The 266,712-nt window shown below is 58.0% G+C and overlaps 27 protein-coding genes, 3 long non-coding RNA genes and 1 other non-coding gene across 48 annotated transcripts in view; 17 read left to right on the top strand and 14 right to left on the bottom strand.

Moving 5' to 3' along the window:
* Positions 1–19,789: 19,789 nt before the first annotated feature.
* On the bottom strand, positions 19,790–24,744 carry CTSS (cathepsin S). Of its 2 annotated transcripts, XR_011676927.1 has the most exons (9): positions 24,574–24,744; positions 24,029–24,219; positions 23,684–23,803; positions 23,073–23,228; positions 22,772–22,996; positions 21,728–21,893; positions 21,379–21,481; positions 20,346–21,018; positions 19,790–20,252 (listed from the first exon to the last, which is right to left on the bottom strand). XR_011676927.1 is itself a non-coding variant. In XM_071417528.1 (8 exons), exons 2-8 carry the CDS (start codon positions 24,152–24,154, stop codon positions 20,919–20,921), a joined length of 996 nt encoding a protein of 331 aa, XP_071273629.1. In that variant the 5' UTR covers positions 24,155–24,219; positions 24,574–24,744; the 3' UTR covers positions 19,790–20,918. The 2 variants fall into 2 exon arrangements, 1 of the variants encoding a protein (XP_071273629.1); XM_071417528.1 differs by having other exon boundaries at positions 19,790–21,018.
* Positions 24,745–25,319: 575 nt separating this feature from the next.
* RPS27 (ribosomal protein S27) lies at positions 25,320–26,774 on the bottom strand. The gene is made up of 4 exons (XM_071417559.1): positions 26,628–26,774; positions 26,255–26,363; positions 25,869–25,979; positions 25,320–25,444 (listed from the first exon to the last, which is right to left on the bottom strand). The coding sequence occupies exons 1-4, from the start codon at positions 26,631–26,633 to the stop codon at positions 25,416–25,418; spliced, it is 255 nt and encodes an 84-aa protein (XP_071273660.1). The 5' UTR covers positions 26,634–26,774; the 3' UTR covers positions 25,320–25,415.
* Positions 26,775–26,983: 209 nt separating this feature from the next.
* RAB13 (RAB13, member RAS oncogene family) lies at positions 26,984–29,676 on the top strand. 2 transcript variants are annotated; one of them, XM_071417534.1, is made up of 8 exons: positions 26,984–27,309; positions 28,084–28,144; positions 28,241–28,301; positions 28,414–28,491; positions 28,569–28,658; positions 28,967–28,994; positions 29,114–29,164; positions 29,246–29,676. In XM_071417534.1, the coding sequence occupies exons 1-8, from the start codon at positions 27,186–27,188 to the stop codon at positions 29,521–29,523; spliced, it is 771 nt and encodes a 256-aa protein (XP_071273635.1). In that variant the 5' UTR covers positions 26,984–27,185; the 3' UTR covers positions 29,524–29,676. The 2 variants fall into 2 exon arrangements, with proteins under 2 accessions (XP_071273635.1, XP_071273636.1); XM_071417535.1 differs by having other exon boundaries at positions 27,011–27,309; positions 28,929–28,994; positions 29,246–29,451.
* Positions 29,677–30,051: 375 nt separating this feature from the next.
* JTB (jumping translocation breakpoint) lies at positions 30,052–31,880 on the top strand. Its single transcript, XM_071417545.1, has 5 exons — positions 30,052–30,244; positions 30,328–30,377; positions 30,666–30,751; positions 30,837–30,916; positions 31,451–31,880. Exons 1-5 carry the CDS (start codon positions 30,195–30,197, stop codon positions 31,605–31,607), a joined length of 423 nt encoding a protein of 140 aa, XP_071273646.1. The 5' UTR covers positions 30,052–30,194; the 3' UTR covers positions 31,608–31,880.
* A 203-nt stretch (positions 31,881–32,083) lies between these two features.
* Positions 32,084–34,015, bottom strand: CREB3L4 (cAMP responsive element binding protein 3 like 4). 2 transcript variants are annotated; one of them, XM_071417530.1, is made up of 8 exons: positions 33,882–34,015; positions 33,584–33,781; positions 33,129–33,206; positions 32,942–33,048; positions 32,786–32,854; positions 32,564–32,639; positions 32,409–32,499; positions 32,084–32,301 (listed from the first exon to the last, which is right to left on the bottom strand). In XM_071417530.1, the coding sequence occupies exons 1-8, from the start codon at positions 33,984–33,986 to the stop codon at positions 32,084–32,086; spliced, it is 942 nt and encodes a 313-aa protein (XP_071273631.1). In that variant the 5' UTR covers positions 33,987–34,015. The 2 variants fall into 2 exon arrangements, with proteins under 2 accessions (XP_071273631.1, XP_071273630.1); XM_071417529.1 differs by having other exon boundaries at positions 32,089–32,301; positions 32,409–32,639.
* On the top strand, positions 32,526–37,224 carry SLC39A1 (solute carrier family 39 member 1). Of its 4 annotated transcripts, XM_071417525.1 has the most exons (6): positions 32,526–32,653; positions 32,824–32,961; positions 34,584–34,665; positions 35,113–35,358; positions 35,599–35,729; positions 36,176–37,224. In XM_071417525.1, exons 4-6 carry the CDS (start codon positions 35,187–35,189, stop codon positions 36,833–36,835), a joined length of 963 nt encoding a protein of 320 aa, XP_071273626.1. In that variant the 5' UTR covers positions 32,526–32,653; positions 32,824–32,961; positions 34,584–34,665; positions 35,113–35,186; the 3' UTR covers positions 36,836–37,224. The 4 variants fall into 4 exon arrangements, with proteins under 4 accessions (XP_071273626.1, XP_071273627.1, XP_071273624.1 ...); XM_071417526.1 differs by lacking the exon at positions 32,526–32,653 and having other exon boundaries at positions 32,785–32,961; XM_071417523.1 differs by lacking the exons at positions 32,526–32,653; positions 32,824–32,961 and having other exon boundaries at positions 34,526–34,665.
* A 446-nt stretch (positions 37,225–37,670) lies between these two features.
* Positions 37,671–47,861, top strand: CRTC2 (CREB regulated transcription coactivator 2). Its single transcript, XM_071417353.1, has 14 exons — positions 37,671–37,878; positions 40,214–40,315; positions 40,438–40,548; positions 40,653–40,714; positions 41,514–41,582; positions 42,061–42,125; positions 42,209–42,289; positions 42,435–42,499; positions 42,577–42,626; positions 42,757–43,001; positions 43,699–44,123; positions 45,203–45,420; positions 45,932–46,110; positions 46,644–47,861. Exons 1-14 carry the CDS (start codon positions 37,708–37,710, stop codon positions 46,862–46,864), a joined length of 2,064 nt encoding a protein of 687 aa, XP_071273454.1. The 5' UTR covers positions 37,671–37,707; the 3' UTR covers positions 46,865–47,861.
* Positions 47,862–48,356: 495 nt separating this feature from the next.
* On the top strand, positions 48,357–63,048 carry DENND4B (DENN domain containing 4B). Its single transcript, XM_071417475.1, is given in 28 exon segments — positions 48,357–48,448; positions 49,427–49,736; positions 50,546–50,798; positions 50,874–50,943; positions 51,528–51,697; positions 52,262–52,503; positions 52,585–52,651; positions 52,945–53,003; positions 53,084–53,228; positions 53,639–53,814; positions 53,899–53,999; positions 54,598–54,813; positions 55,597–55,742; positions 56,247–56,386; positions 56,463–56,586; positions 56,850–57,056; positions 57,866–57,994; positions 58,074–58,109; positions 58,111–58,219; positions 58,509–59,053; positions 59,151–59,276; positions 59,537–59,712; positions 60,458–60,593; positions 60,757–60,990; positions 61,228–61,327; positions 61,664–61,829; positions 61,927–61,991; positions 62,283–63,048. Coding segments are annotated over 27 exon segments (4,380 nt in total). The 5' UTR covers positions 48,357–48,448; positions 49,427–49,440; the 3' UTR covers positions 62,429–63,048.
* A 605-nt stretch (positions 63,049–63,653) lies between these two features.
* GATAD2B (GATA zinc finger domain containing 2B) lies at positions 63,654–88,202 on the top strand. Of its 2 annotated transcripts, none has more exons than XM_071417504.1 (11): positions 63,654–63,842; positions 78,653–78,982; positions 80,641–80,770; positions 81,472–81,603; positions 81,723–81,854; positions 82,517–82,687; positions 83,556–83,871; positions 84,742–84,944; positions 85,857–85,967; positions 86,671–86,788; positions 87,710–88,202. In XM_071417504.1, exons 2-11 carry the CDS (start codon positions 78,654–78,656, stop codon positions 87,841–87,843), a joined length of 1,776 nt encoding a protein of 591 aa, XP_071273605.1. In that variant the 5' UTR covers positions 63,654–63,842; position 78,653; the 3' UTR covers positions 87,844–88,202. The 2 variants fall into 2 exon arrangements, with proteins under 2 accessions (XP_071273605.1, XP_071273604.1); XM_071417503.1 differs by lacking the exon at positions 63,654–63,842 and adding an exon at positions 72,386–72,597.
* A 3,961-nt stretch (positions 88,203–92,163) lies between these two features.
* Positions 92,164–93,383, top strand: LOC139585112 (uncharacterized). 2 transcript variants are annotated; one of them, XR_011676929.1, is made up of 2 exons: positions 92,164–92,283; positions 92,350–93,383. It is a non-coding gene; the product is annotated as an uncharacterized lncRNA (long non-coding RNA). The 2 variants fall into 2 exon arrangements; XR_011676930.1 differs by having other exon boundaries at positions 92,165–92,283; positions 92,477–93,383.
* Positions 93,384–93,386: 3 nt separating this feature from the next.
* Positions 93,387–101,126, bottom strand: SLC27A3 (solute carrier family 27 member 3). Of its 4 annotated transcripts, none has more exons than XR_011676924.1 (11): positions 100,547–101,126; positions 99,656–99,865; positions 99,410–99,568; positions 99,202–99,326; positions 98,462–98,656; positions 97,377–97,467; positions 96,475–96,673; positions 95,378–95,475; positions 94,960–95,090; positions 94,239–94,469; positions 93,387–94,197 (listed from the first exon to the last, which is right to left on the bottom strand). XR_011676924.1 is itself a non-coding variant. In XM_071417508.1 (10 exons), exons 1-10 carry the CDS (start codon positions 101,109–101,111, stop codon positions 94,293–94,295), a joined length of 1,950 nt encoding a protein of 649 aa, XP_071273609.1. In that variant the 5' UTR covers positions 101,112–101,126; the 3' UTR covers positions 93,387–94,292. The 4 variants fall into 4 exon arrangements, 1 of the variants encoding a protein (XP_071273609.1); XR_011676925.1 differs by having other exon boundaries at positions 93,387–93,927; positions 93,989–94,469; XR_011676926.1 differs by having other exon boundaries at positions 93,387–93,738; positions 93,781–94,469.
* A 10,871-nt stretch (positions 101,127–111,997) lies between these two features.
* On the bottom strand, positions 111,998–149,544 carry INTS3 (integrator complex subunit 3). 2 transcript variants are annotated; one of them, XM_071417486.1, is made up of 30 exons: positions 149,198–149,539; positions 148,431–148,514; positions 145,547–145,630; positions 144,588–144,701; positions 142,066–142,150; positions 139,949–140,015; positions 137,883–138,027; positions 135,667–135,796; positions 134,158–134,255; positions 132,660–132,851; positions 130,953–131,040; positions 128,594–128,673; positions 127,081–127,172; positions 125,860–125,966; positions 124,762–124,881; positions 122,350–122,479; positions 121,849–121,903; positions 121,210–121,313; positions 120,414–120,458; positions 120,130–120,249; positions 119,001–119,154; positions 117,757–117,825; positions 117,243–117,318; positions 115,728–115,841; positions 115,233–115,281; positions 113,886–114,053; positions 112,862–112,962; positions 112,706–112,778; positions 112,468–112,627; positions 111,998–112,392 (listed from the first exon to the last, which is right to left on the bottom strand). In XM_071417486.1, exons 1-30 carry the CDS (start codon positions 149,285–149,287, stop codon positions 112,315–112,317), a joined length of 3,072 nt encoding a protein of 1,023 aa, XP_071273587.1. In that variant the 5' UTR covers positions 149,288–149,539; the 3' UTR covers positions 111,998–112,314. The 2 variants fall into 2 exon arrangements, with proteins under 2 accessions (XP_071273587.1, XP_071273588.1); XM_071417487.1 differs by lacking the exons at positions 111,998–112,392; positions 112,468–112,627; positions 112,706–112,778; positions 112,862–112,962 and adding an exon at positions 113,483–113,727 and having other exon boundaries at positions 113,809–114,053; positions 149,198–149,544.
* Positions 144,087–144,680, top strand: LOC139585113 (uncharacterized). The gene is made up of 3 exons (XR_011676931.1): positions 144,087–144,176; positions 144,215–144,373; positions 144,554–144,680. It is a non-coding gene; the product is annotated as an uncharacterized lncRNA (long non-coding RNA).
* A 711-nt stretch (positions 149,545–150,255) lies between the features above and the next one.
* Positions 150,256–166,136, bottom strand: NPR1 (natriuretic peptide receptor 1). Its single transcript, XM_071417485.1, has 21 exons — positions 165,417–166,136; positions 162,002–162,201; positions 161,282–161,395; positions 160,733–160,868; positions 159,933–160,024; positions 159,702–159,837; positions 159,539–159,623; positions 159,341–159,461; positions 158,825–158,899; positions 158,656–158,733; positions 158,465–158,569; positions 158,016–158,087; positions 157,328–157,490; positions 157,088–157,243; positions 155,906–156,074; positions 155,150–155,296; positions 154,876–155,068; positions 153,401–153,575; positions 151,189–151,287; positions 150,994–151,085; positions 150,256–150,452 (listed from the first exon to the last, which is right to left on the bottom strand). The coding sequence occupies exons 1-21, from the start codon at positions 166,114–166,116 to the stop codon at positions 150,387–150,389; spliced, it is 3,174 nt and encodes a 1,057-aa protein (XP_071273586.1). The 5' UTR covers positions 166,117–166,136; the 3' UTR covers positions 150,256–150,386.
* Positions 166,137–166,885: 749 nt separating this feature from the next.
* Positions 166,886–166,957, bottom strand: TRNAM-CAU (transfer RNA methionine (anticodon CAU)). Its single transcript has one exon. It is a non-coding gene; the product is annotated as a tRNA-Met (tRNA).
* A 167-nt stretch (positions 166,958–167,124) lies between these two features.
* Positions 167,125–176,060, top strand: ILF2 (interleukin enhancer binding factor 2). Its single transcript, XM_071417520.1, has 14 exons — positions 167,125–167,225; positions 167,810–167,851; positions 167,964–168,006; positions 169,144–169,248; positions 169,436–169,513; positions 171,479–171,581; positions 171,673–171,738; positions 172,806–172,922; positions 173,009–173,087; positions 174,295–174,382; positions 174,491–174,552; positions 175,435–175,549; positions 175,629–175,719; positions 175,802–176,060. Exons 1-14 carry the CDS (start codon positions 167,221–167,223, stop codon positions 175,960–175,962), a joined length of 1,155 nt encoding a protein of 384 aa, XP_071273621.1. The 5' UTR covers positions 167,125–167,220; the 3' UTR covers positions 175,963–176,060.
* A 555-nt stretch (positions 176,061–176,615) lies between these two features.
* SNAPIN (SNAP associated protein) lies at positions 176,616–177,946 on the bottom strand. Its single transcript, XM_071417550.1, has 4 exons — positions 177,789–177,946; positions 177,190–177,236; positions 176,988–177,106; positions 176,616–176,893 (listed from the first exon to the last, which is right to left on the bottom strand). Exons 1-4 carry the CDS (start codon positions 177,893–177,895, stop codon positions 176,804–176,806), a joined length of 363 nt encoding a protein of 120 aa, XP_071273651.1. The 5' UTR covers positions 177,896–177,946; the 3' UTR covers positions 176,616–176,803.
* A 259-nt stretch (positions 177,947–178,205) lies between these two features.
* LOC139585109 (mothers against decapentaplegic homolog 4-like) lies at positions 178,206–185,594 on the bottom strand. The gene is given in 12 exon segments (XM_071417565.1): positions 178,206–178,642; positions 179,529–179,667; positions 180,571–180,739; positions 181,635–181,818; positions 181,902–181,940; positions 182,015–182,134; positions 182,212–182,286; positions 182,652–182,791; positions 182,793–182,952; positions 183,038–183,212; positions 184,076–184,324; positions 185,461–185,594. Coding segments are annotated over 11 exon segments (1,626 nt in total). The 5' UTR covers positions 184,301–184,324; positions 185,461–185,594; the 3' UTR covers positions 178,206–178,442.
* A 2,563-nt stretch (positions 185,595–188,157) lies between these two features.
* CHTOP (chromatin target of PRMT1) lies at positions 188,158–195,983 on the bottom strand. 4 transcript variants are annotated; one of them, XM_071417537.1, is made up of 6 exons: positions 195,789–195,975; positions 194,393–194,468; positions 192,380–192,530; positions 190,830–191,010; positions 189,586–189,723; positions 188,158–188,468 (listed from the first exon to the last, which is right to left on the bottom strand). In XM_071417537.1, the coding sequence occupies exons 2-6, from the start codon at positions 194,455–194,457 to the stop codon at positions 188,266–188,268; spliced, it is 738 nt and encodes a 245-aa protein (XP_071273638.1). In that variant the 5' UTR covers positions 194,458–194,468; positions 195,789–195,975; the 3' UTR covers positions 188,158–188,265. The 4 variants fall into 4 exon arrangements, with proteins under 4 accessions (XP_071273638.1, XP_071273637.1, XP_071273639.1 ...); XM_071417536.1 differs by having other exon boundaries at positions 190,830–191,013; positions 195,789–195,972; XM_071417538.1 differs by lacking the exons at positions 189,586–189,723; positions 190,830–191,010 and having other exon boundaries at positions 195,789–195,980.
* LOC139585115 (uncharacterized) lies at positions 190,260–190,533 on the top strand. The gene is made up of 2 exons (XR_011676933.1): positions 190,260–190,348; positions 190,461–190,533. It is a non-coding gene; the product is annotated as an uncharacterized lncRNA (long non-coding RNA).
* Positions 195,984–197,715: 1,732 nt separating the features above from the next.
* On the bottom strand, positions 197,716–202,237 carry S100A1 (S100 calcium binding protein A1). 2 transcript variants are annotated; one of them, XM_071417557.1, is made up of 3 exons: positions 202,160–202,237; positions 198,102–198,250; positions 197,716–198,000 (listed from the first exon to the last, which is right to left on the bottom strand). In XM_071417557.1, exons 2-3 carry the CDS (start codon positions 198,240–198,242, stop codon positions 197,857–197,859), a joined length of 285 nt encoding a protein of 94 aa, XP_071273658.1. In that variant the 5' UTR covers positions 198,243–198,250; positions 202,160–202,237; the 3' UTR covers positions 197,716–197,856. The 2 variants fall into 2 exon arrangements, with proteins under 2 accessions (XP_071273658.1, XP_071273659.1); XM_071417558.1 differs by lacking the exon at positions 202,160–202,237 and adding an exon at positions 199,308–199,836.
* A 2,638-nt stretch (positions 202,238–204,875) lies between these two features.
* On the top strand, positions 204,876–206,433 carry S100A13 (S100 calcium binding protein A13). Of its 2 annotated transcripts, none has more exons than XM_071417542.1 (3): positions 204,876–205,360; positions 205,598–205,805; positions 206,265–206,433. In XM_071417542.1, exons 1-3 carry the CDS (start codon positions 205,107–205,109, stop codon positions 206,397–206,399), a joined length of 597 nt encoding a protein of 198 aa, XP_071273643.1. In that variant the 5' UTR covers positions 204,876–205,106; the 3' UTR covers positions 206,400–206,433. The 2 variants fall into 2 exon arrangements, with proteins under 2 accessions (XP_071273643.1, XP_071273642.1); XM_071417541.1 differs by having other exon boundaries at positions 205,092–205,429.
* Positions 206,434–218,419: 11,986 nt separating this feature from the next.
* S100A16 (S100 calcium binding protein A16) lies at positions 218,420–221,767 on the top strand. The gene is made up of 3 exons (XM_071417553.1): positions 218,420–218,471; positions 219,253–219,414; positions 220,660–221,767. The coding sequence occupies exons 2-3, from the start codon at positions 219,259–219,261 to the stop codon at positions 220,822–220,824; spliced, it is 321 nt and encodes a 106-aa protein (XP_071273654.1). The 5' UTR covers positions 218,420–218,471; positions 219,253–219,258; the 3' UTR covers positions 220,825–221,767.
* Positions 221,768–225,060: 3,293 nt separating this feature from the next.
* On the top strand, positions 225,061–227,265 carry LOC139585110 (protein S100-A4-like). The gene is made up of 2 exons (XM_071417566.1): positions 225,061–225,202; positions 227,099–227,265. Exons 1-2 carry the CDS (start codon positions 225,062–225,064, stop codon positions 227,258–227,260), a joined length of 303 nt encoding a protein of 100 aa, XP_071273667.1. The 5' UTR covers position 225,061; the 3' UTR covers positions 227,261–227,265.
* A 2,341-nt stretch (positions 227,266–229,606) lies between these two features.
* Positions 229,607–231,154, top strand: LOC139585096 (protein S100-A4-like). Its single transcript, XM_071417549.1, has 3 exons — positions 229,607–229,915; positions 230,417–230,562; positions 230,914–231,154. Exons 1-3 carry the CDS (start codon positions 229,849–229,851, stop codon positions 231,076–231,078), a joined length of 378 nt encoding a protein of 125 aa, XP_071273650.1. The 5' UTR covers positions 229,607–229,848; the 3' UTR covers positions 231,079–231,154.
* A 3,184-nt stretch (positions 231,155–234,338) lies between these two features.
* Positions 234,339–235,455, top strand: LOC139585095 (protein S100-A9-like). The gene is made up of 2 exons (XM_071417547.1): positions 234,339–234,491; positions 235,093–235,455. Exons 1-2 carry the CDS (start codon positions 234,339–234,341, stop codon positions 235,327–235,329), a joined length of 390 nt encoding a protein of 129 aa, XP_071273648.1. The 3' UTR covers positions 235,330–235,455.
* Positions 235,456–237,848: 2,393 nt separating this feature from the next.
* LOC139585098 (protein S100-A7-like) lies at positions 237,849–240,018 on the top strand. The gene is made up of 3 exons (XM_071417551.1): positions 237,849–238,087; positions 238,495–238,705; positions 239,766–240,018. Exons 2-3 carry the CDS (start codon positions 238,514–238,516, stop codon positions 239,928–239,930), a joined length of 357 nt encoding a protein of 118 aa, XP_071273652.1. The 5' UTR covers positions 237,849–238,087; positions 238,495–238,513; the 3' UTR covers positions 239,931–240,018.
* Positions 240,019–242,514: 2,496 nt separating this feature from the next.
* LOC139585099 (protein MRP-126-like) lies at positions 242,515–244,443 on the top strand. Its single transcript, XM_071417552.1, has 3 exons — positions 242,515–242,602; positions 243,477–243,635; positions 244,130–244,443. The coding sequence occupies exons 1-3, from the start codon at positions 242,594–242,596 to the stop codon at positions 244,307–244,309; spliced, it is 348 nt and encodes a 115-aa protein (XP_071273653.1). The 5' UTR covers positions 242,515–242,593; the 3' UTR covers positions 244,310–244,443.
* Positions 244,444–251,191: 6,748 nt separating this feature from the next.
* On the bottom strand, positions 251,192–259,279 carry LOC139584970 (uncharacterized). The gene is made up of 3 exons (XM_071417354.1): positions 258,819–259,279; positions 255,225–255,564; positions 251,192–251,524 (listed from the first exon to the last, which is right to left on the bottom strand). The coding sequence occupies exons 1-3, from the start codon at positions 259,277–259,279 to the stop codon at positions 251,192–251,194; spliced, it is 1,134 nt and encodes a 377-aa protein (XP_071273455.1).
* A 2,789-nt stretch (positions 259,280–262,068) lies between these two features.
* Positions 262,069–263,881, bottom strand: LOC139585092 (myb-related transcription factor, partner of profilin-like). The gene is made up of 2 exons (XM_071417544.1): positions 263,500–263,881; positions 262,069–262,991 (listed from the first exon to the last, which is right to left on the bottom strand). The coding sequence occupies exon 2, from the start codon at positions 262,988–262,990 to the stop codon at positions 262,409–262,411; it is 582 nt and encodes a 193-aa protein (XP_071273645.1). The 5' UTR covers position 262,991; positions 263,500–263,881; the 3' UTR covers positions 262,069–262,408.
* A 1,418-nt stretch (positions 263,882–265,299) lies between these two features.
* Positions 265,300–266,712, bottom strand: part of LOC139585094 (keratin-associated protein 10-3-like) — a 1,421-nt gene continuing 8 nt past the window's right edge. The window contains exons 1-2 of the mRNA XM_071417546.1: positions 266,249–266,712; positions 265,300–265,806 (exon numbers count right to left, since the gene is read on the bottom strand). The exon at positions 266,249–266,712 is cut by the window's right edge and continues 8 nt beyond it. Coding sequence (XP_071273647.1) covers positions 265,569–265,806; positions 266,249–266,415 — 405 coding nt within the window. The 5' untranslated portion in view covers positions 266,416–266,712 and the 3' untranslated portion in view covers positions 265,300–265,568. The remainder of the gene's footprint in view (positions 265,807–266,248) is intronic.

Raw genomic sequence — 266,712 nt, forward strand, 5'->3', positions numbered from 1 at the left:
AGGTGAGCGCAGGGTGCCACCTGAGGGGTGCACGGCAGGGGCAGGGCGAGCGGTGTGGAGGGGGACTGTGGCAGCTGGGGGACACGCGAGGACAGTGACGAAAGGACGGTGACGGGGACCAGCCTGCCACCGCCTCCTCCCCCCTCCTGCAAGCGCAGCAGATGTGGTGGGAATGAGGGTGGGTGAGGAGCTCCCGGAGCTGCAGCTGCCACGGAGCAGCTGCCCCGAGCCTGAGGGCACCGCGCCAGAGCGGGGCCACCAGCGCCAGGGAGCTGGGACGTGCCAGGCTGGAGAAATGGAGAAACCATCTCCTGCTCCAGGCAGAAAACCCGGCAGGAACTGGGCTCTGGGAACGGGCACCGCGGTGCCCGTGCGGCAAAGCTGCCCCAAAAAAGTCATCTTGGAAAAGCCAGCATGGCACAGCCATCACGGTGAGGCCACCCCAAAAATGCCATCCCAAAAAAGCCACCATGGCACAGCCATCCTGGTGAGGCCACCCCAAAAATGCCATCCCAAAAAAAGCCACCATGGCACAGCCATCCTGGTGAGGCCATCCCAAAAAAGCCACCATGGCAGAGCCATCCTGGTGAGGCCACCCCAAAAATGCCTTCCCAAAAAAAGCCACCATGGCAGAGCCATCCTGGCAAGGCCACCCCAAAAAAGCCACCATGGCACAGTCACCCTGGTGAGGCCACCCCAAAAAAAGCCGTCCCAAAAAAGCCGCCCTGGCCAAGGCACTGCGGCAAATCCAATCTGGCAAAGCCACCCCAGCAATTCCGCCCCAGCAAAGCCACCCCAAAAAAAGTCATCCCAAAAAAAGCCTCCTCGGGGAAAAAAAAAACCAACAAACCCACTGCGGCAAAGCCACCCCAGAAAAAGCCACCCTGGCAACTCCACTCTGCGAAAGTCACTGCGGCAATGCCAGCCTGGCCAAGCCACCACAGAAATGTCATCCTGGCAAAGGCACCGTGAGAAAGCCACCCCAGCAAATCCATCCTGGCAATTCCACCCAGCAAATCCATCCTGGCAAAGCCACTGCAGCAAAGCCACCCTGGCAATTCCACTCTGGAAAAGCCACCCTGGCAAAGCCACTGCAGCAATGCCACCCCATAATGTCACCCTGGCAAAGCCACCCTGGCAATTCTGCCCTCGAAAAGCCACCCTGGCAAAGCCACCCCATCAAATCAACCCTGGCAAAGCCACTGCAGTGATGCCACCCTGGCAATTCTGCCCTGGCAAAGCCACCCCGCCAAATCCACCCTGGCAAAGCCACCCTGGCAATGCCACCCTGGCAAAGCCACTGCAGCAATGCCACCCTGGCAATTCTGCCCTCGAAAAGCCACCCCTGGCAAAGCCACCCCATCAAATCAACCCTGGCAAAGCCACTGCAGCAATGCCACCCCAGAAATGCCACCCCACCAAATCCACCCTGCCAAAGCCACCCCAGCAATGCCACCCTGGCAAAGCCACTGCAGCCATGGTCATTTAGCAAAGCCACCCCACCAAATCCACCCTGGCAAAGCCACCCTGCCAATTCTGCCCTCGAAAAAGCCACCCCAGCAATGCCACCCCACCAAATCCACCCTGGCAATGCCACCCTGGCAAAGCCACTGCAGCAAAGCCACCCCAGCAATGCCACCCCACAAAATCCACCCCGGCAATGCCACCCCACCAAATCCACCTCACCAAATCCACCCCACCAAATCCACCCTGGCAAATCCACCCTGGCAAAGCCACCCTGCCAATTCTGCCCTCGAAAAGCCACCCCAGCAATGCCACCCGGGCAAAGCCTCCCCACCAAATCCACCCCGCTAAAGCCACCCCGGCCATGCCACCGTGCCAACCCTCCCCTGCCACATCCCCTTGGCAAACCCCCCCTGGCCAGCCCCGCCGGGCACCCGCAGCCGGCATTTCCCTCCCTGTGCCCTGCAATGCCCCCGGGCACTCACTGGGGCACACCAGCGCTTCCTTGGCCGTGATGCTCTTGTTGCAGGCGAAGCACATGGTCATGCCCGACACGGAGATGGTGGTGAACAGGTGCCCGTTGGTGTAACGCGCGTCCTTCTCCTTGCCCTCCTTCATCCTCTCCTTGTCCTTGCCCTGCCCGGACAGCGGCACCGGACGCCTGACGGGGCTGCGGCACCGGGGCCTCCCCCGCCGCTCCTCCCCGCCGCCCTCGGGACGCGGCTCATGGCCGCGGGCAGCCGCCGGTCCCCCGTGGTTCCCGGGCTTTCGCCGGGGAGCCCGGAGGATGGGGAGAGCCCGGCGCGCTCCCTGCGCTCGCCGCCGCTCCCCTGCATCCCTGCCGTTCCCACGGTAACCGGAGGCTCTGCCGGTGAGATCCCCCCCGCCCCGGCACGGCCCCCCCCGGTGCCAGCCCCAATGGGGACGGGCTGGGCGGGGGCGCCGCCGGGGGTGACGCTGCCCCCCCCCCCCTTTTGCGCCCCCCCACCATCTATTTTTAGCCCATCACCCCCTTTTTTTCCATCCCCCCCCACCCCTAAAAAAAAAAAACCGTGGGGGTGGGGGGGTGCGGCTGAGCCCCCCCCTCCATGGGGATGGTTTTGGGGGGTCGCTTTTGGGGGTTTTTTCCCATATGGAAAAGGGGAGCGAGTCGGTGTCACCCCCCCAGTGTCGCCGGGGCTGGCCTCGGACCCCCCCGTGCCCCCCCCCCATGGGCACAGAGAGGCCTTTGTGCCCCCCCCGCCCCCCCCCTTGGCACCCCCGCCGTGCCTGGGCACCGGCGGGTGCCAACCAACAGCCCCCAAAACCCCCCTCGGGACCCCCCCAGTTCTGCTCCCCAGTCCCGAGGGGGGGTCCCGGGGTCCGTCCCTACTCCCCAACCCCCCCCCGAGGGTGGGGAAGGGGCTGGGGGACCCCCGGGGGGGCCTGGAGGGGGGGGGGAGGGAGGGAGAACGGGGGGACCCCACGGGCACCTTTGGGACCCCTCGGATTGGGACTGGGACCCCATGGGCACCTTTGGGACCACTTGGGCACCTCTGGGACCCCATGGGCACCTTGGGACCCCCATGGGCACCTTGGGACCCCTTGGGCACCTTTGGGGACCCCTCGGATTGGGACCAGGACCCCATGGGCACCTTTGGGACCCCTCGGATTGGGACCGGGACCCCTCGGGCACCTTAGGGACCCCTCGGAATGGGACAGGGGACCCCTCGGGCACCTTTGGGACCTCATGGGCACCTTTGGGACCCCTCGGATTGGGACAAGGACCCTATGGGCACCTTGGGACCCCCATGGGCACCTTTGGGACCCCTTGGATTGGGAGAGGGACCCCACGGGCATCTTTGAGACCCTATGGGCACCTTTGGGACCCCTCGGATTGGGACAGGGACCCCTCGGGCACCTTTGGGACCCTTTGGGCACCTTTGGGACCCCTCGGGCACCTTTGGGACCCCTTGGGCACCTCTGGGACCCCTCGGGCACCTTTGGGACCCCTCGGATTGGGACAAGGGACCCTATGGGCACCTTGGGACCCCATGGGCACCTTTGGGACCCCCAGTGAGACCCCGGTGCTGGGGGCGCCAGTGTCGCCCCGTGTCCCCAAGCCCGGGCGGGGGTCGCGGGGGGGGCCTCACCCGCTGTGGCCTCAGGGGTCCCTCCGGCTCCCGCTCCGCCGGGAACGGGGCGCAGGAGCAGCAGCACATCCCGGCCCCCCCTCCCCGAGCCCGGCGGCGCCTCCGGCCGCGACATCGGCCGCGACATCGGCCCCGCGCGCGATTGTTCCCGCCCGCTTGTTTGTTTTCCTTTGATTTTTTCCCTTTGCTCCGCCGGTTTTGTTTGCTTTGCTTCGCTTTTCCTCCGTTTTTTGTTCATTTCTTTTCTTTTCTTTTTTTTTTTCCCCCCTCTTCCCTTTATTTGCTTGCCTTTCTTTTTCTTTCTTTTTCTTTTTTTTTTTGCTTTCCCTTTATTCTTTTCGCCCTTTTCCCCCTATTTTTTTCCCCCCTTTCCTTCCCTTCACTTTCTTTCCTTTATCTTTCTGCTTTTCTTTCCTTTTCCGTCCCGATTTTCTTTCCTTTTATTTTATCATTCCTTTTTCCCACCTTCCCCCTTTTTTACCATTTTTCCTTTTCTATCTCTATATCCCCCTTTTTACAGCATTTTTCTTTTTAACTGATTTTCCCATCTTCACCGCTTTCCCCCCCCCGCTGTTAATTCCCCTTTTTTAAATCTTATTTTCCCTTTTTCCTCCCCTATTCCCCCCGTTTTTTTTTTTACCTCTATTATTATTATTATTTTTTTACCATTTCTCTTCTTTTTCCCCCTGACTTTTCTCCCCTCTTTCCCCGCTTTTCTCCGCGCCCATTTCCGTGTTTTCCTCCCCATTTTGGGCCCCCCCCCCGCCTGGAGAAGGAAACCGAACCTCGCCAGACAAAGGCGGGAGCCGCCGCCGCCGCCGCCGCCGCTTCCTGCCCGCCCCGGGACCCCCCCGAACCTCCCGAACCAGAACCCCCCGAACAAAACCCTCAGCAGAAAGGGGGGGTCCCACCCGCACGACCAAAACCACCCCAAAACCACCCCGGGAGGATTTAGGGGCGTCCCGCATCCCCCCTGCTGCAAATTTGGGGAGGGTCCGGGACCACCCCGAGAAGCCCTAAAAACCCCGGGGATGTGGGGGGGAAGAGACCGCGCCCCCCCAAAAAACCCCAAAAAAGCCCCCCCGAACCCCAAAACCTGCACGAACCGGGCTGTGGGGACACGCGGCTGCTCCGCGCGGGGAATTTCGGGGTCCCCGCGCTTCCGAACCCCCCCCGGCCACCCCCACGCCCCCGAGCTGGGGGCGGAGGAAGTTTCAGGGCTTTAAATAGAGCCGGGGCTTTTCGGGTTCCTGTTCCGGCCCCAAAACTCCGCGCGGAGCTCGGGGGGAGCTTTTGGGGTGCTCTCAGATCCCACCCTAAAACCGGCCCTGGGGAAGGGGGGGGGGGTGAAGGGGGGAGCCCCCACCCCAAAAACCCAACCGAGATTTAACAGAGATGAACCCCAAAACGGCGTCACGGAGCTGCTGGGGGCGGCCCTCGCCTTTTTGGGGGGAATTTCCCCATTTTTGGGGACAGCGCCCCCCCCGTTTTGGGGACATTTCCCCCCCTCTTTGGGGACAGCCCCGGCGGTGAACAAAGCCCCGGCCGAGGCAACAAAGACCCCGCCGGGCCGGGCCGGGAAACACGGGGGGAACTCCCAGCAAATCCCCCCTGAACCCCCAAAAAAATCCACCGGGTCACCCCCCCCCCCACAGACCCCCTGAACCCCCAAATTTTCCCTCTCGGAGATTGGAACCCCCCGGATTTGGGGGGGATCTGGGGTAGCGGGACCCCCTTGAGGGGGGGCTGCGGGGAGGGCGGGGGGGTCGCTGACAGGAGCCCCCCAACACCCCCAAAATGCACGTGGGGATCCCCAAAAAAGGCGCGGGGAGGAGCGAGGGGGGGTCCCCAAATTTCCCCTCGCAGTCGGGACCGGGGGGGGGGGCCGCTGTTTTTTGGGGTCGTTCCGTCCGCGGGGGGGGCAGCCCCGACGCCCCCCTGGCTCTGGGTGGGGCCGAAACGCCTCGGACGAAACTTTTTTAAAACAAAACAAAAAAAGAAAAACAACCAAAAAAAAAACAAAAAAAAAAAAACCAAAAAAACGCCATTCCCCCCCCCGAGGCGGCGCAGGGAGCAGCAACCACTTCCCCCTTCCACAAAACCACCCCCGACCCCCCCAAAAACCGCCCCAAACCCCCCCCAAACCCTTTCCGGGGTGGCGGGGGGCACCCCCAAACCTCCCCCCCCGCTGCCCGAACAACTCAGAGCATCCAAGAGCGCTCAGGGCTGGGGGGGGTCCTCAAAAAATCTCAGTTTTGGGGTAAACTGAGGCGCCGGGGGGGGGCACAGAGCATCTCCCCCCCCCAAAAAAAGGCCTGGCCCGAGCACGGGGCGCACACAAAGCCCCGTGGGGCCCCCCCGGGCCCCCCCGTCCGTTCCTGGTTTCGCCACGCCGGCATTGCCACATGCCCGGTGCCCCCCCCCCCGGTCACGGGGGTCGGAGCCGCGGCCACGCTCCCGTGCCTCAGTTTCCCCATCCCCGAACCAACCCCGCCGCCCCGTGCGAGGCTTTGTCTTTGATTTATCTCAAAATTGGGGTGCGGGGTGTGGTGGGGAGGGGGTCCTTAAAATTTCCTCCCCCCCCCGCCCCGCCCGGCAGGAGGGGAAGGCGACTTCCTCATCCTCATCCTCGCGTCACCCGCAGCTTGGGCGGAAAGGAGGATGAGGAAGAGCCGGGGCCAAGTTTGGGGCGGCGGGGAATTTGGGGAGGGGGGCGGGGGGGGGACACACGGGGGTCCCCAGAGCTGCGGGGAGGGAGGGGAGGGGGGTCCCTGTTGCAGGCAGCGCCCCCCGATGCACAATGGGGAGCAGCTGGGGGGGCCCTCGCCCCCTCCCCACCCTCCATCCCCCTTCCATCGGGACCCCCGAGGTGCGGAACCCCCCCACACACCCCGAGCATCACCCAGTGCTCCCCCAAAAACCCCAAAATCCTCCCCAAAAAAAAACCCAAAAAATCCCCGCGGCCGCCTGGGACAAGGCAGAGCCCCCCAAGTTGGGGTGAAGGATGGGGCGACCCCTCCCAAACAGGAGCAGGGAGGGGAGAGCCCCCCGCACCCCAAGATGGGCTGGAAAACGGGGGGACCCCGCTCGGGACCCACCTTGGCGCGATCGCTCCTGACTCGCGACAGCGACTCGATACGGGACATAATCCAGGGAGCGCTCCCGGCTCCCTCCCGGTGCTCCCCGGTGCTCTCCCGGTGTCTCCCGGCTCTTTCCCGGCTCCTTCCCGGTCCCCTCCCGGTGCTCCCGGTCCCTGCCCGGTCCCTGTCGGTCCCGCCCTCCCGGGGGCGGGTGGCGCCGCCCCCCGGCCTCGTGCTGCCCGCGGGGCCTTTGTTCGCGCGGGGTCCCCGGGATCCGGCCCCGATCCCGCCGGGATTCCCGGGATCCGGCCGGGATCGGCGCCCCGGAGCCTCTGCCCGGCATCCGCATCCTCCGGGACCGGCACCGCGCCCTCCTCCGGGAGCGGCTCCCGAGGGAGCGGAGCCGGGACTGAGCCCAGCTCTGGGCACGGAACTGCAGCGTCCCGGGGGTCGCAATTGAGCATCCCGAGGGATCTGGAATCCAACACCCTGAGGGATCTGAGTGCCAGCATCCCGAGGGATTTGAATCCCAATGTCCTGAGGGATCTGAGACCCTGAATCCCGAAGGATCTGAATTCCTGCATCCCAAGGGATCTGAATTCCTGCATCCCGAGGGATCTCTAATCCAGCACCCTGAGGGATCTGTGCTCCAGCATCCCAAGAGATTCAAATTCAACATCCTGAGGGATCTGAATCCCAACATCCCGAGGGATCTGTGCTCCAGCATCCCAAGGGATTTGTAATCCAACATCCCCAGGGATCTCTAGTCCAACATCCTGAGGGATCTGTGCTCCAGCACCCTGAGGGATCTGAATCCCAACATCCCAAGGGATCTGTGCTCCAGCATCCCAAGGGATCAGTCCCTGAGGCCACCCCAGATCACACCCGGCATCCCTCAGGATTGGTCCCCAGGCTAATCATGAATCTTGACCCCCAGCATCCCTGGGAATCAATCCCTGAAATCCCCTCAGGATCAATTCCCAGAGTCCCCTTGTACCATCCCCAGCATCCCTCGGGATCAAGCCCCAGATCCATCCCAGACCATCCCCAGCATCCCTGGGGATCAATCCCTGGAATCCCCCGTACCATCCCCAGCATCCCTCGGGATCAAGCCCCAGATTCATCCCAGACCATCCCCAGCATCCCCCGGGGTCGCCCCTCGGAGCCCCCCCTGCTCCAGCCCCAGCAGCCCGGATGTGGCCCCAGGTCCAGCCCTTCCTCTCCGTGCCTCAGTTTCCCCCCTCGCGCACTCCCTGGAAAGCCCCGGCCTTTGGGAACACCCCCTTCCCATCCCAGCGGGGCTCCAGGACAGGAATCCCGGGAGGAAGCAGCGAACCCCATGGAATTCCACCCATCCCGAAGCCCCTGCACGGCCCAAAGCTCCGGTTTTGGGGTGACACAAATCCCAGCCCTGCTCTCCTCCATTTTGGGGGCTCTTGTCTCCCAACTGCAGCAAATCCAGGCTGGGCCCTTCCCGGGAGAGCCCCTCCACGGGTGCTGCCGCTTCCCTGGGGACGGAAAGTTGGGATAAAAGTGCTGTTTTGGGGAAAATGTCACTTTTTCCCCATAAAACAGCGGCTTGGGAGAGGCCCTGGCAGCGGGAGCCGGGCCGGCGTCACCCGGTTGAACATTAACTCCACCAAGATAAGCCAGGATTTATGGGATCAATCTGAGATAACGCTCCTGATCCCAGCTGTGGCTTTTTGGGGATCCCAAAGTCCCCAAGTGTCACTCGGGGAGCGCCAGGACAAAGCCAGCCCCGCAGTTCTGGGGTGCAGAGGAGTTAAATGTGATTTTATCCCTCATTTCCCAGCCTGGTGGCACCGAGGGGACACCAAGGGGACGGGGACGGGAGCGAGAGCGGCAGGGCTGGGATTAATGAATAACCAGGAAAATCCAGCGGTGCCACCGAGAGGTGTCACCGCTCCCGGCTGCCTCAGTTTCCCTGGGGAAAAACAGCGGCTGTGGAAAGGGAATGGCGCCAAAAAATTCCCGGGGAGAGGTGGGGATGCACCACTGGGAGGGTGGGATGGGCATTCCTGGGGAAAAATCCCTGGGATCCAGGAAAACATCCAGGAAAACATCCCTGAGATAAAGGGAAATGTCCCTGGGATCCAGGAAAACATCCCTGAGATAGAGGAAAATATCCCTGGGATCCGGAAAAACATCCCTGAGATAGAGGAAAATATCCCTGGGATCCGGAAAAACATCTCTGGGATTCAGGAAAATAACTCTGAGAGCCAGGAGAATATTCCTGGGATTCATGAAAACATCCCTGAGATTCAGGAAAATATTCCTGGGATTCAGGAAAATAACTCTGAGAGCCAGGAAAACAACTCTGGGATTCAGGAAAATATTCCTGGGATTCAGGGAAAGCATCCCTGATATCCAGGAAAATATCCCAGGGGTTCAAAACATCCCTGGGATTCAGGAAAATATTCTTTGGATCTGGTAAAATATCCCTGGGATCCAGGAAAACATCTCTGGGATCCAGGAAAATATCCCTGGGATCCAGAGAAACATTCCTGGGATTCAGGAAAATATTCTTTGGATCCAGGAAAACATCCCACGTGCCAAGGCCAGGATGGGGGCAGATCCCTGGAAGTTCCTGGGCCTCATTCCTGACTCATTCCCGCCCCATTCCCGGCTCCTTCCCGGGCCTGCCAAGGCTGGATTTTAATTAAACTGCGGATTTTAATTAACTCCCGGTCACCAAAGCGGAATCAAAGCCTCGGGGGGGGCCCCCGGAGCCGGGGGAGGGGGGGGGACGCGCTCAGAGTCCCCTCTCACCCACATTCCCCATCCTCGTTTCCTCCCGGATACACCGGGACCGACCGGGAATTCTCCTCCCCAAACACCCAAAAAGCACCGCAGGAATCCCCGGAGACGCCCCCGGGTGCTCCGGGAGGACCGAGGGGGGGCCTGGCGTGGAAAATCCCCCCGAGGCCGAGGGGAAATGGGGGGGGTCCGGTCACAGGAGACCCCCGGAATCACCCCCAGCACCGACCCCTCACCAGAACCTCCCTTGGGAACCCCCGGGACCGGATCTGGGGGCTGAAACCCCCCAAAGGAGACCCCCACGGGATTATTATTATTATTATTATTATTATTATTATTATTATTATTATTATTATTATTATTATTATTATTATTTTCCCAAAACAGCCGTTTTGGGAAGAATATTCCCTCCATGTCCCGCTTTTCCAGCCGGGACCGACCCCGTCCCCACCCCGAAACGGAGCCGGAACCCCCCCCACAAGCTCACCCCGACTTCCAGGCGCCTTTCCCCTACAGAATCCCAACCAAACAATCAAATAATCCCAACAAACATCCCAGGCAAGGCCGGATTTCGGCCCGTCCCGGCCCTGCTGCGATGCCGGGATGAGGCCGGAGCCGCTGCCCCGGGCGGTTCCGGATCCCGCGGCTGCTCCAGGCGGGATTTGGGGCCGGGGGGGTGGGGAGGGGACGCGGGGCCCCCCCCAGATGGGAACAGCTGGCGGCTGATCCGGCGGGAAGAGCGGGAGGAGGAGGAGGAGGAGGAGGAGGTCAGGGATTAACGGCTCCGCATGGCGGCAAATCGGGGCCGCCCGGGGGGGGCCGAGCGGGGTTTGGCCCCCCCAAAACCGGGGACAAAGCCACGGCCCGGCTGCGGGGTCCCCCCGTGCCTCAGTTTCCCCCCCTGAGGAGGGAATTGAGGGGGGATCCCCCTCCCCCGAGTCGCCAAAGCGCTTCAGGAACGGGCGGGAGATGGGAAACTGAGGCACGGGAGGGGGGAAGGAGCAGGAGGAAAACATTCCCGAGGAAGGGATGGCGGCAGGAACGGGCGCTCGGGATCCCTTCCCACCTTTTCCTTTCTTTTAGATCCCAAAATCTGGCAAACGGCGAGCGGCGGAGCCGGGCGGGAGAGGGGAAACTGAGGCACGGCAGAGCATCCGTGAATCCATCCCGTTATCCCGTTTTCCCCGTATCCCGTTCTCCCGTTTTCCTGGTATCCTGGTATCCCGTTATCCCAGTATCATGTTCTCCCGTTCTTCCCTTTTCCCGTTGTTCCGTTCTCCCGGTATCCCCTTTTCCCGGTATCCCGTTCTCCCGTTGTTCCGTTCTCTCGTTTTCCTGGTATCCCGTTATCCCAGTATCCTGTTCTCCCGTTATTCCCTTTTCCCGTTCTCCCGTTCTCCCCTTCTCCCGTTGTTCCGTTCTCCCCTTTTCCCGTTGTTCCGTTGTCCCGCCGCGCCCGCGGAGCCGATCCCGCCCCGTTCCCCGCTTTTCCCGTTACCTTTGTCTTCCCGGTCATCCTGCGGATGAAGCTGAGGGTCCTGTCCAGGGGGGTCCCTTCCCGGCCCGGGGGGGTCCCCGCCGCCTCCCCCGCCAGCCGCTCGCGGCTCCCGGTGCTGCGGGAGGAGGATCCCGCCGCTCGATCCCGCCGCTCGATCCCGCCGCTCGATCCCGCCGCTCGATCCCGCCGGACGATCCCGCTCTGGCCCCGCCGGCCGCGGGGAGGAGCGAGCGCGTCCCCTCCCCGCCGCCACCACAGAGCCCCCTCTGTCCCCTCCCAGCCCCCTCCGTGCCCCCTCCGTGCCCTCCCGGGGGTCCCCCCGTGTCTCTGCCCCCCGATCTGGGCAGCGGGGAGGGGGCCCTGGTTCCCTGGGGACATCCTGGGAGGGGACAAAGAGCTCTCGGAGGGGACAAATCCCCTTTGATGGGGGGGACAAAAGCGACGCTTGGAAGGGGAGAAATCCCCCCTGGAGGGGACAAATCCCCATTTTGGGGGGACAAATCTCCATTGGAGGGGACAAATCTCCATTTTGGGGGGACAAATCCCCATTGGAGGGGACAAATCCCCATTGGAGAGGACAAATTCCCCTTGAGGGGGACAAATCCCAATTAGGGGAGACAAATCCCCATTTTGGGGGGGGGACAAGCCATCCTCAGAGATAAATCACCCTCGGGGGGGGGGGGGGGACAAGATGCCCTCGGGCGGGGACAAATCACCCTCAGAGCCACTTTTGAAGGGGGGAAAAGCCCCATTTCTGGCAGGGCAGCGTGTCCCCATCCCTGTCCCCATCCCTGTCCCCATCCCTGTCCCCATCCCTGTCCCTGTCCCCATCCCCGTCCCTGTCCCTGTCCCCGCGGGGCTCCGGGCCAGCCCCGGGTGTGACGATTGCCGGGCACAGCCGCCCTAATGAGGACGGGAATGGGCTGTGACAGGCGCGGGGAGGGGACAGGGGACACGCAGGGGACACCGGGGGGGACTCACCCGCCGAGCAGGCTCTGCTGGGAGGCGAACGGGGGAATTTCGGCGGCTGGAAAAAAAGGAAAAAGGAATTTAAAAAGGGTGGTGAGGAGCTGGGAATGGGGAGGGGGGGGATAATTAATTAATTAACTAATTAACTGCGGTGGCAGCACCATCGATTTTGGGTCGTTACCGGAGAGGTCAGAGCAGGGACAGAGCCCGGGGGGACACGGGGGTCCCTCCTGGGGAGGGGACAGACTGACAGACTCACCCTCCTCACTGGGGACACTGGTGATGACACCGAGGGACGCGGATTTGAAACGGGACCAGCCCCGGGAGCGCGGCCCGGCCCGCGGCGCCGGGAGCCTCCTCGCGTCCTCCTGCGGGCAGGGACAGGGACAGTGGTGGCACTGCCACCCTCCCGCCCCACCACCGGTGCCCAAAAGGAACCGGCTGCCAGCGGGCAGGGGGCAAGGAGCGTCCTGTGCGCTCCGGGCGGTGGCAAAGCCACTCAAGGTGGTGACAAAGCCACCCGGGATGATGGCAAAGGCACAAGGACAGTGACAAAGCCACCGGGATTGTGGCAGAGCCACTCAAGATAGAGGCAAAGTGTCTCAGGACAATGGCAAAGGTGCAAGGACAGTGATAAAGCCACCAGAGCTGTGGCAGAGCCACTCAAGGTGGTGACAAAGTCCCCCAGGACAATGGCAAAGTCACTCTGGACAATGGCAAAGGCCCAAGGACAGTGACAAAGCCACCAGGGCTGTGGCAAAGCCACTCAAGATGGTGACAAAGTGTCTCGGGACAATGGCAAAGTCACTCTGGGCAATGGCAAACCTGCAGGACAATGGCAAAGCCACCTGGGATGATGGCAAAGCCACTCAAGATGGTGACAAAGTCGCCCAGGACAATGGCAAAGTCACTCTGGGCAATGGCAAAGGCACCAGGATTGTGGCAGAGCCACTCAAGATGGTGACAAAGTGTCTCAGGATGATGGCAAAGCCACCCAAAGTGACAACAGGCTCACCCCAAATGTTGCCAAAGCCACCCGGGACGATGACAAAACCACTTGGGGCGATGCCAAAGCCACCAGGACGATGCCAAAGCCACTCAAGGTGGTCACAAAGTGTCTCAGGACAATGGCAAAGTCACTCTGGGCAATGGCAAAGGCACAAGGACAGTGACAAAGCCACCAGGACTGTGGCAAAGCTACTCAAGGTGGTGACAAAGTCTTGCAGGATGATGGCAAAGCCACCCAAAGTGACAACAGGCTCACCCCAAATGATGACAAAGCCACCAGGACGATGACAAAACCACTTGGGGTGACAACAAAGCCACCAGGACGATGACAAAACCACTTGGGGTGACAACAAAGCCACCAGGACAATGACAAAGCCACTCAAGATGGCGACAAAGTCACTCTGGGCAATGGCAAACCTGCAGGACAATGGCAAAGCCACCTGGGATGATGGCAAAGCCACCCAAAGTGATGACAGGCTCACCCCAAGCCACTCGGGACGATGACAAAACCACTTGGGGCGACGCCAAAGCCACCAGGACGATGCCAAAGCCCCCCAGGATGGGCAGCAAAGCCCCCCAGGACGTGACCTTCTCTCAGTGCTCCCCTCCCCAGCGTCCCCTGTCCCCTCCCCTGGCTCAGGCGGGCTCTGGGTGACCCCGGGGGGACAGGAGGGACCCACCTGCGCCCGCCTCACGTCGGCCTCGTCCTCCTCGTCCTGCGAGAGCAGCGAGTCCAGCTCGTCACTGCTGTGCACCAGGGGGGCTCGCCGGGGGTCCCGGGGGCGCCGGCAGAGCCCCCCCAGCTGCTCCGTGCTGGAGCCGAGCTCGGGGCTCCTGCTGGGGGGGGGGACATGGGGAAAGTCACCCCCAAAGCGGGGGGGACATCCCCAAAGCGGGTGCCCGAGGGTGAGCAGGGAATGTGGGGTGTCCCCATGCAGGCCGGGATGTGCGGAGGGTCCCAATGCCCAGATTTGGGGGGCTCAGGGATGCAGGAAGATCCCTGACCCCACTGGATTTGGGGGGCTCAGGGATGCAGGAACACCCCTGACCCCGCTGGATTTGGGGGGCTCAGGGATGCAGGAACACCCCTGACCCCGCTGGATTTGGGGGGCTCAGGGTTGGGGGTGTCCTCACCCAGGCATGGATAGATCCCAATCCCCAGATTTTGGGGGTTTGGGGATGCAGGAACACCCCTGACCCCGCTGGATTTGGGGGGTTTGGGGATGCAGGAAGATCCCTGACCCCGCTGGATTTGGGGGGTTTGGGGATGCAGGAAGATCCCTGACCCCGCTGGATTTGGGGGGTTTGGGGATGCAGGAAGATCCCTGACCCCGCTGGATTTGGGGTTTTGGGGATGCAGGAACATCCCTGACCCCGCTGGATTTGGGGGGCTCAGGGATGCAGGAACACCCCTGACCCCGCTGGATTTGGGGGGTTTGGGGATGCAGGAACATCCCTGACCCCGCTGGATTTGGGGGATCAGGGATGCAGGAACACCCCTGACCCCGCTGGATTTGGGGGGTTTGGGGATGCAGGAAGACCCCTGACCCCGCTGGATTTGGGGGGCTCAGGGATGCAGGAACACCCCTGACCCCGCTGGATTTGGGGGTGTCCCCACCCAGGCAGGGATGGATCCCAATCCCCAGGTTTGGGGGGCTCGGAGGACCCCCCCGACTCCTCTGGATTTGGGGGGGACGCTGGCCCGGGGGTCCCCCCTACCTGAGCTGCCCGTAGCCCGGGATGCCCCGCGGCTCCTTGCCCGGTTCCCAGCTGTGCCTCCGGAAAGGGTCCAGGGAGCTCCGCAGCGCCCCGGATCTCCGCAGGGACACGCCGGGGACTCGCCCTTCCTCCTCCTCCTCCTCCTCCTCCTCCTCATCCCAGGCCGTGCCGGGCTCCAGGACGGACACGCAGCGGCGCCTCGGGGGCGGGAGCCCCGCAGGGACCCCCCCGCAGGGCTCTGGGGCGACCTGGGGGGGCTCCAGGATTTTGGGAGGTTCCAGGATTTTTGGGGGCTCCCGGTGCCGCTCAGGGCCGGAAGGCGTGCAGGGGTCGGGGGGGGTCCAGCCCAGCCCTGAGGAGATTTTGGGGGGATCTCAGCCGGAGCAGGGGGGGCGGGAAAGTCAAAATCCACCCCCCCTGCCCAAGCTTGGGCTCTGGTGGTTATTCATTAAACCGGGAGGAATTCGGCCGGGAGGAGCGGGCAGGGAAGGGGAACGGGAATGGGAGAGGAACTGGGAAAATGGGAAATAATGGGAATGGGAATGGGAGAGGAACTGGGAAAATGGGAAACAATGGGAATGGGAGAGGAAATGGGGAAATGGGAAATTATGGGAATGGGAATGGGAGAGGAAACGGGAAAATGGGAAATGATGGGAATGGGAGAGGAAATGGGGAAATGGGAAACAATGGGAATGGGAGAGGAAATGGGAAAATGGGAAATGATGGGAATGGGAATGGGAGAGGAACTGGGAAAATGGGAAATAATGGGAATGGGAATGGGAGAGGAAATGGGAAAATGGGAAACAATGGGAATGGGAGAGGAACTGGGGAAATGGGAAATAATGGGAATGGGAGAGGAAATGGGAAAATGGGAAACAATGGGAATGGGAGAGGAACTGGGGAAATGGGAAATAATAGGAATGGGAATGGGAGAGGAACTGGGAAAATGGGATTGGGAATGGGAAATGGGAATGGGAACAGGAATGGGAAAATGGGAAAAAATGGGAAAATGGGATTGGGAATGGGAGCAACAGGGAATGGAAATGAAATGGGACTGGGATTGGGAAAATGGGAAATGGGAATGGGAACTGGAATGGGATTGGGAATGGGAGTGGGATTGGGAATGGAATGGGAAAGGGAGTGGGAATGGGAATGAATGGGAAGATGGGAATGGGAGAGGAAATGGGGAAATGGGAATGGGAATTATGGGAGTGGGAATGGGAAATGGGAAAGGGAATGGGTTTGGGAATGGGAGTGGGATTGGGAGGGGAAGGAATTCCCTTTCCAGGGGGAAAGGGATTGGGAATGGGAATGGGAAATGGGATTGGGACCCCCCTGCCCAGGGGGACCCTGCGAGGATGCAGCTCATCCGAGCCCCCAAATTCCAGCCCCTGAGGGGAGGGATAAACCCCCCCAGAGTGGGGAGAGGGACCTGGGGGCTTTAGAGGGACTGGGGGATGTGGGGTGGAATCTTGGATGGGACCTGGGGTGGATTTGGGATGGGGCTGGGAGAGGTTGTGGGATGGGAACACGGCGAGGTTTGGGATTGGGTCTGGGGTGGGATCTGAGCGGGTTTTGGGGTGGGATCTGAGCAGGTTTTGGGATGGGATCTAAGATGGGATCTGAGCAGGTTTTGGGATGGGATCTAAGATGGGATCTGAGCAGGTTTTGGGGTGGGATCTGAGCAGGTTTTGGGATGGGATCTAAGATGGGATCTGGGGCATTTCAGCCTGGCCATGGCCCCCTAAAAGGCCCCATGAGACCGGGAAACCCCTGGGAATCCCGACCCCCCTCCCAAAACCCCGACATCCTCCCAGAACCCCGACACCCCCTGAGCATCCCGAGCCAGCTGCTCCTGCTGGGATCCCCTCCTGGATCCCGGGCTGCTCCTGCTGGGATCCCCTCCTGGATCCCGGGCTGCTCCTGCTGGGATCCCCTCGATCCCTGTGCCCCAGCCCAATCCCACAATCCCCAAATCCCAACACCATTCCCGACATCCTGCCCTGGCCAGACTCACCCCACTGGGGACAGGGAGAGGACTGGGATGAGCTGGGATGAGCTGGGATGAGCTCAGCCGTTTTTCCTGTTTTTACATTCCCAGCCCGGTCAGCTGATTTAAAAAAGAAAAAAAACAACAACAAAAAAAACCCCGTTTTCCTTTGTGGATCTGCCCTTGGATCTGCCGGGGAGCGGCCACAAACGTGGGATAATAAATACGGAATAATAAAAAAATGAGGAGAGGAGCGTGGCCATCGGGGGAAAACCACAGGCACGGCTCTTCCCAAGAACCCACGAGGCTCCCCCCACGCAGATTTTGGGGTTCCCGGGCTCATCCAGGTGCAGAAAAGCAACCGGGATGAGCGGGAGCTTCCCAGAGCCTGGTGGGAACGTCAGGATGCAAATCCAAACTTCGGAGCAGGGAAAGGGAAATCCTGCAGCAGCTCCCCCCAAATCCCAATTCTGGGGCCAGTCCTGCCCCCCAAAATCCCGATCCTGGGGACAGCCCCTTCCCCAAATCCTGATCCTGCAGCAGCTCCCCCCAAATCCCGATCCTGGGGGAAGCTCCAGCCCCAAATCCGGATCCTGGGGACATTTCCCCCCCAAATCCTGATCCTGCAGCAGCTCCCCCCAAATCCCGATCCTGGGGCCAGTCCTGCCCCCAAAATCCCGATCTTGGGGACATCTTCACCCCTAAATCCCAATCCTGGGGAGATCCGTCCCCAAATCCTGGTCCTGGGGACATCTCCCCCTCCAAAATCCCGATCCTGGGGACAGCTTTGCCCCCAAATCCCAATCTGCAGCAGCTCCCCCCAAATCCCAATCCTGGGGGCAGCTCCAGCCCCAAATCCGGATCCTGGGGACATTTTCCCCCCCAAATCCCGGTCCTGGGGGCAGCCCCGAAATGTTGGTGGTGGAGCGGCGGGTTTGGATCCCGAACGGGACGCGGGAACAGCGGGATAACGGCGGACCGGGAATTTCGGGAGCTGCTCCGAGCTGGGAACGGCCAAACTCCTGCCCGGGATGGGGCGGGGTGGGCCGGGATTCCCGCTGGGAATTCCGGGGTTCCCGGAGGGCTTTGGAGCCGGGGGTGACAGAGTCGGGGGGGGGCTCCGGTGTTTTCCCGGGATCCCCGGTACCGGCGGGGAACGATCGGCGGGGGATCCCCATCCCGGGGGTGTCGGAGGGAGCCGGGACCACCTTGGGGGGACCACGGGGGTGTCCCGGGTGGGGGCCCTGGGGTGGGGTCAGGGGGGACTTTGGGGGTGTCCGGGTGTCCCCAGGTCACCCCGGCTCACCCCGGCTCACCCCGGACGCACCTGCGGGTGACGGGAGCGGGGGTTGAGCTCCGTGCGAGGCGGAAATTCCCAATTCCCGAGGGGTCCCGGCCCCGCGCCCCCTCCCCCTCGTCTCCCGCACTCCAAACCAACCAGGAACCATTGGCCGAGCGGATCCTTTTCCCTGTTAACCCTTTTCCCGCAGATCCGGGGCTGCCGCTCCCGTTCCCCAAATCCGCGACCGCTCCCCGTTCCCCCCTCGGCACCCCCCGATTCCCTTTCCCAGCGATTTCCAGGGATCGGGAACGGCCCCCGCGTCCCCCTCGGGGTGAAACTCTCCCTTCCCCACTCCCCGAGATCCCTCCCATGGGATTTACGCGTAATTCAGCTGGGAACCCCCAAAGCACCGCAGGGCAGGGCGGGGCTGACTCCGTGCCTCAGTTTCCCTGCCCCAAAGGCAGGAATTCCTTCTCTCCCGCACGGAATATTCCCTTTTTTTTTTTTTTCCCGCAGCCGGCAGAACCCCACATCCCACGGGGCTGGACCCCGACTCCACGGGGCTGCCCCCACATCCCCACCTTGTCCCGGTTCCGGACGGGTCACACACCTTGGACAGTCCCAGCACAGCCGGATCCAGGCGGGATTTCATCTCCTGGGAAAAACCAGCACGGAACGGCTCAATCCCGGCTCCATCCCGCTCCGGAGGCACCTGCGGTCCCCCAGCACCTCCGGGCTGGGGTGGGGGGGAAGCGATTCCCACCTCCCGGGAATATCTGGGAGCGTGGACAAAGCTCCGGGAGCGCCCGAAGCCCCCGCAGAGCCTCGGCCGGGGTGTCCCGCCGGCAGAAATCCCAGGAAAATCCCGAATTCCGCCCCCTCCGGAGCCAAACGGCCTCGGGTTCCGTCTCCCTCCGGGTATTCCCGGGGATTTGTCCCGCCGGGAACGTGTTTGTTTAAACAAACGGGTGGAACGGGGACCTTTGTGCGGGATTCGGGAGGTGCCAGGAGGTGACAACTCCCGGGACCCGAGCCCTGCCCGCTCCCGAAGCTTTTCCAGGGGATTTCGTCGGGAATTCTCTTTTCCAGGGCAGGGAATGAGCCTGGTTTCCCCCAGGTTTTTTTGGGGTTAAATTTTGGCCTCGCGGTTTCCTGGTTCTGCGGGTCCGCCCCGCGGTGCTTGTGTGCATAAACCTTTGGAATTAGGGTGGAATTTGGGAAGTTGGGGCTTAAATTCCTGGATGGAGGAGGAAATGGGGTCTTTGGGTCCTTGCTAAGCCAAGCTGTGATTCCGTAGAGGGACAAAAACCCCAGAGATATTCCAGGTGGAATCTTTCCCTGAAGTATTTCCAACCTGAACAATTCCATGATTTCCAAGGGGATTCTGGAATTGGCTCCTCCTCACCAGGGTCCCCTCGGGGCAGGGGGGGGGTCTCATCCTGCCCCGATGCCGCAGCTCCACCTCCCGAAATCCAGGGAGGTGCCAGGATTTGGGATCCAACAGGGACAATTCCTTTTCCCAACCAAAACCTTGCCCTAAAGCCCAATCCAGCTGCCGGGAATGAGCCACCCTCGCCCTTTTTCCAGCGGGAAATCCCGTGGGAGTGGCAGCAGATCCCGCTGGGATCATCCTTACCCCTCATCCCGCTGAGATTCCCGGCGCTCCAATCCTCCCGGCAGCTCGGATCCCACCGGCAAGGGAGGGGTGGGATCCGGGGGTGAGGAATTCCAGCCCCGGGACATTTTTTAGGGACAAAAGGGACACTGTTCCCTCGGGATCTCCGTCCACCAACACGGGAATTCTTGGCTGTGGGGTGATGGGAGCCACCAAATATTGGAATTTTTGGGGGTCATCTCCAAATATCGGGATTTTGAGGCAGCAAAATGCAAATCTTTTATTTTCCATGGAATTTCTGCAATTCCAGCAGCGGCACATGGAGGGAAATTGATGTCCGGCATCGCAGCAGCTCCAGAGGGAGGAACCCAAGGTCCCTGTGATCCTGATACTGGATCCCAGTGACCCCAGTGATCCTGGTGCCCAATCCCAATGATCCCATTACCTGATCCAAATGATCCAAGTGATCCCAGTGATCCCAGTGATCCTGGTACCCAATCCCAATGATCCAAGTGATCCCAGTGATCCCAGTGATCCTGGTACCCAATCCCAATGATCCCAATGATCCCTGTGATCCCATTACCTGATCCCAGTGATCCTTGTACCTGATCCAAATGATCCCTGTGATCCCAAGGATCCCAGTACTCAATCCCAGTGATCCCTGTGATCCCAATGATCTCTATGATCTCAGTACCCAAACCCAATGATCCCAATGATCTCTGAGATCCGTGTGCCCAATCCCAATGATCCCTGTGATCCCTGTGCCCGATCCCAATGATCCTTGTACCAAACCCCTGTGATCCCAGTGACCCCTGTGATCCCAGTACCCAATCCCAGTGACCCCTGTGATCCCAGTACCCGCTCCCTGTTACCCCTGTGACCAATCCCTGCAGGAATCACCATTTTACTCCCAAACCCCCAAAAAAGAACTCCCTGCATGCCTATCAACAACATTCCCCCTTCCCACGGCCCGGATCCCCTCCCAGCCCACGGATCCAACCATCGGATGACGCCCAGCGCTGGAAAGCGACCCTGGGAGTGGAGGAATCCCTGCTGGGATGGAATCCATGGAAAACCGGAGGTTTGGGGAGGTGCCTGGAGTGCAGGTCCGGAGCAGGTCCAGAGCAGGCCCGGAGCAGGCCCGGAGCAGGCCCGGAGCAGGTTCAGAGCAGGTCCGGAGCAGGCCCAGAGCAGGCCCGGAGCAGGCCCGGAGCAGGTCTGGAGCAGGCCCGGAGCAGGCCCGGAGCAGGCCCGGAGCAGGCCCGGAGCAGGTCTAGAGCAGGCCCGGAGCAGGTTCAGAGCAGGCCCGGAGCAGGTCCGGAGCAGGTTCAGAGCAGGCCCGGAGCAGGTCCGGAGCAGGCCCGGAGCAGGCCCGGAGCAGGCCTAGATGAGCGGGTAGGAGGCGTAGCTGGCGATGCCGCAGAGGTTGGAGGCGTTGCGGGCCATGCGGATGTACCCCGCGTCCCCGAAATGGACGCCCCAGCTTTGGGAACAGGGAGAAGAAAAAAGGGAAAAATCCTCGTTTTTTACAAGGAGAAGGTGCCAGGATCCTGGGAATCACTGAGCCATTCCCAGGGCGGCGGGAATGTTTATTTTTCTGTCTGCTCTGGGGTGTCCAGACTTAGAGGACACAGTCTCAAGCTACATCAGGGAAGGGATAGGTTGGATATTAGGAATAAATTTTTTACCAAAAGAATAATAAAGCACTGGAATGCTCTTCCCAGGGAGGTGTAGAATCACCATCTCTGGATGTATTTAAATAAACACTGGACATGGCACTGGGTGCTATAGTTGAGGTTTTAGGGCATAGGCTGGACTCAGTGATCTCACCTCAGGGTCTTACCTGTTCTTCACCAGCCAATATTCCTTGTTTTCCAGGGAGCCGTATCCCACCACCAGCACCCCGTGGTTCACCTCCTGCGAGCACTGGGGGTCATCAAACACCCCTGGGGAGGGAGAAAACACGGAATTCCAACGGGTCCCAGCCTCCCTCCAGGAATTCACCGCCAGCCTCCCAAATCCCACTTGAATTCCCAATGATCCCTCTCAGCAGGGGAAGGACTCTGGGGTGAAAGAAAGGAAGAAGGTGGATTTGGAAGGTTGGAAGAGCACTAAAGGCCTCAAGACCACCCCACTCCAGCCTCCCTCCAGGAATTAACCCCCGAAATTCCCGAATTCCGCCCAATTCTCACCGGAGCGGTAGAGGAAGAAGCTGGGCCGGGTGGCGTCGATGGCCACGGCCACGGGGCCCACGGTGGCCACGGCGTCCCTGAGCGCAGCCTCGTCACCCTCGGGCAGCTCCACGAACCGGGAGCAGGAGGCGGCGCGGGCGGAGGCGTTGTAGTGGCACGTCCCGTTCTGATGGGAAACGGGAAAGAAATGGGAAATGGGAATGAGCTGGGAAACAGGGACCAGGCAGGAAACGGGAATGAGCCAAGGAATGGGAATGAGCTGGGAAACGGGAATGAGCCAAGGAATGGGAATGAGAGGGGAAATGGGAATGAGCTGGGAAATGGGAACCAGGTGGGAAATGGGAACAAGCCAAGAATGGGAATGTGCCAAGGAATGGGAACCAGCTGGGAAATGGGAATGAGCTGGGAAACGGGAACGAGCCAAGGAAATGGGAACAAGCCAAGAAATGGGAATGAGCCAATGGGATCCAGGAGCGTTCCCAGACCCCCGTCTGACCCCATCCAGTCCCACCATCCCCATCCTTGGTTTGTTTCCCAGAGCATTCTCCGTCCTTTTTCCTCAAAAGCATCCAAAATTCCAACACCATCCTGAGGTTGGTTCCCCTTCCCAATCCCAAATCCAGCACAAGCTTTCATCCTCATCCTCCCTATCCACAGATGCTTCTCATTCCCTCCAGATCCCAGGAACAGCAGCTTTTCCCTCTGTAGATCCACATTGGAGAGTAAATTCCTGCTTTTTCTCCGATTGAGCTGTTGTTGCTCTGACCCATTTCCCAGGATTGTGTTTTCAGGAGGCTCCTGACCCATTTTTCCCTCCCCTCCAGCTCGTTGCTTAAGAAATGGTGAAATAACCAGGTAGGAATTCCAGCTCCTGGTCCAGTCACTCCCCTCCAAATAACTTCAAGGTTCCTGGGATGGCTTTGGACACTGAGGTGCCACCAGGAAACTGGGGCAGGGGGAATTGGATGGGAGAGGAGGGAGGAAAAAAAGGAACAGGGTGAGGTTTCCACGGATTTTCCTGGAAAAGAGGTTTTCGAGGCCCACCTGAGCCGTGTAGGGATAGGACTCCTCGGACTCGATGCCGCCATTGTCGATGATGTACTGGAACGCCTCTGTCATGAACCCCCCAGCACAGCCCTTGTTCCCGTACATCCTGGAGCAATCCACCAGGTTCTGGACGCTCAGGGACACCAAATTCCCGGTTTTCAGCTTCACCTGCGCTTCCAGCGCTCCCACGGCACTGAAGGCCCAGCAGGATCCGCAGGCGCCCTGGGAAGGAGGCGGGAGAGGCTCAGGAGCTGCCCCGGCGAGGCTCACCTGGTTCTTCACCTGGGGCGAGGCTCACCTGGTTCTTCACCTCGGTCACACAGCCCTTGTCCCGCCAGTCCAGGGCCTCGGGGACGTCACCGAGCGGCCGGGATTGGGCTGGGAATGCGGAATTCCGACGGGGACGAGGACGGAGCTGGAGCCCTGTCAGTGAAGCCGCCACCTCCTCGCTGGTCTGGTGGGAAGGAGAATGCCAGAGGGTGATTCCTGCTCTCTTGTCAGCCCCACATGAGGGTGTTGGGGGTGCAGTGGGAGTTCGGAGGTGGAATTGGCTGTGGGGGATCCTCAACTTCTTGTTTTTCCATTTAATTTCAAGGGTTTCGTCAGAAAAGGAGAAGCTCAGCTCCAGCTCCCCAAATCCCTGGAAACTGGGTCATAAATCCCCCCTCTCAAATTTGGGATGATCCATAAATATCCCAAACAACCATGACAGCTCCTGTGCGCCCCAAATTCCACCCCAGGGAGTTCTTTCCTCACAGAATTCCAGAGCAGCCCGTCCCCGGCTGCTGGATCCCACCAGGATGGGCTGAGGGGGATGTCAGGAGTTTTCCCACCTCCAACCCACCAAAATCCAGGTTGAGTCACCCTCCAGGGCAATTCCAGAGGGTTGGAACTGCTCCCAGCACCCACCATGTCCCCCAGGTGGTTCATCCCCAGCGTGTAGGAGCGGAGGCCCAGGGAGTGCTCCAGGTTGTGGAGGGTCACCAGCCACAGGTTCTTCTCCCACGTCAGGCGACGGAGCAAATCCTCCTGGAATTCCAGCAGGGCCCTGTCGGAGCTGGGACAGCCCCTCCAGAGCCACCCCACCCCAGTTCATCCCAGTAAAGGCTGTTGGGAGCCCCAGCTGGGTCATCCCTGGGGAGCAGCCGCGCTTGGAAGCGCCATCGGATCTTCTCCAGCTGGTGGTCACCCCCCAGGAGAGCCCCCCAGGATATTCCCAGGACATCCCCAGCTCCCCCTCTGTCACATTCCCACCTGGGGATGATATTCCTTGCCGTAGGATTTTTTCCAGAGCTCCCAGTGCCGGTCCAGCGCGGGGTCGGGGTGTCCCAGTGCCAGCACCAGCAGGGCCAGGAGGGCGGCGGGAGCCAGAGGCTCCATCCCGGGATTCGGAGCAGGAGCCGAGGGCTCGGAGCCGGGATTGACCCCTCGGTGACAAATCCGGTCTGGGCAGGGAGGTGACAACACCCCGGTGACCTGGTGGTGCCACCAGCCCGCCCGGACACGCAGCCCGAAATTCCCTGCAGGGGAGAATCCGGCAGCCAGCCCCGTGTCCGTGAGGGCAGGCCAGGACACATCCGAGCTGCTGGGACAAATCCATGCCCAAAAATCCCCAAATTCCCTGGGTTTACCCAACCTGTGCCCCCCAGGATGGGACACACCGACAATCCCACAATCCAGGTGGAGCTCCGGGGTGAGACGGACCCCAATAAATCCCCATAAATCCACTTGTACCAGAGTTTTGCTTCCTCAAAGTGCTCCTGGGGCGGGGATTAAAACATCAAAGCCGCCCGAATTACCTCCAGAAGCTGCTCCGGGGCGGCTCCGACCTCCAGCGCCAGGAGGGGGGGCCGGGGAGGGGACTTGGGGTCGGATCCGGAGCGTTCCCGGGGCCGGCACGCCGGGATTTGGGGCGCGGGGCAGCGGCGCCGTGGGGAGAAATCACGAGCCAGGAAATGAGGGAATGAGGAACCGAAAGTCCCAATTTCGATTTCAGTTCGGAGCTGAGGGGCCAGCAGGGCCAGAGCTTCTAGAAAACACCCAGGAACTGAGAGGGTTTGTCCTTCCAGCACCCCAAAAATGCGGGGTGAGAGTGGGGTCACAGCTCAGGGTGGGTTTTGGGAGCTCCAGGTGGGAATGGGGAGAACTGAGCCCCCAGCTCCCCCCTGATCCCTCCAAAGCCAGATCTGGGGAAAACATCCTGGTTATTCCCCTCCAGATGGGAAAAAAGGGATGGGATCAGGATCCATATGAGGATCAGAGCACTAATCCATGTAAAGATATTCCCAGTTCCTCCAGTTAATCCACAGACAGAAAAGTTTTATCCACATGGAATTCCCAATCAAGTCCAGCTGGAGCATCCCCACAAGGACAGCAAGGAGATTTGTCCCACCCCAGGCTGGTGGTGGCACCACCTGCACCTGGACTCTTTGGGAATCATGGAATGGTTTGGGAAGGGATGGCAGGGACACCTCCCGGGAAGGAATTCCCTCCCCACATCCCCAAACCCCGCTGTCCCTGCAAGCCAAGAACCAGAAGTGACCCATTTTGGGTATTTTATCCAAAATTTATTAGCGGGAAGCGGAGGGGGCGACAGGGACCGGGCGGAATTCCCGTGTGTCTCCGTGGCATCCCGGCTGGCTCAGTGCTGCTTCCGCCGGAACGAGCAGCCTGGGGGAGCAAACACAAACCTGCCAACGCTGCATCTCTCTGGCAATGGCAATTCCACCTCTCCCAACCCAAATTTTGGGGGATTCCACAGGTGAAGGCTCCCAAGAACAGCCAGAATTCCAAACCTCTCCTTGGAATTCCAACCCTCCACCAGAATTCCAAAACTACTCAGGGGGGGAATCAGTCCCCCTGAGGTCCCAAATCCCCCCTGGGATCCCAAATCCCCCCACCCCAAGCAGGAACCAGCCCCTCCCAGGGTCCCATCACCCTCCAGTGGGATCCACACCCAAAAATTCCCATCCCAAAAATTCCCAGATCCTCCCAAGCCCTCCTTGGATGGCACCTCCCCATGGCGCAGCCCCAGATTCCTCCATCCCTCTCCTCGGGATTCCCGGGATTCCCAAAGCCCCACCGGGATACCCACCCTCGGTGAGCCGAGCCTTGCCCCCCGTGGGCTGGCACAGCACCGTGGAGCAGCCCACGCAGAGCACCACGGTCTGGGCATGGCTAAACACGGTCGTGATCTTGTAACAGCCTGCGGGGACAACGTGGGGACAGCGGAGTCACCGGGGGGCACACGGGCAAGGGGACCGGGACACGTGGAGGGACAACGGGACAAGGCAGGAAACGCGTGGAGGGACACGAAAAGGGGACCCCGAGAGGGACACAGAGGGAGAGCCCGGTGGGAAACGGGGAAGGACACGAAGAGATGGCGGGAGATGGTGAAAGAAACACGTGGAAAGGAACGGAGGGTAGGGCAACGAGAGAGCGGGGACAACAGCGGGACACGGGGAGACCCTCGGTGCCCACCGGGGCACTTGACGTCCATGAAATACGAGTTGGGGCTCTGCACCAGCCGCTTCTTCTTGTGCTTGCGCTTCTCCTCCTCGGGAGACGGGTGCAACAGGTCCTTGGCGAGCTGCGGGGACACCGGGATCGGTCAGTCCTGGGGGCACCGCGATCGCGATCGCTCCCGCTCCCCCCCTCCGTCCCCTCACGCCGCTGCCGCCATCTTGGAGCTCCCCCCTTAGCGCTCCTCGCCCTCAGCGCCCCGCGCGCCCCCGGCCCCGCCGCCCTCCCCGCGCCTTCCCCGCGTCCTCCCGCCCCTCGCTGGCCCCGCCGGGCGCGGTCCCGGGGCGGCCGCGGGGGCGGCGGAGCCCGGGCAGGGTCGGGCCGCACTCACGGGCATGGCGGCGGCGGCGTGAGAGGCCGGAAAGGGACGGGCTCAGCTCCGCACCGCCATTTCCGCTGTGGGGCGGCCCCAGGGGCGGAAGTGGGGCGGTGCCATCGTTGGGCTGTGGACGTGGTGTTGACGCCATTTTGGGAAGGTCGCTCACTTAGCCGCCTTTTGGGACGGTCGTTAAAGTTTTGTCACTTTGAGGAAGGCCCCTCTCATTGCTGCCATTTGGGGTGGTCCTTTAAACTGTCGGAATTTAGGAAGGTGCCTCATTGTCAGTAGGGTCGTTCGTGTTTCCGCCATTCTGAGACGGTCCCTATGTTGCCGCCCTTTTGGGGAGGCCGTCATGGCCGTCCGCCATTTTGGGAAGGTCACTGAACGGCTGCCATCTTGGGATGGTGGCACTTGCGCCATTTTGGGAGTGGCATATCGGACTCGTGACGTAAGGGTATCGATTTGGTGACATCATCAGGGCGTGGTGTCACGGCGGGAGGCGGGGCCGCAGCCAGGCCCCGCCCGGGGGGGCCGGCCCGGTCCCGGTGGCGGCGGGCGGTGGCGGGGGCCATGGCCAAGGCCTACGACCACCTCTTCAAACTGCTGCTGATCGGGGACAGCGGCGTGGGCAAGACCTGCCTCGTCATCCGCTTCGCCGAGGACAACTTCAGCAGCACCTACATCTCCACCATCGGTGAGTGGGACCCCCCCCAGGACCCCTCCGGGACCCCCTCCGGGACCCCCCCAACGGGGACCCACCGGGATTCACCGGCACTTCCCAAACCGGGACCCCCCCCAACCTGAGACCCCCCCCCCCAGTGCGACCCTCCCCAACTGGGAACCTCCGGGATTCACCGGGACCTCCCAACGGGACCCATCGGGATTGTTTGGGACTCCAATCCTGGGAGCCCTCCGGGATCCCCCAACCGAGATTCACCGGGATCCCCCCTCTCCGAAATCCTCCCGGGACCCCTCCCAGATCTCTCTGCCTCGGGACCCCCATCCCGGGATTCACCGCGACCTCCCCTCTCTGAAATTCCCCCGGGACCCCTCCCAGATCCTTCCGCCCCGGGACCCCACCGGGACCCCCATCCCGGGATTCACCGGGATCCCTCCTCTCCGAAATCCTCCCGGGACTCCTCCCTGATCCCTCCTCCCCGGAACCCACCGGGACCCCCATCCCGGGATTCACTGGGACCCTGGCACTCAGCAAGAACCCCCATCCCAAAATCGCCGGGACCCCCACGCTGGAATTCACCAGAACCCCCCACCGGGAACCTACCGGGTTCTTCCCGGGAACCTCCACCCCGGAATGCCCCGGGATTCCCTTCCCGGATTTTGCCCCCGCCTCTCCCGGAGATCCAGATGGTTGCTGGGCGCCGGAATGGCGGCACTGGGAGCACTGGGAGCACTGGGAGGGGACCGGTTCTGCTCCCCAGCTCCCAGTGCCCCCCTCACTTTCCCCCAGGGATCGACTTCAAGATCCGCACTGTGGATATCGATGGGAAAAAGATCAAGCTGCAGGTCTGGTGAGTCGGGGATGGGGGGTGCTTAGGGAGGGTAGGAGACCCCCAAATCCCCCCAAAAATTCCCCCAAAATCCCCAAAACCGCCCCGTTTCCACAGGGACACGGCGGGACAGGAGCGCTTCAAAACCATCACCACGGCCTATTACCGCGGAGCCGTGGTACGGGGAGGGGGCTACACCCCGGGGGGGGGGACCCTGGGGGTGAGGACCCCACCCCAAAACCGCGGGCAGGGGGTCCCGACCCCCCCCATGACCCCCGATCCCCCCCCAGGGCATCGTCCTGGTGTACGACATCACGGACGAGAAATCCTTTGAGAACATCCAGAACTGGATGAAAAGCATCAAGGAGGTGGGTGGGGGATTCCGGTGGGGGTTTCGGGCGGGGGTCGCGGGGGTCCTGCCCGTGTTTCCCTCCCCTCTCCCCAGAACGCCTCGGCCGGGGTGGAGCGGCTCCTCCTGGGCAACAAGTGCGACATGGAGGGGAGGAGGAAAGTGCAGCGGGACGCGGCCGAGAAGGTGGGAGGGGGCTCTGGGAGGGAAGTGGGGTGCTGGGGGGGTGCCTGGGGGTGGGACTGGGGGGTCTGGAGGCTGCTTTGGGGCTGGGGGGCTCTGGGGACACGCTGGAGGAGTCTGTGGGGCTGGGACTGTGGGGGCTCCATGGGAATTGGGGGGTCACAGGAGGTTTAGGGGGGTTCGTGGGATTGTGGGGATCACAGGGGGTTTGGGGAGGGTCCCAGGGGGCTGGAGGGGCTGCGTGGGGATCACAGGGGGGTCGTGGTGCCTCAGCTGGCCAAGGAACACGGGATTCGCTTCTTCGAGACCAGCGCCAAGTCCAGCGAGAACGTGGAGGAGGTGAGGGGGGGGTCCCTGCGACTGCACCCCCAGGTTTGCCGGGACGGGGGATCCCTCCCTCCTCCTGGAGGGGGTCCCCAAGCACTGCCCCCCTCTCTGAGCAGCCCCTGTCCCCCCAGGCCTTCTGCACGCTGGCACGGGACATCCTGCACAAATCCTTCTGCAAAGCCGTGAGTGGGGCCGGGATTTGAGGGGTGGGGGGCAGGCCAGGGACCCCCCTGCGCCCCCCTGACCCCCTGCTCTCTCCACAGCCCCCCGGCAGCAGCAGCAGGGCCCTGCTGGAGCCCGGCCCCCCCCGGAAGGCCGGAGGGAGATGCTCCCTGGGGTAGGGGCTCGGGAGCTCCCCGAGACCCCCGGGGCAGCGCGGGCGCCTCTCCGGAGGGATCTGGGGGGGAATCTGGGGGGATTTGGGGCTGCCCCCCTCTCTCCTTGTGCCATAAAGCCCCGCTGTGCCTTGTCCCGGCTCCGGAGTCTCTTTGATGGGGGTTTGGAGGGGGTAGAACGGGGTCGGGACCGGGATTGGCGCTGAGACGGGGATCGGGATCGGGATCAGGATTGGAGATGGGATCGAGATCAGGACCGGGACCGGGATTGCGACTGGGACCGGGATCGGAGACGGGATCGGGACCGGGACCGGAGACAGGATCGCGGTCGGGACCGGGATCGGCATCGCGACCGGGACCGGGATCGGGATTAGAGACGGGATCGAGATCGAAATTGCGATCGAGACCAGGACCGGGACCGGGATCGGGATCGGGATCGGAAACGGGGTTGAGATAGGGACCGGGACCGGGATCGGGGCCAGGATTGTGATCGGGACCGGCACCGGGACCGGGACGAACGGCAGCGAAGCCGCGCCCAAGCCACGCCTACAACACCAAACTTGGAATTTTACCACGCCCACTCCCCGACCGCGCCCCACGCCCGCCGCATATCCACGCCCCTAATTAAGCTTAAACCGCGCCCCTAATTAAAAATTTAATGCCCGTTATGGTCAAGCCACGCCCCTTTGTGTCCTTCGGACCACGCCCCTCTCTCCCATTGGCTGAGACCGGCGCCGCCGCCAGGCCCCGCCCTTCCGCTCCCGGCACCCCCGGCAGTTCCAACATGGCGGTGCCGCCGTCCCGGCGGGGCCGTGCCCGGTAGTTCCCGGCGGATCGCGGGGGTTCCTGGGGCTTTCCCGCCGATCCCGCCGCCCCGATGGGGCCCGGCGGCCTCACGGTGCTGCTGGCGGTGCTGAACGGGCTGCGGTGAGCGGGGACCGGGGGAAACCGGGGGGTGGAAGGTACGGGCCCGGTGCGGGGCCCTCACGGCAGTTCCTCTGTGCCCACAGCCCGGCGGCGGCGGCGGCGGCGGCGGCGGCGGCGAGCGAGGAGCGGCCCGGTGAGCAGGGCCAGGCCGGCGTTTGGGACGATCCCGGGGGCTCGGAGCTGTCCCAGGGGGCTCGGTCTGGTCCCGGGAGTTTGGACCGGGATGTGGGGGACTCGGACCGGGGGGCTCGGCCCGGTCCCGGGGGGCTCGGACCGGGGTCCTGGGGACTCGGACCGGTATAGATCCGGGGCTGGGATGCTGGAGACGGAGGGGTCTGTCTGGTAGTGGGGTCTGGGGCTCTGTCCGGTCCCGGGGCGCTCCCCGCCGGTTCCCCCGTAACGCGATCCCCCCGCACCGCAGCGAGCCCCGCGGTGGCCACGCCGTGCTGGCGAGTGGAGCAGTTCGTGGTTGCCCAGGAGTGTACGCGGTGCTCCGGCTTCGAGATGGTGAGTGCGGCTCCCCAGGGTCGGGGTCCCCCCGTTTTCCCCGGGGGTCTCTCCGTGACCAAGCCCTCCGTGCCCCCGTTGGCAGAAAACGATCCCGGCGTGCGGCCCCACCGGCTTCATCGAGAAGATCAACTGCGCCTCGTCCCACCGGGATGAGTACAAGAGGTGGGGCTGGGAATTAACGGCGGATCGGGGCTGGGAATTGACGGGATCGGGGCTGGGAATTGACGGGATCAGAGCTGGGAATTCCTGTGAGATCAGAGCTGGGAATTCCAGGGGATTGGAGCTGGGAGATCCTGGGATTGGTGCTGGGAGTGATTGAGGGATCAGGGCTGGGAATTCCCAGGATCAGGGCTGGAAATTAACAGAGGATCGGGACTGGGAATTCCATCGGGGCCGGGAATTCTTGTGAGATTGGAGCTGTGAATTCCTGTGGGATTGGAGCTGGGAATTCCATCAGGACCGGGAATTCCAGGGGGATCGGAACTGGGAATTCCCGTGGGATTGGAGCTGGGAGTTGACGGGGGATTGGGACTGGTCATTCCTGGGGGATCGGGGCAGGTGATCGGGCCGGGAATTCCCAGGGGATGGGGCATTCCCCTGGGCTGTGCTCGGCGGAATTCCCAAGGGATGGGGCCGGGAATTCCCAGGGGATGGATGGGGCGTTCATTTCATCGTTCCCCCGGGCTGTGTCCGCAGCTGCCGCTCGGCCGCGCTGGAGGCTCAGCGCTTCTGGCGCTTCGTGGGCTCGGCTCTGGGCGTGGCGGCGGCGGCGGCGGCGCTGGTGGTGCTGCGGCAGCGCGTGCTGGACCGGCGGGCGCTGGAGAAGGTCCGCAAACAGATCGAGTCCATTTAGCCAGAGGCTCCTCCCGAACGAAGGCTTGGAGCCGGGAATTCCGCTCGCCCCGAGCGGCGGGAGGGAGGAGAGGCAGCCCCTGCCTTGCTGCCCGGACCTGCTGGGATCTGCCTTGGGAGAGCGTCCAGGGCATCCCCCGGAGCGGGATGTGGAATAAATCCCTGGGTTCGTCCCTTTGGGGGAGTCCCCGTGCCCCCCCCCAGCACTGGGATCTGCTCTGGGATCATCCTCCAGGAGAGGGATGTGGAATAAATCCTGCTCATCGTTCCTGGAGTGATGCCGTGGTTGTTTCTTGGGAGGGTCCCTGGTTCCTCCAGTGCTGAGGGTCCCCAGGGGGGTGGAATGTGGAATAAATCCTGATCCATGTGGCTGGAGCATGTTTGGCCTTTGGGGCCCCCCCCCGACATTGCATGGGGTGCAAACACAGCTCAGGTTTATTCTGGAACGTTCCCCCACCCTGAGATCCCCCCCCCCCATCACATCTCATCCCCATGTCCCCGTGTCCCTGTCCCCATGTCCTGCCTGGAGGAATTGGTGCCTGGATCCCTCCGGGGGGCGGGAATTCCATCCCCGGGCCCCTCCCCGGCTCCGTCCTCCACTCTGGATCCCGGCTCTGGCCCCGACATCCACCGGAGGAACGGGGATTCCGCGGCCTCTCCCGGTGCCCGCCGCGTCAGGATCTTCCTGGAGATCACTGCGGGAACGGGGACACCGATGGGGCTGGAGCACCCCCTCCCGGTGCTCCCGTTACCTCCGGTGGATCCCAGGCCATCCCCGCACCCCTCCCGGTGCTCCCGTTACCTCCGGTGGGTCCGAGGCTGTCCCGGTTGCCGTCCTGGCGGAACGGGCTGGAGCTGGGGAGCAGGATCAGCCCCAGCGACAGGAACAGGATCTGCGGGAGGGATGGGAGCCGTGAGCCCCGGAGCGGGACCGGGAGGGTCCCGGGGGGGCCGTACCAGGACACAGGTGCCGGTCTGCGCGGGCTTGGTGGACGTTTCCTTGATCAGCGCCTGGAGCTGCCGCAGGAGAGACCTGCAGGAATGGGGGTCAGCTCTGTGCCCTTCCCGGTGCCCCTTCCGGTGCCCCCTTCCGGCTCCGTGCTCCATTCCGGTGCCCCGTCCCGGCTCTGTGCCCATCCCAGTGCCCCCTCCCGGCTCCGTGCCCCTCCCGGTGCTCACCCGTTGCTCGTCTCCAGCTCCTGGACCTTTTTCCGCAGCTCCTGGTTCAGTGCTGAGCACGCGGCCGCCCTGCCCGGACAGAAAGAGGGACAATAAGCGGGAAAGGGACACCCCGGGATAACGGGAACACCGGGATAACGGGAACGCCGGCCCCACCTGCTCTCCAGCTCGTCCAGGTATTCCTTCTTCCTCCGCCGGCTGTCCTGCGCCGATTGCTTGTTCCGGATCTTTCTCCGCACCTTTTTTAGGAGCCGCTCCTCGGCCTGGGGCACGGAGGGGTCACTCCTGTCCCGTCCCCCCTGCCCCGGTCCCACCGAGCCCCCCGTGTGCCCCCTGCCCGTACCTGGGTGAGGGGCAGGGCCCCGGGCAGGGTCACCCCCTCCTGCGCCAGCAGCCGCTTCTCCTCCTCCGTCAGCTGGAGCTGCGCGACAGGGAGGGACTGGGGGTGAACTGGGGGAACTGGGGCGAACTGGGGGGTCTAGAATTGAACTGGGGGGTCTGGGGGCCAACTAGGAGGTCTGGGGATGAGCTGGGTGGGTCCAGGGGCAAACTGGGGAGGTCTGGCGATGAGCTCGAGAGGTCTAGGGGCAAACTGGGGGTGTCCGGGGCTGAACTGGGGGGACTGGGGGGGAACTGGGGGGGTCCGGGAGAGAGCTGGGGAGTCTGGGGATGGAGCTGGGGAGGTCTGGGGCCAAACTGGGAGGTCCGGGGGTGAACTGGGGTGTCCGGGGCTGAACTGGGGGGACTGGGGGCGAACTGGGGGGGGTCCAGGTGTGAGCTGGGGGTGCGGGGACTCACCATGGGCTGGGGCTCGGGGCTCGGGGCCAGCTGGATGCCGGGGAACAGCGAGGGGTGCAGGGGCGTGCTGAGGTCACAGACCACCTCCAGCAGCACCGGGGGGGGCCCCTCGGGCCGGGGGGGCTCCGGGCTGGTGCCGAGGCCGCAGGCGATGTCGGGGTTCACCGTCAGCCCCAGCAGCTCCTCGGCTCCGCTGCCCTGCGGGGACACCGGGCCGGGGTCCGTGCCAGCATCCCCGGGACATCCCGGTGTCCCCGTGGGGGTCCTGCCCACCCGCGCCCCTCCCGCCCCCACTCACATCATCCTCCGGGAGCGTCAAGGTCTGGAAGCCCAGTACCGGCACCGGGAACGAGGCGCGATCCGAGAAGAGCCCGTCCGGCTCCGGGAGCTCCGGTGCCTCCATTGGGGTTCCCTGGGGACCCCCCCGCGGGACCCCTCGTGCCCCGACCCCCGGGGATGAACCCCCTGCGCCCCCTCCTCGGGGTCTCCCGGTCCCCGGTGGTGCCGCCGCCTCCGCCCGGTGCCGGCGCTGGGCACCAGGATCTCCGGGATCCCGGGGAACGCGGCCAAGTCCCGCCCCGTGCCGGGAAGGGCCGGGATCATCCCTCCCCCGCGGGGCCCGGGGCTCCGGCCGCCCTACCGGGGCACCGGGGGTACCGGGGGGGTGCGGCTGCCCCGGTACCGCGCCCCGGAGGGTCTCGCGGTGGAACCGGGAACGGGGGAGCCGCGCTTGGGGCGGCTCCGCTGCGGCCGCCGGTGGATCTGTACCGGAGCCGGTGCCCCCCGCGCCCCCCGGTAACGGAATTCGGGTGGAGGAACGGGGGGATGCCCCCGGTAACGGGGTCGGGGAGCGCAGAACGGGGAGATCCCCCCGGACACCGGAGGATTCCCCCGCCCCGCCCGGCCGAGCGGACACGTGCGCGCTCCCGGGGCCGCGGGGCCGCGCGGGCTCCGCTCGCTCCCCATTGGTTGCTCCGTGCGTCAATCAATGACGCCACAGGGGATTCCGCGTCGCTATTGGCTGAGCTGGCGACCGCACCGCCCCCCGGAGTTCCCGGGACGCCGTTGGGATGCGGCGGGCGGTGAGTGCGGGGCAGGGGGGAGCGGGGGTCCCGTTCTCGGTTCCGTCCTCGGTCCCGACCCCCGTTCCTGTCCTCGGCCCCGGTTCCGATCCCAGTCCCGGAATAACCGATCCTTGACTCCCGGTCCCGGTCCTTATTTCCCGATCCCCGCTCGGTGCCGTTCCTCGGTCCCGGTTCGCAATCCCGGTTCTTGATCGTGGTCGCAGTCCCGGTCCTTGATCCCGATCGCGGTCGTGGTTCCCGGTCGCGGTCCGTGACCTCTAACGCGGTCTGTGGTGCCCAAGTTCCCCATCCCGGTCCCCGATTCCGGTCCCGGTCCTTGTTCCCATTCCGGTCCCTCCCCGCCGTCCTGTCCGTGTCCCGGGGCCCCCGGGCGGGCGGGGGGGGTCGGCGCCGGGTGAGTCACCGGGGCCGGCGGGCGGCTCTGACCGGCCCGTCCCGTTCCAGCCCCGCTGCCCGGGGATGCGCAGCGCGGCTCGGAGCTTCCCCGGCGGCGGCGGGCGCTGAGCTCCGGGAGCACGATGGACACCGGGATCGGAGACACCGGGATCGGGGCCTCGCTGGCCTGGAGCCCCGGGGCGGCCTCGCAGCCCCCGCCCGGGCTGGGGGTGAAGTTGGGGTCGTTGGTGCTGCTGCTGCTGCTGCCTCTCGCCTGCGGCCTCGCACCCCTCTGGTGCTTCCGACAGCCCCCCGGTACCGGGAATTGGGGATCTGGGGGGTCTCGGGGTCTCAGGGGTTCGGGGAGTGGGAGACTCGTGGAATTTGGGGGGGGTTCCCGGGGGTCTTGGGGAGTCTGGGGGTATCCGAGGGTCTGGAACAGGCTGGGGCCAGGGCTGTCCCCACCTCAGGGCTGTCCCCAAGGGGTCTGGCAGGGTGCAGGGCTGAGGGGGGGGGGTCTCGTTGGGGTCTCAGCCCCCCCAATTTCCCCCGCAGACCCCCGCAGCCCCGTGCTCAGCCTCGTGAGCTGCTTCTCGGGCGGGGTTTTCATGGGCACCTTCCTGCTGGACCTCCTGCCTGACTACCTGGGCAGCATCGCCGCGGCGCTGGAGGGGCTGCGCATCACGGTGAGACCCCCAGGGAGCTGGTCCTGTCCCCATGGCTGTCCCTGTCCCCGGGATTGGGAAAGGGGCTGCTGGGGAGGGGGTGGCTGGGATGGGGACAGTGCAGGGGGAACAGTGGCAAAGGGACAAGGACAGAGAACGGACATTACAGGGGGTACAGTGAAAAAGGGGCACTGAGGACATTGAGGATGGGGAAGAACAGGGCAGCTGGGACAGCAGGGCCCCATGGGTGCCAGCAGAGCAGCCAGAATGGTGACAGCATCCCCCAGAATGGTGACACTATTCCCCGGCCTCTCCAAAGTGCCTCTCTTAGCTCTGTGCCTCAGTTTCCCTGTCACATGATGCACGGACGGATCCTCCTCTGCCCGCAGCTTCCCCTTGGCACTGACTATCCCCTCCCCCTTGGCACTGTCCCCTTCCCCTTGGCGCTGACTGTCCCCTTCCCACAGCTTCAGTTCCCCCTGCCCGAGTTCATCCTGGCCATGGGTTTTTTCCTGGTGCTGGTGCTGGAGCAGGTGACGCTGGCGCAGCGCGAGCTGGCCGAGCCTCCCGAGGAGTCGAGGGCGCTGCTGCCCAACGGTTCCTCCATCCAGGCCACGGCTCCCGGCGGCGGCGGCGGCCCCGGTGTCCCGGTGGGCTCGGCGGTGCCCGGTGCCCCCGGGGCGCTGCGGGCCGCGGCGCTGGCGCTGGCGCTGGCACTGCACGCGGTGCTGGAGGGGCTGGCGCTGGGGCTGCGCGAGGGCGACGCGGCGGCGCTGCGGGTGCTGCTGGCCCTGCTGCTGCACAAGGGCGCCGTGGCCTTCGGCCTCTCGCTGGAGCTGCTGCGGAGCCGCCTGCGCCCGCCCGCCGTGGCCTCGTGCCTGGTGCTGCTGGCCCTGATGTCCCCGCTGGGCGTCGGGGTGGGCACGGCGCTGGCGGCGGGCGCGGGGCCGCGGCAGCGCCTGTGCCGGGCCGTGCTGGAGGGGTTGGCGGCCGGGACCTTCCTCTTCGTCACCTTCCTGGAGATTCTGCCCCAGGAGTTGGGGGTGCCGCGGAATCGCATCCCCAAGGTCATCCTGATCCTCGCCGGCTTCGCGTTGGTCAGCGCCATCCTCTTCGTCAAGGGATGAGATCTCCCGGGATCTGCACCCCAGCCTTGGAGGATCTCGTGGAATTCCTGTACCCCGAAGTGCCAAAGTGCCTCTCCCAGCTCTGTGCCTCAGTTTCCCTGTCTAAACTGTCCTCTTTCTCAAGCCCGGCCTGGGATCCCCCATTCTTGCTCCTGGAATTTGTGTCCCACCCTGCACCCCCCTTTTCCAAAGTGCCAAAGTGCCTCTCTCAGCACTGTGCCTCAGTTTCCCCATCTGCACAAGGGATCGGTGCTGTGACACCCCCCCCCCCCCCTCTTCAGGACCCCGGGAGGGGGTGAGTGTCCCCCCCCCCATAACCACAAGTGCCCTTACGGACTCCCCCGGATTTGGGGGTGTTGGATAAAGCAAATAAAGGACTGAACCCCAAATTGCTGCCTGTGCCTGGGGAGGGTGGGACAGAATTTGGGGTGGGTGTTGCAGTGTCCCCTGATCACCCCCCAGGATATATGGGCTGGGGGAGTCTAGTACCCCCTAATTTTGGGTCTGGGGCGTGTCTGCTCTGTTCCCAGGCTTGGGGAGGGGGTGACCCCGCTGTACCCCCCCAGAGCCGCCCCCATTTCTGAGCCCCTCCATCCTGTCCGTCCCATTCCCCTCGCAGCGCAGACCACGCCCCTTCCCCGCCCCACGCTCTCGCGCTGCTCTCCGGGACTTGTAGTTCCAGCCTCCCTCACCCCCCAGTACTTCATAACCCGGTGCCTCCATTTCCCAGCGCTCCCTGCGTAGCGCTCGCACCGATCACTGGGAGTTGTAGTCCAGACACCCGGCACACTCTGCTGTTGGCACGGCCTACTGAACTACAGATCCCGGCGTGCCGCGCGCGGCGGCGGCGGCTGAGCGGCGGAGCGGGGAAGATGGCGGCGGCGGGCGCGGGGGCCGGGCCCGGGCCCGGCGCGGGACCCTCGGCCGGCGCCGGTGCGTCCAACCCGCGCAAGTTCAGCGAGAAGATCGCACTGCAGAAGCAGCGGCAGGCGGAGGAGACCGCGGCCTTCGAGGAGGTCATGATGGAGATCTGCTCCACACGGGTGAGGACGGGCCGCGCGCCGGATGCGCCGCGGGGCGGGGGGGGCCGGGGCGGAGGGGCCGTGAAGGGCTGGGGGGGACCGGGGCTGAGGGGGTGGGGACTGAGGGAATCGTGAGGGGCTAAGGGGGGTCTTGAGGAGCTGGCGGGGGTCGTGATTTGGGGGGATCGTGAAGGGATGCGGGGGCGAGGGTGTGGGGCGGCTGGAGGGGTCGTGAGGGGATGGGGGGGGCTGTGAAGCATTTGGGGAGGGGGCTAAGGAGGCTGCGAGGGTGTTGGGGGGGAGTTTGAGGGGTCGAGGGGTGCTCTGAAGGATTTGGGCTGGGGGTAGAAGGGTCCGGGAGGGCTGAGAAGGGTTTGGGGGTGTTGGAGGGGGCTGTGAGGATTTTGGGGAGGGGGTCCAGGGGGGCTCCGGGTGGATCCCGGCGTGTCCAGCGGAATCGGGGTGGGAAAAGGATCCCTGATCGCTGGGATCCCACCCCGTGTCCCCTCCGCGGAGCTCCGGGCTCTGTCCCTGTCCTCGGAGACCCTCGGGGGATGCTCAGGTTGGGCTTGTTGGGAGCTGGGAAAAGCAGGGATGGAATATCTGGGATAAATCCCACCCGGCAGCTCCGGGAAAGGCGAGTGCTGGGAACTCGGAGGGAATCGGGAAAACCGGGAATGCTCCAGATGTGGAGCTGGTCAGGGATTGCCTCCCGAAACCTGTGGGAATTTCCAACCATCCCGGCGTTTGGTGGGATTTGGTCCTTCCCAGCCCAAAGTGCAGGACGGAGGAGCGAGGGTGTGGAGTGTGGAGTCCGGGGAGGCTCGTCCAGGGGATGGGGGCAGCGCCGTCCCTGGGGAAATCTAGGGAATACTCAGCAGAGCTTCCAAAACCGGGAATTTTTGGCTTGGAGAGCCCCGTGGCTCCCGGCTCTGTGGGGACCCGGGCTCTGGGATGTCACTGCCGCCGTCACAGGGACATCCTTGGGGAGTTTGGGGATGGGCTGGACTTTTCTGTCCCTTCCTGGGGAGTTTAGGAACGGGGTGGAGCATCCCCGGGTGCTTCCATCCGCAGGGATTTTGGGGCCGTGTTTGCAGAGCAAACAGCTGGTTAATGTGCAGCGGGGCTGTGCTGATCCCTGCCTGGAATCATTCCTCTGGGAATTCCTTCCCCAATCCCTGCCTGGAATCATTCCTCCAGGAATCCACTCTGGGATGGCTCCTCTGGGAATTCCCTCCCTGATCCTTGCCTGGGATCATTCCTTTGGGAATTCACCCTCTGATCCCTGCCTGGAATCATTTATCTGGGAATCCATGCCCTGATCCCTGCCTGGAATCATTCCTTTAGGAATCCACTCCCTGATCCCTCTCTGGAATCATTCCCTTAGGAATCCACTCCCCGATCCCTCTCTGGGATGGCTCCTCTGGGAATTCCTCCCCTCATCCCTGCCCGATCAGTTCCCGTGTGGGATCCACAGCCCCCCCCCAGCTTTGCTCCGTGGTTTCCTGGAGTTTTTCCCAGCTCTTTCAGAGCTGCTCCCAGGTTCCAGGCTCTCACAGGGATCCTGGCTCACAGCTCCATGCTCCATCCCAAGACCTTAAGCCCCAGCGCTGCTCCGGGCGCTAATCCCGCCAGCTGCTGCCTAAATCTCCTGGGTTTTTTGGGTTGTTTTCCTTGTTTTTCCCTCTGGATCTGGATTTCCACGGTTTTACGCTCAGGAATTTGGTGTTTCCCGTTTCTCAGCTGTTTTTTGGGCTTCAGCTTCTCTCTCCCTGGGATTTCTCCAGGCACTGAGGAGCGACAACTCTTGGATTTATTTAGGGACCCCCGGCTCCAGAGGGACAGGGGATTCCTGTGGGTGCAGCCCAGGGAATTCCTCCCTCCCCGGGCATTGGGAGCAGGGAGGGGTGATCAGGGGACCCCTGCTCTGGCAGGATGGGGGGGTTGGCCCATGCCCTGCTGCTGGGGGGTGCTGGGGGCCCTTCCCTTTGCTGGGAATCCCAGCTCTCGGGTGTTTTCTGGGATCCCCTTATCTCCCGCCCTGCTTTGCTGTGACTCCTTCCACCGGCCTTGGGTCCCGCTCTGTGCTGGAATCTCCGGGGTGGCCTTGGGTGGATGAGGTGGAAAATCCCTCTGGATCTGACTCCAGAGCCTGTCTGGGACAGGGACAGCCAGGCTCAGCCTCTGCTCTGGGACTGTGGGATCCTCTTGGGATCCTGACTCTCATCCATCCCACTCTGGATGCGGGAAGGGCCCGGCTCCACTGTGTCCCCCCCGAAGGGCAGCCTGGTTGTCCCAGGGGGTGCTGGACGCCCCAGGACGCCCCTGACGTGTCCCCCACGCCGTGTCCCCCCAGCTGCAGGCGCAGAAGCTGCGGCTGGCCCACAGCCGGGGGCCCTTCTACAGCGGCTCCCTGCCCAACGTCAACCAGATCGGCAGCGGCGTGCCCGACTTCCAGGTGACTCCAGGGGGCGTCTGGGGACACAGGGACCTTCCCCAATCCCTTCACCCGCTCCCACGAAGGGGGGAGCCTGTCCTGAGCCCTTCCTGGGTGGGCTCAGCCGTTCCCCCTCCCCTCAGGGCCCGTCCCCCCTGGATTCCACGCGGAGCACGCGGCACCACGGGCTGGTGGAGCGCGTGCAGCGGGACCCGCGCCGGATGATGTCCCCCCTGCGCCGCTATGTCCGCCAGATATCCTTTGTCCCGTGTCCCCAGCAGTGTCCCAGCCCTCCCGCCCTTCCCAGGGGATTCGGGAGCCCCCCTGCTCTCTGTGTGTCCCTTAACGTGCCCCCCACATCGACAGCTCTCCCTACGGACCCACGTACCTGTCACCACCACCTGAGCCCAGCTGGAGGAGGTAATTCCCTGCCTGCCCTGGATCCCTGGTGCCCATTCCCATCCTGTTCCCATCCCATTCCCATCCTGGAGGAGGTAATTCCCTGCCTGCCCTGGATCCCTGGTGCCCATTCCCATCCCTTTCCCAGCCTCTTCCCATCCCATTCCCATCCTGGGGGAGGTAATTCCCTGCCTGCCCTGGATCCCTGGTGCCCATTCCCATCCCATTCCCATCCCTTTCCCATCCCATTCCCATCCCTTTCCCATCCTCTTCCCATCCCTTTCCCATCCTGGAGGAAGTAATTCCCTGCTTTCCCTGGATCCCAGGTGCCCATTCCCAGCCTGTTCCCATCCCTTTCCCATCCCTTTCCCATCCTCTTCCCATCCCTTTCCCATCCTGGAGGTTTGGGAGTGGCAGAGGCTCTGGCACAGGCAGCCAGAGCTGCCTGGGATTCCTGGGGATTCCTGGGATCTGGGATGGGGGCAGAGGGAAGCTGCTGCCTCTCAGATTCCAGGATTGTCCCACAAAGTGGGGGTTTGAGGAGGAATTTCATCCAGTAAGAGGAATCCCCAGGGACAGGTGACAAGTCCAAGCTGCAGCTCTGTCCCTGGAGTGTCTCTGTCCCAGTATGGCGTGTGACAGCCGTGTCCTTGTCCCCAGTATGGCGTGTGACAGCCGTGTCCCTGTCCCTGTTCCATCTCCCTGCCGTTCCCAGCCCTCCCAGGCAGGGAATGGGGTCCTGGATCACTGAGGGGTCCCTGCCTCCCCCGTGGCTCCTTGTTCCCCTCCCATTGCCTCTCCTGATCCCTTTCTCCCTCAGGACCATGCCCTGGAGCAATTTCCCCATGGAGAAAGGACATTTATTCCGGCTGCCCTCGGCTCTCAACAGGTAATGGATGCATTGATTCCGTTTTCTCCCCGTTCCCAAGGCAGGCTCCAGCCCTTTCTGCAGAGGAGGTGCCCCAGGACCCCCCTGGGGAGGAGGTGGCCCCTGAGTCCCCCTCAGGGCCCCCCTCTGGAGGGGTCCCTTTGCTCCCCAGTGCCACAGCTGAACAATGTCCCTCTTTGTCCCTCGTCCCAGCCGCCTTTTCCCAGCCCTTCCCTGCCCTCCTCTGCCTTGCAACAACTCAGTGGGAACAGCCTGGGTGCCCCCAGCCCCTAAAGGGTCCCCAGAGGGTCCCTGGGGGTCCCCCCGTGCCGGGGGGTGGTGGAGGAGCCGGGAGCGGAGCCAGTGTGGGGGCACAGGGGGAGGGGGCAGCAGGAGGGGTGTGGGGCTGGGCTGGGGGCTGTCAGTGGGGAGGGGGCTGTCGGTCAGTGGGGAGGGGGCCAGGCTGAGCCCGGATCCAGGCAGTTCTCCCCATTGCCAGGACGAACTCGGATTCGGCGCTGCACACGAGCGTGATGAACCCCACGCCCCAGGACTCCTACCTGGGCCCCTCCCAGGCCGGGCCCCCCCCCTGGCCGCCGAGCTGGTGAGCGCCCCCCACTCCCCCTGAGGGGTCTGGGGGCTCCCAGGGCAACCCCCCCTCCCCTCTGTGCTCCCCTCACCCTCCTGCTCCCCCACAGGTTTCCTGGACGGGGACTCAGACAGCAAAGGTGAGCCTGGCACCCAGCTGGGTCCCCAGTGTGCTGAGTGCTGTGTTCTTCTCTTCTCTGTGCTGGGGGGCTCTGAGTGAACCCCCCTGTGCCCCCTCCTCCTCCCACTGACCCCCCCTGCCCTTCCCAGTGTTTCTTTTCCAAGTGCCTCCCATCGAAGAGAACTTCGATGACAACAAGCACTCGCTGAAGCCCTGGGACACCAAGAAGGTGGGTGGGGACGTCCCCCCTGTGTCCCCCAGCCCTGTGGCCTGGCCTGGCCTCATTCCCATCCTTTGATCCCACAGCTCTCGTCCTCCTCGGCCCGGCCACGCTCCTGCGAGGTCCCGGGAATCCAGTGAGTGCTGGGGGAGGCTGGGATGGGGAGGGGGATCTCAGAGAGGGGCTGGAGGTGGGAAAGGGACACTGGGGGGCCCTGGGGGAGCCCCTCTCCTGCTCTGATCCTGTGTCTCTCCCCCCTGTCCCAGCATATTCCCGTCCCCGGATCAACCTGCCAACGTGCCCCTCATGCCCTCGGCCCTCAACACGGGGGGGTCCCTGCCCGACCTGACCACGCTGCACTTCCCATCCCCCCTGCCCACCCCCCTGGACCCTGAGGAGGCCCCGTACCCGCCCCTGAGCGGGGGCAGCAGCACCTCCAACCTGGCCACCACCATGACCCACCTGGGCATCAGCGGCAGCGCCGGCGTCGGGCTGGGCTACGACCCCCCAGGTGAGCTGGGACCCCCTCCCTGCACCGGGGGCACACGGGGGGCCAGAGGGGGCCCCCAGGCTGGGAACTGCTCTGGGGCACACAGGAGCCTCGGCCAGTGTCCAGCAAACAGAGATGGGGACCCCTGGCCAGCGTGGGGGGACACAGACTCCCCCCCCACCCCCAGGAGGTGTCCTGGGGTCGCTGTGGCAGCTCCAGGGATCCCAGTCTGGGAGCGGGGTGGGGATGGGCTCTGATGGATTTGGGGGTCCTGGGGGTGTGTGGGGGGAGCCCAGCTCCCACCCTGTTGCCCTATAGGGTCCATTGGTGTTGTGGGTCCCTGGAGGGAGCCCAGCTCCCACCCTGTTTCCCTATAGGGTCCATTGGTGTTGTGGGTCCCTGGGGGGAGCCCAGCTCCCACCCTGTTGCCCTATAGGGTCCATTGGTGTTGTGGGTCCCTGGGGGAAGCCCAGCTCTCATTCCCTGGGCTCTGACGGTGCCAGGGGTCTCACAGGGCTCTGGGAGGAGCCCATCTCCCACCCTGGTGCCCCCTCCCGCCGCTGTCCCCCTGCCCGGGGTGTGTGTCCGTCCCTGTGTCCGTCTCCATCGTTTTGTTCCCCCTCCATCCCCCGCCGTGCCCCCGGGGAGCCCCTCCCGGGCCGTCCCGGGGCTCGGGGCCGTGCTGGGGTAACGGTGCTCTCTGTTTTTGTCCCCACAGGACTCCCCTCACCTCTGCAGAGCTCCCTGAGTAACCCGTCCCTGCAGTCCTCCCTGAGCAATCCCAACCTCCAGGCCTCCCTGCGCAGCCCCTCCCTCCAGGCCTCCCTCAGCAACCCCTCGCTCCAGTCCTCCCACAGCAGCTCCTCCATCCCCTCCTCTCTCTCCAACCAGTCCCTGCCTTCCTCCCTGTCCTCCTCGCTCTCCAACCCCTCGCTGCCCACGTCCCCCCGCCCGCAGCCCCTCCAGTCCTCGCCCAGCAACCCCAGCCTGCCCTCGGGGCTGGGCGGCTCCTTCGCGGCCACCTCGCCCCGCCGGCGCGTCCCGCTCAGCCCCCTGTCCCTGCCCGTGGCCGGCGACTGCAGACGGCAGCACCCCAAACAGTTCTCACCAACAATGTCACCCACATTGTCCTCCATCACCCAGGTACGCATCGCCCCCGCTCCAGCGCCGCCGCCTCCTCTTCCTCGGCCTCCTCCTCCTCCTCCTTTCCCCTTCCTTCTTCTCCTCCTCTTCCTCGGCCTCCTCCTCCTCCTCCTTTCCCCTTCCTTCTTCTCCTCCTCCTTTCCCTTTCCTTCTCCTCCTCCTCCTTTCCCCCCTTCCTTCTCCTTCTTTCCCCTTCCTTCTCCTCCTTTCCCCTTCCTCCTTGTCCTCTTCCCCATCCTCCTTCTTTGCATCCTTCTTGAGTTCTTTCTCCTCTTTTTCTTCCTGCTCTTTCTCTTCGTTTTCTTCTTTCTCCTCTGCCCCGTCCTTGTCCTTGTCTTGGACCTCATCTTTGTCCTCTTCCTCCTCTTCCTCGTCCCCCTTCTCTTCCTTTCCCCTTCTCCTCCTCCTCCTTTTCTCCTTCCTCCTCGTCCTCTTCTCCATCCTCCTTCATCTCATCATTCTCGTGTTCCTTCTATTTCTCTTCTTCTTCCTTCTCTTTCTCTTCTTCTCTTTCTCCTCTTCCCCATCCTTGTCCTTGTCTTGGGCCTTGTCTTTGTTCTCTTCCTCCTCATCCTCATCCCCTTTTTCCTCCTTTCTCCTTCCTTCTCCTCCTCGTCTCCTTCCTCCTTGTCCTCTTCCCCATCCTTTCTCTTCTTTTTCTTCTTTCTCCTCTTCCCCACCCTTGTCCTTATCTTGGCCCTCCTCTCCCTCCTCTTTGTCCTGCTTGTCCTCAACCTCCTCATCCTCCTCTTCCTCTCCTCTCCCCTCCTCCTGCCCTTCACTTCTTGTCTCGTTTCCATCCTCATCTCACCCACACCCCAGGGCCCCCCTCACTCCCACAGCCCCTCCCCATGCTCAGGGCCAGTGGGGGGGACCCCTGTGTCCCTTCCAGGGTCCCCCATGTCCCTTCCAGGTCCCCCATGTCCCTTCCAGGCCCCCTCCCCTCACAGGGGTCCGGCTGCAGCCGTGGCTGTTTCGGGGGTCTCAGGGACGGCTCCTGCCAGCGCCGGGGGGGCTGGGGGAGCCCCCCACCCTCGGGGGGCGGTGCTGACGCCCCCCTCCCCCTGTTGTCTCCACAGGGCGTCCCCCTGGACACCAGCAAGCTGCCGGCGGAGCAGCGGCTGCCCCCGTACCCCTACGGGCAGCCGGGGGTGCTGCTGGGCTCCCAGCCCCCCCCGAGGGCCCCCGCGCCCCCCCCGCGCCCCTACAACCCCCCCTACACCCCCGGGACCCCCCTGGGGCAGCCCCTGGCACAGCCCCACGGAGACTTCGGCCTGGGCAGCGTGAGTGGGACACGGCGAGGGGGACCTGGGGACACGGAGGGGGACGTGGGGACAGGGACACTGGGGGGACGTGGGGACGGGGAGGGGGACGTGGGGACAGGGACATTCTGGGGACAGGGACACTGGGGGGACATGGGGACGGGGAGGGGGACGTGGGGACAGGGACACTCTGGGGGAACATGGGGACAGGGAGGGGGACGTGGGGACAGGGACACTGGGGGGACATGGGGATGGGGAGGGGGACATGGGGTCAGGCACCCATCAGGGGGTTGGGGAGGGGAACATGGGGATGGGGAACCCTGTGTGGGGGACATGGGGATGGGGACCTGTCAGGAGGGTCCTTTTGGGGTAGATATGGGGTCAGGGGGGCAAGGGGGACATGGGGGTGGGGACCCTGCATGGGGGACATGGGGATGGGGACCCTCTGGGTGGGTCACTGGGGGAGAGATGGGGTCAGGGCAGCCTCTGGGGGGGTCTCACCTCCCTCTGTGGGGGTCTCATCTCCTGTGTCCCCCCCCCCTGCAGCTGGAGCAGTTCGGGATCGGGGAGAGCCCCCCCGGGAACAGCGGAGGCTTCCCCGAGGATTTGGGGGGGGGCCCTGAGTTACCCCCCGAGCGAGGGGGGCTACGACCCCCCCGGCCTGAGCCGCCCAAACCTGAGCAACTGCAGCCGCCATGGCCCCATCCCCAACATCATCTTCACAGGTGGGGGGGCCTGGGGGGCTGGGGGGGTCCTGGGGGGGTCCTGGGGGGCTGGGGATCTGTGGGGTGTCACAGGTGGGGGGTCCTGGAGGGGGGGGGCTGAGGGCTCTGTGGGGTGTCCTGGGGGCCTCTGGGGTGTCCTGGGAGGGGAGCCTGGAGGGGCTGGGGGGTCTCTGGGGTGTCACAGGAAGTTGGGTGGGCAGGGGGCTCTGTAGGGTGTCCCAGGGGTCTCTGGGGTGTCCCAGGGCTCTCTGGCGTGTCCCAGGGGTCTCTAGGGTGTCATAGGGGCTCTGTAGGGTGTCCTGGGGCTCTCTGGGTTGTCCTGGGGCTCTCTGGGGTGTCCCATGGGCTCTGTAGGGTGTCCCAGGGGTCTCCGGGGTGTCCCAGGGCTCTCTGGGGTGTCCCGGGTGTCTCTGGGGTGTCACAGGAGCTCCATGGGGTCTCCCAGGGCTCTCTGGGCTGTCCCAGGGCTCTCTGGGCTGTCACAGGGGGTTTGTCCCTGCTGACCCCCGTGTCCCCCCCACCCTTCCCCACAGGCGATTCCCCCCCCGGGCTGTCCAAGGAGATCGCCACGGCTCTGGCGGGGGTCCCGGGCTTCGAGGTGGAGGGGGGGTCTCTGGGGGGGCTGGGGGGGCTGGAGGAGGAGCTGCGCATCGAGCCGCTGACGCTGGATGGGCTGAGCATGCTCAGCGACCCCTGCGCGCTGCTCACCGACCCCGCCGTCGAGGATTCCTTCCGCTCCGACCGCCTCCAGTGAGCCCGGGGGGGCCCCGGGGCCGCGCCCCCCCCCGCCATACCCGCCCCCCGGGGCCGCCCCCCGGCCCCGCCGCCCGCTGCGCTCCCCGCTGAAAGGCCGGGACAGCACCGGGAATGCACCGGGAATGCACCGGGAGGGGCGGGAACGGGCGGCCCAAACCCGGCTGGAGGGAGCTGCGACCCCCCCCAGTCCCAAATAATGGGCGGGGGGCTCCGTCCGGACCCCCCAAACTGTTGCTGTCAAGGGCTGCGACCGCCTCCAGTGAGTCTGGGGGGGTCCGTGCCAAGCCCCCTCCCCAGTTCCCGCTCTGGGAATTGGCCCCACCTGTCACCGTCATCCCAGGAAAATCCTGGGAATGTGGGGAGGGGGCTCCAGCCGCGGCTCTCAAGGGCTCCTTCTGCTCCTTCCGAGGCTGGGGGGGGGGTCCCCAGCACCCCCCAGTTCCTCTCCCCCCAGCTCCCACCGGGTTCTGTTCTCCAGGAAAACCCCGGGACCACCTCCGGGTGGGGAAAATTGGGGAGGGGGAGACAATCCAGGCACCCCCCCCCCAAACATCCTGGGGGGTTCCACCCAGCGCCCCCTCCTCTAATTCCCACCACCCTCAGACCCCACCTGGCACCGAACCCCGGGAAATTTTGGGGAGGGGGCTGCAATCCAGCACCCCCGGGGGGGGCTGTACATAACCCTGTAGGTAGAGACCCCCGGGGGGGGCTCGGGGGGGCCGCTTCTGCCTTTATTTTATCATTTTTCCGGCTAATCATCATGTTTAAGGAGAAATCCCGCTCCCCCCTCCCCAATATGTACCCCCAGCCCCCCTCCCCAAATTACCCAGCTGCCGGGGACGTGTAGAAAGCACTTGTAACTTTGCCCCCCGCCCCCCTCCCCAAAATTGGGGGGCCCGTCCGCGGGTGGGGGGCCCTGGGCCCCCCCCGGAGGGAGCCAGAGTGATTTATTATTATTATTGTTATTTTTTAAAATATATTCTATGTTAATTAAATCCCCCCCTCCTGCTGGCATGTGGTTGATTTTGGGGGGGGTTAAAAGGGGGGGGTTCAGACCCCCCCCCCCAGTTTCTGTGGGATTTGGGAGACGGGGTTCTGAGGATTTTGGGGAGGGGGCTCTGAGGATTTTCTGAGGATTTTGGGGAAGGGGGTTCTGAGGATTTTGGGGTGGTTCTGAGGCTTTGGGAGGGATTCTGAGGATTTTGGGGGTGTGGGGTACTAAGGATTCTGGGGGTGTTCTGAGGATTCTGGGGAGAGGACTCTGAGGATTTTGGGGAGGGGGTTCTGACAATTTTGGGGAAGGGTTCTGACGATTTTGGGGAGGGGTTCTGAGGATTTTGGGGCGGCGTTCTTAGGATTTTGGGGAGGGGTTCTGAGGATTTTGGGGCGGGGTTCTGAGGATTTTCTGAGGGTTTCGGGGGGTTCTGAGTTTTTGGGGCGGGGGGCGGTGTCCCCCGGTCGGTCCCCCGAGTCCTCCGCGCCGCCAGGGGGCGCCGTGGCGGGCGGGCGCCGGGCGGGCGCGCGGTCGCGGCCCAGCGGAGCCCAAAGACGCGGCCCCGGCCCGGCCCGGCCCGGCCCGCAGGTACCGGGAGGTGGGGGGGGGGACGGACACACCCGGGAGGGGCCGGGCCGGGGGTCCCGCGGGGGCTGCAGGGGCTGCAGGGCCGGGTCTGGGCTCGGGGAAGGACCCGGGCCGCATGTGGGGGAGTCACCGGGAAGGGGGACACGGGGATGCGGACCCCGCCGGGGGGGCCACCGGGGCGGCCACGGGGATGGGGAACCCTCCAGAGGCGCCACCGGGAGGGACACGGGGACAGAGGATCCTCCGGGGGGTCACCGGGGGGCACACAGGGATGGGGGACCCCCGCAGGCCCTCGGCAGGAGGTGACCCCCAGGCAGGGCTGTCGCTGTCACTGTCCCCGGGGCTGTCGCCGCCCGTCTGAGGGGGTGTCACCGCTGGCACCCCTCGGTGCAGCGACCGCGACCTCCGTACCGGGGCTGCCCTCCCGGGGTCACGGTGCCACCCCGCTGCCCCTGGGGGTGTCCGCGGTGGGGTCGAGGCTGTGTGGCCCCCCCGGTGTGGCGGGGCCGGGGTGACGTGCGCGGCCCGGGCCTGGTGCCGCTTCCTTCCCCTTTCCTGCTGCCCCCGTTCTCCGGCTCCGCCGCTCCCCGTGGGCAAACCGGGGGTGCCGCGGGCACCGAGGGGGACTGGGGACACCGGGGGGACTCCGGAGACCGGGGGGACTTTGGGGACGGGGACACCGGAGGGGCTCCGGGGACCGGGGGGACTTTGGGGACCGGCTGTGCTGCTGGGGCCCGGCGGCGCTGGGGACAGCGAGGGGGCACAGAAGGGAGCGGGTCCCCAAAGCGAACCGGGGGTGCCTCGGGGTGGGGGTTCCGTCCTCTCTCCGGCCACTACCGAGGGGATCTGCCCGTGCTCGGGGGTGGCTGGAGGCTCTGGGGGGTCCCCGTGTCCCGCGGCGTGACCGGAAAACTCCTCCCTTCCCTTCCCTTCCCGTCGCCGGCGGGGGTGGCGGCATCATCGGCCGTGTCCCCGCAGATGCTGTGACAGCCATGTCGGACGAGAAGCCCCCGCAGCTCGTGGATTATTTCGTGGTGGCCGGGCTGGCGGAGGGGTCGCGGGCGCTGGAGGAGGAGCAGCAGCCGCGGCCGGCGCGGCCCGGGGAGCCCATCACGGACGTGGCCGTGATCATCCGCTCGCAGGGCGAGGAGGTGCCCCAGGGCTTCACCTGCATCGAGACCAGCACGTCCGGCCACCCCGTGGACCTCAACGCGGGGCTGCTCAACAACCCCCAGATGTTCCTGTGCTACAAACGAGGGCGGGACAAACCCCCCCTGATCGAGCTGGGGTGAGTGGGGGGCGCCCGAGTCCTGCTCTGGGTCACAGCAGCCCCGGGGAAGAGTTTGGGAAGCTGGGAAAGAACCTGGAAGGGGGAAGAGTTTGGGAAGCTGGGGAAGAACCTGGAAGGGGGAAGAGTTTGGGAAACTGTGGAAGAACCCAGAGTGGGGAGAGTTTGGGAAGCTGGGAAAGAACCCAGAGAGGGAAGAGTTTGGGAAGCTGGGAAAGAACCCAGAGAGGGAAGAGTTTGGGAAGCTGGGGAAGATCCCAGAGTGGGGAGAGTTTGGGAAGCTGGGAAGGACCTGGAGTGGGGAGAGTTTGGGAAACTGGGAAATAACCAGGAGAGGGAAGAGTTTGGGAAGCTGGGAAGGACCCCAGAGGTGCTGCTGGCAGCTCCTGGGGTTCCCCTCACCCCTCTCCCTGGGGTGATGTTCACGGGGGTCTTAGGATGAGGGAAGAGATGAGAATGTTGATTTTATGTTTCAGAAGGCTTGGTTTATTATTTTATGATATATATTATATTAAAACTATACTAAAAAAGATAGAAAAAGGGATTTCTTCAGACGGCTAGCTAAGAATAGAAAAAGAATGATAACAAAGGCTTGAACTGACTGAGACAGTCAAAACAGCTGGACTGTGATTGGCCATTAATTAAAACAACCCCACAAGACCAATCCCAGACCCACCTGTTGCGTCCCACAGCAGCAGACACCCATTGGTTACATTTTGTTCCTGAGGCCTCTCAGCTTCTCAGCAGAAACAACCCCAAGGAAAGGATTTTTCATAAAACCCCGTTCTGTGACACTCCCACCCCCTCAGGGTGCACTATGAGGGCAAGGACCGGCCCAAGCCGGGGTACCAGATCCTGGACACGACCCCCTACAGCCGCTCTGCCAACCTGGCCTCGGGCTCCCCGGGCCACCAGCGCACGTTCCTGACGTTCCGGCGCGCGGCCGAGCCCCCCGGGCACCACACGCTGGGGGTCACCGACATCTGCCTGGTGATGCCCAGCAAGGGAGAGAGCACCCCCCACACCTTCTGCCGCGTGGACAAGAACCTCAACACCAGCATGGTGCGTTTGGGGGGGGTCCCCCTCATCGCTCTGGCGCTGCCCAGCCCGTGCTGAGCCCCAAATCCCTCCTTGCAGTGGGGCCCCGCGTTGTTCCTGTGCTACAAGATCGCCGTGGCCAAGGACAACACGCTGGTCTACGAGGCAGGTGGGGACCTGGGGCTGGGGGTTTTGGGGCCTCGCAGGGGGAGCCAGAGTTGTTTATTGGCACAATTATTTTATTATTTTATTTCGTGTTGATTAACCTCCTCCAGCTGGTGTGGGGTTGATTTGGGGGAGGCGCGGGAGCCCCTGGGTCTCCTCAGGGGGGTTTGGGGAGCACAAGGTGGGGCCCTTCAGCTGCCCCAGCACGCCTGGGGGGGCCTTGCCAGGCTTTTGGGACTGGAGTCAGTTGCTGGGGAGGGGGGACAATGGGGTCCCTTACTGGGAAGTGTGATGTCCCTTACTGGGGTGACAGTGGAGTCTCTTACTGGGGTGACAATGGGGTCTCTTGGAAAGTGTGATATCCCTTACTGGGGTGACACTGGGGTCCCTTACTGGGGTGACACTGGGGTCTCTTACTGGGGTTGGGGGCAGTTTTGTTTCCTGTTGGGGGAAGTTTTGGGGGGTGATTTTGTGGAGCTATGGGCACACACCCGGCTGCCCCCTCCTCACTGGGGTGGGTGAGATGACCTGGGGCGCTGATCCCGGTGTCTGGTGTCCATGTGTCCGGCTGTCCGTGTGTCCGTGCAGGGCTGCTGAGCCGCTACCCCGAGCAGGACAGTGAGTCCTTCCCTCTGCCCGAGTCGGTGCCCGTGTTCTGCCTGCCCATGGGGGCCACCATCGAGAGCTGGCCCGTGGGCACCAAGTACCCCCTGCCCGTCTTCTCCACCTTCGTCCTCACCGGCGCCTCGGGGGACAAGGCACGGCAGGACAGGGGGCTCGGGGGGGTGGGATGGGGGTCCCCAGTGCCATGGGAGGGGTTGGGTGCCCACAGCACCCACAGCCTTGTGGGACCGGGATCCCAGTGCCAGGGGTTCCCTTGTGGGACCAGGATCTCAGTGCCAGGGGTTCCCATCCCTTGTGGGACCAGGATCCTGGTGCCCGGGGTTCCGGGCACTGTGGGCCCGGGATCCCTGTGCCAAGAGTTCCCATCCCTCATGGGCCTGGGATCCCCAGTGCAGGGTTGCCCATCCCTCATGGGACAGGGATCCTGGTGCCAGAGCTTCCTGGCACTGTGGGCCCAGGATTGCAGTGCCAGGGGTTCCCATCCCTCGTGGGCCCAGGATCCCAGTGCCAGGGGTTCCCATCCCTCGTGGGCCCAGGATCCCAGTGCCAGGGGTTCCCATCCCTCGTGGGCCCAGGATCCCAGTGCCAGGGGTTCCCATCCCTCGTGGGCCCAGGATCCCAGTGCCAGGGGTTCCCATCCCTCGTGGGCCCGGGATCGCAGTGCCCGGGGTGCCCTGACAGCCCGGGGTGCCCCGCAGGTGTACGGCGCCGCCATCCAGTTCCACGAGGCGTTTCCCCGGGAGCGGCTGTCGGAGGCGCAGGCGCTGCGCCTGGGGCTGCTCAGCGTGGTCGACCGGCGGCCGGTGCCCGGGCGCTCGCTGCACACCCGCAAGAGCATCTGCGTGCTGTCCCACTGGCCCTTCTTCGACGTCTTCCGCAAGTTCCTCATGTTCATCTACCGCTACTCCATCTCGGGCCCCCACGTGCTGCCCCTGGAGACGTGAGCGGGGTCCGGGGGGGGCTCCGGGGGGGACGGGGGCCCGCGGCCACCCCCGCGCTGACGGGGCCGCTCCGCCCGCAGGCACATCTCCCACTTCATGCACAACGTGCCCTTCCCGTCCCCGCAGCGCCCGCGGATCCTGGTCCAGGTGAGTCACCTGGGGAGGGGGTGACCGTCCCACCCCATCCCATCCCATCCCATCCCATCCCATCCCATCCCATCCCATCCCATCCCTTCCCATCCCATCCCATTGTTCCCATCCCATTGTTCCCATCCCATCCCATCCCATTGTTCCCATCCCATCCCATCCCATCCCATCCCATCCCATCCCATCCCATCCCATCCCATCCCATCCCATCCCATCCCATTGTTCCCTTCCCATCCCATCCCAGCTCAGTGTGTCCCTGTGTCCCCCATCACCACGTCCGTGTGTCCCTGCAGATGTCCCCCTATGACAGCCTGCTGCTGTGCCGGCCCGTGTCCTCCCCGCTGCCCCTCAGGTAGGACTGGGGGGTGCTGTTGGGAGGGGGGACAGGTGGGGAGGGGGCTGTGGGTGACCAGGTGATGTCCCCACCCTCAGCGGGGCCAGTTTCCTGACGCTGCTGCAGAACCTGGGCCCCGACAACGCGGTGGCGCTGCTGGTGGCCGTCCTCACCGAGCAGAAGCTGCTCATCCACTCCCTGCGCCCCGATGTCCTGACCAGCGTGGGTGAAGCCCTGGTGGCGGTGAGTGACCGCAGGGGACACTGCAGGGACACTGAGGGGATGTGCCACCATGGGGCTGGGGACCTGCTGTGCTGGGGATCCTGGTCTCACAGCGCTGGGGAGGTGTGGCACTGGAGATTGCCACCCCTCAGCACTGGGGACCTGTGGCACTGGGGATCCTGGTCCCACAGTGCTGGGGACCTGTGGCACTGGGATTGCTGGGGATGTGCCATGGAGATCTCCCTGCCACAGTGCTGGGGATCCCCATTTTGTGCTGCTGGGGACCCTGATCCCACAGGACTGGGCATCCCGCTCCCATGCCATTGGTGATCCCGGTCCCACGGCTCTGGAGACCCCACCCCGCGGCGCCGGGCCCCCCATCCCGCCTGGCGGGGGCCCTGCGGCGCTGACCACCCTCGTCCTGTCCCCAGATGATCTTCCCCCTGCGCTGGCAGTGCCCCTACATCCCGCTGTGCCCGCTGGCGCTGGCTGACGTGCTGTGTGCCCCCGTGCCCTTCATTGTAGGCATCCACTCCAGCTACTTCGACCTCTACGAGCCCCCCCGCGACGTCATCTTCGTCGACCTGGACACCAACACCATTTTCCAGTGAGTGTCCCCAGGGCTGGGGGTGGGTAGGGGGTCCCAGGGGGTCCCGGGGGTCCCGCCCTGCCCTCGTGCCTGTGTCCCCAGGAGCGAGGAGCGGAAGCTGCTGTCGCCCCGCGCGCTGCCCCGCCGGCCCTGCAAGGTGCTGCTGGCCTCGCTGCACAGCCTGTCCCAGCAGCTGGATGAGCGTGAGTGGGGGGCCTGGGGCCGGCCTGGGGGGTCTGGGGGGTCTGGGGGTCATCACATCCTCCAGCTCTGCTGTTATCATGGAACTGCCCAAACTGAGAGGGACCCACTGGGGTCAGAAGCCACCCTGAATTCCTCCCCTGCCTGGGAGCATTTCCCAAGCAGGATCAGAGCTGTGGCTTCACTCCCTCATTCCCTGGGCGTTGCTTCCCAACTGACCCCACCCCTGGGGCTTTGCAGCCATAGGAGACTTGTCCAGCTGAGTGTCCCTGGTCGCGACCCTGTCCCATCCATGTCCCCAGTGCCAACACTGTCCCATCCCTGTCCCCAATGCCAACACTGTCCCATCCCTGTCCCCAGTGCCAACACTGTCCCAACCCTGTCCCCAGTGCCAACCCTGTCCCAGTCCTGTCCCCAGTGCCAACACTGTCCCATCCCTGTCCCCAGTACCGACCCTGTCCCATCCCTGTCCCCAGCACTGACCCTGTCCCCAGCACCGACCCTGTCCCATCCCTGTCCCCAGCACTGACCCTGTCCCATCCCTGTCCCCAGTACCGACCCTGTCCCCAGCACTGACCCTGTCCCGTCGTGTCCCCGCAGTGCTGAGCGCGCCGGGCGAGGAGGAGCCCCCGGAGCTGGTTCTGAGCGACGCGGAGGCGGCGGGGGCGCGGCGGGCGCAGCTGGAGCTGGAGGCCCGGGCGGCCTTCCTGCGCTTCATGGCCTGTGCCCTGCGCGGGTACCGCTCCTTCCTGCGGCCCATCGCGCCCGCGCCTGCCCCGGCCGGCCGCGACGCCGGCAGCCTCTTCGCGCTCCAGGGTGAGCGGGGGACTGGGGTGCTGGGGGGGACATGCAGGTTGTGAGAACGTGAGTTCTGTGCTGTCCTGTCCGGCTGGTTCTAGCTCGTCTTCGTCCCATCCTGTCCTGTGCATCCCATCTCATCCCACTGATCCCATCCCATTCCCATTCCTGTTCCCATCCTATCCCATCCTGCACCCCATCACGCCCGCCCCGGCCGGCCACAACACCGGCAGCCTCTTCGCCCTCCAGGGTGAGCGGGGCATTGGGGTGCTGGGGGGGACATGGTGGGGTGTCCTTGTGAGTTCTGTGCTGCCCTGTCTGGCTGGTTCCTGCTCATCTTCGTCCCGTCCCATCCCATCCCATCCCATCCCATCCCATCCCATCCCATCCCATCCCGTGCATCCCATCCTTTGTATCCCATCCCATCCTGTGCATCCCATCCCATCCCATCCTGTGCATCCCATCCTATTCCATCCTGTGCATTCCATCTTATCCTATGCATCTCATCCCTTGCATCCCATCCCGTCCTATCCCATTGATCCCATCCCATCCCCGCTCCCATCCCATCCCATCCCATCCCATCCCATCCCATCCCATCCCATCCCATCGATCCCATCCTCTACATCCCATCCCGTCCCATCCCATTGATCCCATCCCATCCCATCCCATCCCATCGATCCCATCCTGTGCATCCCATCCCATCCTCTACATCCCATCCTGTCCCATCCCATCCCATCCCATCCCATCCCACTGATCCCATGCCACTCCAATGCCCCCTTCGTGTCCCCTTTGTGTCCCCAGGGTTCCTGCGCTCCCGTGAGCGGGCGTACCAGCGTTTCTATGGGCAGCTGCTGCGCACGCAGCTCTTCACGCAGTTCATCGAGGACTGCTCCTTCGCCAGCGACCGCGAGCCCTGCCTCGAGTTCTTCGACACCTGCGTCGACAAGGTCTGTCCCCTCTGTGTCCCCTCTGTGTCCCTTGTGTGTCCCCTCTGTGTCCCTCGCTCCCTGCCTTGAGTTCCTCATCCCTGTGTCCACAAGGTGTGTCCCTCTGTCCCCTTTGCATGTCCCTTGTCTGTCCTTCTCTCCCTGCCTTGAGTTCCTCACACCTGTGTCCCCTTTGTGTCCCTTGTATGTCCCTTGCTCCCCACCTTGAGTACCCAAGGTGTGTCCCTGTGTCCCCCTTGTGTGTCACTCACTCCCTTCCTCAAGTTCCTCACAGGTGTCCCCAAGGTGTGTCTCTGTGTCCCCTCCGTGTGTCCCTGTGTCCTTTCTGTGTGTCCCTGTGTCCCCTCCATGTGTCCCTGTGTCCCCTCCGTGTGTCCCTGTGTCACCTCCATGTGTCCCTGTGTCCTTTCTGTGTGTCCCTGTGTCCCCTCCATGTGTCCCTGTGTCCCCTCCGTGTGTCCCTGTGTCCCCTCCGTCCCCCTGCTGACCCTGCCACCCCTCCAGGTGCAGGTGGACCTGGAGAAGCCCGAGGACACGCCCCTGATGGAGCTGGACGACCCCCGTGGTGGGGAGCACACGGTGTTCATCACCCCCCCGGAGCAGCCGGCGGGGCCCGACGGGGCCGAGCCCCCCGCGCGCTACAGGTGAGACCCCTGGGCCCCTCCCTGGGTCTCCCCCTCCCCAAACCCCCCCCTCCTCACCTGCGCCCCCCACACCCAGGTATGATGGGTTCCCCACGCTGCGCCCGGAGCTGCTGGAGCCCCCCCGGGACCCTCTGGTGGCTCAGCTGTGCCAGGCCAGGAGCAGCGCCCCGAGCAGCCCCGCGCCACGGCGCACCAAGCAGGTGAGGGACAGCACCTGGGCACGGCTGCTGGGACACCTGGGCAGGTGGGACAGCACCTGGCTAAGTGTCCCTGTGGGCTGTGCCACCTGTGAGATGGCACAAAGGTCTCACAGGTGTCTCTGAGCTGTGCCACCTGAACAGGTGCCCAGCTGGGACAACACCCACACAGGTGTCTCTGAGCTGTGCCACCTGGCCAGGTGCCCAGCTGGGCACGGCACTGAGGGCTCAGCTCCCATTCCCTGACTGTCCCCTGGTGTCCCCAGGAGATGAAGGTGGCCCAGCGGGTGGCCCAGAAGTCGTCGGCGGTGCCCGAGCTGTGGGCACGGTGCCTGCTGGGGCACTGCTACGGCCTCTGGTTCCTGTACCTGCCCACGCAGGTGCGCGCTGCCCCTGCCAAGCTGCGGGCGCTGCAGCTGGCCTACGACGTGCTGCGCAAGATGGAGCAGCACAAGGTGGTGCTGCCCGACGAGGTGGGTCAGGTCCTGCCCCAGAACCTGCTGGGAAAAAGGGGCAGCTGCTGTGGGGTGGCACTGATGGGGTCAGCGGGGCTGGAGGGTGAGGGAAATGAGAAACTGTGGTTGGTGTCCAGGGCTGGGTCCAGAGTCCAGGGCTGGGTCCAGTTCTCAGGCCAGGAGGGACTTGGAGGGGCTGGAGCAGCTGGAGAGGGGAATGGAGAACGTGTGAGGGAGCTGGAAAGGGAGAAAAGGCGGCTCTGAGAGGACTCTGTGGCTCTGCACAGCTCCTGAGAGGAGGGGACAGCCAGGGGATGAGTCAGGTCCTACTCCTGTCCCCTCCTGTCTGGGGTGGCACTGATGGGGTCAGTGGGGCTGGAGGATGAGGGAAACGGGAAACTGTGGCCAGTGTCCAGTGCTGGGTCCAGTGTCCACTGCTGGGTCCAGTTCTCAGGCCAGGAGGGACTTGGAGGGGCTGGAGCAGCAGGAGAGGGGAATGGAGAATTCCTGAGGGAGCTGAAAAGGGGCTCAGCCCTTTTCAGGGGGACCTGGTGGCTCTGCACAGCTCCTGCCAGGAGGGGACAGCCAGGGAACAGGGACAGGATGAGAGCTGGGCCAGGGGGGCCTCAGGGTGGATATTTGGGAAAATCCCTCCTGAAGAAGCTGCTCAGGCTTTGGAAGGGCTGCCCAGGGCGGTGTCTGAGGAGTCCTGGGCATTGGTGTCCAGCTGGGGATTGGCACAGCTTGTGCTGCTGGGGCTCTGGGGCATTCTGAGGCCGGAGGGGTGCCCGGGGTGCCCCCCAGGCTGACGGGGAGGTGCCCCCCAGGTGTGCTACCGCATCCTGATGCAGCTGTGCGGGCAGTACGGCGAGCCCGTGCTGTCCGTGCGCGTCCTGCTGGAGATGAAGCGCGCCGGCATCGTCCCCAACACCGTCACCTACGGCTACTACAACAAGGTGACACGGAGGGGACGCCCTGGGGGGGGTGCCGGGGGTCCCCTGGCCACCCCTAACCCCCCCTGTGCCCCCCCGGCAGGCGGTGCTGGAGAGCAAATGGCCGGCGGGGACGCAGGGGGGGGCGCCTGCGCTGGGCCAAGCTGCGGAACGTGGTGCTGGGGGCGGCGCAGTTCCGGCAGCCCCTGAGGCAGAGGCAGCGCCAGAGAGCGGCTGGAGACCCCCCTGGTGAGGGCACGGGGGGGACAGGGGCGGGGTGGCACCACACTCACACCCCCTGGGCCCCCTGTGGGTGATTGAGCCCCTCTGAGCATCTCCAGGGCATGGGGGAGACCCCGGTGATTGTCCCCTGTCCCCTCCTGTCACCTCCCTGTGTTGGGGGGGTGTTATGGGGGTTGTTAACACCCCCTTGTCCGCCCCAGGTCACTGTGCCCCCCCAGGGGAGCGATCTGCTGTCCCTGACCCCTCTGGCCCTGACCCCTCTGGCCCTGACCCCTCTGTTCTGTCCCCCCCCCAGGTGACCGTGCCCCCCCCGCCCCGCGCCCCCCCCTGCACCGCCAGACCACCTGGGCGGGCCGGAGCCTCCGGGACCCGGTGCCGGCCCCGCGGCTCGTCAAGAGCGGCAGCCTCAGTTTCCCCGCCCGCACCGAGGCGGGGGCGGCCCGGGAGGGGCCCGGGGAGCCCCCCCTGCTCCCGGTGACCCCCACCCCGCCGCCCCCTCCCCACCGCCCGCGGGCCCCCCCCGGTTCGGCCGACGGGAGCCTCTCGGACATCGCCACCGACGACAGCGGCGGCGACGAGGGGCCCGGGGGGGGCGGTCCCGGCGGTGCCGGGGGTGGGGGTCCCGGGGGGGTGACCCCGCGCCGGGGCTTGGCGGCCAAGCTGCAGCAGCTGCTGTCCCCCGGTAAGCGCCCCCCGCCCCCGCGCCCCTCGGAGCCCCCCCGGGAGCCCGGGGGTCGCCGGGGGTCGGAGCAGCGGGATGGGGACCCCCCCACCTCACGGCGCAGCCCCGCCGGGACCCTGCTGCGGCCCCGGGAGCGCCCCGAGTCCACGGCCTCCGAGGTACCGTGTCTGTCTGTCCGTCCGTCTGTCCAGCCGTCTGTCCGGCCGCCCCCCTGACCCCCGTGTGTCGTCCCCCCCCCCCCCCGTCTCTCCGCAGAGCTCGGTGTCCCTGGGCAGTGAACTGGACCTGTCCGATGCCTCGGGGGGCAGCAGCGGCGCCCCCAAAGCCTCAGGGGAGCCCTGCACGGATGGGGGGGCGGGGACGGAGCCCCCCGGCCTGGAGGTGGGAAATGGGGGGGGGCAGAGATGAGATTTGGGGGGCACAGCCGAGGTTTGGGGGACAGAGCTGGGCTTTGGGTGGCAGATTTGGGGTCTGGGGGTCAGAGCTGAGGTTTGGGGGGGCAGAGCTCGGGTTTGGGGGGCACAGCTCAGGTTTAGGGGGGCAGAGCTCAGGTTTGGGGGGGCAGAGCTCAGGTTTGGGGGGCAGAGCCCAGGTTTAGGGGGCACAGCTGCCTTTGGGGTCAGAGTGAGCCGTGCCCGCAGGTGCTGCTGTCCAGCTGCTCGCGCTGCCCGGGCTGTGCCGCGCTCGTGTTCGATGAGGAGCTCATGGCCGGCTGGACCTCGGACGACTCCAACCTCAACACCTCGTGCCCCTTCTGCTCCCGCTCCTTCGTGCCCTTCCTGAGCATCGAGATCCGCGACCTCCGGCGGCCCCCCAGGTGCCACCCCCGGGGACCCCCACTGCCCTCCCCATGTCCCCAAGGTGTCCCCAACCCCCCTCTTTGCTCCCCACCATTCCCCCCATCCATGGATCCATCCATGGATCCATCCATCCATCCATCATCCATCCATCCATCATCCATTGAACCATCCGTCATCCATCCATCCATCCAACCATCCATCTATCATCCATCCATCCATCCATCCATCCATCATCCATCATCCATCCATCCAACCATCCATCCATCATCCATCCATCCAACCATCCATCTATCATCCATCCATCCATCCATCATCCATCATCCATCATCCATCCATCATCCATCCATCCATCCATCCATCCATCCATCCATCCATCATCCATCCATCATCCATCTATCCATCCATCCATCCATCCATCCATCATCCATCCATCATCCATCCATCCATCCATCCATCCATCCATCCATCCATCCATCATCCATTGAACCATCCATCATTCATAATCCATCATCCATCATCCATCCATCCATCCATGGATCCATCCATCATCCATCATCCATCATCCATCCATCATCCATCCATCATCCATCTATCATCCATCCATCATCCATCCATCATCCATCCATCCATCATCCATCCATCATCCATCCATCCATCCATCCATCCATCATCCATCCATCATCCATCCATCCATCCATCCATTCACCCTTTGGGGGTTCCCCGGTGCCCCCCATTACTCTGACCCCCCTGTCTGTCCTGCAGCCCCCCCCCGGTGCCCCCCTCCCCACAGGGGCCGGTGCTCAGTGACCGCCGGCGCTGCCTGGAGCTGGATGGGACCCCCGAGACCCCCGGGACCCCCGGGACCCCTGGGCTGTGCAACGGCTGCGCCGAGACCCCGGTACTGGGGGGGACTGGGAATGGGGGGGCTGGGAATGGTGGTGGGGGGGGCCCTTATCCCTGAAATTGGGGTTGGGACAGTCCCAGCCGGGATTTGGGGTCACCGGGGGTGCTTTGGTGGTTCTGGGCTGGGCAGGGGGTCCCAAGTGTGTCCCCCCCTGCAGCCCCCGTGGCGCCGGGAGCGCGTGGCCTTTGCCTACCTGAGCCCCCTGGTGCTGCGCAAGGAGCTCGAGAGCCTGGTGGAGAACGAGGGCGGGGAGCTGCTGGCGCGGCCCGAGCTGGTGGACAAACACCCCATCATCTACTGGAACCTGCTCTGGTTCTTCCAGCGCCTGGCGCTGCCCAGCCAGCTGCCCCTGCTGCTGCTGGGCTCCCAGCACGCCCCCCCGGACCCACAGGTGAGGTTGGGGGGCTCTGGGGAGTTCTGGGGGGGGGGCTCTGGTGGGGCTCTTGGGGTGTCTGGGGGGGTCCTTGGTGGTGCTGAACCCACCCAACCTGTCCTGAATCCCCCAACCCTGTCCCGCAGCCCTGCTGGGTTCCCAGCACAGCCCCCACCACCCTCAGCTGGGTTTGGGGGATTTGGGGGGCTCTGGGGGGGTCCTTGGTGGTCCTGACCCCCCCCCCCCATCGTGCAGCCCCCCGAGCCCTCCCGTGTCCGTGTGAGGCTCCTGTGGGATGTGCTGAGCCCCGACCCCGAGAGCTGCCCCCCCCTCTACGTGATCTGGAGGCTGCACAGTGAGAGCAGGGACTGGGATCGGGGATATGGGAATGGGGAGATTGGGATATGGGATTGGGGTGTGGGATTTGGGGGGTGGGATTGGGGGATTGGATTTGGGGTGTGGGATTGGGAATATGGGATTGGGGATATGGGATTGGGGATGTTGGAATGGGTATATGGGATTGGGAGATGTGGGGATGGGGTAAACAGGGGGATGGAAGGAGGAGGGGAATGGCCAAGAGCAAAGAGGGGAATCGGGGACACCTTGGGGACACTGGGCTCACCTTTGGGGTCCCCCAGGTGACAATCCTGGGGATTTGGGGACACTGGGGTCAGGTTTTGGGGTCCCTCAGGTAACATCCCCCCCCGGCTGCACCCCTGGGGCCCCCCGGCCCCCCCGTTCTCGCTGCCCTTCCTGGAGGCCCTGCTGAGCCACGTGGGGCTCAATGAGGTGCACAAAGCCATTGGGCTCTTCCTGGAGACCCTGGCGGACCCCAAAGCCCCCCGCACCCTGCACAGGTACGGACACACCCCCAAATTCCAAACCCCCCCCCCCAAATTCCCCCTAAATCCCCCCAAAATCCCCCAAATCCCCCCTCCCTGTCCCCTCCTGCAGGAGCATTTACCGGGAGCTGCTGTTCCTGACGCTGGCGGCGCTGGGCCGGGAGCACACGGACATCGGTACAGGGGGCACGGGGGTGACATTGGGGGGACACAGGGGGTGGCACAGAGGGACATGGGGGGCTCAGGGTGTGTTTGGGGGGGACATGGTTGGTGTAGGGGGGCTCAGAGGGACATGGTGGGCTCAGGGGGCACCTGAGGGGTGTTGGGGGCTCGAGGGGGACACGGGGGTGGCACAGAGGGACACGGTGGGTCTGGGGTGCTCGGAGGGCTATGGGGTGCTCAGGGTGTGTCCGGGGGGTACACGGGGGTCCGGGGGTGTCCGTGCTGACCCCCGCGTGTCCCCCCCAGCCGCCTTTGACCGCCGGTACCGTTCGGCGCTGGCCAAGCTGGGCGGGGCCCCGGGCCGGGACGAGCTGCGGCGGCGGCGGGCGCAGCCCCCGAGCGCCAGAGCCTCCGAGTGCCGCCGGTGCTTCGGGGCGCCCCCCGAGTGCTGAGAGACCCCCGGGACCGACACCGGGACAGGAGAACCCCGGGAACCCCCCAGGAGGAGATGGGAACGAGCCCCCCCGGGCACCCCCAAAGTGTGTGTGTGTGGGGGGGGGGGGGCGAGATGGGGAAGGGACCCCCCCCAGGACCCTCCTCAAATACTCCAGGGACCCCCAGGACCACCCTCACATCTTTCAAGGTGGGGAAAGGACCCCCAGGAACCCCTCAAATACTCCAGGAGGCAGAAGGGACACCCCAGGACCCTCCTCAAATGCTCCAGGGTGGGGAGAAAGGACCCCCGGCACCCCTAGGCTCACGACGGGTTTTATAAGTCAGTGTTAATATATTTTTATTTATTTATTCAGCCTCCCCCAGAGTGAGAGCACGGGTGGGACAGGCAGGGGCGGCTCTGGGGGGGGTTCCCCCTCCTCATTTCTGTCCCGGGGGGGTTTGGGGGTGCCAGGGCAGCTGGGGGGGCTCTGGGTTTGTGCCCCCCGGGGGGATTTGGGGCCATTGGGGGGTTCGGTGGCCACTGGGGGGGGTGTTCGGGGCCGCCCCCTCCCCTCGCACTGTGCAATAGCAGCCCCCGCCCCAGGGGCCTGTAAATAAAAGCTGCTGCGGTATTTTCCTCGCTGTCTCCAGGATAATTTTTTTTTACCAGGGGGGTTTTAGGGTGCGGAACCCCCCTGAGGGGAGTGAGGCCGGATCCGCCATCTTGGACCCTGGCGCTGCCCTCAGGCCGCCATCTTGGATCCGGGCATGGGCCATGAGGCCTCGCGGCCGTCGAGCCCCGCGCGCTGCGGCCCCGCCGGGCATTGGTGGTCTCTGCCCGGTGTCCCCAGAGCCGGGATCTCCTCCCCGGAGCCACCGCGGCCTCGCAGAGGCGCCACGTGCGGCGGAACCGGGCCGGTGCTGGGCCCAGGGCGGGTACGGCGGCTGGGAGGGGACAAAACTCCCCGGCGCGCCGGGGGAGAAGTCGCGCGCCGCCACCGCGCGCCGCCGGCGGTACCCGGATGTTCAGGCTCGGGGACCCATTAAAGGCGCCCCGCGGGGAAGCTCGGCGCGTACACACTGGTGCAGCGGGACGTCAATCATTGCTGAGACACCCAGTGAAAGCTGTCAGGCGGGATAAGAACGGGTTGCAGGGATTCCATTGGTGAGATCTTGTGCCAGTCTGCGTGCCGCACCAATTGGCGTCGCGGCTGGGGTCGGGAGGCGGGGCGGGCGCGGCGGCGGCGGCGGCCAATCAGCGGCATTGTTTGTGGTGGTGCCGGTTGCGCTCGGCGGTGGCCGCGTCTGCTCCGCCCGCCCGGCCCGGGACCCCCGGGACCGCCCGGGACCCGCCGGGATCCGCCGGGACCCACCGTGAACCGCCGGGAACCACCGGGAACCGCCGGGAACCCGCCGAGACCCCCGAGCCAGGTGAGGCCCGCGGGGGCGGCGGGGCCGGGCCCGGCGGGGGCGGGGCAGGGCCTGTCTCGGGGTGGGGGGGGCGAGAACAGGGGCTGAGGGGGATTTTGGGGGGCTCAGGGCGGATTTTCGCGGCCTGAGAGTGGATTTTGAGGGGCTGAAGGCGGATTTTGGGGGGCTCAGGGCAGCAGGCAGAGCCCGAGGGGTTGGGCGGCGGCGGAGGTCAGGTTTGGGGGAGCGGAGCTCGGATTTGGGGGAGCAGCGCGCAGGGATTTTGGGGAGCAAAGCTGAGGGATTTTAGGGAGCAGAGCTCAGATGTGGGGGAGCAAAACTGAGGGATTTTGGGGAGTAGAGCTCAGAGATTTTGTGGGGGTAGAGCTCGGATTTGGGGAGCAGAGCACAGGGATTTGGGAGTGCGGAGCTCGGGGATTTTAGGGAGCAGAGCTCAGATTTTGGGGAGCAGAGCTGAGGGATTTTGGGGGTAATGCTCAGGGATTTTGGGGAGCAGAGCTGAGGGATTTTGGGGGTAATGCTCAGGGATTTTGGGGAGCAGAGCTGAGGGATTCTGGGGGGCAGAACCCAGGTTTGGGGAGCAGCTTTCAGGAATTTTGGGGAACAGCTTTCAGGGATTTTTGGGGAGCAGAGCCCAGGGATTTTTGGGGAGCAGAGCTCAGATTTGGGGGAGCAGAGCCGAGGGATTTTGGGGGGCTCAGCCCGGGAGGTTTGGGGGCGCGCCGGGGAATCCCCCGGGAAATCCGGGGTGTTCCCGATGGGATTTAGGGGGGCGGATGCCGGGAACCCCCTGGATCGCCCCCCCTCGAGCCCCCCTTTGTTTCCTCCTCTCCTTGCGGGATTCGGGAGCGGCTCCCGGTTCCTTTCCGCGCCGTTTCCCGGCCTCATCCCGGATTTCCTCCCCGCGGGATTCTCCCTCTTTTCCTGCCGCCCCCCCCTCACTTCCCGGTGCTGCTTCCCCTGCTCGAAGGCAGCGGGGAAACTTTGCCATCCCTGCAGGAGCCTCCGGCGCCTTCCCCTGCCCGCGTTTGGGGTGGGATCGGGATGAAAACGCCGCACTGGGGGGGTGGGAGGGGGCACGGCCCCTTCCTCACCCCTTTTTGGGAAGCTGGATCCTCTCCCAGCAGCAGATCCGAGAGGATTTCTCCTCCCGGCGATGAGGATTTCTGCTCCCGAGGAGAATCCTTGCCCACATTCCCAAAATTGAGGCGTTCGGGCGCTTTCCCCTCCCTTTGGAGCCTGGAGAAGGGATCTGTGATGGCGGGGGGAGGGGGTGGTTTGCCGGGAACAGAGGAGGAGGAGGAGATTTGGGAATCTGGGAGCAGGGAGGAAGAGCCGGGATCGATTGGCTTTTCCCGAGCTTCTCTGATTTTTTTTTTTAATTTTAATTTTTAATTTTAACATCCATTTGATTTTTTTTTTTTTTGGAGCTTCCTCGGCCGCTGTCGGGCGGGAGGAGGAGGAGGAGGAGGAAGGGGGAGCACGGGAATGGGAGCAGCCTCCTCCTGGCAGGAGTGTGGGAGGATTTGACTCCTGTTCCTCGGTGCTCCCGGGTGGGGGCTGGGGCTGATGGCACAGCCAGCCGCGCTTTTAGGGCGATTTCAGGCGTTTTAAGGACTGGGGGTGCCCGCCCTGAGAGACCCTGGCACGTGCCAGGATCTGGGACATCCCCCAGATCTGTGTGGTGTTGGGGTGAAATGGAGTTTCCACAGGGAATCCCTGCTGGGAATCCAGGATTGGGCTGGGATCTGGTGGTGTTGGAGCTGCTGGGATCCATCCCAGGGCTCTGTGGTGGTTCCAGTGCTCTGATCCTCTGGGATCTCAGTGCCACCTTCCCCTGGCACCTTTCCTGGTCACGAGGCTGGCACTGCCTCCATCCATCTTCCATCTCTGCTTGGAGCACGTGCCAGGGTTTGGGACATCTGCACAGGGATTTGGGGGGGGCAGAGCTGAGATTTGGGGGAGCAGAGCTGAGATTTGGGGGAGCAGAGCTCAGGGATGCTCATGCTGAGGCTGCTGTTGGGGTGAAATGGAGTTTCCATAGGGAATCCCTGCTGGGAATCCAGGATTGGGCTGGGATTTGGTGGTGCTGGAGCTGCTGGGATCCATCCCAGGGCTCTGTGGTGGTGCCAGTGCCCATCCCTCTGCTCTGATCCTTTGGGATCTGGGTGCCACCTTCCCCTGGCACCATTCCTGGCGCTGCCTCCATCCCTTTCCCATCTGTGCTCAGAGCATCCCCCCGGAGCAGGGCAGCTCCCGGGCTCCCCTCAGGTGCTGCTGGCACAGGGGAGGGCAGCAATTCCTGCCTGGCAGGATTTATTCTTTATCCCACTCAGGAGGTTCTTGGGAGCACCTTCCCCTCCAGTGCCATCTCCCAAGGGGCTTGGGATCCACGCTCAGGACAGGAATTTCCCAGATTCCTTCCAATCTTCGGCTTTTTCCTGATTATTTCCCAGGTCACTGACAGTTTTCCATGCTTGGCTCTTCCATCTCCAATGGCAAAAATGCTCCTTGGTCCATCAGAGTTCCTGGTGGAAAATTGTGGGTTTGGCTTTCACCTGGATCTGGGAATTCTTCCCCACGAATGGCTGGGGTTGTGTTTGCTGTGGGTTTTGTTGGTGCTTTAGGGTCTTTTCCAGGTTTTTAGGGATATCTCTGGGTTTGGGTTTCACATGGATCTGGGAATTCTGCTCTGTACAGCCATGGATGGCTGGGGTTGTGTTTGCCGTGGGTTTTGTTGGTGCTTTGGGATTTTTTTGAGATTTTTAGGGAAATCTGTGAGTTTGGATTTCACGTGGATCCTGGAATTCCTCCCCATGGATGGCTGGGGTTGTGTTTGCCGTGGGTTTTGTTGCTGTTTTAGGGTCTTTTCTAGGTTTTTAGGGAAATCTGTGGGCTTGGGGTTCACATGGATCCTGGAATTCCTCCCCATGGATGGCTGGGGTTGTGTTTGCCGTGGGTTTTGTTGCTGTTTTAGGGTCTTTTCCAGGTTCTTAGGGAAATCCTGTGTTTTGCAGCATTTAGGGATGCTCTCATGGCTGGGATGGGATGTGCTGGGATGCGCCCTCATTTCTCTGCAGGAATTTCTTCCCAACATCCCCCCCAAATCTCCCCTTTCCCAGCTCCAGGCCGTTCCCCCTTTTCCTGCCACTCCCCATCCTTGTCCCACACCCCTCAGAGCCTCTTTGGCTGCTGGGGATGCTCCAGGCTCTCCCTGGGCCTTCCCTTTTCCAGGCTGGGCAATCCCAGCTCCCTCCTCCTTCAGCAGGACACGGGGAATGTTCAAGGATGTCCCAGCCCGTTCCCATCAGGAGCTGCCCTGTTGTGTCTGGGGCTCCTTCCATCCCCAAATCCGCCCCCATCCCGCTGCTTTGGGGATTTTGGGCACCTCAGTGCTCACTCAGAGCTGGGGGAGCTCATCCTGATCTGAGGGAAGTGGGTCAGGAAGAGGCTGCAGTGCTGAGCTTGGTTCTTTCTTTATTTTTATTTTTTTATTTTCCCCCTTTTTTATTTCCCCCCTTTTTTATTTCCCCCCTTTTTTATTTCCCCCCTTTTTTATTTCCCCCCTTTTTTATTTCCCCCCTTTTTTATTTCCCCCCTTTTTTATTTCCCCCCTTTTTTATTTCCCCCCTTTTTTATTTTCCCCCTTTTTTATTTTCCCCCTTTTTTATTTTCCCCCTTTTTTATTTCCCCCTTTTTTATTTCCCCCTTTTTTATTTCCCCCTTTTTTATTTCCCCCTTTTTTATTTCCCCCTTTTTTATTTCCCCCTTTTTTATTTCCCCCTTTTTTATTTCCCCCTTTTTTATTTCCCCCTTTTTATTTTCCCCCTTTTCTATTTTCCCCCTTTTCTATTTTCCCCTTTTTTTATTTTCCCCCTTTTTTATTTTCCCCCTTTTTTATTTTTCTTTCTTTTTATTATTTTTCTTTATTTTTCTTTTTCTATTTTTATTTTTCTCTTTTTATTATTTTTCTTTTTTTCTTTTTCTTTTTAAAAAAATTTTATTTTTATTTTTATTTTTTATGCTTCTTTTTAAAATTTTATTATTATTATTTTTCTTTATTTTAATTTTTCTTTTTTATTTATTTTTCCTTTTTCTTCCCCTCGTTTTCCCATGAATGCAGCCCTTCCCAGCACTGGCAGGTCCAGGATGGGCTGGGGCAAGGGGATCACTCCCCCCTCCAGACCCCTGGGGTTGCCTCTCTGCCCCTTGGATGTGGAATTTGGGATGGTGGCATCTGGAAAATCCCTGAACTCCCTCTGAAGAGCAGCCCCAGCCTCTGGAATCCGCAGGGTGTTGGGAGCGGCGCCTCCAAACCTAAAATTAGCCCCGGGTTTGATTTCCAGGGATGCTCCTCACGGCCATGGGGTCCCATCCCCGCCCCAGAGACCCCACCCCGTGAGCTCTGAGTGGGGATTTTGGGGCTGAATCCTGCAATTGCCCCATTTTGGAAGCCCTGGGGGCGGAGGCGATGGGAGGAGTTGGATTTGTGTGGGTTTTCCATGCCTGGGGTGGTTTTCCCAATAAAATCTGGGCTTCATTTTCATGGAGTCCCCGAAGATTGGACGCATGAACCCTGGGGGTTTTTGGGGTGAGACTGAGCCAAAGCCTGTGGGAAGGGGAGGCTGCTCCTTGTCATCCATTCCCACTCAGCTGCGAGCAAGAAATTGCCCAAAATCCACCTGAAACTCCCCAAAGTGCAGGTGTGCTCCCCAAATCCTGGCTCTTAGGGAGGGCCTGGCTGCAAAACCTGCCTGGGCTGTTTCCCACAGGGGATTTTAAGGTCGAGGCTCCAGGGATTGGTCCTTGGCTGGAGGAAGGATTGGGAATTTCAGCTGCTCCCGGTTCCAGCTCACCTCAAGGATGAGAGGTGCAGGTGGGGGAGCTCCTCCATGTCCGTGAGGAATTCCCCAGCTCCTCAAACACATCCCTCCACACTGAGGGAAAAGACAACATCCAGAGGGACACAGAATTCCAGGGAATTCCAGAATGATCCCATGGTTCTCCTTCAGTAACTCCAAACTTGCTGTTTGGGGAAAAAAAAAAAAATAAAAATCCCAAACTTGGATTTTCCTCTTTATTAAGTCCTGGATTCCAATTAAATCTTGGAGCCTTGAGAAATCCCAACACCTCCTTGTGCCATGGGGGCATTCCCATGGCTGGGTGTTTGTTCCTTCCAAGGAATGGTTTCAGTGGAAGGTTGATGGAATTCCAGAACCCAAAATTTGCTGGTTTTAGCTGGAATTGCTGGGCTGGGAGGTTGGAGCTGCTGGATGTGGGTGGGAATGGCCCTGGTGTCCTTTGGGATGGGAATCCTGAAATTCCATTAGGCCAAGGCCATGTTCTGCAGGGGTTGGGATGAATCCATGGGAATGGGATCGTGGATTCCTGCTTTTCCAAGGAATGGCCTCAATGAAGGTGGATGGAATCCCAGAACCCAACACTCACTGGTTTTACTGGGAAGTTGGAGCTGCTGGATGTGGGTGGGGATGGCTCTGGTGTCCTTTGGGATGAGAATCCTGAAATTCCATTAGGCCAAGGCCATGTTCTGGAGGGGTTGGGATGAATCCATGGGGATGGGATCGTGGATTCCTGCTTTTCCAAGGAATGGCCTCAAGGGAAGGTTGAGGAATCCCAGAACCCAAAATGTGCTGGTTTTAGCTGGAATTGCTGGGCTGGGAAGTTGGAGCTGCTGGATGTGGGTGGGGATGGCCCTGGTGTCCTTTGGGATGGGAATCCTGAAATTCCATCAGGCCAAGGCCATGTTCTGGAAGGGTTGGGATGAATCCATGGGGATGGGATCATGGATTCCCACCTTCCCCTGGTCGGATCCTGGCAATCCTTGGGTTGTGTTGAGTGTGTGGTGGAAGCTCCTTGAGCGAGGCCTTCCCTGGAGATCAGGATTCCCACTGGATGCCAGAATTGGGGAAGAATCATCCATTTCCCTGCTTAATCACCCTCCAGGTTTCCCAGAATCTCTTGCTGAGTGCACAGTGTTGGCCTGAGGGCGGATCAGGATCACAGATCCTGTCTGTGTTTAGTTTAGGAGGAGAGGGAATTGGATCCAGGGATTCTCTGTTTTGAGGGAGATGCATCAGTGGGGAAGGAGATCCAGGGATCCTTTGGATTTGGGATAAAAGGAGCTCTGGTCAGATTCCTCAAACACCTTTTGAGGAAACAGAAGCTCCCAAGGAATGGATCCCCAGGGAAAAACCCCCAAATCTGATTAAATGATGTTTGAGTGCTTCCTTTGCCCATCCTGGCTGGGAGGATCCATTGGGAATCCACTGGGAGCAGTGGGATGGGAGGGATTTTATCCCTTCCCAAATCCCCACCCAGCAAAAACAGGGATGGAAGGGCCTGAGGAAAAGGGGGAGGATGGAAACAGCCTAGAATGGTCCTGAAAAACCAGGGGATGGAGAAATAAAGGAATTTGCTGCTCTCCTGTGCCCTCTGTGTTTTCCATGGACACAGCCTGGAATAAATCATCCCCGGGCCCATCCCACCCCCTCATTAGCTGATAAATCCATGGAAACGAGCATGCAATTAAAGCTAATTAATCCTTTCCCCCTTTGGAAACCAAATTGTTCCATTTTATCCAAGAAAGGCAAACTGGGGGTTCCAGTGCTGGGATGCTGTGGAATTCCCAGACTCCCACAGCTCAGGGGTGGAACCAAGCCGTGGATGTGGGGGATTATGGGATTATCGGGGTGTTCTGGGGCAATCTGAGCCCTTCCATCTGCTCCAAGCCCTGTCCAGCCTGGCCTTGAGCATTTCCAGGGATGGGGCAGCCTCAGGTTCCCGGGATAATCTGTGCCAGGGCCTCCCCACCCTCACAGGGAGGGCTGGAAGGAGGACAGGGATATTCCTGTGGCTAAGGAATCCCAAATATCCAGGCTCAATCTCCTGTGTTTTGGTTCAAAACTGTGTTTTCCATTCCCTGGGATTCTCCATCCCTGGGATTCTCCCATCTCCTGGGTTCTCCATGTGGTGAATGCTCCAAGCTCTCATTAATTCCTTAACGAGGCCCCAGATCTGTCCCCATCCTCTTCCCTCTGCTCCCTCCTCAGGACACCCTCAGCCCTGGGGGCCCAGAGTGGGGTTTGGGCGCCTCTGGAATTGGGCTCAGCTGGATCAGGAGGTTTGGGACAGCTGAAATCCCTCTGGATGCTCCTTCTGCAGGGCCAAACCCCACAGGTGGCGTCTCCCAGCCCTTGGCATCTTCAGGGAATCTTCCCAGGGAATCCTCAGGGATCTTCCCCTGCTCCCTGTGACCTTTGCTGGGACCCTTTGGCATCTTCCTCACATCCCTCAGCATCTCCTCCTGCCCCTTCCCTTGGTGTCTTTTTTTGGGATTTTGGCGTCTTCGTTGACATCCCTTGGTGTCTTCTTGGTTGTTCCTTGGCATCTTGCACATCCCTGGGCACATTCCCTGGGCACATTCCCTGGGATCCCTGGGCACATTCCCTGGGCACATTCTGGGATCCCTGGGCACATTCCCTGGGCACATTCTGGGATCCCTGGGCACATTCCCTGGGGTCCCTGGGCACATTCCCTGGGCACATTCCCTGGGCACATTCCCTGGGGTCCCTGGGCACATTCCCTGGGATCCCTGGGCAACTTCCCTGGGCACATTCCCTGGGCACATTCCCTGGGCACATTCCCTGGGCACATTCCCTGGGCACATTCTGGGATCCCTGGGTGCATTCCCTGGGCACATTCCCTGGGATCCCTGGGCGCATTCCCTGGGCACATTCCCTGGGCACATTCCGGGATCCCTGGGCACATTCTGGGGTCCCTGGGCACATTCCAGGATCCCTGGGCACATTCCAGGATCCCTGGGCGCATTCCCTGGGATCCCTGGGCGCATTCCCTGGGATCCCTGGGCGCATTCCCTGGGATCCCTGGCCACATTCTGGGATCCCTGGGCACATTCCCTGGGATTCCCGGGCACATTGTGGGATCCCTGGCCACATTCTGGGGTCCCTGGCCACATTTCCTGAGATCCCTGGGCACATTCCCTGGGATCCCTGGGCGCATTCCCTGGGATCTCTCGGGACCCTCTCCCTGCCCTGGGCTCGGCGATCCCGAGGCTGCTTCGACCTCGGGCCGCGGTTTTTTTTGGCGATGGGAGGGGCGGCTCCCGGCGGCGCCGAGGCTCCTTTTTGGGAGGGAAAGGGTTAAAATTCCAGGGGAGGGAAGGAGCTTCCATGAATGAAGACAAAGTTTGGCGGGGGGCCAGCAGCGGGGGGAGGGGGAGCGGGGAGGGGGCGGCCGCGCCAGCGCCGAAACCCCAGGAAAAATTAAAACCCCCCCCCCAAAAAAAAAAAAAAATCCGGAGCCAGTTCCATGTCGGGAAGTGCCAAACCGGTCACGACCGGAATTTTTATCTTTTCTTCTTCTTTTTTTTTTTTTTTAAAATTTTTTTTTCATTCAATTTTTTTTTTTTTTTTAATTCCCTTTTTTTTTTTTTTTTTTCCCCTCTCCCTTCTCTTTTTCCCTGCCCCGCGAGGCATCATGGGAAAAAGTCAGCATCCCCCCTTTTCTTTTGTTTAATAAAACAGAACGCGCATGATTGGCAGGGAAGGGCCCGCTCGGAGCGCGGCTCCGGCTCCGGCTGCGGCTGCGGCTCCGCGGGCGATGGAGCGCGGGGCCCTGCCCGGCCCCGGCCGCCTCCTGCCCCTTCCCGCTCCGCTCCCCGCTCCGCTCCTCCCTCGCTTTCTCGGCAACTCGAGGCAGCGGGAATATTGGACCTGTAAGTATCCCTCAGACCGTGCCGGGGTTTGTCGGGCAATTCGCACCGGACAAAAGGGTTCCTTAAGGTGCTTTTCCGCTTTTTTTTTTTTTTAATTTTTTGTTTTAATTGTGGTTTTATTTTGTGTCTGGAGGAGGGAGTGTTTTAAGGAGAAAAGCAGCGCTGGTGCTGGGATTTGCTGTCGGAGCGGATCCGTGATTCCCTTCTCCCTTCCCTCCCCCCTTTCCCCACCATCGCTATTCCCCTGGAATTCTCCAATCCCACCCTCCCCGCCGCCCGCTGGACAGGGGCTGACAAAAATACCGGCAACAACAATGCCTCGCATCCCTGTCACGCCCTCCCCTTCCCCTGGTGATTGATTTCATTATCGATTGGGCCGTTCATCGGTGATCCATGGCCCCGCCGAGCCGGAGCGGCCGCACAAAGGCAGCGCCCGCAGTCGAGGAAATCGGGAAGCGTTATATAAGGGAGCCTGGGAAGTCTGCGTCATCCCGGATGGGGAGGGGGCCGGGGCCCGGCGCTCCCTCCTCCCCCCCACCTTCCATCCCATCACTTTTTATTGCATTTTCTTTTTCCCGGCTGGCTTTTCCCAAAATGGGCCGGCCCAGCCAGATGCTTTGGAATTTTTATCTCTCTTTAAGACTTTGTGGAGTTTTTGGGTCTTCCCCCCTCTCCCCCCACCCCATTTCAGGGCATAAAGCAGTTTCTGGAATTCCTGCTCTCCTCCCACATCCCAAAAATCCTGGGCTGGGATGAGGTGTGAGGCCCGTGGTGCTGGGCCCGGCCCCGGCATTCCCTGCTCCTGAGAAGTGGAGTTGGACAAGAACACAAACTTAGGAGGGAAGGGAAGCACTTTTGGGGAGGGAGGATTTTCCTCCTTTCCTACTTTTCCTGCTTCCCATTGTTAGTTTTGTACTTGACCTGGGGGTGCAGAATCTGAGGACATCCCGAGCTGGGGGTGGTGACCTGGAAATCGGAGAGATCCAGGGTGTGAGAGACCCGGAACTGGGGGGATCCCCGGGGTCTGGGAGATCCAAAATCCGAGAGATCCTGGGTCTGGGAGATCTGGAACTGGGGGGATCCCCAGGGTCTGGGAGATCCAAAATCCGAGAGATCCCGGGTCTGGGAGATCTGGAATTGGGGGGGATCCAGGGTCTGGGAGATTTGGAATCTGGGAGATCCAGGGTGTGAGAGACCCGGAACTGGGGGGATCCCCAGGGTCTGGGAGATCAGGAGATCCAGGGTCTGGGAGATCCAGAATCTGAGAGATCCTGGGTCTGGGAGATTTGGAATTGAGGGGGATCCAGGGTTTGGGAGATTTGGAATCTGGGAGATCCAGAATCCGAGAGATCCAGGGTCTGGGAGATCCAGAATTGAGGGGATCCAGGGTCTGGGACATATGGAATCAAGGGGATCCAGGGTCTGGGAGATCTGGAATCTGAGAGATCCCGGGTGTGGGAGATCTGGAATTGGTGGAATCCAGGGTCTGGGAGATTTGGAACTGGGGGGATCCAGGGTCTGGGAGATCCGGAATCCAGGAGATCCAGGGTCTGAGAGATCTGGAATTGGTGGAATACGGGGTCTGGGACATTTGGAATCTGGGAGATCCAGAATCCAAGAGATCCAGGGTCTGGGACATTTGGAACTGGGGGGGATCCAGGGTCTGTCAGATCCAGAATCAGGGGGGATCCAGGGTCTGTCAGATCCAGAATCCAGGAGATCCAGGGTCTGTCAGATCCAGAATCAGGGGGGATCCAGGCTCTGGCACTGGTGTGTGGGAGCAGGGACCGGTGTCCCCGTGCTGGGCTCCGGGAAGGGGAGCAGCAGAACTCCTGGAGCAGTTTGCTCTGCAGGAATTCCCACTCTGCCACATCCCAGTGCCCGCTCCCATCCCTTCCCAAATCTTCCCTCGTATTCCCGTTCCCTCCCGGGAGCAGCCGCGTCCCTGCGGCTTCTGGGATGGCTCTGGGGCCGTTCTTAGGGCTTCTCTGCCGTCGTTTTAATCCCGGTGCTCCTCCTGCTCCGGAGAAAATCTCCGTGAGCCGCCCTCATCCTCCCTTACCTGCCTCGCGATTCCTGCCCGGGGATTCCTGGAGCCAGCGCGGTTTTTGTTCAGCCTTGGAGGAAGGAGCCTTTTCCCCTTCCCGGATCCCGCTCCCGGCCGCCGAGCCCTTCAATCCCAATTACCTTTTTAGGTGATTCTCCTTTTCCTGGCGTTCCTTGGGAATGCTGGCCCTGGGAGCCAGCCATTTTGTGTTCGTTTTGTGTTCCTCCGTGCCGGAACGCCGTTGGTTTTTTTTTTTTTTTTTTTTTTACGACGACGTCGGGATGTGCCGAGCCCGGATGGAATCGGAGCCGCCTCGTGCCGGGAAGCCCCCGGAGCGGGATTGTGGCCGGATGGCTCCGGATGAGCAGCCAGCCCTGTGCGTTTCCCACGGGATCAGCAGGGATTGACGCCAGATCCTGGGATTTAGGGGGGTTCGGGCAGTGGGAGCGTGCCCAGGTGAGCTCCAGGGGTTGGATCTCGCCAATTCCCGCTCCCTGATCCCGGGAAAACGGGACTTTAATGGGATTTGGATGGGTTTTATTCCATCAGCCTCGTATCTGAGTGGGGTCTGGGTTTGGAGTGACTGGAATGGTGCTGGAGCCTCATGGAGCACCTTGGCTCTGGGGATGGGTTTGGATTCTGGGTCTCTCCTGGGATTAATTCCAGCCCCAAATGGACTTTGAGGGATGCTCTGGGTCCCCGAGGCTGCCTCTGCCTGGCCATACCCGAGCTTCCCAAGGGGCAGAGCAGGGGCTGGGCTGGTTTATCCCTGATTTCCCATCCTTGCTCCCTGAGATCCCAGGGATCCACCTCGGCTCCTCTGGGGCTGCCAGCAGCTCCATTCAGCAGGATTCTGGTCCTGGTGGAAAGGGGTTGGGAAACTGGAGAGTGCTGGGGGGACCTGGGGGCACTGGGGGCATGTGGATCCCTCGTGGGGGATCAGGGATTGTTCCTGGTGGATCAGGGATTGTTCCTGGTGGATCAAGGATTGTTCCTGGCAGACCAGGGATTGTTCCTGGTGGATCAGGGATTGTTCCTGGCAGATCAGGGACCATTCCTGGTGCTGGATCAGGAATTACAACCCCTCCATGAGCTCTGGAGGGTCTGAGGCTGGAAACTGGGGCTGGAAGACCAACATGGGGATTGACCCAACGGAAAACCCTCCAAGGAGGCTGGGAAGGAGCTGGGACCTGCCTGGATAAACTCTGGCTGGAATTAACTCCTGGTGCTGCCAAGTCTTGGTTCTGGATTCCATCGGGTAAATCCCAGGATATTTTCATCTCTCCCTGGATATTCCCACTTCTTCCTGGAGTATTCCTTCTTTTGGCCCAGCTCGCTCATTCCAGCCTTTCAAATCCTCCCACTGAGGAATTTTTTTGTTGTTGTTGTTGGATATTTTCCCCTGTGGGCACCGCATCCAATACCCATGGAAAAGGGGGTGCTGCTTTGTTTGTCTGCACCAAACCCGTCCTGCCGGGCCCCGCGGAGCGGGAGGAACGTGCCGAGGAGCGCGTGGTGCCGCGGCAGGGACGGGATCCCCACGGAGAGCTGGCAATCACCAGCAGGCCCTGTCCAGCACCCTGGGATTCCTGGAAAGCCTCCCCAGGTCGGTCCAGCCCGCCCTGCTCATCCCACTCCTGCAGCTTCTGGAATCTTGGCTCTCAGGGATAACCCCAGTCCGGAGGCGCGCCGTGGATTTAGCTCCTGTTTTCCACGAGTTTTTGCCACCATTTGGGAATTTGTTTCCAGTGAGGAGGATATTTGAGATGGGAGCTGAAGGGAGAGGCTGAGGCTGTTCCCTGGGATGTGCCGGAGCCCCGGCGGCTGTGCCCGAGGGCGGCGGGGCCGGATGATCCGGTTTGGGATGTGCCGAGACCGGAGCGGGGCCGGCGCGGAGCCTCCCGGAGCCTGTCCGACCTCCAGACGATTCCCGGGATTGGAATCATTCCTGCTCTTTGCTGTGGATTTCTGCGTGGAATCAGGAGCTCTGCCCTGGTTTTCCCAGCGCTCTGGAAATTCCCAGTGGATCCTCCCCTTCCCCCTCCAGCCAAAGGGCCCCATTCAATACCGAATCCAAAGCCTAATTTCATTTTTATTGGATCTGGCTGAGCCTGGAGAACCTCTGGAGTGGATTAAATGGTGGTGGGCCCCATTCCTGGTAACGGCCCTTTGGATTTGTTTGGAATGCCAGAGGGGAGGGCATTGTGAGACCACCTTGGTGATGGAGCAGGGACTGGGGGGGAATCTCTGCAATTCCTGCAGGATCCTGGAAGGGACAAGCAGGAAGTTGGAGCAGGAGATCCTGGCTCTCCCTGCTGGATCCCAGCTCCGTGCTCAGCTCAGCTGTCCATGGCGAGCTCCCATCCTGTGGGATGTTGCTCCTGTGCACCTCTCCCTCCTCCTCCTCCTGCTGCTGCTGCTGTCTCCTTGCCGGGAGCAGCCCTGGGCCCGTTCCTGGCGCGCTCCCAGCGGCTCCAGCCGCAGCGCTGGGCGCGGCTCCCAGTGCTCCCGGGGTGTCTGGAACATCCCCGCTCCCCCCGGGGTCACTCCTGCGGGACGGGGGCGGGAGCAGCTCCCGCGGCCTGTCCCGGCTTGCCGGGCTAAATTTGGGAGACGTGCGGAGCGACGGGATGAGCAGGTAGGGAAGAGCCCTCGGTGCTCCTCAGAGGCTCCGTCCGGCTTTTTTTGGGATCGTATTTGGGATTTCCGTGGGTTTTCCTGCTGCCCTCCCCTGCTCCCGCTGTCTCCAGTGGGAGCTGGACTCGTGTGCCGATGTGCGGATGCGTCACTCCAGGGATTTGTACCCGAGCCAGAGCCTCCTCCTGGCAGGGCTTTGGGAGGGTTTGTCCCGGGAATGACTCGGAGCCGGGTCCTGGCAGGTGTGGAGCAGCTCCAGGTGCTCCACGGGACACTTTCTGTTCCCTGCAGAGCAAGGAATTCCTGTGTTCCCCAGCCAGCCACATGGAATTCCCAGCGATTCCCCAGGTGCTTGTCCTGATTCCCCAGGTGTTTGTCCTGGTCCCCAGCCCTGCTCCTCAGGGAAAGGCCTCGCCCAGCTGCTTTGCAGGTGGAGCTCCCCTGGCTCTTTGTTGTCGGAGCTGGTTCCTTATCAGCCTGGGAGCGGGATTGGGATGGGGTTGGGATGGGCTCCAGGCTTGGGATGGGGTTGGGATGGGCTCCTGCCTGTTTTCCAGAGGGCATTCCTGCACCTGGAGAGGTGGGAGGGCGGGGATGGACCTGCCCGAGCCTCCATCCCGGAGCTGCCGAGCATTCCTGCCTGGAAAAGCGCACGGTGGGGATTTCCTGGTGTTCCAGGGGGTTCATCCCAGCTCCCCTTCCTTGCTGAGCTGCATCCATGGGGTTTAATCCCAAAGGAAGGATGGTGCTGCTGTTCTCAGGGACTTCAGGGCCTTTCAGAGGGGGAAACTCCTGACCTGGATGGGGGCTGGAGAGGTTGGAGCTCCATGAGGAGACTGGAGCTCTCCAAGGCGTTGGAGCTCTGTGGGATTGGAGATCTGTGAGGCTGGAGCTCTCCAAAGCATTGGAGCTCCATGAGGAGCTTGGAGCTCTGTAGGATTGGAGCTCTCCAAAGGTTGGAGCTCTGTGGGATTGGAGCTCTCCAAGGGGTTGGAGCTCCATGAGGAGATCAGAGCTCTCCAAGAGGTCAGAGCTCTTTGAGATCAGAGCTCTCCAAGAGGTCAGAGCTCTGTGGGGAGATTGGAGCTCTCTTAGAGGTTGGAGCTCTGTGGGGAGATTGGAGCTCTCCAAGGGTTCGGAGCTCTGTGAGATTGGAGCTCTCCAAGGCACCTTAAGGTTCTGTGAGATTGGAGCTCCACGAGGAGATCAGAGCTCTCCAAGAGGTCAGAGCTCCATGAGGAGATCAGAGCTCTCCAAGAGGTCAGAGCTCCATGAGGAGATCAGAGCTCTCTGAGGAAGCCAAGCTGAGCTCGGGGGGGTCCTGGGGGGATTCACTGGGATCCTTGGCCCTGACATGTCCCTGTCCCTCAGGATGGACCGCATGACGGAGGACGCGCTGCGCCTGAACCTGCTCAAGCGGAGCCTGGAGCCGGCGGAGGAGCGCGAGGACGTCCTGGCCAAGAGGCTGAAGATGGAGGGACACGAGGCCATGGAGAGGCTGAAGATGCTGGCACTGCTCAAGCGCAAGGACCTGGCGGGGCTGGAGGTGCCCCACGAGCTCCCGGTGAAGCCGGACGGGATCAAGGGCTACGAGGAGAAGCTCAACGGGAGCCTGAGGCCCCACGGGGACGGGCGGAGCGCGGCCCGGCCGGGCAAGGAGAACATCAACGACGAGCCCGTGGATATGAGCGCCAGGAGGAGGTGGGTGCTGGGAATCCCGGGGTGGGAGGAGCTGGGTTGGGAATGAAATGGGATTTGGGGGGTCCTGGAGAGCCCGTTCTGGTGACACCGAGAGCTGGGAATGGTGAGATGAGGGGGAATGGCTTCCCATGGACAGAGGGCAGGTGGGATGTGAAGGTGGCACAGGTTATCCAGAGATTTGTGGATTTCTCATCCCTGGAAGTGTCTGAGGCCAGGCTGGACGAGGCTTGGAGCAGCCTGGGATGGTGGGAGGTGTCCCTGGAGGGTCCTGCTCTGAGTGTGGAGCTGCATCCTCAGCGGGATTCCTTGGATATTGTGCAATGTGAGGGTTCCCAGCGGGGCACCAGCATCGCACACGGACACTTGGATCAGGAAATCAGCCCTGGGAAGAGCTGGGAATGCTGCACTCGGAGTTGAGAAGTGAGACTGGGAATGTCTCATTTTCCTGGATTTTCTTTGCTCCACCTCTCCTCACCTCTGCCTGCCTCCCTCGCCCTGGCTCCTCCTCCAGCGATTCTGTTGGAATTCTGCTCTTCCCTGGACAAAGGAAATCCAACAATTTGTGATTCCTCATGGATGGATCTGTTTTCCCTCTTGGATTTGGACTCTGGCTCTGCCCTTGTTCCCCTGGTGGAATGTCAGCCATGCAGCCTGGATGTATCGGGATGCTCCTGCAGAATAATCCCCAGGAGCTGCAGGAAGGACAGCCCTGATCCAGGGAAGTGCCACCCAGATGTGCCAGCCCAGTTTGGAACTCCTGGCACGCAGCCTGCTTTGCCTGGACGGGCTCCCACTGCCTCCTTCTCCTTGGGATGCTCTGGAATTTCTCTGCTGGAGCAGGGACAGCTCCGTGCCCTGGTGCTTTGGAATATCCACAAAAACAGCTGGAACGTTTGGGAGGCAATCCCAGCTCTGAGCATCTCCCTAGCCTCGGAGCAGCCAAACCTGGGAGCTGGGATCCGGCTCTGGGGTCCCTCCTGGGTGTTCAGAGCTCAGAGTTTGGGATGGGATATTCCATGGTCTCCCCTCACTGCAGGGACCTTCCAGGGAGCTGGAATTACCTCCACACTGGATTATCCCACAGTTTTCCAAGGTTCTCCAGCAGCAGGAATGAAATCCAGGGTCTCAAAGGGCTTTTCTTGGACTCTCCTTTCCTGGGATGATCCCACCTGGATCCTGCTGGATTTCACCACTGATTTTTTGGTTTATTTCTTTTCCCTGCTGCTCCTTTGGTTTCCCAATCCCATCATGGATCAGTTGGATATTCATGCAGGTTTTCCTTTATGGAATGAGCTTTTCCAATAGATTTGGGTTGGGGTAGGCTTGGAGTGGTGCTGTTCATGTGGGGGGAGCTCAGCCCCTTCTCCACCACAGTGAGGACGAGCAATTCCAGGCTGGAGAATCCCTGCCATTCCCTCCCATCCCAGCACCAGGACACGCTCCTGGCTCCCACCTGATTCCCAGGTGGGATTTGCACCCCTGCAGAGGGAGGGAGTGCATTTGAGGGAGTCCTTCCCTCTTGGTATCCAAGGGAGCCGCGCCGCTCCGGGTCTGTACTGGAACGAGGGGGATCCTGCTCTCAGAATCCCACACTGCTGGCTCAGTGGGGCTCCCAAATCCCCAATTCCTGCCTCACTGGGACTCCTCTCCCCCTGCAGTGACCAGGACCGGGGCAGGTTGACCCCGTCCCCGGACATCATCGTCCTGTCGGACAACGAGGCCTCCAGCCCCCGCTCCAGCTCCCGCATGGAGGAGCGGCTCAAGGCGGCCAACCTGGAGATGTTCAAGGTGAGGGAGCGGGGATTCCATCCCGGGAAAGGCACAGCATGGGGGGGAGGAAGTGTTTGGGGAGGGATGAATTTGAGGAGGGATGAAGCATTTGGGGTGCTGGGGAGGGATGAAGCATTTGGGATGGGATGAAGCATTTGGGATGGGATGAAGCATTTGGGATGGGATGAAGCATTTGGGGTGTTGAGGGGGGATGAAGCATTTGGGGTGTTGAGGGGGGATGAAGCATTTGGGGCATGGGGGGGGATGAAGCATTTGGGGCACTGTGGAGGGATGAAGCATTTGGGCATTTGGGATGGGATGAAGCATTTGGGGCGTTGGGGAGGCATTGAATATTTGGGGTGTTGTGGAGGGATGAAGCACTTGGGGTGTTGGGGAGGGATGAAGCATTTGGGGAAGGATGAAGCATTTGGGATGGGATGAAGCATTTGGGGCATTGGGGAGGGATGAAGCATTTGGGGAGGGATGAAGCATTTGGGGAGGGATGAAGTACTGGGGCATTGGGGAGGGATGGAGCATTTGGGGTGTTGGGGAGGGATGAAGCATTTGGGGCACTGGGGAGGGATGAAGCGTCTGGGACATTTCTCAGCCATTTCCGTGTGCAGCTCCCCTGTTCTCACACCTGTGGCCCAAATTCCTGCTTGGATTCAGCTTTCCCCTCTCCCTTGCTCACATCCTGCTCGGTCTCTGGGGTTTTCCAGGGGAAGAGCCTGGAGGAGAGGCAGCAGCTGATCAAGCAGCTCCGGGACGAGCTGCGGCTGGAGGAGGCCCGGCTGGTGCTCCTCAAGAAGCTGCGGCAGAGCCAACTCCAGAAGGAAAACGTGGTGCAGAAGGTGAGGGGTGGGGATGGGAGGGATGATGGCAAGGGGTGCACACAGAGCCCCCACTCCACCTGTGGGATTCCCTAAATCCCCTCCTGGGAAGACAAATCCTGTCCTTGGTGCCCCCCCAGACCCCCGTTGTCCAGAACGCCGCGTCCATCGTGCAGCCGTCCCCAGCCCACGTGGGACAGCAGGGCCTGTCCAAGATCCCCTCCCGGCCCGGAGCTCAGGGGGTGGAGCCGCAGAATTTAAGGACATTACAGGTGAGAATTCCCGGGTTTTTCCTGGAAAATGCTGATTTTGGTGGGTGCACACAGAGCTGAGGGGATTTTTCCCCTCAATTCCCGGTGCTTGGGGTTGGATTTGGGTTTGTCAGGAATTAAGACTCAGTGATCCTTGTGGAGATGGATATTCCATGATCCTCTGAATGTCCAATGTCCCAGCTGGAGTGGGATGAGGATGGTGGGAATTCTCCAAGGCCTGCAGCCTCCCTGCTGCTCCCAAAGGAGAAATGTTTGCTCCATGGATTTCTGCTGCTCTCCTTGACCATGGAGCAATCCCAGCCTCCCACAGGAAATAAAGATGTGCCAGCTTGAGCTGGGGAAAAGGTCCACAATCCTCAAAAATCCAGGAGAGTTTGGGGAAAAACGAGGGATTTGGGACCTCCCACGGGAAATAGGGATATGCCAGCTTGAGCTGGGGCAAAGGTCCACAATCCTCAAAAATCCAGGAGAATTTGGGGGAAAACGAGGGATTTGAGGCATTAGAGATTAACTGTGATTCCGCATAAGCAGGAATTCCGTGCATCAGGGAATCAACGCTCCAAGCTTCCCTCATTTTTCTACCATTTCATTACCGAGCCCTGGGGGGGTTCTTGGGGTCGTCCCGAGCCGGTTGCTGGGATTTAACCCTTGATTCCCCGCAGGGCCACAGCGTGATCCGCTCGGCCGCCAGCTCAGCCCTGCCCCACATGTTGATGTCCCAGCGCGTCATCGCCCCCAGCCCCGCCCAGCTCCAGGGCCAGCGCGGGCCCCAGAAACCCGGCCTGGTCCGCAGCTCCACGCCCGGGATGAGCCCTGCCATCAACTACCAGCCGGTGGGTGGCTGGCTGGGCACTGGGTTGGGCTGGTTGGGGCACTGGGTTGGGCTGGTTTGAGCTGGTTTGCGCTGGTTTGGGCTGCTTGGGCTCTGGTTTGAACTGGCTGGGCACTGGTTTGGACTACCTGGACACTGCCCGGGCTACCTGGGCACTGGTTTGGGTCGGTTTTCATTGGTTTGGACTGGTTTGCACTGGGTTGGCTGGTTGGGCTCTGGTTTGGACTACCTGGGCACTGGTTTGGGCTGCATGGGCACTGGTTGGTACCGGTTTGCACTCAGCTTTTACCGGTTTGTACCGGTTTGGGCAGTAGTTGGGGCTGGTTGAGCACTGGTTTGGGCACTGGTTTGTACCAGTTTGCACCAGTCTGGGCCACAAGGCCACACCTGCTCCACAATTCCCGGGACTCCCCAGCCCTTGTGCCCCACTGATCCCAAATCTCCACCTGATCCCAAATCCTCACCCTGATCCCAAATTCGCACCCTGATCCCAAATCTTCACCCTGATCCCAAATCCTCACCCTGATCCCAAATTCCCACTGTGATCCCAAATCCCCACCTGATCCGAAACTCCTCCCTGATCCCAAATTCGCACCCTGATCCCGAATTCCCCCTGGAATCCCAAATCCCCACCTGACCCCAAACCTCCTCGGCAGCAATCGGGCTCCTCGGTGCCGTGCCAGCGCTCGTCCTCCTCCACCACCTACATGAACCTCACATCCCAAATCCCCGCCCAGATCCCAAATCCCCGCTGTGATCCCAAACCCCCACCCAGATCCCGAACCCCCACCCAATCCCAAACCCCCACCCAATCCCAAATCCCCCCTGTGTCCCCAAATCCCCACCATGACCCCAAACCTCCTCGGCAGCAATCGGGCTCCTCGGTGCCGTGCCAGCGCTCGTCCTCCTCCGCCATCTACATGAACCTCGCGTCGCACATGCAGCCGGGCTCGGTGGCCCGCGTGTCCTCCCCTCTCCCCAGCCCCAGCGCTCTCTCGGACGCCGCCAATTCCCAGGCCGCGGCCAAGCTGGCGCTGCGCAAGCAGCTGGAGAAGACGCTGCTGGAGATCCCTCCCCCGAAACCGCCGGCGCCGCTCCTGCACTTCCTGCCCAGCGCCGCCAACAGCGAGTTCATCTACATGGTGGGGCTGGAGGAGGTGGTGCAGAGCGTCATCGACAGCCAAGGTGATCCAGGGCACATCCCAAAGGGGATCCCGGGGCGTTCAGCCCGCGGTTTGGGGAGTTTTGGGGTGAAACCGTGGCGTTTAGGGCTTTGGGGGTGGTTGGAAGGGTCGTAGAAGGAGGTGGTGGGGGGTTGGTGGGAGGTTGAAGGTTTGGGGTGGGTTTGAAGGTTTTCAAGGGGTTTTTGCAGGGTTTCAGATTGAATTTGTGGGATTTTAGATGAGATTTTCAGGATTTTGGATGATTCGCGGGATTTCGGCCGATCCGTGGGATTTTGGCCAAAATTTTCGGTATTTCGGCCAAAAATTTCAGTATTTCCGTGCATGCTTTCAGTCGGGATTTTCAGGATTTTAGCCCAAAATATTGTGTTCTGCCTGGGTGCAGGATTTTTGGCCGATTCGCAGGATTCCAGCCAGAAATTTCACTATTCCCACCCAGTTTTTTGCAATTTCAGTCAGGATTTTCAATCTTTCAGCCCAAAACGTTGGTTTCTGGCTGGCTGCAGGATTTTTAGCCAATTCTCAGGGTTTTGGCCGATTTGCATGGTTTCAGCCAAAACTTTCACTATTCCCACCCAGTTTTTTGCAATTTCAGTCAGGTTTTTCAGTCTTTCAGCCCAAAACGTTGGCTTCTGGCTGGGTGCACGATTTTTGGCCAGTTCTGACTGGGTGCAGGATTTTTGGCCAGTTCCGCTTGGCTGCAGGATTTTTGGCCAGTTCCACTTGGGTACAGGATTTTTGGCCGATTCGCAAGATTTCAGCCAAAACTTCCACTATTCCCGCCCAGTTTTTTGGTGATTTCAGCCGAGATTTTCAGGGTTTTCACCCGAAACATTGCGTTCTGTGCGGGTGCTGAGCTCGGGGCGTGTTTCAGGGAAGAGCGCCCCGGCGGTGCCGCGCGTGGAGCCGTTCGTGTGCGCGCAGTGCCGCACGGACTTCACGCCGCACTGGAAGCAGGAGAAGGGCGGGCGGATCCTGTGCGAGCAGTGCCAGACCTCCAACCAGAAGAAGGCGCTCAAGGCCGAGCACACGAATCGCCTCAAGAACGCCTTCGTCAAGGCCCTGCAGCAGGAGCAGGTGGGGGTTGCTGGGAACGCCCCTTTCCAATGGCTCGTCCCATCCCAAAGCATCGCAGAGCATCCCAAACCACCCTGTCCCATCCCATTCCGATATCCCCATCCCATTGTTCCCATTGATCTCGCCCCATGGTTCCCATCCCATTGTTCCCATTGATTCCATCCCATTGATCCCATTGATTCCATCCCATTGATGCCATTGATTCCATCCCATTGTTCCCAGTGATCCCAGTGATCCCATCCCATTGTTCCCGTTGATTCCATCCCATTGTTCCCGTTGATTCCATCCCATTGTTCCCGTTGATTCCATCCCATTGATCCCAGTGATCCCATCCCATTGTTCCCGTTGATTCCATCCCATTGATCCCGTTGGTTCCATCCCATTGTTCCCATTGATTCCATCCCATTGTTCCCAGTGATCCCAGTGATCCCATCCCATTGATTCCATTGATTCCATCCCATTGTTCCCAGTGATCCCATCCCATTGTTCCCATTGATCTCACCCCATTGTTCCCATTGATCTCACCCCATTGTTCCCGTTGATTCCATCCCATTGATCCCATTGATTCCATCCCATTGTTCCCAGTGATCCCATCCCATTGTTCCCATTGACCCCACCCCACTGATCCCATCCCATTGATCTCATTGAACCCATCCCATTGATCCCACCCCACTGATCCCATCCTTCTGTTCCCATTGATCCCCTCCTACTCATCCCATCCCAGCCAGGCTGGCATTCCAGAAGAACTGAGCGGGATGGCATTGCCATGGGGCATTGAGCGGGATGGCATTGCCAAGGCATTGAAATGGGGTGACATTCCTGTGGATGTCGTTCCCATGGGTGGCATTCCCGAGGGGTGGCATTCCCGTGGCTGTCTGTCCCACATCTGTCTGTCTGTCTGTCTGTCCCCAGGAGATCGAGCAGCGGCTGCAGCAGCAGGCTGCCCTGTCCCCCACGGCCGCGCCCGCCGTGCCCAGCGTGGGCAAACAGGACGGGATCCTGCGGCACCACACGCTCCGGCAGGTGGGACAGCGGGAATGGGACCCGGGGCGTGGGATCGGGGGATTGGGGGGTCATGGGGTGATGGGGTCATGGGGTGGGATCGTGGGATGGGATTGTTGGATAATGGGGTGATGGGATCATGGGATGGGATCATGGGATAATGGGGTGATGGGATCATGGGATGGCATCACGGGATCATGGGATGGTATCGTGGCATATGGGATGGGACCATGGGATAAGGGGATGGGACCATGGGATAACGGGATAGGATAATGGGATGGGACCATGGGATAATGGGATGGGTTCCTGGGACGGATCATGGGATGGGACCGTGGGATAATGGGATGGGACCATGGGATGGTGTCATGGGATAATGGGATGGGGTGGGACAAGATGGGATGGGATGGGATGGGATCATGGGGATGGGATGAGATCATTGGATCATGGGATGGGATCGTGGGGATGGGATGGGACAAGATGGGATGGGATGGAATGTGGTCATTGGGATGGGATGGGACCATGGCAGGGGATCATGGGATGGGATGGGACAAGATAGAATGGGATCATTGGGATGGGATGGGATGGGATGGGATGGGATGGAATGGGATTATTGGGATGGGATGGGACCATGGGGATGGGACAGGACGTGCCCATCAGGATGGGGGCAGTGGGCACCCTTTGCCCCCATCCCCACAATCCCAACCCCGTGTCCGTGGGGTTCCAGGCCCCGCAGCCCCAGAGCAGCCTCCAGCGCGGGATCCCCACCTCTGCCCGCTCCATGCTCTCCAACTTCGCCCAGGCCCCGCAGCTCTCCGTGGCCGGGGGGCTCCTGGGAATGCCAGGTACGGTGGGATGGGCTGGGATGGGGTGGGATCAGCAGTGTGGGACAGCTCGGGCCATGCGCGCTGGCTTTCGGAGCAGAATTTGGGAATTCGCACCCGGTGCCAGCCCCATCCTGGCCCTTCCTGCCTCGTGGGGGTTTTGGGGTGACTGTGGGGCTGTGGGTCTGTAAAGTCTGTGGGGTCTGTGGGATCCATGGGCTCTGTGGGATCCATGGGCTCTGTGGGATATTTGGGGTCTCTGGGATATTTGGGGTCCCTGGTATCCACACGGTGCCACAGACCCGTGCTGTCTGTGGGATCCATGGGCTCTGTGGGATCTGTGGGATCCATGGGCTCTGTGGGGGTCTCTGGACTGGTCCCTGGGCTCTGTGGGATCCATGGGCTCTGTGGGATATTTAGGGTCCCTGGGATCTATGGGGTCTCTGTGGGATCCCTGGTATCCACACGGTGCCACAGACCCGTGCTGTCTGTGGGATCCGTGGGCTCTGTGGGGTCTCTGGGGTGGTCCCTGGGCTCTGTGGGATCCGTGGGCTCTGTGGGGTCTCTGGGCTGGTTCCTGGGCTCCCTGGGCTCTGTGGGATCTGTGGGATCCATGGCCTCTGGGCTGGTCCCTGGGCTCTGTGGGGTCTCTGGGCTGCTCCCTGGGCTCTGTGGGATCCATGGGCTCTGTGGGGGTCTCTGGGGTAGTCCCTGGGCTCTGTGGGGTCTCTGGGCTGCTCCCTGGGCTCTGTGGGCTCTGTGGGGTCTCTGGGCTGGTCCCTGGGCTCTGTGGGGGTCTCTGGGGTAGTTCCTGGGCTCTGTGGGGTCTCTGGGGTCCCTGGGGTGGTCTCTGGGCTCTGTGGGGTCTCTGGGCTGCTCCCTGGGCTCTGTGGGATCCGGGGCAGTTTTGGGGTCGCTGCCATCCCCGCGTGCCGTCCCCAGGGGTGAACATCGCCTACCTGAACGCCGGCATCGGGGGCCACAAAGCGTCGAGCCTGGCGGACCGGCAGCGGGAATACCTGCTGGATATGATCCCGCCCCGCTCCATATCCCAGTCCATCAGCGGGCAGAAATAGCCCCGGGATTCCCCCTGCAGCCCCTCCCGGGCCGGGCCGGGCGCCGCCGCTCCCGGGGGAGAAGAGACCGCGAGAACCCCAGAGAAACAAACAGAGAAAACGTGGGAAAAAAAACCACACAAAAAACAAAAAACAGCGAAACAGACAAAACAAACATTTCAAACGGCGACCGCCCCCGACCCCAGCCCGAAATTCCTTCGGTTTTCCAGGCCGGGAGTGGCTCCGGCCCCGCCGCTCGTTTTGTAACGCCGCCGCTTCCCCCTTGTGTTGTGGGTTGTTTTTTGCCCCTTTTTTCCTTATTTTTGCCCCCCTCCCTTCGCTCCATGGATGGTTAAAGCTTTTTTCTCCCTTTTTCCAGAGACTTTGGCAAGGGCACCTTCCCCAGTTCCCCGGGGGGGGAGATTTTGGGGGCAGCCTGTGCTGATTCCGGGGGGATTGAGGGGATGCTCTGATCCCGGGGGGGGGACAAATCCCTGTTGGATCTGATCCCAGGGGTGTCACCTCCTCCTGGCCATGCTCCTGGGGTGTCACCTCTTCCTGTCCCCAATCCTGGGGTGTCACCTCCCCCTGTCCCCAATCCTGGGGTGTCACCTCCCCGCAGGACCCCGAGCCCTGGGCTCCAGCCCCAATCCCGATGTCCCCAGGGGTGACAGACGCTGCCAGACCCACCCCAGGAACCCCTCGGGGGTCCCTCAGTGTCCCCAGGGGCCCTTTGGGGTGACCCCCCCATCCCCGGGGGTGTCCCCTCTGTGTCCCCACGTTGGGGACGCGGCGGCTCCGGAGCGGACGGCGCGGCCAGGGCGGGTGAGTGTCCCCAGAGCTGTCCCCAGAGCTGTCCCCACGTGTGTCCCCAACCCCTGCATGCTCCAGAGCCGCTCTCACCCCTCCCTGTCCCCTCTGTCACCCGGGGGTGGCACCGGGGTCTCCAATGTGTCCCCACAGGGACAGCAGAGGGGGCGGGGGGTCCCTCTGTGCACCCTGGGGTCCCTCTGTGCCACCCCAGGGTCCCTCTGTGCACCCCTGGGTCCCTCTGTGCCACCCTGGGGTCCCTCTGTGCCACCCTGGGGTCCCTCTGTGCACCCCTGGGTCCCTCTGTGCCACCCCGGGGTCCCTCTGTGCCACCCCAGGGTCCCCTCTGTGCCACCCTGGGGTGACAGCGGTGGCACCGATGGTGGGGAGGGGTCTCTGCTGTCCCCTCTGTCCCCAGGGGTGGGCACTGGGGGGTTCTGGTGTCCCCTGGGGGTGTCAGGATGACCCAAAGTGAGAAAATGAGCCGCGAGAAAAATCTCGATTTGCACTTCAGCCTTGCCAGCCTTCCCCTCCCGCTCCCCTCCCGCTCCCTCCCCAATTTTTCATGGTTTTGGTGAATTTTGGTCACAATTTCCCCTTTTTCCCCTCACTCTGAGCCTTTCCTGCTCCTCTTGTGCAATTCCCCCAATTGGGGGCGGGGGGGGTCCCCAAATCCTCCCCAGCCCTAAAGGGGGAGAGACCCCGACCCCAAAACCAGGGGGGACCCAACCCCTGAATTCAAACAGGGGGGGGACCCCCCCATAAATTTTAGGGGGGGCCCCAACCCACCCTGAATGGGAGGAGGGGCCCCCCCTGTCCAGCCCCCTCCCCAAATTCAATGAGCACTTACCCCGGGGGGGGCTGGACCCCCCAAAATCCCCCCCGGGACCCCCTGAGGCAGAGGAAAAATGGGGTTTATGGGTTTATTCTGATTTTTGGGGGGGTTAATGGGGTTTTGTATTCAGAATTTTGGGGTGTTTTCATTGGCTTTGACCATTTCCAGCTGCTCCCCCTCCCCTTTGCCCACCCCCATTTTCCCCTTTTCCCATTTTCCCCTTTTCCAATTCCCTCCCCCAAAATCCTCCCCCCCCTTTTCTCACCCCGGGAGCACTTTGACAAATCGGGTTTTTTGGGGCTAAAACCTGAATTTTTGGGTTATTTTAGGGGTTTCTTTTACTTTTGGAAGGGGGGCGTTAGGGTTAGGCACCCCCCAAGTGCCACTGTCCCCGTTCCCCCCCCCCCAGGGCTGAGTTTCAATGAGAAAAATGAATTTTAAAAACCCTAAAAAAAAGGGATTTTCACCCATGAAAATGGTGAAAACCTGGACAAAAAATCCCAAACCCAAGTGCAATAGGGGGGGGGGGGGGGCCCGGGGGGCCGAACTCTTGGTGCTATAAATGAAATTTTGGGGGGGGGGACGGCCCTGTCACCCCCCCCGGGGGGGTCTCAGCCCCGGGGGCTGCGGGCAGTTCCCCCCCCCCCTAAAAAATGATCCTGGGCAGTTCCCACCCCCCAAAAATCGACCCCAAATCCCCTCCCGGGGGTCCTGGGCAGTTCCCACCCCCCAAAAATCGACCCCAAATCCCCTCCCGGGGGTCCTGGGCAGTTCCCACCCCCCAAAAATCGACCCCAAATCCCAAAAGTGATTCCCAGGACGGGGAAGGGGGGCAAGGTTCCCAACCCCAAAATGACCCCAAACCTTTCCCGAGCTCCTGAGCAGTTCCCACCCCCCCAAAAATGGACCCCCCCCAATCCCAAAAATGCCCCCGAGCCCCTCCTGGGATCCCAGGCAGTTCCCCCACCCCGATCCCGGAATTCCAGGGGGGAATTTGGATCCATGTCCAGCCCCCTCCTCCTCCTCCTCCTCCTCCTCTCCCCCAGCATAGGTTTATCCCTATTTTTATTATTATTATTATTATAATTATTATTATTTTTTGCTTGCCCCCCTTTTCCCCCTCTCCTGCTGCCCCCAGGGCTGTGATATCCCAGAAAATTCCCTTTTTTTATTCCCCCCCCTTCCCCTCCCAGCTCCAAACTTTGAGGATTTTTCCCGCTTTTTTTCCGGCTAGGGGTAGATCCGCTTGTGAAAATGCTTTTTTGGGGTTTCTGTTTTTGGGGGAGGGGGGGGTGTTTTTTTTTTTTGTTTTGGTTCCTCCCAAAGGCATTTCCCATTTCCCATCCCGAATTCCCACCCAAAATTCCCCCCCCCCAAATCCCGCCCCCCGTTTGCTTCCGCTCTCGCTGCCGATATAACCAGGACTCATCCGTGTATATAAAACTTGAGCTGTTTCTTGACACATTAAAAAAAAAAGAAAAAAAAACAAAAAAAAAAAGGCAAAAAAAAAGAGACAAAAAAAGGTCCAAAAAAAAAAAAAAATCCACCAAAAAAAAAAAAAAAAGGCAGAAAATAACAACAACAACAAAAAAAAAACCAACCAAACCTGTACATTGTGTAGAAAAAAAAAAAAAAAAAAAGACAAAAAAATAATGGAAAAAAAAAAACCGGCAAAAACGTCCCGGGAAGGCGCCGGGAAGGACCCGCCTGGTGTTGTGGAAGTGTCACGTCCGTGTCGTGTGACCTCGTGTGTGTGACATGAACCGTGCGAGGGGGGGGGGGGCCGGGGGGCTCCGGGCTCAGGGCCCCCGGCCCCACCCCCCAATTCTGTGCCTTTCACACGGGGCGGCACCGGGACCCCCGGGGGGGCCCAGATCCCTGTTCCTGTATTTGCACTGTTTTTATTCTGGATTGGCTTCCCCACAATACACGGCTCCAACGACCCCGGCTGCGCCTCTTCCTGCGCCCAGGAACCCCGAGGGGAGGGGAAGGGGGGGGGAATTTGGGGAGGGGGCGAGGGGGGTGAGACCGGGGGGGGGTTGGACCCAAAATCCCAGCATTTCAGCCCCAAAATCCCAGCATTTCAGCCCGAAAATCCCAGCATTTCAGCCCGAAAATCCCAGCATTTCAGCCCGAAAATTCCAGGATTTCAGCCCCAAAATCCCAGCATTTCAGCCCGAAAATCCGTGATTTTAGCCCGAAATTCCAGGATTTCAGTCCAAAATTCCAGGATTTTAGCAAAAAAAAATTCCCGGATTTTAGCCCGAAATTCCAGATTTTAGCAAAAAAAAATTCCAGGATTTCAGCCTGAGGTTCTGTAATTTTAGCCCGAAATTCCAGGATTTTAGCAAAAAAAAAATCCAGGATTTCAGCTCCAAAAATCCATGATTTTAGCCCGAAATTCCAGGATTTTAGTCCGAAATTCCAGCATTTTAGCAAAAAATAATCCCAGCATTTCAGCCCGAAAATCCGTGATTTTAGCCCAAAATTCCAGGATTTTAGCAAAAAAAAAATTCCAGTATTTTAGCCCGAAAATCCGTGCTTTTAGCCCGAAATTGCAGCATTTTAGCAAAAAAAAAATTCCAGGATTTCAACCTGAAAATCCATGATTTTAGCCCAAAAATCCGTGCTTTTAGCCCGAAATTGCAGCATTTTAGCAAAAAAAAAAATTCCAGGATTTCAACCCGAAAATCCATGATTTTAGCCCAAAAATCCATGATTTTAGCCCGAAATTCCAGGATTTTAGCAAAAAAAAAAAATTCAGGGTTTCAGCCCTGAAAATTCCAGGATTTCAGCCCAAAAATCCAGGATTTTAGGTCGAAATTCCAGGATTTTAGCAAAAAATAATTTCAGGATTTCAGCCCGAAATTCCATGATTTTAGCCTGAAATTCCAGGATTTTAGCAAAAAAAAAAAAAAAAAAAAAAAATCCAGGGTTCCAGCCCCAAAAACTCCAGGATTTCTGCCAAAAACATTCCCGGATTTCAGCCTGAAAAATCCATTATTTCAGCCCAAAATTCCAGCATTTTAGCAAAAATATCCAAGGTTTCAGCCCCAAAATTCCAGGATTACAGGAAAAAAAAATTCAGGATTTCAGCCTGAAATTTCAGGATTTCCGCCCAACAATCCTTTATTTTAGCCCGGAATTCCAGGATTTCAGCCCAAAAGTTCCAGCATTTCAGCCCAAAAATCCAGGATTTCTGCCCCAAAAATCCCAGGATTTCAGCCCAAACCATTGGGTTCTGCTCTTGGTAAAATTTCCAGGATTTCAGCCCAAAATTCCAGCATTTCAGCCCGAACCATTGGGTTTCACTCCCAGTTTTCAGGATTTCACACCGAGGTTTTTTTATTTCCTGGCCAAATTTGGGGATTTCAGTAAAATTTCCAGGATTTCAGCCCAGCTCGAGTTTCAGAAAAAAAAAGAGGATTTTAGGCCCAATTTCAGTCCAGAATTGTGGGGTTTTGGTCCCAGTTTCCAGCATTTTAGGCCCAATTTCTGTGTTTGGAATTCTGATCCCAATCTGCAGAATTTCAGTGCCCGGTTCCTGGATTCAGCCCCAAAATTGCCGAATTTAATCCCCATTTTTGGGCTTTCAGCCCCATCTGCAGGATTTTCATTCCCATTTCCATCTTTCAGGCACCATTTTGGGGATTTTGGCCCCTGATCCGTCAGGTTTGGTCCAAATTTGGACGATTTCAGCCCAAATTTGCAGGATTTGAGACCCCAGTTTCTGTCCTGGGGCGGGGGTGGGTGAAAATGGGGCTTTTTTTGCACAAATTTTAGGGATTTTCCCCATTTTTCCCTCTTCTCCATCGGGTTTGAGCTCGGGGCTGATGGCAAAGTGTGGGAGGGGGTGAGGGTGAGGATCCCCCAATTTTTGGAGAAAGGCTTAAAAATAAAATGAATTAAAACTTCAGCCTTTTGTAACAATTATTTAATTAAGAGAAGAATCATTTGCTGGGGTGGCAAATTAGGGGGGGGGACCCCAAATCCAGGTGAGGCCCCCCCAAAAAAACCCCCAGGACATGGGGACACAAATTTCGGTGTCCCTGTCCCCGATTTGGGGGTGACAGGGACCAGATTTGCTACAAAAGGAGTTTTATTTGCTAAAAAAAGACCCCAAAATGGGGAATTTTGTGTACAAAGAGCCCCCGGGGTGGGGGGGAAGGCACCGGTGGCTGGGGGGGGGACAGGGAGGGGACAGGGACGGGACAGGGACCCCCGAGAGGGGACAGGGACCCCCGAGAGGGGACAGGGACGGATTTTGGGACCTCCAGGATGGATTTTGGGGCCCCAAAAATGGATTTTGGGACCCTCGGGATGGATTTTGGGACCCCAAAAATGGATACGGGGATCCCTGGACGGACACAGGGACCCCAGAAATGGATACGGGGACCCGAAAATGGACACGGGGACCCCCAAAAATGGATACGGGGACCCCAAAATGGACACAGGGACCCCTGGGACGGACACGGGAACCCCAGAAATGGAGACGGGGACCCCCAAAATTGACAATGGGACCCAAAAATGGACACGGGGACCCCAAAATGGACACGGGGATCCCAGAAATGGAGATGGGGACCCCCAAAATTGACAATGGGACCCAAAAATGGACACGGGAACTCCCGGGAGGGACACGGGGAGCCCCAAAAATGGACACGGGGACCCCAGAAATGGAGATAGGGACCCCAGAAACGGACACGGGGACCCCAGAAATGGACACGGAGACCCTCAAAATGGACACGGGGATCCCCAAAATTGACAATGGGACCCCAGAATGGACACGGGGACCCCCGGGACAGACACGGGAGCCCCGCCCCGCGGCTCAGATCCGGATCCGGCCGTCCTGGAGGCGCTGCCAGCGCTCGGGGTCCAGCGGGACGAAGGCTCGGGCGGCCTCGTCCAGCACGAACAGCGGCTCCGGCACCCGCGCGGGGTCGCAGCCGTCCCGCGCCAGCCGCACCTTCTGCTGCTTGAAGGTCTCGGTCATGTCCAGCCCCTCCTGGGGACAGCGGCGGCGCTGGGACCCTCCCTTGGGGACCCCTGGGCACGGCCCGGGATCCCCGAGCACCCCCTGGGACCCCCAAGGAGCCCTGAGCACATCCCGAGCACCCTCGGGACCCCTCACGCACTTCCTGGGATTGCTGAGCACCACCCGGGACCCCTGAGCACCCCCTGAGCACCCCCAGGACCCCCGAGCACCCCCCGAGCACCACCCGGGACCCCTGGGACCCCCAAGGAGCCCCGAGCACATCCCGAGCACCCTCGGGACCCCTCAAGCACTTCCTGGGATTGCTGAGCACCACCCGGGACCCCTGGGACCCCCGAGCACCCCCCGAGCACCCCCAGGACCCCCGAGCACCCCCCAGAACCCTTGAGCATCCCCCAGGACCCCCGGTACCCTCAGAGCACCCCCCAAGCACCCCCTGGTCCCCTCCCAGGACCCCCCAGGACCCTCCGGGACCCCCCAGGACCCCCCGGTCCCCCGGTACCCGCAGCCGCAGGAATCGGGGCCGTGCGTAGGGCGGCAGGAGCTGCTCCAGGTGCCGGTAGAGCCCGGGGCCGTCCAGGGAGCGCCCGGGGCGGAGAACGAGAGCGGCCATCCCGGCCCGGCCCTCGTGTCCTGGAGAGGAGGGGACATCGGGGACACCGGGGACATTTGGGGACATTTGGGGACATTGGGGATACTGGGGACACTGGGGACATTGGGGACATTTGGGGACATTGGGGACATTGGGGACATTGGGGACATTGGGGACATTTGGGGACATTGGGGACATTTGGGGACATTTGGGACATTGGGGACATTGGAGACATTTGGGGACATTGGGGGACATTGGCGGACATTGGGGACATTTGGGGACATTTGGGGACACTGGGGACACTGCAGGGATGGGGTGGCGGCCGTACCTGGCACGGTGACCCCATAGACGGTGGCGTCCTGCAGGGACTCGTGGGCCAGCAGCGCCTCGGTCACCTCAGTGGTGGCCACGTTCTCACCTTTCCACCTGGGGGAGACCAGGTAGAGACCCCCCCCCAAACCCCAAAAAATGTTTAATGGGGACCCCCCAAGCACCCCCCGAGCACCCCCCGGGACCCCCCAGAACATTCCACAGGGCTGAGATCCCCTGGGCATGCAAGGAGGGGGCTCTGGGGGTGTCCCCATTGTGAGGGGGCGGCTCTGGGGGTGTCCCTGTCCCACAGGGGGCTCTGGGGGTGTCCCCATCGTGGGGAGGGGGCTCTGGGGTGTCCCTGCCCCAGGGGAGGGGTCTTTGGGGGGTGTCCCCATCCTGGAGGGTGTCCCTGGGGGTGTCCCCAATCCCTGGGGCTGTCCTTGGGGGTGTCCCTGTCCCACAGGGGGCTCTGGGGGTGTCCCTGTCCCACAGGGGGCTCTGGGGGTGTCCCCATCGTGGGGAGGGGGCTCTGGGGTGTCCCTGCCCCAGGGGAGGGGTCTTTGGGGGTGTCCCCATTGTGAGGGGCGGCTCTGGGGGTGTCCCTGTCCCACAGGGGGCTCTGGGGGTGTCCCCATCCTGGAGGGTGTCCCTGGGGGTGTCCCCATCCCGGGGAGCTCTGGGGCTGTCCCTGGGGGTCTCCCCAATCCCTGGGGCTGTCCCTGGGGGTGTCCCTGTCCCACAGGGGGCTCTGGGGGTCTCCCCATCCTGAGGGTGTCCCTGGGGGTGTCCCCATTCTGGGAAGGGCTCTGGGGCTGTCCCTGGGGGTCTCCTCATCCCAGGGGGGCTCTGGGGGTGTCCCCGGGGGTCTCCCCAGTCCCTGGGGGTGTCCCTGTCCCACAGGGGGCTCTGGGGTCTCCCCATCCCAGGGAGCTCTGGGGCTGTCCCCGGGGGTCTCCCCAATCCCTGGGGGTGTCCCCGGGGGTCTCTCCATCCTGGGGGTGTCTCTGGGGCTGTCCCTGGGGGTCTCCCCAATCCCTGGGGGTGTCCCTGGGGGTGTCCCCAATCCCTGGGGGTGTCCCTGGGGGTGTCCCCACCCCAGGGTGTCCCGGGCACCTGAAGGTGTCCCCGGTGCGGTCCCGGAAGCGCACGAACTGCTCCCGGTCCTGCTCCACCAGGTCCCCGGTGTTGAAGAATTCGTCGCCGTCGGCGAAAACCCCGCGGAGCAATTTCTGCTCCGAGAGCTCCCGGCTGCCCGCGTAGCCCAGGAACGGCGTCCTGGGGGTCACCGGCGCGATCAGGAGCCCCGTCTCACCTGAGACACCAAATTTAAGGAATTCAGAGAATTTGGAGTTAATTAAAACAGCCCAGGAACGGCTATTTTAATTATTTTAACCGGGGCTCACTGGGGTGATCAGCAGCCCCGTGTCACCTGAGGGAATGGGGACAGGGATGGGGACAGTGAGCCAAACCTTCAAGGAATTTAAAGATTTTAGAGAATTTAAGAGATTTTAAGGAATTTAAGATATTTTAGAGGAGCTGAGATTTTAGCTTTATTTGAGTTAATTAAAATGGCCCAGAACTGCATCCAGGAAGCCACAGCGGCCCCGTCTCACCTGTGGGGATGGGGACGGTGAGGAGAAAAATTTAAGGAATGTAGAGATTTTAAGGAATGTAGAGATTTTAAGGGATTTAGAGATTTTAAGGAATGTAGAGATTTTAAGGAATGTAGAGATTTTAAGGAATGTAGAGATTTTTAGAGGAGCTGAGATTTTAGAGATAAGTTTATTGGAGTTAATTAAAATAAGGGCGTCACCGGGGCCCTGTCTCACCTGAGGGGATGGTGAAACACAAATTTTAAGGGATTTAGAGGATTTTGGGGGGAGTTATCCTGCAGTAAACATTGGCTTTCTAACTCTAAACTGCCAGAGCGTTTGGCTGTCAGTTCCAGCTCAAGATCCACCGTTGTTGGAATAAACCACGGCGCCCCCGGCGCCCCCGGTGCCCCCGCTCCTCACCCGTCCTGGCGCGGATGCAGCGCCCGTTCCGGTCCCGCTCTGGAGCTCCGGCAGCGACGTCGTAGCGAACAACCTCGAACGGGGAGAAGAGCTGGGGACAGGGGCAGGGGGGGCAGCACCGGTCGGGAAATCAGAATTTTGGGAGGTTGTGGCCGAAGCAATGAGAGCTCGGGTTTGAATTTTGGGGAGGTCAGTGAGGAGTGGTTGGTTCTGGTGGTTGGTTCATGAAAAAGTGGATTTGAGGGGGACTGGGATCACGAAAATGAAAATTAATACAAATAAAATTCAAATGTAAGTAAAAATGGAAATGAAATAAATATAAATTGTAATAGTTATTTTTATTATATATAAATATAATATAATTTTTTATATAAATTATATTTAAATTATAGAAATTTAAATTATCTAGATATTAATAAATAATTATTGATTAATTGTTAACTAACCTTAGTAATGAGGTTAATTAATAAATATGTCATGAAATAGATAATTAAATAGTTATTATTTATTAATAACGAATTAGGTTAATTAATTATTAATTAATGTAAAAGAATAAACTTTTTTCCTTTATTCCTAACCTAAATATTATATATATATTATATATATGTATAAAATTAATACTACATATATATATAGTATTAATTTTAGGTTTTATATATATTGTATATACATATATGTATATATAATATAAAAATGTATGTATAATATACATATGCATATATAATATACAAATGCATATATAATATACATGTTTATATAATATAATATGTATATCTCATATACATATGTATATAATATATAAATATCAATACATAATGAATTATTAATTAATAAGTTAAATAACCTTAGTAATAAGGTTACTTAATAATTATGTCATTAAATAGATAAATAAGAATTGTTAATAACTAATAATAATGTTAATTAAGTATTAATTACTGTAAATTAATAAACTTTTTTTTCCTTGATTCCCAACCTACACCCTACTTTATTTCTAGTCGCATCTCACAACAAAAAATATACAAATATATTTATATATTTACTTTAAAAAAAATTAAACCTTTCCCCAACCGTATTTTCCCGCAGACCTTGTAGATGAAGCTGCATCGGCCCACGGCGCCGGGGGTGCCGGTGTAGTTGAACAGGGTCACGTTGCCCTCGCTCATCCCGTAGGTCTCCACGATCCGCACGGGCCCGAAGCGCCGCTGGAAGCTCCGCCACACGTCGGGCCGGAGCCCGCTGCCCACGGCCAGCCGGAGCCCGTGCTGCCGCTCCCCGGGGCGCTGCGGGGCCGCCGTCAGCTGGGGGGGACCGCGGGACACCCCCGGGACAGCCCCGGGACCCTTCCCCAGCCCGGGGCCGCCGTCAGCTCGGGGGGACCCCCGGGACCCTCCCCAGCCCAGCCCGAGGCCACCGTCAGCTCGGGGGGACCCCCGGGACACCCCTCGGGACAGCCCCGGGACCCCTCCCCACCGCGGGGCCGCCGTCAGCTCGGGGGGACCCCCGGGACAGCCCCGGGACAGCCCCAGGGCCCTCCCCAGCCCGGGATCCCCCCCAGCTCCGGGGAACCCTCAGGGATCCCCCCCAGCTCCGGGAGAGCCCCCCAGGACCCCCCAGCTCCAGGGCCGCCGTCAGCTCTGGGGGAGCCCCTGGGACCCCCCAGCTCCGGGAACCCCCCCAGCCCGGCCTGGGGCCACCCTCAGCTCTGGGGGAGCCTCCAAGGCCCCTTCCCCGGCCCGAGACCCCCCCCCCATCTCCGGGAGAGGCCCCGGGACCCCCCCCCAGCTCTGGGAGAGGCCCCGGGACCCCCGCGCCGCCCCCGCCCTACCTGGGGCTGGTTCACCAGGTACCGGCAGAGCTCCCCGATGTACTGGAACACCGTGACGCCCTCGGCGCGGCAATCCTCCCAAAAGTGGCTGGCCGAGAACTTCTCCTTCAGCACACACGTGGCTCCTGCGGCATGGGAACGGGGCAGGGGGGGGGATCAGCCCCAAAACACCCCCCAAAGCAGCCCCGGGACCCCCGTCCCCGCTCACCGATGCCCAGGCAGCCCACGATGCCCAGCAGGGACCCGGCCATGTGGTAGAGGGGCAGCGCCAGGTACACCACGTCCTTGCTGGAGGCTCCCACCAGCTCGTAGAAGCTCAGGCACATGACGGCCTTGAGGTGGGACACGCGGGCGGCTTTGGGGAGGCCTGGGAGGGGAAAACAAGAATTGAGCCCCCCCTCGGCTCAGCCTGAGCCCCCCCATCCCGGTTCCCGGTTCCCGGTGCCGGCCGCACCGGTGGTGCCCGAGGTGAAGATGTAGAGGCAGGTGTCGTTCATGTCCTCGGGCTCCCAAACCTCCTCGGGCTGCAGCTCCTCGGAGGCCGCGTCCAGCAGCTCCTGCAGCGCCACGACGCCCTCCGGGTACGGCCCCGCTCCCAGCACCCACACGGCGACCCCGTCCTCCCGCAGGCTGGGCAGGAGCGGCTCCACCGAGCCGAACAGGTCTGGGGGGGACGGAACCGTGTGGGGACCGCCCGGCTGGCCCCGGGGCCACCACCGTATCCCCGGGGCCACCACCCCATCCCCAGTGCCACCACCCCATCCCCGGGGCCACCACCCCATCCTCAGTGCCACCACCCCATCCCCGGGGCCACCACCCCATCCCCAGTGCCATCCCCGGGGCCACCACCGCATCCCCGGGGCCACCACCGCATCCCCAGTGCCATCCCCAGTGCCACCACCCCATCCTCAGTGCCACCACCGCATCCCTGGGGCCACCACCGCATCCCCAGTGCCACCACCCCATCCTCGGGGCCACCACCCCATCCTCAGTGCCACCACCCCATCCCCGGGGCCACCACCCCATCCCCGGTGCCACCCACTCCTTGTCCCCTTCGTCCCCGTTCTTTACTCCCCTGGTCCCACTCCGGTTCCCGGTCCTCTCATCCCCCGGTATCCCGGCTCTGTCCCCGTTATACCCCGGGATCCTCGCACTCCGTGGTCCCCCCGTTATACCTCGGTCCCCCCCGGTTTTCCCGGTGCCTTTCCCCCTCCGTTCCTCGGTCCCCTCCCGGTCCCCCCGTTATCCCTCGGTCCCCCCGGTGTCTCCCTCGCTTCCTCCGGGCCCTTTTCCCCGCACGTTTCCCGCTGTCCCCCCGCTATCCCCCGGTGTCCCCGGTTCTCACCGTCCGCCACCAGCAGCGCCCTCGCCCCGCAGCCTCTCAGGCAGTGCCGGAGCCCCGCGGGGCGCAGCGCCGTGCCCAGGAAGGCCGGGCGGGCTCCGAGCGCCGCCAGCCCGAACCAGCCCCACACGAATCGGGGCTCGTTGCCCACCAGGAGCCCCACGGTGTCCCCGGGCCGCGGCGGGGCCCGCAGCGCCCGCAGCGCGTTCGCCACCCGCGCCACGCTCCGCGCCGCCCGCCCCAGCGGCTCCGCTCCGTGCCGGCCCCGCAGGAACGGCCGAGCCGGGGCCGCCCGGGCCGCCCGCAGGAACCGGGAGGCCACGCAGCCCCCGGGGCCGCCCCGCGCCCGCCGCCGCACCCGCAGCGCCCGCAGCGCGAACGCCAGGTCGGCCCAGAGGTGCGGCCGGAGCAGCCGCTGCAGCGCCAGCAGCGCCCCCAGAGCCGCCAGCAGCGCCCCCAGAGCGGGGCCGGGAGCCCCCGGGAGCCCCCCCAGAGCCAGCGCCCCCAGGAGCCCCCCCAGGAGCCCCCCCAGAGCCCCCAGCGCCCCCAGCGCCGCCGCCAGCGCCATCGCCCGCGCCCGCCTCGGGGGCGGGGCGGACACGCCCACCCTGGCCACGCCCACTGACCGCGCCCACTCTGGACGCGCCCGGTCTGAGCCCACCCCCCCCATTCCCGACCCCTCTGCCAAGCCCAACCCCGCCCCCCACACCGCGTCACCTCTGTCCCCTCCTCAATGTCCCCTCCTCAGTGTCCCCTCCCCATTGTCCCCTCCTCAATGTCCCCTCCTCAATGTCCCCCTCCTGTCTGTCCCCCCCTCTGTCCCCTCTCTTCCCCCCCCATCGTCACCCCGCCCATTGTCCCCCCTGTCCCCTCCCCTGGTCCCTCTGTCCCACCCCCATTGTCACCTCCCCATTTTCCCCTCCCCTCTGTCCCCTCCTCATTGTCCCCTCTGTCCCCCCAATTGTCCCCTCTGTCCCCCTTTCTGTCCCCCCCCCATTTTCCCCATTGTCCCCTCCCCTGGTCCTCCCTCCCCATTGTCCCCTCCCCACTCTCTCCTGTCCCCTCCCATTGTCGCCTCTGTCCCTCCCCTGTCCCCCTCCGGGGCCTCCCCGCTCCCTCCGTGTCCCAGATTCCCCCTGTCCCGGGGGGGGCCTGGCAGTGTCACCATTGGGGGCTGGCAGTGTCACCATTGCTGGGGGGGGCTGTGACAGTGTCACCACTGGGGGCTGGCAGTGTCACCATTGGGGGCTGGCAGTGTCACTTCCCCGTGGTGCCACCGAGTCCCATCCATGTCACCCCTTTTAGGGGAAAGGGACACACGACCCCCGCCGCCCGCCGTGTCACAAATCGGGGCCGTTCGGTACAAAACAGGAAAGTTTTTATTGCTGCTTTTCTTAAAAACACTTAAAAACGCTCCGGGGGCGGGGCAGGACCCCTCCCCAAATGCTGCCCCCCCCCAGCCCAGGACCCCCCAACTCCCCCTCCCCAAATCATCCTGGAGCAGCCACTCGGTTCCACCCTTTATTTACATTTCTGGAGGAAAATGGGGCTGGGGGTGCCCCCCTTTGTCCCCTGAGGGGGGGTCCCACCAACAATGGGGGGGTCCTGGGGTGGGGGGGGGGGCAGCGCGACCCCTCCCCAGGTGGTGAAAAGGGAGGGGAGGGGGGGTAAGGGAGTGACGGGGACCCCGAGCTTGGGGATTTGCTGGCACCGGTCTGGGGGGTCCTGGGGGGTTCCCCATGGAAAGGGGGGTCCCGAGGGGTTCCCCATAACAGGGTAGGTCCTGGGGGGGGTCCTCATGGTGGGGAGGGTCCCGGGGGGGGTCCCCATGGTGGGGAGGGTCCCGGGGGGGTCCCCATTGTAGGAGTGACAGGGGGTGGCATGGTCGGGATGGACGGAGACGAGAAATCCCTGCAGGCTGGGCCTGGGATTTGGGGTCCATTGCAAAGGGCCTGGGGCAGGGCCCTGCTGGGATTTGGGGTTTATTGTACAGGGCCTGGGTGCAGGGGATTTTTGGGATTTGGGGTTTATTGCACAGGGCCTGGGTGCAGGGGATTTTTGGGATTTGGGATTCATTGCACAGGGCCTGGGTGCAGGGGATTTTTGGGATTTGGGGTTATTGCAAAAGGCCTGGGGCAGGGCCCTGCTGGGATTTGGGGTTTATTGCACAGGGCCTGGGTGCAGGGGATTTTTGGGATTTGGGGTTCATTGCACAGGGCCTGGGTGCAGGGCCCTGCTGGGATTTGGGGTTTATTGCAAAGGGCCTGGGTGCAGGGGCCTTTTGGGATTTGGGGTTTTTGCAAAGGGCCTGGGTGCAGGGGATTTTTGGGATTTGGGGTTTTTGCAAAGGGCCTGGGTGCAGGGGCCTGCTGGAGCTGCCAGGCACAGCTGGAGCAGGACTGAGAGAAGAGAGGGGCAGAGAGGATGAGAGGGTGAGAGAGCATAAGAAGGTAAAAGGGATAAGAGCTAAGAGACAAGAGCATAGAAAGAGCTACGACAGCAAAGTTCCCATTACAATACAATAAATCTTCTTCTGTGCTGAATATTCTGATTCTCACTCACCAAACCAGTCCAATACACAAATCCTACAGCATTTCCATACAGCCTATAAGAATCACTACATTACCACACTGTGTTACATTTTAAATCCTAAAAACTCCTCTTTGGGCCCCTTCTGCTGCGCTGGCAGGGTCTGCTCTGACCCTTGGACCTGTAAGCAGAGGGATTGTTCCATCAAAAGGGGATTTACCTTCAGCAGCCACAGCGTTGTTTTCCTGTTGTTCAGTAACTGAGGGATCTCAGAGCTTGCTTTCATTTCAAACTCACTCATAGTTTCCATATTCTCAAAATCTTTTGCCAGACAATCATATTGATAAGGCTTTCCTGTTTCATTTCACCCCCAAAACCCTGAAATTTTGGTTCAAAACCCCCAAAATTCAAATGAAAAAAAAAAAATCAAAATTTCACCTCAAAACCACCTAAATCTGAATTTTAAAAAATCAAAATTTTACAGGTAAAGCTTCTGCTTGTGCCGCCTGTGCAGCTATAAGAGCCCTTTCAATTTTTTTCTCCTAGAGCTTTTCCAAGTTCATTTGCCTGGATAATTGCCACTTGCTGTGGACTCCCAGTTTTGTTACATCGATCATTTCAGGCACTGTGGGTTTTTCTTTTCCCAGGGCTTTGATAACTCTTTTACATTCTGCATTTCCATTATTTTCAATGATATCTCATATCATTATTGGGTGAGCTGTATCATCACCACATTGTCTTTCTGCTCCTTGCATTACCTGGTCCACAGATGTGGCAAATGGTTCAGAGGAGTCTTGGCTAATCGGATTATAGGCTTTTTTCAAAACTTCCTGCAGGCCGAATTTGCAAAAATGCACGTAATTTATGATTGGCTTTTTGCAAATATTCAAATGAATGTTAGATGTGTTGTGTTAGAAAGTGATGCTGTTTTCATTCTCTTAAGTAGTGTGTTAAATAGAGTTTTAGGTTATAAAAATAGCAGCCACAGGACACCTGAATCTTTCAGAGAAAAAGAATTTATTGCTCCCTTATCAGGAGAAACGAACTTCTTCCCACTTCAAAGGCGCTGTCAGGATTCGGAGGAAGAAATTGATGATGAGCAGACAGAATCCTGTGTTTGAATGGAATTTATGCATCATGTATGAGGTGTATGAACATGCAATAGGTTATTGTTTTTAAGGGTTAACCCTTTGTTAACGTGGGGCCTTTTTCAGGCTCGTGCTGCCCAGAAAAAGGTACCCGGACGTCCGTAACTCTTTGTATTTATTGTCTCATATTGTCCTAATCAAAATTGTCCAAATTATTATTACTCCAATTGTATCACTATTTTTATAACCATTTTGTCACTGTGAAACTTTTAACATTTTAAAAACCAAGTGATTGGCGTTTTTCACACTGAATTTGCAAAAAGAGCCATCTTTTTAATGTCACCTGACGCTGTTCTGGGTAAATTCACTCGGTTTTCATTCTGATCATCAGGAGGGTCACCAGGCAGCTCAGACACGACAAGGGTATGAAGATCTGCATCGGTACTTTGTCTATAAGTGGCTTGTACCCCTGTGAGCAGTCTTAATTTCCCACAGCATACATTGAGAGTCTGTGAGAATTACACCAGCAGGATTTTTACAGCCATTTGGTGTCTGTCTGTCCTTCCAGGGTGCTTTTCAGCAGCTGCTTAAAATATGGGCAGCAGATGCCACCGTCCCTTATTGCTTCTCGCAATTCTTTTATCTCATGTGGCGGGACAGCCACCCGTGTTCTGGGACCACCGCCCCGCTGGCTGAATGGCACAGGCATTGCTAAAGGATTTGGACTTTATTCCTTGCAAATCTGGCCTCTGACTTCATCCCAGTCTCTTAGTTGAAAATTATCAAAAGATTTCAGTGAGTTTTCTAATTTGGGATTAATGCTGGCCAATTTTCAGGGTTTAGTGTGTCTGATTTTGGGTCGAGAAATCTGTCCCAAACACTGGGGGGGGGGGGGGGAATCTGGAGCTATTTGGGAACAGTTCTTTTTCGAAATTTTTTTTTATTGTTGGGATCAAAGGGTCGGCATTTGCAGGGGCGAAATAATTCTCCGTCTGTCCTGTATTTATTAAAGCAGCTGTCACATTCCAGCCTCGTTGCCCGGTTTGTGTGCGGACGAATCGTGACACAAAGTAGTCCCGCTGGGTGCTAGGGGTGCGGAAGGCGAAAACGCGGAGGGATATCAGGTGTCGGTTGTGCAGGGTCGCGCGCGCTGCGGAGGGATCTCTCGGTGATGCGGCCGAGAGAGGTCCGGCAGAGCGAGGAACGCGGAAGGATACACGCGCGGCGCTGCAGTTTTCGCCTGCTGCGGTGCCGTGTACGGACCCGGTGGCGGCGGAAGCGCCGTGCCAGGGCACAGGGATGCCGGCTGTGGCCGGACAGCGGCACGCAGCGGCTCGGAACCGGGACCGGGCTGTGCCAAAGCGGCGGCCAAAGCAGTGGGGGGTGGCGGCGGAGCAGCGCCGTGGTTGGATGAGGCGGCGCGGAGTGATATTGATGGTGCAGGGTTGTAGCAACTGCGCATGCGTGGGTTACGTCACTAGGGCAGTCATCATGGCGGGCGGGCGCGGGGCTGCGGCTGTGGAAAGGAACGCCGGGACCCCCGTGGTTGCAGGAGGCGGCGGAGCCGCGCCATCCGGCAGCTCTGAAGCGGGGGGCCGCGCTGGGGAAGGCGCGGCTCCGCCCGCCATGGAGCGGCGGCGGCAGGAGCGGGAAAGCGACCACGGGCGGCGGCGGGGCGGCCTCGTCAGCGGGAGATGATGCCGGGAGGCGGGAGGAGCGGCGTGGAGGCGGCGGGGGGGCCGCGGCGTGCAGCCGCTGGGGGCTGCGGTGGCTGCCGGCCCGGCGGGCAGGGGCGGCGCGGACGGGAGGCTGGGCTGGAGCGGCGGCAGGCACGGCAGAGGCGGGGCTGGAGCGGCGGCAGGCACGGCAGAGGCGGCGCTGGAGCGGCGGCAGGCACGGGCGGGCTGCAGCCACCGGTGCGGACGCCGCGGCGCCGGCACGGGCGGGCTGGGCGGGCCGGGGCGCTCCGGTCCCAGCGCAAGCGGTGTCGTGCCGGGGCCGGGGGATTGCGCCGGAACGCCGGCAGGGACGGGGTCAGCCGGGGGCGTTTGCACTGCCGCGGGGTCCGTGGGCAGCTCGGGGTGTGCGGCGTGCACTGGAACGCCGGGGGGGGGGTGGGGGGGGGGGGGCAGAGCTTCCCGCGGCAACGTCCGCAGGGGGCGCAGCGCGGCCGCGCCAGGAGCGCTCGGCACCGCAGATCCGGGAGCCGCAGGGAACTGCAGCGATGCAGCAGCAGCGACGGGACCTGGGCCAGCACCGGCCCCGCTGTGTCGGCAAAGGGGGCGAGGGGGACGTGGGGGGGGCGGGAGCGGCCGCACTCGCGGGGAATGGGGGGGGGGGGGGGGAAGCGGCGGCGGCAGGAGGGGGCGGGGCCGGTGACGCCGGTGGGCGGGATTGAGGGGCGGGGCCCGGGACAGCCGGGACCGACGGGATGGCGAAGGCGGGGATGGCGGCAGCGGTGGGAGGGGCCGGGGGTTGGCCGGGGCCGGGGGGGGCGGGTGTCGGGACCGCGAGGGCGGGGAGCGGGGCGGCAGGGGCGAGCAGGACCGCGGGTACCGGAGCGGCGGCGTCCGACGGGGAAATGGGGGGCGTGTCCGGCTGGAGACTCGCGGCGGCGAGGGGCGGAGTCGCAGGAGGGGCGGAGCTCGGCGTGGCAGCTGCGGGGGGCACCCCCCGTGCGGCAAACACAGCTCAAGCAGCGCCCGGCAAGCTGGGAGCAGCTCCCCGGCAGCCAAATCCCGGCGGGAGATGCTATTAAAGTGCTTTATACAAACTGTGTCCAAAGGTCTGGTAAACAGAGCTGAACGGTCAGCATTGGAAAAATACAATAAAGTTCATTCTAAGAGGATTTTTGGCTCCTGTTTCAGTAACTGACTTGGCATGGACTTTAGAAAGGCTTTAGTTGCTTATAGAGATCTCTGTCGTGGGCAGAGTGAGTTTGTCCCGTTATTAGACCGGTGTGTCACCAGCCTCGATGGTGCAGAAGCAGCGTCCTCGACCAGAGCCTTACAGCACTGCCGTTTACCACAGTCGGGCTTTACAGCCCCTTTTACGGCAGTCGGGCTTTACAGCCCCTTTTACGACAGTCGCGCTTTACGGCCCTTTTACGACAGTTTTGCTTTACGGCACCTTTTACGACAGTCGCGCTTTACGGCCCCTTTTACGACATCCGCGCTTTACGGCAGTTTTGCGACAGTCGCGCTTTACGGCAGCTTTTACGACATCCGCGCTTTACGACACCTTTTACGACAGTCGCGCTTTACGGCACCTTTTACGGCATCTGCGCTTTACGGCACCTTTTACGACAGTCGCGCTTTACGGCACCTTTTACGACATCCGCGCTTTACGGCACCTTTTACGACATCCGCGCTTTACGGCACCTTTTACGACATCCGCGCTTTACGGCACCTTTTACGACAGTTTTGCTTTACGGCACCTTTTACGACATCCGCGCTTTACGGCACCTTTTACGACATCCGCGCTTTACGGCACCTTTTACGACAGTCGCGCTTTACGGCACCTTTTACGACATCCGCGCTTTACGGCACCTTTTACGACAGTCGCGCTTTACGGCACCTTTTACGACATCCGCGCTTTACGACACCTTTTACGACATCCGCGCTTTACGGCACCTTTTACGACACTTTACGACAGTCGCACTTTACGGCACCTTTTGCGACAGTTTTGCTTTACGGCACCTTTTACGACAGTCGCACTTTACGGCACCTTTTGCGACAGTCGCGCTTTACGGCACCTTTTACGACAGTTTTGCTTTACGGCACCTTTTACGACAGTTTTGCTTTACGGCACCTTTTACGACAGTCGCGCTTTACGGCAGCTTTTTTTACGACAGTCGCACTTTACGGCACCTTTTGCGACAGTCGCGCTTTACGGCACCGTTTACGACAGTCGCGCTTTACGGCACCTTTTGCGACAGTCGCGCTTTACGGCACCTTTTACGACAGTTTTGCTTTACGGCACCTTTTACGACAGTTTTGCTTTACGGCACCTTTTACGACAGTCGCGCTTTACGGCAGCTTTTTTTACGACAGTCGCGCTTTACGGCACCTTTTGCGGCAGTTTTGCTTTACGGCACCTTTTACGACAGTCGCGCTTTACGGCACCTTTTGCGACAGGCGCGCTTTACGGTACCTTTTGCGACAGTCGCGCTTTACGGCACCTTTTGCGACAGTCGCGCTTTACGGTACCTTTTGCGACAGTCGCGCTTTACGGCAGCCTTTACGACACTTTACGACAGTCGCGCTTTACGGCAGTTTTGCGACATTTTACGACAGTCGCACTTCACGGCACATTTTGCGACACTTTTACGACGGGCGTATTTTACGACACCTTTTGCGACACTCGCGCTTTACGGCACTTTTACGACACTCGGGCATTTCGGCACTGCCTTTTATGGAACTTTTACGGTACTTCACAGTGTTTATTTTGTTTTTCATTAATTTTTAATTAATTTTTTTTTTTAATTTTTTTTTATTATTTTTTATTTTTCTTTTTTTGCAGCCTTTTTAAAATTTTTTCAGTTTAATTTTGATTTTTAATTTTTTTTTTTTTAAAGCTTTTATTTTGTTAATTTTTTTTAAATTTAATTGTTATTTTTAATTTTTCTGTTTTTAAAGTTTTTTATATAAATTTTAATTTTTCAATTTTTAAGGCTTTTTATTTAGTTTTTTAATTTTTAAATTTAATTTTAATTTTCAATTTTTCAATTTTTTGGCTTTTTATTTAATTTTTAAATTTTTTAATTAAATTTTTATTTTTAATTTTTCTGTTTTTAAAGATTTTATTTTATTTTTTTATTTTTTTATTTAATTTTTATTTTTAATTTTTCTATTTTTAAATATTTTTATTTTATTTTTTAATTTTTTAATTTCATTTTAATTTTTATTTTTTTATTTTTAAAGCTTTTTATTTAATTTTTAAATTTTTTTATTTAATTTTTATTTTTAATTTTTCTGTTTTTAAACCTTTTTATTTAATTTTTTAATTTTTTAATTTAATTTTAATTTTCATTTTTTCTGTTTTTAAACCTTTTTATTTAATTTTTTAATTTTTTAATTTAATTTTCATTTTCATTTTTTCTGTTTTTAAAGCTTTTTATTTAATTTTTTAATTTTTTAATTTAATTTTAATTTTCAATTTTTCTGTTTTTAAAGCTTTTTATTTAATTTTTAAATTTTTAAATTAAATTTTAATTTTCGATTTTTCAATTTTTTGGCTTTTTATTTAATTTTTAAATTTTTTAATTAAATTTTTATTTTTAATTTTTCTATTTTTAAAGATTTTATTTTTTATTTTTTTATTTTTTAATTTAATTTTTATTTTTAATTTTTCTATTTTTAAAGCTTTTTATTTTATTTTTTAAGTTTTTTATTTAATTTTTATTTTTAATTTTTCTGTTTTTAAACCTTTTTAATTTTTAAGTTTTTAATTTAATTTTTATTTTTAATTTTTCTGTTTTTAAACCTTTTTATTTAATTTTTTAATTTTTTAATTTAATTTTAATTTTCATTTTTTCTGTTTTTAAACCTTTTTATTTAATTTTTTAATTTTTTAATTTAATTTTAATTTTCAATTTTTCTGTTTTTAAAGCTTTTTATTTAATTTTTAAATTTTTAAATTAAATTTTAATTTTCGATTTTTCAATTTTTTGGCTTTTTATTTAATTTTTAAATTTTTTTATTAAATATTTATTTTTAATTTTTCTGTTTTTAAAGATTTTATTTTTTATTTTTTATTTTTTTATTTAATTTTTATTTTTAATTTTTCTTTTTTTAAAGCTTTTTATTTTATTTTTTAATTTTTTTTAATTTTTATTTTTAATTTTTCAGTTTTTAAACCTTTTTACTTAATTTTTAAGTTTTTAATTTAATTTTTATTTTTAATTTTTCTGTTTTTAAACCTTTTTATTTAATTTTTTAATTTTTTAATTTAATTTTAATTTTCAATTTTTCTGTTTTTAAAGCTTTTTATTTAATTTTTAAATTTTTAAATTAAATTTTAATTTTCAATTTTTCTATTTTTAAGGCTTTTTATTTAATTTTAAAATTTTTGAATTTAATTTTTATTTTTAATTTTTCTGTTTTTAGAGATTTATTTTTTTATTTAATTTTTATTTTTAATTTTTTTTTATTTTTAAAGCTTTTTATTTAATTTTTTCTATTTTTTTAAGTTTTTTAAATTTTTCTATTTTAAAGCTTTTATTTTATTTTTTAATTTTATTTTTTATTTAATTTTTTTTTATTTTTAAATAATTTATTTTATTTTTTTTTTTTATTTTTTATTTAATTTTTATTTTCACTTTTTCTATTTTTAAAGCATTTATTTTATTTTTAATTTTTTTTTTATTTTATTTTAAATTTTTTTGAAATTTTATTTTTGTTTTTAATTTTTCTATCTTTAAAGCTTTTGGGTTTTTTTGATATTATTTTTAAATTATTTTTTATTTTTAATTTTTCTATTTTGATAGCTTTTATTTTATTTATTATATTTTTTATTTAATTTTTAATAATTTTTCTATTCTTAAAGCATTTTTTTTATTTTTTAAATTTTATTTTTTATTTAATTTTTATTTTTAATTTTTCTATTTTTAAAGCTTTTGGGTTTTTTTAATATTATTATTTTTTTAATTTTTCTATTTTTAAAGCTTTTATTTTATTTTTTAAATTTTATTTTTAAATTAATTTTTATTTTTTATTTTTCTATTTTTAAAGCATTTATTTTATTTTTTAATTTTATTTTTTATTTAATTTTTATTTTTAATTTTTTCTATTTTTAAAGCATTTATTTTATTTTAAATTTTTTTTTATTTTATTTTTATTTTTAATTTTTCTATTTTTAAAGCTTTTTATTTTATTTTTTAATTTTATTTTTTATCTAGTTTTATTTTTAATTTTTCTATTTTTAAAGCTTTTGGTTTTTTTAATTTTATTTTTTATCTAGTTTTATTTTTAATTTTTCTATTTTTAAAGCTTTTGTTTTTTTAATTTTATTTTACAACAGTTTTGCGACAGTCGCGCTTTAGGGCGCTTCATTTCATGGAAATTTTACGGTACCTTTTCTGGCACTTCACTTCACAGCACTTTACAGTTTTTATTTTGTTTTTCATTTATTTTTAATTCATTTTTTTTTAATTTTAAAATTTTTTAAATTTGAATAACTTTGGCCACGCCCACTGACCGCGCCCACTTTGGACACGCCCACTCCGAGCCCCCCCCAACCCCTCTGCCAAACCCAACCCCCCCCTCTGTCCCCTCTGTCCCCTCCCTTCTGCCCCCCTCACGCTGTCACCCCCCCATTGTCCCCCTGATTGTCCCCATTGTCCCCTCCCCATTACCCCCTCCCCATTGTCACCCCCACATTGTCCCTCTGTCCCCCACCATTGTCCCCTCTGTCTGCTCCCCACTGTCACCCCCCCATTGTCCCCTCTGTCCCCCCCCTGTCCCCTTCCCTGTCCCTTCTGTCCCCTCCCAATTTTCCCCATTGTCCCCTCCACTGTTCCCCCTTCTGTCCCCTCTGTCCCCTCCCCATTGTCACCCGCCCTTGTCCTCTTCCGTGTCCCCCCCATTGTCCCCTCTGTCCCTTCCCCTGTCCCCCCATGTCTCCTTTTTTGGGGGGAAAGGGACACACGACCCCTGCCCCCCCCCCAATGTCACAAATTGGGTCCATTCAATACAAAACAGGAAAGTTTTTATTGCTGCTTTTTTTAAAAACACTTAAAAACGCTCCGGGGGCGGGGCAGGACCCCTCCCCAAATGCTGCCCCCCCCCAGCCCAGGACCCCCCAACTCCCCCTCCCCAAATCATCCTGGAGCAGCCACTCGGTTCCACCCTTTATTTACATTTCTGGAGGAAAATGGGGCTGGGGGTGCCCCCCTTGTCCCCTGAGGGGGGGTCCCACCAACAATGGGGGGGTCCTGGGGTGGGGGGGGGGGGCAGCGCGACCCCTCCCCAGGTGGTGAAAAGGGAGGGGAGGGGGGGTAAGGGAGTGATGGGGACCCCGAGCTTGGGGATTTGCTGGCACCGGTCTGGGGGGTCCTGGGGGGTTCCCCATGGTGGGGAGGGTCCCGAGGGGGGTCCCCGTGGTGGGGGGGGGGGTCCCCATGGTGTGGGAGGAGTCCCGGGGGGGTCCCACCCCTCAGTCACTGTCCGACCCCACAGCAGAGGAACCTTTCCTTTTCCTCTTGGCCGGTTTGGGTTTGGTGTCCTCCTCCTCCTGCAGGGACATTGAAGGGGGGTCACACGGGATTTGGGGGGCTCAGAGGGGTCTCGGGGAGGGTGGGGGTCTCACCGAGGCGCTGCTGGAACCAGACTCCTCCTCGTTGTTGGGGGGCTGTGCTGCATTTTTGCGGCTGCGGGGGCTGGCCAGGGCCGTGGCCTTGCGGCGGCTCTTGGGGGGTTTGCTGGAGGAATCCTCGTATTCCTCGGCCAGGGAGAAGAGATCCGAGAACCTGGGGGGGCACCAGAGGGGCTCGGGGGGGGTCTGGGGTCTTCAGGAAGGGAGGGAGAGGTGTGGGGAGGGGTCTCACTTCATCTTGTGAGCTTCGTCGCAGCTGGCCTGGACGTGCTGCAGCGCCTGCAGGATCGGGGTCTGGCTGAAAACTGGGGGGAAAAACGGGGAGGGTCAGGGCAAGGAGGGACCCCAGACCCAAATGGAACAGCCCAGGGTGTGGGGAGGGACCCACAGTTGTGCTTGGTGTTGGTGAGGTTGAGCCTGAGGTTGTCCAGGTGCTCCAGGATCTGTTCCAGGGTGAGCTGGGCCAGTTTGCTGCTGGAGCTGCGGAGGCTGCGGGAGAGGAGGGCGGAAAATGGGCTGAGAACCCCAAAAAATGGGGGTGAGAAACTAAAAATGGGGGTGAGAGCCCAAAAATGGGGGTGAGAAGCTAAAAATGGGGGTGAGAAACTAAAAATGGGGATGAGAAGCTAAAAAATGGGGATGAGAAACTAAAAATGGGGAGGAGAGCCCAAAAACTGGTGTGAGACACATAAAAATGGGGATGAGAGCCCAAAAATGGGGGTGAGAAACTTAAAATGGGGGTGAGAGCCCAAAAATGGGGGTGAGAAGCTAAAAATGGGGGTGAGGAACTAAAAATGGGGGTGAGAGCTCAAAAATGTGGGTGAGAAACTAAAAATGGGGGTGAGAGCCCAAAAATGGGGGTGAGAAACTAAAAATGGGGATGAGGAACTAAAAAATGGGGGTGAGAAACTAAAAATGGGGGTGAGAGCCCAAAAATGGGGGTGAGAAACTAAAAATGGGGGTGAGAGCCCAAAAATGGGGGTGAGAAACTAAAAATGGGGATGAGGAACTAAAAATGGGGGTGAGAAGCTAAAAATGGGGATGAGGAACTAAAAAATGGGGAGGAGAGCCCAAAAACTGGTGTGAGACACATAAAAACCGGGATGAGAGCCCAAAAATGGGGATGAGAAACTAAAATGGGGGTGAGAGCCCAAAAATGGGGGTGAGAAACTAAAAAGTGGGGATGAGAAACTAAAAAGTGGGGATGAGAAGCTAAAAAATGGGGATGAGAAACTAAAAAATGGGGGTGAGAAACTAAAAATGGGGGTGAGAGCCCAAAAATGGGGGTGAGAAGCTAAAAATGGGGATGAGAAACTAAAAATGGGGGTGAGGAACTAAAAGCTGGGGAGGAGAGCCCCAAAAACTGGTGTGAGACACAAGAAGTGGGGAGCAGCCCCCCAGGACCCCCCGACCTCTGGCGCTTGCGGGGCAGGCTGTTGTTCTTGATCAGCAGGGCCTTGATGTGCTCGCCCAGGAGGTCGTCGTGCCGCAGCCCCCAGTGCCTCAGGATGCTGGTGGTGAACTGGTCCTCGGGGTGGCACGGCCGGCTCAGCACCATCTTCACCATCTCCTCGCTGGGCCTGGCAAAAACGGGAGTGGGGAAAGGTGGGGGACAGGCCTGGACACCCCAGAGATCCCCCTAGGACCCCCAGATCCCCAGGAGATCCCTCAGACTCCCAGGAGATCCCTCAGATCCCTCAGACCTCCCCAGAGCCCCAGGAGATCCTTCAGACACCTCAGGAGACCCCTCAGTGCCCCCCAAATCCCCTCAGTGCCCCCCAAATCCCCTCAGTGTCCCCAAATCCCCTCAGTGTCCCCAAATCCCCTTGATGTCCCCAAATCCCCTCAGTGTCCCTTGGAACCCCTCAGTGTCTCCAAATCCCCTCAGTGCCCCCCAAATTCCCTCAGTGTCCCCAAAATCCCCTCAGTGCCCCCCAGATCCCCTCAGTGCCCCCCAAATCCTCTTGATGTCCCCTAATCCCCTCAGTGTCCCCCAAATCCCTTCAGTGTCCCCAAATCCCCTCAGTGTCCCCAAATCCCCTTAGTGTCCCCTGGAACCCCAAATCCCTTCAGTGTCTCTCCCTCAGTGCCCCCCAAATCCCCTCAGTGTCCCCAAATCCCCTTGATGTCCCCTAATCCTCTCAGTGTCCCCCAAATCCCTTCAGTGTCTCTTCCTTTAGTGTCCCCAAATCCCCTCAGTGTCCCCAAATCCTCTCACTGCCCCCCAAATCCCCTCAGTGTCCCCAAATTCCCTCAGTGCCCCCCAAATCCCCTTGGTGTCCCCAAATCCTCTCACTGCCCCCAAAATCACTTCAGTGTCTCTCCCTTAGTGTCCCCAAATCCCCTCAGTGTCCCTTGGAACCCCTCAGTGTCCCCAAATCCCCTCAGTGCCCCCCAGATCCCCTCAGTGTCCCCAAATCCTCTCAGTGTCCCCTGGAACCCCTCAGTGTCCCCAAAATCCCCTCAGTGCCCCCCAAATTCCCTCAGTGTCCCCCAAATCCCTTCAGTGTCTCTTCCTTTAGTGTCCCCAGATCCCCTCAGTGTCCCCCAAATCCCCTCAGTGTCCCCAAATCCCCTCAGTGTCCCCAAATCCCCTCCTCAGTGTCCCCAAATCTCCTCAGTGTCCCTTGGAACCCCTCAGTGTCCCCAAATCCCCTCGGTGTCCCCAAATCCCCTCGGTGTCCCCCCCCAGGACTCCAGGCATGTCCCCCCTCCCTTGGGGACACTCTGGGGGTCCCCCCTGTCCCCCCCAGACTCACTTTTCCCTGCGGAGCTGCAGCAGGAGGCAGGACAGGGCCTCGGGGTGCTCTGCCGGGGGAAGGAGGGTGGCAATGTCCCCAAAACGTGTCCCCAAAAAATGTCCCCTATGGGAGTGTCCCCCCACGGGAATGACCCCTGGGAATGTCCCCAGGATGTCCCTGGGAATGTCCTTGGGATGTCCCCAAAATGTCCCCCTGGGAACGTCCCCCAGGAATGTCCTTGGGATGTCCCCAGGAATTTCCCCCCTGGGAATGTCCTCGGGATGTCCCCAAAAGATATCCCTTGGAATTTTCCCCCTGGGAATGTCCACAGGAATGTCCTTGGGAATGACCCCTGGGAATGTCCCCAGAAAATGCCCCCCATGGGAATGACCCCCAGGAATGCTCCCCTGGGAATGTCACCCCAGGATGTCCCCCATGGCAATGTCCCCATGGCAATGTCCCCAGCTGTCCCCAGGGTGTCCCCAGGGTGTCCCCAGGGTGTCCCCAGCTCACCCTTGTACTTGAGGTGCTGCAGGATGGGGATGATGGTCTCCAGGGGGATGTTGTGGGCCAGGAAGAGCTGCCAGGTGCAGTACTGCTCAAAGGTCTCCCAGTCCAGGCTCTGAACTGGGGACGGGACAGGGGGGACAGACGGACAGGGGGACAGGGGGGACAGGGGGACAGCAGGGATGGATAAAAGGGACAATGGGATAATGGGGACAATGGGGGTAATAGGGATGGAAAATGGTGACAATGGGATAGAAAACAGGGACAATGGGATAATGGGGATAATGGGGTTGGATAATGGGGACAACAGGATAATGGGAATGGGTAACAGGGACAGTAGGACAATGGGGATGGATAATGGGCACAATTAACCCCATTAAAATGGGGTTAACAGGAATAATGGGGATGGATAAGGGGACAGTGGGATAATGGGGACAATGGGATAATGGGGACAACAGGACAATGGGGTTAACAGGAATAATGGGGATGGATAATGGGGACAATGGGATAATGGGGACAATGGGGTTAACAGGGATCTGTGTCAGTGCCTTCCCCAGCTCTGGGGACCCCAAACCCTGCCCAGGGTCCCCCCACCCCTCCGGGCCCGGGAATGGGGACAGAGCCCTGTCCTGGGCTGTGGGGGCAGGGTTAACGAGGCTCCCTAATTAACAGGCTTATCCCAAAAGCTGGATTTGCTCTGCAACACTGAGGGACCCCACAGAGAGGCTGTGGAGCCGATTTTGGGATTTTGCCCGTGGCCTGCCTGGCAGCCCTGGGGGCACAGGGATAAATCCCACAATCGGCCCGGGGCAGCGACCCTTCAGTGCCAGCAGGGAATTCAGGGATCTCCCTCTGCAAAGGGCCAAGCCTGGGTGTGGGGTGGGATCTGGGGGCTGCCTGGGACCTCCTCATTCCCATTCCCATTCCCAATCCCTTTCCCGCTCCCATTCCCAGTCCCAGTCCCAATCCCACTCCCATTCCCCATTCCCATTCCCCATTCCCATTCCCGTTCCCATCCCCACTCCCACTCCCATTCCCGTTCCAAATCCTTTCCTTTTCCCATTCCCATTCCTGTTCCCATTTCCCATTCCCTTTCCCAATTCCATTCTGAATCCCAATCCCACTCCCAATCCCATTCCCATTCCAAATTCATTCCCATTCCCTCTCCCATTTCCCAATCCCACTCCCATCCCCATTCCCACTCCCATTCCTATTCCTATTCCCATTTCCAATCCCATTCCCACTCCCAATCTCATTTCCAATCCCATTCCCATTCCCAATCCCACTTCCTCTCTCCCATTTCCCAATCCCACTCCCATTTCCTCTCTCCCATTCCCATTCCTGTTCCCATTCCCATTTCCTCTCTCCCATTCCCATTCCTGTTCCCATTCCCATTTCCTCTCTCCCATTCCCACTCCCAATCCCATTTCTTCTCTCCCATTCCCGTTCCTGTTTTCCCATTCCCAATCCCAATCTCATTCCCTCTCCCATTTCCCGTTTCCCACTCCCAGTCCCACTCACTGAGGATGTTGAGCACGGAATCCTTGCGGAACATGACGAGGTTTCCCATCATCACGTGGCACACGAGCTCCTGGAGCTGGGATGGGACAGGGAATGGGGTCAGGGGGCTTTGAGGACCCTCCCCAGATGGGATCCAGAGGGAGCAGTGCCAGCTCCATCCCTGGGATCCCCGGGGTTCTGGGCACATCCAGACCCTGCTCCAGACCCACGACCCCGGGAATTCGGGCACCCCCAGACCCTGCACAACCCCGGGGCTCCGGGCACATCCAGACCCCGCCATTCCAGGGGTGCCCCCGGGAATTTTTTGGGTTCTCACAGCAAATTCCAGGCCAGGCAGAGGCAGCGAGATCCCCCCCGGGCAAAGGGGCTCATTAGGGGTAATTAGCACTGATTGCCCAGGAGATCCTTTGGGATCGACCTTTGGACGAGGGAATTTAGGCGAGGATTGAGGCCATGGGTGGCTCATTTTGGGGTTAAATTCCCCAGGAAAGGGGCCGGGAAGGATTCCCCTCACCTGGAAGGAGTCGATGACAGCCACGATCATGTTCAGCAGCTCCCCACTCCTCAGGGTCTCATCTGGAAACTGGGAATGCACAAAATCCAAACTGGGAATGCACAAAATCCAAACTGGGAATGCACAAAATCCAAAATCCGGGCAGAGACAGCAGGGAGAGCCCTCCCAAAATCCCAAAAATTCCAGGTGGGAAAAGCTCCAGCGGGGGGCAGCCGTCAGCCAGGGCTCTGGAATTCCCGGAATTCCCGTTTTTTTTCCCTTTTCCTGGCTCTGCTCCCTGCTCCAGGGCCCCGCAGGAAACACAAAATCAATCAGGGCATGGCAGTGCCGAGGGAGAGGGATGGGATCTGGGGTGGATCCTGGATTTGGGATCAGTGTGGGGAACAATGGGAGCCTGCCCTGGATGGATCCTGGATTTGGGATCAGTGTGGGGAACATTGGGAGCCTGCCCTGGGATGGATCTGGATTTGGGATCAGTGTGGGGAACACTGGGAGCCTGCTCTGGGATTTGGGATCAGTGTGGGGAAGAGCCTGAGCCTGCCCTGGATGGATCCTGGGATTTGGGGTCAGCGGAGCTGCTCCAGCTGATCCAGGCAGGAAGGAGGAGCAGGCCCAGCTCCCTCCTCCGGGGAAGGCACAGCGAGAATTTTGGGGGATTCTCTGAATTTAGAGAGAATTTTTGGGGATTCTCTGCTGCAGCACAGCTGGGATGGGACCTGGGGCACACCTGGGATGGGATTTTGGGCACACCTGGGATGGGATTTTGGGCACACCTGGGAGGGGATTTTGGGCACACCAGGAACAGGACCTGGGGCGCACCTGGGATGGGATTTTGGGCACACCTGGGACAGGATCTGGGGCACACCTGGGATGGGCTCAGGGTTGGATCTTGGGACACACCAGAAATGGGACCTAGGGCACACCTTGGATGGGATTTTGGGCACCCCTGGGATGGGATTTTGGGCACACCAGGAACAGGATTTGGGGCACACCTGGAGTGGGATTTGGGCACACCTGGGACAAGACCTGGGGCACACTTGGAGCAGGACCTGTGGCACCCCTGGCACTCATGGCACCCCTGGGATGGGGTTTTGGGCACCCCTGGCACTCAGGGCACCCCTGGGATGGGGTTTTGGGCACCCCTGGCACTCAGGGCACCCCTGGGATGGGGTTTTGGGCACCCCTGGCACTCGGGGCACCCCTGGGATGGGGTTTTGGGCAGCCCTGGGCAGGTGAGGGCTCACCTCGGTGTAGATGGAGGGCGTGAGGAAGCAGAGCAGGCGCACGTCGTCCTCCTGGCACGCCTTCATGTCCATCATCAGGCACGTGTGCAGCTCCCCCAGCTGCGTGGCCTGGGCGAACGACTCGTAGAGCCCCATCCTGCCCAGCGCCGCCTTGCTGGGGACACAGCACACCTGGCACCTGGCACACACCTGGCACACACCTGGCACACACCTGGCACACACCTGGCACACCTGGCACACACCTGGCACACACCTGGCACAGCTGGGACACACCTGGCACAACTGACACACTCATGGAGCCCCATCCTGCCCAGCGCCGCCTTGCTGGGGACACAGCACACCTGGCACCTGCTACACACCTGGCACACACCTGGCACAACTGACACACTCATAGAGCCCCATCCTGCCCAGCGCCGCCTTGCTGGGGACACAGCACACCTGGCACCTGCCACACCTGGCACCTGCCACACCTGGCACACACCTGGCACACACCTGGCACAACTGACACACTCATAGAGCCCCATCCTGCCCAGCACCGCCTTGCTGGGGACACAGCACACCTGGCACCTGGCACACACCTGGCACACCTCTGGCATGGCTGACACACTGCTGGCACACACCTGGCACCGCTGGGACACAGCTGACACAACTGACACACACCTGGCACACACCTGGCACACACCTGGCACAGCTGGCACGCACCTGGCCCACGCCACCACCAGGGGTAGGTACAGGCACAGGCAGGGGAGTGGCACAGGTAAGAGGGCGGGGCCCAGGCGAGGGGGAGGAGTCACAGGAGAGAGGGAGGAGTCAGAGCAGGGCATGGCCCATCTGAAGGGACAGAGTTGAGCAGGGCGGGGCCCATCTGAGGGGGCGGGGTCAGTGCAGGGCGGGGCCAATTGGAGGGGCGGGGCCTATCTGAGGGGGCGGGGTCAGTGCAGGGCGGGGCCCATCTGAGGGGGCGGGGTCAGCACAGGGTGTGGCCCATCTGAGGGGGCGGGGTCAGCACAGGGTGGGGCCCATCTGAGGGGGCGGGGTCAGCACAGGGTGTGGCCCATCTGAGGGGGCGGGGTCAGCACAGGGCGGGGCCCATCTGAGGGGGCGGGGTCAGCGCGGGGCGGGGCCTCACCTGGCCCGCAGGTAGTAGAGCAGGTGGTAGCCGATCTTGGGCTGTTTCTGGTAGAGCTCGGAGAGCAGGTCCAGCAGCAGCGAGAAGCCGCTGTTGTCCTCCTGCATCTGGCACAGGTTCCTTGGGAACAGCGGGAACGTCGCCGGGATAGCGGGGACCAAAAACCCCCAAAAAATCCCCCAAAATCCCCGGATTTCCCGCTGGGAATGGGATGGGAAACTCCCTGGGGTGTTTGGGATGAGGAGGGAGGCCGGGAATTCCCGGGGGTTTGGGAAGGGACCTACCGGAATATCAGGTACAGGGGCTTCCCCACGGACTCCTCCAGGGACCTGGGGACAGACGGACGCGCTGAGCTCCCGGGAATGGCACCCGGGATCCTGGGAATGGCATGGGAACAGCCCCGGGGAACAGCCCCGGATCCCTCTGAGTTTTCCCAGGAATGACAAAGGAGCAGCTCTGGACCCCCCCTTGGTTTTCCCAGGAATGGGAACAGCCCTGGATCCCATTGGGAGCACAGGAACGGCCCTGAGGAACAGCCCGGGATCCCTCTGAGTTTTCCCGGGAATGGCACAAGAACAACCCTGAATCCGCCCAGGATTTCCCAGGAATGGCACAGGAACAGCTCTGGATCCCTCTGGATTTTCCTGGGAATGGGAACAGCCCTGGATCCCGTTGGGAGCACAGGAACAGCCCTGGATCCCTCTGGGTTTTCCCAGGAATGGGAACAGCCCTCTGAGTTTTCCAGGAATGACAAAGGAACAGCCCTGGATCCCTCTGGCTGCTCAGCCCTCCAGGATTCCCCAGGATTGGGAACAGCCCTCTGGATCTTCCCAGGAAATGGGACAGGAACAGCCCTGGATCCCCCTCTGGGTTTTCCCAGGAATGGGAGAGGAACAGTCCTGATCTCCCTTGGTGTTCCCAGGAATAGGAACAGCCCTGGATCCCATTGGGAGCACAGGAACAGCCCTGCATCCCACTCGGTTTTTCTAGGAATGACAAAGGAACAGCCCTGGATCCCTCTGGGTTTTCCCAGGAATGGGAACAGCCCTGGATCCCCCTCTGGGTTTTCCCAGCCCTTACTCCTCCGTGATCTCCTCCGGCAGCACCTCCCCACGGAAATGAGCCTTGAACAGCTCCTGCAGGCACGAGGCGAGCACCGAGAGCTGCTCCGAGTCAAAATCCTCCTGGAAAGGGAGGGAGGGAGCTCAGGGCCTGCCTGGGACAGGGAAAGGGCACAGGAATGGATCCTGGCACAGGGAAAGGGCACGGGAATGGATCCTGGCACAGGGAAGGGCACAGGAACAGATCCTGGCACAGGGAAAGGGCACAGGAACGGATCCTGGCACAGGGAAAGGGCAAAGGAACGGATCCTGGCACAGGGAAAGGGCACAGGAATGGATCCTGGCACAGGGAAAGGGCACAGGAATGGATCCTGGCACAGGGAAGGGACACAGGAATGGATCCTGGCACAGGGAAAGGGGCACAGGAATGGATCCTGGCACAGGGAAAGGGCACAGGAATGGATCCCAGGCTGCTCCGGAGGGGTTCCAGCACCAGGGATCCCAAATCACTGCTGGGACAGATCCTGGATTCCACACAGGATGGATCCCAGCTCCCACCCATGACGGATCCCAGATCCCGTCCATGATGGATCCCAGCTCCCACCCAAAATGGATCCCAGCTCTCCCCAAAATGGATCCCAGATCCCAGCCCTGTTACCTCCAGGACCTGATCCACGATCTCCTGCATGACCTCGCACTGCGCCTCCGTGTCACTGCAGCAGCACAGGGACAGAAACCCGTTACTGGGAGCACTGGGAGGGGCACTGGGAGAGGCACTGGGAGCACTGGGAGCACTGAATGGGAACACTGGGAGCACTGGGAGGGGCACTGGGAACACTGGGAGTACTGGGAGGGGGCACTGGGGGCACTGGGAGGAGCACTGGGAACATTGGGAACACTGGCACTGGGAGGGGCACTGGGAGCACTGGGAACACTGAATGGGAGCACTGGGAGCACTGGGAGGGGCACTGGGAGCACTGGGAGGGGGCACTGGGAGCACTGGGAGGGGCCACTCGGGGCTGGGTCTGGGGGAGGCCCAGGTGTGCAGATTCCAGGGGGGGGGGGGATGAATTCCAGGATTTTAAGGGCACTCAGAGCCAGAAATTCCATGGAATCTCTGGGCTGGGAATGGGCTGGGAATAGTTGGGAATGTCCCCACCTGCCCTTCTGCAGCTGCAGCACTTTGTCCCTCAGGGACTCGTCCAGCTGCTCCAGGAAGGGGGTGATGTCCACGGGCTCCTCCACGATGGATTCCTTGATGGGATGGAACCTGAACTCCCTCTTCTTGCCTGGAACCAGGAATTCCCTGGGATTCTCCTCCTTCCCAGCAATCCCCGTCCTGGACCCTCCTCCCCTGGAGCCAGGGCTGGGAATGTCCGGGATTGTGATCCCTGCTCAGTCCCCATCCCAAACCTGACCCTCCAAGGAGGCAAAATTTGGGATTGGGGCTCCCCATTCCCAATCCTGACCCTCCAAGGAGGCAAAATTTGGGATTGGGGCTCCCCATTCCCAATCCTGACCTTCCAAGGAGGCAAAATTTGGGATTTGGATTCCCCATTCCCAAATCTGACCCTTCAACATTCCCAGGTCTTTTCAAAGGGGGCAAAATTTGGGATTGGGGTTCCCCATTCCCAAACCCGACCCTCCAAGGAGGCAAAATTTGGGATTGGGGTTCCCCATTCCCAATCCTGACCTTCCAAGGAGGCAAAATTTGGGATTGGGGCTCCCCATTCCCAAACCTGACCCTCCAAGGAGGCAAAATTTGGGATGGGGGTTCCCCATTCCCAACCTGACCTTCCAAGGAGGCAAAATTTGGGATGGGGGTTCCCCATTCCCAACCTGACCCTCCAAGGAGGCAAAATTTGGGATTGATTTGGATCCTGAGGCTCCCAGGCCACGTCCTCTGCCCCAAAACCCCCGGCAGGGCAGGAATTCTATGAGGATCCAACCAGGGAGGCTGGGAATGGCTCCAGAGGGGATTTGGGTGAGACCATTTGGGATGGGAGGCTGGAAAAATGCTCTGAACTCCTGGGAACAGCCCAGGAAAGGGAACAAACGTGGTGGGCACGGATCCGGAACAGTGGATTTGGGAATCAGCTCCTGGGATTTGGGAATCAGCTCCTGGGATTTGGGAATCAGCTCCTGCAGAGGAAATCTGGGACTTTCCAGCAGGATCAACTCTTGATTTTTGGGAATCAGCTCCTGATTTTTGGGAATCAGCTCCTGCAGAGCCTCCCAGCAGAGGAAATCTGGGATTTCCCAGCAGGATCAGCTCCTGGGATTTGGGAATCAGCTCCTGATTTTTGGGAATCAGCTCCTGATTTTTGGGAATCAGCTCCTGGGATTTGGGAATCAGCTCCTGCAGGAGGAAACCTGGGATTTCCCAGCTCCTGCTCCTGATTTTTAGGAATCAGCTCCTGCAGAACCTCCCTGCCAAGGAAATCTGGGAATCTCCACCAGGATCAGCTCCTGGGATTTGGGAATCTGGCATTTCCCACTGGGATCAGCTCCTGGGATTTGGGAATCTGGGATTTCCAGTGGGATCAGCTCCTGGGATTTGGGAATCTGGGATCTCCACTGGGATCAGCTCCTGGGATTTGGGAATCTGGGATTTCCAGTGGAATCAGCTCCTGGGATTTGGGAATCAGCTCCTGGGATTTGGGAATCTGGGATTTCCCAGTGGGATCAGCTCCTGGGATTTGGGAATCTGGGATCTCCACTGGGATCAGCTCCTGGGATTTGGGAATCTGGGATTTCCAGTGGAATCAGCTCCTGGGATTTGGGAATCAGCTCCTGGGATTTGGGAATCTGGGATTTCCCAGTGGGATCAGCTCCTGGGATTTGGGAATCTGGGATCTCCCAGTGGGATCAGCTCCTGGGATTTGGGAATCTGGGATTTCCAGTGGAATCAGCTCCTGGGATTTGGGAATCTGGGATCTCCACTGGGATCAGCTCCTGGGATTTGGGAATCTGGGATTTCCAGTGGAATCAGCTCCTGGGATTTGGGAATCTGGCATTTCCCACTGGGATCAGCTCCTGGGATTTGGGAATCTGGGATCTCCACTGGGATCAGCTCCTGGGATTTGGGAATCTGGGATCTCCCAGTGGGATCAGCTCCTGGGATTTGGGAATCAGCTCCTGGGATTTGGGAATCTGGGACCTCCCAGTGGGATCAGCTCCTGGGATTTGGGAATCTGGGATTTCCAGTGGGATCAGCTCCTGGGATTTGGGAATCTGGGATTTCCAGTGGGATCAGCTCCTGGGATTTGGGAATCTGGGATTTCCAGTGGGATCAGCTCCTGGGATTTGGGAATCTGGGATCTCCACTGGAATCAGCTCCTGGGATTTGGGAATCTGGGATTTCCAGTGGGATCAGCTCCTGGGATTTGGGAATCTGGGATTTCCAGTGGGATCAGCTCCTGGGATTTGGGAATCTGGGATTTCCAGTGGGATCAGCTCCTGGGATTTGGGAATCTGGGATTTCCAGTGGGATCAGCTCCTGTCCAGGAGGTTTCTGAGGGAATTCTGGAGCCCCGGGGGTGTCCCTGGGGAAGCCCAGGGGCTCCCTGACCTCCTTTGCTGCTCAGCTCCTCCTCATCGTCGCTGAAGGCGGCCTCGGCGTTGTCATAGCAACCGTCATCCTTCTCCAGGTGATTCTCCATCTCCATGGCAACGGGCTCCTCGATTTTCACTGGCACCAAGGAGGGAGCCCAAAAATCCCAATGTAACTCCAAAATCCCAATTTAACCACCCAAAATCCCAATTTAACCACCCAAAATCCCAATTTAATTCCCAAAAATCCCAATTTAATTCCTCCAAAATCTCCATTTAATCCCCCAAAATCCCAATTTAATCCCCCAAAATCCCAATTTAATTCCCCCAAAATCCCCATTTAATTCCCCAATTTAATTCCCAATTTAATTCCCCAAAATCCCAATTTAATTAATTCCCCCAAATCTCTATTTAAGTACCCCAAAATCCCAATTTAACTCCCCAAAAAACCCAATTTAATTCCCAAAAAATCCCAATTTAATTCCCAAAAAATCCCAATTTATTTCCCCAATTTAATTCCCCAAAAATCCCAATTTAATCCCCCAAAATCCCAATTTAATTCCCAAAAAATTCCAATTTATTTCCCCAATTTAATTCCCCAAAATCCCAATTTAATTCCCAAAATCCCAGTTTAATTCCCTGAAATCCCAATTTAACTCCCCAAAATCCCAATTTAATTCCCCAAAATCCCAATTTAATTAATTCCCCCAAATCTCTATTTAAGTACCCCAAAATCCCAATTTAACTCCCCAAAAAACCCAATTTAATTCCCAAAAAATCCCAATTTATTTCCCCAATTTAATTCCCCAAAAATCCCAATTTAATCCCCCAAAAATCCAAATTTAATTCCCAAAAAATCCCAATTTATTTCCCCAATTTAATTCCCAAAAAATCCCAATTTAATTCCCAAAATCCCAATTTAATTCCCTGAAATCCCAATTTAACCCCCCAAAATCCCAATTTAATTCCCAAAAAACCCCAATTTGACTCCCCAAAATCCCAATTTAATTCCCCAATTTAATTCCCCCAAAAATCCCAATTTATTTCCCCAAAATTCCCAAGTAAATTCCCCCAAAATCCCAATTCAATTCCCAGAATTCCCAGTTTAATTCCCCACCTTCCATGGGGGGTGAGGGGGAGCTGCAGAATTCCGGGAATTTCTCCCTGAGCATTGCCCGGAGCTCCTTGTCCAGTTTGGGGTTGTCAAAGAGCGGGGCCAGGTGCCTGTGAGGGAAAATTTGGGAAAACTCCACCTAAATTTGGGATCAGCCAGAGCTGGGATGGGGCCTCATCCCACTGGGAATGGGAAGTGGGGTTGGAATTCCTGGGAAATCCCAATTCCCTTTGTTCCCCCATCCCTGAACATGGGAGAGGGAAAAGGGGCTGGAAAATTGGGCTGAAAAATCCCAATTCCCTCTTTTCCCCAATCCCTTTTCCCCTCATTATCTTTGGGATCCCCTCACCTGTGCCACCAGGACATGGGAGTGGGAAAAGGGGAAATTTTCCTGGGAAATCCCAATTCCCTTTGTTCCCCCATCCCTTTTCCCTCACCTGTGCCACCAGAAAATAGGAATGGGAAAAGGGCCTGGAATTCCTGAAAAATCCCAATTTCCTCACCCCCACATGGTCTTTGGGATCCCCTCACCTCTGCCACCAGGACATGGGAATGGGAGAAGGGGAAATTTTCCTGGAAAATCCCAATTCCCTCTTTTCCCTCATGGCCATTGGGATCCCCTCACCTGAACATGGGAATGGGAAAAGGGGCTGGAAAATTGGGCTGAGAAATCCCAATTCCCTCTTTTCCCCCATCCCTTTTCCCCTCATTATCTTTGGGATTCCCTCACCTGTGCCACCAGAACATGGGAATGGGAAAAGGGGCTGGAATTCCTGGGAAATCCCAATTCCCTCTTTTCCCTCACAGTCCTTGGGATCCCCTCCCGTGCCACCAGAACATGGGAGAGGGAAAAAGGCCTGGAATTCCTGGAAAATCCCAATTCCCTTTGTTCTCCCATCCCTTTTCCCTCACCTGTCCCACCAGAAAATAGGAATGGGAAAAGGGGCTGGAATTCCTGAAAAATCCCAATTTCCTTGTCCCTCCCATCCCTTTTCCCTCACCTGTGCCACCAGAACATGGGAATGGGAAAAAGGGGTCGGAATTCCTGAAAAATCCCAATTCCCTCTTTCCCCCACCCCTCTTTTCCCTCCTGGATCAGCCCCCAGTCCAACCCTGGCTGATCCCAAATTTTCCTGGATAACTCCAGAGCTCCAGGACAGGCCCAGGGGTGGGGGGCAGATGTAGAAATTCAGGAAAAAACGGGAAAAATCTGGGAATTCTTACGCCAGGACTCGCTTCTCCACGATGTGGGTGAGGGAGTTGAACACTCCCTGCCGGACGTGGGCTTCCAGAGGGGGGTAAAAATTGGGAATGATCTGGAAAAGATCGGGGATGGAGAGAGGAATGTTAGGGAAAAAAATCCCTGCCAAGAGTGGGGAATCCCAGCCTCAGGAATTGGGACATTCCAGAACTTTCTCCCCAGTTCTGCTGCCAGGAATGTGGGGTGGGAGGGAGGGAGCTCCAGGAATGTTCTGGATTCTTCCCACCAAGTGCTGGGGATAATTTGGGATAAAGGAGAAAATCCCTCCTCAATTTGGGGTAAAGGAGAAAATCCCTCCTCAATTTGGGATAAAGGAGAAAATCCCTCTTTAATTTGGGGTAAAGGAGAAAATCCCTCTTTAATTTGGGATAAAGGAGAAAATCCCTCCTCAATTTGGGGTAAAGGAGAAAATCCCTCCTCAATTTGGGGTAAAGGAGAAAATCTCTCTTTAATTTGGATAAAGAAGAAAATCCCTCTTTAATTTGGGATAAAGGAGAAAATCCCTCCTCAATTTGGGATAAAGGAGAAAATCCCTCTTTAATTTGGGATAAAGGAGAAAATCCCTCCTCAATTTGGGATAAAGGAGAAAATCCCTCCTCAATTTGGGATAAAGGAGAAAATCCCTCTTTAATTTGGGGTAAAGGAGAAAATCCCTCTTTAATTTGGGGTAAAGGAGAAAATCCCTCTTTAATTCCCAATTCCTGGAACCAGCAGCTTCCCTGGTCTGGGATCATTCTGGATCATTCTGGATCATTCCCTGATGCTCTGATCCCTCCCTGGATCAGGAATTCCATCATTAATTTGGGATAAAGGAGAAAATCCCTCCTCAATTTGGGATAAAGGAGAAAATCCCTCCTCAATTTGGGGTAAAGGAGAAAATCCCTCCTCAATTTGGGATAAAGGAGAAAATCCCTCCTCAATTTGGGGTAAAGGAGAAAATCCCTCTTTAATTTGGGATAAAGGAGAAAATCCCTCCTCAATTTGGGGTAAAGGAGAAAATCCCTCTTTAATTTGGGATAAAGGAGAAAATCCCTCCTCAATTTGGGATAAAGGAGAAAATCCCTCCTCAATTTGGGATAAAGGAGAAAATCCCTCTTTAATTCCCAATTCCTGGAACCAGCAGCTTCCCTGGTCTGGGATCATTCTGGATCATTCCCTGATGCTCTGATCCCTCCCTGGATCAGGAATTCCATCATTAATTTGAGATAAAGAAGAAAATCCTTCCTCAATTTGGGGTAAAGGAGAAAATCCCTCTTTAATTTGGGATTTTTTGGGGGGATTTTTTTTGGGGAGGATTTTTTGGGGGGATTTTTTTTTTTAATTTTTGGGGGGGGATTTTTTTGGGGGGGGGGGATTTTTTACGGGTTTTTTTTTGGATTTTTTTGGATGGGATTTTTTGGGGGATTTGTGGAGCCCGGCAGTTCCCTCCCAGCTCTCCCCAGCCCTGGAATTCCCCGTTGCAGGAGGATTCCTCACCCTGCACATGAAGTCCAGCAGCGTGGCCGTGATGGCCGGGTGGGGTTTCATGGAGTGGTGCATGACCAGGATGGCAGGTTCTGGGGGAGACAGGGGGTCAGGCCCCAGAGACCCCAAAAACCCCAAATTCCTGATCCCGGACCCCAAAAACCCCAAATTCCTGATCCCGGACCCCAAAAACCCCAAATCCCCGCTCCTGGACCCCAAAATCCCCAAATCCCTGTTCCTGGAACCCAAAATCCTCAAATCCCCGCTCATGGAACCCAAAAACCCCAAATCCCCGCTCCTGGAACCCAAAAACCCCAAATCCCTGCTCCTGGGCCCCAAAATCCCCAAATCCCTGCTCCTGGAACCCAAAATCCTCAAATCCCTGCTCATGGACCCCAAAAACCCCAAATCCCTGCTCCTGGGCCCCAAAAACCCCAAATCCCTGCTCATGGACCCCAAAATCCTCAAATCCCTGCTCCTGGAACCCAAAAACCCCAAATCCCTGCTCCTGGACCCCAAAATCCCCAAATCCCTGCTCATGGAACCCAAAATCCCCAAATCCCTGCTCATGGACCCCAAAATCCCCAAATCCCTGCTCATGGACCCCAAAATCCCCAAATCCCTGCTCCTGGAACCCAAAATCCCCAAATCCCTGCTCCTGGGGCCCAAAAACCCCAAATCCCTGCTCCTGGAACCCAAAATCCCCAAATCCCTGCTCCTGGAACCCAAAATCCCCAAATCCCTCTTCCTGGAACCCAAAATCCCCAAATCCCTGCTCCTGGAACCCAAAATCCCCAAATCCCCGCTCCTGGAACCCAAAAACCCCAAATCCCTGTTCCTGGAACCCAAAATCCTCAAATCCCCGCTCATGGAACCCAAAAACCCCAAATCCCCGCTCCTGGAACCCAAAAACCCCAAATCCCTGCTCCTGGAACCCAAAAACCCCAAATCCCTGCTCCTGGAACCCAAAAACCCCAAATCCCTGCTCTTGGACCCCAAAAAACCCAAATCCCTGCTCCTGGACCCCAAAATCCTCAAATCCCCGCTCCTGGAACCCAAAATCCTCAAATCCCCACTCATGGAACCCAAAATCCTCAAATCCCTCCTCCTGGACTCCAAAATCCTCAAATCCCTGCTCCTGGACCCCAAAATCCCCAAATCCCTGCTCATGGAACCCAAAATCCCCAAATCCCTGCTCATGGAACCCAAAAACCCCAAATCCCTGCTCATGGAACCCAAAATCCTCAAATCCCCGCTCCTGGAACCCAAAATCCCCAAATCCCTGCTCCCGGACCCCAAAATCCTCAAATCCCCGCTCATGGACCCCAAAATCCTCAAATCCCTGCTCCTGGAACCCAAAATCCCCAAATCCCTGCTCATGGAACCCAAAATCCCCAAATCCCTGCTCCTGGACCCCAAAATCCCCAAATCCCTGCTCTGGGGGGGCTGCCCAGGCACCAGGACAGGCTGGATCCATGGGATCCATGGGATCCACGGGGTGGGATCCAGGGCATGAGGGGCAGGCGGGTCCTGTGCTGCCCGTGGGTCACAATGGCCCCAAATCCCACCCCAGGATCCCACCCCAGGATCCCACCCCAGGATCCCAGCCCAGGAACATCTCATGGATCCCACCTCAGGATTCCATCCCATTCCATGGATCCCCCATAGAGATCCCATCCCAAGGTGGATCCCCATGGATCCCACCCCAGGAACTGCCCAGGATCCCATCCCAGGATGGATCCCATGGATCTCCATGGATCCCACCCCAGGGTCCCATCCCAAGGCAGATCCCCCATGGATCCCAACCCCAGGATCCCATCCCAGGATGGATCCCATGGATCCCAACCCCAGGATCCCATCCCAGGATGGATCCCCATGGATCCCAGCCCCAGGATTCCATCCCATTCCATGGATCCCCCATAGAGATCCCATCCCAAGGCAGATCCCCCATGGATCTCCATGGATCCCAGCCCCAGGATCCCATCCCAAGGTGGATCCCATGGATCCCACCCCAGGAACTGCCCAGGATCCCATCCCAGGATGGATCTCCATGGATCCCACCCCAAGATCCCATCCCAAGGCAGATCCCCCATGGATCCCACCTCAGGATTCCATCCCAGGATGGATCCCCATGGATCCCAACCCCAAGATCCCATCCCAAGGCAGATCCCCCATGGATCCCCATGGATCCCAGCCCCAGGGTCCCATCCCGAGTGGATCCCCCATGGATCCCCATGGATCCCAACCCCAGGGTCCCATCCCGAGGTGGATCCCCATGGATCCCAGCCCCAGGATCCCATCCCAGGATGGATCCCATGGATCCCAGGATCCCATCCCGAGGTGGATCCCAGCCCTGGCAGGTCCCACCCACCGATGTTCATGATGCTGTCCTTCTCGGGGTTGAAGAAGAGCCAATCATAGAACAGAGCCAGCTTGGCGTTGGAGGCAGCGACGTTCGACTGCAGGAGACCAAAAAACCCCAAAACACCCCATGAACACCATGCTGAGATCCCACCAAGACCCCCCTGAGATCCCCCCAAGACCCCCCTGAGATCCCACCAAGAACCCCTGAGATCCCCCAAGAACCCCCTGAGATCCCCCCAAGAACCCCCCGAGATCCCCCCAAGAACCCCCCAAGAACCCCTGAGATCCCCCCAAGAACCCCTGAGATCCCCCAAGAACCCCCTGAGATCTCCCCAAGAACCCCCTGAGATCCCCCAAGAACCCCTGAGATCCCCCCAAGAACCCCTGAGATCCCTCCAAGAACCCCCTGAGATCCCACCAAGAACCCCCTGAGATCCCACCAAGAACCCCCTGAGATCCCCCCAAGAATCCCTGAGATCCCACAAGAACCCCCTGAGATCCCCCAAGAACCCCCTGAGATCCCCCCAAGAACCCCTGAGATCCCCCAAGAACCCCCTGAGATCCCCCAAGAACCCCCTGAGATCCCCCCAAGAACCCCCTGAGATCCCTCCAAGAACCCCCTGAGATCCCACCAAGATTCCTTGAGATCCCAAGAACCCCTGAGATCCCACCAAGAACCCCTGAGATCCCTCCATGACCAAACTCAACGCTGGGAAACGCCCACGAGCCACCCAAAATCCCTCTGAGAACTCTCCAACATCCCTTTTTGGGGTGTTCCTGCTCCTGTTCTTGGGGTGTTCCCATTCCCAGCCCATCCTGTGCCCCACTTTTGGGATGTTCCTGCTCCTGTTTTTGGGCTCTCCCCTCTCCCAGCCCACCCCATGCCCCATTTTTGGGTTCTCTCATCCCCCTGTACCCCGTTTTTGGGTTCTCCCAACCCATTTTTGGGGTGCTGACCATGCAGCTGGTGAGCAGCCAGCCGATGATGGCCCTGTGCCCGTTTTTGGGGTTTTTCCACCCTGTACCCCATTTTTGGGCTCTCCCAGCCCACCCTGTACCCCATTTTGGAGTTTCTCCCACCCTGTACCCCATTTTTGGGTTGTCCCAGCCCGTTTTTGGGGTGCTGACCGTGCAGGTGGTGAGCAGCCCACCCTGTACCCCATTTTTGGGGTTTTCCCACCCTGTACCCCATTTTGGGGTTCTCCCAGCCTGTTTTTGGGGCGCTGACCGTGCAGGTGGTGAGCAGCCCACCCTGTACCCCATTTTTGGGCTCTCCCAGCCCACCCTGTACCCCATTTTGGAGTTTCTCCCACCCTGTACCCCATTTTTGGGTTCTCCCAGCCCGTTTTTGGGGCGCTGACCGTGCAGGTGGTGAGCAGCCCACCCTGTACCCCATTTTTGGGGTTTCTCCCACCCTGTACCCCATTTTTGGGGCGCTGACCGTGCAGGTGGTGAGCAGCCCACCCTGTACCCCATTTTTAGGTTCTCCCAGCCCGTTTTTGGGGCGCTGACCGTGCAGGTGGTGAGCAGCCCACCCTGTACCCCATTTTTGGGGTTTCTCCCACCCTGTACCCCATTTTTGGGTTGTCCCAGCCCGTTTTTGGGGCGCTGACCGTGCAGGTGGTGAGCAGCCCACCCTGTACCCCATTTTTGGGGTTTCTCCCATCCTGTACCCCATTTTTGGGTTCTCCCAGCCCGTTTTTGGGGCGCTGACCGTGCAGGTGGTGAGCAGCCAGCCGATGATGGCCCAGCGGGGCAGGATGTCCGAGCTCAGCACCTCGTTGGACGGGTGCACCACGCCGCAGATGTAACGGATCAGGTCACAGCGCAGGGACTGACTGTCAGGGGTGGACAGGTACTGCCTCTGGAACCAGTCCTGGTACCGCTTCTGCTGCCCAAAGCGCACCTGGGGACAGGGGACACGGCTGGGGACACACCTGGGGACAGGCACAGGGACATGGGGACACTGCTGGGGACAGGCACAGGGACATGGGGACACGGCTGGGGACAGGGTCTGGCTGTCAGGGGTGGACAGGTACTGCCTCTGGAACCAGTCCTGGTACCGCTTCTGCTGCCCAAAGCGCACCTGGGGACAGCCACAGGGACATGGGGACACTGCTGGGGACATGGGGACACACCTGGGGACATGGGGACACAGCTGGGGACATGGGACAGGGACATGGGACACGGCTGGAAACGGGGACACAGGACAGGGACATGGGACAGGGACATGGGACAGGGGACACGGCTGGAAATGGGGACACAGGACAGGGATGGGGACAGGGACAGGGGACACGGCTGGAAATGGGGACACAGGACAGGGCTGGCAGTGGGGACAAGCAGGACCCTGAGCTAGGGGGGATTTGGGACAGAACCCATCAGGAATTTGGGATGGAATCCATGGAGAATTTGGGAGGGAATCCATGGGGAAGCTGGGAGGGAACCCAGGTGGGATTCGGGAATCCTGGTGGAATTCAGCACAGAACACATCAGGAAATTTGGGAATCCAGGTGGAATTTGGAAATCCAGGGGGAATTTGGGAATCCAGGTGGAATTTGGGACAGAGCCCATCGGGAATTTGGAAACCCATCAGGAATTTGGGAACCCAGGGGAAATTCAGGACAGAACCCATCAGGAATTTGGGAACCCATCAGGAATTTGGGATCCAGGTGGAATTTGGGACAGAACCCAGGGGGAATTTGGGATCCAGGTGGAATTTGGGACAGAACCCATCAGGAATTTGGGACAGAACCCAGGGGGAATCTGGGACAGAACCCATCAGGAATTTGGGAATCCAGGTGGAATTTGGGACAGAACCAAGGGGGAATTTGGGACAGAATCCATCAGGAATTTGGGACAGAACCCAGGGGAAATTCGGGACAGAACCCATCAGGAATTTGGGAATCCAGGTGGAATTTGGGACAGAACCCAGGGGAAATTCGGGACAGAACCCATCAGGAATTTGGGAACCCAGGGGAAATTCGGACAGAACCCATCAGGAATTTGGGGATCCAGGTGGAATTCGGGACAGAACCCATCAGGAATTTGGGATCCTGTTGGAATTTGGGACAGAACCCATCAGGAATTTGGGAATCCAGGTGGAATTCGGGACAGAACCCATCAGGAATTGGGGATCCAGGTGGAATTTGGGACAGAACCCATCAGGAATTTTGGGATCCAGGTGGAATTTGGGAATCCAGGGGGATTTTTACCCGCGAGGTCATGAAGAGCAGCTTGGTCTCCATGTCGGGCGTCAGGCGACACGCCAGGAACTTGCGGGAGGTCCTGGACTGCAGCAGCTGCAGCACCCCTGGGGGGACAGGGGCAGAAATTTGGGTGCAAAAAGCCTCAAATAAGTCCTGAGTGTTCCCCTGAGGAGTTTAAAGGAGATTTAACCAGGCTCCAAAGGGTGGGAACGCTTCAAAGCCAATTTTTCCCTGGAATTGCTGCATCCAGAAGATGCTGGGAAGTTGCCCAGAGAAGGGAATGATTAATAGAAATATAATTAATGTAATTAAATACAGGAATATCAGGAAAGTCAAGAAATATAAGAATATAATCCATGTAAATAAATATAGGCATATAATTAATGTAAGTGAACATGGGAATATCATTAATGTGAATAAATAAAGGAATGTAATGAATGTAAATAATTATAGGAATATCATGAATATGAATAAATATAGGAATATCATCAATGTGAATAAATATAGGAATATCAATAATGTAAATAAATATAGGAATATCATCAATGTCAATAAATATACGAATAACATCAATGTGAATAAATATAACAATATAATGAATGTGAATAAATAGAAATATAATTAAGGGATAAATACAGGAATATAATGAATGTAAATAAATACAGGAATATCATCAATGTCAATAAATATAGGAATATCATGAATGTGAATAAATATAGAAATATAACTAATGTAAATAAATATAGGAATATCATGAATGTGAATAAATATAGGAATAAGGTGAAGTTCTTTAAAGTTTAAGGTGAAATTCTTTAAAGTTTAAGGTGAAATTCTTTACAGTTTAAGGTGAAATTCTTTAAAGTTTAAGGTGAAATTCTTTACAGTTTAAGGTGAAATTCTTTAAAGTTTAAGGTGAAATTCTTTAAAGTTTAAGGTGAAATTCTTTACAGTTTAAGGTGGAGTTCTTTAAAGTTTAAGGTGAAATTCTTTACAGTTTAAGGTGAAATTCTTTACAGTTTAAGGTGAAATTCTTGAAAGTTTAAAGTGAAATTCTTTACAGTTTAAGGTGGAGGTCTTTAAAGCTTAAGGTGAAATTCTTTACAGTTTAAGGTGAAATTCTTTACAGTTTAAGGTGAAATTCTTTACAGTTTAAGGTGAAATTCTTGAAAGTTTAAAGTGAAATTCTTTACAGTTTAAGGTGGAGGTCTTTAAAGCTTAAGGTGAAATTCTTTACAGTTTAAGGTGGAGTTCTTTAAAGTTTAAGGTGAAATTCTTTACAGTTTAAGGTGAAATTCTTTACAGTTTAAGGTGAAATTCTTTACAGTTTAAGGTGGAGTTCTTTAACCCTATGAGATGCAATTTTCACCTAATTAAGGAAACCCCTAAGCTCCTTTCCTTTTTAAGGAAACAAAAGGCAGCTTTGTCACTCTGGCAACACAAAATGCATTGGAACGGCCCTGGAAAAAGAGAGAACTGTGAGATCCATGGAAAAGAGGGGATTTCCCAGGCTGGTACCTGTGAACTGGGGGCTGAGCACCTGCGGGTTGTGCAGGATGTCCTTCCAGAGCTGCTCAAACTCAGGGATCCGAGCCACGTTCTGCAGCAGCCGCACCAGGTCCCGGCCGATCATGAAACAGTCCATGAACTGGGGGAAAGGGGGAATTCCATGGGATAATCCATGGAAATGCCATGGAATAATCTGGGAAACAATCCATGGAAATGCCATGGAACAATCCGGGAAACAATCCATGGAAATGCCATGGAACAATCCGGGAAACAATCCATGGAAACGCCATGGAACAATCCGGGAAACAATCCATGGAAATGCCATGGAAATGCCATGGAACAATCCATGGAAATGCCATGGAATAATCCGGGAAACAATCCATGGAAACGCCATGGAACAATCCGGGAAACAATCCATGGAAATGCCATGGAACAATCCAGGAAAATCCCATGAAAATCCCATAAATAATCCATGGAAATCCCATGAAACAATCCATGAAAATCCCATGAAACAATCCATGAAAATCCCATGAAACAATCAATGGAAACACCATGAAACAATCCATGAAAATCCCATGAAAATCCCATGAATTAATCCATGGAAATACCATGAAACAATCCAGGAAAATCCCATTGAACAATCCATGAAAATCCCATGAAACAATCCATGAAAATCCCATGAAACAATCAATGGAAACACCATGAAACAATCCATGAAAATCCCATTAAATAATCCATGGAAATCCCATGAAAATCCCATTGAACAATCCATGAAAATCCCATTGAACAATCCAGGAAAATCCCATGAAAATCCCATGAAACAATCAATGAAAATCCCATGGAACAATCCATGGAAATCCCATTGAACAATCCATGAAAATCCCATGAAATAATCCATGGAAATCCCATGAAACAATCCATGAAAATCCCATGAAACAATCCATGAAAATCCCATGAAAATCCCATTAAATAATCCATGGAAATCCCATGAAAATCCCATTGAACAATCCATGAAAATCCCATGGAGCAATCCATGAAAATCCCATGGAGCAATCCATGAACTGGGGAAAAGGGAGGGAAAATCCCATGAAACAATGAACGAACTGGTAAAATCCCATGAAATAATCCATGAACTAGGAAAAGGGAGGGAAAATCGCAAAGAACAATCCCTGAACTGGGAAAATCCCATGAAAATCCCATGAAAGAATCCCTGAACTGGGAAAATCCCATGAAAATCCCATGAAAGAATCCCTGAACTGGTTAAATCCCATGAAAATCCCATGGAAGAATCCCTGAGCTGGGAAAAGGGGGGGAAATCCCTCTCAGAGCAGGGGGTGGGACCAGGGAGGGCAGAATTCTCCAGAATTCTCCAGAATTCTCCCTCCTCTCCCTCCCCGGCCCCGGCCCCGCTGCAGCCCCGGGCTGGGGCCAGGGCACAGGCAGGGAAGGTCATTCCAGCAGCTCTTCTGGAATGTTCTCCCTCCCAAAGCAAACAATCGGCCCATAAATCCCACACATCCCATAAATCTGCCACCTTCCCCCCAGGAATGCAGCCAGGGGCTGGGGGAGGAGGGGGAACGGGAGGGTTTGGGATGGATCCCAGCTCTGGGGGGATTTTCCTGCTCCAGCCAGAGCCAAACTGGGAATGGGATCACACCACAGTCACTGCCCTGCTCCTGGAGCAGGGGAGGCAGGATCCCAATCCCAATCCCAATCCCACCCCATGCACTGACCCTCTCCTGGAGCAGGGGGATGCAGGATCCCAATCCCAATCCCATATAAACTCACCCTTTCCCTCAGCAGGCACACACAGAACCCCAATCCCAATCCAAGACCAATCCCAATCCAATCCAATCCCAATCCAATCCCATCCCAATCCCATATGAACTCACCCTCTCCCTGAGCATGCACACACAGAACTCCAATCCCAATCCAATCCCAATCCCATCCCAATCCCAATCCCACACACACTCACCCTCTCCCTCAGCAGGCACACACAGAACTCCAATCCCATTCCCATCCCAATCCCAATCCCATCCCAATCCAAATCCAATCCCAATCCCATCCCAATCCCACACACACTCACCCTCTCCCTCAGCAGGCACACAAAGAACTCCAATCCAATCCCAATCCCATCCCAATCCCAATCCCATCCCAATCCAATCCCATCCCAATCCCATCCCCACCCCAATCCCAATCCCAATCCCAATCCCACACACACTCACCCTCTCCCTCAGCAGGCACACACAGAACTCCACCTCCTTCTGGCGCAGCGCCTGCAGCGCGGCCGTGCCGTGGTGATCCACGATCAGCCTCAGGTAGGTGTACACGGCCATGGCCACCAGCAGGCTGCTCTTCAGCACCCACTCCCTGAGAAACCCCAAATCCACCCCAAATCAGCCCCCAGGGCGGAGGGAATTCCAGGGCATTCTGTGGGATCGGGGTGCGGGAACACCGGGAATGGCGCGAGCAGCTGGGATGGGGTTGGTGTCACCTGGAACCATTGCCCAGGCTGTCCAAAAAGGCCATTACATAATTAAGAAATAAATTAATGTATTAATTAGTAAGTGTATTAATTGTGGAGTGTGTTAATTAATAAAGATAATAACCTATAAATATATCCAATGATATCTTTGTGGGATCAGGGTACAGGAGGGGAACACCGGGAATGGGGCAAGGAGCAAAGGGGGGACTGGGTTGGTGTCACCCGGAACCATTGCCCAGGCTGTCCAAAAAGGCCATTATGTAATTAAGAAATAAATTAATGTATTAATTAATAAGAGTATTAATTGGTGAATGTGTTAATTAATAAAGATAATAACCTATAAATATATCCAATGATATCTTTGTGGGATCAGGGTACAGGAAGGGAACACCGGGAATGGGGCGAGCAGCAAGGGTGGGATGGGGTTGGTGTCACCTGGAACCATTGCCCAGGCTGTCCAAAAAGGCCATTACATGATTAAGAAATAAATTAATGTATTAATTAATAAGAGTATTAATTGTGGAGTGTGTTAATTAATGAAGATAATAATTTATAAATATATCCAATGATATCTTTGTGGGATCAGGGTACAGGAGGGGAACACCGGGAATGGGGCGAGGAGCAAAGGGGGGACTGGGTTGGTGTCACCTGGAACCATTGCCCAGGGCATCAGCAAAAGTAATTAAACAGTAAATAAATTCGTTAATTTATTAATTAATAAACGTATTAACTGGAGAATGTGTCAATTAATAAAGATATTAAATTATATTTTTGTGGGATTGGGGTGTGGGGAGGGAACACCAGGAATGGGCCTGCAGCAAAGGGGGGACTGGGTTGGTGTCACCTGGAATCACCACCCAGGGCATCAGTAAAAGTGATTAAATCATTAGCAAATTAATCTATTTATTAATTAATAAATGTATTAATTGGTGAATGTGTTAATGAATAAAGATATTAAATGATAAAGATATTCAATGATATCTTTGTGGGAAGGGAACACCAGGAATGGGCCAGCAGCAGTGGTGGGAGTGGGTTGGTGTCACCTGGAACCATCACCCAGGGCACCAGCAAAGGTGTTAATTAATAACTGGGAAATGTATTAATTAATAAAGATTATAAATAACAAAGATAATAAATACTAAAGACTCTAAATACTAAAGATTCTAAATGATACAGATATCAACTGATCAATATATTGATGATGAACACAGAATTGATAAACACTGGAAAATCCAGCCCAGCCCTGGGGTGTCCCAGGTGGCTCCTGCTGGCTCTGAATCCCAGGAAAAACAAAACAATCCCAGAAAAAACCCAAAACAATCCCAGAAAAAACAACAAAACAATCCCAGAAAAAACACAAAACAATCCCAGGGAAAAACCAAAACAATCCCAGGGAAAAAAAAAATCCCAGGAAAAAACAATCCCAGGACAAATCCAGCTGGATAAAAGCCGGAGCAGCTCCATGGGATTTTAAGGAATTCATTGCTTGGAGCAAAACTATTCCCAGCCCTGCCTGGGCAATCCTGAATCCCAAATCCCCTGGAATTCTGTGGATCCAGGACAATGGGATGGAATTCCCAGAGGGCTGAGCTGCCCAAAACACAGGAAATTTTTTGGGGCAATCAACTCCAGGCTGCTGCTCCTAAAGGAAAAGCTCCCCCCGTGGCTCAGGAAGTTTGGGAAGGAAACATTCCCGGGATGCTGGGCCAGAGCCACGCCTGCTCCTCAGCCCTGAGGGGCATTTGGGGGATTTAGGGACTTTGGGAATGTGGGAAGGGCAGGGGAGGGGCTGTTCCCAGGGGTTACCTTTGCTCTGTCAGGATTTCCAGAACGTTCTCTGCCAGCCAGATGTTCTTGGCAGTGACGTCCCCACCTGGAAAAGCATCGGGGACAAACAGCTGGGATGTGGGGCAGGGGATTTGGGAACTGGGATTTGGGAGCTGGGATGTGGGGCAGGGGGATTTGGGAGCTGGGATTTGGGAACTGGGATTTGCAGCAGGGGGATTTGGGAACTGGGATTTGGGAACTGGGATTTGGAGCAGGGGGATTTGGGAGCTGGGGGATTTGGGAACTGGGATTTGGGAACTGGGATTTGGGAGCTGGATTTGGGAACTGGGATGTGGGAGCTGGGATTTGGGAGCTGGGATTTGGGAGCTGGATTTGGGAACTGGGAAGGAGCAGGGGGAATTGGGAGCTGGTATTTGGCCACTGCCTGTTCCCATCCCTGTGATCCCAGGGAGGCTCCCCAGGGAGACCAGGGAAAACCAGGGAGAACTACGGAAAATCAGGGAAAAAACAGGGAAAAAACCAGGGAAAAAAAACAGGGAAAATCAGGGAAAATCAGGGAAAATCAGGGAAAACCACAGAGACCAGGGAGAAGCTGGGAAAATCAGGGAAAACCTGGGAGAACCAGGGAGAACCATGGAGATCAGTGAAAACCATGGAAAATCAGGGAAAACCTGGGAGAACCAGGGAAAACTATGGAAAATCAGGGAAAACCTGGGAGAACCAGGGAAAACCAGGGAAAACCAGGGAGAAGTGGCAGGTCCAGACAATGGATGGCCCTGAAGGGCAGGGAGCGTGAGCCAGAGGGGCCCTGCAGGGCAGGAGTGACCCAGGGGACACTGGGCCTTCTCCAGGGCTCCCTTTTTCCCAGGAACCTTTTCCAGGGCTGGATTTTCCAGGGATTCCTTTTCCAAGGTTCCCTTTCCCAGGGATTCCTTTTCCAAGGCTGCTTTTCCCTCTTCTCCCTCCCTCCTGGGCATCTCCCAGCCATCCAGGAATTCCAGGGACACAATTCCTGCTCCCTGCACGTCAGCCCCGGGAACACGGAAGAGGCTCCGGAAAGGCGGGAGCGGGGCGGGGTTCCCGGGATTCCCGAGGGATGGATGGAGGAAGGAGCGGCTCCTCCTCCTCCTCCTCCTCCTCCTCCCCTGCCTGTCCCGGCAGCTGCCACTCCGGTGATCCCAAGGATTCCCAGCCCAGATCCCGAGGATTTCCCAGCTCAAATCCTGAGGGATTCCTGGCTCAGATCCCGAGGATTCCCAGCAATTCCTGACTCAGATCCCAGCAATTCCCAGCCCAGATCCTGAGGGATTTCCCAGCCCAGATCCCAAGGATTCCCAGCCCAGATCCTGAGGATTTCCCAGCCCAGATCCTGAGGATTCCCAGCAATTCCTGGCTCAGATCCCAAGGATTCCCAGCCCAGATCCTGAGGGATTCCCAGCTCAAACCCTGGGCATTCCCAGCAATTCCTGGCTCAGACTCTGAGGATTCCCAGCTCAGACCTGGGGCATTCCCAGCTCAAATCCTGAGGATTCCCAGCCCAGATCCTGAGGATTCCCAGCCCAGATCCCAAGGATTCCCAGCCCAGATCCTGAGGATTTCCCAGCCCAGATCCTGAGGATTTCCCAGCCCAGATCCTGAGGATTCCCAGCAATTCCTGACTCAGATCCCAGCAATTCCTGGCTCAGTTTCCAAGGATTCCCAGCCCAGATCCTCAGGGATTCCCAGCTCAGACCTGGGGTATTCCCTGCTCAGATCCTGAGGATTTCCCAGCCCAGATCCAGGGGATTCCCTGCTCAGATCCTGAGGAATTCCTGGCTCAGATCCCAAGGATTCCCAGCCCAAATCCTGAGGATTCTCAGCCCAGATCCTGAGGATTTCCCAGCTCAAATCCTGAGGATTCCCGGCTCACATCCTGAGGATTCCCAGCTCAGATCCTGAGGATTCCTGGCTCAGATCCTGAGGACTCCTGGCTCAGATCCTGAGGATTCCCAGCTCAGATCTGGGGGATTCCCACCATTCCCAGTAGTCCCAGCATTCCCAGCTCACATTCCCAGTATTCCCAGTATTCCCAGCACTCCCAGCTCACATTCCCAGTATTCCCAGTATTCCCAGTATTCCCAGCATTCCCAGCTCACCTGCAATCTGTTTCATGAAGGTCATGCAGACTCCATCAGCTCCCAGCACGCCGCTCTTCACCAGCTCCCGCAGCAGCCACAGCAGCTGAGCAGGGAAACGGGGGTCAGGGACCCCCAGGATCCCCTAAACCCACCCCAATCCCACCCCGGGACCCCAATCCCACCCACTCACAGCAGCTGCACATGGAAATTTGGGATCAGAGACCCTCAGGACCCTCCAGGATCCCCCAGGACCCCAATCCCACCCCAGGACCCCAATCCCACCCACCCACAGCAGCTGAACAGGAAAATGGGGGGGGTCAGAGACCCCCAGAATCCACTAAACCCACCCCAATCCCACCCCAGGACCCCAATCCCATCCCAGGACCCCAATCCCACCCAGCCACAGCAGCTGAGCAGGGAAATGGGGGTCAAAGACCCCCAAGAACCCCCAATCCCACCCCAATCCCACCCCTCAGGGAGGTCCCTGAGCCCTCCCTGCTCCCCTCTGCTCATCCCCTGCGGGTGGGACAGAAAAGTCCAGGGGGGACAGGAAATTCCAGGTGGGACAGGAGATTGTGGGTGGGACAGAAGAGTCCAGGTTGGACAGGAGGTGCCAGGTGGGACATGAAACTCTGGGTGGGACAGGAGATTTTGAGTAGGACACTCAAAATTCCAGGTGGGACAGGAGATTCTGGGTGGGACAGGTGGGACAGGAGGTGCCAGGATGGACAGGAGAATTCCAGGTGAGACAGGAGAGTCCAGATGGGACAGGAGATTCTGGATGGGACAGGAAATTTTGGGTGGGACAGGAGATCCCAGATGGCACAAGAAGTTCTGGGTGGGACAGAAGAGTCCAGGTGGGACAGGAGGTGCCAAGAAATTCCAGGTGGGACAGGAGATTCTGGATGGGACAGGATGGACAGAAAATTCCAGGTGGGACAGGAGATTTTGGGTGGGACAGGATGGACAGAAAATTCCAGGTGGGACAGGAGATTTTGGGTGGGACAGGAGGTGCCAGGTGGGACATGAGATTCCAGGTAGAACCTGAGATTTTGGGTGGGACAGGATGGACAGAAGATTCCAGGTAGGACAGGAAATTTTGGGTGGGACAGGAGGTGCCAGGTGGGACAGGAGATTTTGGATGGGACAGAAGATTCCAGGCGGGACAGGAGATTCTGGGTGGGACAGGAAATTTTGGGTGGGACAGGAGATCCCAGATGGCACAAGAAATTTTGGGTGGGACAGAAGAGTCCAGGTGGGACAGGAGATTTTGGGTGGGACAGGATGGACAGAAAATTCCAGGTGGGACAGGAAATTCTGGGTGGGACAGGAGATTTTGGATGGGACAGGAGATTTTGGGTGGGACAGAAGAGTCCAGGTGGGACAGGAGGTGCCAGGAAATTCCAGGTGGGCCAGGAGATTTTGGATGGGACAGGAGATTCTGGGTGGGACAGGATGGACAGAAGATTCCAGGTGGGACAGGAAATTTTGGGTGGGACAGGCGAGTCCAGGTAGAACAGGAGATTTTGGGTGGGACAGGAGGTGCCAGGTGGGACAGGAGATTCTGGATGGGACAGGAAATTTTGGGTGGGACAGGAGATTTTGGGTGGGACAGGAGATTCCGGGTGGGACAGGAGGTGCCAGGTTGAACCTGAGATTTTGGGTGGGACAGGAAATTTTGGGTGGGACAGGAGATTTTGGATGGGACAGAAGATTCCAGGCGGGACAGGAGATTCTGGGTGGGACAGGAGATCCCAGATGGCACAAGAAGTTCTGGGTGGGACAGAAGAGTCCAGGTGGGACAGGAGGTGCCAAGAAATTCCAGGTGGGACAGGAGATTCTGGATGGGACAGGATGGACAGAAGATTCCAGGTGGGACAGGAGATTTTGGGTGGGACAGGATGGACAGAAAATTCCAGGTGGGACAGGAGATTTTGGGTGGGACAGGATGGACAGAAAATTCCAGGTGGGACAGAAAATTCCAGGTGGGACAGAAGATTCCAGGTGGGACAGGAGATTTTGGGTGGGACAGGATGGACAGAAAATTCCAGGTGGGACAGGAGATTTTGGGTGGGACAGGATGGACAGAAAATTCCAGGTGGGACAGGAGATTCTGGGTGGGACAGGAGGTGCCAGGTGGGACATGAGATTCCAGGTAGAACCTGAGATTTTGGGTGGGACAGGATGGACAGAAGATTCCAGGTGGGACAGGAGATTCTGGATGGGACAGGAGATTTTGGGTGGGACAGGAGATCCCAGATGGCACAAGAAGTTCTGGGTGGGACAGAAGAGTCCAGGTGGGACAGGAGGTGCCAGGAAATTCCAGGTGGGACAGGAGATTTTGGATGGGACAGGAGATTTTGGGTGGGACAGGATGGACAGGAGAGTCCAGGTGGGACAGGAGATTTTGGGTGGGACAGAAAATTCCAGGTGGGACAGGAAATTCTGGGTGGGACAGGAGGTGCCAGGTAGAACAGGAGATTTTGGGTGGGACAGGAAATTCCAGGTGGGCCAGGAGATTCCAGGTGCAGATCCCTGACCTGGGTCCTGCAGGTGTCCTGCAGCTTCAGGTACTTCTCCATCAGGATGTGGTTGATCTTGTTGAGGACAATGTTCATCCCATCCCTGCTGACCAGGGCCAGGTCCCGGTAACACTGAGGGGACAAAAAAAACAGGGGGAAAATATAGGGAATGTATGGAAAATCTGTGGGTTTTGGGGAAAAACCAGCCCAGGAATGGATGGGAAAATCCAGGGATTTTGGGAAAAAAAATTGCCCAGGAACGGATGGAAAATCCAGGGATTTTTGGGGAAAATACGTGAAATTCTACGAAACACATCCTGAGCAGGGAATGGATGGAAAATCTGTGGATTTTGGGGAAAAAAACAGCCCAGGAATGGATGGAAAAATCCATGAAATTCTATGGAAACACATCCTGAGCAGGGAATTTGTGGAAAATCCAGGGAATTTGGGGGAAAATCCATGAAATTCTATGAAACACATCCTGAGCAGGGAATTTGTGGAAAATCCAGGGATAATTGGGAAAATCCATGAAATTCTATGAAACACATCCTGAGCAGGGAATGGATGGAAAATCCAGGGATTTTTGGGGAAAATACGTGAAATTCTATGAAGCACATCTTGAGCAGGGAATGGATGGAAAATCCAGGGATTTTGGGGGAAAAACCAGAGAAAATTCCCTGAATTCCTCCATCCCTGCCCGGCTGACACAGCCCAGGGGTAACTCTGGGTCCTTGGGGCAGATTTGGGGTTCCTGAAGGGGTTCCTGAGAAGGTTTGGGGGTCCTGGGGCAGATTTTGGGGTCCTGAGGGGTCCCAGGGCCCGAACCCAAGGAATTCCTGGGATAGGAAGGAGCCTGAGCTCCGTTTTTTTGCCCCACAGAAATTCTGGAATATTCCAGGGAATTCCAGCCAGGGAAATTCCCAATTTCCCCCCCAAAAAAAGGAAATTTTCCCAGATTTTTCCAGCTCTTTCCTCACCTTCTGAGCCTGGGCTGGCTCGGTCAGGACCAGGGTGAAGAGCCCCAGGCAGATCTCCTCGTGCTGGGGGGTCCCTTTGCAGATCTGGGAGGGGAGAAAATTCCCAAAATTCCAGGTGAATTCCCAAAATTCCAGCTGGGATTGGAGGGGAGGGAAGGAAAACAGGGGAAACCCCTCCCACCCCAAAATCCCAGGAATTTGAGACGTCCCAGAGCTCCTGAGGGTTTTTTTTAAGGTGGAAAATCCCTCCCAGGGTTTTGGGAGATTCCCTCTCGCGGGAATTTTATGGGAATAAAAATTCCAGGCTTTGCTCCCTGTTTTTTAATTGGGAAGGTCAAATAAATTGGGGATGGATAAATTGGAATTTGGTGTGAAATCAGGAACTGGAATTTGGCTCTGCCAGTTCTGAGGGGAGGGGGGGGCTCCAGCTCCACTCCCAGTTCCCAAATCCCAATTCCCATTCCCTGTTCCCAAATCCCAATTCCTAAATCCCAATTCCCTGTTCCCAAATCCCAGTTCCCAAATCCTTGTTCCCAAATCTGTTTCCAGAAGCGGATCCCAGTTTCCAAGAGGGAATTCCCCATTCCCAGCAGGAATTTCCAGTTTCCAGCAGGGAATCCCCATTTCCAGGAAGGAATTCTCAATTCCCAGCAGGGAATTCCCAAGTTCCCATGAGGAAATTCCCATTTTCCCCAGGATAAATTCCCATTTTCCCCAGGATAAATTCCAATTTCCCGGGATGGAATCCCCAATTTCCCAGGATGGAATCCCCAGTTTTCCAGGATAAAATCCCCAATTTTCCCAGGATAAAATCCCCAAATTTCCCAGGATGGATTCCCATTTTCCCCAGGATGGAATCCCCAATTTTCCCATGATGGAATCCCCAATTTCCCACGATGGAATCCCCAGTTTTCCAGGATGGAATCCCCAATTTTCCCAGGATAAAATCCCCAATTTCCCAGGATAAAATCCCCAATTTCCCAGGATGGAATCCCCAATTTCCCAGGATGGAATCCCCAGTTTTCCCAGGATGGAATCCCCAATTTCCCAGGATAAAATCCCCAATTTCCCAGGATAAAATCCCCAATTTTCCCAGGATGGAATCCCCAATTTCCCAGGATGGAATCCCCAATTTCCCAGGATGGAATCCCCAGTTTTCCCAGGATGGAATCCCCAATTTCCCAGGATAAAATCCCCAATTTTCCCAGGATAAAATCCCCAATTTCCCAGGATGGAATCCCCAATTTTCCCAGGATAAAATCCCCAATTTTCCCAGGACGGAATCCCCAATTTCCCATGATGGAATCCCCAATTTCCCACGATGGAATCCCCAGTTTTCCAGGATGGAATCCCCAATTTTCCCAGGATAAAATCCCCAATTTCCCAGGATAAAATCCCCAATTTTCCCAGGATAAAATCCCCAAATTTCCCAGGACGGAATCCCCCAATTCCCAGGACGGAATCCCCAATTTCCCAGGATAAAATCCCCCAATTTCCCAGGATAAAATCCCCAATTTCCCAGGATGGAATCCCCAATTTCCCAGGATAAAATCCCCAATTTTCCCAGGATAAAATCCCCCAATTCCCAGGACGGAATCCCCAATTTCCCAGGATAAAATTCCCAATTTTCCCAGGACGGAATCCCCAATTTCCCAGGATGGAATCCCCAATTTCCCAGGATAAAATCCCCAGTTTTCACAGGATAAAATTCCCTATTTCCCAGGATAAAATCCCCAATTTCCCAGGATAAAATCTCCAATTTCCCAGGATAAAATCCCCAATTTTCCCAGGACGGAATCCCCAATTTCCCAGGATGGAATCCCCAATTTCCCAGGATAAAATCCCCAGTTTTCACAGGATAAAATTCCCTATTTCCCAGGATAAAATCCCCAATTTCCCAGGATAAAATCTCCAATTTCCCAGGATAAAATCCCCAATTTCCCAGGATAAAATCCCCAAATTTCCCAGGACGAAATCCCCCATTTCCCAGGATAAAATCCCCAATTTTCCCAGGATGGAATCCCCAATTTCCCAGGATAAAATCCCCAATTTCCCAGGATGGAATCCCCAGTTTTCCAGGATGGAATCCCCAATTTTCCCAGGATAAAATCCCCAATTTCCCAGGATGGAATCCCCAGTTTTCCCAGGATGGAATCCCCAATTTCCCAGGATGGAATCCCCAATTTCCCAGGATGGAATCCCCCATTTTCCAGGATAAAATCCCCCATTTTCCCAGGATAAAATCCCCAATTTTCCCAGGATAAAATCCCCAGTTTCCCAGGATGGAATTCCCATTTTCCATGATGGAATCCCCAATTTCCCAGGATGGAATCCCCAATTTCCCAGGATGGAACCCCCAATTTTCCCAGGATAAAATCCCCAATTTTCCCAGGATAAAATCCCCAATTTCCCAGGATGGAATCCCCAATTTTCCCAGGACGGAATCCCCAATTTCCCAGGATAAAATCCCCAATTTCCCACGATGGAATCCCCAATTTCCCAGGACGGAATCCCCAATTTCCCCAGGATAAAATCCCCAATTTCCCAGGATAAAATCCCCAATTTTCCCAGGACGGAATCCCCAATTTCCCAGGATAAAATCCCCAGTTTCCCAGGATGGAATCCCCAGTTTCCCAGGATGGAATCCCCAATTTCCCAGGACGGAATCCCCAATTTCCCAGGATAAAATCCCCAATTTCCCAGGATGGAATCCCCAATTTCCCAAGATAAAATCCCCAATTTCCCAGGATGGAATCCCCAATTTCCCAGGATAAAATCCCCAATTTTCCCAGGATGGAATCCCCAATTTCCCAGGATAAAATCCCCAATTTCCCAGGATAAAATCCCCAATTTCCCAGGATAAAATCCCCGTTTCCCGACTCACGTGGGCGTTGAGGGCGTCGTTGGCCTCGCGCTCCGAGAGCCCGCTGGTCAGAGAGGTGACGATGCCAACGCAGCGCTCCAGACGCTGGGAATGGGGCAAAACAGGGGGAAAATGAGAAAAACGGGGGCAAAGAAAATGGGGAAAAACGGGGGGAAATGGGGGGAAAAAAAGGAAGAAAAATGGAGGAAAAAGAGGAGGGAAAGTGGGGGAAAAAATGGAGGAAGAGTGGGGAAAAATGGGGGGAAAATGGCAAAAAGGGGGGGGAAGGGGGGGACAAAATGGGGGAAAAATGGGAAAAATAAGGGAAAATTGGGAAAAATGGAGGAAAAACTGGGGGAAAACAGAGGGAAGAATGGGGAAAAACCGGATGAAAAATGGGGAAAGACAGAGGAAAAATAGGGGAAAACCAGGGAAAAACTGAGAAAAAATGGGGAAAACAGAGGAGAAACGGGAAAAACGGGAATGGGGGGAAAACTGAGAAAAGTGGGGGAAAACAGGGGAGAAACTGGGGGAAAATGGGGGGGAAAATTGAGGAAAGCTGAGAAAAAAGTGGGGGGAAATGGGGGGGAGGCATTTTGGGGAAATTTTGGGGATTTTGAGCAATTTTGGGAGAATTTTGGACCAGGAGCATCCGCAGATCCCGGGAACCGTTCCCGCGCCCCCAGCCCGGTCCGGTGTCCCCCCGGTATCCCCGTTACCCCCGGTACCCCCCGGGATATCCCCGGGATATCCCCGTTACATCCCCGGTATCCCCGGTGTCCCCTGACCTCCTCCAGCTCATCCTTGGAGTCCAGCAGCGAGCTCACCAGCAGCTTCCCGGCCGCCGCCGCCCCCGCCTTGCCCTTGGCGAGCTCCATGGCCCGGGACGGGCGGCGGGAGGCGGCGGCCGCGGACGGTCCCCGGTGAGGGGAACGGGGGCGGAGCGGCCCCGGGGGCACCGCGCGGTCCCGGTACGGTCCCGGTGCGGTTCCGGTGTGGCCGTGCGGGGCTCGGGGAGCTGAGGGGAGCCCGGGCCGGGCCGGTCCCGCTGGGGCCGGGCCCGGTGAGGCGGCGGCGGCCGGAAGTTACCGGAGAGCGACGGGGGAGCTCGGCCGGAAGCGGAAGCGCCGCGCGGGAGGAAGTCCCGCCCTTCCCGCCTCCGCCGGCCAATGGGAGGGGAGGGATGGTTGTGAGTGACAGCTCGAGGGGCTGCGCCTGAGGGGCGGGGCATAGCGGCGGCTTGGCCAATGGGGAGGAGGGGGCGGGACCGGTGTATGAGGAGGCTCCGCCCACCCGCGAGTAGGGGGAAAGCCCCGGGAACCCCCGGGAGCCCCAAAATCACCGGGAACCCCCCGGGAACCTCCGAGGACCTCCCGGAACCCCGAAATCACGGGGAAACCGTCAGGAACCCTCCAAAAACCCTGAACTCACCGGGAACCCCCCCAGGAACCCACTGAGACCTCCGGGAACCCCCCCAGGAACTCCCCGGGAGCCCCGAACTCACCGGGGAACCCCGAACCCACCCGGCACCCTCCAGAAACCCCCAGAACCCCCCCAGGAACCTCCCGGCAACTTCGAACTCACCGGGGAACCCCCCCGGCAACCCCCCCAGGAACCCACCGGGAGCCCCTCGGGGACCCCCCAAAACCTCCCGGGACCCTCGGGAATCCACAGAAACCTCCATGAACCACCCGGGACCCTCGGGAACCCCTTGGGATCCCCCAGGACCCCCAAAACCCCCGGCAATCCCGAACCCCCCAACCCCTCCCAGGACCCCCGGGACCCCCCCCCACCCTCACCCCCACTCCCGCAGCCCCTCGGGGACCCCCTCATGGAGACCCCCGTGTGCATCCACAGCAGCTTTATTGCAAACGGGACCCCCCGGTGTTGGGGGGACACCCCCGGTGCCCCTCGGGGGGTGCAGGGGTCCGGGGGTGCCCCCAGCCCCCGTTCCTGGTCCCGGTGCAGATTTTGGGGTCACCCGCGGGTGCTGCTCCCCCCGCGCTCCCCCAGCAGCCAGTAGGTCCTGAGCTTGCCCTTGCCCTGGAGGGATTTGGGGGGACCCCCGAGTTTGGGGGGGACCCCGGCGGTTGGGGGGGATTGGGGGTCTGGGGGTACCCCGGGATTTGGGGTAAGGGGAGGATTTGGGGTACCCCGGGGGTTTGGGGTGCAGGGGGGATTTGGGGTACCGCAGCATTTGGGGGGGATTTGGGGGGACCCGGGGGTTTGGGGTGCAGGGGATTCCCCATTGGGGTGGCACTGGGGGGGTTTGGGGCAGTTTGGGGGGCTTTGGGGTTGGGTCAGTTTGGGGGTGTCAGGGCAGTTCTGGGGGTATCTGGGGCAGTTTGGGGTCTCAGGGCAGGCTGGGGTGGCTGGGGCAGTTCTGGGGGGTATCAGGGCACTTTTAGGGGAGTATTGTGGCACTTTTGGGGTCTCGGGGCAGTTTTGAGGTCTCAGAGCAGTCTGGGTGGGTTGGGGCAGTTCTGGGGGAGTATTCGGGCAGTCTGGGGGGGTTGGGGTACTTTTGGGTTCTCACAGGGCAGTTTAGGGCGGTATTGGGGTAGTTTTGGGGTTCGGGCCTCACCTTCATCTCCACGTCCCCCCTCAGCTCCAGCTCGAAGCCCCCGAACTCCTCCAGCACGGCCTTGGTGACCCCCGAGATGTGGATCTTCAGGGCTGGGGGGGGTGGCACCATCAGCACCCCGGGGTGTCCCCAAAGATGTCCCCAGGTGTCCCCAGGTGTCCCCAGGGTGTCCCCAGGTGTCCCCACCCCGCTCACCCTCCCCGTTGGACTCCATGCGTGACGCGGTGTTCACGGTGTCCCCGAACAGGCAGTACCGCGGCATCTTCAGCCCCACCACGCCCGCGCACACCGGGCCTGGGGACACACGGGCGTCACCCCGGAGGTGCCGCTGTCCTCCTGTGCCACCCCCGTGCCAGCCCTGCCCCCTCCCAGGAACCTGGGGGGTGCCCAGCCCCGTCCCCTCTGGCTGCGTCCCTGTCCCTGTCCCTGTCCCTGTCCCTGTCCCTGTCTCCGTATCCATCTCTGTCCCCGTCTCTGACCACGTTTCTCTTCCTGTCCCTGTTCCCGTTCCCATTCCCACCGGTGGGGATTCCCATCCCCATTCCCATTCCCGTTCCCATTTCCCATTCCCCATTCCCATTTCCCATTCCCATTTCCCATTCCCATTCCCATTCCCGTTCCCATTCCCATTCCCGTTTTCCCCATTCCCAATCCTGTTGTTCCCCACCGGTGTGGATGCCAATGCCCATTCCCGTTCCTATTCCCCATTCCCGTTCCCATTCCCCATTCCCACTCCCATTCCGGTTTTCCCCGTTCCCAATCCCGTTGCTCCCTACCGGTGTGGATGCCAATGCCCGTTCCCATTCCCCATTCCCCATTCCCATTCCCATTCCCCATTCCCGTTTTCCCGGTTCCCAATCCCATCCCCACCGGTGTGGATGCCAATGCCCGTTCCCATTCCCATTCCCATTCCCCATTCCCGTTCCCATTCCGGTTTCCCCGTTCCCAATCCCATCCCCACCGGTGTGGATGCCAATGCCCGTTCCTATTCCCATTCCCCATTCCCCATTCCCCATTCCCATTCCCATTCCCCATTCCCATTCCCATTCCCCATTCCGGTTTCCCGGTTCCCAATCCCATCCCCACCGGTCTGGATGCCAATGCCCATTCCTATTCCCATTCCCCATTCCCATTCCCATTCCCATTCCCATTCCCATTCTTGTTCCCGCTCCCATTCTGGTTTTCCCCGTTCCCAATCCCATCCCCACCGGTGTGGATGCCGATGCCTGTTCCCATTCCCATTTCCCATTCCCCATTCCCATTCCTGTTCCCAATCCTGTTGTTCCCCACCGGTGTGGATGCCAATGCCCGTTCCCATTTCCCGTTCCCCATTCCCATTCCCGTTACCCATTCCCATTCCCGTTCCCAGTCCCATCCCCACCAGTGTGGATGCCGATGCCCATTCCCGTTCCCAATCCCCATTCCCATTCCCATTCCCATTCCCATTCCCATTCCCATTCCCCATTCCCACTCCCATTCCGGTTTCCCCGTTCCCAATCCCATCCCCACCGGTGTGGATGCTGATGCCCGTTCCCATTCCCCATTCCCCATTCCCCATTCCCATTCCCATTTCCCATTCCCCATTCCCCATTCCCATTCCTGTTCCCAATCCCGTTGTTCCCCACCGGTGTGGATGCCAATGCCCGTTCCCATTTCCCGTTCCCCATTCCCATTCCCGTTCCCCATTCCCGTTCCCATTCCCCATTCCGGTTTCCCGGTTCCCGTTCCCATCCCCACCGGTGTGGATGCCGATGCCTGTTCCCATTCCCATTTCCCATTCCCCATTCCCATTCCCGTTCCCAATCCTGTTGTTCCCCACCGGTGTGGATGCCAATGCCTGTTCCCATTTCCCGTTCCCCATTCCCATTCCCGTTCCCAGTCCCATCCCCACCGGTGTGGATGCCGATGCCCATTCCTGTTCCCAATCCCCATTCCCATTCCCATTCCCCATTCCCCATTCCCACTCCCATTCCGGTTTCCCCGTTCCCAGTCCCATCCCCACTGGTGTGGATGCCGATGCCCGTTCCCATTCCCGTTCCCATTCCCATTCCCATTCCCCATTCCCATTCCTGTTCCCAATCCCGTTGTTCCCCACCGGTGTGGATACCAATGCCCATTCCCATTCCCCATTCCCCATTCCCCATTCCCGTTCCCCATTCCCGTTCCCATTCCCCATTCCGGTTTCCCGGTTCCCAGTCCCATCCCCACCAGTGTGGATGCCGATGCCTGTTCCCATTCCCATTTCCCATTCCCCATTCCCATTCCTGTTCCCAATCCTGTTGTTCCCCACCGGTGTGGATGCCGATGCCCGTTCCCATTTCCCGTTCCCCATTCCCATTCCCGTTCCCATTCCCGTTCCCATTCCCATTCCCCATTCCGGTTTCCCGGTTCCCGTTCCCATCCCCACCGGTGTGGATGCCGATGCGCAGCTCCAGCCGCTCCCGGGGCCGGTGGCGGATGCGGAAGGAGCGCACGGCGTCCAGCAGGGCCAGCGCCATCCGCGCCACCTCCCGCGCGTGCAGCTTCCCGTTGCGCACCGGCAGCCCCGACACCACCATGTACGCGTCCCCGATCGTCTCCACCTGCGCCGGGACAGCGCCGGGAATACCGGGAATTCCGCGGGGAACGGCCCCGGGAATTCCGCAGGGAACGGGAGGGAACAGCACCGGGAATTCCACAGGGAACGGGAGGGACCGGCCCCGGGAATTCTGCAGGGAACGGGAGGGAACAGCACCGGGAACTCCGCAGGGAACGGGAGGGAACAGCACCGGGAACTCCGCAGGGAACGGGAGGGACCGGCCCCGGGAATTCCACAGGGAATGGCCCCAGGAATTCCGCAGGGAATGGGAGGGACCAGACCCGGGAATTTCGCAGGGAACGGCCCCGGCCCCGCAGGACAACGGGACAAGCACCGGGAATCCCAGGAATTCCACAGGGAACGGCCCCCCCGGGAAGGGAGGGACCGGCCCCGGGACTGCCACAGGGAACGGCCCCACACGGGACAACGGGACAAGCACCGGGAATCCCGGGAATTCCACAAGGAACGGCCCCGGAATTCCGCGGGGAACGGCCACACGGGACAACAACAGGAATTCCGGGAATTCCACGAGGAACGGGAGGGACCAGCCCCCGGAATTCCACAGGGAACGGCCCCCGGGAATTCCGCGGGGAACGGCCCCCGCAGGACAACGGGACAAGCGCCGCGAATACCGGGAATTCCACAGGGAACGGCCCCGGAGAGGGGAGGGACCAGCCCGGGGGTGTCCCGGGAACACCTCGAGGTGGCACCAGGGGCTGGGCACGGGTTGGGCTCCATGGGCTGGGGGCCTTTTCCTACTGCAGTGGTCCTGGGATTCTGGGATTTGGGGATTCTGTTATGCTTGGATTCTGTAATTCTGGGGATTTGGGGTATTGGGATTCTGGGATTTTGGGATACTGGGGTTCTGGGATGTTTGGATTCTGGAATATTGGAATTACAGGAAACTGGATCTCTGGAACTCTTGGGTTCTGGGATTTTGTGATCTTGGAATTCCCTGATCCTGTCCCTGCCTGTCCCTAAATGTCCCCAAGGTGTCCCCAAGGCGTCCCCCTCACCTTGTAGACATCGAAGTTGTCAATGATGCCATCAAAGTTGTTGAGCACGTCCAACACATCCCTGTGTGTCCCTACCTGTCCCTAAACGTCCCCAAATGTTCCTAAATGTCCCCAAGGTGTCCCCAAATGTCCCCCCAGGTGTCCCCAAGGTGTCCCACCCATCTTGTAGACACCAAAGTTGTCGACGATGGCGTCGAAGTCGTTGAGCACGTCCAACATTGAGCGTGTTGAGCGTGTCCCTACCTGTCCCTAAATGTCCCCAAGGTGTCCCCAGGGTGTCCCCCTCACCTTGTAGACGTCGAAGTTGTCGATGATGGCGTCGAAGCAGGTGTAGAGGTCGTTGAGCAGCGTCACCACCTGCATGGGGGTGCTCTGCGCCGAGAGCGCCGTGAAGCCCACGATGTCGCTGAAGTAGATGGTGACGCTGTCGAACGCCTCCGCCTGCACCGTCTCCCCCCTCTTGAGCTGCTCCGCCACCGAGCTGGGGACAGCGGGGCCGGGTCAGGGCGGGCACCACCCCCCGGCGCCCCCCAGGCGCCCCCCAGGACCCTCTGGAGCTCACTGGGGCAGGATCTGGTAGAGCAGAGCCTCGGCCTTGCGCTTCTCCTCCAGGTAGGCCTGGGTGCGCTCCTCCACCAGCTCCTCCAGGTTGTTGGCGTACTGCTCCATGCGGGACAGCAGGTTGTCCAGGATGTTGGTGCTGCTCTCCCTGCGGGACGGGCTCACCTCGCACCTGGGGACCCTCTTTGGGGCTCACCTCACACCTGGGCACCCTCTTTGGGGCTCACCTCACACCTGGGGACCCTTTTTGGAGGTCATTTCCTGCTCAGGGACTCTTTTTGGGGGTCACCTCCCACCCACAGACTCTTTTTGAAGGTTACCTCCCATCTGCGGACTCTTTTTAGGGGTCATCTTCCATCTGGGGATCCTTCTCAGGGGTCACCTCCCACCTGGGGACTCTTTTCGGGGGTCATCTCCTACTCACAGACCCTTTTTGGAGCTCACCTCCCACCCATGGACCCTTATTTGGGGTCACATCCCACATGGGGACTCTTTTTGGGGGTCAACTCCCACCCATGGACCCTTATTTGGGGTCACCTCCTGCCCACAAACCCTTCTCAGGGGTCACTTCCCACCCATGGACCCTTCCTTGGGGGTCACCTCCCACCCATGTTCTCTTTTTGGGGGTCACCTCACACCTCAAAATTCTCTCTGGATGTCACCACCCACCCAGGGACGCTTCCTTGGTGTCACCACCCACCCAGGGACCCTCTCTGTGGGTCCCCCCCGGCCCGCGGGTGGGGGTCCATGGTGGCACCTGTTGAACTTGCGGAGCTGGACCTTGATCTGGTTGAAGTCGGGGCGCTCCAGGACGTCCTCGGCCCAGCAGTGCTGCATCAGCTGCCCCAGCTCCTCCAGGTGGCACCCGACGTTGGCCGAGGGCCGGAAGCTCGGCCGCTCGCCGCTCTTCACCCGCTCGATGATCTCTGCGGGGACGGGCACCCGTCACCCACCGGGGCTCGCCAGAGGGTCCAGGAACCCAGCCAGGGGTCCAAGAACCCATCCGTGGGTCCAAAAACTCATCCGTGGGTCCAAGAACCCATCTGAGGGTCCAAAAACTCATCTGTGGGTCCAAAATCCTATTGGCCAGTCCAGGAAGTCATCAGAAGGTCCCAGAACCCATCAATGGGTCCAAACACCCATTGGCCAGTTCAGTAACTCATCAGAGGGTCCAAGAACCCATCAACGGGTCCAAAAATCCATTGGCCAGTCCAATAACTCAGCAGCAGGTCCAAGAACCCATCCATGGGTCCAAAACCACATCTGTGGGTCCAAAAACTCATCCGTGGGTCCAAAAGCCCATTGGCCAGTCCAGTAGCTCATCACCAGCTCCAAGAACCCATCAACGGTTCCAGCCTCCCACCAAAACATCCAAGAATGGATCAATGGATCATCCAAAAACCCATCAATGGTTCCAGCCCATCAATGGATGATCCAAGAACCCATCAATGGTTCCAGCCCATCAATGGATGATCCAAGAACCCATCAATGGTTCCAGCCCATCAATGGATGATCCAAGAACCCACCAATGGTTCCAACCCATCAATGGATGATCCAAGAACCCACCAGTGGTTCCAGCCCATCAATGGATCATCCAAGAACCCATCAGTGGTTCCAACCCATCAATGGATGATCCAAGAACCCATCAGTGGTTCCAACCCATCAATGGATGATCCAAGAACCCACCAATGGTTCCAGCCCATCAATGGATCATCCAAGAACCCACCAATGGTTCCAGCCTACCATTTGGTAGGTTCCACCTACCAAAACATCCAAGAACGGATCAAGGGATCACCCAAGAACCCATCAGTGGTTCCACCACATCCAAGAATGGATCAACGGATCATCCAAGAATGGCTCACCCAAGAACCCATCAACACTTCCGACCACCCAGACCCCCCCATCCTCTCTGGCCACCCCCTCCCGTGTCCCCGCTGACCTTTGGGGCTGAGCTCCATGCCCTCCACGTAGAAGACGCCGCAGCGCAGCGCGATCTCCTGCAGGATGATGCCGAAGCTGTAGACGTCGCCCTTCTGCGTGCCCCGCGCCGGCGGCTCCTCCATGCGCAGCAGCTCCGGCGCCGTCCACAGCTTCTCTGCGGCACCGGGGACCCCGTCAGGTCAGCCCAGGGGACGCTCTGGGGACGCTTTTTGTTGGGGGGGACGCTTTGGGGTCTCACTGGCGAAGAGCGCGTGGGTGTCGCCGTCGCCGTCGGGCGCCGCGCGGAAGCTCTCCAGGCCGTAGTCGGTGATCTTGAGCACGAAGCGCGAGTCCACCACGCAGTTGGAGGACTTGAGGTTGCCGTGGGACACAATGACCCCGTTGTGCAGGAACTGCATCCCCTGGGAGGGGGCACGGGGATGTTGGGCACGGCCGGGGAGCCAGATGTGGGGTGGGGACCCCTTTGGGATGGGGGATTTCTATGGGGTGGGGACCCCCTTGGGGTGGGGGAGAGATGTGGGGTGGGGGAGAGATGTGGGGTGGGGGAGAGATGTGGGATGGGGGAAACATGTGGGATATGGGATTTCTGTGGGATGGGGGAGATCTGTGGGGTGGGGGATGCCCATGGGATGGGGATTGCTGTGGGGTGGAGGATTTCTATGGGATGGGGGACCCCTGTGGAATGGGGGATTCCTTTGGGATAGGGGGGTTCCTATGGGATGGGGGAGAGCTGTGGGATGGGGGTTCCTGTAGGACAGAGAGGATTCCTATGGGATGGGGGTTCCTGTGGGATATGGGATTTCTGTGGGATGGGGGATTTCTATGGAATGGGGGATTCCTGTGGGATATGGGATATCTGTGGGATGAGGGATCCCAGTGGAATGGGGGATCCTGTGGGATGGGAACCCCCGGAACGTCACCGGTACCTTGACGATGTCGTTGGTGAGGGAGTAGCGGAACATCCAGTCCAGGGTGATGCTCTCGTTCTCCAGGATGTCCTGGGGACACGGGGGATGAGGGGCGGGCCCGGGACGGGGGTCCCGTTCCTGGTGCAGCCCCGAGAGGGTCCCAGGAGGCTCCCGGTCCCGGTCCCAGTCCAGGTCAGCCCCGGGAGGCTCCCAGAGGGTCCCAGTCCCATCCTGGGCCTGTTGTACCCCCGGAGGCCCCTGGTCCCATCCCGGTCCCATCCCGGTCCCATTCCGGTCCCATCCCGGTCCCATCCCAGTCCCATCCCGATCCTGGTGCAGCCCCGGCAGCTCCCGGTCCCATCCCAGGCCCTCCCAGCCCCGGTGCAGCCCGGGAGGCTCCTGGCGCCGGTTCCGGTGCAGCCCCGGAGGCTCCCGGTGCCCTCCCGGTCCGGTGCCGGTGCCGGTACCTGCAGGCTGCCCCGCGGGCAGTACTCGGTCAGGATGCAGATGTTGGGCGGGTCGGTGCAGGCCCCGATGAACCGCGTCAGGTGCTCGTTCTGCACATCCCGCATCTACCGGGGACACCGGGGCGTGGGCGGGGAGGTCCCGTCGTGTGTCCCCCCCCCGGTGCCCGGTGCCACCCCCGGTTTTCACGTACGTGTTTCAGCTCGAACAGCACCTTGCGGGTCAGCTCGATGCGTTTGCGGTTCACGTGCTTCACGGCCACCAGGTTACCCTGCGGGGACACCGGGGGTGGGGACACGGTGACACCGGGGGTGGGGACACGGTGGGGAGGGTCCCCCCGGTGTCCCCCCCCCTCCCCGTACCTTGTAGTAGGCGGTCTTGGCGTACACCTGGAGCTGCCCCTCGGCCGTCAGCAGCGAGCCGTAGTTGGAGCCCCGCTGTACCGGGGGCGGGGGGGTGAGAACGGGAACCAACCCCGAGGCTCCCAGAGACACCCCCGGAGGGGATGGGGGGGCCCCGGTCCCCAAAATCCCGGTCCCGGGGCAGTGGGGTGACCCCGATCCCCAAAATCCCCGGTCCCTCTGGTCCCGGTCGCCCCGGTGCCCCCGCTCCTCCCAGTCCCCATTCTCTCCCTGCTCCCGGTCCCCGTTCTCCCCCCCGTTTCCCCCCGTTCCCCACCAGGGACAGGCTCAGTTTGCTGCCCCGGTTCCCCCGGTCCCGGTTCCCCCCGTTCCCCCCAGTTCCCCCCGTTCCCCACCAGGGACAGGCTCAGTTTGCTGCCCCCGCTCCCCCCGTTTCCCCCCCGTTTCCCCCCGTTCCCCACCAGGGACAGGCTCAGTTTGCTGCCCCGTTTCCCCCCCGTTCCCCCCGTTCCCCACCAGGGACAGGGTCAGTTTGCTGCCCGCGCTCCTCAGGTGTTTCTCCAGGCTGCTCATCTGCAGATCCTCCCAGCGCACCCTCCACAGCTCTGCCGCCAGCTCCTTCTCCAGCTGCAGCTTCCTGCACCCGGGGGGGCTCCATGAGACCCCTCCCCAGACCCCCCAGACCCCCCAGACCCCCCAGACCCCTCCCCAGACCTGCAGATGAAGAAGGAGGTGACAGTGATGGCCATGAGCATCAGGCTGACCACCAGCGACAGCACCTCCAGCGTGGACAGCGAGGCTGTGAGGACAGCAAGGGGCGGTCAGGACCCGATCTGGGGGTCGGGCGGGGGTCTCAGGGCTCTGACCCCCCCCTCACCTTTGCGGCACCGCGGGTCGGTGCCCTCGAAGCCGCAGGGAGGGACATCGGGTGGCACCGAGTTCCCCGGCCAGTGGAAATCCCTGCCCGGAACCATCTGGATCTCCTTGGTGGTGCCGTTGTAGTTGGCCACGATCTTTGGGGGGGGGGGGGGGGGGGTGAGGAATGGGTGGGGGGAAGCCCCCAGACCCCTCCCCAGGTCCGGACACCCCCCTCGGGTCCGGGGCTCACCTGGAATTCACCCAGCTCGGGGTCCATGTCCCACAGGGAGTAGTCGCTCTCACGGTCGCCCTGCTCGTCGATCTTCAGGAAGCCGGTGACACCTGGGGAGGGGGCGTGAGGGGCTGGGGGGACCCTCAAAGGGGGGGTTCGGTCCCCAAAATCTCACCTGAAGTGGAGCTGGGGGGGGGGAATGGGATGCGACACCGGGCTGGGAGGGTGAGGGGCTGGGGGGGCCTTCAGAGGGGCTCTGAGCCCCAAAATCTCACCCTGGGAATGGGGCTGGGGGGGCTTTGATCCCCAAAATCTCACCCTGGGAATGGGGCTGGGGGGGGCTTTGAGCCCCAAAATCTCACCCTGGGAATGGGGCTGGGGGGGCTCTGAACCCCAAAATCTCATCCTGGGAATGGGGCTGGGGGGGCTTTGATCCCCAAAATCTCACCTGGGAATGGGGCTGGGGGGGGCTCTGAACCCCAAAATCTCACCTGGGAATGGGGCTGGGGAGGCTTTGAGCCCCAAAATCTCACCTGGGAATGGGGCTGGGGGGGCTTTGATCCCCAAAATCTCACCGGGGAGTGGGGCTGGGGAGGCTTTGATCCCCAAAATCTCACCGGGGAGGGGCCAGGGAGGGGCCAGGAAGGGTCCGGGAGGGGTCGGGGAAGGTCCGGGAGGGTCTGGGCAGGTCCGGGAGGGTTCGGGGAAGGTTCGGGCGGGGCCAGGAGGGTTCGGGCGGGGCCGGGAGGGTCCGGGAGGGTTCGGGGAAGGTCCGGGCGGGGCCGGGTGGGTCCGGGCAGGGTCGGGTCGGGTCTCACCATAGAAGGTTCGGTTCCACATCTGGCGGGTGATGGCCGAGGCGTCGCTGACGGAGCCGCCCCGCTCCAGGGTCTCGTTGAGCGCCTGGGCGTAGAGCAGGACCCCGTCGTGGAAGGCGGCGGCGATGAAATTCATCTGGGGACACGGAATTAATTAATTCATCTGGGGACACGGAATTAATTAATTCATGTTGGGACATGGAATTAATTCATGTTGGGACACGAAATTCATCTGGGGACGTGAAATTCTTCTAGGGGAATGAAATTCTTCTGGGGACACCAAATTCATCGGAACACGGAATTCTTCTGGGGACACGAAATTCATGCTGGGACATGAAATTCATCTGGGGCCACAGTGACAGCTCGGGGGGACAGGGCACAGCTGAAAACCCCCATGCCCAGACCCATCCCGTGTGCCCCAGCAACTCCAGCTTGGTGCTGTGTCCCCATGCGCCCTCCCGGTGTCCCCGTGTCCCTGCCCGGTGTCCCCGCCTGGTGTCCCCCCAGTGTCCCATTGTCCCCCGGTGTCCCCGGTGTCCCCTGCCTCACCAGCCCGTCCTGCAGGGAGCTGTTGAATCTCTCTCTGGCCTCGCGGTGCAGCCGCTGCAGGAACGGTCGGTACTCGGCGTTCTGCGGCTCCGCGTAGGTGATGATGGTCACGGCCTGCGGGGACCGGCCCCAGGGGCTGGGCACACCTGGGCGTGTCCCTGTGCCCACCTGGGCGTGTCCCCGTGCCCACCTGGGCGTGTCCCCGTGCCCACCTGGTGCCATCTGTGCCCACCTGGGGATGTCCCCGTGCCCACCTGGTGCCATCTGTGCCCACCTGGTGCCATCTGTGCCCACCTGTCCCGTCCCTGCTCACCTGGCCATGTCCCCGTGCCCACCTGGTGCCATCTGTGCCCACCTGGGCGTGTGGGGATGGGAGGTGGACAAGGAGATGGGGACAGGACCTGCCCACCTGTCCGTGCCCCCTGCCCACCTGTCCATGTTCCTGCTCACCTGGGTGTGTCCCTGTGCCCACCTGGCCGTGTCCCTGCACACCTGGACATTTCCCTGCCCGCCTGGGGCCATCTGCGCCCACCTGGCTGTGTCCCCATGCCCACCTTGCTGTGTCCCCGTGCCCCCCTGTCCCTGTCCCTACCCACCTGTCCGTGCCCCCTGCCCGCCTGGCTTTGTCCCCGTGCCCACCTCAGGCCATCTGTGCCCACCTGTCCATTTCCCTGCCCCCCTGCCCGTGTCGGTGCCCCCCTGTCGGTGCCCCCCGCTCACCTGGAACGCGCGGCGGGCGCGGGCGTCGTTGCTGTCCCCGCGTTTCCAGGGCCTCTGGGGCTCGGGGAATTCGCGGCCCTGCAGGCTCGCCCCGAAGGTGTCGATGTAGAAAAAGGCGAAATCGCCGCCCGTGAGCCCCGCGCGCTCCGCCTGCAGCAGCAGCGCCCGCAGCGTGTCCGGGGCGCAGCACAGGTACACGACTGCGGGGGGACACGGGGACTGAGGGGGGACAGCGCCGGGACCCCGCCCAAAGACAGCGCCGGGACCCCCGCCCAAATCACGGGGGGCACCGGGTTATTGGGGGACACAGCACCGAGACCCCCGCCCAAAGACAGCACCGAGACCCCCACCCACATCATGGGGGTCCCGGGTTATTGGGGGACACAGCACCGAGACCCCCGCCCAAAGACAGCACCGAGACCCCCGCCCAAAGACAGCGCCGGGACGCCCGCCCAAATCACGGGGGGCACCGGGTTATTGGGGCACACAGCACCGAGACCCCCGCCCAATCCTGGGGTCCCTGATTGTTGTGTGACACAGCCTTTGGGGTGGGGACAGCCCCAAGACCCCCACCCCCATCATGGGGGTCTGTGGTTACTGTCTGACACAGCCCCGAGACCCCTGCCCCACATCCCTGGGGGGTCTCTGGTTATTGGGTGACACGGACCTTGGGAGGGACAGCACTGAGACCCCCACCCAAATCATGGAGGTTATTGTGTGACACAGCCCCGAGACCCCCAACCCAAATCCCGGGGGTCCCGGGTCACTGTGTGACATGGCACTTGGAGCAGGGACCCCCCGAGACCCCCAACCCAATCCCGGGGGTCCCTGGTTGTTCTGTGACACAGCCCTGAGACCCCCAACCCAATCCCGGGGGTCCCTGGTTGTTCTGTGACACAGCCCTGAGACCCCCGCGGACCCCAGCCCCACTCCCGGGGTCCCCCCGTCCGTTGCGTGCCGCGGGAGCGCCCGCGGTGCCTCCGGGGCGGGGGTCCCGACCCCGCTGCCGCCCCCCCCGTGCCCTGCCCGGCGCTGCCCCGGGCGCCAGCCCCGGTGCCGGTTTCCTGTTTTCCCGACTCCGTTTCCTCCTCCCCGCGGCCCTGATGGATTCCCGGCGACTCCGTGACCCCGGGGGCCCCTCCGGCCGTGCCCACCCCCGGGGACCCGAAATTCACCCCCGAGGCTGAGCCCCCACCGAGCAACCGCGGGATCCCGGGGCTCCCGGTGCCCCCCGGTGCCTCCCGGTGCCCCCCGGTGCCCCCGGGGCTGGTGACAACGCCCGGAGATTGGGGGGGACACGGGGTGGGTGGGGAGGGGTCCAGGGGGTGCCAGGGTCAGGGTGGGGCAGGGGCAGCGTGGGGGGGGTGGGAGATGCGGGAACGGGGGTGGGGGGGGCTGTGGACAGGTGTGGACAGCCATGAACAGCCATGGACAAGCATGGACAGGCATGGACAGGCATGAACAGCCATGGACAACCACGGACAGGCATGGACAGGCATGGACAGGCATGGACAACCATGGACAACCATGGACAGGCATGAACAACCATGGAAAACCGTGTACAGCCATGAAAAAACATAAGCAACCATGTACAGGCATGAAAAACCATGTACAGGCATCAACAACCATGAACAGCCATGAACAACCATGAAAAACTATGGACAATCACGGACAGGCATGAACAACCATGAACAGCCATGAAAAACCATGAACAACCACGAACAGGCATGAACAACTGTGTACAACCATGAACAACCATAAACAGCCACGAACAGTCATGCACAAGCATGAACAACCATAAACAACCATAAACAACCATGAACAGCCATGAACAGTCATGTACAGGCATGAACAACCGTGTGCTGCCATGAACAACCGTGTACAGGCGCGAACAACCATAAACAACCATGAATAACCATGAACAGCCATGTACAGGCATGAACAGCCATGAACAGCCATGTATAGTCATGTACAGGCATGAACAACCATAAACAACCACGAATAACCATGAACAGCCATGTACTGCCATGAACAGCCATGTTCAGCTGTGTGCAGCTGTGCACAAGCATGAACAGCCATGAACAGCCGTGTACAGGCACACACAGCCATGAACAGCCATGAACAGCCGTGTACAGGCATGCACAGCCATGAACAGCCATGAACAGCCGTGCACAGGCACGCACAGCCATGAACAGCCGTGAACAGCCGTGCACACCCACCAAACCCCGCGCAGAGCCCTGCACAGCCCCGTCTGCCCACGGAAACCTCAGCACAGCCGTAAATAACCCCGGGATCCCCGCGCGAGACCGGGCACAGCCGTGTCTGCCACCCGTGAGCACCCACAAACAGCCCTGAAACCCCCCCATGAGGCCGGGCACAGCTGGGCACAGCTGCAGACACCCCTGTACAGCTGTGCCCAGCTGTGTCAGCCGCCCATGGACACCCGTGAACCCCCCGTGAGGCCGGGCACAGCCGGGCACAGCCGGGCACGGCCGTGAGCACCCCCGTAAAGTTGGGCACAGCCATGTATGGCCATGAACACCCCGGGCACAGCGTGCCAAGCCTGGCACAGCCACGGGCACCGCTGTGGGGCCGGGCACTCCCGTGTGGGGCCGGGTACTCCTGTGTGGGGCCGGGCACTCCTGTGTGGGGCCGGGCACTCCCATATGGGGCCGGGCACTCCTGTGTGGGGCTGTGCCCTCCTGTATGGGGCCGGGCACTCCTGTGTGGGGCTGGGCACTCCTGTGTGGGGCTGGGCACTCCTGTGTAGGGCCGTGTACACCCCAGTAGGGCTGGGCACTCGTCTATGGGGCTGTGCACTCCTCTATGGGGCTGGGCACAGCCGTGTAGGGCTGGGCACTCCTGTGTAGGGCTGGGCACTCCCATATGGGGCCGGGCACTCCTGTGTAGGGCCGTGTACACCCCAGTAGGGCTGGGCACTCCTCTACGGGGCTGGGCACAGCCGTGTAGGGCTGGGCACTCCTATATGGGGCTCTGCACTCCCATATGGGGCCGATCACTCCTCTATGGGGCTGTGCCCTCCTGTGTGGGGCTGTTCACACCCCAGTGAGGCCGGACACTCCCCCATGGGGCTGTGAACTCCTCTATGGGGCCGTGCACTCCTATATGGGGCTCTGTACTCCTCTATGGGGCCGTGCACTCCTACATGGGGCTCTGTACTCCTCTATGGGGCTGTGCCCTCCTGTGTGGGGCTGGGCACTCCCTTGTAGGGTTGCGTACTCCTCTATGGGGCCGTGCACTCCTCTATGGGGCTGTGCACTCCTCTATGGGGCCGATCACTCCTCCATAGGGCTCTGAACTCCTCTATGGGGCCGGACACACCCCAGTGGCGCCGCACACCGCCCTACCCCGCTCCCCCCGCCCCGCCCACCCCATCCCCTCTCCCCGCACTCACTGCGCCCCTTCGCCTTGATCTCCTGGATGATGAAGGAGAAGTTGCCGCCGTCTCGGAACACCACGTCCATGACCGTGAGGTTGCGCAGGGTGGGCAGCTGCACGTACAGACCCTCGGCGGCGAAATAATAGGGCCGGTCCCCCGCCGCTTCGTCCCAGTACACCAGCAGCGCCCGCCGCGTCCAGTTGAAGCGCCGGTGCAGCTGCACTCCCAGTTCGCCCAGTTTGCGGTGGCTGGGACCGGCCCGGGTGGTCAAACCGAACTCCTCGCTCTTGTCGTCGAATCCGTGAGCCTCGGCCCCCGCCGTGACCAGCGGCAGCTGCCAGTGCCCGGTGAACCGAGCCACCGGAGCGGCCGAATAGACGCAGCCCGGCCCTAGGAACGCCGCGGGGCGATGGGCGAGCCACAGGTCCACGGCCACGAGCGGCGCGGCCATTTCGGAGCAGACCCCGTGGCGATCCTCGCTGTCGCCGAACACCCAGCGCACGGTGAAGCCGGGCAGGAGATCCCGCCGGGAATTCACGGCGGCCGCGGCCAAGCTGACGGCGGGACCCACGCGCGGCCAAGCCCACGGGTAGGTGAGGTTGCGGCGGGGCAGAACCACGGCCAGGGTCAGCGGGACCACCGGGGCCGCCGCCGCCGCCGCCACCGGGAGCGGGGCCAGCAGCGGGGCCAGCAGCGGGGCCAGCACCGCCAGCATCGCCCACGGACCGAGAGTGGCGTCCGCGACCCCCCCGCGGCGGGGCTGAGCCCTGGCTCGCCCCCCCCACTGGTGACACAAAGGGCCGTTATCATTAACTCCTTCCTGCCCGTTCCCCCCCCGCCCCGCGGCATTCCAGCCGGGATGGGCGGCGGATGGGGCCGCCCGATGGGGGGTGGGGACGCTCCCACCCGTGGGATGTGTCGGGATCTGTCCCGCTCCGGTCTCACCGGTCGTCAGCGCCCAGGTCACGCGTGGGGCGCTGAGACCCGAGAAACTCCTTAGGGTGCGGGGACATCGCGACCCACGGAGCCCGCGCTGTCCCCACGCAGCTCCGGAGGCTTCGCGCGGCCCTGGGAGGCCCGGGGGGGCTCGGACACCTCTGGCCCCGCAGCTCCGTGGGAGGTTCTGCCCCGCGGAGGGGTCACGGCAGCCCCACGGCAGTAGGGGGGGGACTCTGGAGGTGACACTCGGGGGTTGAGCGGCACTGGCAGCGCTCGGGGGACACGGGCAGAGGTTGGGGACACACACGGGGGGACGCGCTTGATTGCGGGGACGCGCGCAATGGTCCGGCCGCGTCCGGGTTATCGGTGTCACGGGTGGGGCGACACCCGTGCACCCGTGACACCGATAACCCCACGCTGCTGCCGGCTCGCCAGCAGGCGAGACAAGCCTGGGCAAGCATCGGGAAAGCGTTAAGAACCCAACGTAGCAAATAAAAAATATTCCAGAGCAAAACTAACCTCACGTGGAAGGAAAAAAGTTGAGCTAGCAGAGGATGGTTTCGATCCATCGACCTCTGGGTTATGGGCCCAGCACGCTCCCGCTGCGCCACTCTGCTGCCGGGTATGGTTCTCTGCCGAGAACTTTATCCCCGTGGCGCGAGCGCTTCATTCATGGGCTCCGCGCCCCCTCCAGCGGCCGCCCGGCGCGCGCCGCCATTGGCCGCGTCCCGCTCTGATTGACGCGCAGCTTCACCAATGGTTGCTGGAGAAGCGCCCGCCAGGGGCAGGATGAGGGAGAGCGGCGGCCAATGAGCGGGCGGGTTGCTGCGGGGTCTGCGAGCGGCGTTTCATTGTCGGGAACGGCGGCGGCGACGGCGACATGAGGTGGGAACCGGGGGATACCGGGATTAGGGGATACCGGGATAGGGGAGGAAAGTAGGGAAGTGGAGGGAGAAGCGGGACTGTGGGGATCACGGGGACCGGGGGGGAACGGGCACCGGGAGCGACCGGGACTGGGGGGGGCCGCGGGACCGGGAGAGACCGGGAGCGGGGTGGGGAACGGGGCGAACCAAGGGGAACCGGGGATGGGGGAGACGAGCACCGAGACCGTGGGTGGGGGGACCGGGGAAGGACCGGGGAGCACCGGGAAGGGACCGGGGGAGGCGGGCGCGGAGCACCGGGAAGGCACCACGGAGCACCGGGGGAGGGACCGGGGAGCACCGGGGAGGGACCGGGGGAGGGAGCACCGGGAGGGGCAGGACCAAGGGGAAGCGGGGATGGGGAGACCAGCACCGAAACCGGGGGTGGAGGGACCCTTAAAGGGACCGGGGAGCACCGGGAGGGGACTGGGAACGGACCGGGGAGCACCGGGAAAGGACCGGGGAGCACCGGGAAAGGACCGGGACAGGTGAAGCGGTCCCGGTGCTCGGATCCCCCCGGTCAGCGCCGCTCCCGTTCTCTCCCCGCAGGGGCGATCGAGGCCGCGGCCGCGGCGGCCGCTTCGGTTCCAGGCGAGTCCCGGGACGGCTCCGGTGCCGCGGGAGGACCGGGCCGGTCCCAGAGGGGCGGGAGGGGGGTCCCGGAGCTCCGGGAGTGATTTTGGGGTTTTTTTGTGCCCTGTAGGTTCCGGCCCTTTGTGCCCCACATCCCCTTCGATTTCTATGTCGTGAGTAACCCCCGGGATTTACCGGGATTTTTTCAGGAATTTTCCGGGATTTTTCCAGGAATTTTCCGGGATTTTTCCAGGATTTTTCCGGGATTTTAACGGGAATTTTCTGGGATTTTACCAGGAATTTTCTGGGAATTTTCCGGGATTTACTGGGAATTTTCTGGGATTTTTCCAGGATTTTCCGAGGTTTACCGGGAATTTTCTGGGATTTTTCCACGGTTAACGATCCCCCCCAAGCCCGGATTTGTGGGGTTTGGGTTGAACTGAATAAATTCCCTAAAAATGCTGTGGTTTGGTTAAAAAAACAACCCCACATTTAGGGGGTTTTTATATTGTTGGAAATGGGAAAATGGGAGGAAGAATGACAGAGATCACTCCAGGATTGGGGATTGTGACAGGTAAATTTTGGGATTGTGACAGGCAAAGTTTGGGATTGTAACAGGTAAGTTTGGGTTGGTAAGAGGTAAAATTTGGGATTGTAAGAGGTAAAATTTGGGATTGTAAGAGGTAAAATTTGGGATTGTCACAGGTAATTTTGGTATTGTAAGAGGTAAATTTTGGGATTGTGACAGGTAACTTTTGGGATTTTAACAGGTAAATTTTGGGATTGTGACAGGTAACTTTTGGTATTTTAACAGGTAAATTTGGGGATTATAAAAGGTAAAATTTGGGATTGTAAGAGGTAAATTTTGGGGTTGTGACAGGTAAATTTTGGGATTGTCAGAGGTAAATTTTGGGATTGTCAGAGGTAAATTTTGGGATTGTAAGAGGTAAATTTTGGGGTTGTGACAGGTAAAATTTGGGATTATAAGAGGTAAAATTTGGGATTGTAAGAGGTAAATTTTGGGGTTGTGACAGGTAAATTTTGGGATTGTCAGAGGTAAATTTTGGGATTGTAAGAGGTAAAATTTGGGATTGTCAGAGGTAAATTTTGGGATTTTAACAAGTACATTTATTCCCTGAGTTTCTGCCCTCTGGACCCCAAGGCCTGCAGCCAAGGGGGATTTAACGAGTTAATTGAATAAATCCTTTAATAAACCTAATAAATTCTTTATTAAACATAACAAACCCCTCTGAGAGCAGCTCCTGGGGCTGGCAGGGTGGATTCCAGGTGGGAATTGTGTCCTGTTGCAGTGTGAGATGGCTTTTCCCCGTGTCAAGCCCGCTGCAGATGAGACAGCCTTCAGCGAGGCGCTGCTCAAGAGGAACCAGGACCTGGCCCCCACCGCTGCCGAGCAGGTGCCCTGCCCAAAACTCCCCCAAATCCTCAAGATTTGGGGCTGGGGGAAATCCAAACTTCTTCAGGAATAGCCTGAAAATGAATTAGTTCTCTGGAACTTTTTGGGGGGAGATTAGTGGGGAATGATATGGATTTTTTTTTTTGCTCTGTAAATGGGGGTTATTCCTGGATAATTTTCCTTTCCAGGCTTCCATCCTGTCCCTGGTGACCAAGATCAACAACGTCATCGACAATTTAATTGTGGCACCAGGAACGTTTGAGGTGGTGAGTGCAGAGATGGGGAACACAGCTCCAGGGTGGTGGGACTGGAAAATGCTCCTGGCCCAGGGTGGGTTAAGGCTCCATGCTGAGTCCCCAAATGTGGATTGTGGGTTGAATTCCTGGGATTTTGGGTTGGTTTTCCACCAGCAAATCGAGGTTTGCCAAATGGGCTCCTACAAGAAGCCAGGGTGGGTTAAGACTCGGTGCTGAGCCCCTAAACACAGAATGTGGGCTGAATTCCTGGGATTTTGGGGTTTTCTGCCAGCAAATCGAGGAGGTTCAGCACGTGGGCTCCTACAGGGTGGGTAAGGCTCAATGCTGAGCCCTCAAATGCAGGAAATGGGTTGAATTCCTGGGATTTTGGGGTTTTCTGCCAGCAAATCAAGGAGGTTCTTCAGGTGGGCTCCTCCAAGAACCCAGAGTGGGTGAAGGCTCAATGCTGAGCCCCAAATGTGGCTTTTGGGTTGAATTCCTGGGATTTTGGGCTGTTTTTCCACCAGCAAAATTGTGGAGGTTCCCCAGGTGGACTCAGGCTCAATGCTGAGCCCCCAGATGCAGGATATGGGTTGAATTCCTGGGATTTTGGGTTTTTCTGGTGGTTTGCCAGGTGGGCTCCTACAGGGTGGACTCAGGCTCAATGCTGAGCCCCTAAACACAGAATATGGGTTGAATTCCTGGGTTTTTGGGGTTTTCTGCCAGCAAATCGAGGAGGTTCTTCAGGTGGGCTCCTCCAAGAACCCAGAGTGGGTGAAGGCTCAATGCTGAGCCCCAAATGTGGCTTTTGGGTTGAATTCCTGGGATTTTGGGGCTGTTTTTCCGCCAGCAAATTGTGGAGGTTCACCAGGCTCAATGCTGAGCCCTCAAATGCAGGATATGGGTCGAATTCCTGAGATTTTGGGTTTTTCTGGTGGTTCACCAGGTGAGCTCCTACAGGGTGGGTTAAGGCTCAATGCTGAGCCCTCAAATGCAGGAAATGGGTTGAATTCCTGGGATTTTGGGTTTTTCCATCAGCAAATCGAGGAGGTTCACCAGGTGGGCTCCTACAGGGTGGGTAAGGCTCAATGCTGAGCCCCTAAACACAGAATATGGGTTGAATTCTTGGGATTTTGGGGTTTTCTGCCAGCAAATCGAGGAGGTTCTTCAGGTGGGCTCCTCCAAGAACCCAGAGTGGGTGAAGGCTCAATGCTGAGCCCCAAATGTGGCTTTTGGGTTGAATTCCTGGGATTTTGGGGCTGTTTTTCCACCAGCAAAATTGTGGAGGTTCCCCAGGTGGACTCAGGCTCAATGCTGAGCCCCCAGATGCAGGATATGGGTTGAATTCCTGGGATTTTGGGTTTTTCTGGTGGTTTGCCAGGTGGGCTCCTACAGGGTGGACTCAGGCTCAATGCTGAGCCCCTAAACACAGAATATGGGTTGAATTCCTGGGTTTTTGGGGTTTTCTGCCAGCAAATCGAGGAGGTTCTTCAGGTGGGCTCCTCCAAGAACCCAGAGTGGGTTAAGGCTCAATGCTGAGCCCCAAATGTGGCTTTTGGGTTGAATTCCTGGGATTTGGGGCTGTTTTTCCGCCAGCAAATTGTGGAGGTTCACCAGGCTCAATGCTGAGCCCCCAGATGCAGGATATGGGTTGAATTCCTGGGATTTTGGGTTTTTCTGGTGGTTTGCCAGGTGGGCTCCTACAGGGTGGGCTCAGCTCAATGCTGAGCCCTCAAATGCAGGATATGGGTTGAATTTTTGGGATTTTGGGTTTTTCTGGTGCTTTGCCAGGTGGGCTCCTACAGGGTGGGTGAAGGCTCAATGCTGAGCCCTCAAATGCAGGATATGGGTTGAATTTTTGGGATTTTGGGTTTTTCCACCAGCAAATCGAGGAGGTTCTTCAGGTGGGCTCCTACAGGGTGGGTAAGGCTCAATGCTGAGCCCTTAAACACAGAATATGGGTTGAATTTTTGGGATTTTGGGTTTTTCCACCAGCAAATCGAGGAGGTTCGCCAGGTGGGCTCCTACAAGAAGGGCACGATGACGACGGGGCACAACGTGGCAGACCTGGTGGTGATCCTGAAGATCCTGCCCACCTGTGAGTGCCACCTGGGTGGGGTCACACAAACCTTCAGTGCCAGGCCTTCCTCCAACCCTTCTCCTCCTCCTTTTCCTCTCCTCTTTCCCAGTGGAAGCTGTGGCAGCCTTGGGGAACAAGGTGGTGGAGAGCCTGAGAGCGCAGGACCCCAGCGAAGGTGAGCCCGTGTCACCCTGATTTTTAAAGATTTTTTAAACATTTTTTAAAGATTTTTTAACATTTTTTTAGATTTTCTAAGCCTTCTGACGTTTACATTATTTTAGCAAATTTTCTCACATGTTTTCTGTGAATAACTCCTTGTTTTGCATTCTTTTATGGAGGAGGGGAAATTTGATGGGCTCTTGGTTGGTGCAGTGGGATTGGAGAGGTGGCACTGTCACCCCTGCAATGCACTGTCACTCTTGGAAAACTGGAAATATTTTGGGATTTTAACAGGTAAATTTTGGGATTATAAGAGGTAAATTTTGGGATTGTATGAGGTAAATTTTGGGATTGTCACAGATAAAGTTTGGGATTGTCAAAGGTAAATTTTGGGATTGTAACAGATAAATTTGGGATTGTAAGAGGTAAAATTTGGGATTGTCACAGGTAATTTTGGTATTGTAAGAGGTAAATTTTGGGATTGTGACAGGTAACTTTTGGGATTTTAACAGGTAAAATTTGGGATTGTAACGGATAAATTTGGGATTCTGACAGATAAAGTTTGGTGTTGTCAAAGGTAAATTGGAATTGTAAGAGGTAAAAATTGGGATTGAAAGGGGTAAAATTTGGGATTGTCGCAGGTAATTTTGGTATTTTAACAGGTAAAATTTGGGATTGTAAGAGGTAAAATTTGGGATTGTCACAGGTAATTTTGGGATTGTAAGAGATAAAATTTGGGATTGAAAGGGGTAAAATTCAGGATTCTGACAGATAAAGTTTGGGATTGTCAAAGGTAAATGATGGGATTGTAACAGGTAAAATTTGGGATTGTCACAGGTAAATTTTGGGATTTTAACAGGTAAAATTTGGGATTGTGACAGGTAAATTTTGGCATAGTAAATTTTGGCGTCAGAGTTTATTTTGTGGAGTCAGAAATTAAATTTTCCCTTTTTCCTTCCCCTTCAGAGCAGCGGCGCGCGCGCTTGTGCTGTTCCACATCCTGCAGTGACCCAGCTGCACCCTGGCTGTGATCCATGGCCATTCCTGGTCCCTCCAGCCACAATTCCTGCTCTTTCCCCACAGTCCTGACCATGCTGACCAACGAGACCGGCTTTGAGATCAGCTCAGCCGACGCCACGGTGAAGATCCTGATCACCACGGTGCCGCCCAACCTGCGCAAGCTGGACCCGGAGCTGCACCGTGAGTGCCCAGCCCCGCTGCCTGCCCGGAGCGCCCACGGTGCCCTGGGGTGGCTGGGGAAAACTGGGAATTTCTGCTCCTTGCAGTGGACATCAAGGTGCTGCAGAGCGCCCTGGCCGCCATCCGGCACGCGCGGTGGTTCGAGGAGAACGCCTCGCAGTCCACGTGAGTGTGGGGCTGGGGACAGGCCCTCAATTGGGGCTGGATCCTCAGTGTGGGGCTGGAGACAGGTCCTCAATTGGGGCTGGATCCTCAGTGTGGGGCTGGGGACAGGCCCTCAGTGTGGGGCTGGATCCTCAGTGTGGGGCTGGGGACAGGCCCTCAGTGTGGGGCTGGATCCTCAGTGTGGGGCACAGGGACAGGTCCCCAGTGTGGGGCTGGATCCTCAGTGTGGGGCACAGGGACAGGTCCCCAGTGTGGGGCTGGGGACAGGCCCTCAATTGGGGCTGGATCCTCAGTGTGGGTCCGGATCCTCAGTGTGGGTCCGGATCCTCAGTGTGGGGCTGGATCCTCAGTGTGGGGCTGGGGACAGGTCCTCAATTGGGGCTGGATCCTCAATGTGGGGCTGGGGACAGGCCCTCAGTGTGGGGCTGGATCCTCAGTGTGGGGCTGGGGACAGGCCCTCAGTGTGGGGCTGGATCCTCAGTGTGGGGCACAGGGACAGGTCCTCAGTGTGGGGCTGGAGACAGGTCCTCAGTCTGGGGCTGGATTCTCAGTCTGGGGCTGGGGACAGGTCCTCAATGTGGGGCTGGATCCTCAGTGTGGGTCCAGATCCTCAGTCTGGAGCTGGATCGTCAATGTGGGGCTGGATCCTCAGTGTGGGGCTGGATCCTCAATGTGGGGCTGGATCCTCAATGTGGGGCTGGGGACAGGCCCTCAGTGTGGGGCTGGATCCTCAGTGTGGGGCTGGATCCTCAGTCTGGGTCCAGATCCTCGGTGTGGGGCTGGATCCTCACTGTGGGGCTGGATCCTCAATGTGGGGCTGAATCCTCAATGTGGGTCCAGATCCTCAGTCTAGGTCTGAATCCTTAATCTGAGTCTAAATCTTCCTTCTGGGTCCAGATCCTCAGTCCAGATCCTCAGTCTGGGTCCAGATCCTTAGTGTGGGTCTGAATCCTCCTTCTGGGTCCAGATCCTCCTTCTGGACCCAAATTGTCCATTTGAGTTCAGATCCTCCTTCTGAGTCCAGATCCTCCTTCTGGATCCTAGTCCTGGTTCTAGATTCTGATCCTGGTTCTGGATCCTAGTCCTGGTTCTGGATCCTAGTCCTGGTTCTGGATCCTAGTCCTGGTTCTGGACCCAGATCCCCATTCCCAAGAACACAGAGCACGGGCCTGCTGTGGGCCTGAGCCTCCTCCTGCCTCTGCTCCAGGGTGAAGGTTCTGATCCGGCTGCTCAAGGATTTGAGGATTCGCTTCCCCGGCTTCGAGCCGCTCACGCCCTGGATCCTGGACCTGCTGGTGGGGTCACCGACGTGGTCATGATCCTGATCCTGATCCTGATCCTGGGGAGCTGGGATTGGTGTCCCAGGCTGGGATTCTCCTAATTGCTGCTCCTCTCCTCTGCAGGGCCACTACGCCGTGATGAACAATCCCACCCGGCAGCCCCTGGCCCTCAACATCGCCTACAGGTCTGCGGTGTTTCCTTTCCAGAAATTCCCCTTGTGGGATAAAACCATTTTTCCTGATGGTTTTCCTGATAAAAACCATTGGAATCTCACGGGGTGACTGGGAGATAAATCCACTCCTCCAGCTGGGATTTCCTGGTGGGGTTTTCCCTTTGTGGTTCCATTTTCCTCACAAAACCTCTGGAATTTCACGGGCTGACTGGGAGATAAATCCAGCTCCTCCAGCTGGGATTTCCTGGTGGTGTTTTCCTCATAAAACCATCGGAATTTCAAGGGCTGACTGGGAGATAAACCCAACTCCTCCAACTGGGATTTCCCGGTGGGGTTTTCCCTTTGAGGTTCCATTTTCCTGATAAAACCACTGGAATCTCACTGGCTGACTGGGAGCTGGGATTTCCTGGTGGGGTTTTCCCTTTGAGGTTCCATTTATTTTCCTAATAAAAACCACCGGAGTCTCACGAGCTGACCGGGAGACAAATCCAGCTCTGGTGTTTTCCCTTCCTGGTTCCATTTTTCTGACAAAACCATTGGAATCTCACGGCTTGACCGGGAGATAAATCCAGCTCTCCTCCAGCAGGGATTTCCTGGTGCTGTTTTCCCTTTGAGGTTCCATTTATTTTCCTGACAAAACCATTGGAATCTCACAGGCTGACTGGGAGATAAATCCAGCTCCTCCAGCAGGGATTTCCTGGTGGGGTTTTCCCTTTGAGGTTCCATTTATTTTCCTGACAAAACCATTGGAATCTCACGGCTTGACCGGGAGATAAATCCAGCTCCTCCTGGATTTATCTCCAACTCTCCTGGATTTATCCTCCAGCAGGGATTTCCTGGTGCTGTTTTTTTGCTGAAAGGGTCCATTTTTAACCCAGATTTTCCCCGCTGCAGGCGCTGCCTCCAGATCCTGGCGGCCGGGCTCTTCCTGCCCGGCTCCGTGGGCATCACGGATCCGTGCGAGAGCGGCAACTTCCGCGTGCACACGGTGATGACGCTGGAGCAGCAGGTGAGCAGGGGTCCCCAGAAGGACAGGGGGGCTCTTTTGGGGGTCCCCTGTCCCCACACTGAGCCCTCCCCGTCGGCAGGACATGGTGTGCTACACCGCCCAGACCCTCGTGCGCATCCTGTCCCACGGAGGATACCGGAAAATCCTGGGGCAGGAGGGGGACGCCAGCTGTGAGTGGGGTTTGGGGGGTGTCAGGGTGGGGACGGGGCCGGTGTCACTTTGAGAAGTCCCCAGTGTCACCTCCTGGGGCAGACCTGGCCTCTGAGATGTCCACGTGGGACGGGGTGATCGTGACGCCGTCAGAAAAAGCGTACGAGAAACCCCCGGAGAAGAAGGAAGGGGAGGAAGAGGAGGAGAACCAGGAGGAGCCGGCGGCGGGGGAGGAAGAGGAGAGCATGGAGACACAGGAGTGACACCTGTGCCACCTGCAGCAGGTGAGGGGACACCAGCCCGGGGGTCCCTGTGCCCTGTCCCTGTTTTGTACGTTGCACATTAAAGTGTCCCCCCTTTCCAGCGTGTCCTGCTTGTTCACATCCGTGTGGGACAGGTGGGACTGGGGCACGTGGAGCAGCAGGAGAAGGATCCAGAACTTGAAGGAACCACCTGGGGCTGCCCAGACCCCACTTGGGGCAGCCCAAACCCCACCTGAGCCTCCCAAGTTCCACCTGGGGGTGTCCAAATCCCACTTGGGGCAGCCCAGACCCCACCTGAGCCTCCCAAATCCAACCTGGAGCAGCCCAAACCCCACCTGTGCCTCCCAAATTCCACCTGGGGGTGCCCAGACCCCACCTGTGCCCCCCAAATTCCACCTGGGGGTGTCCAAATCCATTCTGGAGCTGCCCAGACCCCACTTGGGGCAGCCCAAACCCCACCTGAGCCTCCCAAATCCAACCTGGAGCAGCCCAAACCCCACCTGAGCCTCCCAAATCCAACCTGGGGGTGCCCAGACCCCACCTGTGCCCCCCAAATTCCACCTGGGGGTGTCCAAATCCAACCTGGAGGTGCCCAGCCCCCCCTGGCAGCACCTCTGTTGTCCCCAAGGCCCCTCAGGGACGTGGGAACATCATCACAAACTCTCAGTCACTTTTATTCCAGCGCCCACAAATCCGGGATTCTGGCTCGGAGTGTCCCAAGTCCCTCAGCTGCAGGTGATGGGGGGAGATCCCCTCAATTCCTGAGCTGGGATCAACAGCAATTCCTGCTGCATCCCCTGGCTGGTCACCTGCTCTCCTGGATGGTCATTTGGTCACTTGGTCACTTGCCCTGGTAGCCCCCAGCCTCCAGCATGGCTCTCCTCCTCACCGTCTCCTTGGCCACGCTGTGGTTCAGCCTCCTCAGCCGCTCCTGGATATGACAAAAATCACAAAAAATCACAAAAATCACCTGTCAGCACCTGAGGGGGGCTCTGGGACCCCCCATTTCCCTGCTCCCCCCTCACCTGGGCGTTCTGCAGGATGTTGTTGACCAGCACCACGCGGCGCCGGGCGTTCAGCAGCTTCTTCACGTAGGGGTCGAGGTCCAGAGCCACTTTCTGGTCCTCGTTGATGCGGCAGAGCTCTGGGGAGAGGTTTGGGTGAGCCCCCTGTCCCCCCTCAGGTTGATGGGGGGGACGGGGGTGACCCCCCCAGGGTTTGGCTCACCTGTGGCCAGGCTGTCGATGTGCTCCCGCAGCTCCACCTGGCTCTCCCTGGGGAAGGGGATGGGGAAAATCGGGATTTACACCCCAAATCCATCTCTATTCCCTCCCCAAAAACGGGAGCTGCGTGCCCAGCACCCCCCAGGCACCAAGCCCAAAAATTGCCCACCTCATGTACCCCTAAAGCCCCAAAATTCACCTTCACACACCCCCAAAGCCCTTCAGACCCACAGAACAGCCCTCATGCACCCCCAAAGCCCTTCAGCCCCAAAACTCACCCTCACTTACCCCTACATCCCCAAAATTCACCCTCAAGTATCCTCAAAGCCCTTCAGCTCCAGAACTCACCCTCACGTACCCCAAAAGCCCTTTAGCCCCAGAACTCATCCTCATGTACTCCCAAAATCCCTTCAGCCCCAAAACTCACCCTCACGTACCCCTGCATCCCCAAAATTCGCCCTCACGTACCCCCAAATCCCTTCAGCCCCACAGAACAGCCCTCCCCGGCTCCACCGACTCTACCTGCCCCTCAGCCCTGCAGCCCGGCCCTCCCCGCTACCGGCCCGTCCCTGCCCCGCTGCCGGCCGCTCTCGGTGCCCGGACCTGACGCTGTGGACGTGGCGGTCGAGCTGTCGCACGGCGGGGCGCAGGAACTGCAGCAGCCCCTCGGCAAAGAGCTCCCGAGCCCCGGGGCCGCTCCCCGCCGCCATCTTAACCCGCGGGGGCTGCCGGGAAACCGAGTCCGCGATGAGGGGGAGCGGCCGCTTCCGGTGCGCGCCGCGGGGCCTGCCGGGAAACAGAGTCCGCGATGAGGGGGAGAGGCCGCTTCCGGTGTGCGCCGCAGGAGCTGCCGGGAAACCGAGTCCGCGGGGAGATAGAGAGCAGCCGCTTCCGGTGCGCGCAGCGAGGGCTGCTGGGAAATGTAGTCCCAAGGGCACTGCTGAGCGTCCAAAGGCGCTCCCACGGCCAGGCCACAGATTCCAAACCCATCCATTAAATAACGGTTAAAACAACACGCTGTTGGTCCTTTCGCCTCGTTTTAAAAATTTTTTTTGGTTTATTTTCATACAAAAGTTAAAGCAGGAGGTGGAAATCAGCACCGAGGGCTGCACTACACCCAGGCCACAAACACCAACCCCATCCATTAAATAACTGTTAAACCAACGCACTTTTTGTAATCTCGCTTCATTTTTTTGCCATTTCGCTTCATTTTTTTGCCTTTTTTCCCCCTTTTTTTTTGGCCGTTCCTTGCAGGATTCAGGCGTGGGCGTCGGGCAGGGCGTGCAGGACGTGGTCCAGCAGCTGCAGGGCGCGGTGCAGGTGCACCTCGATCCAGCAGGGCGTGCAGGTGATGCTGGCCCGGGGGTAGTCGGGCCCCCAGCCCTTAACGAAGCTCAGCCTAACGAGGCACAGGCGCCGCAGGTCATCCACGCCGAGCCCCGCGGCCACCGACAGCCCTGGGGAGGGGACATGGTCAGCACGGGGGGTGGCACAGCCCTGGGGGTCAGCACGGAGCTCCTGCCCCTGCTGTGGTCACTCACAGATGGTGGGGGGGGTCATCATGGGGGTCCCAGCCTGTCCTGGGGTCACTCAGGGGTGATGGGACAGCCCCGGGGGGGGTCACACAGGGACTGAGCAGTGCTGTGGTCACTCATGGGGGTCACACACGGACTGACCATCGCTGTGGTCACTCAGCACAGGGACTGACCATCGCTGTGGTCACTCAGCACACGGACTGACCATCGCTGCGGTCACTCATGGGGGTCACACACGGACTGACCATCGCTGTGGTCACTCATGGGGGTCACACACGGACTGACCATCGCTGTGGTCACTCAGCACAGGGACTGACCATTGCTGTGGTCACTCAGCACAGGGACTGAGCATCGCTGTGGTCACTCAGCACATGGACTGACCATCGCTGCGGTCACTCATGGGGGTCACACACGGACTGACCATCGCTGTGGTCACTCATGGGGGTCACACACGGACTGACCATCGCTGCGGTCACTCAGGGGGGTCACACACGGACTGACCATCGCTGTGGTCACTCATGGGGGTCACACACGGACTGACCATCGCTGTGGTCACTCAGCACAGGGACTGACCATTGCTGTGGTCACTCAGCACAGGGACTGACCATCGCTGTGGTCACTCAGCACACGGACTGACCATTGCTGCGGTCACTCAGGGGGGTCACACACGGACTGACCATTGCTGCGGTCACTCAGCACACGGACTGACCATCGCTGTGGTCACTCAGGGGGGTCACACACGGACTGACCATCGCTGTGGTCACTCATGGGGGTCACACACGGACTGACCATCGCTGCGGTCACTCACCGATGGCCGGGGCGATGCCCCCCACAGAGGCAGCCCCGGGGATGCTCCCGGCCACCGCGGCCGCCTGGGCAGTGGCCGCAGCCTGGGCAGTGGCCGCCTGCTGCTGCATCTGCCGGTGGCACTGGCGCAGGTCAAACACCTGTGGGGACACCGGGGGGGGCACACACACGGTTTATCAAAAATCCTTTCCTTAAGAGTTTTTTCTTAAGATTTCTTAAGGTTTTTTTTTTCTCCTGAGAAGCTGAGAAACCTCAAAAAGAAAATATAAATGATAATTATCTACTGCTGTGAAATGCAACAAGTAGATCTGTGATTGGTCTGATGTAATTATTTCTAATTAATAACCAACCACAATCCAGCTGTCTGGACTGTCTCAGTCCTTTATCATCATTCCTTTTCTATCCTTAACTAACCTTCTAATAAAATCCTTTCTTCTAGTATTTTGATAGTATTTTAATATTATATATATATATATAAATAATTTGTATATTTATCAAATATATATTTATTTATAAATAAATATATATTTGATATAATATATAAATAAATATAGAAATATATTATATATTATATATAATGAAATATGTATTTATAAATAAGTATATATTTGATATAATATATAAATTTATAATATATATAATGTCTATAATATATAATATATATTATAAAATTTATCAAATATATATATTTATTTATAAAACATATTTTAGAAGGTTGGATTTATAAATAAATAAATAAAATAAAAAGAAATAATAAATTTTAAAAATTAAATAAATAAATATAAAAATATAAAAAATAAAATAAATAAATAAAAATAAAAATTAAAAAATAATTTCTTTATAAATCAAACCTTCTAAAACATAAAATCACCACTCTCATCTCTTCCCTCATCCTCAAACCCCTACAAACACCACACAGGGGGACCCCTGAGCAGGGCACCTTTGGGGTTGGGGGCGTCCCTCCGTCCCTGGGGTCCTTCCACTGCCCAGAAGCCCCCAAAAATCCGGGCACAGCCCCGCCCCAGCCCCCCGGGGACCCCGACCTTGATGTGTGCTCCGGGGTACACCTTGTGCACGGCGTCCCCGGGGGCTCTGCCCGCCTCCCTGTCCAGGTAGAAGCTCTGCACGAACACGGCGTGGTCGCTGCGGCAGCGCATCCACACATCGCCCTCTCCTCGGCGCTCCAGCTGCACGCCCTTCCCGATGTGCAGCCTGGCCAGAGCCTCAGCATGGACCCCTCGGGACCCCCCGGGACCCCCGAGCCCCCCCAGGACCCCCGAGCCCCCCTCAGGACCCCCCAGAACCTGTTCCAATCCCCTGTTCCCCTGCCCAGCCCTCTCCTCAGCGCTCCAGCTGCACGCCCTTCCCGATGTGCAGCCTGGCCAGAGCCTCAGCATGGACCCCCTCAGGACCCCTCGGGACCCCCCAGGACCCCCGAGCCCCCCCTGTTTCACCCCCCCAGCCCCCCGTTTTGCCCTGATTATCCCATGATTTTTCCTCACGTTCCTATGACACCGATTTCCCCCTCTCTCCTGATTTTTCCCCTTTTCCTCCTTCTGCCCTACCTATCCCCCATTTCCCCCATTTCCCCCTTTTCCCATTTATCCTCCAACCCCCCCCCACCCCGATTATCCCCCTTTTGCCCCCCATCCTTCACCCCCACAGCCCCTGTGAGCCCCTGCCCCATTCCCAGGCCTGATTCCCCTCATTACTCCCCAACCTCTCCAATGCCCCCCGTGCCCTCTGTGCCCCCTTAACCTTCTGGTGCCTCCCCATGCCCCCTGTGCCCCCTATGCCCCTCTCACCCCCCCTGTCCCCTGACCCACCATGTCCCCATGTCCCCCGTGCTCCCCGTGCCCCCCACGCCCCCCTGACCCCTCTCACCCCCTGTGCCCTCCATGCCTCCCATCTCCCCCATGCCCCCCTCACCGCCCAATGCCCCCAATGCCCTCCGTTCCCCCCCCTCATCCCCCATGCCCCCCATGTTCCCCATTCCCCCCATTCCCCCTGTGCCCACCACGCCCTCCCTCCCCTCATCCCCCCCATTGCCCCTGGTGCCCCCCATTGCCCCCCATGCCCCCCATGCCCCCCGTGCCCCCCGACCCACCGTGCCCTCTCGCTGGCAGCGCAGCGCTGCACGTTCGAGAGCTGCCCCAGGCAGAACCGGGCGCCCCCCGAGGGGTCCACGTATCCATCCACGACCACCGAGGGGCAGCTCGAGGGCACCTTGAAGATCTCCCCCACCTGCACGTCCTGCTCGAAGTAGGCGATGGAGCACCAGAACTCCGGGCCTGGAACGGGGGAAAATTGGGATTTTTAAGGGGGGGGGGGGTCACGGCACCCATGGGTGCTAAGGAGGGTGGGGGGCACTCACCAGGGTGGGTGGACACGGGGGGTTGGAGCATGGGGGGCCCTGGGTGGAGTAGAGAGGGGGTCAGCACCTTGAAGACCCCTCCCAAGCCCTCCCCCAGTGCCCCCCAGACCTACAGCAGTGGTTGGGCTGGTGCTGGGGGTGGCCAAGGCTGCCGGGGTGTTGTGGCAGGGGGGGCTGCGGCCCCCCCAAGCTCGGGGTGTAGATGGCGGCAGGGCTCCAGCTCAGCGGTGAACCTGCAGGGGGACACGGGGGGACATAGGGAGGGTCCCCCCAGAGGGGGTTTGGGGCAGTGGGGTACCCCCATACTCACCGTGCTGGGGTGGTTTGGGGTACCCGTTCTGTGCTGGGGGGCCCTCGGGGTGGCCCAGGGGGTCCTGGGGGGTCGCTGTGGGGGAAGATGTTGATTTTATGTTTTAGAAGGTTTGATTTTTTATTTATATAAATATAAATATAAATATAAATATAAATATAAATTTATATATATTTATATATTTATATATTTTTATATATTTATATATATTTATATTGATATATATTTATATATTTTATACATTTTTATATATTATATATATTTATATATTTTAATATATTTTAGATATATTTTCATCTATTTATATATTTTATATATTTATCTATTTTTATATATTTATATATATTTGTATCTATATATATTTGTATATGGTGGAGTGAGGGGCTCAGGGCGATACCCCAAACCCTCTCAGGGTGGGGGTTAAGGCGGGGGGGTCTCACCTTGGGGCGCCATGGGGAGCGCAGGGTAGGTCCGGGGGGGCACTCGGGGGGGCTCAGGGGGCAGCGCTCGGTGGGGCCGGGCGGGGGTCTCGACCCCCAGGTCCCGAGGGGGGGCCGGCAGCTCCATCTGCACACAGTCATGGACAAACTCCTCCTTCACCGGGCGCGGGGGGGGGCACTGGGGAGGCCGGGGGACACACACCGGAGACCATGGGGGGGCACGGGGACCCGCGGCGGGGGCCTGGGCTGGCTCCGGGGGCGCCCCGGGCCGGGGTCTCACCTGTGCTCGGGATGCTCAGACCTGCGGGAGAGGTGGGGAGGGGGGGTTAGGGGTGCTGGTGACCCCCCCCCCTTGGTGACCCCCCCATTTCGGGGGTCCCGCTCACCGCTGCCGGGGGTCCCCACGCGCTCGTAGTGGTAGGGGTTGACACAGACGCTGTCGCACTTGAGGTCGAAGGCGAATTGGCAGAAGCGGGCGGGTTTCAGCTCGTTCTTGTGCAGGTCGGGCCAGCGCCAGAGCCGCGCGTAGATGACGTGCGGGAAACCCTTCCTGCCGGCCACCTGCGGGAGGGGGACACAACCGGGGACGGAGGGGCTGGGACCCCTCCCGGGGTGACAACAGCGGGATGGGTGACAGCACTGGGATCCCCTCAGGGTGACAACAGCGGGATCCTCGTCAGGGTGACAATACCGGGATCCCCTCAGGGTGACAATACCGGGATCCCCTCAGGGTGACAATACTGGGATCCCCCCCGGGGTGACAACACCGGGACCCCCAAGCCCCCACAGTGGGATCCCCCCAAACCTCCACACCGGGACCCCCCAAACCCCCACACTGGGATCCCCCTGAGCCTCCACACCGGGATCCACCCACACCGGGGTGCCCCCAATCCCCCACACCAGGATCCCCCCAATCCCCCACACCAGAACCCCCCAATCCCCCACACCGGGACCCCCAAGCCCCCACACCGGAACCCCCCAAGCCCCCGCACCAGGATCCCCCCACACCGGGACCCCCCAAGCCCCCACACTGGGAACCCCCAGCCCCCACACCGGGGTGCCCCCAATCCCCCACACCGGGACCCCCCGAAGCCCCCACAATGGGATCTCCCTCAATCCCCCACACCGGGATCCCCTCCAGGCCCCCCAGCACGGGGCTGGCGCCAGGCCGGGGGTCCCCCCGCGGTTCCAGACATAACAAACGCCCCCTCCCCGCTCCCCCCGGCTGCGGCAGACTCTGACTCACCGGGCAGGGCAGGGCAGGGCAGGGCAGGGCGGTGCGGGGCAGCCGCGGAGGGGAGGGGGCTGCGGGCAGGGGATGCAGCCCAGCCGCTCCCGCGGGACCCCGGGCACCCCAACACGCAGGACCCCCTAATCTGGGGTGGGTTTACCCCTGTCCCCCCCATCCCGGTGTCCCGGGGTACCTGGAGCCGCCCGTCCAGGGTTCGCTGCACGGTGACACACTGGCCGGGCTGGGCCCCTCCGGAGGTGACAGCGGCCACCAGCGCGTCCAGCTCGTCCCTCTTCTCCTTCAGCTTCCTCAGCAGGCTCTGGATGGCGCGGCGGGCGAAGGCCTCGCTGTCCCCTCCCTGCCGGTGGCACAGCAGGCTGTGCACGATGCCGGGGCCGCTGTCGCCGCCCAGGGACATGGCGTGTCCCCGCGGGTCACCCTGCTGCAGGGGACACCGAGCCGCTGGCACCAGGGAAGGTGGCACCCTCCAGGTGACAAAGCCACGTCACCCAAAGCCTGGTTGATGGCACGACCTGAGTGCCAGTTTGTCCCCAGCGGGTCACCTTGCTGCAGGGGACACCGAGCCGCTGGCACTCTCCAGGTGACAAAGCCATGTCACCCAAAGCCTGCGTTCTGCGCTCCCTGAGTGCCAGAGTTGGTCCCCAGCTTGGGGTGAGGTGAGCGAGCACAGTTTACAGGGGCACCCGGGGTGGATGATGGTGGCATCAGGCTCGGGGGCAGCGCTGTCCCCAGCCTGGCACGGAGCAGGGCTGTGGCCGTGCCCGGTGCCACGGGGATGGAGCCGCTCCCGCAGCCGCCGCCGAGCCCAGACTAAACAGAGCCCAGCCTGGCGCCGCTCCTTAACCCCTCTCATTCTCTCCCTGCCGGCTTCTCCCTTTCCTGCCAGACCCTGCTCACGCCAGAGCTTTGGAAAATCCTCGGGATGGCGGCAGACACAACAAACGCTGCTCTCTGCTCCTTATCTGCGACTGCGAGGGAGCCTGAGTGTCCTGCCAGCACTCCCCGCGTGTCCCCAGGCTCCTCCAAGATGGGGACACGTCCAGGGATGCTGAGGGACCCCATGGGGCTCCCTGTGGTGGGGGTGAGACCCTGAGCCCCCCGCCGGGCTCTGGGGTTCATCCCGGGCACCTCATCCCTGCTCCCTGCCCATGCTCTGCCTCATGTTTTGGGGCTAAAAGCAGTGGGAGAGGGGACCTGGGGTCCCGCTCCCCCTCCCAGCATCCCAAGGCTGCTCCAGGGAAGGTTGGAAGGGTCGGAGCCGTTCCCGTCCCTCCGCAGAGCTCAGCCCGCTCGGGTTTGGGGGAAAAGGCTCATTGGGGCCAGACCCGGCCCCGTCCTCACCCCGCATCGCCCTGCACGGAGAACCCCGGGCTGATCCCAGTGCCAAAACTCGTCCTAGGGATGTTCCTGGGACACCACGGGCCACGGGACAGCGCAGGGGTTCTGAGGGGCGACACGCTTCAAGGAGGGGGTGACAGGCTTCGAGGAGGGGGTGACAGGCTTCGAGGAGGAGGGGACACAGCGGGGACCCCCAGGGGTGGCTCGGGCTCCACTCACCTGCACCGGCCCCGGCTGCCGTCACTCGCGGCCCGGCTCCCGCAGCATCTCCTCCGGCTCACGGCGGGGCTGCCGTGTGTGCAGAGCCCTGCCCTCCCGTCAGCCCCTGCCCTCCCCTCAGCCCCTGCTCTCCCCTCAGCCCCTGCTCTGCCCTGAGCCCCCTGTGCTGCCCTGAGCCCCTCACCTTCCCCTCAGCCCCCTGCCCTTATCTCCCCCACCCTCAGCCCTTTCCCTCAGTCCTCTGCCCTTCCCCTCAACCCCTGCCTTTCCCTGAGCCCTCTGCCCTTCCCTGAGCCCCCTCCTTCTCCTGTCAGCCCTTTCTCTCAGCCTCCCTCGCTTTTTCTGAGCCCTCTCCTCCTCCTCTCAACCTTCTCCTCCCGCTCCCAGCTTTCTCCTCCTCCTCCTCCTCTCCCTCTCCCCGGTCCCGTTCCCGCTCCCTCGGCCCTTTCCCAACTCCGGCCCTACAATAACAAAAGGAGCGGCCGGAGCGCGTGAGGCGCCGCCGCGCCTCAGCCAATGGCAGCGCCCGTGACAGCCGGGCCTCGCCCCGCCAGCCAATCGCGGCCGCGCTTTCACGGCGCCAGCCCCCAGACGGGCCCCGCCCCCGGCGCCGCCGGGCCCGGCTCCCACCGGGAGCGCCGCGGCTCCGGCCCCGGTTACACCGCGGGAACGCCGCGGGTCCGGCCCCGCTTATACCGCGGGAGCGCCGCGGGTCCGGCCCCGGTTACACCGCGGGAACGCCGCGGGTCCGGCTCCGGTTATCCCCCGGTTATCCAGCGGGTCTGGCCCCGGTTATCCCCCGGTTATCCAGCGGGTCTGGCCCCGGTCCCACCGGGAACGCTGCGGGTCCGGCCCCGGTTATACAGCGGGTCCATCCCCGGTTATCCCGCGGGTCCCGGCCCCGGTTATACCGCGGGAGCGCCGCGGGTCCGGCCCCCGTTATACCGCGGGAACGCCGCGGGTCCGGCCCCCGTTATCCCCCGGGTCCGGCTCCGGTTATCCCGGTTATTCCGCGGGTCCTGGCCCTGGTTATCCCCCGGTTATCCCGCGGGTCCGGCCCCGGTTATCCCGCGAGAACGCAGCGGGTCCGGCCCCGGTTATACCCCGGTTATCCCGCGGGTCCCAGCGCTGGTTATTGCCCGGTTATCCCGCGGGTCCGGCCCCGGTTATTGCCCGGTTATCCCGCGGGAACGCCGCACCGGGAGGGCAGCAGGAGCCGGTGGATTCCCGGTGCCCTCCCCTTCCTTCTGCCCTGCGGAGTAAATTCAGGAAAATCCCATTTCCAGAGAAAACCCCACACGGAAGCCTGGGAATTCTCTCTCCTTTAGGTAACCAGAAATGCAAAATTCCAAGGGAACAGGAAAGCTTAAAGCATGGGTGATAAAAGTACAGAGTCTTTAGTTATGAAAATTCATCTTTTTTTTAAAAAAAAAGATGAATTTTGGAGCCTGTTCTGGAAAAGAGGCATTTCCACTTCACTGTCCTGGCTGAATTTTCTGTCCCTGCCTCTCATTTCTTTAAACAAACACTTGAACCACACAGAAACGCGGCGCCAAAAGAACTCAAACTCAAACCCCCCAAAATCCACTAAAACAGGGAAGTTTTCCACCTGCCCCAACCCCACAGGGATTTTTGGTGCAGAACAAAAAGGATCTGGGAGGAGAAAACCAGCCAAAGTCAGGTTCTTCCTGCTGGAAAGGCTGATTTGGCTTTGGGGGGGTTAAACTGAACTGCAGCCATCCCAAAATGTACAAGGGCTGATCCCAAAAATCCAACAAACCCATGCCAAAACCCAAGAAACTCGTCCCAAAACTCAACCAAACCCATCCCAAAACCTGACAAATCCATCCCAAAATGCAACAAACCATCCCAAAATCCAACAACCCATCCCAAAACCCAACCAACCATCTCCAAACGCACAAACCCATGCCAAAATCCAAGAACCCCATCCCAAAACTCAACAAACCCTTATGAAAATCTAACAAACTCATCCCAAAACCCAACAACCCCAACCCAAAACCCAACAAACCATCCCAAAACCCAACAACCCCAACCCAAAACCCAACAAACTCATCCCAAAACCCAACAACCCCAACCCAAACCCCAACAAACCAACCCAAAACCCAACAACCCCAACCCAAAACCCAACAACCCCATCCCAAATCCATCCCAAAACCCAACAAACCCAACCCAAAACCCAACAACCCCATCCCAAAACCCAACAACCCCATCCCAAACCCAACAAACTCATCCCAAAACCCAACAACCCCAATCCAAAACCCAAAAAACCCATCCCAAACCCAACAAACCCATCCCAAAATCCAACAAACCATCCCAAAACCCAACAAACCCATCCCAAAACCCAACAAACCCATCCCAAAACCCAACAACCCCATCCCAAAACCCAACAAACCAACCCAAAACCCAACAAACTCATCCCAAAACCCAACAAACCCATCCCAAAACCCAACAAACCCATCCCAAAACCCAACAAACCCATCCCAAAACCCAACAAACCCAAACCAAAACCCAACAAACCCATCCCAAACCCAAGCAGGGAGCTCCAGAGGCACAGACACCAGGTCCCCAATCCACAGGCGCATCCCTGGCGCTGCCACCAGCAGATTCTCCACAGCAGCTCCATCCCATCCGCGCTTCCTCAGTGAAAAACCACCAAAAAAAAGATCCCCGGAAAAGAACAATCCAAAAAAAGTTTAATACAACAGAGAGTATCAAAACATCCAAGAACACACTAAGTCTGAGTTTCCCCTGGGGGATCAAGCCCTCCCCGGCAGTCCCGGCCCCTCAGTCGGCGGCCTCGGGATCCGTCTGTGCCATGTACGCGTCCAGCTCGGCGTCCAGGTGTCCCTTGGTCTTGGACATGTAGGCGTCCAGCTGGTTGTCCAGCTGCTCCTTGGTGAGCGCGGGCCGTGCCGAGCCTCTGCCGCGGCCCCGGCCTCTGCCGCGCCCGCCGAAGCCGCCCCGGCCGCGCCCGGCCATGCCGCGCCCTGCAGGGTGGGAACGGTCACGGGATGGGTCCTGGGATTTCCCACTCTGTCACTGCCGGCACCCCGGGATTGGACACCCCTCATTCATGGGATTGCACACCCCTCAATTGTGGGATTGTACACCCCTAATGCATGGGATTGCACACCCCTCATTCATGGGATTGCACACCCCTAATTCATGGGATTGCACACCCCTAATTCAGGGGATTGGACACCCCTCATTCAGGGGATTGGACACCCCTCATTCAGGGGATTGTATACCCCTAATTCAGGGGATTGCACACCCCTCAATTGTGGGATTGTACACCCCTCATTCATGGGATTGCACACCCCTAATTCATGGGATTGCACACCCCTAATTCATGGGATTGCACACCCCTCATTCATGGGATTGCACACCCCTCATTCATGGGATTGCACACCCCTCATTCAGGGGACTGCACACCCTCCATCCCGGGATTGCACATCCCTCATTCGTGGGATTGCACACCCTCCATCCTGGGATTGTACACCCCTCGTTCAGGGGATTGCACATGCCCCATCCCGGGATTGGACACCCCTAATTCATGGGATTGCACACCCCTCCATCCTGGGATTGTACACCCCTCATTCATGGGATTGCACACCCCTCATTCACGGGATTTCCCACTCCATCATTGTCTGAATCACAGGATTTCCATTCCCTCATTCATGGGATTTCATACCCCTCACTGCCTCCATCCCAGGATGGGATTTTCCACCCTGTCACTGCCTGCATCCCAGGATTTCCCACCCCTCACTTCGTCCATTTCAGGATTTCTCACCCCACTCCTCACTCCCTCCATCCAGGGATTTCCCACCCCTCTCAGCCCCTTAAAGATTCATGGCTACACTCCCAGCTCCTTCTCATCACTCAATTTAGGAGCTTCCTGAAAACTCCTCAATCCCAGCCTAACACCAACACCCAGCTCTTGGCTTTCCCATCCCACCCTGCTGATAAAACCAGCACATCTTGGATAAAAGCTTTGAATTCCAGGCTGGGAATTCTTGTGGCTGCAGGCCCCAGTCCCCAGCCCTGGCCAGCAGAGAAGGATCCCAGCTGGATCCTGGACTATCCCTGCTGCTCCCCGGCACTGACCTCTGCCGCCGATGCCTCCCCGGCCCATGGCGCCCCGGCCCAGGCCGCCTCTGCCCGGGCCCCCGCGGCCCCTGATGCCGCCTCTGCGCAGGCCCATCCTGGGGGCAATCCCTCTCCCGCCACGCAGCAGGCCTTGACCTTGGGTGGAAAAGCCAGAAAAATGGGTCTTGAGGTGAGATTTCATGGTTTCCTCAGAACACGGGTCCCTCCCCTGGTATTTCCTTCCCAGGTGTGTCAATCATGCCTCCCTTCCCCACCCTGAGCCTTGTGAGCTGTCTGGCAATCCTGGAATTCCAGGAGGGACATCCAGATGTCCTTTGTCCCTTGAACCTGGTTGGTGGCTCCCTATCCCTTCCCTCCTCCTCTCCCCCAGCAACCACTCACTTCAGGGAGTTCTGCTGGAGCAGTTGCTGGATTCAGAATAAAAACTCTGGATTAAAACCCTCCATCAGAACTGACTCCTCTCCTTCACCACTGCCTTAAAGCTTCTCCAGCAGAGGGAAACCCGAGGAACCTTCCATGGCAGGAAGCTCCATCCCACCACCACCACCACCAGAGCCCTGAAATGTCTGGACTTGTCTCCACGTGCCCAACTGCAACATCCAGCTGGCCAAAAGTGTTTTTAGGGTGAAAACCTCACACCCAGCTGGCCAAAACCAAAAGTGTCTCTGGGGTGATCCAGCTGGCCAAAAGTGTCTCTGGGGTGAAACACCACACACCCAGCCAGCCAAAGGTGTCTCTGGGGTGATCCAGAGAGCCAAAAGTGTCTCTGGGGTGATCCAGCTGGCCAAAAATGGGTTTGGGGTGAAACACCTCACATCCAGCTGGCCAAAAGTGTCTCTGGGGTGAAACACCACACACCCAGCCAGCCAAAGGTGTCTCTGGGGTGATCCAGAGAGCCAAAAGTGTCTCTGGGGTGATCCAGCTGGCCAAAAGTGTCTCTGGGGTGATCCAGCTGGCCAAAAATATCTTTGGGGTGAAACACCTCACATCCAGCTGGGCAAAAATGTCTCTGGGGTGATCCAGAGAGCCAAAAGTGTCTCTGGGGTAAAAAAACCCCCACATCCAGCTGGCCAAAAATGTCTCTGGGGTGATCCAGCCAGCCAAAAGTGTCTCTCTGGGGTGAAGCAAACACCACAGCTGCCCCTATTTGGTTCAGCCAAGCCAAAGCAGGTCCCGCCCGCTGTATCAGCAACACCAATAAACAGAATTTCAGCCAGGGGAATGGCTGGCAGGGCACTGACCTCGGAGTGCCACCCCTCCTCGGATGATGGCGCGGGCGCCGCGGCCCCGCAGGGCCCCCCGGGGCAGCCCCCGCTGGCCCAGGGCCAGCCCCCGTTGGCCCAGGGCTCCTCGGGCCAGCGTCCCCGCCGGCCGGCCCAGCCGCGCCTGGATGTTGCTCTTGCCGAGGCGCTGCTTCAAGCTCTTCTGGAAGAGAAGATTTGGGAGGGACAGGAGTCATGCAGCCATCTGGGATTGGGGATGTGAAAGGGCTCCACCACAGGAAAAGCCAGCACGGCAAAGGGTAAAGAGGGAGGGTGGGGTTTTAGGGGATGTTGCTGCCCTGGGACTGTGAAGGTGAAGCAGCTCCCGGAGGCCGGGATGAGCCTTTGGTCTGGAAAAATAGAGAGGAGACATCAACAGGCAGCACCCAACACCCCCAGCGAGAACCAGGGAGTGACAGCATGTAGGAAAACCCCCCAGTGCCAAGCAGGGAGTGACAAGGTGTCACTGATCTGAGGGAAACCCCCAGTGCCAACCATGGAGTGACAGCGTGTAGGGAAAACCCCCAGTGACAACCATGGAGTGACAGCGTGTCACTGATCTGAGGGAAACCCCCCAGTGCCAACCATGGAGTGACAGCGAGTCACTGATCTGAGGGAAACCCCCAGTGACAACCATGGAGTGAAAAGGTGTCACTGATCTGAGGGAAAAAGTGGAGATTTTCTGCCAGTCCCTCCCAGGTATCTCGTTTTTTAGATTATGGAATGCTCTGAGTTGGGAGGGATCCATGAGGATCATCCAGGCCAACTCCTGGCCCTGCACAGACACCCCAAAATCCCATTCTGGGCATTCCTAGGAACAGCTCCTGGAGCTCTGGCAGCCTCAGGAATGTGCTCATTCCTTGTGGAGCCTGGGCAGTGCCCAGCACCCTCTGGGGGCCCTAAAATCCATCCCAAACCTCCCCTGGCACAGCTTCACCCCATTTCCTGGGGAGCCTGAGCACTCTGGAGGGGAAGAACCTTTCCCTAAAATCCATCCCAAACCTCCCCTGGCACAGCTCCAGCTGTTCCCAGGATCCTGTTCCCGTCCCAGGGAGCAGAGATTGGAGCTGCAGATCCCTGAGTCTCCTCTGCTCCAGCTGCACACACCAAGTGCCCCCAGCCACTCCTCACATGGTCCCTGCAGACCCTTCTCCATCCTTGACACTCTCCAACTCCTTATTTACAGAATTCCAAAAGTCTCCAGTAAGAAAAGACCTCCCAGACCAGTGAGTGCAATCCCCACCTTGTGCCCAGCCCAGGTGCCACATCCAGGCTTTCCCTGGCCACCTCCAGGGATGGCAACTCCAAAACTCCCTGGGCAGCCCCTCCCAAAGCCTGATAAACCTTCCCAGGAACAAAAACTCCTCCTGTGTCCAACCCCACCGTCCTGTCAGGGAGTTCTGGAGAAGCACAAGCCCCCCCTGAGCTCCCCACACTCACCCTCCATCCCCTTCCCTTCTCTGGCCTCTTTCTCTTTCCGGAGTTGTTTTTTCCACATCCCGCAAGGCTCAAATGTCCTTCCCCCTCACCTGTTTGAGCTTCAGAGCAGCCTGCACAGACGGTCTGTTCTCCATCTGCTGGGCCAGCCGTCTGTTTCGAGCGCTGGCCAGCTGCTGCTGCTGCATGGTGGCCCGGATATTCACCGGCATCGGCTGTTTGTTCTTCAGCATGTTAGTGAAGCTTCAAGGTCGAATAAAACGGGGTTTAATTAAAGCTTAAAACACACAATTATCGGCATTTCACGGTGCTCGAGTGGGGCTCCAGCTCCCATGAACCTTTTATGCAAAGAGTGGCACTTTATGGGATTACGGATCCCTCGCTGGAGAGGCAGGAATGAGGTGGAAATTTTCAGTGGGAATGAGAAAGCTGGAGGTTAGTGGGTTTAGAGATGGCAGAAGGGGTGACAACCAGCAGGAAGCGGGGATGGCCGTGACAGAGAGGGGGACAAACAGGACAGCAAAAGCCAAATCAAGCCCCCCAAAAAAATCTGGGAAAAGCGTCAAAATTCCAGGCTAGGAGGGGAAGAGGCCACGCTTGGTGTCCTCCAGCATCAGGTTGGAATGGATCATCTTAAAGCCTTTTCCAACCGTGATTGTACAAAATTCCACCACTCAGAGCATCTCCTGAATTCTACCCGACTGCTCTGCTGAAATGAGGCCACTTGGGAATTTATGTGGTGTTTTAATTTCTCCATCAAAGAGAGGTGGTAAATAAAGCTCCTGAGCTCCAGCAGCTTCCTGGGGAGCTGGTGAGCAAAATCCACCCCATAAAAATGAAATTTAATCCCTAAAAATGGAGTTCACCTCCTAAAAATGAAATTCACCTCCTAAAAATGAAATTTACCGCCTAAAAATTAAATCCACCCCCTAAAAATGAAATTTAATCCCTAAAAATGAAATCCACCCCCTAAAAATGAAATTTAATCCCTAAAAATGAAATTCACCCCATAAAGATGAAATCTGCCCCCTAAAAATGAAATTCACCCCATAAAAATGAAATTTACTGCCTAAAAATGAAATCCACCCCCTAAAAATGAAATTTAATCCCTAAAAAATGAAATTCACCTCCTAAAAATGTAATTCACCCCACAAAAATGAAGTTTACCGCCTACAAATTAAATCCACCCCATAAAAATGCAATTCACCCCACAAAAATGAAATTTACTGCCTAAAAATTAAATCCACCCCATAAAAAGGAAATTCACCCTATGAAAATGAAATTCACCCCCTAAAAATGAAATCCACCCCATAAAAATGAAATTTACCTCCTAAAAACGAAATCCACCTCCTAAAAACGAAATTTACCTCCTAAAAACAAAATTTACCTCCTAAAAACGAAATCCACCCCTTAAGAATGAAATCCACCCCTTAAAAAGGAGGAGTTTGGGCTGCCGGGGAGGGAAGGAGCCAGCAAGGAGCCCCTCCCTGAGCTCGGGCAGCCCCACGGCAGCGCGTTCAACCCCACAGTGCTCAGCTGGACAGACGGACGCCCGTTAGTGATCACGGAGGAGCCAGAGGTGGGAGCACCCAGCGGAATGAGCCACGGGAGGAGCTCGAGGACAGCGAGAGATGGAGGTGAAGCCAAAGCTGGTGCCTCTTACAAGGCCCGGGAGGGCCTTCGGGCCGGTTCCGAGGCCGCCGCCGGCCTCTTACAGAGCCCACCCGGGCGGGTGGGACCCTCGGGCGCGGCAGCAGAGCCAAAATACCAATGTCAAAACATGTGGGAGAGACAGGGAGGGTGTGAGGTTGGTCTCTGCTCTTACAACACATCCCACCGGATTTAGGACAACTAAAAGCACGGAGAAATCCCCTCCGGAATTATTTTTGGTTTTTGTTTTGTTTTTTGGCCCTTTTAACCTTGGGTAAGGCGGGTGTGGAAGGCACCACCCGCTGGCTGGATGAGGTTAAAAGAGGGCGGAAAAACCACGGTGGGTTTTTGGATTTTTTTTTTTTTTGGATAGTGAGAATTAAGTAAAAAAATAAAAAATAAAAAATATAGATATATGATTTCTTAGGAGCTGAAGGTGCCGTTGGCTTCCTCACCGCTCGTTCAGAGACATCTTGGTGGTGCTCTTTAGCACGACCTTCGGTGCTGACTGTGCAGCCATCTTCAGAGAATCTGCAAAAAACAGGCCCCAAAAATGAACATTTAGACATTTAGAGCACATTTAGACCACTAAATACCAAAAATCCCTTCTGTTCTGCCTCCATGAGTGGATGAAATCAAGATTACTGCGGGTTATGTGTAATATAAAATTCATTTATTTTCAGTGATTTTATCCCTCTGACAGAATTTTTCAGTTCTGATTTGGGGATTTTTAATGTTTTTTAGTCCTCCCCTAGTTTTAATAAATCAGGGAATTCCTTAATTTCTCCCTTACCAAAAATTCATCTTTTTACAGTGAATGCTTCAGCAATATTAGGAGGAGTAATATAAAAATCCAGCAGCAAGATGGAAACCAAATGGCATCTTCAGAGCAAAGATGCAAACCAGAACCCAAGACATCAAATTAATACAATTATTACATATTTACATCATTAAACATTAAAAAACCTCTGTTCTGTGTGGAGAAAACTAAGAGTGAGACAAGTTATAAATATTATATTTATGTATATTTAATGTTTTTTAAACCTCTACCAGGTTTAATAAGTAGGGGAGTTATTTTAATTTACCTTTATCTTTTTACAACTAATACCTTATCGTCTTTTTGAGTAATAATGTAAAAATCCAGCTGTAAATAGCACTCAAATGCCTTTAGCACAGTGACACCTCCACATTTCCCATGTTCTTAGCATGACCAAGGTGCAAACCCCAATTTTAAGGGCACAGGGAATAAAATTTGGAATAAAAATCCAAGGTGATGCTACAAAAGCATCGTATCCTTTAAAAACAGCGAACTTTAAATCCCCTCAGGGCAGGGATTTAAATTCCCCCCCCCCCCAGTGTGGATGCTACAGAAACACGCCGGGTTCGAACCTCCGTGCTCTGCAGATCGATTTATTAATTTAATTTCTAATTAGCAGCAAATTTAACGGGTGGATAACGGCCGGGATGCGCTCACTCTGTAACACCCTCAAAAAACCCCTTTATTGAGAGGATTTACACCCAGAAATGGCGACAACAGAAATCCTTATTCCTGTTTTAGATGACTTTTAATAATTTTATTTTAATATACAGCAGCTTTTTCAATTTGAAGTGGTTTAGAAAGCGTTTTTCTTCCTGAGGGGAAAAATAATCAGCTCCGCCCCCCTCAGGCCCGGTTCTGGAGGCCGATAAGGGGGAAAAGCCCCGACCCTGAGGGGGGCATGAGGGGATCATGAGGGGGCCATGAGGGGACCCTCAGGGGATCATGAGCGGGCCATGAAGGGATCATGAGGGGATCCCCCGGGCCCTCAGGATCGCCCCCCCCGACTCTCCGCCCCCGGGCCGCTCACTCACCGAAGCACACGGTCGCCAGGTCTCCGGTGGCTCCGACGGACGAGCGGGTGATTGCGGGGCCGGTGTGAGGCCGGCGCGGGGCCGGGGCCGGGGCCGGGGCTGGCGCTGAGCTCCGCCCGCTCCCGCCGCCGCCGCCGCTTCTCCCTCAGCCGCCTGCGACAAAATGGCGGCGGCGCCGCTCCCGCCCCCACCGAAATGGCGGCCGGGCTCCCGGCCACGCCCCCTGCCGCGCGAGCCCCGCCCTCGGTGGGCGGTGATTGGTGGAGCAGCGGAGGGGGCGGGGAAAAGGGCGGGGCGGAGGGGGAGGTGGGAACGTTCTGGCGGGAATTCGGGGTGGAGTCGTGGTGACGTCATAGGGAGCGGTGTCGTCATGGAATCGTTACGGAATCGTCACGGAATCGTCACGGAATCGTCACGGAATCGTCACGGAATCGTTACGGAATTGTCATGGAATGTCATGCAATTGCCGTGCAATTGTCATGGAACCGTCATGGAATTGTCATGGAATTGTCATGGAACCATGGTGTGAAAAATGCATGTTTTATGATTGGCTTTTGGCAAATATTGAAATTAATATTATATTGTTATGTTAGAAAGTGATGCTGTATTAATTTCCTTAAGTACTGTGTTAAATATGGTTTTAGGTTATGACATAAGGTTAAAATAGAAACTATGCTATGTAAGATTCTTTTTTTAAAGAGAAGACTCACACTGAGATAGCAGCCACAGGACACCTGAATCTTTCAGAGAAAGAGATTTTTATTGCTCCATTATCAGGAGAAACGAACTTCTTCCTGCCTCACTCAGCCCTGAAGATGACATTAGGATTATGAGGAAGCAGCTGACACTGTCCAGACAGAATCCTGTATTTGAATGGAATTTATGCATCATGCATGAGGTCTATGAATATGCAACAAGCTGTTGCTTTTAAGGGTTAATCCTCTGTTAACATGGGGCCTTTTTCGGGCTTATTTTGCGCAGAAAAGGTACCTGGACCGTCTGTAACTCTTTGTTTTTATTGTCTCGTGTTGTCCTAAATCCAAATTGTCCCAATTTTTATTACTCTAATTACATTACTATTTTTATAACCACGCCGATCCCAATCCCGATCCCAAACCGGGATGGCCGGCGGGCGATGGCGCTGGCGGCCCTGCTGGAGCCCTTGGCCACCGTCCAGTCCCGTCCTGTCCCGTCCCATTCCCGGGAGATCCCAACCGGTTCCTCCGGCCCCGCGGGCGCGGTGCCGGCGCCTCCGGAGCCGCCCGCGGCGAGTCCCGACCTGTTCCCCTCCTTCCCAAACCCCGGTGATCCCGGGAGGTCACCCTGCCCCGGGGTGGATCCCAGGGGGGAATCCCTGGGTGGATCCCAGGGGGGGTTCCAGGGAGGATTCTGGGGTGGATCCTGGGGTAGATCCCAGTGGGAATCCCAGGGTGGATCCAAGGTAGATCACAGGGGGGATCACAGGAGGATGCCAGGGTGGATTCCAGGGGGAGTTCCATGGGGGATTCTGGGTGGATCCTGAGGTGGATCCCAGGGTGAATCTCAGGGTGGATTCCAGGGGGGTCTCAGGATGGATCCCTGGGTGGATCCCCGTGTGGATCCATGGCTGTCTCCAGGCCCTTGGGGTGACCCAGGATGGCTTTTCCCCGGATGGATCCTGGGTGGATCCCAGGGTAGATCCCAGGACGGATCCCAGGGCTGTCTCCAGGCCCTTGGGGTGACCCAGGATGGCTTTTCCCCGGATGGATCCCGCGTGGATCCCAGGGTAGATCCCAGGACGGATCCCAGGGCTGTCTCCAAGCCCTTGGGGTGACCCAGAGTGGGATTTTTTCCGTGACCCCACAGTGGGATTTCCCCTGGGGGCACTCACAGCGGGGACAGGGCAGGAATCCCGAGCAGGAACCAAGGAAGGAGCTCACAACACCCCTCGGGTTGGTGCCTTTATTGTGCAGCTGGATCCCAGCGGGATCCCCTGGGAATGCTGGGGTGCAGAGGGGGTGAGCTGGGGGGGCCTGGAGGGGCTCTTGGGGGATTTTGGGAGCCCACGGGAATGCGGCAGGAGGGAGGGTCAGGCGTTCTCCCAGAAGAAAGTGTTGCAGGCCACGGTCAGGGCGGCCACCAGGACCACGAATTCCTGGAAATCCACCTCCCCGTCGCCGTTCTCATCCAGGTCCTGCATGATCTTCTCCACGGCCCCCGCGTCCTTCTGGGTCTGGGGAGGGCACAGGGTGAGCCCTGGGGCCGGGCAGGCGCCGTTCCCCTGGGAAATGGGGGAAAAGGAGCCCCCCCGGTGCCCAAACTGGTCCCAGTTACCTCCAGGAAACATCCCAGCTCGCTCTGCAGCAGCTCCTTGAGCTCCTTCTTGCTCAGCTTGTACTTGTCGCCCTCCTTGCCCGAGTAGTGGTGGAAGACATTGATCAGGGTCTCCATGGCCCCTTCCAGCTGCGATCCCATGGCTGCGGCTGCGGGACCCCCAGACGTCACCCGCCAGCCCCCCTGTCCCGGCAACCCCCCTGGCCACAGCCCCCGGATCCCTCTGCCCCCAAATTCCTGATCCTCCAAGTTCCTGATCCCCCAAATTCCTGATTCCCCAAATTCCTCATCTCCAAATTCCTGATTCCCCAAATTCCTCATCTCCTAAATTCCTGATCCTCCAAGTTCCTGATCCCCCAAATTCCTGATCCTCCAAGTTCCTGATCCCCCAAATTCCTGATTCCCCAAATTCCTGATCCCCCAAGTTCCTGATCCCCCAAGTTCCTGATCCCCCAAATTCCTGATTCCCCAAATTCCTAATCCCCCAAGTTCCTCAGCCCTCAAATTCCTGATCCCCCAAGTTCCTGATCCCCCAAATTCCTCAGTCCCTGAATTCCTCACCTCCCAAGTTCTTCAGCCCTCAAATTCCTCAGCCCCCAAGTTCCCGATCCCCCAAATTCATAATCCCCCAAATTCCTGATCCCCCAAAATCCTGATCCCCAAAATCCTCATCCCCCAAATTCCTGATCCCCCAAATTCCTCAGCCCCCAAATTCCTGATCCCCCAAATTCCTGATCCCCCAGATTCCTAATCTCACAAATTCCTGATACCCCAAATTCCTAATCCCCCAAGTTCCTCAGCCCCCGAATTCCTCATCTCCCAAATTCCTCATCTCCTAAATTCCTGATCTTCCAAATTCCTCATCCCCCCAATTCCTCAGCCCCCAAATTCCTGATCCCCCAAATTCCTGATCCCCCAAATTCCTGATCCTCCAAATTCCTCAGCCCCCAAAATGTCACCCACCCCTGGCTGTGGTCCCGCTGGGCAGGACTGGGGGGTCTGGAGGGATCCCAGTGTCAGGACTGGGGCTTCTGGGGGGTTCCAGGGGCAGAACTGGGGGGTTTGGGGGATCCCAGGGGGGTTCGGGGGTTCTGAGGGGATCCCAGGGAGTTCTGGGGGATCCCAGGGGGTTCTGAGGGGGTCCCAGGGGCTGGGCAGAGCGTTCTGAGGGGAGGTTTGGGGTGGAACAGAGGCACCTGTGCTCACCTGAGCTCCCCGTGCTCCGAGTGCGCCCGCCCGGCCGGGCCGGGCACGTTAAATAAGCTCCAAGCCCCCTCCCTCCGGGAGGATCCGATACCGGGGCTGGGCAGCCGGGCTGGCACCGCCGGCCAGCCCCGCGGGGGCCGGGCACGGGGGGCACAAACCTCGGACAGCACCCCCAGAACGGCGGGGGGACAGCATCGCTTCAGGAGGGGTCCCCGCGCCACCCTCGAGCGTCCCTCATCCCCCCCAAATGCGGGAAAATCGGGGACATCGCCGAGATTGGGCCGGACACGGGGGTCACGCATCGGGGACAGCCCCAGGGGACCCCCAGGTGTCAGTGGTGGCCACGCCGTGACCCTGCGGGCATCCCCCGTCTGTCAGCACCGGGAACGGGGCCGCATCGCCGGGCTGGGACCGGCGGCTGCCGGTGCCCATAACGGATCCGGTGTCCTCGGGAGCCAGCGCGGCCCGGGGGGAGCGCCGGGGGCTATCGGGTGACTCCGCGGGGCCCCCCGCGCTCTCAAAGGGCTCTTGTCCGCCTGAAAGGGCCCCACAAAGGCCCAGCCCGGCGTTGCTCCAGCAACGGCTCGGCCAAAGAAACCGGAGCCGAGCTGGCCCCGGTGCTGCCGATAATGCCCGGGATCCCGTTACGGCCCCGGGCCCGCGCGGGCTGGAGCCCCGCAGCCTCCTCGGCTCCGGCATCCCCGGGGAGATCGGCCCCGAATTCCTCTGCCCCCGAATTCCTCACGTCCTAAATTCCCGATCCCCCGAATTCCTGATCCCCTGAATTCCTCACGTCCTAAATTCCTGATCCCCCGAATTCCTGATCCCCCGAATTCCTCACGTCCTAAATTCCTGATCCCCCGAATTCCTGATCCCCTGAATTCCTCATTCCTAAATTCCTGATCCCCTGAATTCCTGATCCCCTGAATTCCTCACGTCCTAAATTCCTGACCCCCCGAATTCCTGATCCCCCGAATTCCTCATTCCTAAATTCCTGATCCCCCGAATTCCTGATCTCCCGAATTCCTGATCCCCCGAATTCCTCACGTCCTAAATTCCTGATCCCCCGAATTCCTGATCCCCCGAATTCCTCATGTCCTAAATTCCTGACCCCCCGAATTCCTGATCTCCCGAATTCCTGATCCCCCGAATTCCTCATTCCTAAATTCCTGATCCCCCGAATTCCTGATCTCCCGAATTCCTGATCCCCCGAATTCCTCATTCCTAAATTCCTGATCCCCCGAATTCCTGATCCCCCGAATTCCTCAGCCCCCGAATTCCTCATCTCCTAAATTCCTTATCTCTTAAATTCCTCAGCACCCGAATTCCTGATCTCCCTAATTCCTCACCCCCCAAATTCTTAATCCCCAGAATTCCTCATCTCCTAAATTCCTAATCTCCCAAATTCCCGATCCCCCAAATTCCTCAGCCCCCAAATTCCTGATCCCCCGAATTCCTCATCCCCTAAATTAATTCCTAATCTTCCAAATTCCTGATCCCCTAAATTCCTGATCCCCCAAGCTCCTCAGCCCTCAAATTCTTTATCCCCTAAATTCCTGATCCCCCAAATTCCTAACCTCCCAAATGCTTCAGACCCCAAATTCCTCAGCCCCTGAATTCCCCATCTCCCAAATTAATTCCTAATCTCCCAAATTCCTAATCCCCCCAATTCCTCAGCCCCCAAATTCTTAATCCCCTGATTTCCTCATCTCCTAAATTCCTGGTCCCCCAAACTCCTGATCCCCCAAATTCCTGGTCCCCCATATTCCTAATCCCTCAAATTCCTAATCCCCATGTATTCCTAATCCCTCGAATTCCTCATCTCCTAAATTAATTCTTAATCTCTGAAATTCCTCAGCCCCCAAATTCCTCAACTCCTATATTCCCAATCCCCCAAATTCCTCATCCCCCAAATTCCTCATCCCCCATATTCCTGGTCCCCCAAATTCCTCACCCCCAAATTCCTCACCCCCTCTCCGTGACCCCCCCAGCAGCTGTGACCCCCTCAAACAGGAGCAGCATTTCCAGCCGGGCCGGATGGTGCCGAGCTCCTCGTGCCGTGTTCCAGCCCTAATTAGGGCTTAATTAACATCCTGCAGCTCCCTCATTTCCTGTCCCCGCGGCTGAGGACGGGCCCTGCCCGGGGACCCCAAACCCGGTGGGGCCGAACCCTGGGAATGGGGAAATTGGGGGGGTCCCCGATGGATTAAGGGGGTCCCCAAACTGGGAAGAGGTCCCAGATGGGGTCAAACCGTGGGAATGGGGAAACTGGGGGGGTCCGGGATGGATTAAGGGGGTCCCAAAACAGGGGAAGGGTCCCAAAAGGCACCTCAGGACCAGGACACGGCCCCATTGCGGGTGTGGGGCAGGGAGGGGGGGGGTCCGGATCCCAAAATTCCGAGACTGAGGGACACCGGGAGTGGGGGGATCCCAAAATTCCGAGCCTGGGGGGCACGGGGAGGGAGCGGATCCCAAAATTCCGAGTTTGGGGGGGCACCGGGAGGGAGCGAATCCCAAAATTCCGAGCCTGGGGGGCACCGGGAGGGAGCGAATCCCAAAATTCCGAGTTTGGGGGGGCACCGGGAGTGGGGGGATCCCAAAATTCCGAGCCTGGGGGGCACTGGGAGGGAGCGAATCCCAAAATTCCGAGTTTGGGGGGGCACCGGGAGGGAGCGGATCCCAAAATTCCGAGCTTGGGGGGGCACCGGGAGGGAGCGGATCCCAAAATTCCGAGACTGAGGGGCACCGGGAGGGACCGGATCCCAAAATTCCGAGACTGAGGGGCACCGGGAGGGAGCGGATCCCAAAATTCCGAGCCTGGGGGGCACCGGCAGGGGTCCCGTTGCACTCACTCGCCGCGTCCCCGTCCCCCGAGCGGATCAGAGCGGGCAGGATCCCGGGAAAGCCCCGGGAACGTCACCGGGCTCGTGACAGGGACGGGCATTGGCCAAAAATAACCCCGAGCCCACCCCGTGCCAGGCGGGGACAGAGGGGACAGCGACGGGGCTGGCACGGAGGGAGCGTCCGAGGTGCATTCCGAGCCCCAGGAACCCTTTGGGGACAGCGCGACCGGGGGTGAACCCCAATTCTGGGGGGGTCCCGGACCCTGCAGGGCTGGAGATTCCCAGAAGTGGCAGCAACAAGGGACACGCCAGGAGCTTTACACACAGCCTGGAACAGGTCCCAGCCCCCCAAATCCTTGGGGACAGCAGGAATGAGGGGTCCCAGGGTGAACCCCAACTCTGGGGGGTCCCAAACCCTGCAGGGCAGATTCCCAGGAGCTGTTCCTGAAGCAGCAGTGAGGGACATGCCAGGAGCTTTACACACAGCCTGGAACAGGTCCCAGCCACTGCGACTCCCCTGCTCCACTTTGACCCAGCTAAACCAGTTGCTCCAGTTTAAACCAGTGCCGGGGCTGGGCCGAGCTTGTCTCCCCATCCCATCGCCTGCGAGAGGCTTTTCCATACTCGGGCTTTGGGAAGGGAGGAGCTGAGGTGGCCGGGTTGGGGACACCGCCCGTGGTGGCTCTGTGGCACCTCTGTCCCCTCCGGAGAGACCCGGTGGGGCCAGCAGGGGCCACTGCCGGGCTGGTCACTGTGGTGGCCGTGGTGACATCCCCGGTTGGGGTCTCCAGCCCAGGCAGGGGTCACTGCCGGGCTGGACACTGTGGTGGCCGTGGTGGCCGTGGTGACATCCCCGGTTGGGGTCCCTGGGCTGGTCCCTGTGGTGGCCATGGTGACCATCCCCGGTTGGGGTCTCCAGCCCAGACAGGGTGTGGAGAACCCCAGGAGGAGGATGTGGACGTGGACACTGAGCCCCTGCTTGTGGTTACCCTGTCCTGTTGTCCTATATGGCCCTGTCCCTTTATGGCCCTGTCCCTATATGGCCCTGTCCCTATATGGCCCTGTCCCTTTATGGCCCAAGTTCCTACATGGTCCCTGTCACTGTATGGTCCCATCCCTGTCCCTATACGGCCCAAATCTCCATATGGCCCAAGTCCCTATATGTTCCCTGTCCCTATATGGTCCCTGTCCCTGTATGGGCCAAGTCCCTATAAGGTCCCATCCCTGTCCCTATATGGTCCCATCCCTATATGGCCCAAGTCTCTATATGTTCCTGTCCCTATATGGCCCAAGTCCCTAAATGGTCCCTGTCCCTATATGGTCCCTGTCCCTGTCCCTATATGGTTCCTGTCCCTGTATGGCCCAAATCTCTGTATGGCCCAAGTCCCTATATGGTCCCTGTCCCCGTCCCTATATGGTCCCATCCCTATATGGCCCCATCCCTGTCCCTATATGTTCCTGTCCCTATATGGCCCAAGTCCCTATATGGTCCCTGTCCCTGTCCCTATATGGTCCCTGACCCTACAAGGTCCCTGTCCCTATATGGCCCTGTCCCTGTCCCTTTATGGCCCCCATCCCTGTCCCTAGATGGCCCCAGTCCCTCCACGGTCCCAGTCCCGTTCCCTTTATGGTCCCCTCCTGTCCCCGCTGGTGTCCCCAAGTCCATCTCACCCCCCCCCGCCCATGGGGACAGTCCTGATGGGAATCCCAGAGTGTCCCCTGGATGTCCCTTCCCCTCCTGTTGTGGGGCACCTGCCCCTTCCTCACCCCAAATTCCAGGCTCAGGAGTCACGGGCCCGCCTGGCTCCGGGGCCGCTGATTCACCCCAAACCTGTCCCCGCTCCTGCCCCTGACTCACCCGCCCTTTCCCAAGAGGCCACCCCAGTGTCCTGACGTGGGGCTCGGGCACCGTCCCAGCCCCGTCCCGTCCCCCTCCCCGTCCTGCCGGGGCCGGATGGGGCTGCAGGAAACCAATTCCTGCCCCGTGAGCTGGGGTGACAACTGCGGGGTGGGGACAGGGCCCGTGGGAGCCTCCCTGTCCCCGTGAGTGTCCCAGGGCTCAGCACAACCCAGTGACAGCGACATTGTACCGGGGACACCCCTGTCCTAAACCCCAAAACACCCCTGGGGCTCTGGGACCCCAAATTCCCGCGTGTCACCCTGGGAATGGGACAGTTTGTCACCCAGGTTGGGGTGGACAATTGTGACATTGTACTGGGGACACCCCTGTCCTAAACCCCAAAAAACACCCCTGGGGCTTTGGGACCCCAAATTCCTGTGTGTTGCCCTAGGGGGCTGCAGCTGGTTGGGGACATTGGGGACAGTCCTGAGGATGACAATTGTGACATTTTGGTGGGGACCCCCTTTCCTCGGCCCTAAAACACCCCTGGGGCTTTGGGACCCCAAATTCCCGTGTGTTGCCTTTGGGGGGCTGCAGCCTTGCTGTTTGTCACACCCCTGGGTGAGGTTGGGGACATTGGGGACAGTCCTGAGGCTGAGGGTCCCCTCGGGGTGTGGGGCACAGTTTGGGGTCCCCGTGGGAATGGGGGTGCCCATCTGGACACATGCCAGGGCTGCCATGTTATAAATACCCACTGATTAAAGGCGAGGGCTCGGGCCGTCCCAACCCCCTAATTAATTGGGATTAATTAATTTTTTACAGAGCCCACTATTAATAGGGATGATGTCAGCGGGTGGCTGAGTCACAACTCTCACTCGGTGCGGGCCCAGCCGGGCCCTGGCTCGGTGGCACCGCCGGGGCCAGGCCGGGATGTGACAGGGATGTGACAGGGATGTGACAGGGATGTGACAGGGATGTCACCGCGGCTCCTTGTCCCCAACCCTGCAGGGAAGGACCTGGGGGTGACACCTGCCCCGCACGCCCGGAATGGGGCTCAAAGTTTGGATTTAACCATCTCGGGGGTCTCTTCCACCCAAAACCACCCCGGTTCCGGGAATGTTCCTGTGCACGGTGCCGGTGATGCCCCAGCCCCGGTCCCCTCCTGTCCCCACCGGAGCTGCCGAGGCCGCGGCCACTTCAGGCCGGGTTTGGTGCGGTGCCCGAGCGGGGAGGGAGCAGAGGACGGAGGGACGGACGGACCGACGGACGGGCGGTGACTTCGCGTCCGTCCGGCCGCATCAGGAAACCCAACACCGGCGCGACGCGGCGGGGGGGACACAAAGGCTGCGCTGTCCCCTCCTGCGGCGCGGGTATAAAACCTGCCGAAAACGCCCCAAAACTGCCCCAAACCCCTCGAACCCTCCCGGGGACAGCGAGGGGTGAGTGAGGCCTCCTCGCAGCTCCGGTGGGGACCCCTGATGTCCCCGTGTCACCACCGGGGTCCTGCACAAACCCCGGGACCCTCCTGAGCCCTCGCAGGGCTGGGGAGGGGGCGAGGGTCCCCCCTGGGACATCCCCCGACCCTTTCTGGGCTCGTGTCCCTGCAGCCCCGTGTGCGGTGCCATGGCCGAGCTGCCCGAAGGGACCGAAGGGACCGAAGCGAGCGATGCCACCGAGCTGACCGAGCTGGAGGCGGCCATCGAGCGCATCGTCACCGTGTTTGTCACCTTCGCCGCCAAGGAGGGCAGGAAGGGGACGCTGAGCACCGGAGAGTTCAAGGAGCTGGTGCGGCTCCAGCTGCCCAACATGATGAAGGTGAGGGGGGCAGCAGCAGCGCCGTGGGGGTCCCCCGGTGTCCCCCTGAACCGTGGGGCTGCTCTTGATCCCCCGGTGTCCCCCGGAACCGCGGGGCTGCTCCCGGTGCCCCGAGGATCCCCTTGAACCGGTGCCCCAGGGGTCCCCCTGAACCGCGGGGCTGCTCCTGATCCCCCGAGGGTCCCCCTGTCCCGGTGTCCCGGGGGTCCCCCTGAACCGTGGGGCTGCTCCCGGGGGTCCCCCTGAACCACGGGGCTGCTCCTGGGGGTCCCCCTGAACCACGGGGCTGCTCCTGGTCCCCCTGAGGTCACCCTGAACCGGTGCCCCGGGGGTCCCCCTGACCCGCGGTTCTGTCCCGGTCCCCCCGGGGCTGGCAGCCCCTGCTCCCCCCGTGCCCATCCCGGTTTCTGGGGGGCTCCAAGCGGCCGAGCCGCCCTCCCGTGTGCCCCCCCCCGGCAGGACGTGCCCTCCCTGGAGGAGAAGATGAGCGAGCTGGACGTGAACAACGACGAGGAGCTGAGATTCGGGGAGTTCTGGCGGCTGATCGGGGAGCTGGCCAAGGCCGTGCGCAGGGACAAGGCGGCCAAGAAGTGACCGGGGGCCTCTGGAAAATAAAAAAAAGGTTTCCCTGAGCCTGAGCATCGCTGCTGTTCTTGCTGGGAGGTTCCTGATTTGAGCCCCCATCTCCTGGTGGGGATTGGGGTGATGGTTTGGGGTCACTCCGTGATGGATGGGGCCGTTCCCAAATCGCCCTGGCGCCAGTCTGGCTTTTGGGGCCTGGCTTTTGGGGTCTGGTTTTTGGAGTCTGGTTTTTGGAGTCTGGCTTTTAGGGCCTGGCTTTTGGGGCCTGGCTTTTGGGGTCTGGCTTTTGGGGTGCCACCCTGCACCCCACAAACGCCTTCCTGCCGCGCTGGGGGGTGCGTGGGGGGCAGAGCTGGGGCTGTGGCCGGGGTGGGGCTCGGGAGATGCCCGGCAGCGATGCCGCGGTGGTCACGGTGGTCACCAGCTCCTCTGCAGGGTCTGGGGTGGCACAGGGGGGCACATCCCGGCTGGGGAATATCCCGAATATTCGTCCCCCGAATCCGGCGCTGCTGGGGCCGGCGGGATCCCGGCCCGGGCTCGCAGGGCCGTTCCCACGCGGTGCCAGCCCCGATGGGATGAGGAGCCGTCGGTGTGGCCGGGAAGGAGGCGTTTCCCGGCCCCAACGCTGGCGCCGGGCCAGGCTCTCCCAAATGAGGCGCCTTGCACCACGGAGCTCCCACTCACACCTGGCCCGGTATAAAACCCCGGCCCCGCCGCAGCCCGCGCACACCCGGGACAGCCCGAGCTGCAGGTAAGTGCCACGGGCTGGGACCGGGGGGATTTGTGCGCCTCGGGCCCCTCCGCTCCCACGCTCGGCTCTGCCACGACTTGCGGGGACGCCGGGGACGTGTCCCGGCAGCTCCAGAGCCGCATCCCGGGGCTCCTTCCGCGGTGAGGAGGAGGAGGAGTCCTGGCGCTGGAGCAGGGGCAGCTCCCCCAGAACCCAGAGCTGAGCTTGGATTCCTTCCCCCGCCAGCTCCCCCGGAGCCCGCGGCACACGAGAGACCCCGAGAGACCCCGAGAAACCCCCAGAGACCCCCAGAGACCCCCAGCGATCCCGAGGAGCAGCGAGCAGCAGGATGGGCCAGTGCAACTGCCGCAAGAAGCGAAAGGTCCGGGGGAACATCGGGACCCCGGGAGCCCCGGAGGGACAGGGGTGACACCGGGGGTGACCCCCGGGCACGGCGCGGGAGCCGGGGGGTGCTCGGGGCTTTGGGGCATCGGGGCAGCTCCGGGATTGACCTCCGGGAGCCTCTCCGAGGATGCCCCGGTGGCAGCGGAGCTCCCGTTCTGCTCGGTCTCCAACCGGGAGGTGCCCACCCCTGGCACCGGTGGAGGATTTGGAGGCGCCGGGCTGAGGCTTTGGGCATCACCGGCTGTGGTTTCACGGGGAAGCCGCAGATTTGGGGTGAATCAGCGGCGTTTCCTTTAAACGGAGCCGCACGAGCGACCGGGGGCGAGCGGGAGAGAACGGGAGAGACCGGGAGAGACCGGGAATGATGGGGAGAGACCGGGAGAGACCGGGAATGATGGGGAGAGACCGGGAGAGACCGGGAGTGATCGGGAGTGATCGGGAGTGATCGGGAGTGATGGGGAGAGACCGGGAGAGACCAGGAGTGATCGGGAATGACCGGGAGAGACCAGGAGTGATCGGGAATGACCGGGACTGACCGGGGGTGGGGGTCCGGTTATTCTGCGCCCCCCACCCCGCCGGTACCGGGGTCTGGGGGTGGCCGAGGGGCTCCGGGGAGCTCCAGGAGGGCTCTGAGTCACTTGGGCTGGTGCGGAGGAGAGGAAGAACCAGTCGGGACGGGCCGGGCCCGCGCCGGGGGTGGCGAGAGACGCCGCGGTGGCGGAGCCTGGCGGGGCCCGGGCGGGGACAGCTCGGGGGGACAGGAGGTGGCAGCTGGAGGGGCTGTGACAGCCGGGCAGAGGCGCTGCAACAGCTGGATGGGGGCGAGCAACAGCTGTGCGGCCTCACATCTGTGTGGGGGCCGCGGGGAGTGCGGGGGGTCACATCTGGATGGGGAGGTCACAGCTGGATGGGGTCACAGCTGGATGGGGTCACAGGTGGATGGGGTCACAGCTGGATGGGGAGGTGTCTCACATCCGCACAGACAGGCCTGGTGCTGAAAAGGAGATTTTTTTCCTGCCGTGGTTGTGGAGGGGTTAAATGTCCCACCCGCTCGGGGCTTGTCCCGTGTCCCCCCCGCGGGATGTGGCACCTCTCCATGGAGCTGTGCCACCCCCGTGGGGACCTGTGCCCCTTCTCCAGGGACCTGTGCCACCCCTCTGTGGGATGTGCCATCCCTCTGGGGACCTGTGCCACCCCTCCCAGGAGCTGTGTCACGTCTCCAGGCAGCTGTGCCACCCCTTTGGGGACCTGTCCCACCCCTCTGTGGGATGTCCCACCCCTCTGGGGACAGCGCCACCTCTCCAGGGAGCTGTGCCACCGCCCTGGGGACCTGTGTGACCCCTCTGGGCACCTGTCCCACCCCTCTGGGGACCCGTGTCACCCCTCCATGGAGCTGTCCCACCTCTCCAGGGACCTGTGCCACCCCTCTATGGAGCAGTGTCACCCCTCCCGGGAGCTGTCCCACCCCTCCACAGAGCTGTGCCACCCCTCTGGGGACCTGTGTGACCCCTCTGGGGACCTGTGTGACCCCTCTGGGGACCTGTCCCCCCCTCCACGGACCTGTCCCCCCTCTTTGCTCACGCCCTGTCCCCCCCGCAGGACTGCCAGGAGCTGACGGACGTGGAGCGGGCCATCGAGACCGTCATCAGCCAGTTCCACTGCTACGCCGTGAAGGGCCAGAAGGAGTACCTGACCCCCAACGAGATGCAGGACCTGGTGGTGCAGAAGCTGCCGCACCTGGGCAAGGTGAGGGAGGCGACCAGGAGGAGCTGGGAGGGCTCCTGGATGAGGCGGGACCCCCCCAGGATGCCCCGATGGGGTCCTGGATGAGGCGGGACCCCCCCAGGATGTCCCGATGGGGTCCTGGATGAGGCGGGACCCCCCCAGGATGTCCCGATGGGGTCCTGGATGAGGTGGGACCCCCTCCCATCACCTCGGTGTTGTCTCTGCAGTGCGTGGGACCCCTGGAAGAGAAGATCGAGTGCATGGGAGACCCTAACGAGGCCAAGCTGGAGTTCGGGGAGTACTGGGACATGATGGGGGATGCGGCCAAGGGCTGCCGGAGGAAGTAGAGGGCGGTGAGGGGGACGGGAAGGCGCCCGAGGTTCCGCTCCTGGAAACGCCGCCGAGCTCGGGGGGATGAGCCCGGGCAAGAGCGACCTCGGAGGATCCCCCTGCCCTCCCCATCCCCGCCCTCCTCGGCTCGAACCCCGCCAGGATCGCTCCCTTCCCGCCCCCAGCTCTGCCCCGGGCCCGGCGCGGGGGGCACGGGGGGGTCCTGACCCCGGAGCCGCCTCCAGCCCCGGTGCCCGGGACCCTCCGGGTGCGGCTCCCCCGGCCCCGGAGCTCCGCAGCCATCGGGACTCGGCTCCTTCCCCTCGATCCCCCCGGGATTTTGGGGCTCCTTCCCTTCGATCCCCCCGGGATTTCGGGGCTCCGTCCCCTCGATCCCCCCGGGATTTCGGGGCTCCTTCCCCTTAATCCCCCCGGGATTTTGGGGGCTCCGTCCCCTCGATCCCCCCGGGATTTTGGGGCTCATTCCCCACGATCCCCCCGGGATTTCGGGGCTCGTCCCACCTCGATCCCCCCGGGATTTCGGGGCTCCTTCCCCACGATCCCCCCGGGATTTTGGGGCTCCTTTCCCCTCGATCCCCCCGGGATTTCGGGGCTCTTTCCCCCCCATCCCCCCGGGATTTTGGGGCTCCTTCCCCTCGATCCCCCCGGGATTTTGGGGCTCGTTCCACCTCGGTCCCCCCGGGACCCTCCGTGTTCGGCTCCCCCGGTCCCGGAGCTCCGGAGCCATCGGGACTCGGCTCCTTCCCCCCGGGATTGGGGGCCTCGTCCCACCCATGGCACCTCCAGGGGCGCCTCCACCCCCGGGCTCGTCCCACCCCCGGTCCCCAGAACCCTCCGGGTTCGGCTCTCCCGGTCCCGGAGCTCCGGAGCCATCGGGACTCGGCTCCTTCCCCTCGATCCCCCCGGGATTTTGGGGGGTTCATCCCCGCAGCTCCGTGCCCTGGCACCTCCAGGGGCACCTCCAGGGGCACCCCGAGCTCTGCCGCGCCCGTGGGTGGGTGAGGGTGGCCCCGGAGCCTTCCCTGTGGTCCCCCCCCCGGTTTTTGGGGGGTTATTTTGGGGTTGTTTTGGGGTTTTTGCCCTCCCGGTGCTCCCCCACACCTCCAGGGGGTTCGGGCACGGATCAGCCGGGGCCGCTCGCGACCGTTTTTGTATAAATTAATAAAGGAAAAAAAATGGAAAAAAACCAAAACCAAACCAAACCAAAACCCCCAAGCAAAGCAGGATGGGGGGGACCTCGTTTGTGGGGGGCAGTGAGGGGTCGGGGGTGCGGGATCGGGGGTTGGGGTCGTGGCTTTGGGATGGGCAGAGGATGGGGGTGCAGGGGGTGAAGAGGGGGCGCTGGGGGGGTTCAGGGGGTGCCAGGGATGCTCTGGGGGTGCCAGGGATGCTCTGGGGGTGCCGAGGAGGTTCCGGGGGTGCCGAGGAGGTTCCGGGGGTGCCCTGGCAGTGCAGGGGGTGCAGGGCTTCAGGGGATGCTGTGGGGGTGCTCTGGGGGGTTCAGGGGGTTCGGGGGATGCTCTGGGGGGTGTCCGGGATGTTCTGGGGGTTCAGGGGATGCTCTGGGGGTGTTTGGGATGCTCTGGGGGGTGTCCGGGATGTTCTGGGGGTTCAGGGGATGCTCTGGGGGTTCAGGGGATGCTCTGGGGGTGCAGGGGATGTTCTGGAGGTGCTGAGGATCCTCTGGGGGTGTCCGGGATGCTCTGGGGGGTTTCAGGGATGTTTTGGGGGATCAGGGATGTTTTGGGGGTTCAGGGGATGCTCTGGAGATGCTGAGGATGCTCTGGGGGTTCAGGGGATGTTTTGAGGGTGCAGGGAATGCTCTGGGGGTGTCCGGGATGTTTTGGGGGTGCAGGGAATGCTGTGGGGGTTCAGGGGATGCTCTGGGGGGTTTCAGGGATGTTTTGGGGGATCAGGGAATGCTGTGGGGTTGCCCGGGATGCTCTGGGGGTGTCCGGGATGTTTTGGGGGTGCCGGGGATGCTGCAGGGGTTCAGGGGATGCCAAAATCCTGAAAAACCCCAAATCCTGGGAATGAAACCCCCAAAATCCTGAAAAACCCCAAATCCTGGGAGTGAAACCCCCAAAATCTTGAAAAACCCCCAAATCCTGGGAGTGAAACCCCCAAAATCCTGAAAAACCCCAAATCCTGGGAGTGAAACCCCCAAAATCCTGAAAAACCCCAAATCCTGGGAGTGAAACCCTCAAAATCTTGAAAAACCCCCAAATCCTGGGAATGAAACCCCCAAAATCCTGAAAAACCCCAAATCCTGGGAGTGAAACCCCCAAAATCCTGAAAAACCCCAAATCCTGGGAGTGAAACCCCCAAAATCTTGAAAAACCTCTAAATCATGGGAAACACCCAAAATCCTGGGAAACCCCCAGAATCCTGGGAATGAAACCCCCCAAATCCTGGAAAACCCCAAAATCCTGGGAGTGAAACCCCAAAGTCCTGAAAAACCACAAAATCCTGGGAATTAAACCCTCAAAATCTTGAAAAACCACAAAATCACGGGAAACCCCCAAAATCCTGGGCTTGGCATGGCCCAAAAAGGCTCTGGGGACCCTAAAAACGCTGTGGGGTCCAAAGAGACCCCAAACACCTCCCATTTCTTCACCTGGAGGTGCTGGGGACATCAAACACCTCCAAATTCTTCTTTGGAGACCCCAAACACCTCCAAACCCCTCACCTGGAGGTGTTGGAGACCCTAAAAAAGCTGTGGGGAGCCTAAAAACGAAGATCTAAAAAGGGACAGAGGGCGTGGAGAGGGAGAAAACCAAACCCAAAGCTTGGACAGGGTGATAAGGGAAGGGGACAGGTCCTGCCAGGTTGGTGGCAAGGGACAGGTCCTGCCAGGCTGGTGGCAGCTCTGGTGGCCCCGTGGTCGGCCCACGAGGAGCTTCTGTCTGGATTTCACAAGGGCAATGATGATTTGGGGTTGCCAGGAAGGCGTGGCTGCAATTGGGGACACGGGAAATGCGTCAGATGGGGGGCAAAGGGGAGCCCCGAATCCGCCCTGGGGCTCTGGGGACTCCTGGATCCCAGCCCTGGTGACAGGAGGACAATTCCTGCCCCGTGAGGCAGCCCTGGATGGGTCTGGGATGTTCTGGAGGTGGCAGGAGCAGCCCAGTGGCCCTCGGTGAGGACACAACGCCAGGGTGTCCATGCTGGAGAGCACCAAAGACCCTTCTGGAAAGGTTCCCGTGGTGCTGGAGACACCAAACAGCTCCAAATCCTCCACCTGGGGGTGCTGGGGACACCAAACACCTCCCAATTCTTCTTTGGAGACCCCAGACACCTCCAAGTTCTTTATCTGGAGGTCCTGGATACCCCAAACACCTCCAAATCCTTCATCTGGAGGTCCTGGAGAAACCAAACACCTCCAAATTCTTCTTTGGAGACCCCAACCACCTCCCAATTCTTCTTTGGAGACCCCAGACACCTCCAAATTCTTCACCTGGAGGTTCTGGGGACACCAAACACCTCCAGATTCTTTATATGGAGGTTCTGGAGAAACCAAACACCTCCAAATTCTTCATTTGGAGACCCCAAACACCTCCAAATTCTTCATCTGGAGGTGTTGAACACCTCCCAGTTGTTCTTTGGAGACACCAAACACCTCCCAGTCCCTCCTCTGGAGGTCCTGGAGACCACCAAACACCTCCAAATTCTTCTTTGGAGACCCCAAACACCTCCACATTCTTCATCTGGATGTCCTAGAGAAACCAAACACCTCCCAACCCTTCATTTAGAGGCCCTGCAGACCCCAAACACCTCCCAACCCTTCATTTGGAGGTGCTGGAGACACCAAACACCTCCAGATTCTTCTTTGGAGACCCCAAACACCTCCCAACCCTTCATCTGGAGGTCCTGCAGACCCCAAACACCTCCAGATTCTTTATCTGGATGTCCTGGAGAAACCAAACACCTCCCAACCCTTCATCTGGAGGTGCTGGAGAAACCAAAAACCTCCCAAATTCTTCTTTGGAGACCCCAAACACTTCCCAACCCTTCATCTGGAGGTCCTGGAGACCCCAAACACCTCCAGATTCTTCATCTGGAGGTCCTGGAGACACCAAACACCTCCCAACCCTTCATCTGGAGGTCCTGCAGACCCCAAACACCTCCAGATTCTTTATCTGGAGGTCCTGCAGACCCCAAACACCTCCAGATTTTCCAGCTGGAGGTGCAGGACCAGGAGCACCCCGATGTCCCCGAGGTCCCACGGGCTGGGGACCCCTCTGGCACAGGCTGGGGTGGCTCCTGCCCGCTCGGGGCGGCCGCGCCCGCCCTGGATGCCTCGTAAAAAGCAGGGCCTGGATGTGGTTGTGACATCTGCCAGGGGAACAGGGCGATGAGAGGGTGATTCAGGGCTGAGCTGTTCGCCCTGGGGCTCGGGGAGGGATTCCCACCCTCCCCGGGATGTTGCATCACCACCACCATCATCATCATCATCACCACCGCCATCCATCTCCATCATCAGCGCCGCCACCAGAACAGGTTTTCTTCCTCCCCGCCGAGATTAGGAAGAGGCCGGGGCCGAGCTGACGCGTTCTTTCCGGGATGGGGAAGGAATTCCAGAGGTGCCGGGAGCAGGTGGATCCTTCCCGGGATAATTCAGCTCCTGCTTTGCATCCCCAGCTGCGCCCGGCAGCCGGGATCTGATCTCGGCATCGCATCTGGCGCCGGGAGGCACCGGGCCTGCAATTTGCAGGGTTCATTAATTGGTGCATGGGGCTTGACGAGCTCAGGTCCCAGCTGGGCAGAGACTTGTCCGTGCCAGAGAGCTCTGAGTGCCCCAAAACCCCAGAAAATGGGGTTTGGGTTCAAATATGGGATTTGATTGATCCCTAACCTGGGTCAGCCCTTGGCGCCCACCAGAACAAGAGCACTTGGCTCAAATGAAGGATTTGATTCACCCCAAACCTGGGTTCTGGCTCAAATGAAGGATTTGATTCACCCCAAACCTGGGTTCTGGCTCAAATGAAGGATTTGATTCACCCCAAACCTGGGTTCTGGCTCAAATGAAGGATTTGATTCACCCCAAACCTGGGTTCTGGCTCAAATGAAGGATTTGATTCACCCCAAACCTGGGTTCTGGCTCGAATGAAGGATTTGATTCACCCCAAACCTGGGTTCTGGCTCGAATGAAGGATTTGATTCACCCCAAACCTGGGTTCTGGCTCAAATGAAGGATTTGATTCACCCCAAACCTGGGTTCTGGCTCAAACGAAGGATTTGATTCACCCCAAACCTGGGTTCTGGCTCAAATGAAGGATTTTATTTGCTCCCAACTTGTGTCAGCCCCTTGTACCCACCAGATCATTTGATTTTGGCTCAAATAAAGGATTTAATTTGCCCTAGCCTCTGTCAGCCCCTTGCACCCACCAGAACAATGGTTTCAGCTGAAATTAAAGATTTTATTCACCCCAAACCTGGGTTCTGGCTCAAATAAAGAATTTTATTTGCTCCAAACTTGTGTCAGCCCCTTGGACCCACCAGAAAACTTGGTTTTGGCTCAAATTAAGGAGTTTTATTCACCCCAAAGCTGGGTCAGCCCTTTGCACCCACCAGAACGATGGTTTGGGCTCATATTAAGGATTTTATTCACCCCAAAGCCGTGTCAGCTGCTTGCACCCAGCAGAAAACTTGGTTTTGGCTCAAATAAAGGATTTTATTCACCCCAAACCTGTGCTGGCCCCTTGCACCCACCAGATCATCTGATTTTGGCTCAAATTGAGGAATTTATTCACCCCAGACCTGTGCTGGCCCCTTGCACCCACCAGAACGAGTGGTTTGGGCTCAAATTGAGGATTTTATTCACCCCCAGTGCCCGGGGTGTGTCAGGGCTGGGATAAGTGGATTTCCATGATCGGGGGGGAATTCTGTGCCCTCTCCCCGCTGCTGGGACCCCTCGTGCGCCCCTTTGGGACCTTTTGGGGCGATCCCAAAACCCCAAAACCCCGAGGGAGCCCCGGGAGGAGCCCGGCGCGGGTCCCTGCTCGCTCGGACCCGTCCCGGTGTTGCAACCTCGGGGAAGCATTTCCCAGGTAAGGCCCGGTCTGGAAACGCCCTGGGAACGTCAGGGAAGGGTGGGAGGCTCCTTAAAAACCCGGCTGGGCCGGCGGGATGGGTGCGAGGTAGAGGAGAGAGCGGCCGGACCGATTCCCAGCGCCCGACAGACGCACGGACACCGCGGGACCCCCGGCAGGATGCAGGTGGGAATCCCGGGATGGGGAAACGGGGAACCCCCCCACGCTCGGGACCCTCGGGATGAGGATTTACCTGGGGAGAGCCCCTGGGGTGTGAGGTTGGAGGTTGAGGAGGTGGAAATTCCTGGAATCCTCCGGGAGCGGGGCCAGGGAACGGGGATGGGCTGAGGGGAACCGGGAGGGGCTCAGGGGAACCGGGACAGAACCGGGATGGGCTGAGGGGAACCGGGATGGGCTCAGGGGAACCGGGATAGAACCAGGACAGAACCGGGATGGGCTGAGGGGAACCGGGATAGAACCGGGATGGGCTGAGGGGGAACCGGGACAGAACCGGGATGGGCTGAGGGGGAACCGGGATAGAACCGGGATGGGCTTGGGAGGAACCGGGATAGAACCAGGATGGGCTGAGGGGAACTGGGATAGAACCGGGATGGGCTCGGGGTAACCGGGATGGGCTCAGGGGAACCGGGATAGAACCTGGAGGGGCTGAGGGGGAACGGGGATGGGCTGGGGAGGAACCGGGATGGGCTCGGGCAGAACCGGGATGGGCTCGGAGGAACCGGGATAGAACCGGGATGGGCTGAGGGGAACCGGGATGGGCTCGGGGTAACCGGGATAGAACCAGGATGGGCTGAAGGGAACCGGGATAGAACCGGGATGGGCCAGGATAGAACCGGGATGGGCTGAGGGGAACCGGGATAGAACCGGGATGGGCTCGGGGTAACCGGGATGGGCTCAGGGGAACCGGGATAGAACCTGGAGGGGCTGAGGGGGAACGGGGATGGGCTGGGGAGGAACCGGGATGGGCTCGGGCAGAACCGGGATGGGCTCGGAGGAACCGGGATAGAACCGGGATGGGCTGAGGGGAACCGGGATGGGCTCGGGGAAACCGGGATAGAACCAGGATGGGCTGAAGGGAACCGGGATGGGCTCAGGCAGAACCGGGATGGGCTCGGGAGGAACCGGGATGGGCTTGGGGGAACTGGGATAGAACCGGGATGGGCTCAGGGTAACCAGGATGGGCTCGGGGGGCCGGGACCGGGTCAGGAGCACCCAGGGAGGTTCCCTGGGCTGGAGAGTTCAGGCTGGGGCTGCCAGCGGGGTCTGGGGGCCGGCAAAGGGGATTTGCTATGGGGAAAGGGGGATCTGCCATTGGAAAAGGGGGATTTACTATGGGGAAATGGGGTTTGTTGGTGGAAAGGGGGGATTTGCTATTGGAAAAGGGGAATTGTTGGAGGAAAAGGGGAATTGTTGATGGAAAAGGGGATTTTTTGGTGGAAAAAGGGGATTTGTTGGAGGAAAAGGGGATTTGCTGGTGGAAAAGGAGGATTTACCAGTGGAGAAGAGGATTTTCTATTGGAAAGGGGGATTTGTTGGTGGAAAAGAGAATTTGCTGGTGGAAAAGAGAATTTGTTGGTGGAAAAGAGAATTCGTTGGTGGAAAAGGGGATTTGCTATTGGAAAAGGGGGATTTGCTGGTGGAAAAGAGGAATTTACCGGTGGAAAAGCAGGATTTCTTGGTGGAAAAGGGGGATCTGCCATTGGAATAGGGGGATTTGTCAGTGGAAAGGAAGATTTTTTTTTGGTGGAAAAGGGGAATTTGTTGGTGGAAAAGCAGGATTTGCTGATGGAAAAGGAGGAATTTCCCTCTGGAAAAGCAGGATTTGCTGGCGGGGGATGCCGGGCTGGAGGCAGGGAGCGCTGGGGCCGCGCGTGGCTCTGTCCCCCAGTGTCCCCCAGTGTCCCCCAGTGTCCCCAGTGTCCCCAGTGTCCCCCAGTGTCCCCATGTGCCACCCGGTGAGTGCCCGGTGGCCCCGGGGCTGTCCCGTGAGTCACCGCTGGAGCAGCCCCGGTGCCCCAGGGCCAGGCAGGGCGCTGCCACCAGGGGGACAGGACAGGTGACACCGATGTCACCGATGTCACCCGGGTGGCCTCGGTGCTCCCAAATCCCTTCGGTTCCTGGGCTGGAAATGGAACCCCCAGCCCCAAAGCCACCCTGGTGACAGTTCCGAGAGTTGGGGACAGTGACGGAGTGACCTCGGGCTGCGGCACCACAGGGGACAGAGGTGGCTTGGGAGGACACAGGGACACGTGGGGACAAGGAGGAGAGCGTGGCTGGGCCCTGGTGTCACCTCCCCAGCGGTGTCACCTCCCTGGGGCTGGGCCTGGTGTCACCTCCCTGGGCCCTGGTGTCACCTCCCTGGGCCTGGTGTCACCTCCTCAGTGTGGCTGGGCCCTGGTGTCACCTCCCTGGGCCTGGTGTCACCTCCCCAGCGTGGCTGGGCCTGGTGTCACCTCCCTGTGGCAGGACTGGGCAGGGTCAGGGTGACAAGAGGGGACAGGAGCCAGGTTGTGACACAGGGCAGGACCTGAGCGAGCAGCAGGGTTGGGGACACCCTCAGATGGTGTCCCCAGCGTGGGGACAGTGCTGGGCCACCCCTCAAGGTCCCTGTGGCGGTGGCTGTTGTTCCCTGGGCTGGGTTAAAGGGACAGCTTGGGACAAAAGGGACAAAAGGGACAAAAGGGACACCCCCAGCCCGGCTGTCCCCACCCCGGCCAGGCAGGAAAGAGCCGAGCCCGGCCAAGGTGACGCCGTTTCCGTGTCATTGTCACCGGGATGTGACGGGGGGACCGTCCTGACAGGCCCAGGCAGAGCTTCCTGGTGGGGACAGTGGGGACAGGGGGGACAGGAGGGACAGGAGGGACAGGAGGGACAGGGGGAGACAGGAGGGGACAGGGGGGGACAGGAGGGACAGGAGTGGAACAGGAGGGGACAGGGGGAGACAGGGGGGGACAGGAGGGACAGGAGTGGAACAGGAGGGGACAGGGGGGGACAGGAGGGACAGGAGAGGTGCTCGGCAAGCCGGGACCTGCCCCGCCGGGCCGTTCCCGCAGCCGTGAAGCAACAGCGAGGGCAGGGCCGGTAATTCCGGCCCCGTTCCTCCCTAACGAGCCCCGCGGCACCGGGACCGGCAGCACCGGCACGGCCCGGCCCAGGAGCGGGGGCGGCACGGGCGGCCCCGGGGCCGGGCGGGGCGGGCACAGGTGGCACCGAGGATTTGGGGCGGGTACAGGTGGCACCGAGGACTTGGGGAGGGCACCGAGGATTTTGGGCGGCACAGGTGGCACCGAGGATTTGGGGAGGGTACAGGTGGCACCGAGGATTTTGGGGCGGGCACCGAGGATTTTGGGGCAGGCACAGGTGGCACTGAGGATTTTGGGGGCGGGCATCGAGGATTTTGGGGGCGGGTTCAGGTGGCACCGAGGATTTTGGGTGGGCACCGAGGATTTTGGGGGTGGGCACCGAGGATTTTGGGGGCGGTGAGGAAGATGAGGATCCCCCAGCCCCGCGGGTCATTTGCCTTTTGGCCAGGATGGGTTTTCCCTTCCGGGGGTTTGTGGTGGGGACCCCCGAGGGTCTCACCCGAGTCTCGCCCCCTCAGGGCACCATGGCCGAGTGCACGGAGCTGGAATGGGCCGTGCAGGTGCTGGTGAACAACTTTGACAAGTACTCGAGCCGCTGCTGCTGCTGCAAGAACCCGCGGCGCATCAGCAAGAAGGATTTCCGCAAGATGCTCAGCCGGGAGCTCAACCACATGCTGACGGTGAGCCCGGGGGTGCAGGACGGGGTTTTGGGGGGTTCTGCCCGCCCTGAACCCGGCCTGAACCCGCCCTGAACCCGGCCTGAGCCTGCGCTGCCCCGTTATCACCCGAGCCCTATGAGGAGCGCTGATAAGCAGCGCAATCGGCCCATGCCAAAAATTGGCCAATCGACCTAAAATTGCTCATCCTGCTCATAGGACTGGTTGTAGCCACGACCATAATCCTGTTGGGGAAGATGAAACAGGAAAGCCTTATCAATAGGATTGCCTGGCAAAAGATTTTGAGAATATGGGAACTAAAAGTGAGATTGAAATGAAAGCAAGCTCTGAGATCCCTCAGTTACTGAACAGCTGGAAAACAACGGTGGGGCTGCTGAAGGTGATCCCCTTTTGATGGAACAACACCCTCTGCTTGCAGACAGCCCCAAGGGGCAGAGCAGACCCTGCTGGCTCAGCAGAAGGGGCCCAAAGAGGAGTTTTTAGGGTTTAAAATGTAACACAGTATGGTGATGTAATGATTCTTATAGGCTGTATGGAAATGCTGTAGGATTTGTGTATTGTACTGGATTGGTGAGTGAGAATCAGAATATTCAACACAGAAGATTTATTTATTACCCTAACCCTAACCCTGACCCTAACCCTAAACCCTAACCCTAACCTAAACCCTAACCCTAACCCTAAACCCTACATTTCACTTAAATCAAAACGGATTTCTACCCTGGAAAATTTCCGCTCTGCTTCGATACCAAAAATCCTAAAATCCACATTTTCACGCCGTGATAATTCTATTATTGTACCATTCAAACCTCTGGGACTTTCAGCTCCTCATCCCAAGCTGGTGACCTGCTCCAGGGGTCACCATCAAACCCTCAGGGCTGCATTCAGGGTCTCCCAGCACCCTGGTGGGGTCCTCAGCAGCTCCGGACACCCGGAGGGCTTTGATGAGTTCCCGCACCACATTAGACCGGCCCAAAACTCCGCTGCTGTCACCGTAGGGCACGAAGGACAAAACACAAGCACACCCCGCTGTTCTCAGGGCGAGGAGAAAAGGGGAGCTCATTTTCTGACTCCGACATTTCCAGTTTTCCAAGGGTGACATCGGAGGGTGACGGTGCCACCTCTCCAATGGCACTGGCCAAACCAGCAGCCATCGGCTTTCCCCCCCTCCACAGAGGGAACGCAAAACATTCACGAGTCATTAGAAAATCTTAAAAAAAGCCCCAGGCTGACCCCGCTGTTCCCCCGCAGGACACCGGGAACCGCCGCGCCGCCGACAAACTCATCTGCGACCTGGATGAGAACAAGGACGGGCGCATCAGCTTCGAGGAGTACTGGACCTTGATAGGGGGCATCGCCAGCCCCATCGCGCAGATCATCCGCCAGCAGGAGCAGAGTGTCAAACACACCAAGTAGACACTGCTGGACCCCCCTGGAACCCCCCAGCTCCTCCCATTCCCTGCTTTCTTTATTTTATTTTATTTTTCTTTTTTTGGTGCCCGCCCCGAGCCTCCGAGATCCCCCCCGGAACCCCCCAGCTCCTCCCATTCTCTGCTTTCTTTATTTTATTTTTATTTTATTTTTCTTTTTTTGGTGCCCGCCCCGAGCCTCTGAGATCCCCCCCGGGACCCCCCAGCTCTTCCCATTCTCTGCTTTCTTTATTTTATTTTTCTTTTATTTTTCTTTTTTTGGTGCCCGCCCCGAGCCTCCGAGATCCCTCCCGGGACCCGCCAGCTCTTCCCATTCCCTGCTTATTTTATTTTATTTTATTTTATTTTATTTTATTTTATTTTATTTTATTTTATTTTATTTTATTTTTATTTTATTTTTCTTTTTTTGGTGCCGCCCCAAGCCTCCGGGACCCCCCAGCTCTTCCCATTCCCCGCTTTTTAATTTTATTTTATTTTTTGTGCCTGCCCCGAGCCTCCGGGACTCTCCGCCCTGGAACCCCCCAGCTCCTCCCATTCCCCGCTTTTTAATTTTATTTTATTTTATTTTTCTTTTTTTTGTGCCCGCCCAGAGCTTCTCCCTACGGAGATTTTGTTTTGTTTTCTTCTCACGGATGCTTTGGCAGCATTTGACGGCGTCAAATTTCATGCCTTGAGTCCCGTTTGGTATTTTAGATTGAATTTGTCTGAATATTCGTCCTTTTCTCGGAGGGTGAAGCTCTCCCCATGCTCTGGGGTGGGAATTTTGTTTGTGCTCAGAAATCCCAGCAGGGGCGGCGCTCGCTCTCTGCCCTCCCTCGGGGGTTCCCTAAACTCGGGGGGTCTCTTTTGGTTTTTTTTTCCCAAAAAACAACCTTGGGCAAAGCGGGGGGGGGGTTGTTTTTCCCCGGCCACCCCCGTGGTTATTTATTGTTTATTGCAGCAATAAAATTTGGAGGAGCCGCGGGTGATGCGCAGATTTTATCGGGGGGGCTGTGGGAGGGGTCCCCACCCTGTCCCTCACCTGTGGTGGGGTTCACAGGGGTCCCAGATGAGGGAAGAGGTGAGAATCCAGAATCCAGAATTCAGAAGGCTTGATTTATCATTTTATTATATATATTATATTTATTACATATATTTATTATATCTATTCATTATTTTATTAAATAATAGATAGTACTATTTATATAATATATAAATATATATTAATATATAATATATAAAAATAAATATATAAAAATAACATTATAATAAAATATAGCAATATTTTCTTATAATAATAAAATATTATATTTATATAATAAATATATAAAATACATAGTAATATATAATAAATAATAAATATATAAAAATAGATATATAATATATAATATAGAAATATATTTTATATAACTATATTTACATATAGTTATATACCAATATATAATAATGAATATATAAATATAATAATATTATAATAAAATCTAATAATTAATAGAATAGAATAGAATATAAATATATAAATATGTAAATATGTAAATATATTAATTTATATGTAAATATATATTATATATTTATATATTAATTTATATATAATATATAATATATAATATATAATATATAATATATAATATATAATATATATAATATATTACAACTATACTAAAAGAACAGAAGAAAGGATTTCATCCGAAGGCTAGCAAGGAATAGAAAAGGAACGAATAACAAAATCCCGTGTCTGACCAGAGAGAGACCCATTTGGAGTGTGATTGGCCATAAATTAAAAACAACCCCACGAGACCAATCACAGACGCGCCCGTTGCATCCCACAGCAGCAAATATTCCTCGTTTGCATTTTGTTCCTGAGGCCTCTCAGCTTCTCAGGAGAAAACAAACAATCCTGAGGAAAGGATTTTTCAGGAAATATCGCGGCTACAACCGCCCTCGGCTCGCCTGGGCTGGCGACAGCGCCGGCAGCCACCGCCGGGTGTCAGCAGCCACCGCCGCCACATCCGGGCGGGTCCCTCCGTGTCCCCTCCGTGTCCCCTCCGTGTCCCCTCCGTGGGACACCCAGGGCTGAGCCCGGGCATGAACGGGATCTCACAGCTCACTCGTTAATGGGATCTCAGAGCTCATTAATGGGATCTCACAGCTCATTAATGGGATCTCACAGCTCACTCGTTAATGGGATCTCAGAGCTCATTAATGGGATCTCACAGCTCTTTAATGGGATCTCAGAGCTCAGTCATTAACGGGATCTCACAGCTCATTAATGGGATCTCACAGCTCACTCGTTAATGGGATCTCAGAGCTCATTAATGGGATCTCACAGCTCTTTAATGGGATCACACAGCTCAGTCATTAACGGGATCTCACAGCTCATTAATGGGATCACACAGCTCACTCATTAATGGGATCACAGAGCTCATTAATGTGATCTCACAGCTCACTCATTAACGGGATCTCAGAGCTCATTAACGGGATCACACAGCTCATTAATGGGACCACACAGCTCACTCATTAATGGGATCACAGAGCTCATTAATGTGATCTCACAGCTCACTCATTAACGGGATCTCAGAGCTCATTAACGGGATCACACAGCTCATTAATGGGACCACACAGCTCACTCATTAATGGGATCTCAGAGCTCATTAATGGGATCACACAGCTCATTAATGGGATCACACAGCTCAGTCATTAACGGGATCTCACAGCTCATTAATGGGACCACACAGCTCACTCATTAATGGCATCACAGAGTTCATTAATGTGATCACACAGCTCACTCATTAATGGGGTCTCACATTTCATTAATTAATGGGGTCTCACAGCTCATTAATGGGGTCTCACAGCTCATTAATGGGATCCCGCAGCTCCCCCGAGCCTCCCCGTTCTCCCGTGCGAGCCCGGCCCGGGCTGTCCCCGTGGGAACGGGCGGGGCCGGGCTGAGTCAGGGCCGAGGAATCCCCGCGGGTTGGGCCGTGACTCACCCGGGGGTGCGGGGCGAGCCGGGCCGGGCCGGGCCGGGCCGTGACTCACCCGGGGGTGCGGGGCGAACCGGGCCGGGCCGGGCCGGGCCGGGCCGTGACTCACCCGGGGGTGCGGGGCGAACCGGGCCGGGCGCGGCTCCCCCGGGACCCCGAAGATCCGGGCTCGGCCACCCCCAAGTCCCATTTTTGGGGAGAAATTCCGGGAATTTGTGTCCCTTTCCCAGCCCCGGAGGAGAAGGGGGGACAGGAAAGGTCTTGTTTGCCCCCCAAAGGGGACGCCCTGTGTGGGATCACAGAGATTTTGGGGTGTTCTGTTCCCCAAATGTACCAGGGAAAAGGGGCAGCTCGTTAATGGGATCACAGAGCTCGTTAATGGGATCTCACTGCTCACTCATTTATGGGATCACACAGCTTATTTATAGGGTCACAGAACTCATTAATGGGATCTCACAGCTCGTTAATGGGATCACAGAGCTTGTTAGTGGATCACGGAACTCACTCATTAACGGGATCTCACAGCTCACTAATGGGATCACAGAGCTCGTCAATGGATCTCACAGCTCACTCATTAATGGGATTACAGAGCTCATTAATGGGATCTCACAGCTCACTCATTTATGGGATCACAGAGCTCATTAAGGGGATCTCACAGCTCACTCATTAATGGAATCTCCCATCTCATTAATGGGATCTCACAGCTCATTTATTAATGGGATCTCATGGCTCGTTAATGGGATCACAGAGCTCATTAATGGAATCTCACAGTTCACTCATTAATGAGATCACAGAGTTCATTAATGGGATCACAGAGCTCATTAATGGGATCTCACAGCTCTCTCATTAATGGGATCTCACAGTTCGTTAGTGGGATCTCACAGCTCACTCGTTAACGGGATTACAGAGCTTGTTAGTGGGATCACAGAGCTCATTATCAGGATCACATAGCTCATTAATAGGATCACACAGCTCGTTACACAAAAATGAGGCGCGGGCGAAACCCAGGTGCGAGGAGCAGCCGGGCATGTGGGGGCTGCCCCGGGGGCAGTGCCACCCCGTGCCACCCCGTGCCACCCCGTGCCACCCTCCTGGGCTATAAATCCCCGCCGTGCCCCGCTGCCCCATCCCAACCCTCGAGAACTGACCCACGCTCAGCCGGTGAGTCCCCGCTCCCTTCCCTCCTCCAGCACCCCAAAATCCACCCGGGCCCCCCCAGGAGCTGATGGCATCCCCTGCTCCGTGTCCCCAGGTGTCCCCATGGCGTGTCCCCTGGAGCAGGCGATGGCCCTGATGGTCACCACCTTCCACAAGTACTCGGCCAAGGAGGGCGACAAGTACAAGCTCAGCAAGGCCGAGCTCAAGGAGCTGCTCAACAAGGAGCTGCCGGTCTTTGGGAGCGTGAGTGGCCCTGGGGACATCCTGGGTGTCCCTTGAGGGTGGAGGGACAGGAGGGACCAGCCCTGGGTCTTTCTCTGGGTCTTTGTCCTGGGTCTTTGTCCTGGGTCTTTGTCCCGAATCTTTCTCTGGGTCTTTGTCCTGGATCTTTGTCCCGGGTCTTTGTTCCAAGTCCTTCTCTGGGTCTTTCCTCCCGGGTCTTTGTCCCGAGTCTTTGTCCCAGGTCTTTCTCTGGGTCTTTGTCCTGGGTCTTTGTCCCAGGTCTTTGTCCTGGATCTTTGTCCTGGGTCTTTGTCTTGGGTCTTTGTCCCGAATCTTTCTCTGGGTCTTTGTCCTGGATCTTTGTCCCAGGTCTTTGTCCCAGGTCTTTCTCTGGGTCTTTCCTCCCAAGTCTTTGTCCCGGGTCTTTGTCCCGAGTCTTTGTCCCAGGTCTTTCTCTGGGTCTTTGTCCCGGGTCTTTTCCCGGGTCTTTCTCTGGGTCTTTGTCCTGGATCTTTGTCCCAGGTCTTTGTTCCAAGTCCTTCTCTGGGTCTTTCCTCCCGGGTCTTTGTCCCGAGTCTTTGTCCCAGGTCTTTGTCCCAGGTCTTTGTCCTGGGTCTTTCTCCAGGTCTTTTCTCCCGGGTTTTCCTCCCCAGTCTTTTCTCCTGGGTCTTTCTCGAGTTCTTCCCTCCTGGGTCCTTTTTCTCCCAGGTCTTTTATCTCCCTCTTTCCTCCTGGCTCTTTCTCTGGGTCTTTTCTCCTGTGTCTTTTCTCCTGGGTCCTTTTTCTCCTGGGTCTTTTCTCTGGGTCTTTCTCTGGGTCTTTGTCCCGGGTCTTTGTCCTGGGTCTTTGTCCTGGGTCTTTGTCCTGGGTCTTTCCTCCTGGGTGCTTTTCCTCCCAGGTCTTTCTCTGGGTCTTTCTCCCGGGTTTTTCTCTGGGTCTTTTCTCCCAGGTTTTTTCTCTCCCGGGTCTTTTCTCCTGGGTCTTTCTCTGGGTCTTTGTCCCGGGTCTTTTGTTCCAGGTCTTTTTTCTCCCGGGTCTTTTCTGTGGGGTCTTTTCTCCTGCATCTTTCTCCCGGGTCTTTTTCCTCCAGGGTCTTTTGTCCCGGTTCTTTCTCTGGGTCTTTGTCCCGGGTCTTTCTCTCAGGTCTTTTCTCCTGTGTCTTTCTCTGGGTCTTTCCTCCTGGGTCTTTGTCTCGGGTCTTTACTCCCGGATCTTTTCTCCCATGTCTTTTTCTCCCGGCTCTCTGAAATTCTGATGGGTCCATCCCTCGTGCTCCAGGGAAATCCCTGGAGAAGAGCAGGAATGAGGCCTGGAGGGGCTCAGCCCCAAAGGAAATTCAGCTTTTTTTAAACCCACAGAAATATTTTGTTTAGCAAAGGAAATCACGCTCCAATTCCCCTTTTTTTTTTTTTCACCATTTCTTTTTTTTTAAACCCTCACTTCCCTTTCTCAGCTTGTGGTTTCATCCGGGAGGTGAATTTTTTTTTTTTAAATTTTTTTTTTTTTTTGGGCCAAATTTTTCCACACCCGGGAAGCCCTTCAATTTAATTTAATTTAATTTAATTTAATTTAATTTTATGGGTTTTTTTTTTAATTTGCTAAATTTTTCCACACCCAGGAGGCCCTTAAATTAAATTAAATTAAATTAAATTAAATTTACGTTTAGTTTAGTTTAGTTTAATTATTTTATTTTTGGCCAAATTTTTCCACACCCGGGAGACACTTTGATTTTTTTTTAATTTTTTTTTTTTTTTTTGGCCAAACTTTCCCACACCCGGGAGGCATTTTTGGAAATTCGGGCACTGCCCATCTCACCCGCCAAGCCCAAAATCCCTCCCTGAGGCAGAGGAGGGGAGAAGGCGGGGAAGGGGCGGCCCCTCCCCTCCAACCCTCACCCCAAACCCTCTCCCTGGACAGAAACAAATGGACGAGGCCGAGTTCAAGCGGCTGATGAACGACCTGGACCACAACAAGGACAGCGAGGTGGATTTCAAGGAGTACGTTTGCTTCCTGGCCTGCATCACCATGGGCTTCAATGAGTTCTTCAAGGACGACCCCAGCAAGCACCGCAGGAAGTGACACCCCGGGGTGACCCCAGAGTGACCCCAGAATGACCCCAGAGTGACCCCCAGAGTGACCCCCAAAATGACCCTGGAGTGACCCCAGAGTGACCCCTCCCCATGGCCATCCCAGCCCTGAGGGGCTTTCAATAAAAGATTTTCCTCAATCCTGGCTGAGTTTTGGGGTTCGGTTCATTTTCCCCCCAATCCTGCTCAAGTCTGGGGTTTTGTTCACATTTTCTCCCAGTTTTGGGGTTCTGTTCATTTTCCCCCCAATCCTGCTCAAGTCTGGGGTTTTGTTCAGGTTTTCTCCCAGTTTTGGGGTTCTGTTCATTTTCCCCCAATCCTGGCTCAGTTCTGGGATTTTGTTCAGGTTTTCTCTCAGTTCTGGGGTTCTGTTCAGGCTCTCCCTAATCCCAGCTCAGTTCTGGGGTTCTGTTCATTTTTTCTCCCAATCCTGGCTCAGTTTTGGGGTTCTGTTCATTTTCCCCCCAATCCTGGCTCGGTTCTGGGGTTTTGTTCAGATTTTCTCCCAGTTCTGGGGTTCTCTTCAGGCTCTTCCAATCCCAGCTCAGTTTTGGGGTTCTGCTCATTTTCCCCCCCAATTCTGGCTCAATTCTGGGGGTTCTGTTCAGGCTGTCCCCAATCCCAGATGAGTTTTGGGGTCCTGTTCATTTCCCCCCCAGTCCTGGCTGAGTTCCGGGGTTCTTTTCAGATTTTCTCCCAGTTCTGGCTCAGTTCTGGAGTTCTGTTCATTTTTTCCCCAATCCTGGTTCAATTTTGGGGTTCTCTTCAGGTTCTCCCCCAGTCCTGCTCAGTTCTGGGGTTTTGTTCACATTTTCTCCCAGTTTTGGGGTTCTGTTCATTTTTTCCCCAATGCTGGTTCAATTTTGGGGGTTCTGTTCAGGTTCTCCCCCAGTCCTGGCTCAGTTTTGGGGTTCTGTTCATTCTCCCCCCAATCCTGCTCAATTCTGGGGTTTTGTTCAGATTTTCTCCCAGTTTTGGGGTTCTGTTCATTTTTCCCCCAATTCTGGCCCAGTTCTGGGGGTTCTCCTCAGGTTCTCCCCAATCCTGGTTCAGTTTTGGGGTTCTCTTCAGGTTCTCCCCCAGTCCTGGCTCAGTTTTGGGGTTCTGTTCATTCTCCCCCCAGTCCTGCTCAGTTCTGGGGTTTTGTTCAGGTTTTCTCCCAGTTTTGGGGTTCTGTTCCATTTTTTCCCCCCAATCCTGGCTCAGTGCTCACCCCCGCCGTGCCCAGCCTGACTCACGCCTTCCTCCAGCTCTGTGGGATTTTCCACAGCGTGGCTCAGCCCTGCCAGGGTTTATTTTGGGAGAAATTTGAGCAAAAACAACTCTTGGGTGTCGCTGGAACGTTCTGGGGAGGGTTCAGGAGTGGTGCCCTGGGAGCCACCAAGGGTCGGGGGCACACCAAGCCCCCAAATCCTCCCCAAATCCTCCAGGTTGTCCCCAAAGCCCCCAGGTCCTCCCAAACTCCCCAGGTCCTCCCTAAGATCCTTCAGCTCCTCCCAAATCCCCCCGGTTGTCCCCAAACCCCCCGAATCCTCCCCAAATCCCCAAATCCTCCCCAAATCCCCCAGGTTGTCCCCAAAGCCCCCAAATCCTCCCAAAGCCCCCAAATCCTCCCCAAATCCCCCCAAATCCTCCACAAGCCCCCAAATCCTCCCCAAATCCCCCAGGTTCCCCCCTGAAGCCTCCAGGTCCTCCCAAAGCCCCCAGATCCTCCCCAAATCCCCCAGGTTGTCCCCAAGCCCCCAAATCCATCTGGGGAGGGCTGGGGGACACTCGGGGGCTTTGCCAGGGTTTGGGGGACATTTGGGGGCTTTGCCAGGGTTTGGGGGACATTTGGGGGCTTTGCCAGGGTTGGGGGGACATTTGGGGGCTTTGCCATGGTTTGGGGGGCACTCGGGGGCTTTGCCAGGGTTTGGGAGGCACTCGGGGGCTTTGCCAGGGTTTGAGGGGCACATTTGGAGGCTTTGCCAGGGTTTGGGGGCACTCGGGGGCTTTGCCAGGGTTTGGGGGACATCTGGGGGCTTTGCCAGGGTTTGGGGGGACACTCGGGGGCTTTGCCAGGGTTTGGGGGACATCTGGGGGCTTTGCCAGGGTTTGGGGGGACATTTGGGGGCTTTGCCAGGGTTTGGGGGACACTCGGGGGCCTTGCCACGGTTCGAGGTTGGGCACTGCCCGTTCCCGGTGCCCGCCCCAGCTCCCGCACACGTGCCCGGGCCACGGGAGCGGCTCCGTTACACAACGGGAGCGCAAATCGCTGCCAAGAGACTGGAAAAGGGAAAAAAGCCCTCGGCACAAACCCCGGCTCGGCACCACCCCCGAGGCCGGACCCGGGACGGTACCGGGTGGCACCGGGTGGGACCCGAACCCCGCGGGGCTCTCCCGGCCCGGTGCTCCCTGGGCAGCCCCAGCGGCGCATTTTGCTCCTCCTAATCCAAACCAGCGCCCTTGGCAAGGGCGGGGGCAGCTCCCAGGGTTTCCTTTCTCCTCCTTTTCTCCTTTTCCAGCCGGGTCCGGGCGGGCTCGGGAGCGTCGCTGCCTCCCCGGCCGGGTGTGGCTCAGGCGGGGCGATGAACGCTATAAATGCCAGGGCCTGAGCCTGGCCCCCCTTCCGCCCTGCCCGATCTCTCCCGTCCCTCCCGAGCTCTCGGTGAGTCGCTTTTCCCCCTCCAGATGTTCTCCAGATGTTGCCAGGCGCGGCTGGGGGGGTCCCGCTGCAGGTGCCGAGCTGGAAATGTGGATTCCACCTGGCCAGGGCTGGAAAAACTCCCGAGCCCCTTCCCTTCCCTTCCCTTCCCTTCCCTTCCCTTCCCTTCCCTTCCCTTCCCTTCCCTTCCCTTCCCTTCCCTTCCCTTCCCTTCCCTTCCCTTCCCTTCCCTTCCCTTCCCTTCCCTTCCCTTCCCTTCCCTTCCCTTCCCTTCCCTTCCCTTCCCTTCCCTTCCCTTCCCTTCCCTTCCCTTCCCTTCCCTTCCCTTCCCTTCCCTTCCCTTTTTCCCATTTTTTCCCCCTATTTTGGGGTTGCCCAGCCCGGCTGGAGCCGGGGAGGGACCGGAGCATCCCGGGACAGACCCGGGCCTGGCACGGGGGATCGGTCCCCGGTTCTGGCTCTGAGGGTGCCCAACTCCTGTGTGTCCCCTCGCTGTGTCCCCAGCTGTCCCCATGGCGTGTCCCCTGGAGCAGGCGCTGGCCGTGGTGGTCGCCACCTTCCACAAGTACTCGGGCAACGAGGGCGACAAGTACAAGCTCAACAAAGCCGAGCTTAAGGAGCTGCTCACCAAGGAGCTGCCGAGCTTCAGCGTGAGTGCCGGGGGGGACTCGGGGCTTTGGGGACGTCCAAAGCCCGGTTTTAACCCCTCCAAACCCCGGTTCTAACCCCTCCAAAGCCCGGTTTTAACCCTTCCAAAACCCGGTTTTAACCCTTCCAAAGCCCCCGTTTTAACCCCTCCAAAACCCAATTTTAACCCTTCCAAAGCCCCGGGTTTAACCCCTCCAAACCCCGGTTTTAACCCCTCCAAAGCCCCGGTTTTAACCCCTCCAAAGCCCCGGTTTTAACCCTTCCAAAGCCCCGGTTTTAACCCTTCCAAAGCCCCGGTTTTAACCCCTCCAAAGCCCGATTTTAACCCTTCCTTTCCCTCCTCCCTCGGGCAGAATCAAACCAGCGAGGCGAGTTTACAGAAGCTGATGAGCAACCTGGACTGCAACAGCGACAACGAGGTGGATTTCCAGGAGTACGTGACCTTCCTGGCCTGCATGGCCATGATGTGCAACGACTTCTTCCAGGACCTGCCGGACAAGATGCCCCGCAGGAAGTGAGGGCAGGGCCCGGCACGGCCCCGGGACCCTCCCGTGTGATCCCCACATCATTTCAATAAATTTCCATTTAAACAAAGCGGTTTTGCCACCCCCCGGGGGTCTCTCTGGCCGGGCTGGGGGAAGTTGGGGGTGATGCCAGGTTGGTTCTGGTTCTGGTTCTGGTTCTGGTTCTGGTTCTGATTCTGGTTCTGGTTCTGGTTCTGGCTTTGGTTCTGGCTTTGGTTCTGGCTCTGGCTCTGGTTCTGAATCTGGTTCTGGTTCTGGTTCTGGTTCTGGCTTTGGTTCTGGCTCTGGCTCTGGTTCTGAATCTGGTTCTGGTTCTGGTTCTGGTTCTTATTCTGGCTCTGGCTCAGCCCAGGATGGATCCTGCACCCCCGAGGCTCCGGGAACTCCCTCGGGGCCGCTCCCAGGCTGGTTCTGGTTCTGGCCCTGGTTCTGGTTCTGGTTCTGGTTCTGGCTCTGGTTCTGGTTCTGCCCGGGGTGGATCCGGCACCCCCGAGGCCTCGGGAACCCCCCCGGGGCCGCTCCCCGGCAGCGGCGTCGGGGCTGACTCAGCCCGGCCCGGCCGCTCCTCCCCGGAGCCGCTCCCACCCCGCAGGGCTGCGGGAACAGCTCCGAGCTGGGATGGTGCCGGTCCGGGAACAGCTCCGAGCTGGGATGGTGCCGGTCCGGGCTCAGCTCCGAGCTGGGATTGGGCCGGTCCGGGCTCAGCTCCGAGCTGGGATGGTGCCGGTCCGGGAACAGCTCCGAGCTGGGATGGTGCCGGTTCGGGAACAGCTCCGAGCTGGGATTGGGCCGGTCCGGGCTCAGCTCCGAGCTGGGATTGGGCCGGTCCGGGCTCAGCTCCGAGCTGGGATGGTGCCGGTTCGGGCTCTGTCCCTCACCCACCGCCCCGCGGATGTCGCGATTGTCCCCTCCCCATCCCCGGTGCCCCGGGGGTTCTGCCGCGTTCCTGCCCGGGGTGCGGCCGTGCGGAGCCGCCACTTCCCGGTGCTCCGGGCCAGCCCATCCCGGTTCCTCCCCCGGTGCCCTTTCCCCTCTCCTGGTCACGCTCCGGGCTCCAGATGTGCCACACGCCCCTTCCAGATGTGGCCGTGCCCCCTCCACCGCCTTCAGCGATGCCACAAAGGGACGGGAGGAGAGGGAACGGCCTCGGGCTGTGCCAGGGGGGCTCGTGGGGTGGAATTTCCCCCTGGAAAGGGCAGCCAGGCCTTGGAAAGGCTGCCCAGGGAGGGTTGGAGTGGCCACCCCTGAGGAACACCTGGATGTTGGTCTGGGTGGGCAGGTGGGGGTCGGGAACAGCTTGGACGTGGTGATGTTGGATGTGGTGATCTTGGAGGTTTTCCGACCGGGGATTCTAAGATTTAGGGGGAAAAAAAATTCTCCATCCCTCCAGAGTCAGTGAACCCCCAGAGAATGGGGCTGAACCTCCCCCTGCACCCCTGGGCAGGTGAGAGGGACCCCCAAAATCCCAAACCTCACCTGTGGCCATCTGAAGGTGGAATGATGATGCCCGCAGGGATCCAGCCTGGATCCATCCCCCCCCAGAGGGATCCACCCTGAATTCATCTCCACTGTCAGGGACCAACCCTAAATCTGTCCCACTCATGGGAATCCACCCTGAATTCATCCCTCCTCACAGGGATCCACCCTAAATCCATCCCAGTCACAGGGATCCACCCTGAATCCATCCCCCCTGTCAGGGATCAACCCTAAATCCATCCCACTCACAGAGAGCATCCTAAATCCATCCCCATGTCTGGGATCTACCCTGAATCCTTGTCCCTTGTCCCTTCCTGTCCCCATGGCACTCACCTGTCCTTGTCCCCCTCCTGTCCCCATGGCACACAGATGACCATGTCCCCCATGCCAGGTGGCCCAGCCACGCCCTCTGCCATCCCCATGGCGCTCACCTGTCCTTGTCCCTCTCCTGTCCCCATGGCACTCACCTGTCCTTGTTCCCCTCTCCTCCCCATGACACTCACCTGTCCTTGTCCTCTCCTCCCCATGGCACTCACCTGTCCTTGTCCCTGTCCCCATGGCCCAGCCACGCCCTCTGCCATCCCCAAGCCTGTCTGAACCCGTGTCCCTGCCGTGTCACCCGTGTCCCTGCCGTGTCACCCGTGTCCCTCTGCCCAGCCCATGCGCGTCCCCTTCCCGTCGAGGACGCGCCCGTCCCCTTCCCAATCCCCGTCCCTTTGTCTCCCTCTTTTGCAATTTTGGGTTTTTCTGGCACCAGTTCCTGGGATGAGGAGCCTGGCGGGAGAGGTTTCACCACCGCTGTCATTGTCACTTCCCAAAATCTTCGTGACCACATGGGGTGGAGGCTCCTCACCACCCCCCTCCAGACACTTGGGGTTCTGCAGCTCATTCTGGGAATACTGGGAATTCTGGGAATACTGGGAATTCTGGGAATACTGGGAATTCTGGGAATACTGGGATGGGCTCCACTGGGAGCAATGGGGAGGTCCCAAACCTGGGGGACAGCTGGGCGTGGATCACCCAGATGATGCCCTGGGTTATCCTTGGGCAATTCCAGCTGCTGGGAAGTGCCACCTCCCAGGGCCTGCAGCAGGAATGTCCCCTGGACCCAGGGAAATGTCCCTGGCAGAGTTCCACAGGGCAGGATTGTCCCCTGGACCCAGGGAAATGTCCTCCTGGAGGGGTGGCCACCCCTGGCACCTGTCTGTGAACTGGCGGAGAATTTTCAAAGCCTGACAAAATGAAATCCAAGTTTTTCAAACGCCTCTCAGTTGCCCCATCTGTGAGTCAGAAAAGGGCTTAATCCAACTCCTGTCCAGCAGCCAAATTCACCAAAAACATCAGTGACAAACCACCTGGGTAAAACCAGCATCATCCCACTGGAGACCCCCACCCAGAGAAGTTCCTCCTCCATCATCTCCACCAAACACTTGTGGAACGTTCCAGAAAACGCCACTGCTGACCCCTGATGCAATTTTTGGTGTTTCCTTGTTTTTGCCTGACGAGTTTGGGGCTTCCCCTCCCTGGATAACAGTTCCTGGATGGGGTGAGGAGCCCGAAATCCTCACCTGGGCGTGCTGCGTGCCTTGCACAACTCCTGGAGCTCCTGGCAGCTCCAGGAGGGTATAAAAGCTGCCATCCCCAGCTCGGCACCACCAATCCTCCTTCTCCTCCCTCTGCAGAGCCCAGACCTCCTCCGAGGTGAGCACATCCTTCCTGGTGAGTCCCCGGGCTCGGGTTCCCTTCCATGTTTTGCCGTTTGTCCCTTTCCCGGCAGGATGAAAACCGACCTGGAGCTGGCGCTGGAATGCGCCGTCAACGTCTACCACCGGTTCGCGGCGCAGCGCCCCGTGGACGACTACCTGAGCCTGGGGGAGTTCTCCAGGCTGCTCAAGGAGACGGCTGAGCCCTTCCTGAAGAACACGGTGCCGGTGAGAGCCCGGGCTGGGATCAGTGGGGTGGGATCGATGGGATTGGGGTCAATGGGATGGGATGGGATGGGTTCAGTGGGATGGGATGGGATCGATGGGATGGGATGGGATTGATGGGATGGGATCAGTGGGATGGGATCAATGGGATGGGATGGGATGGGTTCAATGGGATGGAATAGGATGGGATGAGATGGGATGGGATCAATGGGATGGGATGGGTGGGAGTAGGCCTGGGAGATCCTCTAATTCCGGGGATGCTGGGCAGGGACACCCCCCACTAGATTGGGGCGCTCAGAGCTCATCCTTGGGCACTTCCTTGGGGATGGGGAGGGTTCACAGAATTCCCAGAATCACTGGGTTGGTTGGAGGAGACCTTCAAGATCATCGAGTCCAACCCCAACCCCTCAACTCAACCCTGGCACCCAGTGCCACATCCAGGCTTGTTTAAACCCATCCAGGGACGGTGACTCCACCACCTCCCTGGGCAGAACATTCCAGAACTTTATCTTGGGACCTTCCCAAAGTGAGGGAGGGTTTTTTGGGGTTCAGGCCTTGCTGGCTAAGGGTGAGTGACCCCGAGCTGACTGTGCTCCCCCCGCAGCCCAAAACGACCATGGACAGCTACATCAAGCAGCTCTTCACCAAAGCTGATGCCAACCACGACGGCCGCCTCAAGTTCACCGAGTTCCTGACCACTCTGAGCCTCGTGGCCATCGATGCCCACAACAGGTTCCACCAGGGCCCTGGTGGTGACCACGGCCACGACCACGGGCATGGCCACGACCACGGCCACGACCACGGGCATGACCATGGGCATGGGCACAGCCACCGTCACTGAAATGGAGCCATCTCCCGCAGTGGCCGAGCCACGGGACTCTGTGTCCCCCCTTGTCCGGAACCAAATCTTTGTCACCTGCTTCTACTTTGTGGCATTGAAATAAATTCCCTTCCTCTGAGCACCAAACCCATCCGTGTGCCATGTCCTGGGGTCTGTGGGGAGGGGGTGAGGCCCAGCCTGTGATTAAACCCAGACTGAAGGGAAAAAGTGGCGGGGAGGGGAGAGTGGCATGGGGGGGACCTTGTTCTGGGCAAAGGGGGGGGGGGGTCAGGAAAAGATTTTGGGGGGTCCTCAGTGGGCAGCACAGGGCTCCTGGAGGGTGTCAGATCTGAGGGTGAAGGTCCAGGAAGTGCCAGAAGTGAAACACGGTTGGGGGGGTCCTTCCTCAAGTCTCTGCTAAGACCCAGCCATGGAACTGGGGGTGCCACATCCCAAGGGTGCCACATCCCAAGGGTGCCACATCCCAAGGGTGACACATCCCAGAGACACAAAATCCCAAGGGTGCCACATGCCAAGGGTGCCTGATCCCAAGGGTGCCACATGCCAAGAGTGCCACATCCTGGGGGTGCCACAGCCTGGTGGTGACACTTCTCGGGGACACCGGTTCCCAAGGGTGCCACATCCCAGGGGTGCCAGATCCCAAGGGTCTCACATCCCAGTGATGCCAGATCCCAAGGGTGCCACATGCCAAGAGTGCCAGATCCCAAGGGTCTCACATCCCGGTGATGCCAGATCCCAAGGGTGCCACATCCCAGGGGTGCTGCATTCCAGAGGCGCCACTTCCCAGACGTGTGTGAGATGTTTTTGTGACCCCAAAAGAGCCCAGCAGCCCCAGCAGAGCAAAGCACGAGGCCGAGGGGCTCTGGGGGCTCCATCCTGGGAGCTGCCACTCTGCAGAATGAGTCAAACCTCTCACGCTTTGGGACACATCCCTGAGCGGGGAACCCCTGGGCTGAGGAGGCTCCAACGTCCCCCAAACCAGGGCCTGTCCCGGGTGAAACAGTGGGGTTTGGGTGGCACCTCGGTGACACAGGACAGCTCTGGATTTGGGGTGCCACCCTCGTGCCTCGAGGCAAATGTCACTCACTGCCACCCCCGCGTCACTCGGGCATCGCTGTCCTTGCAGGGCTGGGCATGGCCACCTGCTCCCCCACGGGTTTGAGGGAAAAAGTGGGAAAATTGGGAAAGGGGCCGAGTGTGGGAGGTGCACAAGAGCACCAGAGGATTTCCCTGCCACCTGGGGGACCAGGATTCAATTTGGGATGGGTGACACTCAGATTTGGGGTGGGTGACACTCAAATTTGGGGTGGGTGACACTCCAGTTTGGGATCAATGACGTTCCAGTTTGGGATCCCAGTTTGGGATGGGTAACGCTCCAATTCGACATCCCAGTTTGGGGTGGGTGACACTCCAGTTTGGGATCTGTGACACTCCAATTTGGGATCCCAGTTTGGGATGGGTGACACTCCGGTTTGGGGTGGGTGACCCTCCAATTTGGGATCTGTGACACTCCAATTTGACATCCCAGTTTGGGATGGGTGCCAGCCTGCAAAGAGCAGGGCCGGGAAACAAAAGGAACAATGCAGTGAGTCAGGGATACTGGAATAAATCCGTGCAATGCCCCGGGGACACAGGAGCATCCTCAAACAGGAACGGGCACCCCTGGTTTGGCTGGTCCTTCCCTCTTCCTCCTACCCATTGTCTGATTTGAAACCTTCTCATTGTCTGATTTTGAAACCTTCTCATTGTCTGATTTTAAATCTTCTAATTGTCTGATTTTTAAACCTTCTCATGGTCCCAATTTAAATCCTCTAATTGTCTGATTTGAAACCTTCTCATTGTCTGATTTTAAATCTTCTAATTGTCTGATTTTAAACCTTCTCATGGTCCAAAATTAAATCTCATTGTCCGATTTTAAACCTTCTCATGGTCCGAATTTAAATCTTGTCATTGTTCGATTTTAAACCTTCTCATGTTCCAAATTTAAATCTTCTCATTGTCTGATTTTTAAACCTTCTCATTGTCTGATTTTAAATCTGCTCGTCCTTGTCCCTAACATGGGTGACAAAGAGGTGACAATTGCAAAACATGCAGCAGTTCCTGCACCAGCCAGAAAAGACCCCAGCCTTGGGTTTTCTCCTGGTTTTATGCCCAGTTTCCTCCAGAAAATCTCTGGAATGAGAGCAGAGTACAAGTAGAAAACAATAGAAAATATTCTTGAAAACAAGTTATAAAAAACAGATGCTGCTTTGTCTTGGGCAGCGTCCAACCAGTTGGCGTTGCAGGAAACAGAAATCACATTAAAAACTCACCCAGGGGACAAAGTCATCCCTGTTTCCATGTGCAACAGCCCAGTTTGCTCCTACAGCAGAAGGAAAATGTACAAATTTTTCGTCGTGTTGCAAAACTCCCCAAGTTTTGGCAACTTCTGCCCGAAAGGCCTTGCCCTCGACGTGGAGGTGTGACCAAGCCGGGGTTTTTCCCCTCCCTGAGCCCTGTCAGAGGTGATGGAGGGGCCAAGGACAACATTTCCAAAGCCTGGTGGGTGCAACCAGGAACTTGAAGCGGAGGAATGAGGCCGGGAGGGGCTCGGGGTTCCCACCTGGCAATTTCCAGGTGCGGGAAATGTGAACTCAAGCTGATGCTTGTGGCAGGTGTGTCACCAGCTCTGATGAAACAGGACCTCAGACAGGTATAAAAGGGCTGCTCCAGGCTCCTGGGTCACACTGACGGATCCAAACCCTCCTCGGAGACCAGGGTGAGTAGGACGAGGATGGTCCTTGCAGGGAAAAGGATGAGGGAGAAGCAGTTTGGGATCCATCAGCTCGGGGCGATGGGTTCTCCTCGGGGTAGGGCAGGAGGTTGGTTGGGGTTGGAAAATGAGGACAAATTAATGGGATTTTGGTGGCATCTTTGGTGGAGGCACCACTAATTCTGTGTCCTAAACGCCCCCACTGGCCTGACCCTGCTTCCCTCACCTGAAAAATGTCCCCAGGTGTGTCGGAACAAGCTGCTTCCTCGACGAAGCCAAACTGGAGCAATGCCCCCAAATCCCCTCATTTTCTGCTCCACACCAAAGAGTTGTGGGTGCCCCCAGGCTCAGGCGCAGCCCCCGCTGATTTTTGTCCCCTCTCACACGTCGAGGTTTGTCCCCAACCCCTGCAGGTCCCTCCGGAGCTCAGCCATGTCCACCAGCACCCACAGCCACGCCGGGAGCCGGCAGCTCCCGGGGAACTGCACCCTGGAGAAGGCCCTGCAGACCGTGGTGGACATGTTCCACCAGTACAGCATCCGCCAGGGTGAGATCGACCTCCTGAGCATGAGCGACTTCACCACGCTGCTGAAGGAGCAGGCGCCGTCCTTCCTGGGGACCTGCGTGAGTGCCCGGGGGACAACCCCGCGGGGATGGGGTTCGGGAGCTCCCGGGGCATGGGGGGGTTTCTGTCACAGCCGGGTTGGGGCCACCCCTGCTGCTTGTGGTGGTGGGAAGCGAATCAGACAGGCACAGTCCAAACTGCAGTTTGAGATTCTTCTGGTTTTTGCAACGCCTGAATCAAAAGATTCCACGTGCGTGGTGCTGTGAAGTGAACTAAACTCACACCTGAGCAGTCCAGCCATGCAATTTGCAGCTTTTTCTGGTTTTCGTAATGCCCAAAAGAAGATTCTCTTTTCAATTGGCAGATAAATTGTGGAATCTTTGCCGTTGTCAGCAGTTTCGCTCTGGCTGTGATTATGACCCCAAGCTGTTGTTTCTAATGTTGTAAAAATTGGTTTTGGAGATCTGTAGGATAAGAAAATCCATTCGGATCCCTCTTTGAGGTGTCCTATTGAAATCTGAGACCACACAACTGCATTTTTTTCTCCTGACACTGCAAGGAGAAATATCTGTGACATCCATGTGCTTGTCTTTGTTGAAGGACCTCACCAAACTTCTCAAGGGCTTCTTGGGCCTAGGCCGTGAGGATTAGAACTTCTGGGAGTTCTAATGTCGCAGTCTCCTCTCAATAAGTTGAAAAGCGGTGCAAGTTCATCATTGGTGATTCCCAAAATTGGCCTGGTCCAATGGATTTCTCACAAAATTAGCCTGGTCCAACAGATTTCTCCCAAAATTGGCCTGATCCAATGGATTTCTCCAAAAATTGGCCTTATCCAATGGATTTTTCCCAAAATTGGCCTGGTCCAACAGATTTCTCCCAAAATTGGCCTGATCCAATGGATTTCTCCCAAAATTGGCCTGATCCAATGGATTTCTCCTAAAAGCCACTGTGCCCCCAACCACAGGGATTTGGGACAAAATCCTGTCTCCTCTGGGATTTAATTTGGGGCTAAAGGTGAGGTAGAGGAGGGTTGGGACATCCTGCAGCTTCCAAACCCTTGGATCTCTTGGAGTGGAGCTGGGACAGGGACGTGACCCCTCCTCGTGTCCCCAAATTCAGGACAGGAACCGGCCTGGCTACCTGGAGAAGCTCTTCCAGGAGAGCGACCTGAACAAGGACAAGGAGGTGAGCTTCGAGGAGTTCACCATCGTGCTGAGCAAGCTGGCTGATGACGCCCACCGCATCAGCCACGGCTCCGAGCGCTGCGGGCCCGACAAAGACTGAGCCTGGCCGTGGAAAAACAGGAGAGGGAAGCTTGGGGAATCGGGCTCTGGCTGCTCCCTGCCCGCCTGGAGCAGCCCCATGGCACAATAAAGCAGCACTTGAAGTTCTCTGAGCTTTTCCTCATCCGTCGTGGGGGTGGCAGGAGGGACAGAGAGGGGTGGGTGGGGTCACCTGAAGCGATGGTTTTGTCAAAAAATCCTCATGAAGCAAAATGTTCCCAGTGCCCAAAATCCTCTGGTTTGGGATATTGGGATTTCAGGATGTGCTAATGATGATTTTCTGCCGTTCCGGGAGAGACACAGAGTTCAGGCACTTCCATATCCCAAAACTGCAACACCCAAACTTCCAAAATCTGAAATCTTGGATCTGAGGCAACACCCAAACACCCAAAATCCCAAATCCTGTATCTCAGGGACTGGGAACGCTCTGCTTGATGACAATTTGGGATTTGGGAAGTTGGGGTGTTGTGGTGTTGGGACCCCAGGGGGACAAAGCTGCTGCTCCCTCTCCCCATACCAGTCACTCTCCTGCCCCTAAAAGTGAGTTTTGAAAGAATTTTGCAACTCTTTGCAACTCAGGGTGTTCCTGTGGGTCCCTGGGCACCTCCCAGCAGGTCCTGGGCTGTTTCTGCTCCGGTTCATGGATCCCTGGCTGAGCCTGGACCTTGGGGACAGCTGGACAGGGAGGTTCTCCTGCAAGGACACCTGCAGAGCCACCAAAATGGTGCCAGCACCTGTCCCTGTGAGCCCCTTGTCCCTCAGTGCCTCCACTGACCACTCACACCTGGGGGTCACCCCTGGCTCAGGCCACCTTGGAACACCCTGTCCCCCATCCCTGTCCCCCATCCTTGTCCACCTGGCACCTCCAGGGTGACCAAAGTGACCCGAGGAGGTTTCCTGAAGTTGCACCAAAATTCTGCAACGCCGCGGCCACCCCCGGACACCCCGTTGTGAAATGTGTCCGATGTCCCCAGATGTCCTGTTCTGCAGCAGAACGTGCCTGTTGTGAAAGCAGAGCACCCCAGCAGCCAGGGCTGGGGGCTGGGGATGGAATCCTGGGGTCCTTTCACTTGGGAAAGACCTCCAAGATGGAGCCCAACCTGTGACCTGTCCCCACCTGGTCACCAATGTCCAGCCTATGACCTGTCCCCATCTGGTCACCAATGCCCAGCCTATGACCTGTCCCCACCTGGTCACCCAGACCAATGTCCAACCTGTGACCTGTCCCCATCTGGTCACCAATGTCCAACCTGTGACCTGTCCCCACATGGTCACTCAATGTCCAGCTCTTCCTTGGACACCTCCAGGGACGGGGACTCCAAACCTCCATGGCCTGGTTGCCCTTTCCAGGAGGAAATTCCTGTTGAAAGGAGCTCCTGAACTAGGCCTAGGCCTTGTTTTGGCCTCCAAAACCAGGAGGGCAAAGACCAACCTGAGACCAACCATGACGAGACCAGCCTGAGCTGGGCAGGTCAAACCAACCCCAGACAAGCGTGCTGAGTCAGCAGGCAGCTCATTTTGATGAGGAAATGCTGGAAAATCTCGTTTTTCTCCCCAGCTTGGCAGCTCGGACCTGCCAGGCCCGCGCTGGGCCTCTGCCAGGCCGAGAAACAGCAACACAAAAAAAGCCACAAAATCCAGGACAGAGCCCTGGAAAGCGAAATAAATATTCGCCTTTGAGCCACACCTGGGCTCTGCAGCTCAGGGCACACCTGGGGTGGGGACAAACCGCCCTTGGCATGGATGTAACGGAGCTCGTGGAGCTGGGCCAGGCTGGGAACACGCCCGGATCGTCTTTCATGGACGGCTGGTTGCCGCAGGCTGGGGATGTTCCCAGTGCCACCTGTGCCCTGTGTGACACAGCCAGCCCTGCCAGGAGCGGGTGGCACTCGGTGTTCTGCTCTGGTGAAGGGTCAAAGGTTGGGCTTGGTGATTTTGGAGGTTTTTGGCAAGTCCTGGGGCACTGGGATGGACCAAGGGTGGGGACATTTTGGGGATGAGCAGGGCAGGGGGTGACCTTCACCCCCCAGCATCAGCAAACAGCCCTGGAAAGGAGGAAAATTGAGAAAAATCCCAAAAGTGGAAAAATCCCAAATGTGGAAGAACCCCAAAGGTGGAAGAATCCCAAAAGTGGAAAAATTGCAAATGTGGAAGAACCCCAAAGGTGGAAGAATCCCAAAAGTGGAAAAATTGCAAACGTGGAAGAATCCCAGGTGTGGAAAAAATCCCAAATGTGAAAGGACCCCAAATGTGGAAGAATCCTAAATGTGGAAGAACCCCAAATGTGGAAAAATCACAGATGCAGAAGAATCCCAAATGTGGAAGAACCCCAAAGGTGGAAGAATCCCAAATGTGGAAAAATCCCAGATGTGGAAGAATCCCGAGGGAAGGGGCTTTTGCCCAGAGCTGCTGGCGAATCCCAGCAGGTGAGGGGACAGGGCCACCCCCACCTGAGCCGGTGACACCCCGAGCTTGCGGGAAAAGCCACAGAGCCCCTTTTGGGGAACTTCCTGGAGCCTTGAGCAATGCCAGGGGCCGTGTGGGGCCAGCCAGGAACGGGATGGGGACATTTCACAACGGGGACGCTTCATGGCTGGGCTATAAGAGACACCGAGGTGGCACCGGCCCCGCACCCGCCCCAGGGGACCTCGCTGCGGTGACAAGATGAGCAAGGCAGGTGCAGGGGGGGTATCTGGGGTGTCCGTGCTCTTTTCCAGGTCATCCCAGGTGTGAGGATCCTCAGGGAGCTTCTCTCCATCTCCACCTGGGGTCCCGGCTGGGCAAAACCATCTCCAGAGGCCGTGAGGACAGAGGTTTCCTCCTGGAAGAGGTTCCTGGTCACCAGAGAGGCTCCTGGACATCAGATCTCCTGCTCTGTGTCCCCACAGAGGGTTCTGGGGGATTTTCACCTGCTCTGTGTCCCCACAGAGGGTTTTGGGATGTTGTCACCTGCTCTGTGTCCCTACAGAAGGTTTTGGGGTGTTGTCACCTTCTCTGTGTCCCCACAGAGGGTTTTTAGGGTGTTTTCACCTGCTCTGTGTCCCCATAGAGAGTTGTTGGGGTGTTGTCACCTGCACAGAGAGTTTTGGGGTGTTGTCACCTGCTTGATGTCTCTACAGAGGATTTTTAGGGTGTTGTTCACCTGCTTGGTGTCTCCACTGAAGGTTTTTGGGGTGTTATCACCTGCTGTGTGTTTTTGGGGTGTTATCGCCTTCTCTGGTTGGTTTATCTGCAGAACCAGCCTCAGACCAGGCCCATTTTGGGGCCAAAATCAGCTCTGAGCTCTCATCTGTAGGTGCACAGAGCCTGCGAGGTCCTTCAGCCTCCTTGGAGCAAACTCCAAGAGCTCCAAAATGGAACAGTTCCGCCCCAGATTTTCTCCTTCAGCCCCCTTGGACAAGGAGGTCCTTCAGCCTCCAACAGCTCCAGAAAGGAACGTTCCTCCCCAGATTCTCCTGGATCCAGCCCATTTATCCCAGATTCTCCTGGTTCCAGCCCAGATATCCCAGATTCTCCTGGACATTCCCAATGACCATTTCTCCTGCAGGGCCAGCAGAGCCAGGAGCAGCTGTCGGAGATGGAGAAGGCCATGGACGTCATCATCGACGTCTTCCACCAGTTCTCGCGCCGCGAGGGCGACATGGACACCCTGACCAAGAAGGAGCTCAAGATGATGATTGACAAGCAGCTGGCCAATTACCTGAAGGTGAGGGGTTGGATTGTCCCCAGGGTTTGGGTTCACCCCCTTTCCTGCTCCGCTCTCCTGCCCAACCACCCCATCCCAAACGTTCTCCACCAAGGAGCCCTCATCCCCTTCTCTGCAAAAATCAGACCAAAATCTCCTTTTCCACCTGGAAGCCACACCCCAAACACCCCCAAAAAACCTTTTTTTTTTGGTTTGGAGCTCACCTTCCTAAAGCCAAAGGAAAATTTTGTCTACCCAGGGGAGAAACTCTCCTGCCCAACCACCCCATCCCAAATGTTCTCCATGGAGGAAACCTCACAGCTCTCATCCCTTTCTCTGCAAAAATCAGCCCAAAATCTCCTTTTCTCCTGGAAGCCACACCACAAACAGCCCCCAAAAAACCCCATTTTTTTGGTTCGGAGCTCACCTTCCTAAAGCCAAAGGAAAATTTTGTCCCCCCAGGGATAAACCAAGGAGATTTTGCCCTCACTTTGTCCCCTCTTTCTCCTTCACAGCACGTGAAGAACAAGGCCACCATCGACCAGATCATGAAGGACCTGGACGTCAACAAGGACGCCCAGATCAGCTTTGGGGAGATGATGCTGCTGGTCACCCGCGTCACCTGCGCCACCCACGAGCACCTGCATGAGGTGGAGGACCACCAGCACCAGCACCAGCACCAGCACCACCACTGAGGCAGCCCCTCCAAGCAAAATCCTGGAGCTCGGAGAAGCTTCCAGAGCTGAATCCATCCTTAAAATCCTCCCTCTCTTCCTCCTCTTCCTGCCAGGGCCGTGGTTTTGCTGCCAAATAAAGATTTCCAAAGCTCTCCTGTGTCTCTGTGGGTTTTTCTGGGTTTTTTTCTCTCCTTTCTCACCTTTGGGACTGGAAATTTGGGATTCAGCCCAGCAGCTGCTGGTGGCTCACAGAGGTTGGGGTTGCACCCGGGATTTGATGGATTTTTGCATTTCCAACTGGAAAAACTCCCATTTTTTGGCCTGGAAATTCTGCACAGATGTCCCAAGGCTGAGCTCTGGTGGTGGGCAGGAGCTGGGAGGAGGATGAGCACTAATTTCTGCAGAAAAACCCTTTTTAGGGCATTTTTGCTCCACAGATGGTGGCGGACACTTTAAGTTTTGGGCTTAAAAACTTGTTTGTGGACAAGAACGTGAAACAACCCCAATCCCTCACCCAGAACACCCCAAAAAGGTGAATTAGTAATAATTAGCTGCTTTTCAGAGGGAGAAGCTGTCTGGGAGCTTCCCAAACCCTTTTTGGGGCAGAAAAGCAGCAGAGCTGATTTCCCAAGGGTGACTCAAAGCCCTGAAACCGCCCAGCTCCGGGAAGGAACCTTCCAGAAACTTCCCCAAAGCAGCAAGAGCTGAAGCAAGACGCAATTAATTAACACAAGGCACAATTAACACAAGACTTCCCCGGGTTTGCTTCACCCCCAGGTTGCTTCAGCTTCCTCTGGAGCTGGTTTTGACACACAAAATGTCAAATTCCTCCTAACGGGGTCAAAGCTGCAGCAGGAGCAGGGAGCCCTCAGCTCTGCACCCCCAAAAAATGAGGTGTTTTAAAAATGTTTATTTTTAAGATTTATGTTTAAAATTTATTTTTTAAATGTAATAATAAATAATAACAACAAAACCCCCAATAATAGTAATAATAAATATTATTTTATATTATAATACATAATACACTATATAATATATATATTATTATATCTTATATATTATATATTATAATAGTATATAATAATATTATATATTATCTTAATATATAATATTGTCTTAATATATAATAGTAATATGTGTTATATTAAAGTATAATATAAGATTACATTACTTTAATGTATAATATATAATATAATAGTAAATCAATATATAATATAATATAATATAATATAATATAATATAATATATCAATATATAATATAATATAATATAATATTGTATTATATTATTTATATCATTTAGATAATATTATTTAGATTATCATAATATATAATACAATATGATATGATATATGATATGATATGATATAAATAATATAACATAATATAATAATACAATTTTATTTATTTATTTGTTTATTTATTTATTTGTTATTATAATAATCCCCTAATAAGATATAATCAGAATAATCCCCTAAAAGACTCCGGGATCCGGAGGCGAGCCCGGGCTCCTGGTGCCACCTGCTGGGATGTGACATCGCCAGGAGGCGACACTTGCAGAGGCCGCCAGGTCCTGCCTGAGCTGCCACCTCCAGGGGAGCGCCGACTTTGACCCTCATCCATGCAGAAATTTCCTAAACTTCGAGGTAGACCGGAACCCACAAAAGTGTGAAATTACAGAGAGTGAGAAACTGAGGTTTTTGGGATTTTTAGTATGCAAGATGGAGGGCACAGGGTGTTGTCCTGAATTTCCTCTTCATGTTTCTTCTTCCTCCTTCTTCATGGGTTTGGGTGGCATTTTGCAATTGGGTGGGAAAATCAGCATTTTGGGCTCTTTGGGATCAGTTATTGGGTTAAAAGGGAAAATAATCCAGGTGTCAGCTCTTAACTGGATAGTTTAGTGTTACAAGACCTTGGAACAAGAGATTGTTGGGCATTTTGTGCCCCCTGATGAAAAACTGCTGAGCTCACAGTGGTGAGACTGTTTTACTGATAAGGAATAATAAACACAATAATAAACACTTGAGTCCAAACACGAATTTCTGTCTCAAGTGCCTTCAATCCAGACCCAGAGAAACCCACAACTGGTACCCCCACAGAGATGCCCCAAACCCAGCACTGAAGGGAATCCCAAAAAATCCCCCAAAAGCTCCTGGGTTTCCCAAAGAGGGAGAGCAGCCAAGGCTGCCGCAGCTGCCCCAAAAGCAGCCAGGGACGTGCAGGGACTTGCTGCCTCTTGCCTCATCCTGCTGGGGAAGGAAAATTTGGCTCCAGCCCGTGGCTTGATCCCATTTCCAACCCACCAAGGGGCGTGGGCGGCTCTGCAGGCGCTCCTGTCCCAGCCGCGGGGAGATGCTGAGGGAGATCTGCCCCTGTCTGGAGATCTCGGTGCCCGAGAGGGGCACGCCCTGGGCAGGGATGGGATCAGGGCAATCCTGGGCAGGGATGGGATCAGGGCAATCCTGGGCAGGGATGGGATCTGGGCAATCCTGGGCAGGGATGGGATCCTGGCAGCCCTGGGCAAGGGGAGGGATCTGGGCAATCCTGGGCAGGGATGGGATCCGGGCAGCCCTGGGCAGGGATGGGATCCGGGCAATCCTGGGCAGGGATGGGATCAGGGCAATCCTGGGCAAGGGGAGGGATCCAGGCAGTCCTGGGCAAGGGGAGGGATCCGGGCAGCCCCGCAGCTCCTCCAGGAGAGAATGAGCTGGGCTGGGAGTGGCTGCAGCCCCCGAGCCTTTCCCAGGTCCTGGGGATGGATCAGAGCCTGGTCCCAGATCCATCGGGGCAGGATCAGAACCTGAGCCTGGTTCCATTGGGGCAGGACCAGAACCTGATCCTGGATCCGTCAGGGCAAGATCAGAACCTGATCCTGGTTCCATTGGGGCAGGATCAGAGCCTGAGCCTGGTCCCAGATCCATCAGGGCAGGATCAGAACCTGACCCCAGATCCATCAGGGCAGGATCCCATGGTGATCCCAGATCCATCAGGGCAGGATCCCATGGTGATCCCAGATCCATCAGGGCAGGATCCCATGGTGATCCCCAGGTGTCCTTGCCGTGCCACCGCTGCCGAACCCACAAACCCTTTGTGTTCTAGACAGGAAAACCCCCATTTTAGGGGATGAGAAATGCAGAATTTTACGTGAGAAGGGGAACCCCTGGCTGGTGTTTTTGGGCACCCGAGGAGGTGCTTTGTCCCTGACCTATATCCACCTTTCCAAGGTGCCTCCAGCCCGTGCCCGGTGACATTTAGGACAGCCTAAAAATGAGATTAACCCCCCTTTTCCTGCAGCAATTCTCCTGGTCTGTGACGTTTTGTGGGTGAACCCACAAACCCCTTGGGTTTTGGAGGAAAAAACCCCATTTAGGGGATGTGAAATGCAGAATTTTATGTGAGAAGGGCGTTTTTGGGCACCCGAGGAGGTGCTTTGTCCCTGACCTACATCCACCTCTCCAGCTGCGCCGTAAACATCCTGGGAGCGCAGGATAATGAGGGAGCCTCCCTGGGAAGAGAACAGGACTGACCGGAAGGAATCTTCTCCTCCTCCTCCTCCTCCTTCTCCTTCTCCTCCTCCTCCCACCCCCGAGCCTGCCCGGGGCTGCTCCGAGCCTCTCCCGCCACTCCCGGTGCGGATCCAGGTGAGGCTCCGTCGCTTCTTTTTGTCTTTAAAATGAATTTTTGCGCTCGTGGGGCTGCCCTAGAACCGGTTTTAGCCGGCGGCAGGACGGGATCAGCTCCTTTGGGCACCTGCAGGAGCTGATTCATTCACCCCACAAGTGCCTGGGAGCAGCTTCCCTCTAATTGAGGCAGGGAAAGTGGGAAAAATGAGGGGGATCGAGGGGAAAGTCCTCGGAGAAGCCGGGAAAGGAAAGTTTCTTTTTAGCTCTGGTGAAATTGAACGCAGGAAGGCTGAGGTGGGATGTTTGGGATCTCATTGGAAGGGAAATTTGGGATTTTTGGAAGAGATATTTGGGAATTGTGGATGTTTAGGATCATTGGAAGGGATGTTTGGGATGATTGGAAGGGACATTTGGGATCATTGGAAGGGGGTTTTGGGATTATTGGAAGGGATGTTTGGGAGTTTTGGAAGGGATATTTGGCGTTTTTGGAAGGGAAATTTGGGATTTTGGAAGGGATGTTTGGGATAATTGAAAAGGATATTTGGGATTTTTGAAAGGGATATTTAGGTTTATTGGAAGAGATATTTGGGATTATTGGAAGGGATATTTGGGATTTTGGAAGGGATGTTTGGGATAATTGAAAAGGATATTTGGGATTTTTAGAAGGGGTGTTTGGGATCATTGGAAGGGATGTTTGGGATTATTGGAAGGGATGTTTGGGATTACTTAGAAGGCATATTTGGGGTTTTTGGGAGGGATGTTCCGGGGGGATTTTCCTGCCGCCCTGACAGCATCTGTGGCCTCAGGTTCTGCTCCTCCCCAGGACTGGAGCCATGTCCAGGCTCATCAAAGCCATCACTGACATGATGCAGAGCTCCCAGGGCAACGCCAGGAAGGGCAGGAAATCGGAGACCTTCAGCAGGAGCGAGTTCAAGAAGCTGATCCAGCAGGAATTCGTTCCTGTCAAGGTAACAGCAGGGGCCGGAGGGGGAAAAGAGGCTGGGAAAGGGACCTGGAATTGTTGGAGCGAGTCCAGAGGAGACCGGGAAGGTGATAAAGGGACTGGAGACATTTCCTGATGGATCCAGGCTGGGAATGTTGGGAATGTTGGGAATGTGGAGACCCCAGAGCCTCTCCAGGACCTGCAGGGGCTCCAGGCAAGCTGGAGAGGGATTTCTCCTCAGGAGCTGCAGGGACAGAGAGGCAGGATGGGCACCCACAGCCGGGCACTCCCCGTGGGCAGTTGGGGCACCCAAAATTCGGGATTTGTGCTCTGGGGATGCTGCAGCCACCGGGTTCCTGCTGTCACCACATCCCCCTCTGCCCTCTGGGGTATTCTGGGGGGTGAGGGGGGGTCTGCAGCACCCACCCCACATCCGAGGCTGGGCTGGGGTCTCTCCTCCCTTGGGGTTTTCCCTGCGGAGCCCCCTCCCCTTTTCCCTCTCTGCAGCCCTGTTTGGACGGGTTTGGACCCTTCCAGCACCTCGGGCTGAGGGGCCCCAGCCCTTCCCCACCTCGGAGGGGCTGACAGGGCCGCGTGTCCCCTCAGAGGTCCCCGAGCAGCAAGTCCAGAGCCGTCCCCCGGCCCTCGGAGCCCGACACGGAGCCCATGAACAAGGAGAGGGCTCTGGCCAAGCCCTGCATCTACTGAGGGCCCTGCGCTGCTCCTGGCACGTGGAGGGAGCAGGTGAGGGACACCAGGGTGGCGTCACCCTGGGGACACCTCCCAAGGTGGGGACCCCGTGCCCGGTGTCACCCGCAGGTGACGAGGTGTGGCCATGGTGGCGAGCCCAGCCCGGCGGGGAGGGTGGGATGGAGCAGGAGCTGGGCTCTGCAGGGCGTTTAATCAGCCCTAATTAAACCCGTGCAGTAATTGGGCACCGATCAGGGCGGGCTGGAGGGAGGGACCTCGGGTCCTGCCAGGTTTTGTGGGCGAACCCCCCTCGTGGGTTTCCCTCCCTTTTCCGTAGGATTGCTCCGATGCTGGGATCTCCTTCCAGGCTTTTCCTGCTCCTCCTTCCACGCCAGGAACATCCTGGGATGAGTGAGGACCAAGCCCAGCTCCACCAATTTACCTCCATGAGGCAAAAATATCCCCAGGTCTCCTTTGGTCCCCCTGCTCCAGCGGTGTCTCCTTGGGGTGCTTTAAAAATGCAGCTTTGAAGGCTTGGAGGGGGTGGTTGGGGGCAGATTTTCTCTTTTTTTTCCTCGTAAAAAGCAAAAAATCTCAACCCTGCTGAAATCTCAGCCCCTTCACCCCGGTTATTAATGGGGAGAAAGTGAAAAAAAAGAAAAAAATCCCTGGTTAATAGGCTGGGATGAGCAGGAGAATTATTTGATTATTTGATATCAGCCTGTACAGAAATGACGAGCCCAGAGTGGCAATTCCTGGGGGGAAATTAAAAGTTCATTGTTGTTGGGAGCTCATTTCCAGTTCATTTGGAGTCAGCAAGCAGAATTCCCACGGGTTTTTGAGGGGGTGGACACACCAAAAATGCACCTCAGGGAGGTGGATTTTCAGAGAGATCTTTCTGCACTGTAAATATCCCAAAGGCGATTTTTTCCCCTGCTTATTTTCCGCCTTCTCACACAAACGGTTGTAACACCACAAAAACCCAATAAAAGCCATCCAACCTCGTGCCTGCCTGGATTTTAGGAGCCTCCCAGCCCCAAAACCCCATCCTGGGCTGGCTCTGGAGAACATCCCAGCCCCAAAACCCCATCCTGGCTCTGGAGAACATCCCAGCCCTAAAACCCCATCCTGGGCTGCTTCCCTGGTTCTAGAGAACATCCCAGCCCTAAAACCTCAACCCAGGCTGGCTCTGGAGAACATCCCAGCCCCAAAACCCCATCCTGGGCTGTGTCCCTGATTCTGGAGAACATCCCAGCCCCAAAACCCCATCCTGGACTGTGTCCTTGGTTCTGGAGAACATCCCAGCCCTTAAACCCCATCCTGGTCTGTGTCCTTGGTTCTGGAGAAAATCCCAGCCCTAAAACCCCGTCCTGGTCTGCCTCTCCCAGTCCCAAAACCCCACCCTGGCTCTGGAGAACCTCCCAGCCCCAAACCCCCATCCTGGGCTGGCTCCCAGACTCTGGAGTGCAAGGAAACACCAACACCAGCGGGGTTTAGAGGATGTGACTCTTTATTGGGCACAGCCCAGCCCTTGCCAGGCTCCGGAGGGCACCGGGGAGGCTTCGGGACCCCCGGGGAGGTGACAGGGATCCGGTCCCCGTGCAGCCTTTGCTGCCAGAGCTGGGACAAGGCAATGGCCACGCTGTCACTTCATCTTCTGCTGGGGCATCTGCGGCACCTGCTGCTGCTGCTGCTGCTGCACCGGCATCTGCGGCTTCCCGTGGCAGCCGGAGCCACCGGAGCTGTGACAGCCGCCACCGCCCGAGCTGTGACAGCCGCCACCGCCCGAGCTGTGGCAGCCGCCACCACCGGAGCTGTGGCAGCCCCCAGAGCTGCCGCCAGAGCTGTGGCAGCCGCCGCCGCCGGAGCTGTGGCAGCCACCACCGCCGGAGCTGTGGCAGCCACCGCTGCTCTGGCGCTGCTGCCGGTGGCACTGGTCCTTGTCCTGGCGGGAGCACATGGCGCTGTGCTGGGTCACCTGTGGGGACACAGCAGCTGGCAGGGCTTTGTCCTTCCTGCTCCTGCCCTTCCAGGCAGCAGGGTTTGGAGTTTTCAGGTCCTTTTCCCAGTCCCAGTCAGATCCCACGTTTCTGGATTGTTTTCCCCCCTGGCATTGTCCCACTGAAGGCGTTGGGGACACCCAGGCCGTGCCTGGCTGGGACTGGGAAAAGGAATCCTGGTGTTCCTTGTCCAGTCCCAGCCAGATCCCACATTTCTGGATCCTTTTCCCCTCTGGCATTGTCCCAGCCAGATCCCACATTTCTGGATCCTTTTCCCCTCTAGCATTGTCCCAGACAGATCCCACATTTCTGGATCATTTTCCCCTCTGGCATTGTCCCACTGAAGGTGTTGGGGACACTCAGGCCGTGCCTGGCATTCCAAAATCAGAGCCAAGACCCCAGACCCTCCCTGGGGGTGTTCCTTTTCCCAGTCCCAGTCAGATCCCACATTTCTGGATTGTTTTCCCCCCTGGCATTGTCCCACCGAAGGCGTTGGATGTTGCATCACACTTCAAGAGCTGGGGACACCCAGGTCATGCCCGGCTTTCCAAAACCAGAGCCAAGACCCCAGACCCTCCCTGGCTGGCACTGGGAAAAGGGATCCCAGTGTTCCTTGTCCCGGTCATAGCCAGATCCCACATTTCTGGATCCCTTTCCCCCCTGGCATTGCCCCACTGAAGGCGTTGGGGGCACCCAGGCCATGCCCGGCTTTCCAAAACCAGAGCCAAGACCCCAGACCCTCCCTCCACATCCCCACCTCTGCTCCCTCCGAACCCCTGGACTCCCTCCTCACCCACCCCAGAACAAAACCCGGCCCTGTTCCAGGTGTGGGGATCCAAACTCACCCCCGCAATGCTTCTGGAGCCCCCCAGCTCTTACCTGAGCTGCTCGTGCAGGAAGAGATGAAGAAGGATGAGAGGCAATGAGGCTTTTGGGGACAGGAGCACTTTTATATCCTCTCTGCACACCCCACATGGAGAAGCCCCTCCCTGTCCCGTTCATTTAATTCGCTGGTGGCTTTTTAATTTTTTTTTTTTTGCCTTCCCATTTCTGGGGCTCCTGGGGTGACTCACCCGATCCAGGCTGGGATTGCCTCTCCTTGTAGGTCGCCTTTCCTGTCCACAGAGCTTTAATTGCCGGCTCTGCCTGTGCAGGGCTGGGCTGGGGGAGCCGTGGGTGGCCCCGGTTTCCCCAGGTCAGGTTTGGTGTTGATCACACCCCGGGAGTGATTCGGGTTCAGGGGGAGATGAGGATGTCTCACCCCCAAACCACAAACCGTAGCTTCCCTCCAGGATGTCCTGAGGTTCTCTAGGCCTGCAACTCCCCTAAAAACCAAAATGGGCTCTGAAACCGCAAAAACAGTTTTGGGAAAGGAGAAAACTCTGATTTAGCAGGAATTTCCTCTGCACTGGGGATGGTGAGGGGGATGTCCAGTGCTGTGTCCAGTTCTGGGCACGCATGGCAAGAGGGGCTGGAGTGGGTCCAGAGAAGGGAATGGAGCTGGGGAAGGAGCTGGAGAACTCCTGAGGGAGCTGGGGGAGTCCAGCCTGGAGAAAAGGGGGCTCAGGGGGAAATTCTGACTCTGCACAACTCCCTGACAGGAGGCTCAGGTGGGAATCAGGAGGAATTTTTTTCCTGGAAAGGGCGGCCAGGCCTTGGCAAAGGGGTTTGGAGTCACCTGGAAGTGTCCAAGGAGGGCCTGGCTGTGACCCTCTGGGTTTGGGACAAGATGGGCAGAACTTGGATTCGATGGCCTTGGGGGGCTTTTCCAACCTCAGGGATTTTGGGATTTGCCTGGAATCCCCTTTGGCTCGTTCCTCTTAGAACTGGTCAAAACACGATGAGGAAACTCCAAGGTTTCCTGCCGTTGCCAAGACCTCAAGCAGCTGGAATTCTTATTTTTGGAAGGAATAAGCCCTGCCCTGGGTAAGGATCCAGGATTAGCAAGGTGCTTAATTATGTGGTTGAGTCTCTCAGCCTGGGAACAAATCCATGGTTTTATTCCAGGTGAGTGGCTCCGGTGCTGCCAGAGGAGGAGGAGGAGGAGGAGGAGGAGGAGGAGGAGGAGGAGGAGGAGGAGGCATCCCACAGGAGCCTTCGGCCACACACAGTTGTGGGCACCTGGCAGACCCCCGGGACTTTCTCCAGAGCTGCAGGAACACCCTTTTTGCATTTCCCCTGATCCCCAATTAGCTCCTAATTGGCCAGCAAATCCCGGATGCTCAGCCCCACACCATGAGAGGCAATAATTTGGGATACTCCCTGTACCTTTCTGCTGCGTGGGCTGGGAATTCTTTAGGAGCATGGAGCTTGTTTGGCTCTTTTCTGTCACTGATTATGGAAGACATTGCAATCGTTAAACTGGAAGCAAAAAAAGGGCTGAAATTTGGATTTTCCCATCTGGGAGCTGCTGTGGTTTTGTTGGTGTGAAGAAGCTTGGAAAACACTGGGTGGGAAATATTTTCCTTCCTCCCAAGCTCTCCTGTCTTTGATTTGTCTTTGTCCACGTTGATTTTATGGAGATGCAGACTGAGTGGTTCCTTCCACCCAAACCCCATCCACATTTGCTGGTATCCAAAACAAAGGATTTTGGGAAATTTGGGAGGACAGGGCAGGTGAGGGAACCTGGTGAGCAACCTGGAGTTTCGTTTGTGTTGCTAAACTCCTGCCACGATCTAGAACAGTGTCAGGACAAACTGTGCCTGGGTTTGGTCGCTGCTCTCCAATTGCGTTTTGTTCTGGCCTCAGCAGAAATGTGGTCAATGACCTCTGGGGAAAAAACCACTCGAAGGAATTTTTGGCTCTTGGCATCTCCCTGTGTTCATTTCCTCGTGTTTTAATTGCTCTGAGTTTGTTAACAACGGGCAACCCTACGTTTTGTGGTTGGCCACCCCTTGAAAACGGTTTTTGAATTTGGGGGCTCAAGGCAAACCCCAGATTTGGACAAGGAGCCTTCCTGAGCCATCCCTGCTCCAAAAACAGGGAGTGAGCTGCTGCCTGCACCCTTTTCAGCAATGCCAGAAATTTCTGATCCTCCTGACGCACTCGAGAACAATCTTATCACGGTAACATCCATTTCATGAATGGCAATACCGGAGCAATAAATTACCCAATTCGTTTTAATTACAAGCTGAGAAGAAATTTAGCAGCTCGTTGTGTAACCATCGAGCAACGCCCCTGGCACGACCCAGGGCTCGGGCAGGGCTCGGGCACAGCGTTTCTAGAAAGGCTGGCTGGGGGTTTGCCACCAGCACGCTGAGGTACCTCCCTCGGGGGTGGCGTTTTGGGGCCAAATGGCAAAAAAAAAGGGTTTTTTGTCTATAGGACTCTTTGGCTCAAAACATCTCTGAAATTATGGATTATGGTGGCTCAAATGAAGTCGCAGACCGATCCACACACAACCGTGCCAGCTGAGCAAAGCGTTTATTTCAGCACCCGCAGACAAGCTCAGGACAGGTTACAGGACACACCGGGGAGGGAAGGACACATTGTCCTTGGAAATTGGAAATTCCTGGGCACATGCAAAGCTTTCAGAACGTGGCACAGGATCCAGGGCACTCCTGTGGATCACCTGCAGCTGGCGGGATGATCACTTCATGTTTGAGGACACTTGGTAGATTTGCTGCTGGCACTCCGGCGGCTTTCCATGGCAGGATCCCCCGCTGCTGCCATGGCAACCAGATCCGCTGCTGCCATGGCAACCAGATCCGCCACTGCTTCCACGGCAACCAGATCCGCCGCTGCCTCCACGGCAACCAGAACCGCTGCTGCCATGGCAACCAGATCCACCACTTCCATGGCAACCAGATCCGCTGCTCCTTTGACAACCAGACCCGCCACTGCTTCCACGGCAACCAGACCCGCCACTGCTACCATGACAACCGGATCCACCACTGCTACCATGACAACCAGATCCACCACTGCTCCCATGGCAACCAGATCCACCACTGCTCCCATGGCAACCGGATCCGTGGCTCTGGCAGCAGGACCGTTCCTGCTGGTGGCACTGGTCCTTGTCCTGGCGGGAGCACATGGTTGGAGACCTGCTGGGGAAACTCATCTGTGAGTGAAGGCCATGAGCAGGGACACTGGAAGTGTCCGAAGCTGTGGGAGAGGTTTTACAGCGATTTCTGCGAGCCAGAGAGAAGTTTGAGAAGAGGATCTGTGTTCAACCCTGAAAGAATTTCCTACCAAGGTCCTTGACACAGAAACCAAGAAAGAAAGGAGGAGAAGTAAGAGAAACCTGCAACCGCCTGTTCCAATGAGCACTTTGTTTGTCTCTCATGACCAATAAGTGTAAATTTATGAGTTTTGTAAGAATGTATAAAAATCATGCATGGTGTAATCAAAGTGGTTTGAAGCCTTCTGAAAAAGGGGAGTTGCTTTGCATTGTCTCCGTCTCAACCACGACACGAGGCTGCGTTGGATGGGACTTGGAGCACCCCGGGATGCGCTAGCGGGGGGTGTCCCTAAAATCAGCGAGCAGATTTTAAGGTCTCTTCTATCCCGACCCATTCCATGACTCCATAATTCCATGGTTTCACGGTTCTAAGCCAGGTTCTTGAGCAGGAGAAGAGTTATCCCCGTACATCTGCCCGTGGTGGCTCCTTTGGTCTTGTACATCAGAGAGAAGTGAAAAGAGCCGGACAAACTCCAGAGCAAGACACGCAGAGCCACCTGAGCTGGGAATTTTTACATTTTCCCACTCGGCAGAAGGACTGAGATGGAGATAGGACGTGGAAGAGAAGTCCCAAAGAGCTCGGGATTGGGGAGAAGCTGGAGAGCGTTAGGAGAGTAAAGATCGGATGGATCTGGACTCACCTGGATCAGAAGGAGCTGGAGAGGCGACGCTGAGGAGCTGAGACGCTGCGGAGAAACGCGGAGCGAGGGCTTTTAAAGGCTGGCTTGGGCTTCTCCTCCGGAAACGAGCTGGGGCCCCACTGGAGGGACCTGATTGCTCAGCACCCCGAGCACTTGGCTAATTGGGAGTTTTTGCTGTGCTGTTTTGACACACGGAGCTGATCGATATCCTGACATCCCTCTCGTTACTCCATAAAAATGTTAATTGCCCACCACGCCTGGCCCGGTGGGGCGCGGGGCTGGGAGGGTTTGGGGTGGTTTTTGTCACCTTGGATTGTGGCATTTACCTGTTCTTTGTGCCCAGATCCTGAACTGAGATGGGACGGGTGTTAGAGGGTGGGAAGGTGGGATTGTGGGGTCTGATTGTGAGGTTGTAAAGGAAACCCAAAAATAAAAGAGAAAGGGAACAAAAAGGCTGGAGTGGTGGGTAGTAAATTAAACATAATTGGACAGGGCATCAAAGAAACATCAAAAATTCTGAATAAAGTCAGCAAAGAAGCACTAAAAGCAGTGCTGGGATTTTTCGAGCCAGTCCTTTTTTTACTTTAAGGCTTTCAACCCAAAGAGAAGGAATTTAAAGCCCGTAGGATGTAGAGAATGTTCTGGTAGGAGTGGGAGGATATGGGGATCTGCTTTGGGGACAAAAGTGTCTTTGTGCCCATGGAGAGCTCCAGGCCCGATCTCCTGCAGGACTCTAGAGGCCACTGTGATATTAAAAATAGCCTGGATTAAATGAAAATAAAATACAGATTCCAGAAGACCCCTTGGTCCCCAGTGGAGCTGAATTGCTGGAACTGATGAGGAAATCCGAACGCGGCTCGGGATATTTCACAAACATCGGGAGAATGGAAATCCTTGTGAAACTCATTATTCACGATTAATTACAGCCCTGATTCCGTGATGGGGATAAACCTGTTCCATCGATGGAGACAAACACCTGAGCAGGGCCCGGGGGCAGCTGGGCCCACGGATGGGGCAGGACCGTGCTGACCCCACCGCTGCTCCCTGTATCCCCTGCAAAGCTCCTGGTCCTTGGAGAGGCATCCCTGGATCCACAGACACCATTCTGAGTGGGAAAATGCATTTTTTGGGGTCCTTTGTTGCTTTTATGAAGGAATTGCCCTCGCAGAAGCTGGCGAGGGAGGCTTTGGGTGGCGTCACTGTCAGTGTCCACCCTAAAGCCCCCACCCTGCACCTGCTTTTGCTTTTTTCCCTTCTCCAGCAGGAGGAATCCCCACCCTGGGAGGTGGCTGATGGCGCCATGTGCCACGTCCTGACTCAGGAGGGGATGGAGGCGTTCACCAGGGCTGGGGAGGCGCCGGGAGCTCCGAGCACACGGTGCTGTGACTCACAGCGGCTCCACATCCCTGCCTGGCCCCAGAAATCCTCCCTGGGGGTTCCTCTCCCAACCCCACCAGAGATTTGTGAGCTTTCAGAGCCATTCCCAAATCCTCTTCCTGCCTTTTTTCCCCCAGGGCTTTTTCTTGGAGGTTTTTGGCGCCAATCCAGCTGCACCCGTTGCCTCATGGTCCCAAACAGACCCTCTGCTTTTCCCCTCTCCGTTAAAAAGTGGATTTTTCTTACACAACTTCATTAATATTTAATTACACCCTTGCATAAACACCCCGTGATGAAAACTGTTACTTTACCAACCAGGAAATTGCCTGGAGTGGGAACGAGGAGCCGCCAGGTGGAACCACCCTGGAGCCTCCTTGTGAGGCCGCTGCAAACCCAGATCTGGCCACCAGAAGGACCCGGAGCCACTCAGAGGGACGAGGAGATAGAAACACGGATGCGAGGGTGGTTTGAGACAGCATTTTTTTTTTATTTATTGCCTCCACATCTGCTGTGAAACGAGGTGAAAAGCATTTTAAATTTCACAGCATCAGCGGGTCACAACTTCAGAGCGCGTTACAAGCAGAGCGACAGAGCAGAGATGGGTGACAAAGCAGGACAAGGGAGGGGGGACAGGGACAATTCCCTTTGTTTCCCCTCACTCCTCGGGTCCTTTATTTGATCTTCCGGGCTGGCATTTTGCAGACTTGCTTCTGCTGCTGGCGAGGGATGCCCTTGGCCATGGGGACACAGCCCTGCTGGACCGGAGGGGGACAGGGACAGGGACAGGCCTGGACTGGAGGGGGACAGCTCTGGACTGGAGGGGGACAGCTCTTCACAGGGATGCTCTTCACGGGAGGGGGACAGGGACAGGGACAGATCTGTACTGGTGGAGGACAGGTCTGGACTGGGATGCTCTTCACAGGAGGGGGACAGGGACGGGGACAGATCTGCACTGGCTGGGGACAGCTCTGCACTGGGATGCTCTGCACTGGCTGGGGACAGCTCTGCACTGGGATGCTCTGCACGGGCGTCCCACAGCACGGCTTCCCCCCTTGGGCCACTGTCCCGTGGCACCTCTCGGAGCACACGGACCTCCCGTAACCCTGGCACCCCCCTGAACCCCCGTAGCTGTACGTGGGTCTCCTGACACAGCTGGACCCCCCTCCATGGCACGAACCCGAGGAGCCCTGGCACCTTTCAGCGCACACAGACCTCCCGTAACCCTGGCACCCCCCTGATGCCCCGTAGCTGTACGTGGGTCTCCTGACACAGCTGTCCCCCGCTCCATGGCACGAGCCTGAGTAGCCGTGGCAGCGCTCGGCGCAGCGGGGCTGCCGGTAGCCGTAGTGCCGGTAGTCGTGGCCCCTCATGCCCTCGACGCCCTCGCCGTGGCAGCCCGAGGAGGAGCCCGAGGAGCAGCAGGTGGAGTAGCCGTAGCGGAAGGGCGTGCGCCGTGTGTCCAGCCAGGAGCCAGAGGGGTCGTACCAGGTGGAGTTCAGGTTGAAGAAGGATTCTCTTCCTGAGGAGTAAATCATGGCGGGGCTCTGGGGGGAAAAGGCCTGGGGAAGAGATGGGTTGGTGTCAGCGTCTCCTCTGGTTCTGTTTGCCTTCCCTTGGGGTTTGTCCTGAGGGCTTGGATCCAGTAAACCTGGGGAAGAGATGGGGTTGGTGTCAGTGTCTCCTCTGGTTCTGTTCGATTTCCCTTGGGGTTTGTCCTGAGGGCTTGGATCCAGAGGAAATTCCTGCAGTTGCCCAATGCTGGTGAGATTGCATCCAAATTGCATCCAAACCCTCCTTCTGACCTTCCCTTTCCCATTTTTCACCTCCAAGAGCAAAACCAACCAACCAACCAAAACCAACAAACCAAAACCAACCAACATGCGGTGGCACCGCTGTAAATCCCACCCCAGGTCCCTCAAGAGCTTCTGCCGTGTCAGAGCATGGCCTGAAAGTCCAGGTGTGTGACCTCCCAAACCCAGACCCCCATCCAAGAAGAGATGAGCCTCACCAGATCTCAAATGAAGACAGGAAGTGGAGCAGAATGTGAGAGGCCAAGGGGCTGAGGGCTTTTATAGAGCTCTGAGAGTTCCCCTGAACGTGAAACACGCAGCAGGAACGAGGATTAAATTATTTATTGGCGAAACATCTCCTCCATTTGGATGCTGTTCCCGGTGCCTGGCATGTTCTGCTTGACTCACCATTTCTGATAAGCATCTTTTAATTATAACATCGGTCCCCAGCGGGGCACATAAAAGACTTGAGACGGCCTAAGCCCCATTTTGGATGTGTGAGCCAGGTAATAAAGGACTTATTCACCCTCTGCAGGGTGACCTGTGAGTCAGGAGCTCCGGCCCTCCCCTCCTGCTGCCCGTCAGGAGCATTTCCAGGTGAAGCACGAGCAGGTGATGGGAAGAGCCAGCTCAGAGTCACCAAAAGCAAATTGTGCCCGTTGGTTTCCATGATGCTGGGGTTGGCTCTGGGCATGAGGGAGCCAGGGCGGGCAGGGCCTGACACGGCTTTTCCAGGGAATTTCTGGCTGCCTCATTCCTGGAAGTGTCCAAGGCCAGCTTGGACAGGGCTGGGATGGTGGAAGGTGCCTGTGGGAGTTGCAGTGAGATGATCCCTAAGGTCCCTTCCAACCCAAACCTTTCCACAATTCTGTTTTTTCTCCATTCCAGACTCGCCCCTCCCCTCATCCCCAAGTTGGTTTTTTGAGGTCCCTCCCAACCCAAACCTTCCTGCAATTCTCTTTCCTCCCCATTTCTACATTCCAGATTTGCCCCTTCCCTCACCCCCAAGTTGGTTTTTTGAACCCTCCCAACCCAAACCATTCCATGATTCTCTTTCCTCCCCGTTTCTGCATTCCAGATTTGCCCCTTCCCTCACCCCCAAGTTGGTTTTTTGAACCCTCCCCACCCAAACCATTCCACAATTCCATGGTTCTGCCCCAACTTTTGTGAGGTTTTTTGGCAAAGTCTCTCCCCCAGCAGCCTCGGGGTTAAACTGAGGGAGGTTTGGACTGGGTGGATGAAAAACCTGGGGGTGAAAAAGGGGCTGATTCTGGTGCTGGTGCTGTTTAACAGCTTCATTAAAACCCTGGACAATGGGATGGACTTGGAAAATCCTCAAATTGGGGTGAGGAACTGGGATGGGGGAAATGGGATGGGGGAACTGGGATGGATGGGGGAAATGGGATGGGGAACTGGGATGGGGGAAATGGGATGGGGGAAATGGGATGGGGGAAATGGGATGGGGGAATTGGGATGGGGGAAATGGGATGGGGGAAATGGGATGGGGAACTGGGATGGATGGGGGAACTGGGACAGGGGTACTGGGATGGGAGGGCTGCTGAGAAGCAGCTTGGGAGACAAACTGGACCAAATCAGACCTGGAAGCAAGGGCTGAGCTGGGCCTTGGTCTGTGGGCCCTGAGTCACTGTGTTGGGAACTGGGAAGAAAATCCCTAATAAAAAAAGGACTCTCCCGAGGTAAATCTCACAGGTAAGTGGTGTTTTTATTTGGAATGAGACACGAGAAAAAGGAATTGCTGTGGCCAAGAAAACGAGGATGAATTTCCCTTTTTTGCCCTCCCAGCTCTCCGTGGCGGTTGTGTGAGGACACGCCCGGGTGATGCCGAGGCAACACAAAGAAATTACAAAGAAATTAAATGATTTATTTTCATGCCCTCTGTGGGAGGCTTTTTTGGCAAAGCGAGGAGAAGCAGCAGGTTACCCCTGGGCCTGCACCTTCCTGCAGGAGCGAAAAGGCATCCCCGGCATGCACAGCCACCCCTCCCGTGCCGGGCCACGCGCTCATTATCATAATTAGCATGCAAATGAGGATGTGCACGGCTCCCATTCGGGGGATGAAGGTGCTGGGCGCAGAGCAGATGTTGGTGCCCGGCTCTGCCCATGCCGAGCTCCCGGGGTGGGTGAACCGCAGTGAGGAGGATTTTCCAACCTGGAGAAACCCCTGAGGGCAGAGCTGAAACCCTGACTCCGATTTAAACGTACGAGTTTCCTCGGGAGAGCCTGAATGGCTTTCAACATCTTCTCGTTGCAATGTCGGTGGGCAAGAAACAGAGGAATCGAGAGTTTGCTAAATAATTTTCAACTTTATTATTGATTTTCCAACCTGGAGAAACCCCTGAGGGCAGAACTGAAACCCTCCCGTGTGAGCCCTGATTTAAATGTACGAGTTCCCGAGGGAGAGCCTGAATCGCTCTCAACATCTTCTCCTTGCAATGTCGGTGGGCAAAAAAGAGAGGAACCGAGGGTTTGCTAAATAATTTTCAACTTTATTCTTGAATACACGGGGAGAGGATAAAGCTGCAGGAGTCTGAGATGCTCCCGCCTTTACAGTGGTTCCTTTTTTCCTTGCAAAGTCCTGGAGCTGCTCCCCAACAGCCTTGGAGGTGAAGCCCGGCAGAGCAGACCCGTGACGGTTCCTCTGTGTCCGAGTGGCCTCAGGCGGGGGAAAACCAAAACCCGGCAGGGGGAGAACGCCCCGAATTTAAAAATTTAAAAAGTGTCGGTGCCGGGGCCAAGCGGGGCATCCCCAAATCTGCAAAAAGCAGCAGCGAGCACAGAGCGGCGCTGGGAGCGTCCCTTGGGCCGGGGGCGAACCCCCCAAACCCAGCCAGGAGCTGGGGAGGGGTCCCTGGGCTCAGTTCTTCACGCAGAGGGGCACCAGCGTGACCTGCTTCTGCTGCTGGTGGCCGGGATGTGGTGGCAGGGGGACAATGCGGGGACAGCAGCGCCGGGAGGGCCGCGGGCAGCAGGGCACGGGCCGGGGGCGTCGCTGGATGCAGGGGCAGCGGCGCTGCGGGGGCTGCAGGACCACCGGGGGTTCCTCATCCTCCTCGGGACGTTGCTCCACTCGCCTGCGGGGCTTGCCCGGGTCGGGCTCCGGGCACGGCGGGCACGGGCGGTGCTGCTGCAGCGGCCGCCGGTGGATCCTGACGGGCGGGGGGCACACGGGGGGCACCGGGCTCACCTCCACCCGCCGCCGGGGCTTGCAGCTGTGCGGGGCCGGGCAGCAGGAGGGCCGGGGTGGGCACAGATGGCCGGGGTGGCAGCTCTGGGTGGAGCCCTCGGTGTCGTGGCTGAGGCTGCCGGGGTCGGGGCAGGTTTCGGGGGGGTCGGGGCAGGTTTCGGGGGGCTCGGGGCAGTGCCCGGTGCAGCTGGGTGGTGTCCAGCCCTGGTGCTGGCACAGGTCGTGGTCGGCGCCGCCTTTCTGCTGGAGCATCCTGGGGGCAGAGATCACAGAATCGGGGAGCTATTGAGGGTGGAAAAGAATTCCGGGGTCATCCAGTCCAGCCTGAGATGGATCAACACCACCCAGCCGAGAGCCACGTCCAGGAATTCCTCGGGCACTCCAAAGCTCCCTGGGCAGCCCCTGCCAAGCCCTGACCCCTTTCCAGGGGGAAATTCCTCCGACTCCAACCCGAGCCTGCCCTGGCCCAGCTCTCATCCTGTCCCTGTTCCCTGGGAGCAGAGCCCGACCCCCCCCCGCTGTCCCCTCCTGTCAGGGACTTGTGCAGAGCCCAAAATTCCCCCCGAGCCTCCTTTTCTCCAAGCTGAGCCCCCCCAGTTCCCTCGGGAGCTGCTTCTCCCATGACTCACAAAATCCTTTGAGGGTGACCAAGCCCTTGGGCATAAACAACCCGGGAAAACGCAAACAAAACACCGACGCCTTTTGTTTTTTGTTTGGTTTTTTTTTGCTATTTCCAAGGAATCGGAGAGCATCCAACTCACCCTGCGAGTAGAAACGGACGGGCTGAGCAGGGAATCGGAGTCCTGAGCGCAGAGAGCCGGGGCTGGAAGCTTTTATATGGGCCGAGCTCTGCAGGGAATGAGGCACGTCCTGGGAATGAATAGCTGAGCACTGAGGCCTCTGCCGTGTGTGTGTGTGTGTGTGTGTGTTTTGTTCCTGGAGCTCTCTGCCGGCTTAATCAGCCCCAATTAGCGCCTGGCCCGGTGTGGGCAGCGCTCTGAAGAGGCTGTGGCCATTATCCCATTAGTCCTGGCCGGGCTCGGATGGGCTCCTGCCCCGCGTTAGTCAGACGGGATCCCGGGATGGGATGCGGATACCTGGGATGCCGGGATGCTGAGTGATGCGCCCAGAAGGGGACTCTGGTGGCGGTGGGAAAACCACAAAAAGGGCCCAGGGGTGCTTCCAGAGGAAGGGGAGGGAACCCAGGGTGGCCCCAGCGCCGGGTGCTGCTGCTGTGGGAGATGGGAATCCGGGATTCCTGCGGACACCGGGCACGGGGGGACAGTGGCAGGCTGGGCATGGGATGTTTGGAGGTTTATTCCCTGATCTAAATGGATTAAATTAAATTAATTCGCTCCCAAATGCGGAGCACCTTGGCTACGGCGAGGAAAAGCCTTTTATGTGCGGAAAGTCTGGAATGGGGACACCAGAGGAGCGATGACCTCACACAGAAACAATTCCAGGCCCTGCCAAGGACCGTGTCCACCTTTCTGGCATTTTTGCTTTGTGGAGCTGCTCCAGTTTGCATTTCTGTGGCCGAGACGTGTTTGAAGTACCAGGAAAATTCCTCTCCCAGGAGCCCCGCGGGGCTCCAAAGGCATTTCCATGCGGAGTAAGGGACTCTCGGAGCTCTGTCCGGTGGAATTTGGGTTTGAATCACTGCGAAAAGCATCCGCAGAATTCGGGGGCGTGGCTCCAGGGCTGCGCTGGCACCTGACAGGGCCCTGCTGTAATTTATTCATTTATTCCATAGCTACAGGAGAAGTGGAATTGCCTGGCAGGAAGCCACGGGATTTGTGTGGAAAGATGAAAAAGACCTCGGGATCTTTTAGGGCCGAGCAGGATTTTAGGTTTAGAACTCATTGCCAGAGCCCCAAGTTGACTCTGGGCTTGGATTTTTTTTTTTCACATTAAAGGAGTTTTGGAGCCACTTCCCGAGGATTTCACAAATCCCCAGGTGTGAATATTTAATTTCTGATCTGGTCTCTTAAAGCTTCCCACATTTTAATAGAACCCAGAGAAAATGATTCAGCGTTTCTGGACCCTTCAGGCTGGACCTGAATCTGATCAGCCTGGGCTGGTGGGAGGTGACCCTGTCCATGGCAGGGGTGGGAGTGGGTGAGCTTTAAAATCCCTTCCAACCTGAATGACCCTGGTCTGTTTATTAATTTAAAAACCTTTAAAAGCTCAGCAAGAGCTTTTAAATCTGGGAAGATTCCCATTAGGAATAGAAGACCTCCAGCTCCAGGACCACAGAGATGCTTTCGTCACAAACTGGATCTCAGATGAGCAGGAGAAAAATTAATTAAACTGATTAAACTGATGAATTAAACTGTCACCTCTTGCTGAGGTGACATTTTTCATTTGCAAGTCCCATTTTCCCCCAGGTGAACCCGAAGAGTTCACCAGGTACAGCGAGGCGTTGTCGTCACAGAATGCCAAACATGCAAAATTAATTACATTAATCAATTAGGCAAATGCTAAACACATCCCACACTACTGTTTAAGGGATAAAGAGAAATGAATAAACATAACCCAGGAGTTTGCAGGGTCAGAAGTTACAAATTTTATTGTCTTTCATGGCTAATTGGGGATTAAATAAAGAGCAGGGAGAAGGAAACGGTCCCATCACCAAGAGGGGAAGGAAGAGCAGCGCCAGAAACTCGCTGGGCAGCGGCTTCAAGGCACAGCCAGGGGACTAAAGGCACCAAAAAGAAATTCTAGGTGTCCAAGCACAGCAGGAGAAGCGCTGGGGTTGGGATCCATGTCCAAATCCGTGTCCAAATCCGTGTCCAAATCCGTGTCTGAGCCGGAGGTGCGCCAGGTGAGCTCAGTTGCCGCAGCAGCCGCCGCAGCAGCCGTTGTTGTTGTTGCTGATGGTGTAGCAGCAGGACATGGGCATGCAGCAGGACTGCATGGGCATGCAGCAGGGGCTGCAGCACTGCATGGGGCTGCAGCACATGGGGGTCTTGCAGCAGCGGGGGCTGCTGTAGCAGCACACGGAGTAGCTGTTTCCGCCGCCGCAGCACCCGTTGGGCATCTTGGAGGTGGTGGGAGAGGAGGCGGAGCTGGAAGGAGCAGAGAGAGGCTGTGAGGGGGAGCAGCAGGTTTGGAGTTTTGGGGGAACTCAAGGCTCTGGTTATTCAGTTCAGCTTTGGGGGTCCAAACCCAGGCGTGTCCTGTTTGGAAATTGTGGCAGCAGCTCTGGGTTTTTCTCATGGTGCAGGTGCCCAATGGCTCATTCTGGTGTCTTAGGAGGAGCAGCCCACTCTGGACCCTTCTGGAATGTTCTCCATGCCCCTGCCCTGCATGGCCCCGTTGATACTCCCAGAACCTCCCCGAACATTCCCAGCTCATCCCCTTGTGCAGAGTTCGTAAAACCCCAACGTCCAATCCCCACCCCAGATGCCCAAAATGACTTGGATCTGCTATAAATATCAGATATCCAAATTTTAGATGTCCAAAATTCCCCTTTAGGAGGTGAGGGAAGGGTTTGAAGTTCTCACTTACCCTGCTGAAGAGTGAGGAGAGCTGAAGGGAGGAGAAGATGAGCGAATGAAGTGAGCTGGGCCCGGAGCCCTTTTATACTCCCGGCCATCCTTCCTCCTGGAAGTGAGACAGCCATTGACCATTCCAGCTTCCCTGTTTATCCATCCAAACCCATATTTTTTAGCCATAGGTGTCGCCTGGAATTTGCATTTCGCCTCATTACTGATGATCACCACGCTCCTTCTGCCTCGTCATGGTTTAGCCTGGAGATAATCAAAGGGCTCCCGTGAATTTGGATGAATTTGTCCTCCCCACAACCTTGTGAGGGAGCTAAAAAATGCGGCCTCGTATCTGCTGGATGGAGATGTTCTGGGACTGACTCAGCAGCAGCTGGTGCTGAATCAGAGCTGGAGCCCAAACCCAGCCCCGACGTCGTGCCGGTCGTTCCGCGGGGATGGCGTTTGGAGCAAATTGGGAAAACGTCA

The sequence above is a fragment of the Agelaius tricolor genome, unplaced genomic scaffold (assembly GCF_023055355.1).
Source record: "Agelaius tricolor isolate 1412-34295 unplaced genomic scaffold, bAgeTri1.0.p SCAF_69, whole genome shotgun sequence".
Taxonomy (NCBI): domain Eukaryota; kingdom Metazoa; phylum Chordata; class Aves; order Passeriformes; family Icteridae; genus Agelaius; species Agelaius tricolor.

Excerpts from the sequence above, each read along its gene's own strand:
- SNAPIN (XM_071417550.1), bottom strand. The coding sequence starts at position 177,895 with ATGGCGGCGGGGAGCGGCCCCGGGGCTCGGGAGCTCTTTGCCGAGGGG. Across the intron at positions 177,237-177,788 it reads CGCCACGTCCACAGCGTCAG|GGAGAGCCAGGTGGAGCTGC; the intron begins GTCCGGGCACCG and ends CCCCTTCCCCAG. Across the intron at positions 176,894-176,987 it reads ACATCCTGCAGAACGCCCAG|GAGCGGCTGAGGAGGCTGAA; the intron begins GTGAGGGGGGAG and ends TGTCATATCCAG.
- S100A1 (XM_071417557.1), bottom strand. The coding sequence starts at position 198,242 with ATGGGATCGCAGCTGGAAGGGGCCATGGAGACCCTGATCAATGTCTTC. Across the intron at positions 198,001-198,101 it reads AGCTGGGATGTTTCCTGGAG|ACCCAGAAGGACGCGGGGGC; the intron begins GTAACTGGGACC and ends TGCCCTCCCCAG.
- GATAD2B (XM_071417504.1), top strand. The coding sequence starts at position 78,654 with ATGGACCGCATGACGGAGGACGCGCTGCGCCTGAACCTGCTCAAGCGG. Across the intron at positions 81,855-82,516 it reads AGAATTTAAGGACATTACAG|GGCCACAGCGTGATCCGCTC; the intron begins GTGAGAATTCCC and ends GATTCCCCGCAG. Across the intron at positions 86,789-87,709 it reads GGGGCTCCTGGGAATGCCAG|GGGTGAACATCGCCTACCTG; the intron begins GTACGGTGGGAT and ends TGCCGTCCCCAG.
- ILF2 (XM_071417520.1), top strand. Across the intron at positions 168,007-169,143 it reads TCCCCTTCGATTTCTATGTC|TGTGAGATGGCTTTTCCCCG; the intron begins GTGAGTAACCCC and ends GTCCTGTTGCAG. Across the intron at positions 171,739-172,805 it reads AGCGCAGGACCCCAGCGAAG|TCCTGACCATGCTGACCAAC; the intron begins GTGAGCCCGTGT and ends CTTTCCCCACAG.
- CTSS (XM_071417528.1), bottom strand. The coding sequence starts at position 24,154 with ATGGAGCCTCTGGCTCCCGCCGCCCTCCTGGCCCTGCTGGTGCTGGCA. Across the intron at positions 23,804-24,028 it reads GCAAGGAATATCATCCCCAG|GAGGATTTGCTCCGTCGCCT; the intron begins GTGGGAATGTGA and ends CTGGAATTCCAG. Across the intron at positions 21,894-22,771 it reads CCTATCCCTACACGGCTCAG|AACGGGACGTGCCACTACAA; the intron begins GTGGGCCTCGAA and ends GTTTCCCATCAG.
- CRTC2 (XM_071417353.1), top strand. The coding sequence starts at position 37,708 with ATGGCGGCGGCGGGCGCGGGGGCCGGGCCCGGGCCCGGCGCGGGACCC. Across the intron at positions 40,715-41,513 it reads CCTGAGCCCAGCTGGAGGAG|GACCATGCCCTGGAGCAATT; the intron begins GTAATTCCCTGC and ends TTTCTCCCTCAG. Across the intron at positions 44,124-45,202 it reads CATTGTCCTCCATCACCCAG|GGCGTCCCCCTGGACACCAG; the intron begins GTACGCATCGCC and ends TTGTCTCCACAG.
- SLC27A3 (XM_071417508.1), bottom strand. The coding sequence starts at position 101,111 with ATGGCGCTGGCGGCGGCGCTGGGGGCGCTGGGGGCTCTGGGGGGGCTC. Across the intron at positions 99,569-99,655 it reads CTTCACCTCGGGCACCACCG|GCCTCCCCAAAGCCGCCCGC; the intron begins GTGCGGCCGGCA and ends TTCCCCTCCCAG. Across the intron at positions 95,091-95,377 it reads CTATGGGGTCACCGTGCCAG|GACACGAGGGCCGGGCCGGG; the intron begins GTACGGCCGCCA and ends CCTCCTCTCCAG.
- LOC139585096 (XM_071417549.1), top strand. The coding sequence starts at position 229,849 with ATGCCAGGGCCTGAGCCTGGCCCCCCTTCCGCCCTGCCCGATCTCTCC. Across the intron at positions 229,916-230,416 it reads CCGTCCCTCCCGAGCTCTCG|CTGTCCCCATGGCGTGTCCC; the intron begins GTGAGTCGCTTT and ends CTGTGTCCCCAG. Across the intron at positions 230,563-230,913 it reads AGGAGCTGCCGAGCTTCAGC|AATCAAACCAGCGAGGCGAG; the intron begins GTGAGTGCCGGG and ends TCCCTCGGGCAG.
- INTS3 (XM_071417486.1), bottom strand. The coding sequence starts at position 149,287 with ATGGAGCTCGCCAAGGGCAAGGCGGGGGCGGCGGCGGCCGGGAAGCTG. Across the intron at positions 125,967-127,080 it reads GTGGAGAAGCGAGTCCTGGC|GCACCTGGCCCCGCTCTTTG; the intron begins GTAAGAATTCCC and ends TTTCCCTCACAG. Across the intron at positions 117,319-117,756 it reads CTGTCATCGACTCCTTCCAG|CTCCAGGAGCTCGTGTGCCA; the intron begins GTGAGGGGAATC and ends GTCCCATCCCAG.
- LOC139585110 (XM_071417566.1), top strand. The coding sequence starts at position 225,062 with ATGGCGTGTCCCCTGGAGCAGGCGATGGCCCTGATGGTCACCACCTTC. Across the intron at positions 225,203-227,098 it reads AGCTGCCGGTCTTTGGGAGC|AAACAAATGGACGAGGCCGA; the intron begins GTGAGTGGCCCT and ends CTCCCTGGACAG.
- JTB (XM_071417545.1), top strand. The coding sequence starts at position 30,195 with ATGGGGCCCGGCGGCCTCACGGTGCTGCTGGCGGTGCTGAACGGGCTG. Across the intron at positions 30,245-30,327 it reads GCGGTGCTGAACGGGCTGCG|CCCGGCGGCGGCGGCGGCGG; the intron begins GTGAGCGGGGAC and ends CTGTGCCCACAG. Across the intron at positions 30,378-30,665 it reads GGCGAGCGAGGAGCGGCCCG|CGAGCCCCGCGGTGGCCACG; the intron begins GTGAGCAGGGCC and ends CCCGCACCGCAG.
- RAB13 (XM_071417534.1), top strand. The coding sequence starts at position 27,186 with ATGGCCAAGGCCTACGACCACCTCTTCAAACTGCTGCTGATCGGGGAC. Across the intron at positions 28,145-28,240 it reads AAGATCAAGCTGCAGGTCTG|GGACACGGCGGGACAGGAGC; the intron begins GTGAGTCGGGGA and ends CCGTTTCCACAG. Across the intron at positions 28,492-28,568 it reads GGATGAAAAGCATCAAGGAG|AACGCCTCGGCCGGGGTGGA; the intron begins GTGGGTGGGGGA and ends CCCTCTCCCCAG.
- S100A13 (XM_071417541.1), top strand. The coding sequence starts at position 205,107 with ATGTTCCTGTGCACGGTGCCGGTGATGCCCCAGCCCCGGTCCCCTCCT. Across the intron at positions 205,430-205,597 it reads CCTCCCGGGGACAGCGAGGG|CCCCGTGTGCGGTGCCATGG; the intron begins GTGAGTGAGGCC and ends GTGTCCCTGCAG. Across the intron at positions 205,806-206,264 it reads AGCTGCCCAACATGATGAAG|GACGTGCCCTCCCTGGAGGA; the intron begins GTGAGGGGGGCA and ends CCCCCCCGGCAG.
- S100A16 (XM_071417553.1), top strand. The coding sequence starts at position 219,259 with ATGGCCGAGTGCACGGAGCTGGAATGGGCCGTGCAGGTGCTGGTGAAC. Across the intron at positions 219,415-220,659 it reads AGCTCAACCACATGCTGACG|GACACCGGGAACCGCCGCGC; the intron begins GTGAGCCCGGGG and ends GTTCCCCCGCAG.
- SLC39A1 (XM_071417523.1), top strand. The coding sequence starts at position 34,572 with ATGACGCCACAGGGGATTCCGCGTCGCTATTGGCTGAGCTGGCGACCG. Across the intron at positions 34,666-35,112 it reads CCGTTGGGATGCGGCGGGCG|CCCCGCTGCCCGGGGATGCG; the intron begins GTGAGTGCGGGG and ends GTCCCGTTCCAG. Across the intron at positions 35,359-35,598 it reads GTGCTTCCGACAGCCCCCCG|ACCCCCGCAGCCCCGTGCTC; the intron begins GTACCGGGAATT and ends TTTCCCCCGCAG.
- CHTOP (XM_071417536.1), bottom strand. The coding sequence starts at position 194,457 with ATGGCTGCACAGTCAGCACCGAAGGTCGTGCTAAAGAGCACCACCAAG. Across the intron at positions 189,724-190,829 it reads AGGAGGGGTGGCACTCCGAG|GTCAAGGCCTGCTGCGTGGC; the intron begins GTCAGTGCCCTG and ends TTTCCACCCAAG. Across the intron at positions 188,469-189,585 it reads GGGAGGCATCGGCGGCAGAG|GGCGCGGCATGGCCGGGCGC; the intron begins GTCAGTGCCGGG and ends CCCACCCTGCAG.
- LOC139585099 (XM_071417552.1), top strand. Across the intron at positions 243,636-244,129 it reads AGCTGGCCAATTACCTGAAG|CACGTGAAGAACAAGGCCAC; the intron begins GTGAGGGGTTGG and ends TCTCCTTCACAG.
- NPR1 (XM_071417485.1), bottom strand. The coding sequence starts at position 166,116 with ATGCTGGCGGTGCTGGCCCCGCTGCTGGCCCCGCTGCTGGCCCCGCTC. Across the intron at positions 155,297-155,905 it reads CAGCTCCGCAAGTTCAACAG|GGAGAGCAGCACCAACATCC; the intron begins GTGCCACCATGG and ends CCCGTCCCGCAG. Across the intron at positions 151,086-151,188 it reads CATGGAGTCCAACGGGGAGG|CCCTGAAGATCCACATCTCG; the intron begins GTGAGCGGGGTG and ends CACCCCCCCCAG.
- LOC139585092 (XM_071417544.1), bottom strand. The coding sequence starts at position 262,990 with ATGCTCCAGCAGAAAGGCGGCGCCGACCACGACCTGTGCCAGCACCAG.
- LOC139584970 (XM_071417354.1), bottom strand. The coding sequence starts at position 259,279 with ATGATTTACTCCTCAGGAAGAGAATCCTTCTTCAACCTGAACTCCACC. Across the intron at positions 255,565-258,818 it reads AGGTCCGTGTGCTCCGAGAG|GACAAGGACCAGTGCCACCA; the intron begins GTGCCACGGGAC and ends TGCTCCCGCCAG. Across the intron at positions 251,525-255,224 it reads CCATGGCAGCAGCGGATCTG|GTGACCCAGCACAGCGCCAT; the intron begins GTTGCCATGGCA and ends GTGTCCCCACAG.
- LOC139585095 (XM_071417547.1), top strand. The coding sequence starts at position 234,339 with ATGAAAACCGACCTGGAGCTGGCGCTGGAATGCGCCGTCAACGTCTAC. Across the intron at positions 234,492-235,092 it reads TCCTGAAGAACACGGTGCCG|CCCAAAACGACCATGGACAG; the intron begins GTGAGAGCCCGG and ends CTCCCCCCGCAG.
- RPS27 (XM_071417559.1), bottom strand. Across the intron at positions 25,980-26,254 it reads CATGGACGTCAAGTGCCCCG|GCTGTTACAAGATCACGACC; the intron begins GTGGGCACCGAG and ends TTGTCCCCGCAG. Across the intron at positions 25,445-25,868 it reads CAAGGCTCGGCTCACCGAGG|GCTGCTCGTTCCGGCGGAAG; the intron begins GTGGGTATCCCG and ends TTGCTCCCCCAG.
- CREB3L4 (XM_071417529.1), bottom strand. The coding sequence starts at position 33,986 with ATGGAGGCACCGGAGCTCCCGGAGCCGGACGGGCTCTTCTCGGATCGC. Across the intron at positions 33,207-33,583 it reads GCCCCGAGCCCCAGCCCATG|CTCCAGCTGACGGAGGAGGA; the intron begins GTGAGTCCCCGC and ends CCTGTCGCGCAG. Across the intron at positions 32,640-32,785 it reads GAGCTGGAGACGAGCAACGG|GTCTCTCCTGCGGCAGCTCC; the intron begins GTGAGCACCGGG and ends CCATTCCTGCAG.
- LOC139585098 (XM_071417551.1), top strand. The coding sequence starts at position 238,514 with ATGTCCACCAGCACCCACAGCCACGCCGGGAGCCGGCAGCTCCCGGGG. Across the intron at positions 238,706-239,765 it reads CGTCCTTCCTGGGGACCTGC|GACAGGAACCGGCCTGGCTA; the intron begins GTGAGTGCCCGG and ends CCCCAAATTCAG.